The sequence below is a fragment of the Hordeum vulgare genome, chromosome 4H (genome assembly GCF_904849725.1).
Source record: "Hordeum vulgare subsp. vulgare chromosome 4H, MorexV3_pseudomolecules_assembly, whole genome shotgun sequence".
Classification (NCBI taxonomy): Eukaryota; Viridiplantae; Streptophyta; class Magnoliopsida; order Poales; family Poaceae; genus Hordeum; species Hordeum vulgare.
The window spans coordinates 58,221,459-58,509,816 of record NC_058521.1 but is presented as its reverse complement, the minus strand read 5'-3'; the positions used below and the strand labels follow the sequence as shown (position 1 = coordinate 58,509,816).

The 288,358-nt window shown below is 44.3% G+C and overlaps 1 protein-coding gene across 1 annotated transcript; it reads right to left on the bottom strand.

Annotated features, from left to right (window-relative positions):
• Positions 1-114,861: 114,861 nt before the first annotated feature.
• LOC123451191 lies at positions 114,862-115,886 on the bottom strand. Its single transcript, XM_045128200.1, has one exon. It carries the CDS (start codon positions 115,792-115,794, stop codon positions 114,973-114,975), a length of 822 nt encoding a protein of 273 aa, XP_044984135.1. The 5' UTR covers positions 115,795-115,886; the 3' UTR covers positions 114,862-114,972.
• Positions 115,887-288,358: the final 172,472 nt, after the last annotated feature.

The window sequence follows — 288,358 nt, the reverse complement described above, 5'->3', positions numbered from 1 at the left end:
CTAACATGACACAGGCCATCTTTGGTAAGCCTTGCCTAAATCTTCAATCTTATCCGCTCCTTTTTTGTGCTCAAATATCTGATGTTTAAGTTTGTTAATTATCAAATTCCAGGTCCAAGAGTCGCCAACCTGCAAGAAGACTGTGTGTTGATGCTGAAGGCGATTTACACGCTGACAGAGCAACTGTACACAGGTAGTGTGTTGACCGTCACAGCCGTAATGGGTGCCAAAGAGCCTATTACTTCCATCAAGAAGGTACTTGGATGCCTGTCCACACTTCCTCCCCAGATTGGTGAGTTAACTCGGTCAGCCGCCCGGAAAGGTGTCCTGACTGCCCTGAGTCGCTGCTTAGCGTACGCCCCGAAGATCAATTTAGAAGAAGTAGCCGCTGGCTTCCCTAGCTTAAAGACGATGGATCGGACTTTGTTGAAGAGGATTACCAGAAAGTTGTCAAGGATTCTCGGCTGGCTGCAACTCGACTCGCCGCCAGCCTTGATTTAACGAAGTATCAGGCGGCTTACGACAGTAAAAATAAGAAAGTCAGCCCGCCAACCATCGTGGTGACCAACCTAATTCCTCGGCGACCCAAGAACCCTTTCGATTGGGAAGCAGACTTGGCATCAATTTTGACCGACAAAGACGAGTTTGCTGCTTTGGCCAGGTGCAATTGGGTATTGGGCGATTTACAAATCGAAGTTGGTCAGAGCTCTCGCTAGGACTTAGCGAAGTAGACTTTCCTGAATTTGGCTCACGAGCCATGTAATAGTCAATACTATTTTTTGATGATATCTTCTGCGAGGGAAAACCCTTACATCGCTTTTTAAGGCGATTTGAAATATTTGATCCGCCTTTATCAAAATCTTCTATAATGCTTAATCCGCCAAGGATGAAACAAATCTTAGCACCCTCCTTTCTTAAACTTTAAACACATCATCTGTGAAAATAAATGAACTACAAGTAGTTTCAATAAGTATGCAGAAAGGGTAAAAACCTTCAAGACTAAATCATAATAAGAGTAATTTCGTCGGCTCATACGGTCGCGACAAGGGGAGGCGAGTCAGAAAGCTCGTGTACCCACCCTAAATGCAGGTTTCGTCGGCTCATAAGGTCGCGACAGGGGAGGCGAGTCAGAAAGCTCGTGCACCCACCCTAAATGCAGGTTTCGTCGGCTCATACGGTCGCGACAGGGGGAGGCGAGTCAGAAAGCTCGTGCACCCACCCTAAATGCAGGTTTCGTCGGCTCATACGGTCGCGACAGGGGGAGGCGAGTCAGAAAGCTCGTGCACCCACCCTAAATGCAGGTTTCATCGGCTCATAAGGTCGCGACAGGGGGAGGCGACTCAGAAAGCTCGTGCACCCACCCTAAATGCAGGTTTCGTCGGCTCATACGGTCGCGACAGGGGGAGGCGAGTCAGAAAGCTCGTGCACCTACCCTAAATGCAGGTTTCGTCGGCTCATACGGTCGCGACAGGGGGAGGCGAGTCAGAAAGCTCGTGCACCCACCCTAAATGGAGGTTTCGTCGGCTCATACGGTCGCGACAGGGGGAGGCGAGTCAGAAAGCTCGTGCACCCACCCTAAATGCAGGTTTTGTCGGCTCATACGGTCGCGACAGGGGGAGGCGAGTCAGAAAGCTCGTGCACCCACCCTAAATGCAGGTTTCGTCGGCTCATACGGTCGCGACAGGGGGAGGCGAGTCAGAAAGCTCGTGCACCCACCCTAAATGCAGGTTTCGTCGGCTCATGCGGTCGCGACAGGGGGAGGCGAGTCAGAAAGCTCGTGCACCCACCCTAAATGCATGTTCTGTCGGCTCATAAGGTCGCAACAGGATGACACAAATTGCATTTTTTAATGAAGAAGCCCCCAAGTCGGAGAATATTTTATTACTTCATAATGAAACTGAAAAACTTACAAAGCGTGGAGCTTTAAGAGCTCAAGTGTAGTAAGGCCGCAAATGAGCAATATTCCAGGGGCGAGTTGACTCAGCCTCTGTAGTCGGTCGGTTAGCCCGAAGATCCATCAAATAGTAAGAGCCATTGCGGAGGTTCTTGCTGACGACGAACGGCCCTTCCCAAGGGGGTGACAGCTTGTGCATGCCTGCCCGATCTTGTATCAGACGAAGTACCAAGTCGCCCTCCTGAAAAGTCCGACTCTTAACTCGGCGACTATGATAATGCCGCAGATCTTGCTGATAGATAGCCGAACGAGCCGCAGCCAGGTCACGCGCCTCCTCCAAGGCATCCAAAGAATCCTGACGCGCCAACTCATTATCTTGCTCCACATATGCGGCGACTCTAAGAGAATCATGTCTTATGTCAGTAGGAAGGACAGCTTCTGCTCCATAGACCAAGAAGAAAGGAGTGAACCCCGTGGATCGATTCGGGGTGGTCCGGATGCTCCACAATACCGAAGGTAATTCTTCTACCCAACACCCTGGAGTCCTTTCCAGGGGAACCATGAGCCGAGGTTTAATCCCCCGCAAGACTTCTTGATTCGCCCGCTCTGCCTGCCCGTTGGACTGCGGGTGAGCAACTGCAGAAACATCAAGCCGGATATGTGCTCGACGACAAAAGTCCAGCATCGCTCCTTGGGACAAGTTAGTACCATTGTCCGTGATAATACTGTGTGGATATCCAAAATGGAAAATCAGCTTTTTCAAAAATTTGACCGCGGTCTCCGCATCGCAAGCTCCAACAGGTTCTGCCTCAACCCATTTAGTGAATTTATCAACTGCCACCAATAAGTGAGTTTTCTTGTTAGAGGACATCTTAAAGGGGCCAACCATGTCCAGCCCCCAGACCGCGAAAGGCCAAGTAATGGGAATCATCCTCAATTCTTGAGCCGGCATATGAGCCTGTCTCCCATGTCGCTGGCACCCCTCGCATCGCCGTACTATGTCTTCTGCATCTGCATGGGCCGTCAACCAAAATAAACCGTGTCGAAAAGCCTTTGATACCAAAGAACGTGACCCGGCGTGATGCCCGCAGTCTCTAGAATGGATGTCATTTAGGATTACGCATCCTTCCTCGGAGGAAACACACCGCTGAAAGACCACAGAAGCACTTCGTTTATATAGCTCGCCATTAATGATGACCATGGATTTGCTACGTCGAACGATCTGGCGAGCCAAAACTTCGTCGGTGGGTAACTCGCCGCGAGTGAGATAAGCCAGATAAGGAAGAGCCCAGTCCGGAGTGACATGGAGAGCCGCGACAAGCTCAGACTCGGGATCTGGTATCGCCAACTCTTCCTACGTGGGTATAGTCACAGACGGTTTATGCAAGATATCCAAAAAAACGTTAGGGGGGACCGGTTTTCTCTGTGAGCCGAGTCGCAAGAGGGCATCGGCTGCTTCGTTGAGTCGCCGATCAACATGATCCACCTGATATCCATGAAAACAGCCCGCCACATCAGATACAGCCCGTCTGTAAGCCGCCTTCATAGGATCCCGAGAGTCCTAGGTACCCGAAACCTGTTGCGCCACCAAATCTGAATCCCCAAAACATCTGACCCGGGTTAGGTTCATCTCTTTTGCCAGTCGCAAACCGTGAAGCAGAGCTTCATATTCTGCCGCATTATTTGTGCAGGGAAACATGAGCCGGAGAACATAGCAGAACTTATCTCCTTGAGGGGATATCAACACCACACCAGCCCCCGAGCCCTCCAACTGCCTGGATCCATCAAAGTAAATAGTCCAATAGGTAAGGTCAGGCCAATCTTCCGGAGCCTGAAGTTCCGTCCAATCGTTAACGAAATCAACTAGTGCCTGGGATTTGATGGCTGTGCGGGGGGTATATTGTATGTGATGAGACCCAAGCTCTATTGCCCATTTGGCGATTCGCCCTGTTGCGTCCCGATTTTGGATGACGTCACCGAGGGGGGCGGAACTGACCACAGTGATCGGGTGCTCCTGGAAATAATGTTTAAGTTTTCGACTCGCCATGAACACCCCATAGACTAGTTTCTGCCAATGCGGGTATCGCTGTTTGGAAAGAGTTAATACCTCACTGATAAAATATACCGGACGTTGCATCGGGCATTCCTTTCCTTCCTCCTTCCTCTCGACGACCACAGCCACGCTGACCGCTTTGGAGTTTGCCGCGATATACAGGAGCATGGGTTCCTTTTCAGTTGGGGCTGCCAGGACCGGCGGGTTAACTAATTGATGTTTCAAGGCCTGAAGCGCCTCGTCTGCCTCATCTGTCCATACGAATCGTTCGGATTTCCTCAACAATTGGTAAAGAGGAATCGCCTTTTCCCCAAGGCGGCTCACGAAACGACTTAGAGCCGCAATGCGACCCGCCAGTTGCTGAACTTGATTAACATTCGTCGGCTTCCCGAGAGAGGTAACCGCTTCAATTTTGTCCGGGTTAGCCTCGATGCCGCGCTCCGATACCAAGAAACCCAGTAATTTTCCTACAGGTACACCAAAAACGCACTTGGTAGGATTTAGCTTCATCTGATATACTCGTAAATTATCGAAGGTTTCCTTAAGGTCTTCCAAAAGTGTCTCCCCCCCGGCGGGTCTTGATGACAATGTCGTCAACGTAGGCGTGGACACTGCGGCCAATTTGGTTATGAAGCCAATTCTGGATGCAGCGTTGATAAGTCGCCCCTGCGCTCTTGAGTCCGAACGGCATGGACACATAGCAAAAGGCCCCGAAGGGGGTTATGAAGGCCGTCTTCTCCTGATCTTCCACGGCCATCTTGATCTGGTGATAACCTGAATAGGCGTCCAAAAAGCACAGTCGTTCGCATCCTGCCACCGAGTCAATGATTTGGTCGATGCGGGGAAGAGCGAAAGGATCTTTGGGACAAGCTCTGTTGAGGTCCGTATAGTCAATACACATACGGAAAGTGCCATTCTTCTTGAGTACTAACACCGGGTTAGCCAGCCATTTGGGGTGAATGACTTCCACGATGAACCCGGCGGCAAAAAGACGGGCGACTTCTTCTCCAATCGCCTTGCGTCGCTCTTCATTAAATCTGCGAAGGTACTGTTGAACAGGTTTGCATTTTGGGTCAATATTAAGATGGTGTTCAGCGAATTCTCTCGGTACACCCGGCATGTCAGAGGGCTTCCATGCGAAGATGTCCCGATTCTCACGGATGAATTCGATGAGCGCGCTTTCCTGTTTCGGGTCCAGACCCGTCCCAATGGTGAACTGCTTGGATGAATCGCCAGGAACGAAATCGATTGTCTTGGTATCATCCGTTGGTTTGAACTTGAGGGGTGACTCAGAATCTATAGTTGGCTTTTTGAGTGGTGACATGTCTGCCGGGTCAACGCTGGCCCGATGATGTTTCAGCTCTTCCGCCGCACAGGCGACTTCCGCATAAGTCGCGTCCCCTTCCTCACACTCCTTGGCGATTCTTCTATCTCCGTCAACCGTGATGGGTCCTTTAGGACCAGGAATTTTGAGCTTGAGGTAGACGTAGCACGGGCGGGCCATGAAGCGGGCGTAAGCCGGTCGCCCGAACAGCGCATGGTACGGGCTTTTCAGCTTGACCACCTCAAAGATTAGAGACTCCGACCTGTAATTCTGCGCAGTTCCAAACGCTACTGAGAGCCTGACTCGGCCTACGGGATAAGCCGACTTGCCCGGGACAATGCCGTGGAAAACCGTGGTTGAAGGCATCAAGTCTTTCTCCAGTAAATTCATCCTCCGGAAGGTGTCGAAGTATAGGATATTAATGCTACTGCCACCATCCATTAATACTTTTGACAGGGTGTAACCCCCCACTTGGGGAGCCACGACTAATGCCAGGTCGCCCGGGTTATCTATTCTTGGCGGGTGATCTTCTCTGCTCCATGTTATGGTCTGCTCGGACCAGTGGAGATATCTGGGAATCGCCGGCTCAGTTACGCTGTACGCCCGGTGATTTTCCTTTTTATCCCGCCTGCAAGCATTAGTGGTGAAAACGTGGTACTGCCCATTACTTAGCTGTTTGGGATTGTTGCGGAAGCCCCCGTTGTCATCCTGGTCCTGTGGAGCCCCCTGTGGGGGCGGCTGCTGAAAAACTCCCGGCGGGTTGTACCACCGCTGGTGGTGCACCGGGTACTGGCCGCCGCCTGGTTGCGGACCTCCCTGAGCCCCCTGTTCGGGAAAACCGACGAAGGGGTTCTGCCTTTGGTTGGGTTCGGCGAGTTGGTCCTGGCGCCGGTTCGGATCTTCGCTTTGGCTCTTTTTGATTGCCTCCGCCCGAAATTCTCGCATCACCAAACAGTTCTCCCAAGAGTGGCCCGCCGGGCCGTCGGCCGTGGCGTGGTGCGGGCAAGGGCCTTTGAGTAGTTCTTCATAATTACGCGGCCTTTTCCCACTGAAACCTCGATTTTTCTTTTTGCCGTCATTGGCATTGGTGTTGGCAACCAAATCCGAGGGCTCCTCCTGTGGCCTACGCTTGCCGTTGGTCCCCTGATTGTGACGGTTGCGGCCCTGGAAACGGGTGTGATTTTTTGTTGAGTCGCCCTTTTTGGGCGAGTTACCCTTGTCATCCTCGCCGGGATCCTTGGTATCATCAGCCTCGGCATACCTAGTGAGGGTGTCCATCAGTTCACCCATGTCCTGAACTTTCCGTTTGAGTCGCCCTAATTTCTGGACCAACGGTTCATAGTGGCAGTTGTGCTCGAGGATAAGCACAGCTTGTGCTGCCGTGATACCATCTGATGAATGGATAATTTCTGCGACCCGCCGTGACCAATGGTGTGCCGACTCATCCGGGCGTTGTACGCAGTGTTGTAAGTCGACGATCATCATCGGTCGTTTACAGGTTCCCCGGAAGTTTTTGATGAAACGCTCTTTTAGCTCGGCCCAGGACTGGATAGAATTGGGAGGTAGGTTTTTCAGCCAAGTGCGCGCCGATCCCTCGAGCATCATGGTGAAATATCTGGCGCCAACCGCCTCGTTTACGTCGAGCATGTCCATGGCGATCTCATAGCCCTCGATCCATGACGTTGGTTCGAGATCTGGTGTGTAATTAGGCACCTTTCTCGGTCCTTTGAAATCCTTGGGCATTCTTTGGTTCCGAAGGGCTAGGGACAAGCACGGTACCCAACTCGCCCTCCGGTCCCAGCGAGGGGGGCCTGGGCATCTTGAATTTTGGGGAGATCTCTACCCGGCGGGTTTTGTTCGGGCGGGTTGTCCTGTGGGAGGTGTCGCAGGACACTGTTTACGGTTGGCTGATCCTCCGGCCTACTCCTGGTGTAGCTCGCCTGAGGGGTGAAGTGCACTCTCTCAAGGTTGTGTGAGAACTGTGCGTTTTGAACCACCGCCGTTTTCAACATCTCGATGGCGTTCCTTGCTTCAATCTCAGCTGGGGTGTTGCCGTGAATCGCAAGAGACTCCAGATGGCGAGTCGCGGCAAGCACGTTATCCACCGGGTTGGAGAAGTGGCCTTGAGGGGTCCGGAAACGGGGAATTTGACCCTCAGTCGGCGGAACCGACGGGTTAGGCGGGCGGCCCGGCCCTCCTGCTGGGGCGGCTCCCATCCCGGGGGTTCGAGGAGTCTCGAACAGGCGGGTCGGGTTGAGGTCATGGGGTAGGCGACCCTGGTGTCTCCGCTGCTGGACGGCGTCGGACGCGCGCTGCTGTCTTTCGAGCCGCCAGTTGTCTGTGTTCAATCGCATTCTTTCGGCCATGATTTGGGCTTGTCGAGTCTCCATCCTGGTGGACTCCATCTTAGCATCCTGATGGGCCTTTGCCACCGCTTCTCTCAGCTTTGCTAACTCTGCGTTTATCTCTTCTTGGTTCTCTGGCGTGAGGGGAGTTGATATTAGTCTCGTGATTTCCGCCGCTAAATCCACCAGGACTGCGGACGCACTTCTGGATGTCCCGCCGGTCCCATCGCCTCCGGTGGGGTTCTGTGCGGGTTGAGTTGCCCCAGCCATGTAGATGGCGATCTGGCGGCGGGTTCGATCAAGGATTTCCGGATCCATGGCCAATGACAAGCCTCTGAGACCGTATCCGTGGAGGGACTGGATGGAATCTGAATCGCCCATGGATGACTCATCGTCAGAGTTGACCGGGGTAACTTCCTGAGCCGCCACGTGTCCTGGCTCCTCCGACCCCTGCGTGAACCCCACAAAGACCGGGCGAGTCAGATTCTGTGTTATGACTGGGCGGACGTACCTGGCCGGCTCGACGATGTCGGTGGAGATGTCTGGCTCAGGAACAGATGATCCGGTTATGCCGATGAAGACGTTGATCTTGCCGAAGGGGACCCTGTAGCCTGATTCGAGAGAATTCGCTTCAGGTCCCCATCGTTGGTTGTCGATGTAGGTTATCCCGCGGCGGCTCCAAGTGATGAGCGCCGTCGCATAACTCCCAAACCCTGGTAGGGCTCCCCTTGAGAACTCAACTCCACCGTGCGTAGGCCCCATGGTGGGCGCCAACTGTCGTGGTTTTGACACGGCAGATGTCCTCGTGAAAGGACTTAGTACGGGAGCCATCGCACCTTGGTGGCGACTCAAAGGGGTTAAACGGGAGGAACACGGCGGTTTACCCAGGTTTGGCCCCTCGAGAGGAGGTAATAGCCTACGTCCTGCTTTGTGTGTATTGATGTGGATTCGATTACAAGGGAGGCGTAACTCGCCTAGCACTCGATGATTTTCTAACCCCCTCCTCCTCCTTAAGACTCGCCTTTATATATAGGTCGAGCCCTTAAGGTTTACAAGAGTCCCTTCTCCTTACAAATCGTGACCATCGTAGTCTCTAAGCCGCCGTTCCTCAAAACCCGGAGACCTTCCAGAAGTCATAACCGTCCCATGGCTTCGAACCGCCCAGGCTGAAGCGCAAGTAGCCCAAAGGATGAATCGCCTCACTGGTAACCCGGCCCATCTTGGGCGGGTCACCTAATAAGCAATATCCCCAACATAGGCTGTGGGTTATCAAGATCAACAGGTTCAATCTCCACATCCTGATCACTCCTAGGTTGAGAATCATCATGAACACCACTATCGATATTATCACTAGGCTCATGTTCATCACCAGATTGTGTTTCGGCATCCGAAACAGAGACATCGTTTGTATTCTCGGGTGTAACAGCAGTAGGTTTTCTAGCATGCAAGTTCCTATCATCTTTCTTTTTCTTTCTAGGATGACTAGGTGCATCGGTGCTAACTCCTTGAGAATCTTGTTCAATCCTCTTAGGTGGTCCTTAGGAGCATCGGTTAGTACATTATAGAATATATAAAGTATTTATTCTTCTCAAGAGGGTGATCACGTAAAGCATTCAGTAGCTGGACAAGCCTCCCCCAAGGTTGTGGGAGACTCTCTTCTTCAACTTGCGCAAAGTTGTATATTTCCTACAAGGCAGCTTGCTTCTTATGGGCAGGGAAATATTTTTCAGAGAAGTAGTAGATCATATCCTGGGGGCTACGCACACAACCAGGAGCAAGAGAAGTGAACCAAGTCTTAGCATCATCCTTTAGCGAGGAAGGAAACAACTTAAGGATATAGTAGTGGCGGATCTTTTCCTCACTCGTGAATAGGGTGGCTATATCGTGCAGTTTGGTAAGATGTGCTACAAACGTTTCAGACTCATAACCATGAAAAGGATCAGATTCGACTAGAGTGATTAACTCAGAGTCGACAGAGAATTCATAATCCTTATCGGTCACAAAGATAGGCGAAGTAGCAAACTTTGGGTCGTATTTCATCCTAGCGTTCAAAGATTTTTCTTTGCACTTGCGTAGTAAGTTCTCAAGATCACAGCTATCCTTACAAGCAAGAAAGTCCTCAGCTATCTCTCCCTCCATAACATAACCCTCAGGCATATCAGGCAATTCATATCTAGGAGATCTAGTTCTAACAGGTGAAATAACAGGTTCTACTTCAATAATCTCAGCAGCTTCACAAGTATCATCACATCTAGCAACAACTCTAGCAATTTGTGCATCAAGGAATGCACCTAGTGGCAAAGCAGTATCAAGCAAAGCATCATCACAAGCATCATGGACAGCAAAAGTAGCATCATCAAGCACAGGCAACACATCAAAATTTCTAGCAGGAGCTGGTGCGCAAACTTACTCATAATTGAAGGTGAATCAAGTGCAAAGCTAGATGGCAGTTCCTTACCTGTCCTCGCAGTTGAGGGCAAGACTTTAGATTTTGGATCTCATGGATTCCTCATAGTGACCAGCACACGTAAATCCCGAGTGACTCAGAGAATAGAGCTATGCCTCCTCGGGAACAGCACCAGAAAATAGTCTTGATAACCCACAAGTATAGGGGATCGCAACAGTTTTCGAGGGTAGAGTATTCAACCCAACTTTGTTGATTCGACACAAGGGGAAGCCAAAGAATATTCTCGAGTATTAGTAGTTGAGTTGTCAATTCAACCACACCTGAAAGACTTAGTATCTGCAACAAAGTATCAGTAGCAAAGTGGTGTGATAGCAACAGTGGCAACGGTAATAGTAGCAGCACTGACAGTAGTAGCAACAAAGTAAGAGTAGTAGCAGCAACAGCAATAACGACAGAGTAACAGTAGCAGCAGTGACAGCAGTAGCGGCAAAGTAACATAGCAGGGACCAGTGAAAACTTGTAGGCATTGGATCGGTGATGGATACATATGCCGGATGATATTCATCATGCAGCAGTTATAACACAGAGAGATATGTAACTACCTCCAGTTCGTCAATGTAATGTAGGCATGTATTCCGTATGTAGTCATACGTGCTTAGGGAAAATAACTTGCATGACATTTATTGTCCATCCCTCCCGTGGCAGCGGGGTCCTAATGGAAACTACGAGATATTAAGGTTCTCCGTTTAATTGAGAACCAGAACAACGCATTAGCACTTAGTGAATACATGAACTCCTCATACTATGGTCATCTCCGGGAGTGGTTCCGGCTATTGTCACTCCGGGCTTGCCGGGTCATAACACATAGTAGGTGACTACAACTTGCAAGATAGGATCAAGAACACACATATATTCACGAGAACATAATAGGTTTAGATCTGAAATCATGGCACTTGGGTCCTAGTGACAAGCATTAAGCATGGCAAAGTAGTAGCAACATCAGTCTCAGAACATAGTGGATACTAGGGATCAATCCCCATCAAAACTAACTCGATTACATGATAGATCTCATCCAACCCATCACCGTCCAGCAAGCCTACGATGAGATTACTCACGAACGGTGAAGAACATCATGGAATTGGCGACGAAGGAAGGTTGGTGATGACGATGGCGACGATCTTCCCTCTCCGGACCCAGAACAGACTCCAGATTTGCCCTCCAGAGGAAGAACAGGTGGTGGTGGCGCCTCCGTATCGTAAAACGCGATGAACTCTTCTCCTTGATTTTTTCTGGACGAAAGGGACTAAATAGAGCTTGAGTTGGAGGCGGTGGAGCTCTGAGGACCCCACAAGCCTGCTAGGCGCGGCCAGGGGGGCCGCGCCTAGCGGGCTTGTGGGCTCCTCGCTCCACTCCTCCAGTTGATTCTTGCGCCAGTATTTTTTATATATTCCACAAAAAATCCTCGTAAATTTCCGGGTCATTCCGAGAACTTTTATTTCTGCGCAAAAACAACACCATGCAATTCTGCTGAAAACAGAGTTAGTCCGGGTTAGTACCATTCAAATCATGCAAATTAGAGTCCAAAACAAGGGCAAAAGATTTTGGAAAAGTAGATACGACGGAGACGTATCAAATGTGCACGGGAAAGCAGCCGTCTAGCCGACGCCATGGAGATTGCTGAGGAGAAGAGACAGATTGACCGGCTCGTGGCTCAGGCTACCGAGCAGCCGGCGATCCCTTCTCCTCCATCCCAATCGGCCGGCGAAGGCTCCTTCAAGCTAGCTAAAGAGACCAAGCAGGTGCCACTCGACCCTGCAAACCCCAAGCAGTGCGTCACCATCGGGGCTGGCCTCAGCCCCAAATAGGAAGGCGAGCTCGTCGACTTCCTCCGTGAGAATCGGGACATATTTGCATGGTCCCCCAAAGACATGCCGGGTTTTCCGAGGAAGTACGCCGAGCACAAACTTCACATACGACCAGATGCAAAGCCGGTAAAACAACCTTTGCGTGGGATCACAGAGGGGAAGCAGTGCACAATTGGAGAAGAGATTACCCGGCTCCTTGCAGCCGGCTTCATCATGGAGGTTTTCCACCCGGACTGGTTAGCTAATCCAGTCCGGGTGCTGAAGAAAAACAATACATGGAGAATGTGTATCGACTACACAAGCCTGAATAAGGCATGTCCGAAAGACACTTTTGCGTTGCCTCGGATAGATCAAGTGATCGACTCCACTGCAGGCTGCGAAATGTTTTCATTTCTGGATGCTTATTCAGGCTACCATCAAATCAAGTTGGATCCAGCCGATCGCCTGAAGACCTCCTTCATCACGCCCTTCGGGACTACTGCTACACCACCATGATGTTTGGTCTAAAGAACGCTGGTGCGACATTCCAGCGCTGCATGCAGCAGTGCTTACTGCCACAAATTGGCAGAAACATCCACGTCTATGTGGATGACATCGTCATCAAGACCAAGCAACACTTCAGCCTCCTCGACGACCTATGGGAGACGTTCGCCAACCTGCTTGAGTACAAGATCCGGCTCAACTCGGAGAAGTGCGTCTTTGGGGTTCCAGGCGGAGGGCTCTAGGGCTCTTTGTGTCCGCTCGTGGCATCGAGGTGAACCCCGAGAAGATCGGCACCATTGAACGGATGATGAAGCCGGCTCAGATCCTAGACGTCTAGAAGTTCGCCGGCTGCCTGGCGTCCCTTAGTCGGTTCGTCAGTCGGCTAGGCGAGAAGGCCCTTCCACTCTACCAGCTTATGAAGAAGACGACGAAATTCGAGTGGAACGACCAGGCAGACGAAGCCTTCCGTGACCTCAAGCGGGTCATCTCGAGCCTGCCAATCTTGGCAGCGCCGGCTGAAAGGGAACCCATACTCATATATATTGCAGTGACTACTCGCGTGGTTAGCGTAGTGCTTGTAGTTAAACGCAAGGAGAAGGGCAAGGTACTGTTAGTGCAATGCCCTATCTACTACCTTAGTGAGGTCTTGTCCACCTCCAAGAAAAACTATCCCCACTACCAAAAAATGTGTTATGGTGTTTACCTTGCTGCAAAGAACTTGAAGCAATACTTCCAAGAGCATGCCATCACCGTGGTGAGCACTGCTCCATTTTCAGAAATCATGGGCAACCATGATGCAACTGGCAGGATCGCCAAGTGGTCCATCGCCATGGCGGACCACGATATCCGCTACGAGCCTCGCACCGCCATCAAATCTCAGGTGGTGGCCGACTTCCTGGTCGACTGGGCTGAAACCAAATTTGAGCCACCACCTCAAGACTCCACGCATTGCCGGCATCGTCTTGACGTCTTCGAAAGGAGACCAGCTCAAGTATGCTCTCCAGATTCACTTCACCGCCTCACGTCGCCGAGTACGAAGCACTTCCTCGCGGCCTCCCGCTCGCCAAGGAGATTGGCATCCGGCGGCTCATCTGCTTCGGTGACTCAGACCTCGTGGTGCAGCAAGTTTCTAGTGAACGGGACGTCAGGGACGCCAACATAGCAAGCTACCACTTCCTCATCCAGCAGCTCAGCGGCCCCTTCGAGGGATGCGAGTTCCACCTTGTTCCCAGGGCGGACAACGAGGCGGCCGATACATTGGCCAAGATTGGCTCCATGAGACAGGCTATCCCAGCCGGCGTCTCCCTCGAGCAGCTGCACAAGCCGTCTCCAGAGTCGGCATCAATTTTCGTGTCGGCTGATTCTTTGGTGCAAGCGTCGTCGGCTCCACCAACTACACCGGCTACAGCTCCTGTGCCGGCTGCGCTGGCTCTGCCGACTCCAATTGCGGCACCAGCTACAACCACTTCGCCGTCTATGACTACTTCGCCGGCTACAACAACAAATCGGGCTCCGCCCTGCCTTGAATCATGTGGTCTCGACACCCAGTGGGTGGACGTCATGGAGGTAGGCAGCAATTCGGCCGCCACGGCAGCATCAGAGACACCATGTCTCGAGCCTGCGACTACTGCTTCATCAAGCGCGGGGGCTGCAGAAGCCCCCGACAGTCAGGTCGAGACGGAGCCAGCCCTTGTGTCGGCTCCGTCATGGGCTCAACCCATCCTGGCCTTCCTCCTTCGCGGCGAACATCCTCAAGAGGAGGCAGAGGCGAGGCAGATCCAACACAGATCTGCAGCCTACGCCATCATCAATCGCGAGCTGGTTCGGCATAGCGTGACTGGCGTGTTGCAGCACTGCGTCGAATCCGAAAAGGGACAGGAAATTCTCAAAGACATTCACCAGGGGCAGTGCGGGCATCATGCCGCCTCTAGAACCCTGGTGGCCAAGGCATTCCGCCACGGATTCTACAGGCCCACGGCCCTCGAGGAGGTCGTGGACATGGTCAACAAATGTGAGGGCTGCCAACGCTTTGGCACGCAGAGCCACATGCCGCCTCTGGCACTTAAAACCATCCCCTTGTCATGGCCTTTCGCCATCTGGGGGTTGGACATGGTGGGGCCTTTTAACACGGCTCGCGGTGGCATGACTCACCTCTTAGTGTCCACCAACAAATTTACCAACTGGATCAAGGCTAGGCCCATCAAGAAGCTTGATGGACCCACGACTGTCAAGTTCATCACGGGCATCACTGTCCGATACGGCGTCCCCCACAACATCATCACCGACAACGACACTAACTTCGCCAAGGGCGCTTTGGCACTCTACTACTCCAAGGTAGCCATCTGGCTCGACTTGGCGTCATTGGCACATCCCCAGTCCAATGGCCAGGTGGACAGGGCCAACGGCCTAATCCTGGCCGGCATCAAGCCAAGACTGGTGGCACCACTTGGCAGGTGAGGCGGCTACTGGATCAAAGAATTGTCGGCTGTACTATGGAGTCTCCGCACCATGCCTAACAGGTCAATCGGCTTCACTCCGTTTTTTCTGGTATATGGGTCCGAGGCCATCATCCCTACGGATATCGAGTTCGACTAGCCTCGGGTCACCCTGTACACAGAAACGGAGGCGAAGGAGGCAATAGAAGACGGTGTTGATCTCCTCAAGGAAGCAAGAGACCTAGCCTTGAGCCGGACGGCCATCTATCATAAGAAGCTGAGGTACTACCACAGCAAGAAGATAAAGCCCAGAGAGGGAGACTTGGTGCTCAGAAGAATCTAGCGCACAGCCGGCCAACACAAGCTCTCATCCCCATGGGAGGGACCCTTCATCATCAGTAGAGCATCGCACAACAACGCATACTACTTTATCGATGCCCAGAAGCCAAGGAAGCGCAAGACGGACGACTCCGTCCAGGAGACGGAGCGTCCATGGAACGCGGCGTTGCTTCGCCCCGTTCTATTGCTAGAAGGCAAGTATCAAACATGGAAAGAGCATGCACATATGTATCTTTCTCCCTCTTCAGGGATTTCTAATGAATGCAATAAAAAGAGCATGCTCATATGATTCTTTTTAGATTCATACTTAGAGTGCTCACTCTGTGAGTCCCTTGCCGGCTCTAATAAGCTCGAGGGCTCGCTACCCGCCCGAACGGCTTCCTTATGTTGTAGAAAAACACGTAGTGTATGCCAGACCGATCCCTGGTAACCTCATAACAGCTACAGACCGGCTCCCGACTGTCTGGCTAGCGAGGCGACGCCTGCTACCTCTTGATCTTGCATTGGTTTTTTTTCCCTTGAAGAGGAAAGGGTGATGCAGAACAGTAGAAGTAAGTATTTCCCTTAGTTTTGAGAACCAAGGTATCAATCCAGTAGGAGTATCAAGCCAAGTTTCCAAAGTATCTGCGCAAAAACAGCAAACTTGCACCCAACGCTACAAAGGGGTTGTCAATCCCTTCATGATTGATTGCAAGGTGAGATCTGAAGGTGGAAAGTGCAACGAAGTAAAAGTGTAAGGCTGAAAATATGATGTGAAGTAGACCCGGGGGCCATAGTGTTCACTAGAGGCTTCTCTCAAAATAGCAAATATTACGGTGGGTGAATGAATTACTGTCGAGCAATTGATAGAACCGCGCAAAGTCATGATGATATCTAAGGCAATGATCATACATATAGGCATCACGTCCGAGACAAGTAGACCGATACTGTTTGCATCTACTACTATTACTCCACACATCGACCGCTATCCTCCATGCATCTAGTGTATTGAGTTCATGACGAACAGAGTAACGCCTTAAGCAAGATGATTTGATGTAGAGGGATAAATTCATGCAATAGATATAAACCCCATCATTTTACCCTTGATGGCAACAACACGATGCGTGCCTCGCTACCCCTTCTGTCACTAGGTGAGGTCACCACACGGTATGAACCCAAAACCAAGCACTTCTACCATTGCAAGAATCATAGATCAAATTGGCCAAACAAAACCCACAACTTGAAGAGAATTACAAGGATATGAAATCATGCATATAAGAGATCAGAAGAAACTCAAATAAGATTCATAGATAATCTGATCATAAATCCACAATTCATCGGATCTCGACAAACACACCACAAAAGAAGATTACATCGGATAGATCTCTATCAAGATCATGGAGAACTTTGTATTGAAGATCCAAGAGAGAGAAGAAGCCATCTAGCTACTAGCTATGGACCCGAAGGTCTATGGTGAACTACTCACGCATCATCGGAGAGGCAATGGTGTTGATGAAGAAGCCCTCCGTATCCAAATCCCCCCTCCGGCAAGGCACCAAAACGTGCCCCAGATGGGATCTTGCGGAGACAGAAGCTTGCGGCGACGGAAAAGTATTTTCGTGGATCTCTCCCGTGGTTTTGGATTTTTCAGGGATTTATAGGCGGAAGAAGTAGGGCAGACGAGCCACAGGGGGGCCACAAGACTGCTAGGCGTGGGGCCCCCTGGCCACGCCTAGGGGGCTTGTGGCCTCCCCTGGTGGCCTCTGCCTTGGTTCTCACGCCCCCTACATATGTTCTGTTCCGAAAAAAAATCTTTTCGGAGGTTTTATTCTATTTGGACTCCGTTCAATATTCTCCTCTGAAAAGGGTCAAAAACACGGAAAAAACAAGAACTGGCACTTGGCACTGAGTTAATAAGTTAGTCCCAAAAAAGATATAAAAGGCATACAAAACATCCAAAGTTTGACAAGATAATAGCATGGAACCATAAAAAATTATAGATACGTTGGAGACGTATCAACGCCAGGTAAGGCCGAATACATGGAAAGTTTGACTACAAAAAGGTTGCCGGCTCGGGTTGGTTTGATCTTTTTACGATCTCATTCTAGCTGGCCTGTGGTGGTTTATGTCTGAATCTTTAAGTCTTGATGGCTTCGAAAAATCTAAGTCCTATATTCTCAAAGTCAGAAACCTCGACCCAGTCACAGATCGGCTCCCGGCTGTCGGGCTGGTGGGGTGGAAACTAGGGAGGTAGAAGGGTTGGAGAAAAAGAAGTCAAGCAGGAATCAAAAGATGAAGATATAAAACAACACGCATGGCATTACGAATATAATGTTGAATCTATACATTCAAAAGCATTGGCCCACGGCCGAAGTCCATTACACCCCAAGTGGGTGGAATTGTTGGAATGAAAAAATAATTGACGAGCCTGCAACCTGGAGCCGAGCCATGGACTCGCCCAGGGCACACAAGCGGGCTCTGAGGCCCACCCCAATCTCCTCCACGCTCCAGCCGGAGGAAACATCTACCTCCTGCCCGGTCGCACGGCGCTCCTTGCGGCTCACCTCGACGGCCGTGTCGGCTGCATCCCGTGTCTCAAGGAAGAGACCTGACATAGGGGAAGGGGCGCAAAGAAGAGTAAGAAGAGGAGGCGGCAAAGAAGAAAATTCAAGACAAAACAAAGAGGACTCACAGTCCAAGTGGATGTGAGTCTCGTGAGCACTCTCCAGAGCCTCAAGCTCCCGCACCTTGCTCGCTTGGGTGATGTGGGTGACTTCTTCCTGGAGGGCCGCGGTTGCGTCCAGCGCCTTGGCTAGCTGCGCCTGCTTCTGGATCAGGGCTTATTGCTTCTCCTTCATGGTAGCGTCCTTGAGCTTCATCTTCTCGAGATGAACCGTCTCAAGACGCTCCACGTCGGCGGCATGGGAGGCATCCTTCTCCTGCAGGGAGGCGCGCAGCTGCTCTTGCTCGGCCTCGCGTGTCGCATCGAGCTCCTTCTTCTCCGCCTGGAGAAGAGTCAGCTGTTGCTGGAGCCAGCCGTCCGCCTCGCGCAGGGCGTCCCGCTCCACGGCAACCTCGCCCATCCGGGCCTGAAGTTCGGCGACCTGGCCGTCAGCCGCCTGGTTCTGAGCCCGCAGCATGTTGTAGGCTTTCACCTGGGCATCATAAAGATCCTACAAGCAATGAAGAAGCAAAAGTAAAATTCGTCCTGGTTAATTCATAACCATGCCGATTCTAAGGAGCTACACCCAGTGGGTGCGCTAGCGCGCCCCCACTAAAAAAGCAAAGCAAGAGATGAAGCTCGAAGAGATTCGGCCCAGCCAATGATCGGCCGGCCCGATTCTTGGGGGCTACACCTAGTGGGTGCGCTAGCACGCCCCCACTGATTCAAGAAGAAGAAAAATTGAAGACAAAGACGAGACACTTACCCTGGTGCGCGCCTCGAAACGCTCCAGATCGCTGCCCACCACGCGGGCCGCCTGCTCCACCTTGTATCGGCTGCTGGCAAACAACGATACCAGCTCCGGGACACCTTGAAGCATGGTGCATGCAAGCAGCTTCTGGTGCTCAAGATTGGCCGCTCACCAAGACTTCATGGGGCGGTCCCGGCTCTGGGGCTGGCTCTTGGAGCAGCCGGGCCACGGTTGGAGACGAGATGGTGCCGTCTCCAGGCGCTGGTATGGCGGCCTGCTCCGCCGACGTCCTAGCCGGCGCTGTTTCCACAGCAGGAGGAGGATGGGCTGCATCCGGCGCATCCATGTTCACCTCTGGAGCGTCTAGGGCCACGTCTGGCGCATCCAGGTTCAGTTCTGGCGCGTCGGCTGCCGCCTCAGCCTCCGGTGAATCAGGGATCTCCTCGAGATCCACCGGCGCAGACACATCCGGCTCGGACGGCTGGGCCACCTCGGTCCTCGGGGTGCGCCTCGGGGCCGCCTCGCTAGATGGCTCCTCCATGCGAGCACGCGTGAAGGGGTCATGTCTAGCCTCCATGGGCCTCTCCGCCGGCTTCTCAGCCAGGCTGGGCCGAGACTGGCCCTCGGCCGTCTTCTCCGCGGCTGCATTCGAGCGGCGAGCTGATTGCTCCTCGAGCTCCTTCTCGGCAGCGTCAGCCGCTACCCAGCCGGCTCGCTCGGTGGTGGAGGCGGTGTCTTCCTCACATCCTCCACCTCCCTACCAAGCGACGCTTTGAGGAACAAATTTTCACGCAAGAAAAACTAAAAAGAATGAAAGGGAACCCTTACCCCGCGACGATGGGCACCTGCCTCCTACCGCCAACAGCACGGCACTTCTTAGCGCCGCCTGCTCATGCTTTTTTGTGGTTTTGCCGCCGCCACAAGGCGGAACTTGAGCAGATCCAATCTAGAGCTCCGGCAGGACGATCCTGCCGGGGAAACTTCCCTCCCAGAGGGGGAAATCGTCGCCATCGTCATCACCAACACTCCTCTCGTCGAAGGGGAGGCATCTTCATCAGCACCATCTCCTCTCTAATCCCTAGTTCATCTCTTGTAACCAATCTTCGTCTCGCAACTCCGATTGGTACTTGTAAGGTTGCTAGTAGTGTTGATTAGTCTTTGTAGTTGATGCTAGTTGGATTACTTGGTGGAAGAGTTTATGTTCAGATCCTTGATGCTATTCATTACACCTCTGATCATGATTATGATTATGTTTTGTGAGTAGTTACTTTTGTTCCTGAGGACATGGGATAAGTCATGTTAATAATAGTCATGTGAATTTGATGTTCGTTCGGTATTTTGATATGTTGTATATTGTCTTTTACTCTAGTGGTGTTATTTGAACGTCGACTACATAACACTTCACCATATTTGGGCCTAGAGGAAGGCATTGGGAAGTAGTAAGTAGATGATGGGTTGCTGGAGTGACAGAAGCTTAAACCCAAGTCTATGCGTTGCTTCGTGAGGGGCTGATTTGGATCCACTAGTTTAATGCTATGGTTAGACTTTGTCTTAATTCTTCTTTTGTAGTTGCGAATGCTTGTGAGAGAGGTTAATCATAAGTGGTATGCTTGTCCAAGTAAGGGCAGTACCCAAGCGCTGGTCCACCCACATATCAAACTATCAAAGTAACGAACGCGAATCATATGAACATGATGAAACTAGCATGACAGAAATTCCCGTGTGTCCTCGGGTGCGTTTTTCCTCCTATAAGACTTTGTTCAGGCTTGTCCCTTGCTACAAAAGGGAATGGGCCACTTGCTGAACTATTGCTACTACTTTTTATTTGTTACTTTTTGCTCGCTATGTTTCACCTCGCTACACAATCACTTATTACCGCTACTTTCAATGCTTGCAGTTATTACCTTGTTGAAATCCATTTATCAGAGCCTTCTGCTCCTCGTTGGGTTCGACACTCTTACTTATCGAAAGGACTATGATTGATCCCCTATACTTGTGGGTCATCAAGACTCTTTTCTGGCGCCGTTGCCGGGGAGTGAAGCGCCTTTGGTAAGTGGAAATTGGTAAGGAAACATTTATATACTGTGCTGAAATATATTGTCACTTGTCACTATGGAAACTGTTCCTTCGAGGAGTTTGTTCGGGGTATCTTCACCACGAACGGAAGCACGAGGAGTTGTTCCTCAACCTGAGGTACCTATTGAAAATATCCTTTATGAAATTCCTTCGGGTATGCTTGAGAAACTGCTGGCTAATCCTTTCACAGGAGATGGATCTTCACATCCAGACTTGCATCTGATCTATATAGATGAAGTTCGTGGTTTATTTAAGCTTGCAGGTTTGCCCGAGGATGAGGTAAAGAAGAAAGTCTTTCCTTTATCTTTGAAGGATAAGGAGTTGACATGGTATAGGCTATGTGATGATACTGGATCATGGCACTACAATCGGTTGAAATTGGAATTTCATCAAAAGTTATATCTTATGCATTTAGAACACCGTGATTGGAACTTTATTTATAACTTTTGGCCTCGTGACAGGGAAAGCATAGCTCAAGCTTGGGGGAGCCTTAAATCAATGCTATATTCATGCCCTAATCATGAGCTCTCGAGAGAAATCATCACTCAAAACCTTTATGCTCGACTTTCTGATGAAGATCATACCATGCTTGACACTTCTTGTACCGGTTCTTTTATGAAGAAGGATATTGATCACAAGTGGAATTTATTGGAGAGAATCAAACGCAACTCTGAAGATTGGGAGCTGGAGGAAGGTAAGGAGTCAGGTATGAATTTCCGGTTTGATTGCGTTAAATCTTTTGTTGAGACAATCACTTCTAGAGATTTTAGCACTAAGTATGGACTTGACTCTGAGATAGTAGCTTCTCTATGTGAATGTTTTTCTGCTCATGTTGATCTTCCCAAAGAGAAGTGGTTTAAATATCATCCTTCTGTAGAAAGCAACACAGCCAAAACCAATCTAGTTGAGGAGAAAATCATTGCTTTTAGTGATCCTGTTGTTCCTTGTGCTTACACTGAGAAACCACCATACCCTGCTAGGATAAAGGATTATTCTAAAGCTCCAACTGTGATATGTAGGGGTTACATTAGACCACTTGCACCCCCTGAGGAGATTAGAGTTGAACCTAGTGTTGCTATTATCAAGGATCTCTTAGCCGAAGACATAGATGGGCATGTTATCAAATTCTATGAGGACTCCGCTAGAATTGCTAAACCTCATGCGAAAGACAAACACGGACCTATTGTTGGCCTGCCCGTTGTTCCTGTCAAGATAGGAGATCACTGTTACCATGGTTTATGTGATATGGGAGCTAGTGTTAGTGCAATACCCCATTCTCTATATGATGAAATCAAAGATGAGATTGCACCTGCTGAGTTAGAACCCATTGATGTCACTATTACGCTAGCTAATAGAGACACTATCTTCCCTCTCGGAATTGTGAGAGACGTAGAAGTCCCGTGTGGTAAGACAAAGTATCCTACTGATTTCCTCGTCCTTGGTACTGCACAAGATAGCTTTTGTCCCATCATATTTGGTAGACCCTTTCTCAACACTATCAATGCTCACATTGATTGCATTAAGCAGACCGTCACTGTTAGTTTCGAGGCTGTGTCTCATGAATTTAACTTCTCCAAGTTTGGAAGACAACCCCATGAAAGAGAGTCGTCTGGTAGGGATGAAATCATTGCTCTTGCCTCTATTGCCGTACCTCCTACGAATCCTTTAGAGAAATACCTGCTTGAGCATGAAAATGATATGCATATGGAGGAGAGAGATGAGATAGATAAAATTGTCTTAGAACAATATCCTATTCTCAAGAATAATCTGCCTCTTGAACTACTTGGGGATCCTCCCCCACCAAAGGGTGATCCTGTGTTCGAGCTCAAATAGTTGCCTGATATTCTTAAGTATGCCTATCTTGATGAGAAGGAGATATATACTGTTATTATTAGTGCTCTCCTCTCAGAGCACGAAGAGAAGAAGTTACTAAAAACTCCGAGGAAGCACCGTGCTGCTATTGGATATACTCTTGATGATCTTAAGGGTATTAGTCCTACTCTATGTCAGCACAAGATTAAAACCGATCCTGACTTCAAACCAGTTGCTGATCATCAAAGGAGATTAAATCCTAAAATGAAAGAGGTCGTTAGAAAAGAAATATTAAAGCTTCTGGAAGCAGGAATCATTTATCCTGTTGCTCATAGTGATTGGGTAAGTCCAGTACATTGCGTACCTAAGAAGGGAGGTATCACCGTCGTTCCTAATGATAAGGATGAACAAATCCCACAAAAGATTATTACCGGCTATAGAATGGTGATAGACTTCCGGAAACTGAACAAGGCAACCAGGAAAGATCATTATCCTTTGCCGTTTATCGACCAAATGCTAGAAAGGCTATCAAAACACACACACTTCTGCTTTCTAGACGGTTATTCAGGTTTCTCGCAAATACCTGTTGCACAATCAGATCAGGGGAAAACCACTTTCACCTGCCCCTTCGGTAACTTTGCTTATAGACGAATGCCTTTTGGCTTATGCAATGCACCTGCACCTTTGAAAGATGTATGATGGCTATATTCTTTGACTTTTGTGAAAAGATTGTTGAGGTTTTCATGGATGACTTCTCCGTTTATGGGTCTTCCTTTGATGATTGCCTCAGCGACCTTGATCGAGTCTTACAGGGATGCAAAGAGACCAATCTCGTCTTGAATTGGGAGAAGTGCCACTTGATGGTTAATGAAGGTATCGTCTTAGGACACAAAATTTGTGACAGAGGCATTGAAGTTGATAAGGCTAAGGTTGATGCAATTGAGAAAATGCCTTGCCCCACAGATATCAGAGGTATACGAAGTTTTCTAGGTCATGCTGGTTTCTATAGAAGGTTCATTAAAGACTTCTCTAAGATTTCTAGGCCTCTTAACAACCTCTTGCAGAAGGATGTTCCTTTTGTTTTTGATGAGGATTGTGAGGAAGCTTTCGAAATACTTAAGAAGGCTTTGATAACCGCACCTATTGTTCAACCACCTGACAGGAACATGCCCTTTGAAATCATGTGTGACGCTAGTGATTATGCTGTTGGTCCTGTTGTAGGACAAAGAGTTGGCAAGAAGTTGAATGTTATTCACTATGCTAGTAAAACTCTAGACAGTGCCCAAAGAAACTATGCCACTACGGAGAAGGAATTTTTAGCAGTCGTGTTTGCATGCGAAAAGTTCAGATCTTATATAGTTGATTCCAAAGTCACTATTCACTCTAATCATGATGCTATTAAGTACCTTATGGAGAACAAGGACGCTAAGCCTAGGCTAATCAGATGGGTTCTCCTGCTACAGGAATTTGATTTGCACGTCGTTGACCGAAAGGGTGCTGATAACCCTGTAGCAGATAATTTGTCTAGGCTGGAGAATGTCCTTGATGACCCACTACCTACTGATGACAGCTTTCCTGATGAGCAATTAAATGTCATCCGCACTTCACATAGTGCACCGTGGTATGCCGATTATGCAAACTATATCGTAGCCAAATACATACCGCCCAGTTTCACCTATCAGCAAAAGAAGAAATTCTTCTTTGATTTGAGACACTACTTTTGGGATGATCCTCACCGTTATAAGGAAGGAGTAGATGGTGTTATCAGACGTTGCATGCCTAAACATGAACAGGGACAGATCTTGTAGAAGTGTCATTCTGAAGCCTATGGAGGACACCATGCTGGAGATAGAACTGCCTATAAGGTACTGCAATCAGGTTTCTATTGGCCCACTCTCTTCAAGGATGCCCGTAAGTTTTTCTTGTCCTGTGAGAATGCCAAAGAATAGGGAACATCAGTAAGCGTCAGGAAATGCCTATGAACTATTCACTTGTCATTGAACCATTTGATGTCTGGGTCTTTGATTATATGGGACCCTTCCCGAGTTCCAATGGGTACACTCACATCTTAGTTGCTGTGGATTACGTTACTAAGTGGGTAGAAGCTATCCCCACTAAAAATGTTGATCGCCACACCTCCATTAAGAGGCTTAAAGAAGTCATATTCCCAAGATTTGGAGTCCCTAGATACTTGATGACTGATGGTGGTTCACACTTCATTCATGGTGTTTTCCGCAAGATGCTAGCTAAGTATGATGTCAACCATAGAGTTGCATCTCCTTATCATCCTCAGTCTAGTGGTCAAGTGGAGTTGAGTAATAGGGATATCAAGTTGATCTTACAAAAGACCGTCAATAGATCTCAAAAGAACTGGTCTAGCAAACTTGACGATGCACTATGGGCTTATAGGACTGCTTATAAGAATCCCATGGGCATGTCACCGTATAAAATGGTTTACAGTAAGGACTGTCATTTACCTCTTGAGCTACAACACAAAGCTTATTGGGCAATCAAAGAGCTCAACTTTGAGTTCAAACTTGCCGGTGAGAAGCGATTGTTTGATATCAGCTCGTTAGATGAATGGAGAGCCTAGGCATATGAGAATGCCAGGTTGTTCAAGGAAAAGGTTAAGAGATGCCACGACAAACGAATACAGAAACGAGAGTTCAATGTCGGTGATTATGTCCTGCTATACAATTCTCGTTTGAGATTCTTTGCAGGAAAGATTCTCTCTAAATGGGAAGGTCCCTATGTTATCAAGGAAGTATATCGTTCCGGTGCCATCAAAATCAATAACACGGAAGGAAATTTTCCTAGAGTGGTAAATGGGCAAAGAATCAAGCATTATATCTCTGGTACTCCCATAAATGTTGAGACCAATATCATCAATGTCATAACTCCAGAGGAGTACATAAGGGATGTTTATCAGCCTGTTTCAGACCCTCAAAACGAAGAGGTATCTGTTTCGGTAAGAAATTGGACTCTGATGCTTTTCCAATAGGAAATTTCCTCCGTTTTGGAATTTTTGGAAATTTAGAAAAATAAAAAGCAGTCCGGAGAGCGAACGAGGCGGCCACAAGCCCTGCCACCGCCCCCTACCCCCCTGGTGGCGGAGGACAAGCTTGTGGGCACCTCGTGTGCCTCCCGGACTCCGTTTTCTTGCGGAGGACTGCTTCTGGCCCAGAAAAATCAATATATACTCGCCCGAAGGTTTTGATCTCCGTATCGCGCGGTTTTCCTGTGTTTTCGTTTCGAGCTTGTTCTGCCGCAAATCTAGGTCAAGATGTCTTCTCAAGATTCAGAGGGAGAGAGCTATGTGGCTGACTACCTTGCTAACCCCAAGGTCTATGGGGACTTGGAACCATATGGCTGGACCACTGATGAGGAAGAGGACTATGAGCCCAAAGGGAAGGAGCAAACGAGTTCCGATGAAGAGGAGGCTCCTCTACCTCAACCTGCAAACACCCATGTGGAGTTCAAGAAGTCAAGCCTCCATGACCATAGGAAGAAGCCTAAGACCTTGTTTATCCCTTCTCGTTTCTTGTAGGACAGTAAGCAGGAACTTTGCCATAGAGTGTTGAAACTTGAGGAGGAAAATGACGATCTAAGGGAGGAGAACTTTTTGCTCAAGTGGAAATTAGACAAGCTCAAGACTGCTTCAACAACAACACCACCATCACCACCAAAGGAAGACAACTAAGCATTGGTATGGGCAATCCCCTTGGCTTCTGCCAAGCTTGGGGGAGTTGCCCCGGTATGTATCACCTTTATATCTTTTGCTTTTACCTTTGTTTTAGTTCTTTCCTTTTCAGTTTTTATTTCTTCCCTTAGAGGAATAAGTCTTTAGTTTTTAGTTTGAGTCTTTTGCTTTTGTTTCTCCCCCGTTGTATTCGAGCTTACGAGCTATATAATAAAGAGTGTCTTAGTCAAGGGCTTTGCTTTGTGCCATGATCAAAAGTATGAAAAGAACGATAGCATGAAAGATCATGAGACGATCTTATTGAAAGTGATAACTTCACTTACGACATGTATGATGATTGGAACTTGTTGAGAATAAATCAACATAGACCTCAGTCATTGTTGCAATTAATAAGAAGTAATAAGGAAAGAGAGGTTCACATATAGATATATCATCTTAGACACTTTTTATAATTGTGAGCACTCACCAAACTATTACATGCTTAGGAGTAGATGTTGGACAAGGAAGACAACATAATGAATTGTGTTTGCTTGGTTCCAAAAAATGTTATATGATTAGAGATCCCCTAGCATGTGACGATTGCTTCCACCTCATATTAGCCAAAACTCCCACACCAAGTAGAGAAACTACTTGTGCATCCATAAACCTCCAACCCAGTTTTGCCATGAGAGTTCACCATACCTACCTATGGATTGAATAAGATACTTCAAGTAAGCTGTCATCGGTGCAAGCAATAAAAATTGCTCTCTAATATGTATGATCTATTAGTGTGTGGAAAATAAGCTTTGTACGAACCTGTGATGAGGAAGACATAAAAGCGACAGACTTCATAATAAAGTTCTTTATCACAGGAGGCAATATAAAGTGACGTTCCTCCACACTAAGAGGACACGCATTCAAACCTCAAAAGCGCATGACAACCTCTGCTTCCCTCTGCGAAGGGCCTATCTTGTACCTTTACTTTTTGCCCTTGTAAGAGTCATGGTGATCCTCACCAATTCCCTATCATTTCTTTTTTCTTGGCTACCGTCACAAGCTTGGGAAAGATCTATATTCCTATATCAACTTGGAGTTGAGTACTTATGCTTTATTATTGTTGACTTTACCCTTGAGGTAAATCGTCGGGAGGCAAAACTATAAGCCCCCATCTTCCTGTGTGTACAGCTGAAACTTTGGCACCATGAGTACCACGTGAGTTGTAACAATTGTGGAAAACAAAAGAGTTGATTGAGTATATGGATTTGCCTTACAAGCTCTTATTTGACTCTTTCTGATGTTGTGATAAATTGCAATTGCTTCAATGATTTTGGACTGTTGTTGGTTACTGCTCGGTAAGGTTTTTGCTTCATGCTTTGCTTTGTGAAGGAATTGTTGCTTTCTCATAAGAACCTTTATGATGTATTGTTGTTCTATGTGTGATCATGATTCCCTCATCTCCATATTATGTTTTATCGTCACCTTCGTCCCTCAACATGTGGACATGTTTATGGAACTTGGTTTTCGCTAGAGGACAAGCGAGGTCTAAGCTTGGGGGAGTTGATACGTCCATTTTGCATCATGCTCTCATGTTGATATTTATTCCTTTTTGGGCTGTTATATTACTTGTGGTAAAATATTTATGCCTTTTGTCTCTTATTTTGCAAGGTTTATTTGAAGAGGGTGAATTCAGGCAGCTGGAAAAGGAGCAAATCCTAGTCCACTATTCTACACATCTCCAAATGCCTTGAAAAGTTACGTGGATTTTTTTGGGATTATATAAAAAATACTGGGCGAAAGAAGTACCGGAGGGGGGCTGCCAGGGCGCCACAAGCCCCTGCCACCGCCACCACCCCCCTGGTGGCGGAGTGGGGGCTTGTGGGCTCCCTGATGGCCCACTAGCCCCCCTCTTTTTCTATATGAAGGGTCTTGGTCCAGAAAAAATCAGTCGGGAGCTTTTTCGTGGTTTCGCCGCCACCACGAGGCGGAACTTGAGCAGATCCAATCTAGAGCTCCGGTAGGACGATCCTGCCAGGGAAACTTCCCTCCCGGAGGGGGAAATTGTCGCCATCGTCATCACCAACACTCCTCTCGTCGGAGGGGAGGCATCTTCATCAACATATTCATCAGCACCATCTCCTCTCCAATCCCTAGTTCATCTCTTGTAACCAATCTTCGTCTCGCAACTCCGATTGGTACTTGTAAGGTTGCTAGTAGTCTTGATTACTCTTTGTAGTTGATCCTAGTTGGATTACTTGGTGGAAGAGTTTATGTTCAGATCCTTGATGCTATTCATTACACCTCTGATCATGATTATGATTATGTTTTGTGAGTAGTTACTTTTTTTCCTGAGGACATGGGATAAATCATGTTAATAATAGTCACGTGAATTTGTTGTTCGTTCGGTATTTTGATATGTTGTATGTTGTCTTTTCCTCTAGTGGTGTTATGTGAACTTTGACTACATAACACTTCACCATATTTGAGCCTAGAGGAAGGCATTGGGAAGTACTAAGTAGATGATGGGTTGCTGGAGTGATAGAAGCTTAAACCCCAGTCTATGCGTTGCTTCGTGAGGGGCTGATTTGGATCCACTAGTTTAATGCTATGGTTCGACTTTGTCTTAATTATTCTTTTGTAGTTGCGGATGCTTGCGAGAGAGGTTAATCATAAGTGGGATGCTTGTCCAAGTAAGGGCAGTACCCAAGCGCCGGTCCACCCACATATCAAACTATCAAAGTAACGAACGCGAATCATATGAACATGATGAAACTAGCATGACAGAAATTCCCGTGTGTCCTCGGGAGCGTTTTTCCTCCTATAAGACTTTGTTGAGGCTTGTCCCTTGCTACAGAAGGGATTGGGCCACTTGTTGCACCGTTGCTACTACTTGGTACTTGTTACTTTTTGCTCGCTACGTTTCAACTCGCTACACAATCACTTGTTACCGCTACTTTCAGTGCTTGCAGTTATTACCTTGATGAAATCCGTTTATCAGAGCCTTCTGCTCCTCGTTGGGTTCGACACTCTTACTTATCAAAAGGACTTCGATTGATCCACTATACTTGTGGGTCATCAAGGACCTATCGCGGCTCGCTTGGGAGCCGGCCTGGAAGCTGTGGCACCCTTGCCCTTCTTCTGGGCCGCCTCGCAAAGACCGGCCGCCTCGTCCTTATGGCATCGTCCGTGCATCAGGGGCGGGATGGTGACCTCCTCCACCCCGTCGGAGTCTTCCTCAAATGCTGCATCAGATAGGGAGGAGGGAGTCTCATCATCGTCCGTCTAATCTACAATGGAGGGATTCAGATGCTCACCAGACGGCTCCGTCCCCTCCGACTCCAGCGCATCCTCCGAACCTTCGGAGGCGGCAAAGCGGGACTCGATCATGCCCTTATCCTCGATCTCCGAGGCGTCAAACGTTACCACGTCGGGGGCAGGCGGGTTGAGTGCCTGGAGCTTGTCAAACACCTGCGCGATGGAGTTGGTGGCCGGCTCAAAAAGATGACCGACCACAAGAAAAACAGCAAGAACAGATGCAATGAAAAGTACTTACCATCGGAGGCGGAAGGGACCTGCTGTAAGGGGACATCCCCCACGCCCAGTTCCCTATGTCCTCCATACGAGCGGTGGAAATCTGGTTCACCCCCCGTGCCACCGCGCTAGCTGTGAAGCTCTTGGTGGAGGTTCGGCAGTGATCATACTGGTCACTCATCTGGCAGACCAGATGGGGCCGCCTCTGTAGAGGCAGGATCCTGCAGGTGACCATGGAGGTAAGCAGGTCACGACCAAGGTGGTCGCGTTCCTTCACGATATCGAGGTGGGCACTGATCTGCGCCACCTCGGAAATCCGCTTCGAATACTTCGCTCCCCAGTTCAACTTCGTCGGAGGATCTACGTTGAACGGGGGCATGTTGAGGGTGTCGTGTGCGGGGTTGGCGTTCTTCACGTAGAAAAAGCCTCTCTGCCACTGCTTGATGGATTCTTGCAGCGGCGTCTGGGGGAAGCCAGACTTCGAGCGATGGTGCACCAGTGCGGCTCCGCACGACGTCATCGGGCGAGGCCCGTCAAAGCTTTTCCAGCTCGGCCTTGTCCATCTTCCTGGACTGTTGCTTTAAGAAGAACAAGCTTTGCCAGTGGTCGAGGCGAGGCTCGATCCCGAGAAAGCCCTCGCACAGGACGACGAAGGCCGACAGCTGAAGGATGGCGTTCGGCGCCAGGTGGTGCGGCTACAGGCTGAAAAAGATGAGCTAGTTGGAGAAGAAGGTGCTCGTCGGGAGCCCGAAGCCCTTGTAGAAGTGCTCGTCGAATACGACGATCTCTCCTTCCTACGACGTCGGGGTTGTCTCGGTGCCGGGGATCCACACCGACACAAGAGAGGTCGGGGGCAGCATCCGACGGTGGCGGAGCGCCTCGATGTGGTCGTCGCAGATCTCACTGCCGAGCCAGGCTCCGTGAGATGAGGTCTTCTTCGGGGAAGAACCGCTCGCCATGGCTGCGGGCAATGGGTGCTCGGGAAGACTGGTGGCGCGACACTGACGGAGAAGAAGAAGACGAAGGCGAACAGACTCTTTCTCTCTGGGCCCACGGAGGAAGAGGGTGTCGATGCGGGGTGAGAAGGGGGCAAATGGCTTCCTCGGTACCCCCATATCCCATTTAAACCACACGAAGGATCGTGGGGAGGGGATCCGGTGCGCACGGTGCCCCACTAATCCCGTGTATTACGGGCGGTAGCGTTTCCCGAAACCCAACCGTCGTGGAGTAAATCTGCAGTGGATCCTCCGCACGGCGGCCGAGGGGGCATCATGGCGGGACCTAGGGCCCCGGCCCGGTCCCGTCACAGTATAAACCATCGTCACGTCAGGCCGGGCCTGGCACGTGGCGTGATTTGCGCAGCCTACAATGAAGCCGAGGTGTCGCTTTGAAGCTAGCCGGCTTCCGATCCGGCGACCCCTGCCGCACGTGGCGGAGGGATACAACGACAAAAATCAAGCCGGTGAGACCATCCGCAAGCAGGCGGCGGGCCTCTCCAGCTTCGGGGACTACTGTCGGGGGAATAATCCTGGGGTAGGCTCAACGAACCTGCTCCTTTATCTCCGGCCCAAAAGAAATGACCAGGAACAACTCCACAAGGCCCAAGTCCTCTGGTCGGCTAGGCTACACCTACCGGCTAGGGGGCAAGACGGCCAAGTCTCTGGCCGGCCAGGCAGCACCTGCCGACTAGAAGCATGAAGACTACCTCTTCCTGGCCGCCTAGGACAAGCCAGTCGGCTAGGAACGAGGCGGCCGTGCCCAAGCCGGCTAGCCAAGCAGGCTAGCCGGCCAGGGATCTCAAGTCACATCAGATCGTAGGTCATGACGAGACCCTACGATTAAAGGTGGCTATGCCTCAGCAAAGGTACTGCATCGGAGTGCACGGCGGGTACCAGCGTCGGCGGCCACGCCGCTGACCTCCCCCGGCTCTGATCGATCACCCAGCACAGTGTCGGCCGTCAAACTCCCACTCCATTACTGCACTCGGCGTGGGAACAGTGGAGGTAGCCGTACCGTTTGCCCATGACGAAACTCGCTGGACGACGCCGGACATACCATACGTCTCCTACGTCAACCTTACGCAAGAGCCTCATTGGCTAGCCGGCGGGTCCCATAGCCAGACGGGACCTCGCAGCCGGCGGGCCCCTCAAGCAACAAGACAAGACCCTCATGGGCCCCCTGGCCAGCCGGCGAGGCTGCCAGCCGGGTCCCACTCTTGTACCCTTTATCCATATTGTAGGCCGATTGGTTCGTCTATAAAACCCCCCGGCCCCCCTCCATGCAGAGGGTCGGTCAACTAATCACACACACACACACCAACCACATAGGAGAGGCAGAGATGAGCCGGCTGCTCCTTCTTCCTCCTCCGCAATACTGCTCCACGAGCAACCTTGTAATCCCATTCATACATATCATACACTTCGGCAGGACTAGGGGTATTATCTCTACGGAGAGCCCTAAACCTGGGTACATCGTGCGTTCCATGCTTGTACCAACCTCGCCCCGAGCACCCTCCGTTGCCACTTCGGTTCCTACCTTCTTTAGCCTACCCATGGCATATGTTGTGAGTATTCGGCGACACTCCGATCAATATCAAATAGCAGGACTTCGATGCCCATATTGGATTCTACATATTCTACGAAGACCTTACCGGTTGAACCTTTATGTCAAGGATTCACAAAATCCCATATATTATTCCCTTTGTCCTTCGGTATGTTACTTGCCCGAGAGTAGATCGTCGGTATCCCCATACCTATTTCAATCTTGTTACCGACAAGTCACTTTACTCGTTCCGTAACACAAGATCTCGTGGCTAACTCTTTAGTCATATTGCTTGCAAGGCTTGTTTGTGATATTGTATTACAGTGTGGGCCCAGAGATACCTATCTGTCACACAGAATGACAAATCCCAGTCTTGATCCATGCCAACTTAATGGACACCTTTGGAGATACCTGTAGAGCACATTTATAGTCACCTAGTAACGTTGCGACGTTTGACAAACAGAAGGCATTCCTCCGATGTCATTGAGTTACATGATCTCATGGTCATAGTAATGTATACTTGACATGGAGAAAACAATAGGAACAAAATAACACGATCACATGCTACGTTTATAGTTTGGGTCTTGTCTATCACATCATTCTCCTAATGATGTGATGCCGTTTGCAAGCGACAACACTTGTTTATGGCTAGGAAACCTTAACCATCTTTGATCAACGATCTAGTCAACTAGAGGCTTACTAGGGACAATATTTTGTCCATGTATCCACACATGTATTTATGTTTCCATTCAATACAATTATAGCATGGATAATAAACGACCATCTTGAAACAGGAAATATAATAATAACTATTTTATTATTGCTTCTGGGGCATATTTCCAACAGTCTCCCACTTGCATTAGAGTCAATAATCTAGTCACATCTCTATGTGATTTACAATGTAACAAATTTAACACCCATACAATTCTGGTGTTGGTCATGTTTAGCTCGTGGAAGAGGCTTAGTCAACAGGTCTGGCACATTCAGATCCATGTGCACTTTGCAAATATTTATGTCTTCCTCCTTGATGTAATCATGGATGGCATTGAAGCGTCGTTTTATATGTCTGGTCCTCTTGTGAAACCTTGGTTCCTTGGCTAGAGCAATGGCACGAGTGTTGTCACAGAACAGATTTACTGGATCTAGTGCACTTGGCACAACTCCAAGATCTGTCATGAACTGCTTCATCCACACACCCTCCTTAGCCGCCTCTGAGGCAGCTATGTACTCCACTTCGCATGTAGAATCAGATACGACGCTTTGCTTGGAACTGCACTAGCTTATCGCATCCCCATTAAAAATAAACACATATCCGGTATGTGACTTAGAGTCATTCCAATCAGTCTCGAAACTTGCATCAACGTAACCCTTTACTACGTCCTCTTTGTCACCTCCATAAAAGAGAAACATTTCCTTATTCATTTTCATGTACTTCATAATATTTTTGACCGCTGCCCAGTGCTCCACTCATGGATCACTTTGAAACCTTCCTGCCATACTTATGGCAAGGCTAACATCTGGTCTTGTGCACAATATTGCATACATGATCGACCCTATGGTTGAAGCATAGGGGACGACACTCATCTTTTCTCTATCTTCTGTAGTTAGTGGGCATTGAGTCTTGCTCAACCTTATACCTTGTAACACAGGCAAGAGCCCCTTCATGGATTTTTTCCATTTTGAACTTCTTCAAAACTTTTTCAAGGTATGTGCTTTGTGAAAGTCATATTAAGCGCCTTGATATATCTCTATAGATTTTTATGCCTAAAATGTAAGCAGCTTCTCCGAGGTCCTTCATTGAAAAACTTTTATTCAAGTAATCCTTCATGATCCCCAAAAATTCTATATTGTTTCCACTCAGCAATATGTCATCCACATATAATATTAGAAACGCCATTGGACCTTTATTTACTAATCTGAAAATTGTTTAAAAATCATAATTCGATTACGAAGAGAGATAACCTTAGCAGGAGGAAAACACTTAGCAATGAAAGCATCTTTACACTTATCCCATGTTCCAATACTATTATGATGTAAATATGGAAACCAAGCTTGAAATTTATCTCTTAATGAAAAAGTAAATAATTTCAATTTGACTACAACATTATCCATATCCTTCTTCATTTGCATATCACATAATTCAACAAAAGTATTGAGGTGCAAAGTCGGATCCTCATTAGGACTTCCAAAAAATTGCTCTTTCATAGCAAGATTTAGCAAGTCAACATTAATGTCGTAAAACTCCGCACTAGTGGCGGCTGGTATAGGAGTACTAATAAAATTATTATTGTTATTACTTGAAGTCACATAACTTGGTATTATATTGAGACATAGTGAAGAATCAAGCAAAGCAAGTAAAGTAGCAAGTATCGTAAGCAAACAAGTAAACTAGCAAAGATAAATATTTATGTGATTTTATATTTCTATGCAATCTCAAATAACAACAAATAAAAATTGGAACAAGTGAATGATAAATTGTGTGAAGGTACTTGATAGGAAGTTTGTGATACTCCCGAGGAACAGCGCCAAAAATTCTTCTTGCTACTTGTAAAATACATTGGGATTTTCTGCAAAGAGGAAGGGAGATACAACACAGTACTGATAAGTATTTCCCTTAGTGAGAACCAAGGTTATCGAACCAATAGGAGGACCATGCAAACACATGTCTTCAGTGCCTACACAACCAAATAGAAAACACTTGCACCCAATACGCGCAAGAGGGTTGTGAAGCCCCTTGAACTCGTTACTTTCAAGAGATAAGTAGTAATAGATAGATACTATAATATAATATAAAATAATAGAAATAAAAAAGGAAGCAATATTTTTTTTTGCTAGAGGCTTGTGTGTTGATTTGTGAATACCCGTGGGCCATAGTTTTTGCTAGAGGCTTGTCTCTTGAACACAGCATACGGTGGGTAAACAAATTACTGTTGGGAAATTAATAGAGAAGTTCTTAGTTATGCAATATTTATTCATGGCAATGGTCACACATATAGGGATCTAGTCCATAAGCAAGTAGACCGACTCATGCCTACATCTACTACTATTACTCCACCCAATGATCGCTATCGAGCATGCATCTAGAGTATAAAGTAAAATAGAGTAATGCTTGGAGAACAATGACATGATGTAGACAATGTAAACTCAATTAATATGAATGATCCCCATAATTTTATCCTCAGTGGTAGCAATACAAACACGGTCATGTCCCTTTTGGTCACTGGTATTGAGCACCACAAGGTTGAACCCACTACAACGCACCACTCACGCATAAGATAGATCAATCTAGTTGGCCAAACCAAAACAATAGATCAGAGAGATTTACGAAGCTATAATAATCATGCAAATAAGAATCATATAATAATTCAGAGAAGACTAAAATATTTATCATTAATAATCTGAATATAAACCCACAATTCATGGATCCCAACAAACTCACCGCACAAAATGATGACATCAAATAGATCATCGCGAAGATGCGATGAACTTTGTATTGAAGAACATACAGAGAGAGAGAGCCATCAAGATACTAGCTACACACTCGCAGGTTTATGGTAGACTACTCCCATATCACCATGGGAGCACCAAAGTTGATGTAGAGGCCCTCTGTGATTGACCCACCCCCTCCGGTAGGGCACCGGAACAGGGATCCAGATTGCCACACAATGGAAGAGAGACTTGCGATGACGGAAAAAGTGTTTCAAGAGGTCACCTAAGGTTTCTAGAATATATGAGAATTTATAGGTGGAGAACAAGGCCGGGAGAACCGAGGGGAGCCCACAAGCTTATATCGCGTGACCACCCCCTCGGGAGCCCAATTGGCTTTTGGGACCCTCATGCGGCCTTCGGTCTTCTCCCGAAGCTTCTAGGTCTTCTTTTGGTCAAGAAAAATCATCATATTTTCGTATTTGGACACCGATTGGTACTACAAACCTGAAAATCCAAAAACATGGAGAAACCAACAAATGGCACTTGGTACTGGGTTAATAGGTCAGTGCTCAAAAATAATATGAATCGACAAATAAATGTCCCAAAGGTATCCTAGAATCATAATATTATAGCATGGAATAATCAAAAATTATAGATACGTTGGGGATGTATAACATCCCCAAGCTTAATACCTCCTCGTCCTCGAGTAGGTAAATGATAAAAACAGAAAGTTTGGTGTGACATGCTACCCAACATTTAATCTAGTGCAGGTGTGATCGTTGAGAAATTATGAATTAATAAACATCAACATAGGAATATCCGTGAACATAAGTAATATGATAACAAAGGTTCAAAATATATGATCCTTAAAGAATGTTTACCCCCATTTCATTTTCTCATATTACCATGGCATAGATCCGTCTTCACCACATAAATACAAATGTCAAGCACCACGGTGTTATGCTAGTCAATTGGATCATGTCGAGGGCATGCGCATGACAATAGTACCGGGGGAAAGAGTGAGGGGCGGAGCCTAGCTACAGTACAGGTGTACTCTCGGATGTACTAGTTCAGGACCCTCCTAGAAGAGGTAAAGACCCTACATCTCGAGCCTAGAGGCTAGTGTTTGCTTATGGGGGTTGTGAATACACAGAGTGCTTAACCCGTATCCAGGAGCACCGGGTGGATTATATAGAGTTCGCCTAGACACGTAGCCTCCCATTACAAGGGAATTTAATAGCTAATAACTACGAAAGTTACTTGTAACCATAGCTCTAATTATGGTGTTACTAGTAATGTTGGTATTCACTGTGCTTTATGTGAGATGTCCCGTCTCTAAGCCGTTGCACCTCCTTCGTCGTCCATGCTCTCCCTGGTCCTGGTGCTGGTACGTGCCAGACTGACTTGAGGATGGCTATGTGACTCCATGCGTCCGAGTTAAATCTGAGTTGCATTGGTAGTACTTGGAATTTAATGACTGCATGCGGCCTTAGGTGGGCCGTGGATGGCTGGTCCGTGACCCTCACTACAGGAATCGACTTCTTTGCAGTCTGTCGGTTGTCGGCAAAATTTCTACGACTACTTTCATTGGTAAAGGCCCTTCTTTGTCGTCTGCCTGGTGAAAGCGGACGACAAAGTGCTTTGCCGCCAGCCTGTCATGGATATCAGACGGCAAACCACTTAGACGGCACCTGACAGGCACCTACTCCGTTAGGTGGCTAACAAAGTATTTCTTGTCTGCCTTGTTGGGGCCCTTTGTTGTCGGCCTGGTTGGGGGTCTTTGTCGTCTGGCATGTTGGGGCCCTTTGCCTTCTCCCTCCTGGGGGGACTTTTTCATCCTCTAGCCGTCAGCCTGGTGGGCAGCCCTCTGCTGCCGACTGGTGGTGCCCCTTTGTCGTCTGCCTCGTGGCGTGTGATATGTCTCCAACGTATCTATAATTTTTGATGGTTTCATGCTATTATCTTGTCAAACTTTGGATGTTTGCATGCTTTTTATTTATTTTCTGGGACTAACTTATTAACTTAGTGCCAATTCCTGTTTTTTCCATGTTTTTGACCCCTTTCAGAGGAGATTTTGAAACGGAGTCCAAACGGAAGAAAAACCCCGAAAAGATTTTTTTTGGAACGAAAGAAGATCGGAGAACTTGGGAGCCAAGCCAGAGGAGCGCCAGGGGTCCTACAAGCCCCCACCCCGTGGCCATGGGGGCCGCGCCATCCAGTCTTGTGGCCGCCCTGGAGGTCTGCTGACCTAGATCTTGTGCCTATATATTCCCAAATATTCCCAAAAAAATCAAGGGAGCATCGTAATCACTTTTCCGCCACCGCAAGCTTCTGTCTCCGCAAGATCCCATCTGGGGAACGTCCTAGTGCCCTGCTGGAGGGGAGATTCGGACACGGAAGGCTTCTCCATCAACACCATGACCTCTCCGATGATGCGTGAGTAGTTCACCATAGACCTACGGGTCCATAGCTAGTAACTAGATGGCTTCTTCTCTCTCTTGGATATTCAATACAAAGTTCTCCATGATCTTCATGGAGATCTATCTGATGTAATCTTCTTTCGCGGTGTGTTTGTCGAGATCTGATGAATTGTGGATTTATGATCAGATTATCTATGAATCTTATTTGAGTTTCTTCTGATCTCTCTTATGCATGATTTCATATCCTTGTAATTCTCTTCGATTTGTGGGTTTTGTTTGGCCAACTAGATCTATGATTCTTGCCATGGGAGAAGTGCTTAGTTTTGGGTTCATACCATGCGGTGACCTCACCCAGTGACAGAAGGGGTAGCGAGGTACGTATCGTGTTGTTGCCATCAAGGGTAAAAAGATGGGGTTTTCGTCATTGGTTTGAGATTATCCCTCTACATCATGTCATCTTGCTTAAAGCGTTACTCTGTTCTTCATGAACTCAATACACTAGATGCATGCTGGATAGCGGTCGATGTGTGGAGTAATAGTAGTAGATGCAAAAAAGTATCGGTCTACTTGTTTCAGACGTGACGCATATATGCTAGATCATTGCCTTAGATATCGTCATGACTTTGCGCAGTTCTATCAATTGCTCGACAGTAATTTGTTCAACCACCATAATACTTGCTATTTTGAGAGAATCCTCTAGTGAACACTATGGCCCCCAGGGTCTACTGCACACCATATTTTCAGCCTTAAACTTTTTACTTCGTTGCACTTTCCGCCTTCAGATCTCACTTTACAAACAATCTTGAAGGGATTGATAACCCCTTTCAAGCGTTGGGTGCAAGCTTGTTTGTGTTTGCGCAGGTACTGTGGACTTGACGAGACCCTCCTTCTGGATCGATACCTTGGTTCTCAAACTAAGGGAAATACTTACTGCTCCTATGCTGCATCACCCTTTCCTCTTCAAGGGAAAAACCAACGCAAGCCCATTCTTCGTCAATGTGTCAATTTCTAGCGTTGTTGTTTGAGAAGTAGTAGAAGGATTTCTGGCGCCGTTGCCGGGAGGAAGATCAAGTCAATAACTCATCCAAGTAGGTGTCGCAAACTCATCTCTTGCATTTACTTTGTTTGCCAGTTGCCTCTCGTTTTCCTCTCCCCCACGTCACCAATTTCCCTTTTTCGTTCACCTTTTCGTTCGCCCTCTTTCTCGCCCGCTTTTTGTTTGCTCGTGTGCTTGCTTGCTTGCTGAAGTCACCATGAACAAAAACACCAAGCTTTGTGACTTCTCGAATACCAATAATAGTGATTTTATTAGTACTCCGACTGCTCCCGCCACTAGTGTGGAGTCATATGAAATCAATGCCGCTTTGCTGAATCTTGTTATGAAAGAGAAATTCTGTGGCCTTCCTAGTGAAGATGATGCATCCCATCTCAATACCTTCATTGAGCTTTGTGATATGCAAAAGAAAAGAGATGCGGATAATGATGTGATTAAATTGAAGCTTTTTCCTTTCTCGTTGCGAGATCGCGCAAAAACTTGGTTTTCTTCTTTGCCCAAAAATAGTATCGATTCTTGGGATAAGTGCAAAGATGCTTATATATCCAAGTATTATCCGCCGGCTAAGATCATCTCTCTCCGTAATGATATCATGAATTTCAAGCAACTTGATCATGAACATGTTGCACAAGCTTGTGAGAGAATGAAATTAATGATTAGAAATTGTCCCGCTCATGGCTTGAGTCTTTGGATGATTATCCAAATCTTTTACGCTGGCTTGAATTTCGCTTCTAGAAATATCTTGGACTCCGCCTGAGGTGCAACGTTCATGGAAATCACATTAGGAGAAGCCACAAATCTCTTAGAAAACATCATAACAAACTACTCTCAGTGGCACACTGAAAGGTCACCTACTAGTAAGAAGGTGCACGCTATAGAAGAAATTAACTCGTTGAGTGCTAAGATCGATGAGTTAATGAACTTGGTTGCTAGTATAAGTGCTCCTTTGGATCCTAATGATATGCCTTTCTCTTCTTTGATTGAGAGTAGCAACGCTAGCTTGGACGTTAATTTTGTTGGTAGGAATAACTTTGGCAACAACAATGCCTTTAGAGGAAACTATGTTCCTAGGCCTTTTGCTAGTAACTCCTCTAATAACTTTGGCAACTCCTACAACAATACTCATGGAAATTACAATAGATTACCCTCTGATCTAGAGAGTAATATCAAAGAGTTCATCAACTCTCAAAAGATTTTCAATGCGTCCACAGAGGAAAAACTACTCAAAATTGATGATTTGGCTAAGAGCATTGATAGGATTTCTTGTGATGTTGATGCTTTGAAAGCTAGATGTGCTCCTCCCAAAATCAACATGGATGAAACTTTGAAAGCTATGCTTGTTTCCATGATTGAGAGCCAAGAAAGAACCGCACAAATTCGTGCTAGACATGAATGGCTTAAAAAGGCTTGTTCTCGTGATGAGAATCACGAAGATCTTAAAGTGCTTGGTGTGACTCCCGTTGAATCTTTGTTTTCTTGTGTCAACCCTAATGATTACGGGGCTGGATATGAATCCACTTCGGTTGAAAAGTGCCCCAAGGATTTGGAGTCCATCTATCTTGATGCTAAAAGCATTAAAAGTGGAGTAGAAGACGTTAAAACTTTGAGTAGTAATGAAATTACTACCGTGGATTTCAAGGAATTCAATTATGATAGTTTCTCCTTGATTGAATGCATTTCTTTGATGCAATCCATGTTGAACTCTCCACAAGCTTATAGCCAAAACAAAGCCTTTACCAATCATATCATCGAAGCTATGATAAAAGCTCTTGAAGAGAAACTTGAATTGGAAGTCTCTATCCCTAGAAAGCTTCATGATGAGTGGGAACCTACCATCAAAATCGAAATAAAAAACTATGAGTGCAATGCTTTGTGTGATTTGGGTGCTAGTGTTTCTGCGATTCCGAAGTCTTTATATGATATTCTGGGTTTAATAAGATTGATGAGTGTTCTCTTAATTTGCATCTTGCTGATTCTACTATCAAGAAACCCATGGGAAGGATCAATGATGTTCTTATTATTGCAAATATGAACTATGTACCCTTGGATTTCGTTGTGCTTGACATTGATTGCAATCCTACATCCCCTATTATTCTTGGTAGACCTTTCCTAAGGACAATCGATGCTATCATCGATATGAAGGAAGGGAATATTGGATTTCAATTTCCTTTAAGGAAGGGCATGGAACACTTTCCTAGAAAGAAAATAAGATTGCCTTATGAATCCATGATGAGGGCTACTTATGGTTCGAGCACCAAAGATGACGATACGTTATTCTATCGCTACTATGCCTACATAAGGGCGTTAAACAATAGCGCTTGTTTGGAGGCAACGCAATGAATTTATCTTTTTCTTTCTGGTTTTTTGCGTCCACACTTTCACAACTCTGTTGTGATTGTGTTTTTTGTGTTTCTTTTTGTGTTTGAGCCAAGCAAAACCTTTATGACTAGTCTTGGTAATGGTTGTTTGATCGTGCTGGAAAAAGACAGAAACTTTTCGCTCACAAGATGATTTTTCATTTTTATTCAGAAAGAGCTTTTAAGTTGATTCTTTTTTATGCTGATTCATATGCTTTTTCCCCAGGCCGTCATAATTTTGTTGATTTTTTGAGTTACCAGAAGTGTACGAAGTATACAGATTGCTACAGACTAGTCTGTTTTTGACAGATTCTGTTTTTGTTGAGTTGGTTGCTTGTTTTGATGAAACTATGGTTAGTATCGGAGGGTACTAGCCATGGAAAAGTGAGAATACAGTAGCCCATCATCAATATAGATGGAATTCAAGTTTTCCATAGTAACAAAAGAAGTGGTGGTTTGTTTTCTTGTACTAATGTTATCACAAGTTTCTGTTTAACTTTTGTGTTGTGAAGTTTTCATGTTTTGGGTGACGTTCTCATGGACAAAGAGATAAGGAGTGGAAAGAGCTTAAGCTTGGGGATGCCCAAGGCACCCCAAGACAAAATAAAGGACACAAAAAAGCCTAAGCTTGGGGATGCCCCAGGAAGGCATCCCCTCTTTTGTCTTCAATCCATCGGTAACATTACTTGGAGCTATATCTTTATTCACCACATGATATGTGTTTTGCTTGGAGCATCTTGTGTCTTAGGAGTCTTTTCTTTTTGTTTTATCACAATCATCCGTGCTGCACACCTTTTTGAGAGAGAGAGAAATGCACTCATCGTGATTTTTCTTGAATGCTCATAGTGCTTCACTTATATCTTTTGAGCTAGATACTTTTGCTCTAGTACTTCACTTATATCTTTTGAGCTAGATGCTTTTTCTCTTGTGCTTCACTTATATCTTTAGAGCACGGTGGTGCGTGATTTGGTAGTTGGCTTATGCTATGAAAGTATTCCCAAATGTGCTAGGTACCCAAAGAGGATGCAAAAACCTCCATCTTCATGTCCATTGAGTAGAAAGAGAAGTTTTGATTCCTCTCAATTAGTTTTGAGACGTGGATTCGGTAATATTGAGAGTTATGTTAGTAGGGTCTTGTGAATCTAGAAATACTTGTGTTGGAGTTAGTGATTCCCGTAGCATGCACGTATGGTGAACCGCTATGTTAGGAAGTCGAAGCATAATTGCTCTATTGATTGTCATCCTTTGTGTTGAGGTCGGGATCGCGCGATGGTTTATACATACCAACCCTTCCCCTCGGAGTATGCGTTTAGCACTTTGTTTCGATTACTAATAAAAACTTTCGCAACAAGTTTGTGAGTTCTTTATGACTAATGTGAGCCCATGGTATAGATGCACTTTCACCTTCCACCATTGCTAGCCTCTCTAATGTCGCGCAATTCTCGTCGGTGCACAAACCCACCAAATTCCTTCCTCAAAACAGCCACCATACCTACCTACTATGGCATTTTCATAGCCATTCCGAGATATATTGCCATGCAACTCCCACTCTTCCGTCTCATGACTTCTGACGTCACTCTCATATTGCCATTGCATGATCATACTAGATCGTTGCACATCCCGGTACACTGTCGGAGGCATTCCCTATGGAGTCATCATCATTGTGATCTTTGAGCTGTGAGTAAATAAAAGTGTGATGATCATCATTATTAGAGCATTGCCCCATGTGCGGAAATAAAAAAAGAGGCCAAAGAGCCGAAAAACAAAAAAAAGAGAAAACAAAAAAAGAGGCCTAAGAGCCCAAATAAAAAAAAGAAATGAGAGAAAAAGAGAGAAGGGACAATGCTACTATCTTTTTCCGCACTTGTGCTTCATGTTAGCACCATGTTCTTCATGATTTAGAGCTTCTTTCTTTGTCACTACCATATGCTAGTGGGAATCTTCGTTTTATAACTTGGCTTGAATATTCCAATGATGGGTTTCCTCAAAATTGGCCTAGGTCTTCGTGAGCAAGCAAGTTGGATGCACACCCACTAGTTTTCCTCTTGAGCTTTCACATACTTATAGGTCTAGTGCATCTCTTGTATGGCAATCCCTACTCATTCACATTGATATCTATTAATGGGCATCTTCATAGCCTATTGATACGCCGAGTCAATGTGACCATCTCCTCCTTTTTGTCTCACAACCACCACCACACTCTATTCCACCTATAGTGCTATATCCATGGCTCGCGCTCATGTATTGCGTGATAGTTATAAAAGGTTTGAGAAAGTAAGAGTGTGAAAACAATTACTTGGCCAATTTCGGGGTTGTGCGTGATTTACATTACACTACTAGGAAAAGGGCTATAGATGATATAGACACTAATGGCGCACCAGACAAGTAGTGCGCCACTACTATATAGTAGTTGCGCACCATGTGCAGGTGTGACATTCGTGTGATGGACACTAATGGCGCACCACACACTCGGTGCGCCACTACTATATTTTTTTTTGCAAAACTACTAATGGCGCACCACTAGCTGGTCGCCATTAGTAACTAGGGTTACTAATGGCGCATCTGTTGGTGGTGCGCCACTACTATATTTTTTTGTTGCAAAACTACTAATGGCGCACCACAGAAGGTGCGCCATTAGTAACCAGGGTTACTAATGGCGCATATGTAGGTGGTGCTCCATTAGTAACCTGGGACCAGCTAGATATTTTGGACAACCACCTACCACACTCACTTTCCCCACTTTCATTCTCTCCACCTCCTCCTCCAAGCTTGTCTCAGGTGCCCCCTCCTCCTCACCTCATTTGCATCATAGATTCACCCAAATTAAGTGGTTAAATTACCTTTTTTGATAGGTAAGTAAGGGGAAAGCTTTTATGTTGTAGATCTACTTTTTTTCTCCCTCCAACAACGTGCACATGCACTTTTTATGGCCTAGCTAGATCTAGGTATGTTTGTGGTGTTGCATATATGTTTGTGTTTGCAGGTACCAGTATTTGAAATGCGATAGTTGCCAATATTTTCCCGGAATGTTGATTCATTTCCGTTTCGGCGAGAATTTGGCACTATGCATTCTTTTTTGTCCTATTTTTAGGCAAAGTCATCCCAAATTTTTTTTTGGTTCTAAAATATCGTTTTGCTCTACCCCGCAGGCGACCATGGTCCGCACGATGACCGAAGGCATCGTGAATAGGTTTTTGAGCTCCGCGAAGGCCGAGATGCTTCAAAATAACAAGACGGAGATAAGATGTCCGTGTCGAAGATGCAAGGTGAAGAGCCTTATGGACCCGGATTCCGTAAAGGTGCGGGACCACCTGCTCTTGCGTGGTTTGATGGATGGCTATCGGTGGCAAGGTGATGAAGATGATTATGAAGTCGTCCATGGGGGCCGGGAAAGAAATGAGGAAGGGCATGAGCAAGACAACCGTGGCGAGGGCGGGCGAGAAGACGAAGAATCTCCAGGACACAGTCATCATGTAGAAGATGCCGGACATGATGATGAGGAAGATGCCGGAGGAGATGAAGGGCATGATCATGAAGATGAAGATGACAGAGCAGACGACGATGGACCATCGATGGCCTGGGTGCATGACCCTCATATTCAAGAGCTGCTTCTCAAACAGACGGATAACGCAAGAGCTGCCGCCCGAGAGAAAGCCAAGCTGGATCAACTGGAGATAGACGCGGTTACTCCATTGTATGAATGATGCAGGCCCGAGGATACCCGCGTGAAAGTAAGACTCATGGCTCTGGAGATGAAGGTAAAACACAAAATGACCGACGCATGCTTCGACGAGAACATGTTATTCTGGCACGAACGTCTTCCCAAGGGGAACAAGTGCCCGACCAGTTTCGAGGAGGCGAAGAAAATCGTGTGTCCTCTGGATTTACCGCACGTGAAATACCATGTGTGCATGAACAATTGCATAATTTATTGGGACGAGCACGCGGAGTCTACCATATGTCCGGTGTGCGGCGCCAGTCGATACAAGAAGAGGAAGAAAGCTCCTCGAAAAGTGGTGTGGTACTTTCCGATCACTCCTCTTCTGCAGCGGTATTTCGCGGACCCTAAGGTAGCAAAGCTCCTACGTTGGCACGCGGATAGGGAGGAGAAAAAGCGAGAAGATGACGGAAATGATCCGGAGATAAATAAAAAATACAAGATGCTGAGTCACCCTAAGGATGCGAGCCAGTGGCAAGCGTTGAACTTCGAATACCCAGAATTTGGGGACGATCCAAGGAACATCGTGCTGGGCGCGAGCACTGATGGAGTCAATCCGTTTGGCAGCCAGAGAAGCACAGATAGCACCTGGCCTGTGTTTGTGTGGATGTACAACCTTCCCCCCTGGTTGTGCATGAAGAGGAAGTACATTCACATGAGTATGCTAATTGAAGGGCCGAAAAAACCAGGGAACGACATCAATCTGTATCTGGGGCTGCTGAAAGAGGAGCTAGACACGCTGTGGAAAACGCCAGCCAATACGTGGGACGCCGTAGAGAAAGAATATTTACCTATGAGAGCCGCACTGCTCACGACGGTGCACGACTATCTCGGTTACGGATATGTCGCGGGGCAGGTGGTCCACGGATTTTCTGGATGCGTCATGTGCATGGATGACACAATGTATCGCCAGCTAGATAGAGCTCCCGGGTCTTCAAAAACCGTGTTCATGGGACATCGAAGGTGGCTTCGCGGCGATGACTCATGGACAAAACGCAAGGATCTGTTCGATGGTGAAACCGAACCCCGAAGACGCCCCCTTATGAGGAGCGGCGAGGAAATATACGAACTGTTGAGAATTTAGATAGAGTGCCCACCGCCGGGAAAGGCGCTAGAGCTGGGAAAGAAGCGAAAGGCGCCAGAGCCGCAACTGAAGGTATGGAAAACGAGGTCTGTTTTCTGGGACTTGCCTTACTGGAAGATCCTCCGTGTGCCTCACAGCCTTGATGTCATGCATATCACGAAGAACATGTAAGAGAGTCTGATTGGTACCCTGCTCAACATGCCAGAGAGGACCAAAGATGGACCGAAAGCAAGGGCAGAATTGAAATCAATGGGCATCAGGGAGGAGCTTCACGCTAATGATGATGATGATGAGGCGAACCAGGACACGGAAAGTCGTCGCAAAGGAAAAAAGTCCAAGAAGACTGGAAATGACTTCCCTCCCGCGTGCTTCACTCTAAGTGAGGAGGAGATCGATCAGTTTTTCACCTGCCTCGTAGGAGTAAAACTTCCTTACGGTTACGCGGGGAAGATAAGCAGATACCTAGACTCAGCGAAGCAGAAGTTCAGCGGGATGAAGTCTCACGACTGTCACGTGCTGATGACGCAGATACTTCCAGTTGCAATCTGTGGGATCATGGATGCGCACGTCCGTGAAACGCTATTTGGCCTATGCAACTTATTCGATGTCATCTCTCGGAAGTCGGTTGGCATGAGGCAACTCAAAAGGCTACAGGAAGAGATCGTGGTGATACTATGCGAGCTTGAGATGTACTTCCCGCCCGCATTCTTCGACGTTATGGTGCCTCTGCTGGTCCATATCGTGGAGGATATCATCCAACTCGGGCCGACGTTCCTGCACAGCATGATGCCGTTCGAAAGGATGAATGGTGTCATCAAAGGATACGTTCGCAACATGTCATGTCCACAGGGAAGCATAGACAGGGGCTTTCTGACCGAAGAGTGCATCTCCTACTGCACGAATTATCTAGGCATCGCGAACCCCGTTGGTCTGCCCGTCAACAGCTACCTCGGCACGCTCGCTGGATGGGGTCACCGTGAGGGTCGCCGCGAAATGCATGTCAACTTCGAGGGTCGACTCGCCGACTTTGAAAGAGCAAACCTAGTCGCGCTACAACACATAGACGTGCTCGATCCTTGGGTCGTAGAGCACAAAACCTTTATTGAGAAGACATACAATGACCGAGGCCAACAGAGGACGGACGGAGATATAATCAAAGAGCACAACTCATGTTTCACGCGTTGGTTCAAGAAGAAGCTTCTGTCGTACCCTTTACATGAGGATTCTTCCGCGGAAGAACAACTCATATTCGCCTTGTCACAGGGTGCCGAGCACAACCTGATGATGTATGAGGCGTACGATATCTACGGCTACACATTCTACACCGAGGGAAAGGACATGAAGAGCGATGGTTATCAGAACTCCGGGGTAACGATGGAATCCTACACCGGTAACAACAAGGACAGATACTACAGAAGGATCGAGGAGATTTGGGAGCTGAGCTATGCTGGAGAGAAGGTCCCGATGTTCCATGTCAGATGGGCCAAGTGCGTCATAAAACAAGACCGGTATTTCACCACCATGGTTATACCCGAAGCCAAATCCAAGACCGCGGGCGCAAACGTCACCGCAAGAAATGAGCCATGGGTACTTGCTTCCCTAGTGGACCAATGCTTCTTCATTACCGACCCGCCAAAGCCCAGTCGTGTTGTCGTGAGGAGAGGCAAAAGGAAGATCATCGGAATGGATGCAGTAGCCAATGAGCAAGACTTCGACAAGTACGGCGACCCGAAGATGGAACATGACGACGATGATGAAGTACCAGCATAAAACCACAAGAAGAAGCAGGACCACCCTACCTAAAGGACGTCCGTTCAAGAGAAGAACTGCATTTACTAAAAATAAGGGCAAGAAGATTGTGAACAGATATCTCGCTAAGATCGATTGTATTTAAATTGTAGCCTTCATTTCTCGATTGTATTTCGACATTTTCAAATTTGATGATATTTTCTCATATTCAATATGAAAAAATACTGAATATTCATGAGGACACTCGTTCTCGATCCCCCTCCATCTCGATCGCTATCCCCCTCGCAAGATCCCCCTCGCCGCCGAGCACCCCCCGCACCCTCCCCCGCTTCACCGCCGCCGCCGTCGGCATACTTACCACTAGAACACCTATTCACAAGATTCAACTCCTATTCATAGGCATCTACTTGCAAACATCAAAAAAAATATACTAGGGACTAGATGTTGTTGTGAGGGAAGATAAATCACCCTCATGGTGTGATGCACACCATAGCATCAACTTCTCAAACCAAGGTGCAACCAGCACAAGAAAACAATGCATAGAAAAGAATAAAAGGACGGGGGAAGAGGATTCGAACCCTGTCCCCCTGGTACTCAATCCTGCATCAAACCACTGGGCTGAGAAGCATCTGCTCGACAGCAAAGTCCAAGAGAGCAGGGAATACACTCTGATGGCTACTGTGCCGAAGGGAAATAACCCCAAAAAGGGTGCTGAGGGGGGATCGAACCCGCCACCTCCTGCTAGCACCAAAACCCACGCACCACTGCGCTACTACTTCGGAGATTAACAAGGTAGAGAAGGCAACTCTGAAGAGTATCTGCATCTATCATTAGTATAAAACATTCTAATGGCGCACTTCATGCACATGCGCCATTACTACAAAAAAACATTCTAATGGCGCACTTCATGCACATGCGCCATTACTACACAAAAACATTCTAATGGCGCACCACTCGGGATGCGCCATTCGTAACCCGGCTGCTCTCGCACGCGTCTACTCGATCTATCCTCCCTCGCGCGCCCTCGTCCAGGAGACCCCGCCCACCCCTTCCCCCAACCTCGTCCATGCAGCCCACGGAGACGCTGCCGCTACTACCGCCATCCCCCTCCCCCACCCTCGTCCACGAAGACGCCGCCCACGGAGCCGCCGCCGCCGCCGCCCTCCCCCTCCCCCACCCTCGTCCATGCAGCCATTTTCCCCTCTCGACCCAACCATGGCCAAGCTCTGGTGGTGCTAGGGTTTACTCCTCAGCTCCCCGTCCGCTCGTCTCCGGCGCCGGCGTCTCTGCTCCTGTCATCTACAACTACGATCTTTGACGACCGGCGGCAAAAACCTACTAGTACCACATCCGTCGCAGGAGCCAGCCACCGCCACGGCGCACCGGTTGCAGTCAGGTACGCTATTCATCCGGTGTCTGTCCAGGGTTAATTAGTACAGTAGGTGCATGGATATATATATATATATATATATATATGTGGCTGCAGATCAGAGAGGAGCTTCTTCATTTACCTTGTACAGGCAGTGTACTCGTAGTAGTTTATCTGATTGCTGCTTTGCTAGCTAGATGGATTGTATCATTTAGTAGTTGATCCTCGATGGAGCCAGGTACTGGATGGAGCAAGTATTACTTTTCTACAATCAACCTATTTACACCATTTAGTATTAAATAAATAAACAGACAAGTACCAGTGACAATATACAAAAGTCCTTACATATGCTAACTGGAGTTGTACAATCTCCTTGTGTTGGTATTTTGGGTTTTGGTTACTATAATAGTTAGTGTTAACTAGCAAGTAGTTAGTCATCCAACTGATGGTTGGAGTAATGCGTTGGTATGGCATCTCCTTGTGAATTTGTGATGTAGTACTATAGTTGTTTTACTTTTAATATGAATATGCTTTGCATTATACTGATTATTTGTCACTAGATCGAATTCAGACCTTATCTGGTTGACTTGTGGGCATGTATGTAGTGAGTCATAAAATGATCCTCCTATTCTGTTTTCATCAAAGATTCACTCATCGCATTTGTTTGTTTAGTACCTTATGACAGTCCAATTTTTGTGGTAAGATGAATCCACTGATGCATCGCTAGCGGGTTTTGATTGCATTGCTGCATTCTTATATTTCTGCACCAGCAAGTCGTTAGGAAATGGTCACAATTGTTTTTTGATAGCAAAGAGCAGCATGTGTGAAAATAAACGAGACTAGATGCTGACCGTCTGTCTCTCAACACATGCTGCTGGGTTTAAACATTGTGGATTTGGTCTCATTTCCTGTCTTGGTAATTATATGTCCCCGCAAAAATAGGTAGGCATCACATGAATATAACATGAGAAAATGTTGTTACGCTGAATATATGTTGGATAAACATGTGCCACAGTGGGGAAACCTTTCAACCTAGAGGAGCGGAAATAAAATCATTGCTTGTTTGTAACAGTTTACTTGAAAAAAAATTAGAGAACCCAGCTTAATGTCATTTAAAACATGCCAATAACGTAGGCATCATCACAACAGTTAGATTAGCCACTACTTCAATCCTTGTAAATCCCCACGGAGTATCTCAAAGTGTTCACAACATCTACCAGAACCAAATTTGGTATGTCAGCTCTTCTTATGCTAACTGGAGGTGGCCGTTTTGACAGCATACTGGGTCAAATAGTAGGGTCAATGTGCTTATCAATCCTAGGGCCAGCTAATAGAAAGGTTGAATAAAAGATTCGATCAAATTCAGAACAGGATATAATATATTAACAACCTGCCATACTAGAGTATCTTTCAAGTCAGCAGACTTTTCCTTTTCTAAGATCAACTGGTGATTACTGTTCTGGCTACTTATTGGGGGTGATAATATGGTCAACGACTCAACGTTCTTCTCAATCTGGTATCTGGTGCTACATACCATTAAAAAACAGTAGTTATCCTTCCACAGGAGAGAAAAGGGCCATATTGACTAGTAAGAATAAGTGTTACAATCTCAAGTAGTCTGCGCGCTTAGTTTCAGCAATGTTTCTGCTCTTATCATTCCTCCAGTCTCTTGCAAGTCTCAACCAATCACCAGGAAGGGGGTGGAAAGAGTTTGGGGTTCACGACACATGCAGATGAACTGGAGGACTGGAATACAGTCTAGTTCATACTCATTCCAATCTCTTTCTCAACTCCCCCCTGAACTCTTAAAACACAACACATCACAGGCCAGTGGGAGTTACTAATTGTTTACCATTTGATATCCCAACCATAAAGATCAGATGAACCTAATTGTTCTCATAAAATGGGGAGTACATTTTAAAAACCAAACAAGTAGAAACCCAGCAGTTACCTGGTGATGCCTTCCCAAGTGATGTGGCCAGCACAGTTCACAGGCTCCATCATCGGAACGAACAAAGCAACCTACTAGCAAAACGCCAATTGATGCACCCGGACATGAAGACTCGGAGGGGGGGGGCACTCGCACATCACAGATTAAAGAGGACCCTGCTAAGCATAATGAAGAACAAAAACTAAGAACAGAGCGGGCCCTAATAAAAGTAGGATGCATGATTTCTTGAGACCATGAAAAACAAACTTGAGCAATAATTGAAAGCTGACTTTGACTGAATAATAATGAACTTCTAACATGAGATCCATGATCATTTAAAATAAAGTTGTACCACACATTTGCAGTATAAACAGCAGCATGTTCAACTTAGGGAAGCCTGAAATATTTTGTCTGCCACCAAATTCTTTCTGGCTTTGTGTACTAACATAAGACCGTAAAATAGCAGCTTTCTTATGGATTAGGCTATTGATGTATATAGAAAGTTACAAATATGCTTTGTTTTTTTGCTCATTTTATCTTTCCCTTTAGATTTACCCAGGTTCAGTCATTTATTGTTTGCTTCCTCTTTCATGTATGTAGTTTGTGTGTTGTGCTAGCTTGATGTTTTCTGTGTATGCTTTTTATGGCCGATGATTTACTACAGGTTAGCACTTTCAAACGGTCATACTTAACGCATGCCTAATTTTAACACTAAATCAACTTCATTAATTTTAAGGTACAGTACTCTAACGGAGTTACCTTCTTCAGAGTGCAGAGGAGCAAAATTGTTCTAATCAGCAGCAGCACAGCACAGTCACTTGGATCAGCGGAAGAGGAGCATCAGCAGCACGGGCAGAGGAGCAGCAGCCGCTTGTTCTTCAGGTACAATGTAGGGACAACAGATATTGCTATCGGAAAAATGAGTTAGCTAGTCATCTAAGTTGAGCTGATTTGGATTTCTGTATGTTATGGGGGGACAACAGATATTGCTATATGTTCATTCTTGAGGGTACAGACTTGCTAAACTATTGATGATTTTTTGTTGGGTGACCTATTTTTGTCCATATGAAAGCAGAGGACCATATGGTGTGTGTCCTTTTCATCCATATGAAAGTAGAGGCACATTGTGGTGCTAGTTTGCTGGGTTTTGTCTCCGACAATCGTGTCGTGATGATTTTGCAGGTACCCCGAGAGGCCCATGAGTTTGCCGGAATGTCGCTTAACTTCTGTTCTGGCAAATTCGGGTACTCCATATGTCCTATTGTCAGCAAAGGTCATGCTGAAATTTTCCGTGAATTTTACCATGACTTTGCTAAAAATAGGACATATGCGGTACTTGCGACTAATGCATGGCTCGGGGTATCTTTGTACTTAATTAAGTAGGATCAACTGCCCCTTTATTCTTGCCGCATTAAACCATAGGTGGCAATAGAGCCAAGTGCTTAGGCCCAACTTAGAATTCTCCTTCCCTTTTCTTGATAGGGTATATTATTAGAAGATACCCATATATATCAGTCAACCTAGGGTGCCTCGGCATCGATAAACCCTAAATGATGAAAACTTAACTTAGCATTTAGGGTGCCTCAGCGTCGACAAACCCTAAATTATAAAACCTTGGCTTTTAGGGTGCCTCAGTGTCGATAAAAACCTAAATGATGAAAGCTTAGGCTTTTAGGGTACCTCGGCGTCGACAAACCCTAAATGATAAAAGCTTAGCTTTTAGGATGCCTCGGTGTCGACAAACCCTAAATGATGAGACCATGATCTTGTTCCTTGACAATAACCAACTTTTTGACCAAACGTTTTTCCTATTTAGAGCGAAACATGGCCCACAACGATGAGGCCGGCGGTTCGGGCAAGGCATTCTGGGAGCTGTCCCAGGAGATGGAGGAAGAACCTCGCCTCTATGAGGACGCCGCAGTAGACACCGATCCCGAGTACACAACCCCTAGTGGCGTCGGGGATGACACCACTGATGGTGTCACCGAGGATGCCACCACTGATGATGGCAGCACACGCACAGATGGCAGCCAATCGAAGAGGCAACGGAAGGACCGGCGCCCGAACGTGCTCAACACCGTAAAGGAGGAATTTACTCAAGTGAACTCCGACGGGTATCCAACGGCACCCATAGAAATAGTCAAGGGGTACGCAGTTCAGCTCGGGTGCATTCTCCGGAGCACTATCTCGATCAACACCGAGAACCTAAGGCATAAGGACCGAGGGAATTTGCGCAACCTCCTCTTCACGAAGCTGCACGAACGATACAAGTTCCCTGATGACGTGGCAAACACACGCCTCTCAAGGAATAAAGTGAACAGTGCCGCCCTCACGAAGATGAGCAAGGCCCTGTCTACTTGGAGAAGCACAGTGAAGAGAATGATTGACAAAGGTGACAGTTATGAGAAGATCAAGGCGAAAAATCCTTCGATCAGCGAAGATGACTACATGGAGTTCAAGATCAAGTGCGAGAGCAAGGCAACCGCGGAATCAAGTCAGTGGGGGAAAGAAATGTGGGAGTTGAACTTAGGGTCCACCAACTCGGTCCCGGCGGTTACAGAGTGGCGGAACCTATATGGGACAAGGAGGACGCGGAGCGTATCGAGCAAGGCCTACCACCCCGCTTCGGGAAATACAGTGACAAGCAGACCAGGAACTATGTCAGGGCCCGGTACAAGGTGGACCCGGTAACAAAGGAGCTTACCACGGATGCGAAGACCAAGGCGCTTGAGCTTGTTCTGGTAAGGAATACACCCCACGTAATTAGCTCCATATGGTTGCATTCTAATTAATGAAGCCAAATTTCTAAATGGTTCATTCCTTCCGCATGACACTGAAAGCAGTAGCGCGGGGTCGTCTCAAAGCTCCCATTGGGACACCAATTTAAATAGGGCGTTTAACGTAATGAAAAACAATGATAAGTCCAGTAAGCCGTTGTCAGCTGGTCGTGTGGCCGGCAAAGGCTTGTCCACGAAATGGTCGTCATACTATAACGCTGGTGGGCGAAAGGAGAGAAATACCAACTTGGAAAGCCAGTCACGCGAGGTTGAAGAACTCAAGGCAAAAGTGGTGCGGATTCCGGAGATGGTCCAAGAGCTAGTTCAACACCAAGTGGGAGGGGTGATCACCGCCATTGTGCCTACCTTGATTGAGGGGCTGCAGGCGTGGATTGCGGGCGGCCAATAGGGGCCGCCCCCGATTCTCAGCTTCACGGCCAGCAACTCGCACAACGCGCAAGCGGCGCCATTGATGTCTTCGGCACCGACACGGGCATTGGACCTTATTAATGCACCGAGTTGTGCGAAGAATATGACGGCCGGCACCTCGGCAGCAAGCGGCCCCTCCGTCACTTGCACGCCCGCCGTTGGCGGTGCCTCGACATTAGCCGAGCTCGACGCCATCATGGTAACTAAGCCTCTCTCGGCCGACGACTTCATCTCCTTGCCTTTGACTGGGCATCCCCTAAAACCCTACATGTTTTCGCAGGGCGCCGACACCGACGTTCTATGCACTCTCCTGCACTTCGTGGGCGGCGAGTTGATTGATGTCACCAAGGGCAGAATCGTTCAACCGGGCAACCCCATGTTCAACGGTAAACCGATGCCACCCACCACGTATAGGGTTCAACTGGTTCGGGTGCTGCCAGGCTGCGACGACTTGTTACCTCCGTTCGACCCCGCTGGGGCCGACAAAGATGATGTGATGACCCTCAGCGCCTGCTTAAGATGGCCCTTGCTTTGGTCGAAGAGACACATTCGTTTGGGGGCGGGGGACACCACCCCACAGACAACACCGCGAGTCGTGCCGGCGCCAAGCCATGGCAAGACCGCCGCAACGCTACCGGACATGCATATGGCACAGGATCAGGACATGTATATGATACAGGATCCGGACGACAACGACGACGATGGTACATTTACCAAGGACGATAAGTACTTTGCCGAACATGGGTACGGTGAGGAATTCTTGGGGCCTCCTTCTCAAGAACCCAACCCTACAAAAGACGACCGCGATCTAGCTGGTACCGCGGAGAAACCAAATTGCAACAGGCGTTGTCTGGCGTTTAGTTTTGAGGAGACGCCTCCATCTGCCGCCTTCACCGAGCCTCAGATAGCCAAGGTGCAAAATATTATCAGCCCCAACACACTCAAGAAGGTGGTCTCTGAGCAGAACCCGATCCCATTACATCAGCAGAAGAAGGGACGGAAAAGAAAGACTAACAAGGGTGCGAGCCAGCCGGCACCGAGTACGATCCGTGCTCTGGACGGGCCACCTTCACCTAAGGATATATCGAGGAGGGTGCATGTGGCGGGTAGGCCGATGCTACCGACTAATCTGCTCAATGCTGCAACCGGTGCTATGCGGAGTCTGCATGACAGTGTTCTTTGTTTGGAGAAGCGGCGTCTCTTGGGCAGAGCTAGGGACCGGCAAGTCGCGAGTTCATACCTCGAAGGCGTCATTCTGGCAAACTCAGATAAGGATAACTTCCTCGTGCCTTACTTTCCCTGGTAAGTTATCCCCTCATCGCCCCGTATCATATGATTTCTTAGATTTTGATCGTCCTTTTTTTCTAACATTCCGTATTTTTTGCAGTGACACACGTTGCACACTCATCCTCTTAAGCCCGAAATATTCCACGGACACATATTTCGACTTGGACCGTCAGTCGAAAAAAGACTACACAAATATCAAGAAAGTTCTTGATGAAGCTCTTCCCGGCTACGCCATATATGTAGGCACCTTCAGCAGGACAAGTCTTAGGCACGGCAAGCACATGTTCACCCACAATACGACGTCCCCCTGCGTCAAGCAGCCGCCTGGCAGTCAGAAGGATGCCTACTACACCCTCCATCACATGCGGGCGATCATACGGGACAGTAATCACCTTCGGCTACCAAATAATCTCAAAGGTTGGGCCGCACGCTTGTCAGCAATCCAGGATGCGGACATCATACAAGAATTCTTTCGCATCTAGTCGGAGTTTGCGGAAATCATCCATCAAGATGTCCTTCGTACCTCGTGGAAGTTCTACCTCAGATCTCAACTGTCCAATAGTGAGATAGATACAACACTAGAAATGCAGGCTGACAACGACCGCAATTTCATGACCATCACGAAAGACGGCGGCTTCATCCACGTTCCCATGAATTGCTACTAATTCATGTTGCAATATGAAACTTTAATGAACTTGTATGTCTCTTTGGTTTGGACAGTCGTTCAACTTATTTGTAATCGATGCTATTTATTAGTAGGACCATGAATCGTGTTGTTATAGTGGTAATATTAAACTTTAATGAACTTGTATGTCTCTGTGAATTGCTACTAACGTTTTGTTTGGCTAGTGCATAGAGATGCCGTCGTATGTCGTGTACAAGGGTAAGGTTCCCGGAGTCTACGACGACTGGGAGGAGTGTTGGAGACAGGTTCACCGATTCAGCGGTAACAGTTACAAAGGGTACACCACAAGGGCGGAGGCGGAAGTTAGATACGCACACTATCTAGCGGGAGAGAGGAGGGAGCGTTGGAGGAACCGGATGAAGACCAGTTTCATTGCGATTATGCTCATCGTGATGACCGCAGCTCTCTTCTATGTGATGGTAGTTTAGATGGTCGATATCAACTTGTAATGTGAAGACAAACTCGCTACTCGCGGTCTTGAGACTTGTAATGTTCTAACTTTGTTCGGTATTTTAAATTCGGAGACTAATATGATGAATTGTATTCGGAGACTAATCTTCTATTGTATTCGATAAATCTGTTGTTTATATGTTGTGCTCTCTATATTCTATGCAATAAGATGTTTTGTAATATGTGCAAATATTAGAAAAAAATAAATACCTAATATTCATACTAGTGGTGCACCACTCAGCACTTTAGTGGCGCACTGCAAAAGCACACTAGTGGCGCATCGTCAACTAGTGCGCCATTAGTAAGCCAAAACACATGGGTAAATATGGCCCTAGGAGGCATACTAATGGCGCACCATGAGCTATACTAATGGAGCACTTCCTGGTGCGCCATTAGTATAGCAGATACTAATGGCGCACCATGAGCTATACTAATGGTGCACTTCTTGGTGCGCCATTAGTATACCAGATACTAATGGCGCACCATGAGCTATACTAATGGCGCACTGCCTGGTGCGCCATTAGTAAAAAATTCTAATGGCGTGATGCTAGTGGTGCACTGTAGTGCGCCATTAGTAGCCAAACCAGGTGCGCCACTAGCAGGCCTTTTCCTAGTAGTGTTAGTTGTGTGAGGATGATGGAGCATAGCCAGACTATATGATTTTGTAGGGATAACTTTCTTTGGCCTTGTTATTTTGAAAATTCATGATTACTTTGCTAGTTTGCTTGAAGTATTACTGTTTTCATGTCAATAGCAAACTATTGTTTTGAATCTTATGGAACTGAACAACCATGCCACGTGAAAGAAGTTGCAAAGGACAACTATGTTAGGTAGCATTCCACATCAAAAATTCATTCTTTATCACTTCCCTACTCGAGGACGAGCAGGAGTTAAGCTTGGGGATGCTTGATACGTCTCCAACGTATCTATAATTTTTAATGGTTTCATGCTATTATCTTGTCAAACTTTGGATTTTTTGCATTCTTTTTATTCATTTTCTGGGACTAACTTATTAACTTAGTGACAAGTGCCAATTCCTATTTTTTCCATATTTTTGACCCCTTTCAGAGGAGATTTTGAAACGGAGTCCAAACGGAAGAAAATACCCAAAAAGATTTTTTTTGAACGGAATAAGATCGGAGAACTTGGGAGCCAAGCCAGAGGAGCGCCAGGGGCCCCACAAGCCCCCACCCCGCGGCCAGGGGGGCGCGCCATCCAGGCTTTGTGGGCCCACTGGAGGTCCGCTGACCTAGATCTTGCGCCTATATATTCCCAAATATTCCCATAAAAATCAAGGGAGCATCGTAATCACTTTTCCGCCGCCGCAAGCTTCTGTCTCCGCAAGATCCCATCTGGGGAACGTCTTGGTGCCCTGCCAAAGGGGGGATTCGGACACAGAAGGCTTATCCATCAACACCATGACCTCTCCGATGATGCATGAGTAGTTCACCATAGACCTATGGGTCCATAGCTAGTAACTAGATGGCTTCTTCTCTCTCTTGGATCTTCAATACAAAGTTCTCCATGATCTTCATGGAGATCTATCCGATGTAATCTTCTTTTGCGGTGTGTTTGTTGAGATCCGATGAATTGTGGATTTTTGTCCAGATTATCTATTAATCTTATTTGAGTTTCTTCTGATCTCTCTTATGCATGATTTCATATCCTTGTAATTCTCTTCGAGTTGTGGGTTTTGTTTGGCCAACTAGATCTATGATTCTTGCCATGGGAGAAGTGCTTAGTTTTGGGTTCATACCGTGCGGTGACCTCACCGAGTGACAGAAGGGGTAGCGAGGTACGTATCGTGTTGTTGCCATCAAGGGTAAAAAGATGGGGTTTTCATCATTGGTTTGAGATTATCCCTCTACATCATGTCATCTTGCTTAAAGCGTTACTCTGTTCTTCATGAACTCAATACACTAGATGCATGCTGGATAGCGGTCGATGTGTGGAGTAATAGTAGTAGATGCAAAAAAGTATCGGTCTACTTGTTTCAGACGTGATGCCTACACTACAGGAATCTGCTATTTTATAGAAAAGTTCTTTGCCGTCAGCTAATCGTCGGGGTAGACGGCAAAGGTTATTTTGCCGTCATTGACCTGACGGCAAAGAATAATTGATGGAAAAGAAATATTTTGCCGTCTTTAAGAAAATATGATGACGGAAAATATATTTTGCTGTCTATAAACTACATTGATGATGGCAAAGACATATTTTGTCGTCTGTAAGAAAAATCGATGACGGAAAAGATATTTTGCCGACTGTAAAAAATCCGAAGATGGCAAAGAAGAAACACATCTCACGGATCAGTCCTACGGATCGATGACATGGCGGTATCTCGTCCGCACATCTCAAAACGCAAAATCTCAAAACACATATTTTATCGTCTGTTTTCGGTTGGCAGACGACAAAGATTTTGATGTGTGTTATTTTTTAGTGTAGGCAAAATGATAATGTCTACTATTGAAATTATTTGAAAATGTAAAAATAGTCTAAAATATATGAAATTTGGCATTGTATTGCGTTATTATCTCTAGAAGGCACGGGAATTTTTTGTGAATATTTACTAAATTTTAACATGATTATTTTGCCAAAAATAATAGGGTAAAGAAACACAAACTAAATACTGGTTTCCTATTGGTTGGTACCCAAGTCCCCTTGATCGAGGACGTGGCGGGGCTGCCCCAAACCCCACACCCACAGGTCCATTAGGTTGCTCCAAAAAAACACGTTCCCACGCGGACGCTCCCAACTCCCTCGATCTCCTAACCAACACAGAAAGGCATCTGCAGCGTCCCTCGCCTGCGTCTACCAGGAGCTTCCTCGCCGGACACAAAAACTCCGCCACTCACCGGACCCCTCCATGGCGCCCCTCGTCGGACCCTGCAGTGGCCGAGCTTATCACCACTACCTCTCTGCCCCTCGACGGTTGCGCCGTGGCCTCCCTCGCCGGCCTGCGCCGGGGCCTACCCTCGCCGGACCCTGCCACGGCCAACTCTCGTTCCCCGAGCACCATACTCATCACGGCCGACCCTGGTCGGACTCCGTCGCGGTCGCCCCCGGCCGGACTCTACTGCGGCTGTCCCGGTCGGATCTCACTTCGGCCGGACCCCGTCGAACCTCGCCGCTGCCGCATGTCGCAGGACCCCGTAACAGATGATCCTCCTCGGCCTACTCCTCTGCCAGAACGACCCCGGGCCACCGGCCGTGCTCACCGCCGGCCGCCATCTTGCCGCTAGACACACTCACTTCAAAAATCTCAAAGACTATCTCTCTCCTGTGCCACCTGAATGACCTAGGACCGCCATCGACGGCGCTGTAGCGAGAACAACCGAGGACATAGCCACCATTTTTTTAATTAAAAGAAATTTCTTCACCGTCTGTTGAATATGAGACTAACGACAAATGCTTCTCTTTGTCGTCTGTAGGATAACCGACTTGACAGCAAAAATAACTAACGTCGTTCGTTTGGCTGGTCGTTCCGTCTGTTATATATTTTTTCCATCCACTTCATAATAGATGACGGCAAACCTTTTTCACTGACGCCCAATTTTTTGCTGTCGGCCAGAAAAAATGATGAAGGCAAAATTACCCTTTGCCGGCACATGGGTTGACGACATTTTTTGCCGTCATGGGCTGACGGCAAATTTTTTGCCGTCTGTAGCATCCTGGTGGCAAGATGCCCGATTCCTGTAGTGCTATATGCTAGATCATTGCCTTATATATCGTCATGACTTTGCGTGGTTCTATCAATTGCTTGACAGTAATTTGTTCACCCACCGTAATACTTGCTATTTTGAGAGAAGCCTCTACTGAACACTATGGCCTCCAGGGTCTACTCCACACCATATTTTCAGCCATACACTTTTTACTTCGTTGCACTTTCCGCCTTCAGATCTCACTTTGGAAACAATCTTGAAGGGATTGATAACCCCTTTGAAGCGTTGGGTGCAAGCTTGTTTGTGTTTGCGCAGGTACTGTGGACTTGACGAGACCCTCCTTCTGGATCGATACCTTGGTTCTCAAACTGAGGGAAATACTTACTACTCCTGTGCTGCATCACCCTTTCCTCTTCAAGGGAACAACCAACGCAAGCCCAATCTCGGTCAATGTGTCCATTTCTGGCGCTGTTGCTTGAGAAGTAGCAGCGGGCCTTTGTCGTCTGCCTGGTGGTGCCCTTTGCCGTCTACCACATCCAACCTTTGTCGTTTGCTAGGAGATGGAAACTGACCATATGGGTCAGCCGACTGCCCGAGGTTGCACAGGTGGGTGCCATGTGTCCCGTTTGGCGTCCGCTAGTAGACTGCAAAGCCCTTTGTCGTCCGCTCGCTTACGAAAAAGTGCCCATATTGTCACTGTTTTGTTCGCTTTTATTTATTTCCCTGCAATTTTAAAATACACATATAGTTTATAACACCCACATATAGTTTCAAACATCCACATATAGTTTCTAACACCTGCACATAGTTTCAAACATCATATAAGCACCATAGGCCATGTATCGAACATCATATAAGAACATCTTATCTCCATACATACACATAGTTTCATAATGTTCATCAATACAAATCAAAACAAAAAATAAATAGTAGCAGTCCATCAATGCTTCCATGAATGCCAGCTTCCATGAAGTGAATGAAATCTGCAACATGAGAATAAGAAAGTTAGAAAAAGAAGAAGAATAAAACTAGAAGAAGAAGAGTAAAACTAGAAGAAGAAGAATAAAACTAGAAGAAGAAGAAGAAGACGGAGAAGAAGAAGGAGGAGGAGGAGAAGAAGAAGGAGAAGAAGAAGGAGAAGAAGAAGGAGGAGGAGGAGAAGAAGAAGAAGAAGGAGAAGAAGAAGAAGGAGAAGAAGAAGAATAGAAGAAGAAGGAGAAAAAGAAGACGAAGGTGGAGATGAGTACTTATCTTATTTTGAGCTTATTATGTCATTTTGGAGGAAGATACGCTAAGTTATGAGCTACCCAAGGTTCTTGTGCAGTTTTTGACCTAACTGAGCTAATTATGTCATAAATGAACTAAATAAGCTAATTATGTCATTTTGGAGGATAATTAGCTAAGTATGTCATTTTGGAGAATAAAACTAGAAGAAGAAGAAGAGGACCAGAACAAGGAGGAGAAAAATAAGAAGAAGAAGAAGAAGATGACTACTTATATTATTTTGTGCTTATTATATCATTTTGGAGGAAGATACTCTAAATTGTGAGCTAACCAAGGTTCTTGTGCTGTTTTCGACCTAGCTAAGCTAATTATGTCATAAATTAACTAAATAAGCTAATTATGTCATTTTGGAGGATACTTAGCTAAGTATGTCATTTTGGAGAATAAAACCAGAAGAAGAAGAAGAAGACCAATACAAGGAGGAGAAAAATAAGAAGAAGGAGAAGAACAAGAAGATGACTACTTATCTTATTTTGAGCTTATTATGTCATTTTGGAGGAAGATATGCTCAGTTGTTAGCTAACCAAGGTTCTTGTGCTGTTTCAGTCCTAACGAAACTAATTATGTCATAAATGAACTAAATAAGCTAATTATGTCATTTTGGAGGATAATTAGCTTAGTATGTGATTTTGGAGAATAAAACTAGAAGAAGAAGAAGAAGGAGAAGAAGATGACTAGAAGGAGGAGAAAAAGAAGAAGTAGGAGAAAAAGAAGAAGTAGGAGAAGAAGAATGATAAGAAGACTACTTATATTATTTTGAGCTTATTATGTCATTTTGGAGGAAGATACGCTAAGTTGTGAGCTAACCAAGGTTCTTTTCTGTTTTTGACCTAACTAAGCTAATTATGTCATAAATGAACTAAATAAGCTAATTATGTCATTTGGGAATGCAATTAGCTAAGTATGTATTTCTTGGGGAAAATAAGCTAAGGAGAAGACTAGAGAAAACTTATCATCGTTGTCATCAAGGATGTGAATCACAAGGGTTTCTTGGGGCAGGTTCATTTGGAGAAGGTTGCCCTGGAGAAGGGTTGTGCGCTGCGTTTCGGGAGTTATTTTGCAGCAAAGATATTTTGCAATGTCTCGTTAATGTGATGACACTCAAATGTTACTACTAAAAACTAATGACCACTGAAATGAAACTCACTGTTCCAACCTGAGAAATGTCTTGCATGGGCGGAGGGGTCTGACCATTCTGGAGGCACATAGATTGCACATTTGGTTTTGAAGGGTCGGTCATATCAGTTAGTAATGAAACAGACATTACATGCATGATTTGGCTAATGTGAAAGAGAAACTTACCACAAGGAAATCGTACATGGCCCGGTTAGACGCCTCATTTCGTGCCCTCTCCTCCTCCAACAACCGAGTTGTGTTCTCCTTTGCAACCCGGTCCCTATCCCCAGAAGCGTCTGGGTTGCTGCTCTCTCTTTCTGAAGAGCAGCTGGCAACACCACTCCTCGTTAGCATTGTAATCATCGATGTACACACACAAGATGTAATGGATGAATGTTTTGTGAGTCCATATAACTAACCTGGATGTCAAGTTCGACTGGCCGTCGACGAGGCCTTATCTCACGACAGGAGCTCGAATGGCGCGCCTTGGTCTCCGGGAGAGTGAGTGTTCAACATATCAGCTCATCTCCAATGGCTATCGAGCCATGGGGTCTCCTGCTACCAGATATCATCACCAGCACTAGATCCAAAGGTTCCTGGCTGAGGTTGAAGTCCTCCCCTTTTCCTAGCCTTACCCTCATCCCTCTATCTCATGAGCTTGTTGTGGGAGGAGATATTGGTGAACTTCTCTGGATGATCGAGGTCAGACTCAGAGAATGCCTTGGCCTTCTTATAGGAGGAGGTATGGGTCATGCCATAGAGGTCGTACAAATGTGGCACCTCCATCTTATTGTGATGCCCCTAAAAGAGAGGAACAAATTATTAGTAAAGGGCCCAAGCTAGCATGAAGAATGAATTGCATGAATCATGAAGCAAACCACATACCCAATTACGCCCGAACAGAAATAAGTTGGCACTGCCTTGATGGTGTGGCACACCAACCATTTGGGCATGTTGGTCCTTCGCATTGTTGTGGACGGTTCGCCAGTTGCCTGTGCACCACTCATCCACCAACACCTCCCAACAATCAATCTTATCCGCACACCATGTCGAGGGCACCTATAAGTTAGTAAAGAAAATTCTGAGCGCTATGTCTGCGAATCAAATCAGGAAAACTACGTACAAGGCCTTAAGAATAGGTAATTACCTTCATGTACTGCTCCTTCTTCACATACTTTGCGCGACATTCCTTCTTCTCCTTCTTAATACCACGCGTGTCCTAGTAGTCTCGAATAGCATGTGGTCGTGCCTCGTGGCATAAGTTCTGTAATAGCGCCTGCACTTGGCCTCGATAACCGTGGTTGTTGCCTCCTCATATCCCTCCCCACACATGTAGAAGGTCTGAATCAAACGAGACAACACCGATTAGTAGAATAACTAGCTATATTGTTAATTTTCGATTGTGTAAACGGAGAAATTACCAAGCAGTTGTTGATCACCATCTCGGCCCTCGTGTGGCACAGGACACCATCGATAATCTCATTCGGCGGGGCCTAGGTAGCCTGGTAGTGCTTCCAGGTAAATCCTAGTGTAGGAACCTGACCTTCAGTGCGAAATGTGACAAACCCCAGGAAATTTTTCCAGCAAAGCACACCAAGGACGATATTCGACTTGCGGACTCTAATGGGGTGTTCCCAACCCCTGTAGTATGACAATGTCAACATATTAGATATTTGAAGAAACTTGAAGGCAAAAGGTAAAAAAGAGTAAATGCACTTACCTCTCCCCTTGAGGCCTAATAACCGGCCTTTGCTCGCGTGTTGCCGACACGTCTGGGAGACGTGTACTACCACCCTTGTACATGGTGACCCATCCACCACATCGCCCTCACTATCTGTACACTCATCCTCGCCACCATCAGAATGCCCACCCGGCCCAACGGTCTGATCCGGCCAGGCATCCCACCCGGACGTCTCCGTGTTGGCCGAAGCTTCTCGGGCGGGAGTCTCCTAGGACATAGCCTCAGGAACCGTAGTCTCATGGGTCGAAAGCCCGTTGACACGAGGCTCCTGGACCAGATTCCCTGTAGCCTATACCGCAGATGGGTCTTCCATAGTAGTCCTATGCTCGGGTGAATGAGCTTGTGGTGGTGGCGAGGACGGCGTAGCAATCCGCCTACCTCTCCCGTGGCCACGTCATGCACCCTTCCCCTTCTTCCCTATGTGACCTACTCTCGCCAATGAAAAACCACCCACGGGTAGTGTTCCAAGACCCTCCTTCAAGACTCTACGAATAGATAGGGGTGTAATGGAACTACCGCCCCTCATGCCCGCTGAGGAAGAAGTACCCGCCGAGCAATCTGGACCCGTGCCCACCATCTTTCAACACCTGCCATGATAAAGAGTAAAATAAATTAGTACAACACCAAAAATAGAATACTTGACATGAATAATAATATGTACATATATAATTTAAGTAAAAATGTACAAATGTATATGCATTAATTTATCCGGTAATAAGAGCAGTTCGAAGGAATAATAATAATAGTCTCGATTAATAAATGCCACATATACCGGGAATAATAATAGTCTGGATCAATAAATGCATCATCACAATCAGTATCACGCATGTCTTCATGAATGACGTGCTCATCGGATTCACTGGCATGAACTTGTGGAAGGCGGTAATTGGTCAAGCATTGATAGGTCATCCAGAACAGTAACCTCTTCCAGTTCTCGCTCTCCTGGTTCTGGCTCACGGGTGAAGTCGGATTCACTGTCGCTGTCTACTTCCATGTTCAGGCGTGAGGTAGAACGGTTCTTGAAACATTTCTTGGAAAGACATGTTTCCTGGAAGAATTCTCCATCATATGTGTCTGGGTTAAAGTGAGGTTCCTAATACTATTCATTTGGGGGAGGTGGTCTAGCATGTGGCGGCACTTCATAAACTGTCGGGGAACGTTGCATGGGAAACAATAAATTTCCTACACACACGAAGACCTATCATGGTGATCATCATCTACGAGAGGGAGATCATATCCACATACCCTTGTAGATCGCTGAGCGGGAAGCGATGTGAAACGCGGTTCATGTAGTGGAACGTCTTCATGATCCAAATCGTCGTCGTCCCACGTTCTGTCCCGATATAGCATCGAACGGACAACACCTCTACGTTCAACATACGTACAGCTCGATGACGATCTCCGCCTTCTTGATCCAGCAAGAGATACAAAGAGATAGCTGAATTCTGTGCCAGCACGACGGTGTGGCGGTGATGATGGTGAAGCTACTCCGACAGGGCTTCATCGTGTCGTACCGATCTAGCTACGAGGTGTCACGAAGTAGTGGAGGGAGAGAGGGCCGCACAAAGGCTTGAGTTCCAAAAACCCTCTCAAACCTCCACTATATATAGGAGGAACCAAGGGGAGGGTGGCTTGCCTCCTACTCCAAGGAGGAGACTTCGGCCGAGGCAAGGAGGGTGGAGTCCTCCTCCAATTCGGTTTGGTGGAGGACTCTGATACGTCTCCAACGTATATATAATTTCTGATGGTTCCATGCTATTATAATGTCAACTTTGGATGTTTTATATGCATGAATATGCTATTTTATATCTTTTTGGGGACAAACCTATTAACTTAGTGCCAAGTGTCAGTTTCTGTTTTTTTCCGTGTTTTGACCCTTTTTCAGAACGGAGTCCAAATGGAATAAAACTTTCACGATGATTTTTTTGGAACAGAAGAAACCCCCGAAGCTTTGGAAGAAGTCCAGAAGATCCACGAGGGAGTCACAAGCCCAGAAGGCGCCCCCACCCCCCTAGGACGCACCTAGCAGTCTTGTGACCTCCTCGTGGGCCCAACCGACGTAATTCCACCGCCATAAATTCCTATAAATATAGAAACCCCCGAAAAGAAACCTAGATCGGGAGTTCCGTCGCCGTAAGCCTCTGAAGCCACCAAAAACCAATATGGAGCCCGTTTCGGCACCCTGTCGGAGGGGGAATCCATCTCCGGTGGCCATCTTCATCATCCCGACGATCTCCATGACAAGGAGGGAGTAGGTCACCCTCGGGGCTGAGGGTATGTACCAGTAGCTATGTGTTTGATCTCTCTCTCTCTCTCGTGTTCTTGAGATGTCTTGATCTCGATGTATCGGAGGCTTTGCTACTATAGTTGGATCTTATGATGTTCTTCCCCCTCTCCCTTCTTGTAATGAATTGAGTTTCCCCTTTCAAGTTATCTTATCGGATTGAGTCTTTAAGAACACTTGATGTATGTCTTGCATGTGTCTATCTATGGTGACAATGGGATATCCATGTGAGTACTTGATGTACGTTTTGGTGATCAACTTGAGGTTTCGTGAAATCGGGAACCTATGCATATGGGTTAGCACACGTTTTGACTCTCCGTAGAAACTTCGGGTCACTCTTTGAAGTTCTATGTGTTGGTTGAATAGATGATTCTGAGATTGTGTGATGCATATCGTATAATCATGCCCACGGATACTTGAGGTGACAATGGAGTATCTAGGTGACATTAGGGTCTTGGTTGATATGTGTCTTTAGGTGTTATTGTAGTACGAAGTCTATGATGGATCGAACGGAAAGAATAGCTTCGTGTAATTTTACTACGGACTCTTGAATAGATCGATCAGAAAGAATAACTTTGTGGTGGTTTCGTACCTGACAATAATCTCTTTGTTTGTTCTCCGCTATTAGTGACTTTGGAGAGACTCTTTGTTGCATGTGGAGGGCTAGTTATATGATCCAATTATGTTATCATCGTTGAGAGAACATCACTAGTGAAAGTATGAACCCTCGGCCTTGTTTCCACGCGTTGCAATACCATTCGTGCTCCCTTTTACTATTAGTTACCTTGCTGTTTTTGTAATTGCAGATTACAAAAATCTATATCTACCATCCATATTGCACTTGTATCACCATCTCTTCGCCGAACTAGTGCACCTATACAACTTACCATTGTATTGGGTGTGTTGGGGACACAAGAGACTCTTTGGTATTTGGTTGCAGGGTTGCTTGAGAGAGACCATCTTCGTCCTACGCCTCCTGCGGATTGATAAACCTTAGGTCACCCACTTGACGGAAAATTGCTATTGTCCTACAAACCTCTGCACTTGGAGGCCCAACAAAGTCTACAAGGAGAAGGTTACGTAGTAGACATCAGACTCCTTCCCATCTTATCCACCTCCTTCCTTCTCTTATTTTTTTTCTTTTTCCTCTTTATTTTTGCCTTGGCCAAAATAGGCTTATTGCGCTGGCCTCACTAGACCACTAAGGGCTGGTGCGCCACCCATGGGCCTATTAGGTCCTCTCCCGGGTTTGTGGCCCCTCCCGGAAAAACCCCAGAACCCATTGGTCACTCCCGGTACTTCACCGGTAATGCTCGAAATCTTTCCGCAAGCCAAGTGCAACAATCCTATATATCAATCTTTGTTTCCGGATCATTCCGGAGACACTCGTGATGTCCGGGATCTGATCTGGGACTCCGAACAACATTCAGTTACCAACATCAATAATTCAACTATACCGAAAACGTCACCGAACCTTAAGTGTGCAGACCATGCGAATTCATGAACTATGTAGACAGGACTGAGACACTCTCCGATCAATATCCAATAGCAGGACCTGGACGTTCATATTAGATCCTACATATTCTACGAAGATCTTATCAGTTGAACCTCTATGTCAAGGAATCACAGAATCCCATATATCATTCCCTTTGTCCTTCGGTATGTTACTTGCCGAGATTCGATCGTCGGTATGGCCATACCTACTTCAATCTCGTTAGGGGCAAGTCTCTTTACTCGCTCCGTAATACAAGATCCCGTGGCTAACTCTTTAGTCACATTGCTTGCAAGGCTTGTTTGTGATGTTGTATTGCTGAGTGGGCCCCGAGATACCTCTCCGTCACACGGAGTGACAAATCCCAGTATTGATCCATGCTAACTGAACGAACACCTTCGGAGATGCCTGTAGAGTACCTTTATAGTCACCCAGTAACGTTGCGACGTTTGATACACACAAGGCATTCCTCCAGTGTCAGTGAGTTACATGATCTCATGGTCCTAGGAAAGTATACTTGACATGCAGAAAACAATAGCAAGAAAATGACACGATCATATGCTACGTTTATAGTTTGGGTCTTGTTCATCACATCATACTCCTAATGATATGATCCCGTCATCAAGTGACAACACTTGTCTATGGCTAGGAAATCTTAACCATCCTTGACCAACAGGCTTGTCAACTAGAGGCTCACTAGGGACATTGTTTTGTCTATATATCCACACATGCATTTATGTTTCCATTTAATACAATTATAGCATGGATAATAAACAATAATCTTGAAACAGTAAATATAATAATAACTATTTTATTATTGCCTCTAGGGCATATTTCCAACAATCTCCTACTTGCACTAGAGTCAATAATCTAGCTTCACATCTCTATGTGATTTACAATGTAATGAATCTAACACCCATACAGTTCTAGTGTTGATCATGCTTTGCTCGTGGAAGAGGTTTAGTCAACGGATCTGCAACATTCAGATCCGTGTGCACTTTTCAAATATTTATGTCCTCCTCCTTGATGTAATCGCGGATGGCATAGAAGCGTCGCTTTATGTGTCTGGTCCTCTTGTGAAACCGTGGTTCCTTGGCTAGAGCAATGGCACCAGTGTTGTCACAGAAAAGATTGATTGGGTCCAGTGCACTTGGCACTACTCCAAGATCTAACATGAACTGCTTTATCGAGATACCCTCCTTAGCCGCCTCTAAGGAAACTATGTACTCCGCTTCGCGTGTAGAATCAGCTACGACGCTTTGCTTGGAACTGCACCAGCTTACCGCACCCTTGTTAAGAATAAATACGTATCCGGTTTGAGACTTAGAGTCATCTAGATCAGTGTCAAAGCTTGCATTGACGTAACCCTTTACGATGAGCTCTTCGTCACCTCTATAAACGAGAAACATTTCCTTAGTCCTTTTCCAGTACTTCAGAATATTCTTGACCGCCGCCCAGTGTGCCACTCCTGGATCACTTTGAAACCTGCCTACCATACTTATGGCCAGGCTGAAATCCGGTCTTGTGCACAACATTGTATACATGATACACCCTAGGGCTGAAGCATAGGGGACGACACTCATCTTTTCTCTATCTTCTGTAGTTACTGGACATTGAGGCTTACTCAACTTCATACCTTGTAACACAGGCAAGAACCCCTTCTTGGATAGTTCCATTTTGAACTTCTTCAAAACTTTATCAAGGTATGTGCTTTGTGAAAGAGCTATTAGGGGCCTTGACCTATCTCTATAGATCTTTATGCCCAATATGTAAGCAGCTTCTCCTAGGACCTTCATTGAAAAACTTTTCTTCAAGTAATCCTTTATGCTTTCCAAAAACTCTACATTGTTTCCAATCAGCAATATGTCATTGATGACGAGATGATGTATATACTTCTCGCACCCCATCGGTTACCCCAAGTGGAAGATTGAGATGTAGTCAGCAGCAAGTTTTCCCTCACACGAAACTGTAAGGTTTATCGAATCAGTAGGACTCCTAGGATCAACAAGTAGGTGTCTTCCACCCTGGCGCTAGCAGAAGACGTGGAACTGCACACACATCAAATCACTTTGCTCCCAACGAGTACAGAGAGGTTTTCAATCTCTCCGGACTTGTAGTTTGCAAAGGATCAAACCAAAAGCGGGAAAGTAATAGTGATTGCAATGGAAAAGTAAATGAAAGCGGTAAATGATGGAGGTGTAAACAATGATGGTGATATGGACCGGACTCACATGATGTTCACTAGTGATGTCTCTCTCCCAAAAGACGATAAACAACTATGCTTGGGTAAACAAATCACAGTTGGGCAATTGACAGAATTATGAACACACCGCAATGCTAATTATGTTACTTGATAGTCACAGGTTCAATAATAATGGGCACCACACCAAGACATGTAGACCGTTTATTCATCAGCATCTACTTACTAATCATCCACCTTGAGATATCTATCCTGAACATCTCTCCGGTATTAAGTTGCAAGTCCCACCCAAAATGTAAACTCAAAGCGATGGACAACTGCATTAACGAACTACGCATAAGGTAAACAATCCTTGCAACCCTGGTCACAAGCACCGTTGTTTTCTCCCTGGTGGCAACAACACATCCCCTAGTCTCATGTTTCTGTCACTCAAGCTAGACATCGAGGGGCATGAACCCACAATCATGCATATCGCTCCCTCTTGGAGTTACAATCTACCACTCGGCCAAAGCAATAAATAGCAATGGAGAACATGCATGAATTACTAAGGAATAATATAAAAGGATAATCAAATATATAACTCATAACAATATGAACATAATCTCATAATCCATCGGATCCCAACAAACCGAGCATAGCAATAGCAAGAGAATTACATAGATGCCTTGATCATGTAGGGCATCTCAGAAGGACTAACCATTGAAGCACAAGATTGGAGAGAAGACATCACATAGCTACTGGTCATGGACTCATGGTCCAAGGAGGACTAGTCACGGCACGTCCGACAAGTGTCCATGGCGGTGGAGAAGCTCCCGGAGGTCAATCCTCCCTCCGGCAGGGTTCCTGGAAGAGGTCTCATGATGCTCGCAATCTCGGAAGCGCTGCGGCGGCGGAACGATTGAGAAATTCACGATTCTGGAAGTTGTGGAAGGGTTTCCTCTCGGATGATTAAATATAGGTCAACGGAGGGCACCAGAGGAGGTGGGGCCCACCCAGGCGGCTTCCTGGCGCGGCCTAGGGCCTGGCCGCACCAGCAGGTCGCCAGGGAGGCCCCTGGGCCCCCTCTGGCCCATCTTCGGTGATCTGGAAGCTTCTGTTTTGCTGATTTTTTATGTATTTTTCCTGGAATTTTTCAGGCTCTGGAAAATTTGCGTAAAAGCCCCTACAAAATATACATCAGCACACAGAAACTGGTACTGGGTGCACTGAGTTAATAGGTTAGTCCAAATATATGTAAAATGATATAACAATGTCACCCAAAAGATCATGGAACAAGCATAAATTATAGATAAGTTTGGGACGTATCAACATCCCCAAGCTTAATTTCTTCTCGTGCTCGAGTAGATAAATGATAACACAATAATTTCTATGGTGACATGCTAACACACATATAAGAACTTCAAAGTAAAGCAAGTAAGATATGCAATTCATGTCAAGACAATAACAAGCAAGAGTTTATATCTAGTATTGAGTTTAGCAAAGTCAGAACATAAAGGTGCAAGAGCTCTCGCTGTCCGTGACTCGAATGTCTCCAAATGGTGTTTGTGTGCAAGAAGTGGGAGATGGGTTGAGATTATAAAATATTTTTTTAATTGAGAACTCAATCTACTAAAATTTTACACTCGGTCGCCTTCTAAATCTTATTTTGACTCATCCCCAGACCACTAGTCAGGCACAAGCCAAAATGATCCTCTCCCTTTCGACTTTGAGCACTCATGCAAGGGATGAGCGTAAGCAAGATATGTTGGCACTTAGGATGGCAAATAGAATAATGATGGGGAAGGAAGACAAAAAGGTGTGAAAGGTTGATACGTCTCCGTCGTATCTACTTTTCCGAACTCTTTTGCCCTTGTTTTGGACTCTAATTTGCATGATTTGAATGGAACTAACCCGGACTGACGCTGTTTTCAGCAGAATTGCCATGGTGTTGTTTTTGTGCAGAAATGAAAGTTCTCGGAACGTCCTGAAAATTTACGGAGATTTTTTCTGGAGTAAAAGAAAAATACCTGCGCAAAGATCCACCAGAGGGGGCGTGCCAGTGGGCCACAAGCCCACAGGCCGCGGCCACCCCCTATGGCTGCGCCGTGAGGGCTTGTAGTGCCCACGTGGCACCACCACCCCCAATCTCAGCTCTATATCTTCCGTTTTGCAAGGAAAAAAATCAGAGAGAAGGTTTCATCGCGTTTTGCGATACGGAGGCGCCGCCACATCCTGTTCTTCATCTGGAGGGCAGATCTGGAGTCCGTTTCGGGCTCCGGAGAGGGGAAATCGTCGCCATCGTCATCATCAACATTTTTCCATCGACAATTCCATGATGCTCTTCATCGTTCATGAGTAATCTCATCGTAGGCTTGCTGGACGGTGATGAGTTGGATGTGATCTATCATATAATCGAGTTAGTTCTTGACGGGGATTGATCCCTAGTATCCACTATGTTCTAGGTTGATGTTGCTACTACTTGGCTATGCTTAACGCTTGTCACTAGGGCCCGAGTGCCATGATTTCAGATCTGAACCTATTATGTTGTCGCCAATATATGTGTTTTTTAGATCCTATCTTGCAAGTTGTAGTCACCTACTATGTGTTATGACCCGGCATCCCCGGAGTGACAATAGCCGGAACCACTCCCGGAGATGACCACAGTATGAGGAGTTCATGTATTCACCGCGTGTTAATGCGTTGGTTCGGTTCTTTATTAAAAGGAGAACCTTAATATCCCATAGTTTCCATTAGGACCCCCCTGCCACGGGAGGGATGGGCAATAGATGTGATGCAGGTTCTTTTCCCTAAGCACGTATTACTACATACGGAATACATGCCTACATTAGATTGACGAACGGGAGCTAGTCACATATCTCTCCGTGTTATAGTTGTTACACGATGAATCACATCCGTCACACTCATCCATCACCGATCCACTGCCTACGAGTCTTTTACTACTGGTCCTCGCTACGTTACTTTGCCTAGGCTTGTCCCTTGCTACAAGAGGGATTGGGCCACTTTGATGCTGTCACTAATGCTGTTACTTTGCTGCTGCTGCTACTGATGTTACTTGTTACTTTGCTGCTGCTACTACTATTGTTCCTTGCTACTCCGCTGTTACTTGTTGCAAGACTTTGTTGGCGCTAACATCCCGTCAACAAGGCTTTTTCTGGCGCCGTTGCCGGGGATTGTCAAAGCTTTTTATGGTGCCATTGCTATCGTACTACCTTGCTACTGATACTTTGCTTGCAGACACTAATCTTTCAGGTGTGGTTGAATTGACAACTCAGGTGCTAATACTTGAGAATATTCTTTAGCTTCCCCTTGTGAGCGAATCAATAAATTTGGGTTGAATACTCTACCCTCGAAAACTGCTGCGATCCCATACGCTTCTGGGACACCAAAGGCTCACATCAATGAGGATAACCATAGGCGAGAGAAAGCCAAATGATAGATATGATGTGAGGAGTAGGGATTGCCATGTAACGGATGCACATATGAGCTAAGGTAAGCTCTCCAATGGAATAGTGGGGGTGCATACAACATGTTTTCTCATGAAGACCTAGAGCTAATTTGAGGAGGCTCATCATTGGAATATGCAAACCAAGTTCTATAGTTTAAGGGTCCCCACATAGTTATGCATGAATGATAATCTCTATGTAGTACCAATATAGCAATGGATTACGAGTGTGGATCTTTCAAAAGGAATAGTATTGTTGCCCCCTTCTATCTTTTTATTTTTATTTTTTTATTTGTTTCTCTCTTTTTTTATTTTTTTTGTGGCCTCTTTGGATCTTTCTTTTTATCTCTCATTTGTCCTCTTTGGGATCTTTTGTTTGTACTCTTCGGGATCTTTTCCTCACTTAAGGACAATTCTCTATGTTTTACATGAATAAAAAGAAGATCATCACACTTTATAAGAAGTACTCAACATAAAGACAAGTGAAAACTATCATGATGTATGCAAATGTATGCCTCTGCCAGTGTAGCAGGATATGCAATGATACTAGCGCGTCATGTAGCAATAATTGGGGCAAGGCCCAACTATCACGCGGCTCTACGATCAAGCAAAAGCATGTATGACATGAAGATCAAGTCATGAGATGGTGGATGTTGCATGGAAATGTATCTTGGAAAGGCTATGGAAATGCCTTAATTGGTAGGTATGGTGGCTGTTTTGAGGAAAGATATAATGAGGCTTATGTATGACAGAGTGTATCATGTCATGGGTTTGGATGCACCGGCGGAGTTTGCACCAACTCTCAATGTGAGAAAGGGAAATGCACGGTACTGAAGAGGCTAGAAAAATATGGATGGTGGAAGTGCCAACAATCGAATACTCACATTAGTCCGAAGAACTCATACACTTATTATCGGTAACTCTCTATCTAGTTAGGAAATTCACAATGAGACAAGTACCCCGAGGTGGAGTGTTTGGGGGTTTAGTTATCCTTGCGCATCCTCGACTCATGGTAATGTGAGGGTACTCTATATATTCCAACCCCTCCAGAGGTTAGCGATCAATTTAGTAGCTAGAGTTCTCAACTAATTTAAGTTTTTTGAAAAACACACGGATTTCCCAAAATACGACACCTATCACTAATAGGCTCAAGATCTTGGCACCAATAGTCCAAACATTACTCAAATCAATACCTCCAAACTATTGCAAGTTATTACTATACTTAAATAGCAATCTCAATTACCTACTCATGCAAGACACACAACTCAGTGCAACGAGCCAACTGTCTAAACAAGATAAGCATGATAAATCAAGAGAGTTCCAAAAGCAACCTAAATAAAAGCTCTTAACAATATAAGCATGAAAACTAAGAGCAAAGCATGACAGTAGCTATGTAGAGATAGAGAACACACATAAAAGATAAGCATGACAACCTATGTTGTGTTCTAGAGTGGAAATGAGTGTGTTTCTCTCCCAAAAAGGTAGGCTAGGTTACAACTTGTTATGAAAAGAAAGCAAAACTAAAACAAACTAAAAAGTAAAGAGCGGGACGCTCCAAGCATAGCACATATCATATGAAGTGATAAAAACATAGCATGGAGATGGACGAACTGATGATTGTTGATAGAGAAGGGGATGCACGGGGGCATCCCCAAGCTTAGACTCTTGAGTATCCTTGAATATTTCTTGGGGTGCATGGGGGAATCCCCAAGCTTGAGCGCTTGACACTCTTGTATCTTCTTTGATCATCTACCATCGCATACTTGAAAACTCCCTTCATACGAAACTCATCATAAGTTGATTAGAGTAGTCAGTACCATTAATAAAATAATTCTATACCTGCTGGAAATAAAGATTTTCATGAAAATCTACTGCTTCTCATGATTGAAAAAGGTTTTTGCTAATAAAAAGTAAGCTTGGGATCTGGAAAAACAATGAAAACGCAAAACATGGCACAATCTATGAAAAACAGAACAACAAGTAGTAAATAATTTATTCGGGGCACTTATGCAACTCAAATAAAACAACTCAGAACAGATGGTAGAAAGGAAATTATATAGAGCATGCTGTCAAAAAAATTCAGATCAAAAAGAAGATCTGGTAATTTTTGGATAATTGTTCCGTCAAGCAAACATAATCTATTTCTGGACAGCATGTCACAACTTTTGAACTTTCTTGCAATCGGAGGCTATAACTTGGCACAAACGTTAAAATAAAGATACAATGATGTTGCTACAGTAGTAAGAAAAAACAAGACCACTAAAACAGAAAGTAAAAAAATTGGGTTGCCTCCCAACAAGCGCTTTCTTTTATGCCTTTGAGCTAGGCATAATGCAAGAAGGAGGATCAAGAATCTCTCGGGTCATCGGACTTATAAAAACCTTCAAACGGATCCTTAACAAGTTCATCCTTATTTTTCCTAGGGAACGGATACATACCTTTCTCTTTCCCACGTAAGCGTATGTGTCCTTGACCTATATCAATGAAGCCTCTCATGGCTCGGAGGAAGTCCCTTCCAAGCACTATGTTTCCTTGGCTTGGATTCATGATGAAGAAATCAACTATTGCATTCCTTTTAGAGAATGTAACTTGGACATATTTTACATTTCCCTCGATTTCAGTAATATTCCCATTAGCATGTTCATGATAAGATGAAATATTGTCCATGTCTAACCAGAGAGAATCATAAACAACTTTTGGCATCGTAGAAACCATGGATCCAATATCACAATAAGCAAGGAAGCATTGGTTAGAGATGCTAATTCTAACAAAAGGCTCCTAGTCATCATCTATTTTCAAAATTATTTCCATATCAACCATGGGTTTCTCTCTTTCTCTGAAGTCTAGAGCATCTATTCTTCTTTCAATGATAGCAAGTTTATCTATAATAGTGTCAAACCCACGATCATAAACATAGTAATTGGGTAGATCATGTATAATATCAAGGGCTCTAGCCTCATCACACTCTAAAATATTTCCTTCAACTTCAATATCAAGAAAGTGTTGACACCACCTAAAAAGACCATGATAAAAATTTCTAAGCACAATTTTGATAGGGATCCAAGGCATAATTCTTTTATGTGCTTCAGGAATTCTATCCGATGTTTTCTTCACATCTTCTCCAACCCTTTGATGAAATCTAGGACCTCAGATTCCCTCAAAGCACCAAATCCTAACATGCTTCACAACTAAAAGCAAAGTAACTAATTTTTTTTGTGGTTTTTGGTATAGGACTCTAAATAAAAAACTAGAAAGAAAACTAACAAGACGAAAAAGCAAAGGTAAAGGATAGCGTGTAACTCCCCTATCTTCAAGACTGGAGTCCCCGGCAACGGCGCCAAAAAACTTTGCTTGATGACGAGATGATATATATACTTCTCGCACCCCGTTGGTTACCCCAAGTGGAAGGTTGAGATGTAGTCAGCAGCAAGTTATCCCTCACACGGAACTGTAAGGTTTATCGAACCAGTAGGACTCCTAGGATCAACAAGTAGGTGTGTTCCACCCTGGCGCTAGCAGAAGACGTGGACCTGCACACACAACAAATAAATTTGCTCCCAACGAGTACGGAGAGGTTGTCAATCTCTCCGTCCTTGTAGTTTGCAAAGGATCAAAACACAAGCGGGAAAGTAATAGTGATTGCAACGGAAAAGTAAATAAAAGCGGTAAATAATGGAGGTGTAAACAATGATGGTTATATGGACCGGAGTCAAATGATGTTCACTAGTGATGTATCTCTCCCAAAAGACGATAAACAACTATGCTTGGGTAAACAAATCACGGTTCGGCAATTGACAGAATTATGAACGCACCGCAATGCTAATTATTCTACTAGATAGTCAGAGGTTCAATAGTAATGGACAGTAAGCCAAGACAAGTTGACCATTTATTCATCAGCATCTACTTACTAATCATACACCTTGTGATATCTATCCAGAACATCTCTTTGGTATTAAGTTGCGAGCCCCACCCAAAGTGTAAACTCAAAGCAACGGACAACTGCATTAAGAAACTGTGCGTAAGGTAAACAATCCTTGCAACCATGGTCACAAGCACCGTTGTTTTCTCCCTGGTGGCAACAACACATCCCCTAGTCTCATGTTTCTGTCACTCAAGCTAGACATCGAGGGTCATGAACCCACAATCATGCATAACGCTCCCTCTTGGAATTACAATCTACTACTCGGCCAAAGCAATAAATACCAACGGAGAACATGCATGAATCACTAAGGAACAAAATGTAAAAGGATAATAAAATATGTAACTCATGACAATCTGAACATAATCTCATAACCCATCGGATCCCAACAAACCGATCATAGCAATAGCAAGAGAATTACATAGATGCCTTGATCATGTAGGGCGGCTCACAAGGACTAACCATTGAAGCACTAGATTGGAGAGAAGACATCACATAGCTACTGGTCATGGACTCATGGTCCAAGGAGGACTACTCACGGCATGCCGGGGAAGCGTCCATGGTGGTGCAGAAGCTCCCGGAGGTCAATCCTCCCTCCGGCAGGGTGCCGGGAAGAGATCTCCTGACGCTCCCGATCTCGGAAGCGCTGCGGCGGCGGAATGATGGAGAAATTTGCGATTCTGGAAGTTGTGGAAGGGTTTCCTCTAGGAGGACTAAATACAGGCCAAAGGAGGGCACTGGAGGAGGTGGGGCCAACCCAGGCGGCCTCCTGGCGCGGCCTAGGGCCTGGCCATGCCAGCAAGTCGCCTGGGAGGCCCCTGCCCCCCTCTGGCCCATCTTTGGTGATCTAGAAGCTTCTGTTTCGCTGATTTTTTATATATTTTTCCTGGAATTTTTGGGGCTTCGGAAAATTGGCTAAAAGCCCTGCGAAATAGACATCAGCACACAGAAACTAGCACTGGGTGCACTGAGTTAATAGGTTAGTCCAAATATGTGTAAAATGATATAAAAGTGTAGCAAAACATATAACAATGTCACCCAAATGATCATGGAACAAGCAAAAATTGTAGATACGTTTGGGACGTATCAGTCATCCACATATAATATTAGAAATGCTATAGATCTCCCACTCACTTTCTTGTTAATACAAGCTTCTCCAAATAGTGTATAAACCCGAACGCCTTGCACTAGTAGAAAATGGCCCATTTGTCCCGGTTCCAGAGGCCCATTAGCCCAGGTTCTTGAATCGGGACTAAATGGTAGGGACTAAAGCCCAAAACCTTTAGTCCCGGTTCGCTTATGAACCAGGACCGAATGGTCTCCACGTGGCCGCTGCAGCCAGCCTAGGCAGGAGGTTCTTTAGTCCCGGTTGGTCACACCAACCGGGACAACATGGCATCCACGCGTCAGCATCTGGCCGGAGATGGGGTTTTTGTTTTTGGAGGGTTAGTTTATTGGTTTCATATTGTGTTAGCTAGCTAATAGAGAGAAGTGTCCTCTCTTTCTCCGTGCTTTGTCGACACTACCTACTATACATATAGAGAGAACATGACGCTAGCTAATAAGAAAATGAAGGAAACCATTTACAATACTTAACATATTTTACAATATAACATCTTTTACAATGCCTAACATCATCTACCTAAGATCCAATCACAAATAGTCCACACGGTATTCTCTGTCACTAGGTATGATGTGGTCAAGAAAGAATCCCGCCAATTCCTCTTTAATTTCTCGTATGCCATCATGTGATAGGGGTTCATCCTGATAGGTAACGTAGCAAAAGTTCAAAATTTTCTTACGCCATACATAGATCTTCCTATGAAGAAACCAGCATAAAGAGAGGGGTGAGAGCATCTTCGCACCTTTGAAGGTCGGTAAGCGGAAGCGTTGCTAGAACGCGGTTGATGGAGTCATACTCGCTGCGATTCAGATCGCGGTGTGATCCGATCTAGTGCCGAACCACGACACCTCCGCATTCAACACACGTGCAGCCCGGTGACGTCTCCCGCACCTTAATCCTGCAAGGAGGAGGGATAGGTTGGGGAAGAGCTCCGGCAGCACGACGGTGTGGTGGCGATAGAGCTACGAGGTCTCCCAGCAGGGCTTCGCCAAGCACCATGGGAGAGGAGGGAGAGGAGAAGCAGGGCTGCGCCGAGAGAGAGAGAATTGCGTGTCTCCAATGGACAAAACCTCCACTATATATAGGGGGAAGGGGAGGGGGCGCACCCTTTAGGGTTCCAACCCCCAAAGGGTGCGGCAGCCCTAGATGGGAGGGGCAGGCCGGCGGCCAGGGGAGGAGAGGGGGTGGCGCACCCCTAGGTGGGCCTTAGGCCCACCAGCGCCTAGGGTTCCCCCCCCCTTCCCTCTCTGGTGCGCCTTGGGCTGGGTGTGGGGGGCGCACCAGCCCACCTAGGGGCTGGTTCGCTCTCACACATGGCCCATGTAGCCTCCCTAGGTTGGTGGCCCCACCCGGTGGGCCCCCGGAACCCTTCCGGTGGTCCCAGCACATTGCCGGTGGTGTCTGAAACATTTCCGGCGTCCAAACCCATCTATCCTATATATCAATCTTTACCTCCAGACTATTCCGTAGCTCGTCGTGATGTTCGGGATATCATTCGGGACTCCGAACAACCTTTGGTAACCTTGTACAACAATTCCCTATAACCCTAGCGTCATTCAACCTTAAGTGTATAGACCCTACGGGTTCGGGAGGCATGCAGACATGACCGAGACACCTCTCCGGCCAATAACCATCAGTGGGGCTGGATACCCATGGTGGCTCCCACATGTTCCACGATGATCTCATTGGATGAACCACGATGTCAAGGATTCAATCAATCCCGTATACAATTCCCTTTGTCTATCGATATAGAACTTGCGTTAGATTCGATCGTCGGTATCCCTATACCTTGTTCAATATCGTTACCGGCAAGTCTCTTTACTCGTTCCATTGCACATCATCCCGTGACTAACTCCTTAGTCACATTGAGCTCATTATGATGATGTTCTACCAAGTGGGCCTAGAGATACCTCTCCGTCACATGGAGTGACAAATTCCGATCGTGATTCATACCAACCCAACAGATACTTTCAAAGATACCCGTAGTGCACCTTTATAGTCACCCCATTACGTTGTGACATTAGATACACCCAAAGCACTCCTACGGTATCCGGGAGTTGCATAATCTCATGGTCGAAGAAAATGATACTTGACATTAGAAAAGCTTTAGCATACGAACAACACGATATAATGCTATGCTTAGGATTGGGTCTTATCCATCACATCATTCTCCTAATGATGTGACCCTGTTATCAATGACATCCAATGTCCATGATCAGGAAACCATGATCATCTATTGATCAACGAGCTAGCCAACTAGAGGTTTTCTAGGGACACATTGTGATCTATTTATTCACACATGTATTACTGTTTTCTGTTAATACAATTATAACATGAACAATAGACGATTATCATGAACAAGGAAATATGACAATAACCATTTTATTATTGCCTCTAGGGCATATTTCCAACAGTCTCCCACTTGCACTAGAGTCAATAATCTAGTTGCATTGCGATGAATCAAACACCCATAGCATTGTGGTGTTGATCATGTTTTCCTCGTGGAATAGGTTTAGTCAACGGGTCTGCAATATTCAGATCCGTGTGTACTTTACAAATATCTATGACTCCTCTGTGGACCTAGTGCTGGATGGAGTTGTAGCGTCGTTGGATGTGCTTGGTCTTCCTGTGAAATTTGGGCTCCTTGGCTATGGCAATGGCTCCAGTGTTATCACAGAAGAGTGTCATCAGACCTGACACGCTTGGAACCACTCTAAGGTCGGTATTGAACTCCTTCATCCAGATCCCTTCATGAGCTGCTTTCGAAGCAGCTATGTACTCCACTTCACATGTAGATGCTGCCACGACGTCTTGCTTGCTGCTGCACCAGCTCACTGCTCCACCATTAAGAACATACACGTATCCGGTTTGTGACTTAGAGTCATACTGATCAGTGTCGAAGCTAGCATCAGCGTAACTCTTTACGACGAGCTCTTCGTCACCTCCATAAACGAGAAACATCTCCTTAGTCCTTTTTAGGTACTTAAGGATATTCTTGACCGCTGTCCACTGTTCCATACCGGGATCACTTTGGTACCTCCCTACCAAACTTATGGCAAGGTTTATATCAGGTCTAGTACACATCATGGCGTACATTAGAGAGCCCACGGCTGAAGCGTAGGGGACAGTACTCCTCTTCTCTCTTTCTGCTGTCGTGGTCGGTGACCGAGTCTTACTCAATCTCATACCTTGCAAAACTGGCAAGAACCCCTTCTTCGAGTTTTCCATATTGAACTTCTTCAATATCTTGTCAAGGTATGTACGTTGTGAAAGACCTATGAGGCGTCTCGATCTATCTCCATATATCTTTATGCCTAATATGTATGGAGCTTCTCCAAGGTCCTTCCTTGGAAAACTCTTATTCAAGTAGGCCTTTATGCTCTCCAATAACTCTATATCATTCCCCATCGATAATATGTCATCCATACATAGTATGAGAAAAGCTACAGAGCTCCCACTCACTTTCTTGTACACACAAGCTTCTCCATAAACATGTATGAACCAAACGCTTTAATCACCTCATTAAAGCGAATGTTCCAACTCCGAGATGCTAGCACCAGCCCATAGATGGAGTGCCGGAGCTTGCATACCTTGTTAGCACTCTTAGGATCGACAAAACCTTCTAGTTGCATCGTATACAACTCTTCCTTAAGATACCCGTTAAGGAACGCAGTTTTGACGTCGATTTGCCAAATTTCATAATCATGAAAAGCGGCAATTGCTAACATGATTCGGACTGACTTCAGCTTCACTATGGGAGAGAAAGTCTCATCGTAGTCAACTCCTTGAATTTTTCGAAAACCCTTTGCGACAAATCGAGCTTTATAAACGGTCACAATTCATTTGCGTAAGACTTCTTCTTGAAGATCCATTTATTTTATATGGCTCGCCGATCATCGGGCAAGTCCACCAAAGTCCATACTTTCTTCTCATACATGGATCCTATCTTGGATTTCATGTCCTCAAGCCATTTGTTGGAATCCGGGCCCGCCATTGCTTCTTCATAGTTTCAAGGTTCATCGTTGTCTAACAACATGATCTCTATCACAGGGTTGCCGTACCACTCTGGTGCGGAACGTACCCTTGTGGACCTTCGTGGTTCAGTAGCAACTTGATCTGAAGCTTCATGATCATCATCATTAACTTCCTGTTCAGTTGGCGTAGGCGCCACAGGAACATTTTCCCGAACTGCGCTACTCTCCGGTTCGAGAGGAGGTACAATTACCTCATCAAGTTCTACTTTCCTCCCACTTACTTCTTTCGAGAGAAACTCTTTCTCTAGAAAGAATCCATTCTTGGCAACAAAGATTTTACCCTCGGATCTAAGATAGAAGGTATACCCAATAGTTTCCTTAGGGTATCCTATGAATACGCATTTCTCCGCTTTGGGTTCGAGCTTTTCTGGATGAAGTTTCTTCACATAAGCATCGCAGCCCCAAACTTTTAGAAACGACAACTTAGGTTTCTTGCCAAACCATAATTCATACAGTGTCGTCTCAATGGATTTAGACGGTGCCCTATTTAAAGTGAATGCTGTAGTTTCCAATGCGTATCCCCAAAATGATAGCGGTAAGTTGGTAAGAGACATCATGGATCGCACCATATCTAATAAAGTGCTATTACAACGTTCAGACACCCCGTTATGTTGTGGTGTGCCAGGCGGCGTCAGTTCTGAAACAATTCCACACTTCCTTAGGTGTGTGCCAAACTCGTGACTCAAATATTCTCCTCCACGATCAGATTGTAGACACTTTATTTTCTTGTCACGTTGATTCTCAACCTCACTCTGAAATTCTTTGAACTTTTCAAATGTTTCCGACTTGTGCTTCATCAAGTAGATATCTCCATACCTACTCAAATCATTAGTGAGAGTGAGATCATAACGATAGCCACCGCGAGCTTCAATGTTCATTGGACCGCATACATCAGTATGTATTATTTCCAATAAGTCGGTTGCTCGCTCCATTACTCCTGAGAACAGAGTCTTAGTCATGTTCCCCATGAGGCACGGTTCACATGTGTCAAATGATTCAAAGTCAAGAGACTCTAATAGTCCATCAGTATGGAGTTTCTTCATGCGCTTGACACTGATATGACCAAGGCAGCAGTGCCACAAGTATGTGGGACTATCATTATCAACCTTACATCTTTTGGTATTGACACTATGAATATGTGTAACATCACGATCGAGATTCATCAAGAATAAACCATTCACTAGCGGAGCATGACCATAGAACATATCACTCATATAAATAGAACAACCATTATTCTCTGACTTAAATAAGTAGCCGTCTCGCATTAAGCAAGACCCTGATACAATGTTCATGCTCAAAGCTGCTACTAAATAACAATTATTAAGGTTTTAAACTAATCCCGAAGGTAGATGCAGAGGTAGCGTGCCGACGGCGATCACATCAACCATGGAACCATTCCCGACGCGCATCGTTACCTTGTCCTTGGCCAGCCTCCGTTTATTCCGCAGTTCCTGCTTTGAGTTGCAAATGTGAGCAATAGCACCAGTATCTAATACCCAGGAGCTACTACGAGCGTTGGTAAGGTACACATCAATAACATGTATATCATATATACATTTTATGTTGCCGGCCTTCTTATCTGCTAAGTACTCGGGGCTGTTCCGCTTCCAGTGACCGATTCCCTTGCAATAGTAGCACTCAGTCTCAGGCTTGGGTCCATTCTTTTTCTTCTTCCCGGCAGCTGGCTTACCGGGTGTGGCAACATCTTTGCCGTCTTCCTTGAAGTTCTTCTTACCCTTGCCCTTCTTTAAACTGGTGGTCTTATTGACCATCAACACTTGATGCTCTTTCTTGATTTCTACTTCTGCAGATTTTAGCATCGTGTACAACTCGGGAATGGTCTTCTCCATCCTTTGCATGTTGTAGTTCAACACAAAACCCTTGTAGCTTGGTGTGAGAGACTGGAGGATTATGTTAATCACAGCGTCATCCGAAAGTTCGACTCCAAGCTGAGTCAGACGACTGTGCAACCCAAACATTCTGGGTATATGCTCACTAACAGAACTGTTCTCCTCCATCTTAAAGCTAAAGAACTTATCGGAGACTTCATATCTCTCAACCCGGGCATGAGCATGAAAAACTATTTTTAGCTCCTCGAACATCTCATATGCTCCGTGTTGCTCAAAACGCCTTTGGTGCCCCGGTTCTAAACTGTATAGCATGCCACACCTAACCAAAGAGTAGTCATCACTCTGCGTTTGCCAGACATTCTGAACATCTTGAGCTGCCGCAGGAACAGGAGGCTCACCTAGCGGCGCATCAAGGACATAAGCCTTCTTGGATGCAATGAGGATGAGCTTCAAGTTACGGACCCAGTCTGCATAGTTGCGACCATCATGTTTCAGCTTGTTTTTCTCTAGGAACGCGTTGAAATTGAGGTTGACAGGTGCGTTGGCCATTGGATCTACAATATTTGTAAATACAACTTTTAGACTAAGTTCATGATAATTAAGTTCATCTAATCAAATTATGTATGAACTCCCACTTAAATCGACATCCCTCTAGTCATCTAAGTGTTACATGATCCATGTCGACTAACCCGTGTTCGATCATCACGTGAGACGGACTAGTCGTTGATGGTGAGCATCTCCATGCTAATCGTATTCAACCATGCGACTCATGTTCGACCTTTCGGTCTCTCGTATTTGAGGCCATGTCTGTACATGCTAGGCTCGTCGAGTCAACCTAAGTGTTTCGCGTGTTTAAATCTGGCTTACACCCGTTGTATGCGAACGTTAGAATCTATCACACGTGATCATCACGTGGTTCTTCGAGACAACGATCCTTCGCAACGGTGCACACTTAGGGGAATACATTCTAGAAATTTTGTGAGGGATCATCTTATTATGTTACCGTAGTTCTAAGCAATAAGATGAAAAACATGATAAACATCACATGCAATCATATAGTGACATGATATGGCCATTATCATCTTTGCTCCTTCGATCTCCATCTTCGCGCATCGCATTATCATCATCGTCACTGGCGTGACACCATGATCTCCATCGTTATAATCCCCATCATTGTGTCTCTGTGAAGTTGTCATGCCAACTATTACTACTACTACAGCTAACCTTTAGCAATGAAGTAAAGGTAGTAAACACATGGCGTTGCATCTCACTCAATAAATTAAGACAACTCCTATGGCTCCTGCCGGTTGTCATACTCATCGACATGCAAGTCATGAATCCTATTACAAGAACATGATCATCTCATACATCACACATGTAACATCACATCCTTTGGCCATATCACATCACATGTCATACGTTGCAAAAACAAGTTAGATGTCCTCTAATTGTTGTTGCAAGTTTTACGTGGCTGATTTGGGTTTCTATCAAGAACGCCTTCTTACCTACGTGAAAGCCACAACGTTGATATGCCAAATCTATTTATCCTTCATAAGGACCCTTTTCATCAAATCAAATCCGACTAGAGTAGGAGAGACAGACACCCCCTAGCCACCTTATGCACCATGTGCATTTCAGGCGGTGGAACCTATCTCACGTAAGCGTACGTGTAATGTCGGTCCGGGCTGCTTCATCCCACAATACCACCGGAAAGGAATAAGACTAGTAGTGGTAAGCAATTGACAAAATCAGCGCTCACAACCTTTGTGTTCTATTGGTGTAAAGAATCTACGCATAGTTAACCTGGCTCGGATGCCACTGATAGGTAACGTAGCAAAAATTCAAAAAAATTCTACGCCATACATAGATCTTCCTATGGAGAAACCAACAACGAGAGAGGGGTGAGAGCATCTTCGCACCTTTCAAGATTGCTAAGCAGAAGTGCTGCTAGAACACGATTGATGGAGTCATACTCTCTGTGATTCAGATTGCGGTGTGATTCCGATCTAGTGTCGAACCACGACACCTCCGCGTTCAACACACCTGCAGCCCGGTGACGTCTCCTGCACCTTGATCCAGCAAGGAGGGAGAGGTTGGGGAAGAGCTCCGGCGGCACGGCGGCGTGGTGGCGATGGAGCTACGAGGTCTCCCGGCAGGGCTTCGCCAAGCACCGTGGGAGAGGAGGGAGAGGAGAAGCAGGGTTGCGTCGAGAGAGAGAGAATTGCATGTCTCCAATGGCCAAAACCTCCACTATATATAGGGGGAAGGGGAGGGGGCACCCTTTAGGGTTCCCACCCTCAAAGGGTGCGGCATCCCTAGATGGGAGGGGCTGGCCGGCGGCCATGGGAGGAGAGGGGGTGGCGCACCCCTAGCTGGGCCTTAGGCCCACCAGCGCTTAGGGTTTCCACCCTCCCTCTGTGGTGCGCCTTGGGCTGGGTGTGGGGGGCACACTAGCCCACCTAGGGGCTGGTTCCCTCTCACACTTGGCCCATGTAGCCTCCCTGGGCTGGTGGCCCCTCCCGGTGGGCCCTCGGAACCCTTCCGGTCGTCCCAGCACGTTGGCGGTGGTGCATGAAACATTTCGGGCGGCCAAACCCATCCATCCTATATATCAATCTTTACCTCCAGACTATTCCGGAGCTCCTCGTGAAGTCCGGAAACTCATCCGGGACTCCGAACAACCTTCGGTAATCTCATACAACAATTCCGTATAATCCTAGTGTCATCGAATCTTAAGTGTGTAGACCCTATGGGGTCGGGAGGCATGCAGACATGACCGAGACACCTCACCGGCCAATAACCATCAGTGGGGGCTCGCACATGTTCCATGATGATCTCATCGGATGAACCACGATGTCAAGGATTGAATCAATCCCGTATAGAATTCCCTTTGTCTATCGGTATAGAACTTGCGTGAGATTCGATCGTCCGTATCCCTATACCTTGTTCAATCTTGTTACCGGCAAGTCTCTTTACTTGTTACGTTGCACATCATCCCGTGACTAACTCCTTAGTCACATTTAGCTCATTATGATGATGTTCTACCAAGTGGGCCCAGAGATACCTCTCCGTCACATGGAGTGACAAATCTCGATCTCGATTCATACCAACCCAATAGATACTTTCGGAGATACCCGTAGTGCACCTTTATAGTCACCCAGTTACGTTGTGACGTTTGATACTCCCAAAGCACTCCTATGTTATCCGGAAGTTGCACAATCTCATGGTCGAAGGAAAAGATACTTGACATTAGAAAAGCTTTAGTATACGAATAACACGATCTAGTGCTATGCTTAGGATTGGGTCTTGTCCATCACATCATTCTAATAATGATGTGATCCCGTTATCAATGATATCCAATGTCCATGACTAGGAAACCATGATCATCTATTGATCAATGAGCTAGCCAACTAGAGTTTTGCTAGGGACACATTGTGATGTATCTATTCACACATGTATTATTGTTTCTTGTTAATACAATTATAGCATGAACAATAGACGATTATCATGAACAAGGAAATATGACAATAACCATTTTATTATTGCCTCTAGGGCATATATCCAACACATCCCGCTTCTTCCAGATCTAATCTAAAGAAGGGGGTCAATACATGCATATATATGAATAAAAATCAACACAATTGATGGTAATATATAAAATAAAATTATGAATATTATTTACTTACTTCAAATTGTTCGTCAGAGATGCCCCGCCCAGAGGTCGAGAGGTGAATGAACTCTCATACGTAGTATGCACATTTTTCAGTCCCAACTACCTGGTAAAGCACTTTACGAGAGTATATAGAGTTCAATCAAGCTGATAAGCAGGCATGGTAATGATATATTGATGAAAATTTGAATCAATTAGTGATGCGCGGAACTAGCTAATACTACTTACTGGGGGGGTGCGTAAATTGCAACTCTTTGCGTATACCGTGAACCTTATTCATGAACTTCTTCCAAATCCTGTCAGGCAAAGAAAATGATTACTTGATATCAGGAAATTAACGAAAGTTGCATGCCGGTATGGTCCCGGTATAGAGTGAACTTAGTTCTTGAGCATTGCAGTCATGTCCGCATAAGCCTCGAGATCTTTACGTCTTGAATCTAAGACACTTAATTTTGTCGCGCCAAGCTTAATGGATAGCAGAATCCAGTGGTAGCTGCTCACGCATATATAACTCAGCAATTACATTTACTAATTAACCTCGAGTAAGTGAAACCTAGTATACAGAGAAGACAACAACACTCACTTGAAGTTTTAAAGAAAGATTACTTCCCTTTTGTTTTGATTTACAAGCAACGAATTTAGCAACTTAACCTCGGTCTCTTTGGTTTCATTTCATACCGACAATACATTTACCGATTCTAGACTAATGACCCCAAGGTCGAAGATTCGTTCTTTTTTAATTTGACGATCTTCAATCTGCATAATATATATAGTGAGGATAATTATAGGTACATGCAATTAACGAGCTGAGCTAGAGACTTAACTATAGAAGTAATACTTACAAACCGTAGGAAGTCAGGAGTTGTTTGTTGAGGGCTAGGTCATTGTATAACTCAAATAAATCCTCAAATTCAACAAGTAGCACTACAGCTCCATTGAATTTGTGATCTTTTTTCACTCTCATATAGACGGAAGTTTTTTCCTTGAAGATGTTCATGTACCACTCATAAAATTCGTGCATCCTCAGTGTTAGAGGAGGATGAACAGGTTTGACGAGAGGCTTCCCGAGCACGTATTTATATTTTTCTTCCTTTGTTACCTCAGCCATCTAAAAAATATTGAATCGTTCACGTAATCACCAGGATTAGTACCGGGCAGCAACCCCGAATCATTAGCGACGACGATATCGCTACACACCTTGAGCGGGGGGCACGATTGCTTCTTCTGTTGGCCGAGCGGGGGAATTGTTTTCCCACTTCTTCGTTTTGCAAACATTGCATCACTGCTAGCTGCCAGAGTGGCGGCGGAGTCTGTCTTCCGCTTGAGAGAAGGAGGAGGAGGCGACATCTTTCTTACTTGTGTAATTTCCGGCGGAGCGGCGACGACGTCTATCTTCCGCTGTTGCGGAGGAGGCGGACTACTCCGACGCGGCTGAGAAGGAGCCGAAGGAGGAGGACTGCTCCGACATGCTAGAGGAGGAGCTGAAGAAGGAGGCGGAGTGCTCCGACACACCGGAGGTGGAGCTGAAAAAGGAGGCGGACTTCTCCAACGCGCTTGAGGAGGAGCCTAAGAAGGAGGCGGAGTGCTCCGACGCACCGAAGGAGGAGGACTGCTCCGACGTGCTAGAAGAGGAACCGAATAAGGAGGCGGAGTGCTCCGACGCGCCGGAGGAGGAGCCGAAGAAGGAGGCGGACTTCTCCAACGCGCCGGAGGAGTCGAAGAAGGAGGCGAAGTGCCCTCACACGCCAGAGGCGGAGCCGAAGAAGAAGGCAGAGTGCCATCACGCATCGGAGGAGCCGGAGTGCCCTGATCATTCGGCAGAGGAGGATGAGGAGTGCCCTGATCAGTCGCAGGAGGAGGATGAGGAGTGCCCTGATCACTCGCCGTAGGAGGAGGAGGAGGCGTCCAGTTTGGAAGATTGATGTACTCCTTCGGCCATAGACATGTACTCCTCAAAGCATGAACCAACTTATTCTCGTCTTCACCTGTAGGGTGGTCAAGCTTGAGCTGCTCAAAATCCTTCTTTACTCCATCCACCATCACAAGAGCATAACCACGTGGAATCGAATGACGGTGAAAAGTTCTGCTGGATTGAGGAGGTGCAACAACGCCGATAGCAGCCTTGAAAGTGAGGTTCCGACATTTCGTCATAAGATCGCTAGGTTAACACTCCGTGATAGTATCCATGAAGTAGCTAGGAGACGCGAAGTCAGGCTAAACGAGCTCCGTGGAACATCTTATATGTTCTGTGACGTTTCAAAAATGTCTTGGGCGCCTCAATTCTAAGTTGTTAAGCGTTACGCACTGAACTATCACGTAGTCATCAAAACGTGTATGTCAGATGTTTGCAACATCCACAGATGATTCTCGGGGGGTAGCACATTGAGCGGTGCATTAAGGACATAAGCCTTGTGTGCAGCAATGAGGACAATCCTCAGTTTTCGAACCCAATCCGCATAATTTCAACTATCATCTTTCAACTAAGTTTTCTCTATGAACATATCAAAAACCAGTGGAGCTACAGCGCAAGCTACAACATAATTTGCAAAGACATATTGGCTATGTGCATGATAATAAGTTCAATTAATCATATTACTTATGAAATCCCACTCAAATTGACATCCTTCTAGTCATTCGAGTGACACATGATCCAAATTCACCAAGTCAAGTCCGATCATCACGTGAGTTAAGTTGGCTTCAATGGTGAACATATCTATGTTAATCATATCTACTATATGACTCATGTTAGAACATTCGGTTTCTTGTGTTCTGAGGCCATGTCTACAGATGCTAGAGTCCTCAAGTTTAACCTGAGTGTTCCGCGTGTGCAACTGTTTTGCACCCGTTGTATGTGAACATAGAGTCTATCACACCCAATCATCACGTGGTGTCTCGAAACGATGAACTGTCGCAATGGTGCACAATCGGGAGAATACAATTTTATCTTGACATTTTAGCGAGGGATCACCTTATAATGCTACCTTTGTCCTAAGCAAAATAAGGTGCATAAAAGCATTAACATCACATGCAACTCATAAGTGACATGATATGGCCATGAACTTGTGCTTCTTGATCTCCATCACCAAAGAACTGGCATGATCGCCATCGTCACCGGTGCCACACCATGATATCCATCATCATGATCTATATAATTATGTTTCCATAGATGTTGTCGCGCCACCTATGTTGTTACTACTAAAGCTAGTGAACTAGCGATAAAATAAAGCATCACTGGGCGCAAAAATAATTAAAAACAACGCTATGGCTCCTGCCGGTTGTCGTAGCATCGACGTGCAAGTCGATATTTAATTATTACAACATGATCATCTCATACATCAAATATATCATATCATGTCTTTGGCCATATCACATCACATGCATACCCTGCAAAAACAAGTTAGACGTCCTCTAATTTGTTGTTGCATGTTTTACGTGGCTGCTATGGGTATCTAGTATGATTGCATCTTACATACACAAAACCACAACGGTGATATGCGAGTTTCTATTTAACCTTCTCCAAGGACCTCCTCGGTCAAATCCGATTCAACTAAAGTTTGAGAAAAAAACACCCACCAGTCATATTTATGCAACAAGTTGCATGTTAGTCGATGAAACCGGTCTTTCGTAAGGGTACGAGTAATGTTGGTCCGAGCCGCTTCATCCAACAATAACACCGAATCAAGAAAAGACTAAGGAGGGCAGCAATCTGAATACCAACACCCATAAACTCCTTTGTGTTCTACTCGACATGTCATCTACGCATAGACCTAGCTCATGATGCCACTCTTGGGGAACGTCCCATGGGAAACAAAAAAATTCCAATGCGCACACAAGATCTATCCATGCTGATGACCATCTATGAGAGGGGAGAGTGCATCTACATACCCTTGTAGATCGCTAAGCAGAAGCATATATAACACAGTTGATGTAGTTGAATATCTTCACAATCCAAATCGTAGCCCGTCCCACGATCTCATCATGATCCGTCTCGCGATCCCATCACGATCCATCCCGATCTAGTGCCGAACGAACGACACCTCCAAGTTCAACACACGTACAGCTCAATGAAGATCACCGCCTTCTTGATCCAGCTAGAGTGGTGGAGAGGTAGATGAGTTCTCCAGCACGACGGCGCGTTGGTGGTGGTGGTGAACTAATCTAGCAGGGCTTCGGCAAGCTCTCCTAAACTAATCTAGAGGACAAAACGACCTAGAGAGAGGGAGGGTAGCACGTGGCTTATTAGGGTTAGGGATGCCCTCAAATATCTACTATATATATAGGAGGGAGGGAGGGGAGGAGACAGCCAAAAAACCCTCTAGGGGTCCGGCCAAACAAGGAGGAGGTGGAAGAGTCGACCTCCAATCCTACTCCAAGTAGGATTCCTGTCCTACTTGGAAACCTCCCCTCCTTTGGGGTTTTCTCCTTCCCCCACCTCTTGGCCGCATGGGCCCCTTGGGGCTGGCTCGGCCAGCCCACTAAGGGATGGTGTGCCACACCTAATGCCCATATGGCCTCCCGACGTGGGTGACCCCTCCCGATGGCCCTCCCGGCATTCAAAGTACACTACGAAAATTACTCGAAACTTTTCCGGTGACCGAAATGGGACTTCCTATATATTAATCTTTACCTTCAGACCATTTCGGAGTTCCTTGTGACGTTCGGAATCTCATCCGAGACTCCTAATAACCTTCTATCACCAACATATATAACTCAATAATACTGAAACATCACCAAACCTTTAGTGTGCAGACCCTACGGGTTCGACAACTATGCATACATGACCTGAGACACTCTTTGGTCAATAACCAATAGTGGGACCTAGAAGTCCATATTGGGTCCTACATATTCTACTAAGATCTTTATCGTTCGAACCTCTATGTCAAGGATTTACTTAATGACGTATGCTATTCCCTTTATCCGTAGGTATGTTACCTGCCCGAGATTCGATCGTCGGTATCTCCATACCTAGTTCAATCTCATTACTGGAAAGTTTCATTACTCGTTCTGTAATACAAGATCTCGTGACTAACTCCTTAGTCACATTGCTTGCAAGGTTGAAAGTGCGTTATATCGACTAGAGGGGGGTGAATAGGAGATTTTTAGAATTTCATCATTGAGGAAATTACTTTTGATGAAATTCCTCACTGATGACTAACTTTCAGCGGAAACAACAAAAGGATCAGGAGTGCAAAGTATCACTACAACAGTTTTTCAGGGTGAAGAATATGGAAAACAGTTTGCACAGTACGCATGCACGAACAAAACTGATGAGGATTAACTCGCGTGAAGAATTTGGGGTTGAGGAATTTCAGAGAAAGTCTTCAGCAAATTCTTCAAACAGTGACAGTGAAAATCATCAACACACAATCTGAGGAATGTAAAGAGATGACGAAATAGAACCCGTTTCACAGTGAAGACAGTGGTTGATGACACAATTCCAACTGTTGTGACAGTTGTACATCTGGTTTGGAGTGGCTTGGTACTGAAACCAAAATACACACAGTCCCGGGACACATAGTCCCTACCGTATTCTCCTTGGGCTAAGAACACACAGTCCTCGCCCAACACTCCTGGTAAGTCTTCAGGGCAGACTTCCAAACCCTCACAAACTTGGTCACCTGGCGATCCACAATTGACTGCTGGATTGCTCTAGGCCATGACGCCTAACCGTCTCGAGGATGCACAGTCCTCAAAGGTAAAAGGCTTCAGTCCCACACAGGAACAACTTCTTCAATGATGCTCAATCACTAGGTTTTCGGTTTGTGGTTTTGTGTTTGGGGTATTTCCTCACTGATGAATTACTCTCGAAGACTCTCAAGAATTTGGGTTGCTCTTATGACAAGTTTCAGTTTCTAATGGAGCAACCAACCAGCTAATGGTTGTGGGGGGCGCTATTTATAGCCTGGGAGCATCCCGACTTGATTAGACATTAATGCCCTTAAATAATATCACCGTTGGTGTGGATAAGATCAGTGATGTGGCGCGACTTGCGGTAACGGTCGGGACCCTCAACTGTGAGAGTCCTCATGTCTCTCATATTCCTCACTTGAGGCTTTTGGTAGGATTAGGCTTGGGTTGAGCATCATGAGGAAATTCATTCCGACGTGTTACTTTGACCACCTCTAACAGTACGGTGTTCCTATGACTCAAAAGTGAAGAAAATAAAACATACATAAATAAATCTTCATGCTTCAAAATCTTGAGATTGTTTTTCTTCAGGACACACCGAATTCCTCATTTTCAATTTCTTCATGAGGACTATCAATTTCATCACAATTCCTTCGCGATTCAATTCTTCAGCTTCAGGCCAATTTCTTCAGCCGAAGATATACATTTTAGGGGTCGATATTCATCGAATATTTCAAACTCCTCAGTGACTTATAGATCATGTGTACACTCATGAACACATTAGATACTTAACCTATAAGTCTTCAAACCACCAACATCACTAAGGGGCACTAGATCCACTTACAATCTCCCCCTTTTTGGTGGTTGATGACAATTAGGTTAAGTCTTCAATGGGGATAAAAATATGAAGTGTAAATACTCATTTGAGAAATTTGAAATCAAGATTCAGAGAGACTCCCCCTGAAGATGTGCATATCTTGAGGCTTTTGCTTTTCACAGCAAATGCACATTGATGATTTATACCATGGAGATCTCCCCCTGAGTATTGTAAATCATGCATACATACGACATATAGTATCAAGAAATTGAGGATGCATGATGACAAATGGTATCTGACGAATTCCAGCATGCGTGCACTAATATTTTGAGGAATAAGCATGCGAAGAAAAATGTTCAAAGCGTCAGAGTACCATCGGGCTTAAGTTACAACTCATTACATAAAACACTTCAGAAGAGCCAAGAGTTTGTAACTTAAATAAAGTTCATAATCCCCCAAAATATATCCCGCGTAAAGACTAACTCTTAGATTTCACCCCCTTTCTCATCAAGTGACAAAAAGGGACAAACTGAGGAATAACGCCCCGTGAAGACTTTCACTTCTTGGCAGTTGAGGAAGATGCGTGGGGATTCTTGGGAGCATAATTCCTCCTTGGACCAGTAGTAGTATCTTGTTGGTCTTCATCTGATTCAGCAGTGCAGAATGAAGAAAACGAACTGTCCTCAAGGTCTGGAACTGGAATTGGCCTGAATTTCTTCTTCGGTGGCCACGACCAGTCGAAGTCATGTGCAAACTCCAATTCTTCAAGTTCTGCTGGAGTCTTCAAATGAGCCAGTGTGGCCTAGGTGCGATCAAAAACCTCATGAAGATAATGATGATTAAGCTTCACGGCATTCTAAGTTTCATTGAGGGTTTTCACAATGGCGTCGAATTGGTGTTTGACCCACTTGTGATTCCGATCAACCTTTTGGTGAGGACTGAGAAGAAGCTCTATGGTATTCATCACCCTTGGAGCAACAGGACTTGGTGGATGGGTTTCAGTGTCATCCCATGAAGAATATGCATCTGGCTCTCGGAACTGGCCATCAAGGGGCCGTCTGCCTTCATCAATAACAGACTTGTATTTTCCTTCAACAGGCTCGAAAGTCTTCTTGTTGACCCTTAGTGGAGGCATATATCCTTGATGATTATTGAAATCAGCATGATAGTTGATGCCTGACATTCATCTGATGAGTCTCATGATCCATGGAGCATAAATCTTCAGGTCAAAAGGGGACATAGCATTTTCGGCCAGAGTCCTCAAGAAGAAATCATGAATGTTGATGGGAATGCCATGGATGATGTTCAAGAGGATATTCTTCATGATGCCTACGACGTCTTCTTCATCATCATGACCCTTGATAGGCGCAAGAACACTGCAGAGGATTCTGTAAACAGTCATGGGTTCATACTTCAGCTCATGGACCAGGAAGGTTGTTCTAGGTGGTTTCCCCTTGGCCAAAGGCTTCATGAGGACTTCCATCAGGTTGTTTGGCAGCTCCCATTCATCATACAACTTCACTGCCTGCTCTGAGGGGATTGACACAAGAAGTTCTCGCAACAGCTCATTGGCAGGAGCCTTGAAGTGTGTGTGTCGCGTCATCTAATCCAGCACCCAAGTGTTGATATCTGTTGGATCTCCAGAGATGTGCAGAGTTGCACAGAATTGAAGAACAATATCGTTGTTCCAATCGCAGATATCAGAGCACATAGGGAGCAATCCTGCTTCATGAAGAACGTTGAGGATTGGGGCAAAGCACGGAATTTCTTCAAGCTCAACATCAGGAATATGCCTGTGCTGGAAAATCTTGTTTCTTCCACACAACACAGATGCATAGTAGTTGAACTGGGTCCTAGTCCAAAACTTCAGGTGCCTGATGCGAGGCTTGTCATAGGGATTTTCTCCGATGAAGTACATGCGTTCTCAAAGAAGAATTCCTTTTGAAAATTTGGCCGCTTGGAGAATGGCTGACGCTGCATCGGCTGAAGGTTTTGCTTCCCCCCTTGAGGGGAGACAATCATCGCAGTTTCTGGATTGATGACGACTAGAGCATTCTCTGTATTTGGTGCACGGGCATTTTCTTCAGCATGTTCCTCAGGATGAGGAATTTCATTTGCTTGTGCTACAGGCTGAGGAGCTTGCTCTGGTTGAGGAATGTCATCAACGGGAGCCTCTGGTTGAGGATTTTGCTCAGGAGGAGGAATTGCTTCATCCCGAGCCTCAGATTGAGGATTTTGCTCAGGATTTTGAATTTTGTCAGGCTCAGGGTTTTCGCTTTGTCCTCAGCTTGTGGGGTTTGCTTGGTGGAGGAGCCAGATTCATTAGCTGGTTCAGCTGATCCTTGAGCAGTTTCTTCAGGAGGAATGAAGGTCTGAGGACTGTCATCAATCCGAATTTCTTCATTAGTGTGTTCCACAGACGCAGCATTCTTCATTTCCTCATCAGTCAAGTGCTCCTTGTCTTCGATCTCGAAGAAAGTCATCTCATAAGATGGAGCAACGTTGAGAGGCACAGGATCCAGAGGTGCATTTTCATCAAGTGATTTGAGGCACTTGGCCTCCGTTGATTCTTCTGCTGAGGAAGGTTTTCTCTTCTTGGCTTCCTTTTTAGCAGCTCTGGTCTTCTTCACGTCTGATGTAGACGCAGTCATTTTCTTCACCTCTGAAGATTTTGGTGAAGGTGTTTTCTCAGCTGAAGCAGTTTCTTCAGCTGGAGCAGAGTCATCAGCTGGCATTGAAGCACCAGCTAGAGCAGTTTCATCAGCTGGAGTTTCCTTGGTAATTTCCTCAATAGCCGGTTCAGCAGCACGACTTTCTTGAGGAATTTCCTTAGCATGAGCAGTTTCATCAGCTGGTTCCTCAATTTGAGGCTGTGGTGTTGTTGCTGGAGGGGAAGCCTTCTTGTTGTAATCATCAACTGCATTAGTAGCAAGTTTGATGAAATTGTTCTTGAGACTTTGACGATCAAAGAGCTTAGTGTACTTGTCAGTCAAAGTCTTCAATTCTGCCTGAGTGGACAGAAGTGCATCAGGCGTCAGGTTGAGGAGATTCTGTCTGAGAAATTTCTCCTTTTTGAGCTTCGCAACCTTAGCTTGTTTGGCTTGCGTCTCCTTCCACTTGGCCTCGTTGATGAATGTTGCCACCATGTGGCTGATGCCTCGGGGAAGCTTCAAATCATCAATAGGAGTGTTGGGGTCCTCATACCATATGTTGATGTAGTCCAGGAGGACTTTTGGGTCCATGTCCAGAGGAATGGCGCTGCCTGAAGCTTGTGCTACTCTTTCCTGCTTGTTTCTGATGATGGCTTGCAAAGTCTCATCATCATATTCCTTGCTACCTTCTGATGCAAAAGGGACTTTGATGATTTTTCTAGGGCTTGGTCTGGTTCCTCTCCGAGCAGACACCTTAGTCTTCATTGGAGTAGGTGAAGACTTTGTTTCGGAGCTTGTTGCAGACGGAACAGAGGAGCTGGAGACAGTAGGCAGTTGCTTCACAATCTGCTTGTGTTCAGGCTTTGAAGTTGTAAGTGCATCTAGTGCCCCTTAGTGATTTTGGTGGTTTGAAGACTTATAGGTTAAGTATCTAATGTGTTTGTGAGTGTACACAGGATCTATAAGTCATTGAGGAGTTTGAGATATTTGAAGAATATCGACCCCTAAAAATATATGTCTTCAGTTGAAGAAATTGATCTGAAGCTGAAGAAATGAATTGCAAGGAATCTGCGATGAAATTGATATTCCTCATGAAGATACTGATATTGAGAAGACCGGTGGTTCCTGAAGAGAATCATTCTGAAGAATTTGAAGCATGAAGATTTACACTTTCTGTTTTACTTTCTTCGCAATTGAGTAATAGGAACACCGTACTGTAAAAGGGGGTCGAAGTTACACTATGGAATGAATTTCCTCATGATGCTCAACCCAAGCCTACTCCTACCAAAAGCCTCAAGTGAGGAATATGAGTGACATGAGGACTCTCACAGTTGAGGGTTCTGACCGTTTCGATAACCACGTCAAGTCACTGGTCTTATCCACTCCAACGGTCATATTATTTAAGGGCATTAGTGTCAAATCATGTCGGGATGCTCCCAGTCTATAAATAGCCACCCCCACAACCACTAGCTGGTTGGCTGCTCCGTTAGAAACTGAAACTTGTCATAAGAGCAACCCAAATTCCTCAGAGCCTTCGAGAGTAATTCATCAGTGAGGAAATACACCACCCACCGAAACCACAAACCAAACCTAGTGATTGAGCATCAATGAAGAAGTTGTTCCTGTGTGGGACTGAAGCCTTTTACCTTTGAGGACCGTGCATCCTCCAAACGGTTAGGCGTCATGGTCTAGAGCAATCCAGCAGTCAATTGTGGATCGTCGGGTGACCAAGTTTGTGAGGGTTTGGAAGTCTGCCCTGAAGACTTACCACGAGTGTTGGGCGAGGACTGTATGTCCTTAGCTCAAGGAGAATACGGTAGGGACTGTGTGTCCCGGGACTGGGTGTCCTTTGCTTTCAATACCAAGCTGCTCCAAACCAGATGTACAACTGTCACAGCAGTTGGAACTGGGTCATCAACAACTGTCTTCACTAAGAAACAGGTTCTAATTCCTCAACTCTTTACTTTCCTTGTATTGTGTGTTGATGACTTTCACTGTGACTGTTTGAAGAATTTGCTGTAAGTTAGTCATCAGTGAGGAATTTCCTCAAAAAGAATTTCCTCAGTGATGAAATTCTAAAAATCTCCTATTCACCACCCCTCTAGTCGATATAACGCACTTTCAATTGGTATCAGAGCAAGGTACTCCCTTGTTCTGTGTGATTTTGGTTTAACCACCTGGAGTTTTAGTTATGTCGACTGCAGGCATGTTTAAGGTGACAGCAGCATGTCCTACCTACGAAGGAAAGAACTTTCCCTTCTGGAAGAACAAAATGCGAATGCACCTACAAGCTATTGATAATGATCTCTCGTATATTCTGGAAATGGTGTCCCCATCATCTCTGCCAGTGTCACTGCAGCTGATGTGAAGAAATTCAAGCAACTCGATTCTCAAGCGAAGAACATCACCTGTGGCCATCTGAGCCCAGGCCAGTTTGGAAGAGTAAGTGCTTTGGGCTCTACAACACTGATCTGGGAGAGACCGTGCAAGGTAAATGAAGGAGTATCAACCCAGCATGACTCTCGTGTTGATATTCTTCGCAATCTCTTGAATCGCTTCAAGAGACATGACAATGAAAGCTGTCAAGACACCTTTGATCGCCTCACTGACATATCAAATGAACTGCAAGCACTAGGAGCTTGAGACATCACTGATCACGAAGTTGTGAAGAAACTGCTGAGATCTTTGGATTCTTCATTTGATACTTTAGTTCTGATGATTCAAGAAAGACCGGACTACAAGATGCTGGATCCAGCTGATATACTTGAAAGGCTAAATACTCATGAATTCCACCTAGAAGAAAAGAGAGATCTATATGGACAAAGCTATTCCAGACCACGTGCACTGAAGGCTAGAGCAATTTCCTCATCTGAAGAAGAAGACACAGATGACAGCATTTGTGACCCTGAAGAATTTGGACAGGAGCTTGCAATGCTCGTGAGGAAATTCCAGAGATTTACACGACGTTGTCAGTTCGGTAAATCTTCAAGAAGAGACATGAGGAAATCAGAATCTTCATCTGAGGATTACAAGAAACGAACCTATCACAAGTGCAAGAAATCAGGTCATTACATTGCAGATTGTCCCCGTTGGGGAAAGGAATCAAAGAAGAAGAAATACAAGGATGACAGTTCTGATGACTCGAAGAAGAAGAAGAAATCTTCAAATTCCTCATCTTCAAAGCCCTCATCACACAAGAAGACTAGTTTCAGAAAGGCTCGGGCACTTATTGGCAAGGAAATGGACTCCGAGGCAGAATCAGAGGAATGAGATGAAGAAGAGGGTTCAGGAGAAGACTCAGAATCTGGACAGGCTAGTCTTGCACTAGCAACCACTTTCGTCAGCAAGTCAATCTTCAATCTTGAAGAAAATGATTGCACCATCCATTCTGATGACTACGCTGATGACTTCGCTCCAACCTATTGCTTCATGGCAAAAGGTTCAAAGGTATCAAATAATGCCTCCTCCTCTGATTCAAGTGACTGTGAACCTAATGATTATAAGAAACCCAGTTACAGTAAAGTTGCTATCATTGCCACAAAACAACAAACTGCTCTGGAAAAGCTTCAGAAACTGCTAGACAAAAGTGATGATCTGTTGAATGATGAAATGAACCTTACCCAAATCCTCACTGATGACATGAAAAGTCTTCAGTCTAGATTTGATAATCTTCAGGATCGTTATGATACACTCCTCACTGATCATGAGAAGCTTTCCTGTGAATTTCTTCAAGGGAAGCTTGATCTTGAGAAGCTGAGGATGTCTCATGATGATCTTGGAAAGCGCTAGTCAAGTTGAATTTATTCCTCCATGTCTTAAATGCATTTAACGTGAAACTGCTAATTCCTCACCAGAATCATCAAATGCTACCATTGCTACAAATTCTTCAACTGCACCTGTTGTGTCTATTTCCTCATTTGAGGAAAACACAAATGTTACTGACGAAAATGCAGGGTTGAAGGAATAGTACATGACAGGCATGTACAAAAGCCTAAAACGACATCAAACCCTTTGTGATGTGCTTAAAAAGCACGTCTTGAACAAGAACCCGAGGAAAGAAGGAATTGCCTTTGAGAGGAAATTAAATGCTGATGGATCTTATTGGAAACCTGAGCAGTATCTGTTGGAAATATACCCTAGAGGCAATAATAAATTAGTTATTATTATATTTCTTAATTCATGATAATCGTTTATTATCCATGCTATAATTGTATTAATTGGAAACACAGTGCATGTGTGGATACATAGACAAACCACTGTCCCTAGTAAGCCTCTAGTTGACTAGCTCGTTGATCAAAGATGGTCAAGGTTTCCTGACCATAGGCAAGTGTTGTCACTTGATAACGGGATCACATCATTAGGAGAATCATGTGATGGACTAGACCCAAAATAATAGACGTAGCATGTTGATCGTGTCATCTTGTTGCTACTGTTTTCTGCGTGTCAAGTATTTGTTCCTATGACCATGAGATCATATAACTCACTGACACCGGAGGAATGCTTTGTGTGTATCAAACGTCGCATCGTAACTGGGTGACTATAAAGATGCTCTACAGGTATCTCCGAAGGTGTTCTCTGAGTTAGTATGGATCGAGACTGGGATTTGTCACTCCGTGTGACGGAGAGGTATCTCAGGGCCCACTCGGTAATACAACATCACACACAAGCCTTGCAAGCAATGTGACTTAGTGTAAGTTGCGAGATCTTGTATTACGGAATGAGTAAAGGGACTTGCCGGTAAACGAGATTGAAATAGGTATGCGGATACTGACGACCGAATCTCGGGCAAGTAACATACCGAAGGACAAAGGGAATGACATACGGGATTATATGAATCCTTGGCACTGAGGTTCAACCGATAAGATCTTCGGAGAATATGTAGGATCCAATATGGGCATCCAGGTCCCGCTATTGTATATTGACCGAGGAGTCACTCGGGTCATGTCTACATAGTTCTCGAACCCGCAGGGTCTGCACACTTAAGGTTCGACGTTGTTTTATGCGTATTTGAGTTATATGGTTGGTTACCGAATGTTGTTCGGAGTCCTGGATGAGATCCAGGACGTCACGAGGAGCTCCGGAATGGTCCGGAGGTAAAGATTGATCTATAGGAAGTCCTGTTTTGGTCACCGGAAAAGTTTCGGGCTCATCGGTAGTGTACCGGAAGTGCCGGGAGGGGTGCCGGGGCCATCGGGATGGGTGTCACGCCCCAAGGGGTCTCTTGGGCTATGGGAAGAGATAAACCAGCCCCTAGTGGGCTGGAATAAGTTCCCACTAAGGCCCATAAGGTTTGAGAAGGAAAAAACACAACGTGGAAAGAGTTTCCAAGTGGGAAGGTGGAATCTTACTCCAAGTAGGATTGGAGTAGGACTCCTCCACCTCCAATTTCGGCCAAACCTTGAGGGTTTGAGGCTGCCTCTTCCCTCCCCCTCCCTCCTATATATACGGAGGTATTAGGGCTGCTTTGAGACAACTTTGCCATGGCAGCCCGACCACATACCTCCACGGTTTTACCTCTAGATCGCGTTTCTGCGGAGCTCGGGCGGAGCCCTGCTGAGATTAGATCACCACCAACCTCCGGAGCGCCGTCACACTGCCGGAGAACACATCTACCTCTCCATCTCTCTTTCTGGATCAAGAAGGCCGAGATCATCGTCGAGTTGTACGTGTGCTGAACGCGGAGGTGCCGTCCGTTCGGCACTAGATCGGAGCGGATCGTGGGACGGATCGCGGGACGGTTCGTGGGACGGTTCGCGGGGCGGAACGAGGGACGTGAGGACGTTCCACTACATCAACCGCGTTTCTTAATGCTTCTGCTATGCGATCTACAAGGGTACGTAGATCGGAAATCCCCTCTCGTAGATGGACATCACCATGATAGGTCTTCGTGCGCGTAGAATTTTTTTTGTTTCCCTTGCGACGTTCCCCAACAGTGGTATCAGAGCTAGGTTCATGCATAGATGTCTTCTCGAGTAGAACACAAAAGTTTTTGTGGGCGGTGATGTGCGTTTTGCTGCCCTCCTTAGTCTTTTCTTGATTCCGCGGTATTGTTGGATCGAAGCGGCTCGGACCGACATTACTCATACGCTTACGAGAGACTGGTTTCATTGCTACGAGTAACTCCGTTGCTCAAAGATGACCGGCGAGTGTCGGTTTCTCCAACTTTAGTTGAATCGGACTTGACCGAGGTGGTCCTTGGATGAGGTTAAATAGAAATTCATATATCTCCGTTGTGGTGTTTGCGTAAGTAAGATATGATCCTACTAGATACCCATGGTCACCACGTAAAACATGCAACAACAATTAGAGGACGTCTAACTTGTTTTTGCAGGGTATGCTTGTGATGTGATATGGCCAACGATGTGATGTGAAATATTGGATGTATGAGATGATCATGTTGTAATAGTTAATATCGACTTGCACGTCGATGGTACGGCAACCGGCAGGAGCCATAGGGTTGTCTTTAAACTAACGTTTGTGCTTGCAGATGCGTTTACTATATTGCTAGGACGTAGCTTTAGTAGTAATAGCATGAGTAGCACGACAACCCCGATGGCGACACTTTGATGGAGATCATGGTGTGACACCGGTGACAAGAAGATCGTGCCGGTGCTTTGGTGCTGGAGATCAAGAACCACATGATGATGGCCATATTATGTCACTTATGAATTGCATGTGATGTTAATCCTTTATGCACCTTATCTTGCTTAGAACGACGGTAGCATTATGAGGTGATCTCTCACTAAAATTTCAAGAAGAAATTGTGTTCTCCCCGACTGTGCACCGTTGCGACAGTTCTTTGTTTCGAGACACCACGTGATGATCGGGTGTGATAGACTCAACGTTCACATACAACGGATGCAAAACAGTTGCACACGCGGAACACTCGGGATAAGCTTGACGAGCCTAGCATGTGCAGACATGGCCTCGGAACACATGAGACTGAAAGGTTGAGCATGAATCGTATAGTTGATATGATTAGCATAGAGATGCTTACCACTGAAACTATTCTCAACTCACGTGATGACCGGACTTGAGATAGTGGATTTGGATCATGTACCACTCAAATGACTAGAGAGATGTACTTTTTGAGTGGGAGTTCTTAAGTAATATGATTAATTGAACTAATTGTCATGAATATAGTCTAATGGTCTTTGCGAATTACGATGTAGCTTGCGCTATAGCTCTACTGTTTTTATATGTTCCTAGAGAAAATTTAGTTGAAAGTTGATAGTAGCAAACTTTGTAGACTGAGTCTGTAAAGCCGAGGATTGTCCTCGTTGCTGCGCAGAAGGCTTATGTCCTTAATGCACCACTCGGTGTGCTGCACCTCGAGCGTCGTCTGTAGATGTTGTGAACATCCGACATACACGTTTCTGATGACTACACGATAGTTCAGTGCAAAATACTTAATGACTTAGAAGCAAGGCGCCGAAGACGTTTTGAAACGTCACGGAACATAAGAGATGTTCTAAAGAGATGAAATTGTGATTTCCTGCTTGTGCCCTTGTTAAGAGGTATGAGACCTCCGATAAGATTCTTTGTCCACGAAGTAAAGGAGAAAATCTCAATCGTTGAGCGTGTGCTAAGATTATCTGAGTACGACAATCGCTTGAATCAAGTGGGAGTTAATCTTCCAGATGAGATAGTGATGGTTCTCCAAAGTCACTGCCACCAAGCTGTGAGAGCTTCGTGATGAACTATAACATATCAAGGATAGATACAATGATCCTTGAGCGATTCACGATGTTTGGCACTGCGAAAGTAGAGATCAAGAAGGAGCATCAATAGTTGATGGTTAGTAAAACCACTAAGTTTCGATAAAGGAAAGGGCTAGAAGGGATACTTCGTGAAACGGCAAAGCAGTTGCTGCACTAATGAAGAGACCCCAGATTAAACCCAAGCCCATGACTAAGTGCTTCTGTTATGAGGGGAACGGTCACTGAGGCTGAGCAACTCTAGATACTTGGTAGATAAGAAGGCTGGCAAAAGTCGAAAGAAGTATATTTGATATACATGATGTTGATGTGTACTTTACTAGTACTCCTAGTAGCACGAGGGTATTGGATACCGGTTCGGTTGCTAAGTGATTAGTAACACGAAATGAAAGCTACGGCATAAACGGAGAGTAGCTAAAGGTGAGGTGACGATACGTGTTGGAAGTGTTTCCAAGGTTTATATGATGAAACGTCGCACGCTCCCTCTACCATCGGGATTGGTGTTAAACCTAAATAATTGTTATTTGGTGCTTGCGTTGAGCATGAACATGATTGGATCATGTTTACTGCAATACGATTATTCATTTAAAGAGAATAGTGGTTACTCTATTTGCTTGAATAATCACCTTCAATGGTTTATTGAATCTCGATCGTAGTGTTACACATGTTCATGATATTGGTGCCAAAAGATACGAGGTAATGATGATAGTACCACTTACTTGTGGCACTGACGCTTGAGTCATGTTGGTATAAATTGCATGAAGAGGCTCCATGCTGATGGATCTTTATACTCACTTGATTTTGAATCACTAGTGACATGCAAATCATACCACATGAGCAAGGCCTTGTTTTCATTGAGATGAAACAAGATAGTAACTTGTTGGAAGTCATACATTTTGATGTATGCAGTCCAATGGGTGCTGAGGCACGCAGTGGATATCATTATGTTCTTACTTCAATGACGATTTGAGCACATACAAGACTATTTACTTAATGAATCACAAGTCTGAAATATTGAAAGGTTCAATTCTGTTTCAGGAGTGAAGTTCGTCATAACAAGAGGATAAACTGTCTATGATATGATGTCTCTTATAAAATTACCACTATCGTTTATGGGTTATGCATTAGAGACAACTGCATTCACATTAAATAGGGCACCACGTATTTCCGTTGAGATGACACAGTATAGACTGAGGTTTAGAGAAATCTAAACTGTCGTTTCTTGAAAGTTTGGGGCTTCGACACTTGTGTGAAAAAATTTCAGTCGAAAAAGCTCAAACCCAAAGCGGATAAATGCATCTTCATAGGATATCCAAAACAGTTGGGTACATCTCCTATCTCAGATCCGAAAGCAAAGTGTTTGTTTCTAGAAACGGATCCTTTCTCGAGGAAAGGTTTCTCTCGAAAGAATTGAGTGGGAGGGTGGTAGAACTTGATGAGGTTATTGAACCATCACTTCAACCAGTGTGTAGAAGGTTGCAGGAAGTTGTTCATGTGGCACCCACACCAATTGAAGTGAAAGCTGATGATGGTGATCATCGAGCATCGGATCAAGTTACTACAAGCCTCGTAGGTTGACAAGGTCGCGTACTACTACAGAGTGGTATGATAACCCTGTCTTCGAGGTCATGTTGTTGAGCAACAGTGAACCTACGAGTTATGGAGAAAGCAATGGTGGGCCCGGATTCCGACAAATGGCTGGAAGCCATGAAATCCGAGAGAGGAACCATGTATGAAAACAAAGTGTAGACTTTGGAAGAACTACTTGATGGTCATAGGACTATTGAGTAAAGATGGATCTTTAAAAGGAAGACAGACGATGATGGTGATAAGTCACTATTAAGAAAAGCTCGACTTGTCACAAAGATGTTTCCGACAAGATCAAACAGTTGACTATGATGAGACTTTCTCACTCGTAGCGATGTTGAAAGTCTGTTAGAATTATGTTAGTAGTTGCTGCATTATTTATGAAATATTGCACATAGGATGTCAAAACATTGTTTCCTCGACGGTTTCCTTGAGCAAACATTGTATGAAATACAACCAGGAGGTTTTGTCGATCCTAAAGATACTAGCAAGTATGCAAGCTCCAGCGATCCTTCAATGGACTGGTGCAAGCATCTCGGAGTTGGAATATACACTTTGATGAGATGATCAAAGATTTTGGGTTTGTACAAGGGTTATGAGAAACTTGTATTTCCAAAGAAGTGAGTGGGAGCACTATAGAATTTCTGATAAGTATATGTGGTTGACATATTGTGGATCAAAAGTAATGTAGAATTTCTGTAAAGCATACAAGGTTGTTTGAAAGGAGTTTTAAAAGGAGTACCTGGATTGCGCTACTTGAACGTTGAGCATCAAAGATCTATGGAGATAGATCGAAAGCGCTTAATAGAAGTTTCAACAAGATGCATGCCTTGACAAGTTTTTGAAGGAGTTCAAAATAGATCAGCAAAGAAGGAGTTCTTGGTTGCGTTGTGAGGTGTGAATTTGAGTAAGACTCAAAACCCGACCCCGGCAGAATAAAGATAATAGACGAAGGTCGTCTTCTATGCCTTGGCCGTAGAATCTGAAGTATGCCATGCTGGGTACCGCACCTGATGTGTGACTTGACTCAAAGTCTGTTGAGAGGTACAGGGAGTGATCCATGATTGAATCACTAGCAACGGTCAAAATTTATCCTTAGTAACTGATGGACTAAGGAATTTTTCTCGATTATGGAGGTGGTTAAAGAGTTCGTCATAAAGGGTTACGTCGATGCAAGCTTTGACACTAATCCGAATAACTATGAGTAGTGAAACGGATTCGTATAGTACAGTAGATATTTGGATTATTTCCGAATAGCACATAGTAGCAACATCTATAAGATGACATAAAGATTTGTAAAGAACACACGGATCTGAAAGTTTCAGAACCATTGAGTAAAACCTCTCTCACGAGCAAGACGTGATCAGACCCCATAACTATATGGGTGTTGGATTCGTTGGAATCACATGGTGATGTGAACTAGATTATTGACTCTAGCGCAAGTGGGAGACTGTTGGAAATATGCCCTAGAGGCAATAATAAATTAGTTATTATTATATTTCTTTGTTCATGATAATCGTTTATTATCCATGCTATAATTGTATTGATTGGAAACACAATGCATGTGTGGATACATAGACAAAACACTGTCCCTAGTAAGCCTCTATTTGACTAGCTCGTTGATCAAAGATGGTCAAGGTTTCCTGGCCATAGGCAAATGTTGTCACTTGATAACGGGATCACATCATTAGAATCATGTGATGGACTAGACCCAAACTAATAGACGTAGCATGTTGATTGTGTCATTTTGTTGCTACTGTTTTCTGCATGTCAAGTATTTGTTCCTATGACCATGAGATCATATAACTCACTGACACCGGAGGAATGCTTTGTGTGTATCAAACGTCGCAACGTAACTGGGTGACTATAAAGATGCTCTACAGGTATCTCCGAAGGTGTTCGTTGAGTTAGTATGGATCGAGACTGGGATTTGTCACTCCGTGTGACGGAGAGGTATCTCGGGGCCCACACGGTAATACAACATCACACACAAGCCTTGCAAGCAATGTGACTTAGTGTAAGTTGTGGGATCTTGTATTACGGAACGAGTAAAGAGACTTGCCGGTAAACGAGATTGAAATAGGTATGCGGATACTGACGATCGAATCTCGGGCAAGTAACATACCGAAGGACAAAGGGAATGACATACGGGATTATATGAATCCTTGGCACTGAGGTTCAAACGATAAGATCTTCGTAGAATATGTAGGATCCAATATGGGCATCCAGGTCCCGCTATTGGATATTGACCGAGGAGCACTCGGGTCATGTCTACATAGTTCTCGAACCCGTAAGGTCTGCACACTTAAGGTTCGACGTTGTTTTATGTGTATTTGAGTTATATGGTTGGTTACCGAATGTTGTTCGGAGTCCCGGATGAGATCACGGACGTCACGAGGATTTCCGGAATGGTCCGGAAACGAAGATTGATATATAGGATGACTTCATTTGGTTACCGGAAGGTTTTTGGGCATTACCGGTAATGTACCGGGAATGACGAATGGGTTCCGTATCTTCACCGGGAGGGGGGACCACCCACCCGGGAGGGCCCAAGGACCTTGGGGGTGGCACACCAAGTAGGTGGGGTCAGCTCAAGGCAGTCTTGCGCAAGAGAGAAAGAAAAACCAAAAGAAGAGAAAAAAAGGGAAAGGTGGGAAAGAAGAGAAGGACTCCACCTTCCAATCCTAGTTGGACTAGGATTGGAGGAGGACTCCTCCTCCCCTTGGTGGCGCTGTTGGGTAACGTAGCATAAATTCAAAATTTTCCTACGCATATTCAGATCTTCCTATGGAGAGACCAGCAACGAGAGAGGGGTAAGAGCATCTTCATACCTTTGAAGATCGCTAAGCGGAAGCGTTGCTAGAACGCGGTTGATGGAGTCGTACTCGCAGCGATTCCGATCTAGTGCCGAACTACGGCACCTCCGCGTTCAACACACGTGCAGCCCGGTGATGTCTCCCGCACCTTGATCCAGCAATGAGGAGGGAGAGGTTGGGGAAGAACTCCAGCAGCACGACGGCGTGGTGTCGATGGAGAGACGAGGTCTCCCGGCAGGGCTTCGCCAAGCACCGGCAGAGAGGAGGAGGAAGAGGGGCAGGGCTGCGTCGAGAGAGAGAGAAAACCTTGTGTCTCAATGGCCAAAACCCCTCTCTATTTATAGGAGGAGGGGAGGGGATGCGCCACCCCTAGGGTTTCCCCCCTAGGTGGTGCGGCAGCCACCAGATGGGAGGGGGCGGCGGCCACGGCAAGGAAAGGGGGGGCGCACCCTAGGTGGGCCTTGGGCCTCACCTGCGCCTAGGGTTTCCTCCATCCCCCCTTCTCTGGTGCGCATGGGCTGGGCGGGGGGTGCACCAGCCCAGCTAGGGGCTGGTTCCCTTCCCCACTTAGCCCATCTAGCCTCCCGGGGTCGTTGCCCCCCTTCGGTGGTCCCCCGGGGCCACCTCCGGTGGTCCCAGTGGTCCCGGTACGTTACCGGTGATGCCCGAAACACTTCCGGTATCCTAAACCATCCGTCCTATATATCAATCTTTACCTCCGGACCATTCCGGAGCTCCTCGTGACGTCCGGGATCTCATCCGGGTCTCCGAACAACTTTTGGTAACCTCGTATAACAATTCCCTATAACCCTAGCGTCACCGAACCTTAAGTGTGTAGACCCTACGGGTTCGGGAGACAGGCAGACATGACCGAGACACCTCTCTGGCCAATAACCATCAGCGGGGTCTGGATACCCATGATGGCTCCCACTAGCACCACGATGATCTCATCGGATGAACCACGATGTCAAGGATTCAATCAATCCTGTATACGATTCCCTTTGTCTGTCGGTATAGAACTTGCCCGAGATTCGATCGTCGGTATACCTATACCTTGTTCAATCTCGTTACCAGTAAGTCTCTTTACTCGTTCCGTAGCACGTCATCGTGTGACTAACTCCTTAGTCACATTAAGCTCATGATGATGTTCTACCGAGTGGGCCCAGAGATACCTCTCCGTCACACGGAGTGACAAATCCCGATCTCGATTCGTACCAACCCAACAGACACTTTCGGAGGTACCCGTAGTGCACCTTTATAGTCACCCAGTTACATTGTGACGTTTGATACACCCAAAGCACTCCTACGGTATCCGGGAGTTGCACAATCTCACGGTCGAAGGAAAAGATACTTGACATTAGAAAAGCTTTAGCATATGAACAATACGATCTAGTGTTATGCTTAGGATTGGGTCTTGTCCATCACATCATTCTCCTAATGATGTGATCCCGTTATCAATGACATCTAATGCCCATGATCAGGAAACCATGATCATCTATTGACTAACGATCTAGCCAACTAGAGGCTTGCTAGGGACACATTGTGATCTATTTATTCACACATGTATTAGTGTTTCCTGTTAATACAATTATGGCATGAACAATAGACGATTATCATGAACAAGGAAATATGATAATAACCATTTTATTATTGCCTCTAGGGCATATTTCCAATAGGCGCAGCCCTTGGGGCTCCTTGAGCCTCAAGGCAAGCCTCCCCTCCCCTCCTCCTATATATATGGAGCTATTAGGGCTGATTTGAGACAACTTTTTCAAGGCAGCCCCGATCACATACCTCCACGGTTCTACCTCTAGATCGCGTTTCTGCGGAGCTCGGGCGGAGCCCTGCTGAGATTAGATCACCACCAACCTCCGGAGTGCCGTCACGCTGCCGGAGAACTAATCTACCTCTCTGTCTCTCTTGCTGGATCAAGAAGGCCGAGATCATCGTCGAACTGTACGTGTGCTGAACGCGGAGGTGTCGTCCGTTCGGCACTAGATCGGAGCGGATCGTGGGACGGATCGCGGGACGGTTCGTGGGATAGTTCGCGGGCGGATCGAGGGACGTGAGGATGTTCCACTACATCAACCGCGTTTCTTAACGCTTTTGCTGTGCGATCTACAAGGATACGTAGATCTGAAATCCCCTCTCGTAGATGGACATCACCATGATAGGTCTTCGTGCGCGTAGGAAAAATTTTGTTTCCCATGCGACGTTCCCCAACATATATAACTCTGATATACTGTGTGTCGGTACAGTTTGGGACAAAAAATGTGTCGGCGATGCTCACTTATACCAACAGATGCATGTTGCCTTTGGAGCGTCGTTGTGTAGTGTTGGGGTATGATAGTGAATGGGTAAATCTAGTGATGAAGTGTGTTGCAACTGTGAGGTAGCAGGTCAAGGTCAATAGAGATACAACATAGGTTATTATTCCCCATAAAGGACTACGTCAGGGAGACCCCTTATCACCTTACTTTTTTTATGCGAAGGGTTTCTGAGCAATGCTAAAGGAAGCTGAATGAAATGGGAGTCTGAGAGGGATTAAATTATGTAGGGAGGCACCAAGTGTTAGTCATCTACTCTTTGCAGATGATTCATTGCTGCTCATTGAAGAAAATGGAGAGAATGCTATGGTTGTCAATGACATATTGCACAAATATGAAGTTTTCTCAGGACAAGTGGTAAACGAATATAAACCAGCCATCCAATTTAATAAGAATACAAGTAGAGAGGAGAAAAGGAAAATAATGGAAATCATGAACATACCAACAGAAGGAATAAAAGGGAGATACCTCAGAATGCCACCTTACACTGGAAAATCAGAATCAAGGGCCTTCCAGTATATAAAGGAAAGGGTGTGGAAGAGAATCCAAGGTTGGAAAGAGAGGTTAGTATCGAAAGCGGGAAAAAAGATCTTAATCAAAGCAGTAGCACATGCAATCCCAGTGTATTCTGTGGCTTGTTTTGACCTAACCAAGTCCTTATGTGATGACCTTAGTTCCATGATATGTAGATTTTGGTGGATCCATATGGATAAGGCCAATAAAATCCACTCGACGAGTTGGGAGAAACTGTCTAAACCGAGGAGAGAGGGAGGTTTGGGATTCAGAGACCTGCACCCTTTTAATATGGTCATGCTTGCAAGACAAGGATGGCGGCTACTCCAAAGCCCTTCTTCTCTTTGTGCTCGAGCAGTTGAAGCGAAATATCATCCAGGCCAAATCATGATTGAAGCTACGTCAAGGAAGGGGATGTCTTATACATGGCGAAGTATTTTGAACAGTGTACAACTCAAGAAGAAAGGCATAATTTGTCGAGTCGGAGATGGAAGAAATATTAATATTTGGAAAGACCCCTCGCTTCCAAGAGGCATCACGAGAGGAGTTACCACACTGAAAGGACGAAATCTAGTCTCAAGGGTGGCAGAACTTATTGATCCAGTAACTTATGGTTGGGATAATGACCTAATGCACCAAACATTCAATGTAGAAGATGCTAGGATAATCCTACAAATCCTCATTTATGAGAATATGAAGGACTATGTGGCATGTCACTTTAACAAGAAAGAGATTTTTTCCGTGAAGTCGACATACAAGGGAACAGTGGACTGTGCAGAAAGGGAATCAAGATATGGCCAGCCATCTAGCTCTGCAAGCAGTGGAGAAACAACCGATTTCGAATGGAAGAAAATATGGGCCTTACCTCTTCCGAATAAAATTCCACACTTGCTATGGCGTATGGAAACATAGAGCTTACCTTTAAGAATAAAACTGAAGAACACATGTATGCTGGTGGATACTAGATGTCTAGTTTGTAACAGATACGATGAGGATGGGAGCCACTGCTTTTTGAAATGCAAGAAGGTGAGGAGGCTTTGGTCGCTAGCCCAAATGGAAGAAGTTAGAGAGAAACTTTAAAGTGCAGTGACCCACTAAGTATGTTTGATGAGATATTTCACCTTACTGAGGCAGATCGTATGAAGGTGTGTATTCTGTTCTGGATGTGGTGGCATGAGAGAAACAAGGCCAATGCCAGAAACCAAATGAAATCTCCCGATGATATGATTGCTTCTATTAACTATCATGTCTTTGAATGCGGGAACCTTAAGAAGCAAAGGAGCACCTAGAAACAAGCTTCAACCATATGTTAGTCTCCTCCCCCGAATGGGATTCTTAAAATAAATATAGATGATGCTTTTCATGAATCGACTTCGTCTCATGGATGGGGTTTTACTATCAAAATTGATAGTGGTGTGCTTATGGGTGGAGGAGCAAGAAATCTGAAACATGTATCCAATGCACTCCATGCAGAAGTCATGGCCATGTTATATGCAATTAACACAACTACGCAGATGGGATACAATCATGTGATATTTGAAGCAGGCTCCATGGTATTGAAGCAGGCGATCTCAAACGAGGAGTATGACCTGTCCACTTTAGGTGTTGTGTTTGAGGAAATAAAATTTCATTTGAATGTGGCTTTTGATAATGTAAATATTAATATCTGTTCAATATCCTGTAATGTAGCAGCTCATAACCTAGCAGCATATGATGTAAGATTAGGAGATGGTCAATATTAAACTTGGCTAGGTTATTTCTCCAAAATTATAGTAAACTCTAGTTCGCGATTTAGCGAGTCTAACTTTGTAATGGAATACAAGGTTGTTCTAAGAAAAGAAAAAAGACACGCGATCGTGCGGTCCCACGGCGGGTTACAGAAATGAGTCGAATCTTGCTCGCACATATGCATTTAAGGAATGGTTAATTCATCTTAGATTAATTAAGGAATCACTCACGAAAGTGTCACTGTCGGAGAGATGGGACCGTGGGTTATTCGCGGACGTTGGCCTGTGGAGCTGACACAATCACTCCCTTACGCATCAGCATAAACCACTTTAACGAAAGAAAACAATGACGAATTTACAATCCTTTTAGCATTCCCATTAACACTTGCAAGAACGGGACAATGACAGCATCCTCCTTGACTAGTTAGCTTAATTATCCTCCCATAGCTCTAAGCAAATTGAGCTAGTACATGCTGGCAATCTGGGGGCTACAGAAGACGAGCACCTCCTCGAGTTCGGCCTTGGACTCGTCGCCGAAGAGGCTCTCCTTGCCGTCTTCCCTCCTCGCGTAGGACAGCCCGAGCCGTGACCGCGCGCGACGGAGGTCGCCGACGCCGACGCTGGCGTCGGGCCCCGTGAACACCCCCATCACGGCGGAGAGCGGCGGGCCGATGAGCAGCCCGTCGGCGCCGAACTGCGGCCCACCCCGCGAGTAGTCGAACAGCGCCGCGCCGCTCCCGCCCACCTTGGGCAGAACCACCGGAACGGCAGCGGTGGTGACCTCCGGCGATGCCGGAGGCCAGTAGAAGAGGAAGGCGTCGAGCGTGTCGTAGTAGTCGTCCGTGCTGCGGTACCCCTCGGGGCTGAACCCGCCGAACCTGAAGGAGCCTCCCGCCGTGTAGCCGACGATGACGCAGGGGCCCTTGAAGTCGCACCGCCGGTGGAAGTCCGTCGCGCTGAAGCCGTCAACGGTGGCCCTGTAACAGCAGCTGAGCTCGCGGCCTCTGAGGTGCGTGTTGGCCACGAGCGACATGGGGAACGGCGGCTCCACGCCATGGTACTGGAACTGCGGCGGCGGCGGCGTCTCGGCTTCTTTTGCGCCTCTGCCCCAGTTGAAGAAGCTGCGGGGAGTGACGAAGCTTGCTCTGGTCGGAACCATCGCCACCCTGGCGCTCGCCATGAATGTCGTGTTACTGATCGCTCGCGCGAGCGATGATGGATATGAATGGAGGAGAAGGAGGCCGGAGATCAAACTAGTCAACATCAACTGAATTCTCGTGGGCATGGTCTCGCCTTATCTGTTGTGTGGCTTTTGACAACGAAAGTACAGCCCCGCACACAAGGGCATCTCCGACCTCTAAAACACACAGTGGACAGTAAGTACCGGTCATCCAACCGTGCCATATACTCCCTCCGTAAACTAATAAGAGCATTTAGAACACTATTTTAGTAATCTAAACGTTTTTATATTAGTTTACAGAAGGAGTATATTTTAAATGGAATTTAAACAACGGAAAAGTTAGAATTTCAGACGTTCTGAAAACAACAACAAATTCGAAAGATCCCAATTCCGTTGGTTTCGAATTGAACGACCTCGGCTAGCCCGCCGCTCGCCCGATCTTGAATCCACAAATCCTGCTCGACCCCACACGTCTTGTCCGTCCGATCCGCAATTCCCGCTCGTCTTCACAAGTATCCTTTTTTGGTTGTCTGCTTTTAAATTTCAGTAAAAAGTCGCAAGTCTTTTTTTTTGGTTGTCTTCTTTTTAATTTTGATAAAAAGATAGGAGAGTTAGGGGAGTCGAACCTCGGACCTGATGGCTAGCGAAATTGCTTGTCGTGAAATTTGAAGCGTAATATAGTAGTACTTGTATAAATTCCTAAATGAGAAAAATAAATGGTTAACCACATCAAAAAAAGTTCTTCTTTGAACGTAATGTTGCAACCATCCAACAAACCACTTCCTTCTAAATTTTTCTTCTTTGTTCTTATATAGCGTGCATTCTAACTGTTCATCCATACCTGACCAAACGGGCCGACATGGCCCGCCCTCACACGATTACTAACCGGGCTGTGCCGTGACGACACACATACCCGGGGTGGCAGCCCAGGCACGGCACACGGGTTAAACGGGCCGACACACGGCATGCCGACCAGGTTTGGCACGCTAGCCCGATTACATTTCTTTTTACCTTTTTCCGTAAAATAGACAAAAAAGCAAAAAAACCAAAAAATGTAAAACAAAAATGTAAATTTTGATAGAGTATTATATGAGATAAATCTAAAGTTTTATTAGCACCGACTCATTGAAATCTTCCATCTCATAAAACTAAAAGAGTACAAGTCATCCTCTAGTAGAAATACTAAAAGATTAAAAGATAAAGAAAGGAAAGAAATTACAAATACTACATGCCATGCTCTAGAAATCCTTCAACCTTGTCGTGCAGCCGTAGCCATAGCCGCCGCCTTTGCTGCCTCTTTGACGTGTGCCGTCTTGTGCCTTATCAGGTGGCCCGTCGTGGGTATAAGTCTGACAGTAGATGTGTAGGGTATAAAAGGATGGGCAGAGCCTTAGCTACGGCGAGGATGTATGAGTTCAGGCCCCTCTACGGTGGAGGTAAAAGCCCTACGTCTCAGTGCTCTTGGGAGCTTAGTATCGAGTGGAATATAGGATTACAGTAAAAGCCAACCCCGGCACCAGTGGGGAAGGGCAGCTTATATAGAGTGCGCTGCCCTCCACAACGGCCCGGTGGACAGGGGTGGAATAGTGGCGAATAAATGCCTACGTTACAGGTAACGTATGCCTTAAATGCTAATAATGGTGTACGAAAACGTATGACCGTTGCCCTCCTGGGAGGTTACGATGTATAGAGTGGAATTCAATCGGTACGTTAAATACGCTCCGAATGCTCGTCACCGACTGGATGATGGGGAGTCCTTAGTTCAGTCGGAACTGTCTAAGGGCCTTGTCCTTTATGAAGGGTAGTCCTTGGGTAGGACCTATAGGGCAGGCCTATGACCCTACCCTGGGACTATAACCCCATCATTAGTCCCCGAATGGATCGGGGTTGGAATGACGAAGTGATGCCTGGAGTACGGATCCGACTGGTATGGATGGGACTTTGGCGTTGTTTGCCTCGATCCATTTTATCCTTTCGACCAGTGATCCGAGTGAATATACCAGTGAAACGAACCGTCAGGGACCGAGTTATTCCGCGGAATCTTTCGATGTGACCGGTCAAACTAACACCGGCGGATTTTCCGGGATCCTCAAATTTCGGTTGCCGCGCGCTCAGCGGGGATGACGACATCGCCATCGAGTAGTTTCTGCCGCCTCGATTACCGCGCCGCTATCTTCTCCACGAACATCGCAGCAGCCGGTCGGGGGGATAAGATTTCGGGGCCACCTGTTAGTGACTCAGTCGGAAGCTTATTTAAGCCCTTTCGGCGGGGATCTCTTGTTGTGCTGCTCTTCTTCCTCGCGTTAACGAGCTCCTCCCGCAGCTCCCTGCGTGCCCCAAGCCTCCTCCTTCCTCTCCTCCTGTGCGGATCTGTTGCCTTCACCATGACGAAGGGGCAGACCAGCAAACTCGAAGCGCAGAAGAAGAAGAAGAAGAAGAAGGGGGCGGCCCCTGCTCAGCGGCGACAGCGGGCACTGCCGGCGGGTTGGATCCAGGGGGATTTCCTCCCCTTCACGGTGACGGCGGACGACTTGCTGGAGCTAGTGGAGCACGGCATGATCGCCAACAAGTCGTGGAGGCTGCCGGCGGAGGGCGAGACGGAGCCGGCGCCGAAGGAGGGGGAGCGCGTCCTGCTGCTCAGCCACGTGTTCAGGGGTTTCTCCCTGCCTCCCACCCCTTCTTCAGAGGTATTATGAATCACTTCGGGGCGCAACTCCATCATTTTCCTCCGAACACGATATCCCACCTTGCCGCATTCGTCACCCTTTGCGAGTGCTTTATTGGATGTCCCCCGCACTGGGGGCTCTTTAAGTACGTCTTCTCCGCTAGGTCCCAAACTGTCAAAAAGCTTAGCCAGTCGGACGATAAGACCCATCTCCTCCAACTCTGCCGGGGCTTAGGCTTCTAGAAGAAAACAAAAAGTAGCTACCCCCCTCTCTAGTTGTCCGAGTCAGTTAGGAACTGGCAGTCGACCTGGTTCTACTGCCAAGACATCGCATGTCCGAATGCTGCGACTTGGATGCCACCTTTTAGCCTAGACCGTCCGGCCCCTCCCAGGCAAGTTGGGCTCTCAAAGGTGGAAAAGGTCCAGATCCAGCCTCTGGTCGACGCGTTGATAGCCGTCGTCCGCAAGGGAGTCAACGGCACGGACTTGTTGGAGACTTTTCTGGGTCGGCGCATCCAGCCGTTGCAAGCCTGACACCACGCCATGTGGTACTATGTGGGGCCTGAGGATTCCACTCGGACTCACCCAGAGTGCGTGACCGGGGAGACGGTGACAGCGTGGGTCCGCAGCATCACAGGCGCATGCGACAACCCCCAAGGAGCCCGGCGAGTGAGGCCCTTCCGCGCCGACAATCCTCCTCCGAATGAGGTGATCGCATCTTGTCGAGTGCTTTCAATCTTCTTAGATTTATCGCTTTTCTTGTACCACCGCCTGGCGTCTGACGTTGCCGACTGTGTCTTGTGCAGGAGTGGACTAACTGGCATTCTGTCGTCTCGAACGGGAATCCAGCTAAGGAAGAGGAGGGCAGCCAGGAGGGCAGCGTGGACAGCGCCGAGTACGTCTCCGACAGTGGGGAGACGGAGGAGGAGACCGAAGAGGAGGAGGTTGGGGAGCAAAGCTCGCCACCTCCACCATCAGAACATCGAACTAAGCGCCGTCACGATCCCACGACTCCGCTGGCTCCTCCAGCGGCCCCGATTGCTCTGCTAGCCCCTCCCGTAGCTCCGAGTGCTCGGAGTGTGAAGAGGACTAGGAACCCTGCTGCCGAACCCACGGACCAGCCGTCCAAGGTGGCCAAACCTAGCGGGCCCAAGCCTCGGAAAGCTTTGCCTCGGATGAGGATCGCTGTTCCAGTCGCCTCAGCGTAAGTGTCTTGCTTTCCCATCATCCTTCAGTATCTGATTCAACTCATGCTTATCTGTCGAGTGGATTTCACTCAACAGAGCTGCTACCTCCGCCGCCTCTCTGCCGCACCAGGACGATGATCCCATGGACACGAATAACGCTGCCACATCCCAGCAAGGTATGTTGTCACGACTCTGAGAGTTTGTATTTATTGTTTCGCAAGTGCTGCCTTTAATCTTGCCCTTTTTTTGTAATTTCATGTTGTTCAGTCGGGCTTCCTTCGGAGGTGATTCATCTGGAGGACGACGACCAAAGGGGGCCAGGGCCAGCTTTAGCGCCTGTCCTTGAGGTTGTCCCATCTGCTGCTGCTCCCACCACGGCCGTGCCGCCGACCGAGACGATGCCGGCGACTGAGACGGTGCCCCTCGCGGCGGAACCGACTGGAGCGGAGCTTGGGATGCCCAAGGAGTCTTCTGTCGCGCCGGGTCCATCAACCGTTCAGTATGACGCTCGACATCTCCGGGAAGACCAGGTGGGGGCCACCAGGGACGTCATGGTGCAGGCGGAGTTGATGGCGGGTGATGCCAAGGGAGCGTACGACTCCATCACGTCTTTGTACAAGAGAAGCTTGGAGCTCCGGGACGATATCCGAGTAAGTGCGCTAGTAAGTGTTTACTTTCCTCTTGTCACCCACTGGGGGTTTCAGTGATAGACTCGGATACAGTAGGATGATTTTGCAGTGGGTTCACTCTGAGTGAACCCAGTGGGTGTAGTCCCCGAGACTTCTGTCGAGTGCTTGCACCGGCAGTTGTCTTTAGATGCATTTTTCGTGACCTGAGCGGATCAGAGCTGATCTGCCCGAATGGTTCCAGTGGGGGCACTCCGAGTGCACCCACTGGGTGTAGTCCCCGAGAGTAGTGTTACTCAGGTCGGGTAATAGTAGTGTCATAGATTTGTCTGTTTGCCATGTAGCTCAATAGGGCCGGCCTGTTCGAGCTTCATGCCAGTGGGGTCACTCTTAGTGAACCCACTGGGTGTAGTCCCCGAGACCGTTGTCGATTGCTTGCATCGGCAGGGGTCTGAAGAACTTTGAGCTTTGATTGTTTTCCTTGTTGAATGTGTCTGATCTTCCCTTTGCGCTGATTTGGCAGAAGACTTGCGAAATGGGATCCGCATACAATGCTCTGAAGGCTGAAAAGATTCAGCTTGCTGCGGACTTGGAGGCGGCTGTGAATGACTTGGTTGGTGTGAAGGGGGCTCTTGCTGACCGAGAGAAGTCTTTGGAGGAGTCCCGGGAGACCAACAAGGCATTGGTAGCCGAAATTGAGAAATTGAAGATTCAAAGAACCGAACAGATGGGTCAGCTGAAGTTGATGAACAATTGGTGCATGGCGCAGGAGAAGTACGTCAGCGACTGGGCAAGGAAGATGATTGCACTGCTTGGTGGTAAGCTTTTTGCCGAGTGCTTCTTGACTTTGGAGTTTATTATGCGCTTACTTTCTGCTTGTCTTTTCTTGGCAGATTTTTGTCTGGACGCTGAGGCTGAAGCAGCCGACATTGAACGGTCGGTTGTTCCGAACGTTCCACTGGGCGACGAAGCCAACCGGGACTTGCTCCGAGCGCATATTCGCCTTGGCAGAGTGGGACCTTTCATTGTCCGCCTGAGAGAAGTCATCGGCCGCATCGACAAGGAGCTGTGGCCCGAAGACGATTCCCGGCAAGAAATAGAAGGGTTGGTGACTCGGCTGGAGGACGTCCCGAACAGAGTGCAGGCATGGAAGAAGTCTGCCGCTCGTTGTGGTGCGGACGTGGCGCTATCGCTGGTCCGAGTGCATTGCAAGGAAGCTCGCGAAGAAAAGCTGAAGGCGTTGCAGGTCGCCAACACCAAGAAGCTTTGATTCGAAGATTTCATGGAGACCTTCCTCGACACAGCCACTCGCATCGCAGACGGGATCGACCTTGACACCTTTGTGGAGCCTGCAAGTCCTGGTGACGCTTGAAAAACTTTACCTCGGTATGCCGAGTGGTATCTGAATCAAACTTTGGCCACTGCTGTTGGCCGTCACATTCGTGGTTCGGTGTGGATAAGCTTGATCCAGACCGAGCCGACTGATCGTAGATCCAACTTTGAATTCGAATCGAATATTTTGCTCTTCTTTCGGCAAAACATTTTTTGACACGATTTTAGCTCGTGTTTTTTGTTTGGCGTTTCCTGGTGAAGCCAATGGAAAACATGAGGAAGCTTTTTACTTAGGCGACTCTGAGTCGCAGCTAAGTCCCCGAGTGTGACTTTTCGTGCGCACTCGGAGTGAGTTGATACTCATGTAGTTGTCACTTGTCTTCACATCCACATGAGCCTCAATGAGGGTCTGCTAAGCCTCCGAGTGGATCTCGTGGATACCCTCGAAGGAAGCTTTTTTACTGAGGCGATTCTGGATCGCAGCTAAGTCCCCTAGTGCGGCTTTTAGTGCGCACTCGGAGCGAGTTTGTACTTAGGCGATTCTGGGTCGCAGCTAAGTCTCCGAGTGCGGCTGTAAGCTCGCACTCGGAACGAGTTTGTACTTAGGTGATTCTGGGTCGTAGCTAAGTCCCCGAGTGCGGCTTTAAGCTCGCACTCGGAGCGAGTTTTTACTTAGGCGATTCTGGGTCGCAGCTAAGTCCCCGAGTGCGGCTGTAAGCTCGCACTCGGAGCGAGTTGTTACTTAGGCGATTCTGGGTCGCAGCTAAGTCCCCGAGTGCGGCTGTAAGCTCGCACTCGGAGCGAGTTGTTACTCATGTAGTTGTCAGTTGTCTTCACATCCACATGGGCCTCAATGAGGGCCTGCTAAGCCTCCGAGTGGATCTCGAGGATACACTCGAAGGAAGCCTTTTACTTAGGCGATTCTGGATCGCAGCTAAGTCTCCGAGTGCGGCTTTTAGTGCGCACTCGGAGCGAGTTTTTACTAGGCGATTTTGGGTCGCACCTAAGTCCCCGAGTGTGTCTTTTGGTGCGCACTCGGAGCGAGTTTTTACTTAGGCGATTCTGGGTCGCAGCTAAGTCCCCGAGTGCGGCTTTAAGCTCGCACTCGGAGCGAGTTTCTACTTAGGCGATTCCGGGTCGCAGCTAAGTCCCCGAATGCGGCTGTAAGCTCGCACTCGGAGCGAGTTGTTACTTAGGCGATTCTGGGTCGCAGCTAAGTCCCCGAGTGCGGCTGTGAGCTCGCACTCAGAGCGAGTTGTTACTCGTGTAGTTGTCAGTTGTCTTCACATCCACATGAGCCTCAATGAGGGTCTGCTAAGCCTCCGAGTGGATCTCGAGGATACACTCGAAGGAAGCTTTTTTACTTAGGCGATTCTGGATCGCAGCTAAGTCTCCGAGTGCGGCTTTTAGTGCGCACTCGGAGCGAGTTTTTACTTAGGCGATTCTGGATCGCAGCTAAGTCCCCGAGTGCGGCTTTTGGTGCGCACTCGGAGCGAGTTTTTAGACCGGAGTCTACAAACGTGGAAATTTTTTGAACCTGCAAGAAATCAATCTGCTTTGTATTAATTCAATGATACTTGTTTTTTACATTGTCCCCATCAGTGGTCACGTGTAGAAGCGCTTCAGGAGATCTCCATTCCATGCTCGCGGCTCGTCCGTTTCTCTGTCAAGGTTGTAGAGTCGATACGCTCCGTTGTTCAGCACCTTAGAGATGATGAAGGGTCCTTCCCAGGCGGGAGCTAACTTGTGAGGTCTCTGCTGATCCACTCGGAGCACCAGGTCGCCTGCTTGGAATGTACGACTCCTGACGTGTCGCGCGTGAAATCGCCGTAGATCTTGTTGATAAATTGTTGAGCGAGTCAGTGCCATCTCGCGCTCTACTTCGTCTTGCCTGGCTTGCTCTGCTTCGGCTTCGGAGAAGAGTTCGACTCATGGAGAGTTGTGAAGCAAGTCACTCGGAAGGACTACCTCTGCTCCATAAACGAGGAAGAACGGGGATCGCCCTATAGATCTATTCGGAGTTGTGCGGAGGCCCCACAACACCGAAGGCAGTTCGGTGACCCATGCGCCGGAGGCATGTCCAACTTCTTGCAGGAGTTGAGGCTTCAACCCTTAAAGAATAAGCCCATTCGCCCGCTCTGCTTGCCCATTTGTTTGGGGATGCGCCACAGATGCAAAAATCCACTCGGATACCTTGGCCTGTGCAAAAACCTTTGAATCTGTCCGAGTCAAAGTTTGTGCCATTGTTGGTGATTATGTTGTACCGAACCCCGAATCTGGCGATGATGTCTCTGACAAATTTGATGGTCGTAAGGGCGTCAAGCTTCATGATGGGCTTGGCTTCAATCCACTTGGTGAACTTGTCGATTGCTACCAACAGATGAGTGAATCCCCCTTGGCCTGTTCTGAATGGTCCGACTGTATCTAATCCCCACACTGCGAACGGCCAAACAAGAGGGATTGTCTTCAGCGCAGATGTTGGCTTGTGGGACTTGTTCGAATAGAACTGACAGCCTTCTCATCGGTCGACCATATCTTTTGCCATTTCATTCGCCTGCAACCAGAAGAAACCAGCTCTGAATGCTTTGGCGACGATTGCTCTTGAGGAGGCATGATGGCCGCAGGTTCCCGAGTGAATTTCTTCCAGGATTAATTGTCCCTCCTCAGGGGAGATGCACCGCTGAAGGACGCCTGAAACACTTTCCTTGTACAACTAGCCATCAATGATGGTGAAGGACTTCGACCTGCGGACGAACTGCCTAGCTTGGACTTCGTCTTCTGGTAATTCTTACCTCAGGATGTACGCAATGAACGGCACAGTCCAATCGGGGATGAGAGCAAGAATCTCCATGATCAAATCAACTACAGCAGGGACCTCGACTTCAGTCGGATCTGTTGATCTCTTTGGTTGTACTGGTTCTTCTGTGAAAGGATCTTCTTTTACTGAGGGAAGGTGTAGGTGCTCGAGGCAGACATAACTCGGGACCGGTCTCCGAGTGGATCCAAGTTTTGCCAATTCATCAGCTGCTTGGTTTTTCAGTTGCGGAACATGGTGAAGTTCCAGACCTTCAAACTTCTTCTCGAGCTTCCTTACTGCATTGCAGTATGCAGTCATGGTGGGGTTCCTTACATCCCACTCCTTCATCACTTGATTAACCACCGGATCTGAATCGCCATAGACCATCAGGCGACGGACGCCGAATGTGATGGCCATGCGCAGTCCATAAAGGAGAGCTTCGTACTCTGCCTCATTGTTGGAAGAATTGAAATGTATCTGCAACACATACTTAAGTTTATCACCTTTTGGCGATATGATCACTACGCCAGCGCCGGAGCCATTCAACATCTTGGACCCATCGAAGAACATGGTCCAATGAGCCGAGTAGATGTGAGTCGGTTGCTATTGTCCTAACCATTGTACTATGAAGTCAGCCAGAGCTTGAGAATTTATAGCCTTCTTGGCTTCGAACTTGATGTCGCAGTATAACATCTCCATTGCCCACTTCGCCACTCGGCCTGATGCGTCTCGATTGTGGAGGATTTCCGACAACGGAGCATCAGAAATAACAGACACCAAGTGGTCTTGGAAATAATGAGCCACCTTCTTTGCAGTCATGTAGATCCCATAAATAAGCTTTTGATAATGGGGATACCTCTGCTTGGAAGGAGTGAGGACTTCGGAGACATAATATACTGGCCGCTGAACCTTGTACGCTTTTCCTTCTTCTTCGCGTTCGACTATGAGAACAGTGCTGACGACTTGATTTGTAGCCGCGATGTACAGAAGAAGGGGTTCTTTGCTGAGCGGGGCAGTAAGAACCGGCTGGGTGGAAAGCAGGGCTTTGAGGTCGTCGAATGCAATTTGGGCTTCGTCTATCCACTCGAAAGTATCTGATTTCTTCATGAGTCGGTACAGAGGTAGCGCCTTCTCGCCGAGTCGAGCGATAAACCTACTCAAAGCCACTAGGCAACCTGTGAGCCTTTTAACATCATGTATTCTGACCGGCCGTTCCATTCGGACGATGGTCCCGATCTTTTCGGGGTTGACATCGATCCCTCGTTCGGAAACAAAGAAACCGAGTAACTTCCCGCTGGGAACGCCGAATGAACACTTGGCTGGGTTGAGCTTGATATCGTACCTACGTAGGTTGGCGAATGTTTCTGCCAAGTCAGTCAGCAGGTCGGAACCTTTGTGTGACTTGACTACGATATCGTCCATATATGCCTCCACATTTCGACCGATCTCGTCAAGGAGGCATTTTTGGATCATGCGCATAAAAGTTGCTCCCACATTCTTCAAACCGAACGACATAGTGATGTAGTAGAAGCACCCGAATGGGGTGATGAAGGCTGTTTTTAATTCATCCGGACCATACAGACGAATAGGCATCAAGGAATGATAAATGCTCGCAACCCGCAGTCGAATCAACAATTTGATCAATGCGGGGGAGCGGGAAGTGATCTTTCGGGCAGACCTTATTGAGATGCTTGAAGTCGATGCACATACGGAGAGACTTGTCCTTCTTGGGTACCATGACAACATTGGCGAGCCACTCGGAGTGGTGTACCTCGCGAATGAAGTTGGCTGCCAAAAGTTTAGCCACCTCCTCTCCGATTGCCTTCCTTTTGTGCGCGGCGGACCGACGCAGGCATTCTAGGACGGGCCGAGCAGCAGGATCCACATGCAATCGGTGCTCAGCCAACTCCCTGGATACACCTGGCATGTCAGCGGGCTTCCATGCAAAAATGTCCCAGTTCTCACGGAGGAATTGGATGAGCTCGGCTTCCTATTTTGGATCAAGGGTGGTGGAGATGTTCGTCCGGGCAGCGGCGTCCTCCGTCGGGTGGATGCCGACTTTCTTCGTGTCTCCCGCCGACTGCAATGCGGACTCCGAAGCTGGCTTCTTCGAACGCATCAGGTCAGCGGGGTCGGCTGTCTTCTTGTACTCATCCAGCTCATGGATAGCCATCTGCTCGTCGGCAATCCACGACCCCTGCTGCAGACACTCCTCGGCCCACTGCCGATTGCCTGTGACTGTGATCACACCTTTAGGACCCGGCATCTTCAGCTTCAAATACACGTAACATGGACGGGCCATGAAATGCGCATACGCCGGACGGCCCAGAATCGCATGGTATGCACTCTGGAAGTCCACCACCTCGAATGTCAGCCTTTCCTTGCGGAAGTCCTTGTCGGAGCCAAAAACGACGTGCAACGCGATCTGTCCGAGTGACTTGGCCTTTCTTCCTGGGACGACTCCGTGGAACTGCATGCTGCTCTCGCTAAGTTTGGACGTCGGAATGCCCATCCCCTTGAGAGTGTCGGCGTACATGATTTTCAAGCCGCTGCCGCCGTCCATGAGGACTTTGCGCAGTCGGACTCCTTCCACCACCGGGTCGACGACCAGAGCTTGCCTCCCTGGGGTGGGTACGTGTGCTGGATGGTCCGACTGATCAAAGGTGATCGCAGTCTGAGACCATCTGAGGAATGTGGGGTTGGTTGGGGTTGCCATGTTCACCTCCCTGTTCACCAGCTTCAATCGACTCTTGCTTTCCACGTCAGCAAAAATCATCAATGTTGCATGGACTTGGGGGAACGGATCCTCCTTGTCCTCATCATCCTGCTCGTTGTCCTTTTCACTCGGCTGCCCTTCGCCGAACCCTTGGATCAGGAGGCGACATTGCCGAGTGGTGTGCTTCGGGAATATGGCGTTGCCTTCTTCATCCATCTTCATGTGGATTGGACATGGCTGATCCAGGATGGAATTCCCGAACTGTTTCTTCTTGGGGGTGTACTAAGCTTTCCCCTTGCCCTTGAACTTGGCATTCGTAACGGCTGCTGCCTCTGCCTGCGGAGTGGACGGACCTTTCTGCTTCTGCTTCCGATTGTTGTTCCCATCTCCATCAGCGACTGCCTTATGCTTGCCGCTACGTATGCGGTCCTCCTCTTCGCCATTTGCATAGCGTGCGGCTATCTCCATCATCTTGCTCATGGAGATGTCGCCTGTCCGACCGAATTTCAGGTACAAGTCCCTGTACCGCACGCCTGCCTTGAAGGCGCAGACTGCTTGATGCTGTGTGACGTTCTCCACTGTGTGGTAGAGGGTCGTCCAGCGCTGGATGAAATCGCGCAGGGGTTCATTCTGCTTCTGGACACGGTGCTGGAGCTCCACGAGACCAGCAGGGCGTTTGCACGTGCCCTCGAAGGTCCTGATGAAGACTCGGGACAAATCTGCCCAGCTGTAGATGCTTGACGGAGCCAACTGGTTCAGCCACGCCCGTGCCGAGCCGTCGAGCATCAGGGGGAGATGCTTCATGGCGACCTGGTCATCTCCGCCACCGATCTGGACCGCCACTCTGTAGTCGTCCAGCCATGTTTCTGGCTTGGATTCTCATGTGAACTTGCTGATTCCCGTCGCCAATCGGAAGTTGGGAGGGATGTCAGCTGAATGGATGGTCCGACTGAAGCACTCGGGGCCAGAGACGATGGTCCTGCTTCCACTCGGACGGTCTCTATCGTGACCATCACGGTGGGCTCAACTCATGTCGACCTTCCTGTGGGCGATGTACCCTCTTGCGTTGGGCCTTGGATCATACGTGTCACCGACCGTACGCCGATCATCGTGATATCAGGGCCCGTAAGGCCCACCCCGCGGAGGGGTGCGTGAACGGCGATGATCTTCGGTAATCATGGAACGGTTGCCCCCTCTGCGTCGCTGATGAGAGTCGGGGCTGAAAACCGACCGATGCGTGTTCGCATGAACAAAACTGTTGTGGATCCTGTTGTGCGACTGGGAGACCGCCGAATTCTGCTGCTGCGCCATGTGCATCAGGGCACGGATCTGCTCGATCCCTCTACCAGCCTCTGAATCAGTCGGTTGGAGGGAATCAGCTATCTTGGCAGCGGCAGCCAGGTTGAGGACGGGTGTGCGAAACACCTCGACGTTGCTGTGGCGAGTGCGCCGACTGGCAGAACGGCGGTGTTGACGACGAGCGCCGGATGATTCACCAACCTCATGCTCGTTCCGACCAGTTCGGAGGGGACTTTCATGGAATCAGCCATGAGAACTTCGGCTGCAAGCCCGCGGCCCAAGTACTCGGAAGGTAACTCAGTCGGAACTGAGTCCAAGCACTGGGAAGGCGTCGCGACCACAACCGACTCGAGGACCGCCACTTGAGAGGACGCGGTCTGTCGCGCTTGGGCGTGTCGCACCCAACGCTGGAGCCGCGGACGGCGGGACCGCTTGTTGCGGCGCGTGACGGGGGCGAAGATCGACAACGGGGCCGATTGCTGGAGAAGAAGGATGCCGCGGGAACCGGCACGGAAGTGCGTAGCCCCGCTACTGGGGAGCGCCTCGACATCAAGGGGCGCATCATGAAGCCATGCCGAATCGTCGACGATGAAGGAGAGTGCGCCGAAGAGGATCTCATGACCCATGCACGAATCACCGCCGACCGACATGATGAAAAGATGAAGTCGCAAACTCGCCGGAAGTCGCTTAGACGCCTGCCCCACGGTGGGCGCCAACTGTCGTGGGTATAAGTCTAACAGTAGATGTGTAGGGTACGAAAGGATGGGCATAGCCTTAGCTACGGCGAGGATGTATGAGTTCAGGCCCTTCTACGGTGGAGATAAAAGCCCTATGTCTCAGTGCTCTTGGGATCTTAGTGTCGAGTGGAATATAGGATTACAGTAAAAGCCAACCCCTGCACCAGTGGGGAATGGAGGCTTATATAGAGTGCGCTGCCCTCCACAACGGCCCGGTGGACAGGGGTGGAATAGTGGCGAATAAATGCCTACGTTACAGGTAACGTATGCCTTAAATGCTAATAATGGTGTACGAAAACGTATGGCCGTTGCCCTCCTGGGAGGTTACGATGTACAGAGTGGAATTCAGCCGGTACGTTAAATACGCTCCGAATGCTCGTCACCGACTGGATGATGGGGAGTCCTTAGTTCAGTCAGAACTGTCTAAGGGCCTTGTCCTCTATGAAGGGTAGTCGTTGGGTAGGACCTATAGGGCAGGCCTATGACCCTACCCTGGGACTATAACCCCATCATGGCCGGTTCCCGTATTTTGTGTCACGGACAACTTCTTATCGCATTGTTTGCACTTTAGAAAAAGCTGTGTGTGACCATCCTCGTCTCTAACAAATTCTTCATCGTAGCACCGCTAAATGGAACCGTGGGCCTCCCTTCTTATAGCCAAAAATGACATGTTAGGCACGTTAGGAACGATAGGCACGCTAGGCACTTTAGGGAAGAATAATGCATAAAATAAAAATTGAGACCATGTAGCATCTGGGATAAATCTACTGATAGGGTCCGTTACCGAGTCTTCTTCAAGATTCATATCTTCAAACATGGTCAATAGTTTCATGTTTTCGGTTGTGTCTTGGGCTCTCCTTCTTGATAGCTTCTCATGTTACACGAACATCAGTGTTCTCATCATATCACGGGTGATAATAGTTCTTCTTTTCTATCAGCCGTGACAAAACTATGACAGTTGGCGTCCACCGTGGGACTGATCGTATGATGATATTGTATTCTTAGAGAGAGCTCTTCCAATCGAGAAAACAACGATTGCTGAGATGAAGAAGAGCCAGCTCAGAAACATCTACATCAACTCCGATTCCATTAGACGAGATCGGTCTTTATTTTAGCAGCAGCATAAATTAGAATCAGTAACATCAAACAACGATGGCAACTTCATTGTTGGATCGGCGAGACGACTAGTAAGATCAAGATTTTTCAAAAACATTCCGTGAATAAAATCTGGCAATGGAAATCACGGTAAGAGCAGCTGCTACATTGTTTTGTCAAGGACGCCGGCTTTGGGATCCAAAGGATTTCAGAGTCGCTTCCTAAGGCTCCTCATAGTGGAGAGTAACATATGAGTAGTAGTATCATGCATATGTTAATATTGTATGATACTACCTTCATAGTGCATAGTATCATAAATAGTATCATAGGTGATCTCATTTATTGACATGCATGACACATAGTAGCAAATCATTTATAACATGTTACGGTATCTACCTATGTTACTCTAATCCTCTCTCTCTTCTTTAATTACTTGTCACATCACCATGTTTGCTAGTCCCAAGATTATGTTACTAGCTATGATACCCCCACTATGGCCAGCCTAATCAAAAGTGTAGCTACCACGTCCGCCTTAATACGAAGAATCAAAGTCAAAGCAAGCAAGTCGTACAAGCAATTGTTATGCTAGACATTGGAGCGTGCTAGCTATCACCCGTGGATTGATTCACTCGATCAAACAAAAAAAAGAGTTTTTTACATCTTTGTCCCTGACTCAAACCCACTACTCAGATATGCTTTTAATTTTGAAGCCTGCTCAATTTTCCCCTCTACCGTCATGCCTCTTTATAGAAATGCCCTTCTGTTCTGTTACCGTCCGGTTAACAGGCTTTGACTGGCTGGTGAAGAGTAACCGGTGAACAGTAAATTAAAAAAAACCATTGATGTTCCCGATGAACAGTACCCCGGTTTTGTAGGATCGAAGATAATCAGGTTCGCAAGGTGCGTGCAAATTTACGTGTTATTTGGGCATTCCACGAGCTCGTACTCGAGTATCTTCCTCAAAATTCTAGATTTTTTTGTTATATTTTTTTTAATTTACTGTTCACCAAGTTACTGTTTATCGAGACGGTCAAAACCCGTTGACCGGACGGTTACGGCACCGAAAGGCATTTCTATAAGGGGACTTGACAACACTGGGACATATTTAAACATAGCTGAAAATTAAGGGCAAATTTGAATAGATGGTTCGAGTTAGAGATAGAAATGCAAATGACTAAAAAAGAAAGGAGACCTTAGGTGGCCGGTGGAAACGATAACGAAGGAAAAAGAATGGCTCGAACCTTCACGCACTGGTCGGCTTCCGCCGTACCCACGCTGCCCGCGCCTCGCGCCCTCACCCCACCGGCTCCGGCCGGCTTCCGCCATTCCACGCCGCCTGCGACTCGCGGCCTCGCCCCGTCGGCTCGCCTCCACCGCTCTGGCCGGCCTCCAACGTGGGAATCAACCCCGTGCATCGTTTATACTCCTTCATTGCCCCACGGCCTGGTCTATATCAAATATGTCAGAAGCTTTCTTACGTTCATCCATGAAAAATACCACGTGCTATCCACCTTATTTATTATCTAGAACCATTACTTTGTCTGCAATATTTTTCTATGCATGACAAGTGCTCACTACAAAGATGATATAATATTGTGGATATGGAGCTCGCACTAATATTATCATGCGCCAACATTTGTCCACGCCAGATCTTCCATTGCCGCCCCCGCGGTAAAATCTACATCAACTTGACGCGGCCGACTCTTCGTCCGCACCGACTCCCAAATGATGCGGCCAACTCGCCGTCCAGGCTGGCTTACAATGCCATGGCCGACTCGTTGTCCGCGCCGGCTTGCAATGCCATGGCCGGCTTCTTGTCCTCGCAGGTTTCAAACGCCGCGGTTGAATCCTACATCTACATCAACACGCCGGGACTACATACGCCCGTACGAGCCGACCAAAGGTCGTGCTCAAGCCACCGCCCCCGTGGTCCGGTCTACATCGACATGCTGATGTTGAGCCTGCTTCCTCGAGCCACCCTACGGATGCTTGCAAGCCACCCCCGTGGCTTGTCTTCTCCAACAAGATTGGAGCAAAGGAAAAAAGTGACATTCAGAATCATGTCTTACACAACATCGCCAAAACACAGGTTGGGTTACTCAATGGATAGACGCATTGGCATGTTATCCCCGCGATGCGTTCTACTTCAACATATCAAAAGAAATAGAAGAGCTTGCCATGAAGGAAAAATCCCTCGAGAAGCTACAATTTCAGCTGGCCAACATTGAGCCGGTAATTCAAAAGCGAAACGACAAAGAAAAAATGATCATGAAGGAGCTAGGATACCAAGAGTACATGAGAATAACAAAGCATGGGTCACGAGGCATATGAACTCAATTTAAGCAATGATGTTGGAAATAGGCCAAGTTATTATTATATTTCCTGTTTCAAGATAATCATTTATTATCCATGCTATAATTGTATTGAATGGAAATACAAATACATATGTGGATATATAGACAGAACAATGTCCCTTGTGAGCCTTTAGTTCACTAGCTCGTTGATCAAAGATGGTTAAGGTTTTCTAGCCATAGACAATTGTTGTTAGTTGATAACGGGATCACATCATTAGGAGAATGATGTGATGGGCAAGACCCAAAATATAAATGTAGCATATGATCGTGTTAGTTTGTTGCTATTGTTTTCTGCATGTCAATTATACGTTCTTATGACCATGAGATCATGTAACTCACTGACACCGGAGGAATGCCTTGTGTGTATCAAAGGTCGCAACGTAACTGGGTGACTATAAAGGTGCTCTACAGGTATCTCCAAAGGTGTCTGTTGAGTTAGCATGGATCAAGGCTGAGATTTGTCACTCTCTATGACGGAGAGGTATCTCGGGGCCCACTCGGTAATACAACATCACGAACATTAAACAAGCCTTGCAAGCGATGTGACTAAGAGTTAGCCATGTGATCTTGTATTATGGAACGAGTAAAGAGACTTTCCGGTAACGAGATTGAAATAGGTATGAAGATACCGATGATCGAATCTCAAGCAAGTAACATACGGAAGGACAAAGGGAATGATATACGGGATTAACTGAATCCTTGACATAGAGGTTCAACCGATAAGATATTCGTAGAATATGTAGGATCCAATATGGGCATCCAGGTCCCGCTATTGGTTATTGACCGGAGAGTGTCTCGGTAATGTATACATAGTTCTTGAACCCGCAGGGTCTGCACACTAAAGGTTGGGTGACGTTTCGGTATAGTTGAATTATTGATGTTGGTAACCGAATGTTGTTCGAAGCCCCGGATGAGATCCTGTACGTCACGAGGGTTTCCGGAATGGTCTGGAGACGAAGATTGCTATATAGTAATGTTGCATTTGGCTTCCGAAAAGATTTCGGGCATTACCGGTAAAGTACCGGGAGTGCCGAATGGGTTCCGGGGTTTCACCGGGAGGGCCAATCACCCGGGAGAGGACCTAATAGGCCTATGGGTGGCACAACAGCCCTTAGTGGGCTGGTGAGGCCATCCCAATAACATATTTCGGTCAAAGGTAAAAAAAGGAAAAAGGAAAAAAAAGGAGGTGGACAAGTTGGAAAGGAGTCCTCCACCAAACCGAATTGGAGGAGGACTCCTCCCCTTCGCTCGGCCGAACCCTCCTACTTTGACTAGGAGGCAAGGATGTTGGGGAACATCGCATGGGAGACAAAAAATTTCCTACGCGCACGAAGACCTATCATGGTGATGTCCATCTACGCAGGGGATTTCAGATATACGTACCCTTCTAGATCGCACGACAGAAGCGTTAATAAATGCGGTTGATGTAGTGGAACGTCCTCACGTCCCTCGATCCGCCCCGCGAACCGTCCCGCGATCCGTCCCACGACCCGCTCCGATCTAGTGCCGAACGGATGGCACCTCCGCGTTAAGCACACGTACAGCTCGACGATGATCTCGGCCTTCTTGATCCAGCAAGAGAGATGGAGAGGTAGATGAGTTCTCTGGCAGCGTGACGGCACTCCAGAGGTTGGTGGTGATCTAATCTCAGCAGGGCTCCGCCCGAGCTCCGTAGAAAAGCGATCTAGAGGAAAAACCGTGGAGGTATGTGGTCGGGCTGCCGTGGCAAAGTTGTCTCAAATCAGCCCTAAAACCTCCATATATATAGGTGGGAGGGGAGGGGCCTTGCCTTGAGGCTCAAGGAGCCCCAAGGGGGTTCCCCGAAGGGGAGGGGGGAGGAGGATTCCTCCTCCAATCCTAGTCCAACTAGGATTGGAAGGTTGAGTCCTTCCCTTCCTTCCCACTTCCCCTTTTTTTCTTTGATTTTCTTATCTCCTGCGCAGGGGCCTTCTTGGGCTTGCCCGCCAGCCCACTAAGGGCTGGTGGGGCACCCCTAAGGCCTATGGGCTTCCCCGGGGTGGGCTGCCCCCCGGTGAACATCCGGAACCCATTCGTCATTCCCGGTACATTCCCGGTAATCCCGAAAAACCTTCTGGTAATCAAATGAGGTCATCCTATATATCAATCTTCGTCTCTGGACCATTCCGGAAACCCTCGTGACGTCCGTGATGTCATCCGGGACTCAGAACAACATTCGGTAACCAACCATATAACTCAAATACGCATAAAACAACGTCGAACCTTAAGTGTGCAAACCCTGCGGGTTCGAGAACTATGTAGACATGACCCGAGGGACTCCTCGGTTAATATCCAATAGCGGGACCTGGATGCCCATGTTGGATCCTACATATTCTACGAAGATCTTATCATTTGAACCTCAGTGCCAAGGATTCATATAATCTCGTATGTCATTCCCTTTGTCCTTCGGTATGTTACTTGCCCGAGATTCGATCGTCAGTATCCGCATACCTATTTCAGTCTCGTTTACGGGCAAGTCTCTTTACTCGTTCCGTAATACAAGATCCCGCAACTTACACTAAGTCACATTGCCTGCAAGGCTTGTGTGTGATGTTGTATTACCGAGTGGGCCCCGATATACCTCTCCGTCACACGGAGTGACAAATCCCAGTCTTGATCCATACTAACTCAACAAACACATTCGGAGATACCTGTAGAGCATATATATAGTCACCCAGTTACGTTGCAACGTTTGACACACACAAAGCATTCCTCCGGTGTCAGTGAGTTATATGATCTCATGGTCATAGGAATAAATACTTGACACACAGAAAATAGTAGCAACAAAACGACACGATCAACATGCTACGTCTATTAGTTTTGGTCTAGTCCATCACATGATTCTCCCAATGACGTGATCCAGTTATCAAGCAACAACACCTTGTACATAGTCAGAAGACCCTGACTATCCTTGATCAAATGGCTAGCCAACTAGAGGCTCGCTAGAGACAGTGTTTTGTCTATGTATCCACACATGTATCTAAGTCTTCATTCAATACAATTATAGCATGGATAATAAACGATTATCTTGATACAGGAATTATAATAATAACTTATTTATCATTGCCTCTAGGGCATAATTCCAACAAAGAAAACCCTCCCTCTTGTTCCACCTATATATATTGAGGTTTGAGAGGCTTTTTGCACCCCAAGCCATAGCGCAGCCCTCTCTCCCTCCATCACTTCGTGATACCTCGTAGCTAGTTTGGTACAGCACAACGAAACCCTGCCGGAGTAGCTCCACCTGTTAGAAATATGCCCTAGAGACAATGATAGATAGTTATTATTATATATCCTGTTTAAAGATAATCGTTTGTTATCCATGCTATAATTGTATTGAATGAAAACATAGATGCATGTGTGGATACATAGACAAACCAATATCCCTAGCAAGCCTCTAGTTGGCTAGCCAGTTGATCAATGATAGTCAAGGTTTTCTGGCTATATCCAAGTGTTGTCACTTGATAACTGGATCACATCATTAGGAGAATCATGTGATGGACTAGACCCAAGCTATGAATGTACCGTATTGATCGTGTTGTTTTATTGCTATTGTTTTATGCGTGTCAAGTATTTATTCCTATGACCATGAGATCATATAACTCACTGCCACCGGAGGAATACCTTGTGTGCATCAAACGTCACAACGTAACTGGATGACTATAAAGGTGCTCTATAGGTATCTCCGAAGGTGTCCGTTGAGTTAGTATGGATCAAGACTGGGATTTGTCACTCTGTGTGATGGAGAGGTATCTTGGGGCCCATTCGGTAATACAACATCACACACAAGCCTTGCAAGCAATGTGACTAAGTGTAAGTCACGGGATCTTGTATTACGGTACGATTAAAGAGACTTGCCGGTAACGAGATTGAAATAGGTATGCGGATACCGACGATCGAATCTCGGGCAAGTAACATACCGAAGGACAAAGGGAATGACATACGAGATTTTCTGAATTCTTGACACTAACGTTCAACCAATAAGATCTTCGGAGAATATGTAGGATCCAATATGGGCATCCAAGTCGTGCTAGTGGATATTGACCGAGGAGTGCCTCTGGTCATGTCTGCATAGTTCTCGAACCCGCAGGGTCTGCACACTTAAGGTTCGGCGATGTTTTAGTATAATTGAGTTATATGTGTGGTTACCGAATGTTGTTCGGAGTCTCGGATGAGATCACGAACGTCACGAGGGTTTCTGGAATGGTCCGGAAACGAAGATTGATATGTAGCATGGTTTCATTTGGTTACCGAAAAGTTTCGGGCAATTCCGGCAGTGTACCGGGAGTTCACTGGGAGGGGCCCACCCACCCGGGAGTGAGCCCAAGGTCCTAGGGTGGCGCCACAAGTCCTTAGTGGGTTGGTGGAGTTAGCCCAAGGAGCCCATGGCTCCACATAATAAAATACCAAAAAGAAAAGAAAAAGGAAAGGGAAAGAGGGAGGTGGGAAGGAAGGGGAGGACTCGTCCTTCCCAAACTGAATTGGAGGAGGAGTCCTCCTCCTCCTAGCGCTTGCGCACTCTTGAGGGCATTGTCCCTCAAAGCTAGCCCCTCCCCCTCCGTCCTATATATAGTGGAGGTTTAGGGCTTTTTGAGACACAACTTTGGCATGTGCAACTCTAGCCTAAACCACACAGTTTCACCTCTAGATGGGTTTTCTCCGGAGCTCGGGCGGAATCCTGCAGGAGTAGATCATCACCACCACCGGAGAGCCGTCATGCTGCAAGAGAACTCATCTACTTCTTCGCCTTGCTTGCTGGATCAAGAAGACCGAGATCATCGTCGAGTTGTACGTGTGCTGAAGACGGAGGTGCTGTCCGTTCGGCGCTAGATCGAAACGGATCGTGAGACGGATCATGGGACGGTTCGTGGGACGGTTCGAGGGACGTGAAGACGTTCCACTACATCAACCGCGTTTCTTAACGCTTCATGATGTGCGATCTACAAGGGTACGCAGATCCAAATATCCACTCGTAGATGGGCATCACCATGAGAGGTCTTCGTGTGTGTAGGAAATATTTTGTTTCCCATGCAACATTCCCCCATCAGTGGTATCAGAGCTAGGTTCATGTGTAGATTTTATCTCGAGTAGAGCACAAAAGGTTTTGTGCACGGTGATGTTCGATTTGCTGCCCTCCTTAGTCTTTTCTCGATTCAGCGGTATTGTTGGATTGAACCGGCCCGGACCGACATAACTCGTACGCTTATGAGAGACTGGTTTCATCGATTGACATGCAACCTCGTTGCATAAATATGACTGGCGGGTGCCTGTTTCTTCAACTTTAGTTCAATTGGTTTTGACCGCGGCGGTCCTTGGAGAGGTTAAACAGAAATTTGCACATCTCCGTTGTGGTTTTTGCGTAAGTAAGATGCGATCATACTAGATACCCATAGCAGCCACGTAAAACATGCAACAACAAATTAGAGGACGTCTAACTTGTTTTTGCAGGGTATGCTTGTGATATGATATCGCCAAAGACGTGATGTGATATATTGGATGTATGAGATGATCATGTTGTAATAGTTAATATCGACTTGCACGTCGATGCTACGGCAACCGACAGGAGGCATAGGATTGTCTTTAAACTAACATTTGTGCTTGCAGATGCGTTTACTATACTACTAGGTCGTAGCTTTAGTAGTAATAGCATAGATAGCACGACAACCTCGATGGAGACACGTTGATGGAGATCATGATGATTAGACCATGGTGTGGCGCCGGTGACAAGAAGATCATGCCGGTGCTCTGGTGATGGAGATCAAGAAGCACATGATGATGGCCATATCATGTCACTTATTAATTGCGTGTGATGTTAATCCTTTTATACACCTTATTTTGCTTAGAACGACAATAGCATTATGAGGTGATCTCTCACTAAAATTTCAAGACGAAATTGTGTTCTCCCCGACTATGCACCATTGCGACAGTTCGTCGTTTCGAGACACCACGTGATGATCGGGTGTGATAGACTAAACGTTCACATACAACGGGTGCAAAACAGTTGCACACGCGGAACACTCGGGTTAAGCTTGACGAGCCTAGCATGTACACACATGGCCTCGGAACACATGAGACCGAAAGGTCGAGCATGAGTCATATAGTTGATATGATTAGCATAGAGATGCTTACCACTGAAACTATTCTCAACTCACGTGATGATCGGACTTGAGTTAGTGAATTTGGATCATGTACCACTCAAATGACTAGAGAGATGTACTTTTTGAGTGGGAGTTTAGAAAGTAATTTGATTAGTTAAACTCTAATTATCTTGAACATAGTCTAAGTCCACTTTAAAATATTTCTGTTGTAGATCAATGGCTCACGCGAAAGTCACCCTGAATTTTAATATGTTCCTAGAGAAAGCTAAGTTGAAAGATGATGGAAGCAACGTTGTAGACTGGGCTCGTAACCTTAAGTTGCTCCTGCAAGCTGGGATGAAGGATTATGTCCTTAATGCTGCGCTAGGAGATGAACCACCCGCTACGGCTGACCAAGATGTTAAGAACGCTTGGTTAACACGTAAGGAGGACTACTCGGTAGTTCAATGTGCAGTCTTGTATGGCTTAGAGGCGGGACTTCAACGTCGCTTTGAGCGTCATGGAGCATATGAGATTATCCAGGAGTTGAAGTTTATCTTTCAGAAGAACACCCGGATTGGGAGGTATGAGACCTCCGATAAATTCTATGCTTGCAAGATGGAGGAGAATTCGTGTGTCAGTGAACATGTGCTCAAAATGTCTGGGTACTCAAACCGTCTAGCTGAGCTGGGGATTGAACTCCCGCAAGAGGCTATCACTGACAGAATTTATTCAATCACTACCACCTAGCTATAAGAGCTTTGTGTTGAACTACAACATGCAAGGGATGAAAAAGTCACCCGGCGAGTTATTCGCGATGCTAAAAGTCACAAATTCGGAACTCCAGAAAGAGCATCAAGTGTTGATGGTTAATAAGACCACTGGTTTCAAGAGAAACGGCAAAGGCAAGAAGGGTAACTCCAAGAAGAGCGGCAAGCATGTTGCTAATCCGACGAAGAAACCCAAGGCTGGGCCTAAGCCTGAAACAGAGTGTTATTATTGCAACGGACTGGGTCACTAGAAGCGCAACTGCCCCAAGTATCTGGCTGATAAAAAGGCGGCCAAGGAAAAATCAGGTATATTCGATATACATGTTATTGATGTGTACTTAACCAGCTCTCATAGTAGTGCCTGGGTATTCCATACCGGTTCTGTTTCTCATATTTGCAACTCGAAACAGGAACTGCGGAATAAGCGAAGGCTGGCAAAGGATGAAGTGACGATGTGCGTGGGAAATGGTTCCAAGGTTGATGCAATCACCGTCGGCACAGTTTCACTTCAGTTACCATTAGGATTAGTTACGAACTTAAATAATTGTTATTTAGTGTGTGCGTTAAGCATGAACATTATATCTGGATCTTGTTTATTGCGAGACAGTTACTCGTTTAAGTCAAAGAATAATGGTTGTTCTATTTCTATGAGTAATATCTTTTATGGTCATGCACCCAATTTGAGAGGATTGTTCATATTGAATCTTGATAGCGATGATACACACATACATAACTTTGAGACCAAAAGAGTTAGAGTTAACAATGATAGCGCCATGTTTTTGTGGCACTGCCGCTTAGGTCATATTGGTGTAAAGGGCATGAAGAAACTCCATTCTGATGGACTTTTGGAGTCACTTGACTTTGATTAACTTGACACGTGCGAACCATGCCTCATGGGCAAGATGACTAAGACTCCGTTCTCCGGAACAATGGAGCGTGCAAGTGACTTGTTGGAAATCATACATACCGATGTGTGCGGTCTGATGAGTGTGGAGGCGCGTGGCGGATATCATTATTTTCTCACCTTCACTAACGATTTGAGTAGATATGGTTATGTGTACTTGATTAAGCACAAGTCCGAAACATTTGAAAAGTTCAAGCAATTTTAGAGTGAAGTCGAAATCATCGTAACAAGAAGATCAAGTTCCTACGGTGTGATCGTGGGGGTGAATATCTGAGTTTCGAGTTTGGTGCTCACTTAAGACAATGTGGAATTGTTTTACAGTTGACACCGCCTGGAACACCACAATGTAATGGCGTGTCCGAACGTTGTAATCGTACTTTGTTAGAAATGGTGTGATCTATGATGTCTCTTACTGATTTTTCATTATCATTTTGGGGTTATGCATTAGAGACAGCTGCATTCACTTTAAATAGGGCACCATCAAAATCCGTTGAGGCGACACCATACGAACTATGGTATGGAAAAAGACCAAAGTTGTCGTTTCTTAAAGTTTGGGGATGTGATGCTTATGTCAAAAAGCTTCAGCCTGAAAAGCTGGAACCCAAAGCAGAAAAGTGCGTCTTCATAGGTTACCCAAAGGAGACCATTGGGTACACCTTCTATCACAAATCCGAGGGCAAAGTGTTTGTTGCTAAGAACAGAGCTTTTCTTGAGAAGGACTTTCTCTCAAAAGAATTGAGTGGGAGGAAGATAGAACTTGATGATGTTGTCGAACCTCTAGCCCCTCTGGATGGTGGCGCAGGGCAAGGGGAAAACCCTGTCGTTGCGACGCCGGTTGAGGAGGAAGTTGATGATGATGATCATGAAACTTCGGATCAAGTTTCTATTGGACCTGGCAGGTCGACAAGATCACGTACTATTCCTGAGTGGTATGTTAATCCCTTCTTATCAATTATGTTGTTAGACAACAATGAACCTGCGCATTATGAAGAAGCAATGGTGGGCCCGGATTCCAACAAATGGCTGGAGGCCATGAAGTCCGAGATAGGATCCATGTACGAGAACAAAGTGTGGACTTTGGAAGTACTACCTGAAGGTTGCAAGGCTATTCAGAACAAATGGATCTTTAAGAAGAAGACGATCGCATACGGTAATGTGTCCATTTATAAAGCTCGACTTGTGGCAAAGGGTTTTTCACAAGTTCAAGGAGTTGACTATGATGAGACGTTCTCACCGGTAGCGATGCTTAAGTCCGTCTGAATCATGTTAGCAATAGCTGCATTTTTCGATTATGAAATCTGGCAGATGGATGTCAAAACGGCGTTCCTTAACGGTTTTCTTAAGGAAGAGTTGTATATGATGGAACCCGAAGGTTTTGTCGATCCAAAGAATGCTAACAAAGTGTGCAAGCTCCAATGATCCATTTATGGACTGGTGCAAGCATCTCGGAGTTGGAATAAGCGCTTTGATGAGGTGATCAAAGCATTTGGGTTTATACAAGTGGTTGGAGAATCTTGTATTTACAAGAAAGTGAATCGGAGCTCTGTGGTGTTTCTAATATTATATGTGGATGACATATTGCTGATTGGAAACAACGTGGTGTTTTTGGAGAGCATAAAGGATTACTTGAATAAAAGTTTCTCTATGAAGGACCTAGGAGAAGCTCCTTACATTCTAGGCATTAAGATCTATAGGGATAGATCGAGACGCCTGATAGGACTTTCACAAAGCACATACCTTGATAAAGTTTTGAAGAAGTTTAAAATGAATCAGTCCAAGAAAGGGTTCTTGCCGGTGTTACAAGGTATAAAATTGAGTAAGACTTAGTGCCCAGCAATTGCGGAAGATAGAGAACAGATGAGTTCCGTCCCCTATGCTTCAGCCATAGGATCTATCATGTATGCAATGTTGTGCACTAGCCCAGACGTCAGCTAGGCGATACGTATGGCAGACAAGTTCTAGAGTAATCCGAGAGTGGATCACTGGACGACGGTCAAGAATATTCTAAAGTACCTGAAAAGGACTAAGGAAATGTTTCTCGTTTATGGAGGTGATGAAGAGCTCGTCGTAAAGGGTTACGTCGACGCAAGCTTTGACACCGATCCGGATGACTCTAAGTTGGAAACCGGATACGTATTTATTCTTAATGGGGGTGCGGTAAGCTGGTGCAATTCCAAGCAAAGCATCGTAGCAGATTCTACATGTGAAGCGGAGTACATGGCTCCCTCGAAGGCAGCAAAGGAGGGTGTCTGGATGAAGTAGTTCATGACGGATCTTGGAGTTGTGCCGAGCGCACTAAATCCAATAACTCTGTTCTATGACAACACTAGTGTCATTTAAACAGTGCACACGGATCTGAATATAGTAGACCTGCTGACTAAACCTCTTCCACGGGCAAAACATGATCAACACCAGAACTGTATGGGTGTTAGATTTATTACAATGTAATTCGCATGGCGATGTGAGGACTAGATTATTGACTCTAGTGCAAGTGGGAGACTGTTGGAAATATGCCCTAGAGGCAATGGTAAATAGTTATTATTATATTTCATGTTTAAAGATAATCATTTGTTATCCATGCTATAATTGTATTGAATGAAAACATAGATGCATGTGTGGATACATAGACAAAACAATGTCCCTAGCAAGCCTCTAGTTGGCTAGCCAATTGATCAATGATAGTCAAGGTTTTCTGGCTATATGCAAGTGTTGTCACTTGATAACTGTATCACATCATTAGAAGAATCATGTCATGGACTAGACCCAAACTATGAACATAGCATATTGATCGTGTCGTTTTATTGTTATTGTTTTTTGCGTGTCAAGTATTTATTCCTATGACCATGAGATCATATAACTCACTCGCACCGGAGGAATACCTTGTGTGCATTAAACGTCACAACGTAACTGGGTGGTTATAAAGGTGCTCTACAGGTATCTTCGAAGGTGTCCGTTGACTTAGTACGGATCAAGACTGGGATTTATCACTCCATGTGACGAAGAGGTATCTCGGGGCCCACTCGGTAATACAACATCAGACACAAGCCTTTCAAGCAATGTGACTAAGTGTAAGTCACGAGATCTTGTATTACAGAATGAGGAAAGACACTTGCGAGTAACGAGATTGAAATAGGTATGCGGATACCGACGATCGAATCTCGGGCAAGTAACATACCGAAGGACAAAGGGAATGACATACGGGATTATATGAATCCTTGACACTGAGGTTCAACCGATAAGATCTTCGGAGAATATGTAGCATCCAATATGGGCATCCAGGTCCCGCTATTGGATATTGACCGAGGAGTGCCTCGGGTCATGTCTGCATAGTTCTCGAACCCGCACGGTTTGCACACTTAAGGTTCAGCGATGTTTTAGTATAGTTGAGTTATATGTGTGGTTACCGAATGTTGTTCGGAGTCTCGGATGAGATCACAAATGTCACGAGGGTTTCCGGAATGGTCCAGAAATGAAGATTTATATATAGGATGGTTTCATTTGGTTACCGGAAAGTTTCAGGCAATTCCAGCAGTGTACCGGGAGTGACGAATGGGTTCCGGGTGTTCACCGGGAGGGGCCCACCCACCCGGGAGTGAGCCCAAGGTCCTAGCGTAGCGCCACAAGTCCTTAGTGGGCTGGTGGAGTCAGCCCAAGGAGCCCATGGCACCACATAAGAAAATACCAAAAAGAAAAGAAAAAGAAAAGGGAAAGAGGGAGGTGGGAAGGAAGGGGAGGGCTCCTCCTTCCCAAATCTAATTGGAGGAGGAGTCCTACTCCTCCTAGCGCCGTCGCACCCTTGAGGGCTTTGTCCCTGAAGGTAGCCCCTCCCCCTCCCTCCTATATATATAGTGGAGGTTTAGGGCTTTTTGAGACACAACTTTTCCACGTGCAACTCTAGCCTAAACCACACAGTTTCACCTCTAGATCGGATTTCTGCGGAGCTCAGACGAAGCCCTGCAGGAGTAGATCATCACCACCACCGGAGAGCCGTCACGCTGCCAGAGAACTCATCTACTTCTCTGTCTTGCTTGCTGGATCAAGAAGGCTGAGATCATCGTCGAGTTGTACGTGTGCTGAACGCGGAGGTGTCGTCCGTTCGGCGCTAGATCGGAACGGATCGTGAGACGGATCGCGGGACGGTTCGTGGGACGGTTCGAGGGACGTGAATACGTTCCACTACATCAACTGTGTTTCTTAACGCTTCCTGCTGTGCGATCTACAACGGTACGTAGATCCAAATCTCCACTCGTAGATAGGCATCATCATGATAGCTCTTCATGTGCGTAGGAAATTTTTTGTTTCCCATGCAACGTTCCCCCTCACCACCACCATCACCGCGACGCCGTCGTGCTGCCGGAGAATTCAGCTACCTCTTTCTCTCTCTTGCTGGATCAAGAAGGCAGAGATCGTCATCAAGCTATACGTGTGGTGAACGCAGAGGTGCCGTTTCGTTCGGTACTAGATCGTGACGGAGTTCGTGGGACGCTTGCGATTCAGATCTCGAAGATCTTCGACTAAATCAACCGCGTTTCTTAACGCTTCCCTATTAGCAATCTACAAGGGTACGTGGATCCGATCTCCCCTCTCGTAGATGATCATCACCATGATAAGGCTTTGCGTGTGCGTAGGGAAAATTTTGTTTCCCATGCTACGTTCCCCAACAGTGGCATCATGAGCTAGGTTCATGCGCAGATGATATCTCGAGTAGAACATAAAAGAGTTTGTGGGCGTTGATGTTCAATTTGCTGCCCTCCTTAGTCTTTTCTTGATTTAGCGGTATTGTTGGATTGAAGCGGCCCGGACCAACATTACTCGTATGCTTACGAGAGACCGGTTTCATTGATCAATATGCAACTTGTTGCATAAAGATGACTGGCAGGTGTTTGTTTCTTCAACTTTAGTTGAATCGGATTTGACCGAGGCGTTCCTTGGAGATGGTTAAATAGCAATTTGCATATCACTATTGTGGCTTTGCGTAATTAAGATGCGATCATACTAGATACCCATAGCAGCCACGTAAAATTTGCAACAACAAATTAGAGGATGTCTAACTTGTTTTTGTGGGGTCTGCATGTGATGTGATATGACCGAAGACATGATATGATATATTGGATATATGAAATGATCATGTTGTAATAGTTAAAATATCGACTTGCACGTGGATGCTACGGCAACCGGCAAGAGCCATAGTGTTGTCTTTAGTTATTTTGCGCTTGGTGATGCTTTGCTTTATCGCTAGTAGTAGCTTTAGTAGTAACAACATAGTTAGCACAACAACCTCGATGGTAGCACGATCATGGAGATCATGATGATGGAGATCATGGTGTGGCGCCGGTGATGATGAAGATCATGTCGGTGCTTCGGTGATGGAGATCAAGAAGCACAAGTTAATGGCCATATCATGTAACTTATGATTTGCATGTGTTGTTAATCCTTTTATGCACCTTATTTTTCTTAGGACGATGGTAGAATTATAAGGTGGTCTCTCACTAAAATTTCAAGATAAAATTGTGTTCTCCCCGACTGTGCACCGTTGCGAGAGTGCATCGTTTCGAGACACAACATGATGATCGGGTGTGATAGACTCTGCATTCACATACAACGGGTGCAAAACAATTGCACACACGGAACACTCAGGTTAAACTTGATGAGCCTAGCATGTACAGACATGGCCTTGAAACACAAGAGACCGAAAGGTCGAGCATGAATCATATAGATGATATGATCAACATGGAGATGTTCACCATTGAAACTAAACTCAACTTGCATGATGGTCGGACTTGAGTTAGTGAATTTGGATCATGCGACACTCGAATGACTAGAGGGATGTCAATTTGAGTGGGAGTTTATTACTAATATGATTAGCTAAACTCAATTATCTTGAGCATAGTCTAAGTAATCTTTGCAAAATTTTATGTTGTAGATCAATGGCTCGCGCAGTAGCAACCCTGAATTTTATTGTGTTCCCTTTTTTGACTGGAAAATAGTAGGAGAGGCTCCTACTATGCTATATTATAATAAGTAATATTTACATGAAGATGAGTGATGTCCTCAAAGAAAAAGAAAGAGCAAGATAAAGCTAGTCTAAAGATTGTTTACAATGGAATTGATATAATCACTGAGATTAGCACGTACTCTATATCTAAGCCAATTGAGATCAACCTTAGTCCTTTCAATCCAGGAGTTATGAGTAGGATTTATCTAATTAAAGATATAGTTGTTCCTCTCTTTACAGATATTCCAGGCAGCAATAGAGAATATTTCACAGAACAGTCTGTCAGAAATTTGTTCTTTTGCTCTGATTGTAGCTTCAATTCTTGAGTTGCTGGTGTTATAAGATATACCAATCTTGGCCCAACAATGTTGACTGAACTGGCAACTAAAGATTAAGTGATCAATGGTCTCTTCCTCTTGTATTGTGCATAGAACACATGATTCCATGTCATCAATATGATAGTGTCTCCTTTTCAACATGTTCCTAGTGTTCAATCTGTCAGCTAGTAAGAACCACATAAAAACCTTCAGTTTCATTTGAAGTTTTGATTTCCATATCCATTTGAATGGCTCTGGGCAGGTAATGTGTCTGTGACAGTACTTATAATACTTGTTGGCCGAGTAGGCAGTATCCCATGGGTAAGACCACACATCTTCATTTTGAGAGTGTAACACATATGTGGGTTTTAAACTGTTTATAGTTTGCAACTCAGAGAGAGCCTCAGGGGAGAGTGGCAGATGGAACAATAGATTCAAATCCTCAGTGGCATAGTATGAGTGGACTGATATATCTTCATCCTTTGCATAAGAGAATAAGCATCCATAACTTTCAACCAGTATAAGATCATTCCAGTTATCATGCCACATGGAAACATGATTACCATTTTGAACTCCACATTTGGTTAGACCTCTGCAAATAGGCATTAATTTGATCAAAGATCTCCACCAGAAAGATCCACACTTAGGAATAGCATGAGAGACAACATCTTCATAATATGATTCCCAAAGCAGATTTACCCATTGAAGGTCTGCATGATTATAAAACTTGTCCAAGAATTTCAAAATAAGAGCTTGATTATGCATTCTGCTATTAATCACTCCAAGGCCTCCTTTGTCTTTAGGGAAGCATACTCTGCTGCAATCAACCGGAGAATTGCAGGACTCACCGTGTTCATTTCTTTTGTGCCATAAACATCTCCTTCTAATCTTTTCAAACATATCAAAGAATTTAACCGACAGCTCTAGGGTGCATGACATAAATGTAATCATTGAGGATACCATTGAATTAATAAGAGTTATTTTCTGACAATGGCACATAAGATCTGATGTACTAGAGATACGATGTTGTACTCTATCTATTAATGGCATGAGATCATTCATGGAGGGTTTTGTGGTACCCAGAGGTAGACCAAGTTATGTAAATGGGAAGGATCCAACCGAGCATCCAAAAATATTTGCAAGCTGTGAGGCTTTCTCAGCAGAAGTATTAATTGGAATAAGATTTGACTTCTGAAAATTTATCCGAAGCCCAGTGGATAAAGCAAAGTCATTTAGCACTGCTTTGAGGTTAGCAAGCTGATCATGGCAAGCTGGAATGATCAAAATTGTATCATCCGCGTATTGAATAATCGGGTATGCTCCAGGACGATTAATTGGGAGCTGCAGTCTTCCCTCATTGTACTCATTGTTGATAGCATATTGCAGTAGATCAGCAGCTATAGCAAATAAGAGAGGTGAAATTGGATCCCCCTGTCGAACCCCGCGTTTGCATCGGCAACTTTTCCCAGGAATACCATTTAATGGAACCGAAGATTGACCAGATGAATGAACATAGTTAATCCAGTGAGTCCATTTAGAATCAAAACCCAATTTTTCCAACATCAAAAGAATGACATCATGTTCGATGAGATCAAAAGCTTTTTCGAAGTCTAATTTGAGGATGATCACTTCATTTCCAGATTGCTGACATTCGAAAATATATTCAAAGGCCTAGGCAAGATAGTCATTGATTGTTCTACCTTTTATAAATCCATACTGATTTGTGTGTAGCAAATATAGAATGACCTTTCGAAGGCGATCCACAAGATTTTTTGTGATGAGCTTAAGGCTGCAGTTCAAAAAATATATAGGCCTATAGTCGTTAACCGAAGTACGGTTCATCTTTTTTGGGATAAGACTGATCAAAGAGGCATTCAAACAGTTCAGAGAAATGGATCCTTCCCAAAAGCTGGTGCATAAATTATAGAAATCCTGTGCAATCAAATCCCAACAATGCTTTAAAAACAACCATTAAACCCATCAGGACATGGAGCTCAATCAATGGGCATTTTAGCTACTACTTCCTCAATCTTTGTTTTTGAAAAAGGTTGTGAGAGACCCTCAAGGTTTTCCACAGGTTGGATGAGATTGTCTAGGTTGAACTTCATTTCAGGATGAACAGAGACACCCATTCTTGATTTGAATGCCTGGTAAATAACTTCAGCTTGAGCCTCATGATCCTCAACAAGAGATCCATCAGGAAGAGATAGAGATGCAACAGAGTTATGCATGTGCCTTTCAGTTGCTAAACGATGGAATAATTTGGTGTTTTCATCACCACCTTGAATATATCTAATTGTGCAACGTTTACGCCAGAATTGTTGTCGGTAAGATTCGAGACGAATGATGTGATTTTTAAGTATCTTCCCGAAGTTCCATTCCTGCATGAATAATTGTCTTTTCTCTTCAAGGACGTCCAAGTGAGCAAGGGTCGAATGACAATTATTAAGTAGCAACAAAAGTTTAGACAATCCTTTGCTCCATCGTTTCAGAACACGTCTAAGGTTCCTAAATTTAGCCGAGAGGACAATAGCAACATTTGATGAGTGAATGGGCATCTCCCAAGCTACTTTAACAATATCTTTAAAACCAGGATGCAGGGGGCAGTACTTTCCAAAGTGAAAGATCTTTGATCTCGGGATAGTTGAGTGAATTGAAATCAGGCATGGCGTGTGATCTGAAACAGGCCTTGGGAGAGATTTGATGATTGTATCAGGATACGTAGATGTCCAGTGATTAGAAGTAAAGAACCAATCATTTTTTCTAATAGTGGAGAGGATTGCATATTACTCCAAGTGTAGGACGCACCCTGTAAGGGTAATCCACGAGTAGCTGCGCTCGAATAATGTCTATGAAAGTGATCATGTCGTTAGGATTACCTCCCGGGCGATTACGGTTATCAGGCGATCGGATGAAATTAAAGTCCCCCACTAGAAGCCAATTCTCTTCATCTCCTATCTAAAGATCATAGAGCCAGTTGACAAAATTTTCTCTTTCATTCCCCGCAGATGGCCCGTAAATATTGACTATCGTCCAAGCATCAGATGATATCGTGGATTTAAAGTTTAATACTTGAGCCCATTGTTGATGTTCAATCGTAGTCGCAGAAACAATAGCGTTGTTCCAAATAACAATCATACCGCCTGAGCTACCGATCTAGGGGACAAAATGGAACTTATCGAACCTACGCGGGCAAAATTTTCGAATGTATGAGTGATCAAAATGATCTCGCTTAGTTTCCTGAATGCATATGATTGAGCAGCCCGAGCTATTGATAGTGGATCGTAATGCGTCGTTCTTTTCCTCAGAGCTGATACCACATATGTTCCAACATAGTAAATTCCACGATCGCAATTGGGAGTTCATCAAGCTATGAAAACAAATATAATAGGTCTAGGCGCATGAGCAGAATAAGATAAAACTTGTCCAGAGGTATAAAGGAAATATTTGGCGCCGAACTAAGAATTATTTGTGTCCACGGGATGGACAAGGACTTACTGCTTATCCTCCTCCTTCCTCGCAGCAAGCAAGCATTATTAGTAAGTTCCTCAGGAGGAATGCCACAGAATCCAGTGCCAACCTGCTGAATATCTTTGATAATCATGGGGGGAGGCGGTGGAGCAGAGCTTGAACTAGCAGCTTCATCGAAAGAAGATGGAGCGGGATCAGAAATCACTATAGACGTTATTGGTTTGATCAATGATTTACGGCCACGAGCATCAGACAACCGATCCACCTTAAACCCCATATATTTATTACTCCGAGGACTGCGACGAACTTCAGTGGTACAAAGAGGAGTACTGGATCTTGGTTTTCTGCCTCTTTTACACGATGGAGAGACGTGTGAATCCACAGTCATATCAGAATGAGAAAACGGAACTCCCTCAGAGTTATCAGAGATTTGGGAATCATTATCATCATGAGGAAGTTCTGAGATAACAACACACAAAGGAATTAGTTCAAACTGATCTGATGCAGAAGAAGAACCCTCAAACCATAATTTTCTGGCCACTTTTCTAGCAGGAGCAACTAGGTTCAAGAGATAATCAACTTATTCATGTTGTGGGTTCCATGCAATGAGATGAAGAGGCATTGGAGGGATTTGAATTCCAAAAGGGCCCTGAACAATAGTTGGAACCTGCAGATTCAAAATAACAGAGCGGGCAAGATGGTACAAATCTGACATTGTAGCATTATCGACAAAAAATTCAGTAGTCGCCTGAGATCCTGTTGGTCCAGTCAAAGTGATAGACGAAGTAATCGATGTAGGGAGAGATATCATTTGACCAGAATCATCAGAAGAGTCTGACTTTCATCATTTATGTTATCATTGCAAGCAGTAGAGGGCTATCGATGATATTGTCAGGGGGAGTAATGCCATCAGAAAAAGAGACTCGATGTTGCCTTAAGATAGTCTGATAATTTACATGTCCTGCAGGAGGGAAGAAAAGGAGTGGAGCATGTTGTTGATCTAGGGTTAATGCGTTCCTAGAGAAAGCTAAGCTGAAAGATGATGGAAGCAACTTTGTTGACTAGGCCCATAATCTGAGGCTTATCCTCACGGCTGCCCAAAAGAAATATGTCCTTGGTGCGGCACTAGGTGATGCACCACCTGATACGGGGACCCAAGACGTTTTGAACGCTTGGCAGTCACGTAAGGATGACTACTCACTAGCTCAATGTGCAGTTTTGTATGGCTTAGAACTGGGACTTCAAAGACGTTTGAACGTCATGGAGCATATGAGATGTTCCAGGAGTTGAAGTTTATCTATGAGAATAATGCCCGGATCGAGAGGTATGAAACCTCCGATAAGTTCCATGCTTGCAAAATGGAGGAGAATGGATCTATGAGTGAACACATACTCAGAACGTCTGGGTACTCTAACCATCTAGCTGAGCCGAGGATTGCTCCCCCGCAAGAGGCTATCGCTGACAAAGTTCTTCAATCACTGCCACCTAGCTATAAGAGCTTCGTGTTGAACTATAACATGCAAGGGATGAATAAGTCACTCGCCAAGCTGTTTGCGATGCTAAAAGTCGCAGAGTCAGAAATCCAGAAAGAGCATCAAGTGTGGATGGTCAATAAGACCACCAGTTTCAATAAAAATGGCAAGGGAAAGAAGGGTAACTCCAAGAAGAGTGGCAAAGTTGTTGGTTGAACCCAAGCCGGAAACTGAGTGTTATTATTGCAACGGGACCGATCACTAGAAGACAAACTGCCACAAGTATCTGGCCAATAAGAAGGCGTCTGATGACCCACAAGTATAGGGTATCAATCGTAGTCCTTTTGATAAGTAAGAGTGTCGAACCCAACGAGGAGAAGACGGCTCTGATAAACGGTTTTCAGCAAGGTAATAACTGCAAGAACTGAAAGTAGCAGTAACAAGTGATGGTGTAGTGAGGTGAAACGTAGCAAGAGAAAAGTAACAAGTAACAAGTAGTAGCAACGGTGCAGCAAGTGGACCAATCCCTTTTGTAGCAAGGGACAAGCCTGAACAAAGTCTTATGAGAGGAAAAACGCTCCCGAGGACACACGGGAATTTCTCTCATGCTAGTTTCATCATGTTCATATGATTCACGTTTGTTACTTTGATAGTTTGATATGTGGGTGGACCGGCGCTTGGGTACTGCCCTTACTTGGACAAGCATCCCACTTATGATTAACCCCTCTCGCAAGCATCCGCAACTAGGAAAGAAGAATTAAGACAACGTCTAACCATAGCATTAAACTAGTGGATCCAAATCAGCCCCTTACGAAGCAACTCATAGACTTGGGTTTAAGCTTCTGTCACTCTAGCAACCCATCATCTACTTACTACTCCCCAGTTCTTTCCTCTAGGCCCAAATATGGTGAAGTGTTATGAAGTCGACGTTCACATAACACAACTAGAGGAAAAATAACATACAGCATAGCAAAATACCGAACGAATACCAAATTCACATGACTATTATCAGCATGACTTATCCCATGTCCTCAGGAACAAAAGTAACTACTCACAAAGCATAATCATAATCATGATCAGAGGTGTAATGAATAGCATCAAGGATCTGAACATAAACTCTTCCACCAAGTAATCCAACTAGCATCAACTACAAAGAGTAATCAACACTACTAGCAACCTTACAAGTACCAATCGGAGTCGCGAGACGGAGATTGGTTACAAGAGATGAACTAGGGTTTGGAGAGGAGATGGTGCTGATGAAGATGTTGATGGAGATGAATCCCCTCCGACGAGAGGAGTGTTGGTGATGACGATGGCGACGATTTCCCCCTCCGGGAGGGAAGTTTCCCCGGCAGGATGGTCCTGCCGGAGCTCTAGATTGGATCTTCTCAAGTTCCGCCTTGTAGCGGCGGAGAATCCACGAAAAAGCTCCACCCTCATTTTTTCTCGGACGAAACCCTTCATATAGAAAAAGAGGTGGCCAGTGGGTCACTGATACGTCTCAAACGTATCTATAATTTTTGATGGTTGCATGGTGTTATCTTTTCATCTTTGGATGTTTTATGCACCTTTTATATCTTTTTTGGGACTAACTTATTAATTCAGTGCCAAGTGCCAGTTCCTGTTTTTTCTGTGTTTTTGGCTCTTTTCAGATCTGATTTTGCAACGGAGTCCAAACGGAATAAAATCCCCGAAATGATTTTTTCCCGAACGAAAGAAGATCAGGGGGCTTGTGGGCCAAGCAAGGAGGGCTACAGGGAGCCCACAAGCCCCCACTCCGCCACCAGGGGGGCGGCGGTGGGCAGGCTTGTGGCCTCCCTGGCGCCCCCCTGACCTAGAGCTTGCGCCTATATATTCCCTAAAAATCAGAAAAAATCAGGGGAGCCTCGAAACTACCTTTCCGCCGCCGCAAGCTTCCGTTTCCACGAGATCTCATCTGGAAACCCTTCCCGGCGGCCTGCCGGAGGAGACTTTGGAGTTGAAGGGCTTCTTCATCATCATCATAGCCCCTCCAATGACTCGTGAGTAGTTCACTTCAGACCTATGGTCCGTAGTTAGTAGCTAGATGGCTTCTTCTCTCTCTTGGATCTTCAATACAAAGTTCTCCATGATCTTCATGGAGATCCATCCGATGTAATCTTCTTTGGCGGTGTGTTTGTCGAGATCCAATGAATTGTGGATTTGTGATCAGATTATCTATGATATATATTTGAGTCTTTGCTGATTTTTTATATGCATGATTTCATATCCTTGTAAGTCTCTCCGAGTCTTGGGTTTTTTCTGGCCAACTAGATCTATGATTCTTGAAATGGGAGAAGTGCTTGGTTTTGGGTTCTTACCGTGTGGTGACCTTTCCCAGTGACAGTAGGGGCAGCAAGGCACACATCGTGTGGTTGCCATCAAGGGTAACAAGGTGGGCTCTATCGTAGATATGAGATTGTCCATCTACATCATGTCATCTTGCTTACGGCGTTACTCTGTTCTTTTGGACTTAATACACTAGATACATGCTGGATAGCGGTCGACGTGTGGAGTAATAGTAGTAGATGCAGAAAGTATCGGTCTACTTGTTTTGGACGTGATGCCTATAGATATAATCATTGCCATAGATGACGTCACGACTTTGCGCGGTTCTATCAATTGCTCGAGAGTAATTTGTTCACCCATCGTCTACTTGATTTCATGAGAGAAGCCACTAGTAAACACTACGGCCCCCGGGTCTATTCACATCTATCGTTTCCACTTTCGCTTTTACTTTGCTTTGTTACTTTGTTTCTTTCAGATCTCACTTGGCGAACAATCTATAAGGGATTGTGTCACAGCCCCAGACCTAGAATTGTTTGTCTTTGCATCTCATGCATGCATTCCTTATTTTTTTTCTTTTGGAAATGAAATGAGAAGTGATCAAACCTCATCATTTAAGTTTTTGTCAAACAAGCAACATAAATATTGCTTCAAATTGATTCAAGAAAATGTCCCTGATTTTCTAATAAAATATTGAGCTGAGTAAAAATTCAAATAAGTATTTTTGAAAACAAAGAAACATTTTATCTTGGCTTGTTGAATCAATCAAACAATTATTTTAATTAGAATTATATTTTCTAAATATAATATTTAGTTTCATATACTCTGAAAATATTTATGTGGCATTGGACAATTATGTTATGTCACATAAATATGTCATTAGGATTTTATAAAATGTTTGACTTTATTTTCAATTCAAACACAAATGTCAAAAAACAAATAAAAGCAGAAAAAGAAAAGAATAGGAAGGAGATTACCTGGCTTACCTGTCGCCTGGCCCAGCCCACCAGGGGCAGAGCCGTCTTCCTCCTCTCGCCAGAGCACGCACGCAGTTCGCTGTTGAGCATGCATGCGCCTCGGCCACCTCCTCCCGCGCCCCCGAGCTTATCTCCTCGCCTGTAGACACCCCTAGACCCCTCGAGCTCATCCCCCTCTCTGGTCTCTTCCCTCCCCATCTCTATGCTTCTCTCTTTCCCCGGATCCCAGCGAGGCCGTCGTCGCCGTCCGTCGCAGTCGTAGCCTCCGGCCTCCCCTCGCCTCTCCAAGAAGCTCAGAAGGATGGCCTCGTTGCCCTGCTCCTCCTTGCCAAAGGAATCGAGCATGAAGGCCTCGGAGAATCGCTACACTCGTCGTCTCCACCTCCGGCTACCGAAGGTCGCCGGCCCCGATTCGCGACGTCCAGAGCGGCCCGGAGCCCATCGAGCTTCCCATGAGCCTTCCCGTGAGCTTCTCCGACGTTTCCCCCATTTTCCCGTTCCGTTCCACGCCCCCTAGAGCAGCCCCATGATGGCCGACTCCGGCCACCGCGCGAGCTCATCGCCGGCCTCATTCCGGCCACCCCTTGGCCTGTGGGCGGGTCGGAATGGATGCGGCGTGTTGCCAACTCCCCGTAGAGCCTAGTCGCGCGTCGAACCGCTGCCCGAGCAGCGTTCCGACGAACTTCCACCATCGGATGGGTCACTGTCGGTGAAGCTCCAGCATGCCGACGTGGCCAGCCTATTAGCCTAACTAACCCCCCCTAGAGCCAGTGCCAGAGGGCCCCATGCCTGGTCAAACCCCAATTAGGGGCTGGTCAGCTCGGGGTTAGCCCCTGGGTCACTGACCAGTGGGCCCCACTAGTCAGGGTTTGACCTGGACCGGTTGGTTGACCTGCTGACGCAGGGATGACATCAGCCTGACGCAGTAATAGCTTTTTCTGATTTTAATTAATTCCAGAATAATAGCAAAACTTGTAAAAATCATAGAAATTAAAATATAACTCAGATGGAAATAATTTATATATGAAAAAGGATCAGAAAAATCCAAGGAATCTGATTATGGCATTTTCATGCATGTTTGAAAAAGTTAACATCACCAAATAGGAAAAATGGTGAATAGGATAAATTTCATAATTAGTTTGGAGATGGAATTTGATACTTATTTGAATTCCACTTCAATTGTTATGACCAACCATTGGTCAATACAAATCAGTACCTCAAAATACTAACTCCATACATGTTGAAATAATTTGTTATGAGCATCAGGTCGAATCAATTATAAGGGTACTTGGAAAGATACCCGGCTTGAAGTGATGTTTGGATCCTAATTCAAACCAACTTCAACTTAAGAAATGATAGCCACATTAGCCTTTCCACCTTTCATTTCATGTCTTGAGCATGCATCATAGTGTTGCATTTCCGTGAAGTAACTGTTGTTCTTTCTTGTTTGTCGGTGTTGTTCCCCCTCGGTAAACGATGTTTCCGACGATGTGATCGTTGATATTGATGAAGACTCATTGCTATCTTCAGACGTGTCAGGCAAGCAAACCCCCCTTGAGCATATTGAAATAAACCCACTCTCTCGCTCCTGCTCTCTTTTACTGCATTAGGACAAACACGATTCAACTGTACATATTATCGGTAGTTGAACCCATTCCTCTGCATGACCTGATTTTGTCACAGTAAATAGTTGAAACCACTTAGCATGAGTAGCAACTGCTTGAGCCTTGTTGTGCTTACTCATCCATGATTGTTTACAATGCCTGCTATGCTTAGAGTCGTGTCGGGTCTGATCCGTCTGGATGATGAATCGGATTGATTGTGTTCATGTCCTACAGTGTGAGAGTAAAGGTGTGAATCCGATTTGGTAAAGGTACCGATGAGAGGCCATGTAGGAGTACATGGCGGGTTGTCTCATTGGGACCGTCCTTAAGAACTGAGTTCTGTGTGTGTTATCCAAGACAAGATACTACCACACATTGGGATACTTAATTGACCCTCTCGTCTTATTAATCGCCTAGATCTCTGTCCAGGAGTTGCAATTAGTTTCTGGTGTTTGTAGGAAAAGTGTTGGCGGCCGTGTTTATCTCTGCCCGACGGGGTAGGCGTCACTACGGTAGATACAGAGTGGCACGGTGTACCAAGTGGCACCCGGATGGTGGGCTTGGGAACCCTGCGCGCATCGTTTGGGGCCGTAGAGGAAACCTCGGCCGGACTTCCTTGCGGGTTCACTCTCAAATAGGCGATAAACCTGGACTAGGGTCTTGTGTGGTTAACGGTCGTGGCCGACACCCACGCCAGTGCTTCCGCTTGAAGGTTGCCGAGATGCATGACGTGCATATGGTGCTAAGTGGTGAGAGCATGCGTGAAGAAATATACCCCTGCAGGGTGATTCAATCTGTTCGAATAGCCGCGTCCTCAGATATGGACTACTTGGAAGCATTACGTGGTACATAGACAACTTAAATGGATACTCTAAAACATGCAAGATAAGTGTGAGTGCTATGGAAGGCCTTCTCGTAGGGAGACGAGAGTGGATCCATAGTGGTGTATTGAATTGGTGAATATGTGGACTCGTGTGCGTTATTCCACCTCAAAGAAAGAACTTGTAGTCGTAGTACAGGTTAGCCAAGAGTCAAAGCTGGCTTGCTGCAATCAAACCCCACAATCCTTTCATTGAAACATGATGCATATGTAGATAGTTCTGATGTAAGACTTGTTGAGTACCTTTGTACTCATGGTTGCTTTAATTATGTTTTTGCAGAGAAGACTTAGACTCATTAAAGGGTTCTACGCGATGTGTTCGATGTTGACCGGAATAGCTTGGGAATCCCAGACAGAGGTCTGGCTCCTTTGGTAGGGTCGTAGTAGCTTTTCAGGCTCTTCCAGCCACTTTTAGTAGATGTCTGTACCCAGACATGAATTGCTTCCGCTTGTTGTTTGTATGACTTGAGTGTCGGGTCACGAGACCCCTGTTTGTAATATCATACTATGTTGATTCTTATGAGTCTTTAATAAATGCTTGAGTCATAGAGTTATGTTGTGATGCCATGTTGTATCTACACATATCGTGCATAATGTGTGTATGTTTGAAATGCATTATATGTGTGGGATTCGACACCTAGTTGTTTGCCTTTAGTAGTACTCTTTACAGGGAAATGCCTCTTTGTGATTCCATCGAGCCTAGGTAGTTTGCTACTGCTCGGAACACATTGATTGACCGGTATGTATCCTTCTTTGCTGCTGTGTCTGTCCCCTCGGGGAAATGTCACGCGGTGTAATGGAGTCCTTGTAGCTTGCTACGACTAGTCTACACACGCTGATGGCCGACACCTGCTTTGCTGGGTTATGTATGCCTGTCCCTGTACGGTTGTACCGCTAGGGTTTATAACTAGTCATGTCGACCCGGGTTCTTTGTCGTTAGAACGCTAGCAACATATTCATATATGTGAGCCAAAAGACGCAAACGGTCCCGGCCAAGGTAAGGTGGCAGCCGTGGAGTTTACCGTGCGTGAGGCCGCAAAGTGATGTGATGTGTTACAGGCTAGGTTCTTATGACTCACGATCGGGGTCCCGACAGATTGACAACCCCTTCATAGCGTTGGGAGCAAGCTTTTTGTGTTTGTGCAGGCACTTGTGATACTCCTCCACTGGATTGATACCTTGGTTCTCAAACTGAGGGAAATACTTACCACCGCTGTGCTACACCACCCTTTCCGCTTCGAGGGAACACCAACGCAAGGCTCCAAGTCCACGGGGGAAATCATTTGCATATTTGCCTAGGAAGTCCCTTAAGGCGGAGCCGTAGCAGAAGGATTCCTGGTGCTGTTGCTGAGGAGTATCAAGCAGCACTCATATTTCTGACGCCGTTGGAAGGTCTTTTGTTGCAGTAGCAGAAGTATTTCTCGCGCCGTTGCCGGGGAAGGAGAGATCTATCCAAGTAGGTCTCACAAACTCATCTCTTGCATTTACTTTTTTTGCCAGTTGCCTCTCGTTTTCCTCTCCCCCACTTCACATTTGCCATTTTCAATTGCCTTTCTCCTTTGCCTTTTTCGTTTTCCTTTTTCATTCGCCCTTTTCTCTCGTTTGCCTTTCCGTTGCTTGTGTGCTATGTGCCTTCAATATGCTTGCATCTTCGCTTGCTGAAAATCTAGTGATATGGATCCTCATCCACTTGCTAATCTCTTTAAGAGACCCACTTATGTGGAACGAATTGCTAGTGAATTGAGTGCACTTGACTATCTTTATGGAGTTTTGCTTGAGTTGCGTGAATCTGGAAATTGGGAGGAAGAAATTTATGAAGTGATTCATGAGGGCTCCTTGGATGAAAAGCATGATTGCAATGGTTTCACTATAAATCCTATTAGTGAAAATCATGCTAAAAATATGCAAAACCCTAAGCTTGGGGATGCTAGTTTTGCTATGTCCCCTACTTGTTGCAATAATCATGATTGGGGTGATGATCTTTCTTATGATCTTGAAAATTTGTTTAAGGCTCATGATGAGTATGATATTTGCAACAATATTGAAAGTGGGATTGGAGAAGTCATGACTTTATTTGATGATAATCCGACTATTTTTCAAGAGCGTCAACTTTGCATGCATGTGGATCATGAAAAGAATATCCTATGTGATAGTTACATTGTTGAATTCGAATATGATCCCACATGTGATTATTATGAGAGAGGAAAATATGGTGGTATAAACTTTCATATCACTAAATCACCTCTCGTTATGTTGAGATGGCTACTGTCACTTTCTTCTTCCTTGCATTTGGTAACTATTGGTTGTCTTGACAATATGTTTCCTATGAAATGCCTATGCATAGGAAGTATGTTAGACTTAGATGTGATTTGCACATGCTTTATGATGCTCTCGTTGTGCTTCAATTCTTGTCTTTTGTGTGAGCATCATTGAATGCCTAGCTAAGGGCGTTAAACAATAGCGCTTGTTGGGAGGCAACCCAACGAATCTATCCTTTTTCTTTCTGCTTTGTGTTTTCCACACTTTCATAGTTCTGTTATGATTGTGATTTTTGTGTTTCTTTTTGCGTTTGTGCCAAGAAAAACCGTTATGATTAGTCTTGGGGATGATCGTTTGGTCATGCTGGAAAAGACAAAGACTTTCTTCTCACAAAAAAGAATTTTCATTGTTTTTTTGTAAGAGCTTTTGAGTTGATTATTTTTTCTGCTGATTGCTACGCAAATTCTTCAGACTTTCGTAATTTGTCAGAATTTTGGAAGTACCAGAAGTATACTAAATATACATATTGCTACAGACTGGTCTGCTGTTAACAGATTCTGTTTTTGTTGTTGTGGTTACTTATTTTGATGAAACTATGGATAGTATCGGGGGGTATTAGCCATGGAAGATTGAAAATACAGTAACCCAACATCAGCATAAGTAGAATTTAAGTTTGCTACAGTACGTAAGGAAGTGGTGGTTTATTTTCTCATACTAATGTTATCACGAGTTTTTGTTTAAGTTTCGTTTTCTGAAGTATTCAAGTTTTGGGTGAAGTTCTTATGGACAAAGAGATAAAGAGTGGCAAGAGCTCAAGCTTGGGGATGCCCAAGGCACCCCAAGAGATTCAAGGATGCCGTAAAAGCCTAAGCTTGGGGATGCCCCGGGAAGGCATCCCATCTCTCGTCTTCAATCCATCGGTAACGTTACCTCGGGCTATATTTTTATTCACCACATGTTATGTGTTTTTGCTTGGAGCGTCTTGTATCGTAGGAGTCTTTTATTTTTGTTGTGTCACAATCATCCTTGCTGCACACCTAGAGAGATAGACATGCACTCACCATGATTTTGTCGAGCTTCACTTATATCTTTTGGTAGACAATTCAGCTCGCATGTGCTTCACTTATATCTTTTGAGCTAGATACTTTTGCTCTATGTGCTTCACTTATATCTTTTAGAGCACAGCGGTGCGTGGCTTGGTAGTTGATCTATGCTTTGAAAGTACTCTCAAAAGGGGTAGTTATCCAAAGGGATACGAAAACTTCCACCTTCATCTGCATTAAATAGTTAGAGAAGTTTGATTCATCTCAATTAGTTTTGAGTTGTGGTTTTGGTAATATTGAAGTTATGCTAGTAGGGTGTTGTGGATCTAGAAATACTTTTGTTGAAGTTAGTGATTCCCGTAGAATGCACGTATGGTGAACCGCTATGTGATGAAATCTGAGCATGATTAGTCTATTGATTGTCATCCTTTGCGCGGCGGTCGGGATCGCGCGATGGTTTATACCTACCAACCCTTCGCCTAGGAGTATGCGTTGAATGCTTTGTTTCGATTACTAATAAAACTTTTGCAACAAGTATATGAGCTCTTCATGACTAATGTTGAGTCCATGGTTTAGATGCACTTTCACCTTCCACCATCACTATCTTCTTAGTGTCGTGCAACTTTCGCCGGTGCACAAAACCAACCATTAGCCTCCCTCGAAACAGCCACCATACCTACCTAGTATGGCTTTTTCAAAGTCATTCCGAGATATATTGCCATGCAACTACCACCATGACATGTGCCATCACGTCTACATTGCCATTGCATGATCATAAGATAGCTAGCATGATGTTTCCATTAATATCTATGCCATGCTAGATCATTGCCACGGTACACTACCGAAGGCATTCCATATAGAGTCATAGTTGCTCTAAGTTTTGAGTTGAAAGTGTGATGATCATCATTGATGGAGCATTGTCCCAAGTGAGGAAATAAAAGAGGCCAAAGAAGCCCACCAAAATAATAATATATATATATATATATATATATATATATATATATATATATATATATATATAAAGAGGCCAAAGAGCCCACCAAAAAAATAAAAAAATGAGAGAAAAAGAGAGAAGGGCGAATGTTACCACTTTTCCACACTTGTGCATATTAAGCACCATGATCTTCATGATTGAGAGTCTCTCGTTTTGTCACCGCCATATATCTAGTGGGAAATTATCATTATGTAACTTGGCTTGTATATTCCAATGATAGGCTTCCTCAAAATTGCCTTAGGTCTTCGTGAGCAAGCAAGTTGGATGCACACCCACTAGTTTTCTTTAAGAGCTTTCATATACTCTTAGCTCTAGTGCATCATTTGTATGGCAATCCCTACTCATTCACATTGATATCTATTGATGAGCATCTCCACAGCTCATTGATATGCCTAGTTAATGTGACCATCTTCTCCTTGTTTTGTCTTGCAACCTCCACGACACTCCACACCATCTATAGTGCTAAAACCATGGCTCACGCTCATGTATTGCGTGAGAGTTGAAAAGGTTTGAGAAAGTAAAGCTGTGAAACAATTACTTGGCCAATACCGGGGTTGTGCATGATTTAAATTCGTTGTGCAATGATGATAGAGCATAGCCAGACTATATGCTTTTGTAGGGATAACTTCCTTTTGGCCTTGTTATTTTGAAAGTTCATGATTACCTTGCTAGTTTGCTTGAATTATCATTGTTTCCACGTCAATAGCAAACTATTGTTTTGAATCTAATGGATCTGAACATTCACGTCACATAAGAGGAGTTACAAAGGACATCTATGCTAGGTAGCATGAAAGCATCAAAAATTCATTCTTTATCACTTCCCTACTCGAGGACGAGCAGGAGTTAAGCTTGGGGATGCTTGATACGTCTCAAACGTATCTATAATTTTTGATGGTTTCATGCTGTTATCTTGTCTTCTTTGGATGTTTTATGCACCTTTTATATCTTTCTTGGGACTAACTTATTAATTCAGTGCCAAGTGCTAGTTCCTGTTTTTTCTGTGTTTTTGGCTCTTTTCAGATCTGATTTTGGAACGGAGTCCAAACGGAATAAAATCCCCGAAATGATTTTTTGCCGAACGAAAGAAGATCACGGGGCTTGTGGGCCAGGCCATGAGGGCTATAGGGAGCCCACAAGCCCCCACTCCGCCACCAGGGGGCGGCGATGGGCAGGCTTGTGGCCTCCCTGGCACCCCCATGACCTAGATCTTGCGCCTATATATTCCCTAAAAATCAGAAAAAATCAAGGGATCCACGAAAATACTTTTCCGCCGCCGCAAGCTTCCGTTTCCGCGAGATCTAATCTGGAGACCCTTCCCGGTGCCCTGCCGGAGGGGACTTTGGAGTTGGAGGGCTTCTTCATCATCATCATCGCCCCTCCAATGACTCGTGAGTAGTTCACTTCAGACCTACGGGTCCGTAGTTAGTAGCTAGATGGCTTCTTTTCTCTCTTGGATCTTCAATACAAAGTTCTCCATGATCTTCATGGAGATCTATCCGTTGTAATCTTCTTTGGCGGTGTGTTTGTCGAGATCCGATGAATTGTGGATTTGTGATCAGATTATCTATGATATATATTTGAGTCTTTGCTGATTTCTTATATGCATGATTTTATATCCTTGTAAGTCTCTCCGAGTCTTGGGTTTTTTCTGGCCAACTAGATCTATGATTCTTGCAATAGAAGAAGTGCTTGGTTTTGGGTTCTTACTGTGTGGTGACCTTTCCAAGTGAAAGTAGGGGCAGCAAGGCACACATCGTGTGGTTGCCATCAAGGGTAACAAGGTGGGCTCTGTCGTAGATATGAGATTGTCCATGTACATCATGTCATCTTGCTTAAGGCGTTACTCTGTTCTTTTGGACTTAATACACTAGATTCATGCTGGATAGCGGTCGACATGTGGAGTAATAGTAGTAGATGCAGAAAGTATCGGTCTACTTGTTTTGGACGTGATGCCTATAGATATATTCATTTCCATAGATGACGTCACGACTTTGCGCGGTTCTATCAATTGCTCGACAGTAATTTGTTCACCCACCGTCTACTTGCTTTCATGAGAGAAGCCACTAGTAAACACTACAGCCCCCCGGTCTATTCACATCTATCGTTTCCACTTTCGCTTTTACTTTGCTTTGTTACTTTTTTGCTTTTAGATCTCACTTGGCGAACAATCTATAAGGGATTGACAACCCCTTCATAGCGTTGGGAGCAAGCTTTTTGTGTTTGTGCACGCACTTGTGATACTCCTGCACTGGATCGATACCTTGGTTCTCAAACTCAGGGAAATACTTACCACCGCTGTGCTGCATCATCCTTTCCGCTTCGAGGGAACACCAATGCAAGGCTCCAAGGCCACGGGGGAAATCCTTTGCATATTTTCCTAGGAAGTCCCTTAAGGCGTAGCCGTAGCAGAAGGATTCCTGGTGCCGTTGCTGAGGAGTATCAAGCAACAGTCCTATTTCTGGCACCGTTGGAAGGTCTTTTGTTGTAGTAGCAGAAGTATTTCTCGCGCCGTTGCCGGGGAAGGAGAGATCTATCCAAGTAGGTCTCACAAACTCATCTCTTGCATTTACTTTTTTTGCCAGTTGCCTCTCGTTTTGCTCTCCCCCACTTCACATTTGCCGTTTTCATTTGCGTTTCTCCTTTGGCTTTTTCGTTTGCCTTTTTCGTTTGCCCTTTTCTCTCATTTGCCTTTCTGTTGCTTGTGTGCTATGTGCCTTCAATATGCTTGCATCTTCGCTTGCCGAAAATCTAGTGATATGGATCCTCATCCACTTGCTAATCTCTTTAAGAGACCCACTTATGTGTAACGAATTGCTAGTGAATTGAGTGCACTTGACTATCTTTATGGAGTTTTGCTTGAGTTGCGTGAATCTGGAAGTTGTGAGGAAGAAATTTATGAAGTGATTCACGAGGGCTCCTTGGATGAAAAGCATGATTGCAATGGTTTCACTATAAATCCTATTAGTGAAAAGCATGCTAAAAATATGCAAAATCCTAAGCTTGGGGATGCTAGTTTTTCTATGTCCCCTACTTTTTGCAATAATCATGATTGGGGTGATGATCTTTCTTATGATCTTGAAAATTTGTTTAAGCCTCATGATGAGTATGAAATTTGCAACAATATTGAAAGTGGGATTGGAGAAGTCATGACTTTATTTGATGATAATCCGACTATTTTTGAAGAGCGTCAACTTTGCATGCATGTGGATCATGAAAAGAATATCCTATGTGATAGTTACATTGTTGAATTCAAATATGATCCCACATGTAATTATTATGAGAGAGGAAAATATGGTGGTAGAAACTTTCATATCACTAAATCACCTCTCGTTATGTTGAGATGGCTATTGTCTCTTTCTTCTTCCTTGCATTTGGTAACTATTGGTTGTCTTGACAATCTGTTTCCTATAAAATGCCTATCCATAGGAAGTATGTTAGACTTAGATGTAATTTGCACATGCTTTATGATGCTCTCGTTGTGCTTCAACTCTTGTCTTTTGTGTGAGCATCATTGAATGCCTAGCTAAGGGCGTTAAACAATAGCGCTTGTTGGGAGGCAACCCAACGAATCTATCCATTTTCTTTCTGTTTTGTGTTTTCCACACTTTCATAATTCTTTTACGATTGTGCTTTTTGTGTTTCTTTTTGCGTTTGTGCCAAGCAAACCGTTATGATTAGTCTTGGGGATGATCGTTCGGTCATGCTGGAAAAGACAGAAACTTTCTTCTCAGGAAAAGAATTTTCATTGTTTTTCTGTAAAAGCTTTTGAGTTGATTCTTTTTGCTGCTGATTGCTATGCAAATTCTTCAGACTGTCGTCATGGTTCAGAATTTTTGAAGTACCAGAAGTATACTAAATATACATATTGCTACCGACTGGTCTGCTATTAACATATTCTGTTTTTGTTGTGTTGGTTGCTTATTTTGATGAAACTATGGATAGTATCGGGGGGTATTAGCCATGGAAGATTGAAAATACAGTAACCCAACATCAGCATAAGTAGAATTTAAGTTTGCTACAGTACCTCAGGAAGTGGTGGTTTGCTTTCTCATACTAATGTTATCACGAGTTTCTGTTTAAGTTTAGTTTTGTGAAGTTTTCAAGTTTTGGGTGGAGTTCTTATGGACAAAGAGATAAAGAGTGGCAAGAGCTCAAGCTTGGGGATGCCCAAGGCACCCCAAGAGATTCAAGGATGCCGTAAAATCCTAAGCTTAGGGATTCCCCGGGAAGGCATCCCCTCTCTTGTCTTCAATCCATCGGTAACGTTACTTGGGGCTATATTTTTATTCACCACATGTTATGTGTTTTTGCTTGGAGCGTCTTGTATCGTAGGAGTCTTTTATTTTTGTTGTGTCACAATAATCCTTGCTGCACACCTAGAGAGAGACACATGCACTCACCGTGATTTTGTCGAGCTTCACTTATAACTTTTGGTAGACAATTCAGCTCACATGTGCTTCACTTATATCTTTTGAGCTAGATACTTTTGCTCTATGTGCTTCACTTATATCTTTTAGAGCACAGTGGTGTGTGGCTTGGTAGTTGGTCTATGCTTTGTAAGTAGTCTCAAAAGGGGTAGTTATCCAAAAGGATACGAAAACTTCCACCTTCATGTGCATTGAATAGTTAGAGAAGTTTGATTCGTCTCGATTAGTTTTGAGTTGTGGTTTTGGTAATATTGAAGTTATGCTAGTAAGGTGTTGTGGATCTAGAAATACTTGTGTTAAAGTTAGTGATTCCCATAGCATGCACGTATGGTGAACCTCTATGTGATGAAATCTGAGCATGATTAGTCTATTGATTGTCATCCTTTGCGTGGCGGTCGGGATCGCGCGATGGTTTATACCTACCAACCCTTCGCCTAGGAGTATGCATCGAATGCTTTGTTTCGATTACTAATAAAACTTTTGCAACAAGTATATGAGTTCTTCATGACTAATATTGAGTCCATGGTTTAGATGCACTTTCACCTTCCACCATCACTATCTTCTTAGTGCCGTGCAACTTTCGCCGGTGCACAAAACCCACCATTAGCCTCCCTCAAAACAGCCACCATACCTACCTACTATGGCTTTTTCAAAGTCATTCCGAAATATATTGCAATGCAACTACCACCATGACATGTGCCATCACGTCTACATTGCCATTGCATGATCGTAAGATAGCTAGCATGATGTTTCCATTAATGCCTATGCCGTGCTAGATCATTGCCACGGTACACTACCGAAGGCATTCCATATAGAGTCATAGTTGCTCGAAGTTTTGAGTTGAAATTGTGATGATCATCATTGATGGAGCATTGTCCCATGTGAGGAAGTAAAAGAGGCCAAAGAAGCCCACCAAAATAATAAAAAAAATATATATAAAAAAAGAGGCCAAAGAGCCCACCAAAAAAATAAAAAAATGAGAGAAAAGGAGAGAAGGGACAATGCTACCACTTTTTCCACACTTGTGCATATTAAGCACCATGATCTTCATGATTGAGAGTCTCTCGTTTTGTCACCACCATATAGCTAGTGGGACAATCTTCATTATATAACTTTGCTTGTATATTCCAATGATAGGCTGTCTCAAAATTGCCTTAGGTCTTCGTGAGCAAGCAAGTTGGATGCACACCCACTAGTTTTCTTTAAGAGCTTTCACATACTCGTAGCTCTAGTGCATCATTCGTATGGCAATCCCTACTCATTCACATTGATATCTATTGATGAGAATCTCCAGACCTCATTGATATGCATAGTTAATGTGACTATCTTCTCCTTTTTGTCCTGCAACCTCCACCACACTCCACACCATCTATAGTGCTATAACCATGGCTCACGCTCATGTATTGCGTGAGAGTTGAAAAGGTTTGAGAAAGTAAAGGTGTGAAACAGTTACTTGGCCAATACCGGGGTTGTGCATGATTTAAATTCATTGTGCAATGATGATAGAGCATAGCCAGACTATATGATTTTTTCGTTCGGGAAAAAATCATTTCGGGGATTTTATTCCATATGGACTCCGTTCCAAAATCAGATCTGAAAAGAGCCAAAAACACGAAAAAAACAGGAACTGGCACTTGGCACTGAATTAATAAGTTAGTCCCAAAAAAGATATAAAAGGTGCATAAAACATCCAAAGATGACAAGATAACAACACGAAACCATCAAAAATGATAGATACGTTTTAGACGTATCAAGCATCCCCAAGCTTAACTCATGCTCCTCCTCGAGTAGGGAAGTGATAAAGAATTAATTTTTGATGCTTTCATGCTACCTAGCATAGGTGTCCTTTGTAATTCCTCTTATGTGACGTGAATGTTCAGATCCATTAGATTCAAAACAACAGTTTGCTATTAACGTGGAAACAATAATAATTCAAGCAAACTAGCAAGGTAATCATGAACTTTTAAAATAGCAAGGCCAAAAGAAAGTTATCCCTACAAAAGCATATAGTCTGGCTATGCTCTATTATCATTGCAAAACAAATTTAAATCAAGCACAACCCCGGTATTGGCCAAGTAACTGTTTCACACCTTTACTTTCTCAAACCTTTTCAACTCTCACGCAATACATGAGCGTGAGCCATGGTTATAGCACTATAGATGGTGTGGAGTGTGGTGGAGGTTGCAGGACAAAAAGGGGAAGATAGTCACATTAACTAGGCATATCAATGAGCTGTGGAGATGCTCATCAATAGATATCAATGTGAATGAGTAGGGATTGCCATACGAATGATGCACTAGAGCTACGAGTATGTGAAAGCTCTTAAAGAAAACTAGTGGGTGTGCATCCAACTTGCTTGCTCACGAAGACCTAAGGCAATTTTAGGAAGCCGATCACTGCAATATACAAGCCAAGTTATATAATGAAGATTTTCCCACTAGCTATCTGGTGGTGACAAAACGAGAGACTCTCAATCATGAAGATCATGGTGCTTAATATGCACAAGTGTGGAAAAACTGGTAGCATTGTTCCTTCTCTCTTTTTCTCTCATTTTTTGGTGGGCTCTTTGGCATCTTTTTTTGGTGGGCTTCTTTGGCCTCTTTTATTTCCTCACATGGGACAATGCTCCATTAATGATGATCATCACACTTTCAACTCAAAACTTAGAGCAACGATGACTCTATATGGAATGCCTTTGGTAGTGTACCGTGGCAATGATCTAGCAAGGCATAGACATCAATGGAAACATCATGCTAGCTATCTTACGATCATGCAATGGCAATGTAGACGTGGTGCCACATGTCATGGTCGTAGTTGCATGGCAATATATCTCAGAATGACTTTGAAAAAGCCATAATAGCTAGGTATGGTGGCTGTTTTGAGGGAGGCTAATGGTGGGTATGTGCACCGGCAAAAGTTGCACGACACTAAGAAGATAGTCATGGTGGAAGGTGAAAGTGCATCTAAACCATGGACTCAATATTAATCATGAAGAACTCATATACTTGTTGCAAAAGTTAAATTAGTAATCAAAACAAAGCATTCAACGCATACTCCTAGGGGAAGGGTTGGTAGGTATAAACCATCGCGCGATCCCGACCGCCACGCGAAGGATGACAATCAGTATACTAATCATGCTCAGATTTCATCACATAGAGGTTCACCATACGTGCATGCTACGGGAATCACTAATTTCAACACAAGTATTTCTAGATCCACAACACCTTACTAGCATGACTTCAATATTACCATAACCACAACTCAAAACTAATTGAGATGAATCAAACTTCTCTAACTTTTCAATGCACATGAAGGTGGAAGTTTTAGTATCCCTTTGGATAACTACCCCTTTTGAGACTACTTTCAAAGCATAGATCAACTACCAAGACACGCACCGCTGTGCTCTGAAAGATATAAGTGAAGCACATAGAGCAAAAGTATCTAGCTCAAAAGATATAAGTGAAGCAATGTGAGCTGAATTGTCTACCAAAAGATATAAGTGAAGCTCGACAAAATCACGGTGTGTGCATGTCTCTCTCTCTAGGTGTGCAGCAAGGATGATTGTGACACAACAAAAATAAAAGACTCCTACGATACAAGACGCTCCAAGCAAAAACACTTAACATGTGGTGAATAAAAATATAGCCCCAAGTAACGTTACCGATGGATTGAAGACGAGAGAGGGGATGCCTTCCCGGGGCATCCCCAAGCTTAGGCATCCCCAAGCTTGATCTCTTTCCACTATTCATCTGTTTGTCCATAAGAACTTCACCCAAAACTTCACAAAATGAAACTTAAACATAAACTCGTGATAACATTAGTATGAGAAAGCAAACCACCACTTCCTTAGGTACTGTAGCAAACTTAAATTCTACTTATGCTGATGTTGGGCTACTGTATTTTCAATCTTCCATGGCTAATACCTCCCGATACTATCCATAGTTTCATCAAAATAAGCAACCAACACAACAAAAACAGAATCTGTTAACAGCAGACCAGTCTGTAGCAATCTGTATATTTAGTATACTTCTGGTACTTAAAAAATTCTGAAAAATTACGACAGTCTGAAGAATTTGCGTAGAAATCAGCAGCAAAAATAATCAACTCAAAATATATTACAGAAAAACAATGAAAATTCTTTTCGTGAGAAGAAATTTTCTTGCTTTTCCAGCATGACCAAACGATCATCCCCAAGACTAATCATAACGGTTTTGCTTGGTACAAACGCAAAAAGAAACACAAAAAACACAATCATAACATAATTAAGAAATTGTGGGATAAACAAAACAGAAAAAAATGATAGATTCGTTGGGTTGCCTCCCAACAAGCGCTTTTGTTTAACGCCCTTAGCTAGGCGAAAGGTGATGGAATCACGTATAGTCATCTTTGGTGCTCAAACCATAGATAGTGTGATCATTTATCATCTTAAGATTTTCATCTTTATTAGATGACTCACCACTAACTTTAGGAACAAAAACAGTCTTGACGGTCTTTTTGAGAGTAAGATTTGGAGTATTTTGTACAGCGGCAAAAGCGGAACCCAAATTGGTTATGACATCTTCTAATTTGCCAATTCTAGAGGAATCATTAACTATGAGTTCCTTCTCCTTTAAATTTTTCAAAAAGTTTCCCACTTTGGATCCGTACTGAGTAATTTGATTGTGGATCTTTCTATCCAAACCCTCAACAAGCTCAACTGTGGCAATTTTGTTTTCAATAGCGTCAAGCCTTTGCATCACGTGTTCCAAGGTCAAGATAGTTCCATTAACCATGAGCGGGGGCGAGCCTACCAAATTAATGATAGCTCTGTAGGAGTCAACAGTATGGCTCCCCAAAAAGTTCCTGCCTACAATGGTATCAAGGATATACCTATTCCAAGGAGAAATTCCAACATAGAAACTGCGAAGGAGGACGGTAGTGGATTGCTTACGAGTAGATCTACTTTGAGCATGGGAAATCCTGTACCAAGCGTCCTTCAAATTTTCTTCCTCATTCTGCCTGAAATTGAGAACTTCATTTTCAGGGGTGTCGTTTAGAGTGGTGGGTCTAGCCATTGATGGACTATCTCACACACAAACAAGCAGGAAGAGAGACTGAAACGGGCAAAAGAAAACGACAAAAAGGCAAAAGAAAACGGCGAAGGAGAAAGGCAAATGAAAATGACAAACGTGAAGTGGGGGAGAGGAAAACGAGAGGCAACTGACAACAAAAGTAAATGCAAGAGAAGAGTTTGTGAGACCTACTTGGATAGATCTTTATTTCTCCTCCCCGGCAACGGCGCCAGAAATGCTTCTGATGTGAGCTATGCTAATGCACAAAAGTCCTTCCAATGGCGCCAGAAACAGGTGTGTTGATGGCACCAGGAATCCTTCAGCTGCGGCTACGCCTTAAGGGACTTTCTAGGAAAGTATGCAAAGGATTTCCCCCGTGGCCTTGGAGCGTTGCGTTTGTGTTCCCTTGAAGCGGAAAGGGTGATGTAGCACAGCGACAGTAAGTATTTCCCTCAGTTTGAGAACCAAGCTATCAATCCGGCGGAGGAGTATCACAAGATCGTGCACAAACACAAAAGCATGCTCCCAACGCTATGAAGGGGTTGTCAATCCCTTATAGATTGTTTGCCAGCTGAGAACTGAAAGCAACAAAGTAACAAAGCAAACTAAAAGCGGAGATGTAAATGATGGATGTGAATAGACCCGGGGGCCGTAGTGTTAACTAGTGGCTTCTCTCATGAAAGCAAGTAGACGGTGGGTGAACAAATTACTGTCGAGCAATTGATAGAACCGCGCAAAGTCGTGACGATATCTATGCAATGATTATATCTATAGGCATCACGTCCAAAACAAGTAGACTGATACTTTCTGCATCTACTACTATTACTCCACACGTCGACCGCTATCCAGCATGCATCTAGTGTATTAAGTCCATAAGAATAGAGTAACGCCTTAAGAAAGATGACATGATGTAGAGGGATAATCTGAAACCAATGATAAAAACCCCATCTGTTTACCCTTGATGGCAACTACTTGATGTGTGCCTTGCTGCCCCTACTGTCACTGGGAAAGGTCACCACATGGTAGAACCCAAAACCAAGCACTTCTCCCATTGCAAGAATCATAGATCTAGTTGGCCAAACAAAACCCAAGACTCGGAGAGACTTACAAGGATATCAAATCATGCATATAAGAAATCAGCAAAGACTCAAATATATATCATAGATAATCTGATCACAAATCCACAATTCATCGGATCTCGATAAACACACCGCCAAAGAAGATTACATTGAATAGATCTCCATGAAGATCATGGAGAACTTTGTATTGAAGATCCAAGAGAGAGAAGAAGCCATCTAGCTACTAACTACGGACCCGTAGGTCTGAAGTGAACTACTCATGAGTCATTGGAGGGGCGATGATGATGATGAAGAAGCCCTCCAACTCCAAAGTCTCCTCCGGCAGGGCGCCGGGAAGGGTATCCAGATGAGATATCGCGGAAACGGAAGCTTGCGGCGGCAGAAAAGTATTTTCGAGGCTCCCTGATTTTTTGCGGAATATTTGGGAATATATAGGCCAAGGATCTAGGTCAGGGGGAGGCCAGGGAGGCCACAAGCCCTGCCACCGCCGCCTCCCCTTGGTGGCGGAGTGGGGGCTTATGGGCTCCTTGGAGCCCACATGGCTTGGCCCAAAGGCCCCCTGATCCTTTTTCCGTTCGGGAAAAAATCATTTCGGGTTTTTTCTTCCGTTTGGACTCCGTTCCAAAATCATATCTGAAAAGAGTCAAAAACACAGAAAAAACAGGAACTGGCACTTGGCACTAAATTAATAAGTTAGTCCAAAAAAAGATATAAGAGGTACATAAAACAACCAAAGAAGACAAGATAACAACGTGAAACCATCAAAAATTATAGATACGTTTGAGACGTATCAGTCGTCTTAGTGCGGAGGAACGACACTTTATATTGCCTCCTGTGATAAAGAACTTTATTATGCAGTCTGTCGCTTTTATGTCTTCCTCATCACAGGTTCGTACAAAGCTTATTTTCCACAAACTAATAGATCATACATATTAGAGAGCATTTTTTATTGCTTGCACCGATGACAACTTACTTCAGGGATCTTATTCAATCCATATGTAGGTATGGTGGACACTCATGGCAAAACTGGGTTGAAGGTTTATGGATGCACAAGTAGTATCTCTACTTGGTGCGGGTGTTTTGGCTAAGATGAGGTGGAAGCAATCGTCACATGCTAAGGGATCTCTAATCATATAACATTGTTTGGAACCAAGCAAACACAATTCATTATGTTGTCTTCCTTGTCCAACATCTACTTCTAAGCATGTAATAGTTTGGTGAGTGCTCACAATTATAGAAAGTGTCTAAGATGATATATTTATATGTGAACCTATCTTTCCTTATTACTTCTTATTAATTGCAACATTGACTGGGTTCTATGTTGGTCTATTCTCAACAAGTTTCAATCATAATACTTGTTATATGTGAAGCTATCACTTTCCATAGGATCATCTCATGATCTTTCATGATATCGTTCTTTTAATACTTTTGATCACGGCACAAAGCAAATCCCTTAACTAAGATACTCTTTATTATATATCTCACAAGCTCGAATACATCAGGGGAGACACAAGGCAAAAGTCTCAAACTAAACACTAAAGACTTATTCCACTAAGAGAAGAAATAAAAAACTGAAAAGGAAAGAACTAAAACAAAGGTAAAAGCAAAAGATATAAAGGTGATACGATACCAGGGAAACTCCCCCAAGCTTGGCATAAGCCAAGGGGATTGCCCATACCAATGCTTAGTTGTCTTCCTTTGGTGGTGATGGTGGTGGAGTTGTTGAAGCAGTCTTTCCCTTTGATTCCAAGAGAGCTATCAATCTTTGATTTATACCTTTGAGATCTGCGACATGGTTTTCCAACAAAACAACTTCACGAGAAAGGGAAATATTGCGAGCATGAGTTGTTTCACAAAACCTCAAGAGTTCAATCAATGATGGATACATCACGTGGAGGAAGGGTTGGAGAAAATTTACTCCTTCAACGTCTTCAATGTTGAACATAGGTTGAACTTCCTCCCTAGCTTGGGTTTTCTCCTTAGTTTTATCCCTGGCTTCCGTGACTTCTACTCTTTTCAGATCAACATCTACTTCTTCATGAACTTGAGGAAGATTATTCTCCCCAACAGATTACTGAGACATCTTTGCTCTAAATCTGCGGCAGACAACAGGCCCGAAACAAAAACAGAGGAAAACTGCGCGATACGGAGATCAAAACCCTCGGGTGTATTAATGGTTTTTTCTGGACCAGAAGGAGTGCTCCGCAAGAAAACGGACTCCGGGGGGCACACGAGGTGCCCACAAGCCCTGTTGCCGCGGCCAGGGGGAAGCTGCGGCAACCAAGCTTGTGGCCGCCTCGTGCGCTCTCCGGACTGCTTTTTATTTTTCTATTTTTCCATAAATTCCAAAACGGAGAAAATTTCCTATTGGAGAAGTTTCGGAGTCCAATTACTTACAGAAACACATACCTCTTCGTTTTCAGGGTCTGAAACAGGGTGATAAACATCACTTATGTACTCCTCTAGAGTTATGATATTGATGATATTGGTCTCAACATTTATGGGAGTACCAGAGATGTAATGCTTGATTCTTTTCCCATTTACCACTCTAGGAAAATTACCTTCCGTGTTATTTATTTTGATGGCACCGGAACGATATACTTCCTCGACAACGTAGGGACCTTCCCATTTAGAGAGAAGCTTGCCTGCCAAGAATCTTAAACGAGAATTGTATAGCAGGACATAATCAGCTACATTGAACTCTCATTTTTGTATTCTTTTGTCGTGCCATCTCTTAACCTTTTCCTTGAACAACTTGTCATTCTCTTATGCCTGGGCCCTCCATTCATCTAATGAGCTCATATCAAACAACCGCTTCTCACCGGCAAGTTTGAAATCGAAGTTGAGCTCTTTGATTGCCCAAGAAGCTTTGTGTTCCAGCTCAAGAGGTAAATGACAGGCCTTACCGTAAACCATTTTAAACGGCGACATGCCCATGGGATTCTTATAAGTAGTCCTATAAGCCCATAGTGCATCGTCAAGTTTGCTAGACCAATTCTTTCGAGATCTATTGACGGTCTTTTGTAAGATCAATTTGATCTCCCTATTACTCAACTCCACTTGACCACTAGACTGAGGATGATAAGCAGATGCAACTCTATGGTTGACATCATACTTAGCGAGCATCTTGCGGAAAACACCATGAATGAAGTGTGAACCGCCATCAGTCATCAGATATCTAGGGACTCCAAATCTTGGGAAAATGACTTCTTTAAGCATCTTAATAGAGGTGGGGTGATCAGCATTTCTAGTGGGGATAGCTTCTACCCACTTAGTGACATAATCCACAGCAACTAAGATGTCAGTATACCCATTGGAACTCGGGAAAGGTCTCATATAATCAAAGCCCCAGACGTCAAATGGTTCAATGACAAGTGAATAGTTCATAGGCCTTTCCTGACGCTTACTGATGGTCCCTATTTTTTGGCATTCGTCACAAGACAAGACAAACTTACGGGCATCCTTGAAGAGAGTGGGACAATAGAAACATGATTGCAATACCTTATGAGCAGTTCTGTCTCGAGCATGGTGTCCTCCGTAGGCCTCGGAATGACACTTCTACAGGATCTGTCCCTGTTCATGTTCAGGCACACAACGTCTAATAACACCATCTACTCCTTCCTTATAAAGGTGAGGATCATCCCAAAAGTAGTGTCTCAAATCAAAGAAGAATTTCTTCTTTTGCTGGTAGGTGAAACTGGGTGGTATGTACTTGGCTACGATATAGTTTGCGTAATCAGCATACCAAGGTGCACTATGTGAAGTGTGGATGACATTCAGTTGCTCATCAGGAAAGTTTTCATCAATAGGTCGTGGGTCATCAAGGACATTCTCTAGCCTAGACAAGTTATCTGCTACAGGGTTATCAGCACCCTTTCGGTCAACAACGTGCAAATCAAATTCCTGTAGCACGGGAACCCATCTGATTAGCCTAGGCTTAGCGTCCTTCTTCTCCATAAGGTACTTAATAGCAGCATGATCAGAGTGAATAGTGACTTTGGAGTCAACTATATAAGATTTGAACTTTTCACATGCAAACACGACTGCTAAAAACTCCTTCTCCGTAGTGGCGTAGTTTCTTTGGGCACTGTCTACAGTTTTACTAGCATAGTGAATGACATTCAACTTCTTGTCAACTCTTTGTCCTAGAACAACACCAACAACATAATCACTAGCATCGCACATGATTTGAAAGGGCAAGTTCCAATCAGGTGGTTGAACAATAGGTGCGGTTATCAAGGCCTTCTTAAGTATTTCGAAAGCTTCCTCAGAATCCTCATCAAAAACAAAAGGAACATCCTTCTGCAAGAGGTTGGTAAGAGGCCTAGAAATCTTAGAGAAGTCTTTAATGAACATTCTATAGAAACCAACATGACCTAGGAAACTTCGTATACCTCTGATATCTGTGGGGCAAGGCATTTTCTCAATTGCATCAACCTTAGCCTTATCAACTTCAATGCCTTTCTCAGAGATCTTGTGTCCTAAGACGATGCCTTCATTAACCATGAAGTGGCACTTCTCCTAGTTCAAGACGAGGTTGGTATCTTTGCATCTCTGTAAGACTCGATCAAGGTTGTTGAGGCAATCGTCAAAGGAAGAACCATAAACAAAGAAATCATCCATGAAAACCTCAACAATCTTTTCATAAAAGTCAGAGAATATAGCCATCATACATCTTTGAAAGGTGGTAGGTGCATTGCACAAGCCAAAAGGCATACGTCTATAAGCAAAGGTACCGAAGGGGCAGGTGAAAGTGGTTTTCTCCTGATCAGATTGTGCAACATGTATTTGCGAGAAACCTGAATAACCATCTAGAAAACAGAAGTGTGTGTGTTTAGATAGCCTTTCTAGCATTTGGTAGATAGACGGCAACGGATAATGGTCTTTGCTAGTTGCCTTGTTCAGTTTCGGGAAGTCTATCACCATCCTATAGCCAGTAATAATCCTCTGTGGGATTAGTTCATTCTTATCATTAGGAACGACGGTGATACCTCCCTTCTTAGGTACGCAATGTACTAGACTTAGCCAATCACTATGAGCAACATGATAGATGATTCCTGCTTCGAGAAGCTTTAATATTTCTTTTCTCACAACATCTTTCAACCTCGGATTTAGTCTCCGTTGATGATCAACAACTGGTTTAGAATCAGGATTGGTTTTAATCTTGTGCTGACATAGAGTGGGACTAATACCTTTTAGATCATCAACAGTATATCCAATAGCAGCACGGTGCTTCCTCAAAGTTTTTAATAACTTCTTCTCTTCGTGATTCGAGAGGTGAGCACTAATAATAACAGGATATCTCTCCTTCTCATCAAGATAGGCATACTTAAGAGTATCTGGTAACTGTTTTAGCTCGAACACAGGATCACCCTTTGGTGGGGGAGGATCCCCAAGCAGTTCAACAGGCAAATTATTCTTGAGAATAGGATATTGTTCTAAAACAATTTTATCTATCTCATCTCTTTTATCCATATGCATATCATTTTCATGCTCAAGCAGATATTGCTCTAAAGGATCCATAGGAGGTATCGCAATAGAGGCAAGAGCAATGATTTCATCCCTACCAGACGACTCTTTTACATGGGGTTGTCTTCCAAACTTGGAGAAGTTAAATCCATGAGACACACCCTCGAAACTAACAACGACAGTCTATTTAATGCAATCAATATGAGCATTGACAGTGTTGAGAAAGGGTCTACCAAATATGATGGGACAAAAGCTATCTTGTGCAGTAGCAAGGACGAGGAAATCAGTAGGATACTTCGTCTTACCACACATGACTTTTACGTCTCTCACAATTCCCAGGGGGCAGATAGTGTCTCTATTAGCTAGCGTAATAGTGACATCAATGGGTTCTAACTCAGCAGGTGTAATCTCATCTTTGATTTCATCATATAGGGACCGGGGTATTGCACTAACACTAGCACCCATATCACATAAACCATGATAACAATGATCTCCTATCTTGACAGAAACAACGGGCAGGCCAACTACAGGTCCGTATTTGTCTTTCGCGTGAGGTTTAGCTATTCTAGCGGAGTCCTCACAGAATTGGATAACATGCCCATCTATGTCTTCGGCTAAGAGATATTTGATAGTAGCAACACTAGGTTCAACTCTAATTTCCTCAGGGGTGCAAGTGGTCTAATGTAACCCCTACATATCACATTTGGAGCTTTAGAATAATCCTTTTTCCTAGCAGGGTAAGGTGGTTTCTCAGCGAAGGCACAAGGAACAATAGGATCACTAAAGGCAATGACTTTCTCTTCAACTAGACTGGGTTTAACTATGTTGACTTCTACAGGCGGATGATACTTAAACCACTTCTCTTTGGGAAGATCAACATGAGCAACAACAGATTCACATAGAGAAGCTACTATCTCAGAGTCAAGTCCATACTTAGTGCTAAAATCTCTAGAAGTGTTTGTTTCAACAAAACATTTAACGCAATCAAACTGGAAATTCATACCTCACTCCTTACCTTCTTCAAGCTCCCAATCTTCAGAGTTACGTTTGATTCTTTCCAATAAATTCCAATTGTGGTCAATATCCTTCTTCATAAAAGAACCGGTGCAAGAAGTGTCAAGCATGGTACGATCTTCATGAGAAAGCCGAGCATAAAAGTTTTGAGTGATAATTTCTCTCGAGAGCTCATGATTGGGGCATGAATATAGCATTGATTTAAGCCTCCCCCAAGCTTGAGCTATGCTTTCCCTGTCACGAGGCCAAAAGTTATAAATATAATTCCGATCAAGATGTACTAAATACATACGATAAAACTTTTGATGAAATTCCAATTTCAACCGATTGTAGTCCCATGATCCAGTATCATCACATAGCCTATACCATGTCAACGCGTTATCATTCAAAGATAAAGGAAAGACTTTCTTATTTACCTCATCCTCGGGCAAACCTGCAAGCTTAAATAAACCACAAACTTCATCTACATAGATTAGATGCAAGTCTGGATGTGAAGATCTATCTTTTGTAAAAGGATTAGCCAGCAGTTTCTCAAGCATACCCGAAGGAATTTCATAAAAGATATTTTCAGTAGGTACCTCAGGTTGAGGAACAACTCCTCGTGCTTCCGTTCTTGGTGAATATACCCCGAACAAATTCCTCAAAGGAACAGTTTCCATAGTGACAACTAACAAAAAAATTCAGCACACTATATAAATGTTCCCTTACCAAATTCCACTTACCAAAGGCGCCTCCCTCCCCGGCAACGGCGCCAGAAAAGAGTCTCGATGACCCACAAGTATAGGGGATCAATCATAGTCCTTTCGATAAGTAAGAGTGTCGAACCCAACGAGGAGAAGAAGGCTCTGATAAACGGTTTTCAGCAAGGTAATAATTGCAAGCACTGAAAGTAGCGGTAACAAGTGATGGTGTAGTGAGGTGAAATGTAGCAAGCGAAAAGTAACAAGTAACAAGTAGTAGAAACGGTGCAACAAGTGGCCCAATCCCTTTTGTAGCAAGGGACAAGCCTGAACAAAGTCTTATAAGAGGAAAACGCTCCCGAGGACACACGGGAATTTCTGTCATGCTAGTTTCATCATGTTCATATGATTCGCGTTCGTTACTTTGATAGTTCGATATGTGGGTGGATCGGCGCTTGGGTACTGCCCTTACCTAGACAAGCATCCCACTTATGATTAATCCCTCTCGCAACCATCCGCAACAACGAAAGAAGAATTAAGACAACATCTAACCGTAGCATTAAACTAGTGGATCCAAATCAGCCCCTTACGAAGCAACGCATAGACTGAGGTTTAAGCTTCTGTCACTCTAGCAACCCATCATCTACTTACTACTCCCCAATGACTTCCTCTAGGCCCAAATATGGTGAAGTGTTATGTAGTCGACATTCACATAACACCACTAGAGGAAAAACAACATACAACATATTAAAATACCGAACGAATACCAAATTCATATGACTATTATCAGCATGACTTATCCCATGTCCTCGGGAACAAAATTAACTACTCACAAAGCATAATCATAATCATGATCAGAGGTGTAATGAATAGCATCAAGGATCTGAGCGTAAACTCTTCCACCAAGTAATCCAACTAGCATCAACTACAAAGAGTAATCAACACTACTAGCAACCTTACAAGTACCAATCGGAGTCACGAGACGGAGATTGGTTACAAGAGATGAACTAGGGTTTGAAGAGGATATGGTGATAATGAAGATGTTAATGGAGATGACTCCCCTCCGACGAGAGGAGTGTTGGTGATGACAATGGCGACGAGTTCCCCCTCCGGGAGGGAAGTTTCCCCGGCAGGATCGTCCTACCGGAGCTCTAGATTGGATCTGCTCAAGTTCCGCCTCGTGGCGGCGGAGAATCCACGAAAAAGGTCCACCCTCATTTTTCTCAGACGAAACCCTTCATATAGCAAAAGAGGGGGCCAGTGGGCCACCAGGCTGCCCACAAGCCCTGTTGCCGCGGCCAGGGGGGTAGGCCGCCGCAACCAGGCTTGTGGGCCCCTGGCTGCTCCCCTCTGACGCTTCTTTCACCCAGTATTTTTTATATATTCCCAAAAAAAATCCATGTTGATTTTCAGGGCATTTGAAGTTGCGAAGAATAGAGGACTCAGACTTGCTCCTTTTCCAGTCCAGAATTCCAGCTGCCGGTATTCTCCCTCTTCAAATAAACCTTGCAAAATAAGAGAGAAAAGGCATAAGTATGGTTCCACAAAGTATAATAACAGTCCATAAAGCGATAAATATCAACATGAAAGCATGATGCAAAATGGACGTATCAGCGTCCAATGCCAAACAAGGTATATTTGATATACATGTTATTGATGTGTACCTTACCAGCTCTCGTAGTAGTGTGTGGGTATTTGTACTGGTTTTGTTGCCCACATTTTCAACTCAAAAAGGGAACTGCGGAATAAACGAAGGCTGACGAAGGATGAATTGACGATGTGTAACGACCAAATCATGAAGGATTTGAGTCTCTGTGCTTTACTGTGCTAGTCCGTGGATCGACTCGCTAGCACACACTGTATAGATGAATAGCATAATAGCAAGTGCATCATTTAGTACAATGCATGATCTAGAATTTATATAGTATAACAATCTGCATAACACTTAGCTAGTTTTATGCTATTAAAAAGTGGAAAAGTAGGAGAATAATAACGATGAGTCCCATCATAGCCCACTGGCGAAAATGTTGAGTGAAGACTCGTGACCCTATTGTATCTCACTAATCATCTGAATATCCTGCAAGATGATAAGTTGCAGCCACAAGGGTCAATACATTGAATGTATTGGCAATTCACACATAATGATATTGCAAATCTACATATATAAGCAATGTATGACAAACAAAACATTCAACTTGGTTCGGCATAAAGCTAACTTCTCCTACCTCCATGAACTGATCAAGGTCTCACACACCGCAACCAACTTAACCCGCAAAAGAGAACTCACAAACCTACGGTGAGATGACAAAGATCTTCAAGATGTATCAAGTGCGCTCAGTCGATGACACATTCAATGGGGAGTCCATAGCGCTCAACCATCAACGCATTCACCTGATTTAAGTCCCGACAACTCAAGTGCGCTCAATCATGGCACATTCTCTAGGGACAATAGAGCGCTCAGCCATAGACACATTCACTCGAGCAAAATCCCCGAGCCTACATCTATAAACTGTCACCACTTTCATAAAACACTCGGTACGAGTCCACGTCTACCATAGCATATCCAAGCATACAATTTAACAATGCAACCAGGACACACATACGACGACAAGCAATATAAGAATCACACCAAACACATAACATATCATAACAGTGCATAGCATACATATAGGATGAGCATAATCAAAAGTGCAAACTTGCCTTGAACGGTGCTGAAGTACTCTAACGCTTAATTCTGATCCGCTCGACACTCCGGACAATCTATATATATTAGACGAAGGCATCGATAAATAAACCGTACTCACATAACATCAAAATAAAGTCAACAACAAAGAATTCAATTAAAACACAATTAACAGAAAAATATGAGTAGGTATTTATTATCTACATGCTAGTGGGAGCACAATGCAAAATAATTAATTAAATTGACTGAACGGTTTGAAAGATATGGCCTACGGCAGGTTTAAACTAAATCTGATCCAACTCAAATTTCAAATATTGATAACCTGAAAACTATTGGTTCAATCATGTTCTACTCGTCAATACGAGATCACAGGAAAATGAATTTCCCGATTTGGAGCTATGATATGTCTCCAACGTATCTATAATTTTTGATGGTTTCATGCTATTATCTTGTCAAACTTTGGATGTTTTGTATGCCTTTTATATCTTTTTTTGGCACTAACTTATTAACTTAGTGCCAAGTGCCAGTTCCTGTTTTTTTCGTGTTTCGACCCTTTTCAAAGGAGGATTTTAAACGGAATCCAAACGGAATAAAACTTCCGAAAAGATTTTTTCTGAAACAGAAGACGATCGGGAGACTTGAGAACCAAGGCAGAAGGTCACCACGGACCCCACAAGCGCCCTAGCCGCGGCCAGGGGGCGCGCCTCCCAGGCTTGTGGGCCCCCTGGGCCTCCCCTGCCTTAGGTCTTTCGCCTATATATTCCCTAAAATCCTAGAAAAAATAAGTAGATCAACGAAAACACTTTTCCGCCGCCGCAAGCTTCTGTCTCCGCAAGATCCCATCTCGGGCACATTCTCGTGCCCTGCCGGAGGGGGGATTCAGATCCGGAGGGCTTCTTCATCAACACCATGACCTCTTCGATGATGCGTGAGTAGTTCATCATAGACCTACGGGTCCATAGCTAGTAGCTAGATCACTTCTTCTGTCTCTTGGATCTTCAATACAAAGTTCTCCATGATCTTCATGGAGATCTATCAGATGTAATCTTCTTTGCGGTGTGTTTGTCGAGATCCGATGAATTGTGGATTTATGATCAGATTATCTATGAATCTTATTTGAGTTTCTTCTCATCTCTCTTATGCATGATTTCATATCCGTGTAATTCTCTTCGAGATGTGGGTTTTGTTTGGACAACTTGATCTATGATTCTTGCAATAGGAGAAGTGCTTGGTTTTGGGTTCATACCGTGCGGTGACCTCACCCAGTGACAGAAGGGGTAGCGAGGCACGTATCGTGTTGTTGCCATCAAGGGTAAAAAGATGAGTTTTTCATCATTGGTTTGAGTTTATCCCTCTACATCATGTCATCTTGCTTAAAGCGTTACTCTGTTCGTCATGAACTCAATACACTAGATGCATGCTGGATACCGGTCGATGTGTGGAGTAATAGTAGTAGATGCAGAAAGTATCGGTCTACTTGTCTCGGATGTGATGCCTATATGTATGATCATTGCCTTAGATATCGTCATGACTTTGCGCGGTTCTATCAATTGCTCGACAGTAATTTGTTCACCCACCGTAATATTTGCTATTTTGAGAGAAGCCTCTAGTGAACACTATGGCCCCCGGGTCTACTTCACACCATATTTTCAGCCTTACTCTTTTACTTCGTTGCACTCTCCGCCTTCAGATCTCACTTTGCAATCAATCTTGAAGGGATTGAAAACCCCTTTATAGCGTTGGGTGCAAGCTCTTTTGTGTTTGCTCAGGTACTCTGGACTTGATGAGATTCTCCTACTCGATTGATACCTTGGTTCTCAAACTGAGGGAAATACTTACTGCTCCTGTGTTGCATCATCCTTTCCTCTTCAAGGTAAAAACCAACGCAAGCCAAGTCTCCGTCAACGTGCCAATTTCTGGCACTGTTGTTTGAGAAGTAGCAGAAGGATTTCTAGCACCGTTGCCGGGGAGGATCAAGTCAAGAACTTATCCAAGTAAGTGTCGCAAACTCGTCTCTTGCATTTACTTTTTTGCCTCTCGTTTTCCTCTCCCCCACTTCTGAAAAACAAAAATTTACAAAAATATTTGCCTTTTCCGTTTGCCTTTTTTCGTTCGCCCTTTTCTCTTGTTCGCTTTCCTTTCCTTGTGTGCTTTGTGGCTTCAATATGATTGCATCTTCGCTTGCTGAAAATCTAGTGATATGGATCCTCACCCACTTGCTAATCTCTTTAAGAGATCCATTTATGTGGAACCAATTGCTAGTGAGTTGAGTGCACTTGACTTTCTCTATGGAGTTTTGCTTGAGATGCGTGAATCTAAAAATCGTGATGAAGAAATTTATGAAGTGATTCACGAGGGCTCCTTCAATGAAAAGCATGATTGAAATGGTTTCACTATAAATCCTATTAGTGTCAATCATGCTAAAAATATGCAAAACCCTAAGCTTGGGGATGCTAGTTTTGCTATGTCCACTACTTGTTGCAATGATCATGATTGGGGTAATGATTTTTCTTATGATCTTGGAAATTTGTTTAAGCCTCATGATAATTATGATGTTTGCAATAAGATTGAAAGTGGGATTGGAGAAGTCATGACTTTAGTTGATGATAATCCCACTATTTTTGAAGAGCGTCAACTTTGCATGCCTATGGATCATGAAAAGAATATCCTTTGTGATAGCTATATTGTTGAATTTGAATATCATCCCACATGTAATTGTTATGACAGAGGAAAATATTGTGGTAGAAACTTTCATATCACTAATTCACCTCTCGTTATGTGGAGATTGCTATTGTCTCTTTCTTCTTCCTTGCATATGGTAACTATTGGTTGTCTTGACAATCTGTTTTCCTATAAAATGCCTATGCATAGGAAGTATGTTAGACTTAGATGTGATTTTCACATGTTTCATGATTCTCTCTGCGTGTCCGATTGCTATCTTTTATGTGAGCATCATTGAATTATCAATGCCTAGCTAAGGGCGTTAAACAATAGCGCTTGTTGGGAGGTAACCCAATAAATTTATCTTTTTCTTTCTGTTTTGTTGCGTCCACACTATCATAATTCTGTTATGATAGTGTCTTTTGTGTTTCTTTTTGTGATTGAGCCAAGCAAAACCTTTATGACTAGTCTTGGTGATGGTTGTTTCATCCTGCTGGAAAAAGACAGAAACTTTTCGCTCACGAGATTATTTTTCATTTTTATTCAGAAAGAGCTTTTTAGTTGATTATTTTTTTGCTTCTCGTTGATATACCTTTTTCCGAGGCAGTCATAATTTTTCAGAATTTTTGAGGTAACAGAAGTATACGAAGTATACAGATTGGTACAGACTGGTCTGTTTTTGACTGATTCTGTTTTTGTTGAGGTGGTTGTTTGTTTTGATGAAACTGTGGATAGTACCGGGGGGTACTAGCCATGGAAAAGTGAGAATACAGTAATCTAACACCAATATAAATATAAATCAAGATTACTACAGTACCTGAAGAGGTGGTAGTTTGTTTTCTTGTGCTAATGATATCAAGAGTTTTTGTTTAAGTTTTGTGTTGTGAAGTTTTCAAGTTTTGGGTGATGTTCTCATGGACAAAGGGATAAATAGTGGAAAGAGCTCAAGCTTGGGGATGCCCAAGGAACCCCAAGCCAAATTCAAGGACACCAAAAAGCCTAAGCTTGTGGATGCCCCGGGAAGGCATCCCCTCTTTCGTCTTCAATCCATCGGTAACATTACTTGGAGCTATATTTTTATTCACCACATGATATGTGTTTTGCTTGGAGCGTCTTGTATCGTAGGAGTCTTTTATTTTTGTTGTGTCATAATCATCCTTGCTGCACACCTTTTGAGAGAGACATGCACTCATCGTGATTTTGCTAGAACGCTCATTGTGCTTCACTTATACCTTTTGAGCGTAAATAAGTTTGCTCTATGTGCTTCACTTAGATATTTTAGAGCATGGCGGTGCGTGACTTGGTAGTTGGCTTGTGCTATGAAAGTAGTCCCAAAGGTGATAGGTGCCCAATGAGGATACAAAAACTTCCATCTTCATGTGCATTCAGTAGAAAGAGAAGTTTGATTCCTCTCAATTAGTTTTGAGACGTGGATTTGGTAATATTAAGAGTTATGTTAGTAGGGTATTGTGAACCTTGAAATACTTGTGTTGAAGTTAGTGATTCCTGTAACATGCACGTATGGTGAACCGCTATGTTAGGAAGTCGGAGCATAATTGATCTATTGATTGTCATCCTTTGTGTTGAGGTCAGAATCGCGCGATGGTTAACACCTACCAACCCCTTCCCCTAGGAGTATGCGTTTAGCACTTTGTTTTGATTACTAATAAAAAAATTGCAACAAGTATGTGAGTTAGTAATGACTAATGTGAGTCCATGGTATATATGCACTTTCACCTTCCACCATTACAAGCCTATCTAGTGCCGCAAAATTTTCGCCGGTGCACAAACCCACCATATGTCGTCCTCAAAACAGTCACCATACCTACCTACTATGGCATTTTCATAGCCATTCCGAGATATATTGCCAAGCAACTCCCACTGTTCCGTCTCATGACTTGTGCCGTCACTCTCATAATACCATTACATGATCGCAAGATAGCCAGCGAGATGTTTGAATGTCATACGCCAAGCTAGATCGTTGCACATCCTGGTACACTGTCGGAGGCACTTCCTATAGAGTCATCATCGTTCTAAGCTTTGAGCTGTGAGTAAATAAAAGTGTGATGATCATCATTATTAGAGCATTTTCCCATGTGAGGAAAAAAATAGGCCAAATGGCCCAAATAAAAAAAAGAGGAAAAGAGAGAAGGGACAATGCTACTATCTTTTTCCACACTTGTGCTTCATAATAGCACCATGTTCTTCATGATTGAGAGCCTATCATTTTGTCACCACCATATAACTAGTGGGAATCTTCAAAATTACCCTAGGTCTTCGTCCGCAAGCAAGTTGGATGCACACCCACTAGTTCTCCTTCTGAGATTTCACATACTTATAGCTCTCGTGCATCCTTTGTATGGCAATCCCTACTCATTCACATTGATATCTATTAATGGGCATCTCCATAACCCTTTGATACGCCGAGTCAATGTGACCATCTCCTCTTTTTTTGTCTCACAACCACCACCACACTCTATTCCAACTATAGTGCTATATCCATGGCTCACGCTCATGTATTGCGTGATAGTTGAAAAAGGTTTGAGAAAGTAAGAGTGCGGAAACAATTACTTGGCCAATACCGGGGTTGTGCATGATTTACATTAGTTGTGTGAGGATGATGGAGCATGTATCCCTTGCAACAGCGCCAGAAATAGTTGTGTCGACGGCACCAGGAATCCTTTAGCTACGGCTACGCCTTAAGGGACTTCCTAGGAAAGTATGCAAAGGATTTCCCCCGTGGCCTTGGAGCCTTGCGTTGGTGTTCCCTCGAAGCGGAAAGGGTGATGTAGCACAACAACGGTAAGTATTTCCCTCAGTTTGAGAACCAAGGTATCAATCCGGCGGAAGAGTATCTCAAGATCCTGCTCAAACACAAAAGCTTGCACCCAACGCTATGAAGGGGTTGTCAATCCCTTATAGATTGTTTGCCAAGTGAGAACTGAAAGCAACAAAGTAACAAAGCAAAGTAAAAGCGGAGATGTAAATGATGGATGTGAATAGACCCGGGGGTCGTAGTGTTTACTAGTGGCTTCTCTCATGAAAGCAAGTAGACGGTGGGTGAACAAATTACTGTCGAGCAATTGATAGAACTGTGCAGAGTAATGACGATATCTATGCAATGACTATTTCTATAGGCATCACGTCCGAAACAAGTAGACCGATACTTTCTGCATCTACTATTATTACTCCACAGTCGACCGCTATCCAGCATGCATCAATTGTATTAAGTCCATAAGAACAGAGTAACGCCTTAAGCAAGATGACATGATGTGGAGGGATAATCTCAAACCAATGATAAACACCCCATCTTTTTACCCTTGATGGCAACTGCTTGATGTGTGCCTTACTACCCCTACTGTCACTGGGAAAGGTCACCACATGGCAGAACCCAAAACCAAGCACTTCTCCCATTGCAAGAATCATAGATCTAGTTGGCCAAACAAAACCCAAGACTCAGAGAGACTTACAAGGATATCAAATCATGCATATAAGAAATCAGCAAAGACTCAATTATATACCATAGATAATCTGATCACAAGTCCACAATTCATCGGATCTTGACAAACACACCGCCAAAGAAGATTACATCGGATAGATCTCCATGAAGATCATGGAGAACTTTGTATTGAAGATCAAAGAGAGAGAAGAAGCCATTTAGTTACTAACTACGGACCCGTAGGTCTGAAGTGAACTACTCACGAGTCATTGGAGGGGCGATGATGATGAAGAAGCCCTCCAACTCCAAAGCCCCCTCCGGCAGGGTGCCGGGAAGGGTTTCTAGATGAGGTCTCGCGGAAACGGAAGCTTGTGGCGGCGGAAAAGTATTTTTGAGGCTCTCCTGATTTTTTGCAGAATATTTGGGAATTTATAGGCCAAAGACCTAGGTCAGGGGGCGGCCAGGGAGGCCACAAGCCTGCCCACCGCCGCCTCCCCCTGGTGGCGGAGTGGGGGCTTGTGGGCTCCCTGGAGCCCACCTGGCTTGGCCCAAAAGCCCCCTGGACTTCTTCCATTCGGGAAAAAAATCATTTCAGGGTTTTTCTTCCGTTTGGACTCCGTTCCAAAATCAGATCTGAAAAGATTCAAAAACACGGGAAAAACAGGAACTGGCACTTGGCACTGATTTAATAAGTTAGTCCCAAAAAGATATAAAAAGGTACATAAACATACAAAGAAGACAAGATAACAACGTGAAACCATCAAAAATTATAGATACGTTTGAGACGTATCAAGCATTCCCAAGCTTAACTCCTGCTCGTCCTCGAGTAGGGAAGTGATATGAATGAATTTTTTATGCTTTCATGCTACCTAGCATAGGTATCCTTTGTAATTCCTCTTATGTGACGTGAATGTTCAGATCCATTAGATTCAAAAAAAAAATTGCTATTGACGTGGAAACAATAATAATTCAAGCAAACTAGCAAAGTAATCATGAACTTTCAAAATAACAAGGCCAAAAGAAAGTTATCCCTACAAAAGCATATGGTCTGGCTATGCTCTATCATCATTGCACAACGAATTTAAATCATGCACAACCCCGGTATTGGCCAAGTAATTGTTTCACACCTTTACTTTCTCAAACATTTTCAACTCTCACGCAATACATGAGCGTGAGCCATGGTTATAGCACTGTAGATGGTGTGGAATGTGGTGGAGGTTGCAAGACAAAAAGGAGAAGATAGTCACATTAACTAGGCATATTAATGAGCGGTGGAGATGCTCATCAATAGATATCAATGTGAATATGTAGGGATTGCCATACAAATGATGCACTAGAGCTACAGGTATGTGAAAGGTCTGAAAGAAAACTAGTGGGTGTGCATCCAACTTGCTTGGTCACGAAGACCTAAGGCAATTTTGAGAAGCCTATCGTTGGAATATACAAGCCAAGTTATATAATGAGAATTTCCCACTAGCTATATGGTGGTGACAAAACGAGAGACTCTCAATCATGAAGATCATGGTGCTCAAAATGCACAAGTGTGGAAAAAGTGGTAGCATTGTCCCTTCTCTCTTTTTCTCTCATTATTATTATTATTATGGTGGGCTCTTTGGCCTTTTTTTATGGGCTTCTTTGGCCCATTTTATTTCCTCACATGGGACAATGCTCCAATAATGATGATCATCACACTTTCAGCTCAAAACTTAGAGCAACTATGACTCTATATGGAATGCCTTCGGTAGTGTACCGTGGCAATGATCTAGCATGGCATAGACATCAATGGAAACATCATGCTAGCTATCTTACGATCATGCATTGGCAATGTAGACGTGGTGGCACATATGATGGTGGTAGTTGCATGGCAATATATCTCGGAATGACTTTGAAAAAGCCATAGTAGGTAGGTATGGTGGCTGTTTTGAGGGAGGCTAATGGTGGGTTTTGTGCACCGGCGAAAGTTGCACGACACTAAAAAGATAATGATGGTGGAAGGTGAAAGTGCATCTAAACCATGGACTCAACATTAGTCATGAAGAACTCATATACTTGTTGCAAATGTTTTATTAGTAATCGAAACAAAGCATTCAACGCATACTCCTAGGGGAAGGGTTGGTAGGTATAAACCATCGCGCGATCCCGACCGCCATGCAAAGGATGACAATCAATATACTAATCATGCTCACACTTCATCAGATAGCGGTTCACCATACGTGCATGCTACGGGAATCACTAACTTCAACACAAGTATTTCTAGATCCACAACACCTTACTAGCATGACTTCAATATTACCATAACCAGAACTCAAAACTAATTGAGATGAATCAAACTTCTTTAACTATTCAATGCACATGAAGGTGGAAGTTTTTGTATCCCTTTGGATAACAACCCCTTTTGAGACTACTTTAAAAGCATAGATCAACTACCAAGCCATGCACCGCTGTGCTCTAAAAGATATAAGTGAAGCACGAAGAAGCAAAAGTATCTAGCTCAAAAGATATAAGTGAAACACATGTGAGCTGAATTGTCTACCAAAAGATATAAGTGAAGCTCGACAAAATCACGGTGTGTGCATGTATCTCTCTCTAGGTGTGCAACAAGGATGATTGTGACAAAACAAAAATAAATAAAAGACTCCTACGATACAAGACGCTCCAAGCAAGAACACATAACATGTGGTGAATAAAAATATAGCCCCAAGTAACGTTATCGATGGATTGAAGACGAGAGAGAGGATGCCTGATACGTCTTCAACGTATCTATAATATTTGATGGTTCCATGCTATTATCTTGTCAACTTTGGATGTTTTACATGCATGAATATGCTATTTAATATCTTTTTTGGGACTAACCTATTAACTAAGTGAAAAGTGCCAGTTTCTGTTTTTTCCGTGTTTTTGGCCCATTTTCAGACGGAGTCCAAATGGAATGAAACTTTACGATGATTTTTTTTGGACCAAAAGAGACCCCCGAAGCTTTGGCAGAAGGCCAGATATGCCACGAGGGAGTCACAAGACCTCACGCCGCCGCCACCCCCCCCGGTGGTGGCGCGCAGGCTTGTGACCTCCTCGTGGGCCCAACCGACGTAATTCCACCACCATAGATTCCTATAAATTCAGTAACCCCCAAAAAGAAACCTAGATCAGGAGTTCCGCCACCGCAAGCCTTTGTAGCCACCAAAAACCAATCTGGAGCCCGTTCTGGCACCCTGCCGGAGGGGGAATCCATCTCCGGTGGCCATCTTCATCATCCCGGCGATCTCCATGATGAGGAGGGAGTAGTTCTCCCTTGGGGCTGAGGGTATGTACCAGTAGCTATGTGTTCGATCTCTCTCTGTCGTGTTCTTGAGATGTCTGGATGTCGATGTACCATGGGCTTTGCTACTATAGTTGGATCTTATGATGTTCTTCCCCCTCTCCCTCTTGTAATGAATTGAGTTTCCCCTTTGGAGTTATCTTATCGGATTGAGTCTTTGAGAACACTTGATGTATGTCTTGCATGTGTCTATCTGCTGTGATCAACTTGCGGGTTTGTGACAATTGGGAACCTATGCATATGGGTTGGCACATGTGGATTCATGTGAGCACTTGATGTATGTTTTGGTGATCAACTTGCAGGTTCGTGACATTGGGAACCTATGCACAGGGGTTGGCACACGTTTTGACTCTCAGGTAGAAACTTTGGGGCACTCTTTGAAGTTCTATGTGTTGGTTGAATAGATGATTCGAAGATTATGTGATGCATATTGTATAATCATGCCCATGTATACTTGAGGTGACAATGGAGTATCTAGGTGACATGAGGGTCTTGGTTGATATGTATCTTATGGTGTTATTTGTTGGAAATATGCCCTAGAGGCAATAATAAATTAGTTATTATTATATTTCTTAGTTCATGATAATCGTTTATTATCCATGCTATAAATGTATTGATTGGAAACACAATACTTGTGTGGATATATAAACAAAACACTGTCCCTAGTAAGCCTCTAGTTGACTAGCTCGTTGATCAAGGATGGTCAAGGTTTCCTTGCCATAGGCAAGTGTTGTCACTTGATAACGGGATCACATCATTAGGAGAATCATGTGATGGACTACACCCAAACTAATAGACGTAGCATGTTGATCGTGTCATTTTGTTGCTACTGTTTTCTGCGTGTCAAGTATTTGTTCCTATGACCATGAGATCATATAACTCACTGACACCGGAGGAATGCTTTGTGTGTATCAAACGTCGCAACGTAACTGGGTGACTATAAAGGTGCTCTACAGGTATCTCCGAAGGTGTTAGTTGAGTTAGTATGGATCAAGACTGGGATATGTCACTCCGTGTGACGGAGAGGTATCTCGGGGCCCACTCGGTAATACAACATCATACACAAGCCTTGCAAGCAATGTAACTTAGTGTAAGTTGTGGGATCTTGTATTACGGAACGAGTAAAGAGACTTGCCGGAAACGAGATTGAAATAGGTATGCGGATACTGACGATCGAATCTCGGGCAAGTAACATACCGAAGGACAAAGGGAATGACATACGGGATTATATGAATCCTTGGCACTGAGGTTCAAACGATAAGATCTTCGTAGAATATGTAGGATCCAATATGGGCATCCAGGTCCCGCTATTGGATATTGACCGAGGAGTCTCTCGGGTCATGTCTACATAGTTCTCGAACCCGCAGGGTCTGCACACTTAAGGTTCGTCGTTGTTTTATGCGTATTTGAGTTATATGGTTGGTTACCGAATGTTGTTCGGAGTCCCGAATGAGATCACGGACGTCACGAGGGTTTACGGAATGGTCCGGAAACGAAGATTGATATATAGGATGACCTCATTTGATTACCGGAAGGTTTTCGGAGTTACCGGGAATGTACCGGGAATGACGAATGGGTTCCGGGGGTTCACCGGGGGGGGGGCAACCCACCCCGGGGAAGCCCATAGGCCTTGGGGGAGACACACCAGCCCTTAGTGGGCTGGTGGGATAGCCCAAAAGTGCCCTATGCGCCAAGGAGAAGAAAATCAAGAGAGAAAGAAAAAAAAAAGGAGGAGGTGGGAAGGAAGGGGGACTCCCTCCCACCAAACCTAGTCCAACTCGGTTTGGGGGGGGAGAGTCCTCCCCCTTGGACTCGGCCGACCCCCTTGGGGCTCCTTGAGCCCTAAGGCAAGGCCCGCTCCCTCCCACCTATATATACGGAGGTTTTAGGGCTGATTTGAGACGACTTTTCCACGGCAGCCCGACCACATACCTCCACGGTTTTTCCTCTAGATCGCGTTTCTGCGGAGCTCGGGCGGAGCCCTGCTGAGACAAGGTCATCACCAACCTCCGGAGCGCCGTCACGCTGCCGGAGAACTCTTCTACCTCTCCGTCTCTCTTGCTGGATCAAGAAGGCTGAGATCATCGTCGAGCTGTACGTGTGCTGAACGCGGAGGTGTCGTCCATTCGGTACTAGATCGTGGGACTGATCGCGGGATTGTTCGCGGGGCGGATCGAGGGACGTGAGGACGTTCCACTACATCAACCGCGTTCTCTAACGCTTCTGCTGTACGGTCTACGAGGGTACGTAGATCACTCATCCCCTCTCGTAGATGGACATCACCATGATAGGTCTTCGTGCGCGTAGGAAATTTTTTGTTTCCCATGCGACGTTCCCCTACGGTGGTATCAGAGCTAGGTTCATGCGTAGATGTCTTCTTGAGTAGAACACAAAAGTTTTTGTGGGCGGTGATGTGCGTTTTTCTGCCCTCCTTAGTCTTTTCTTGATTCCGCGGTATTGTTGGATTGAAGCGGCTTGGACCGACATTACTCGTACGCTTACGAGAGACTGGTTTCATCGTTACGAGTAACCCCCTTTGCTCAAAGATGACTGGCAAGTGTCGGTTTCTCCAACTTTAGTTGAATCGGATTTGACTGAGGAGGTCCTTGGATGAGGTTAAATAGCAACTCAAATATCTCCGTTGTGGTGTTTGCGTAAGTAAGATGTGATCCTACTAGATACCCATGGTCACCACGTAAAACATGCAACAACAAAATTAGAGGACGTCTAACTTGTTTTTGCAGGGTATGATTGTGATGTGATATGGCCAACGATGTGATGTGATATATTGGATGTATGAGATGATCATGTTGTAATAGAAATATCGACTTGCACGTCGATGGTACGGCAACCGGCAGGAGCCATAGGATTGTCTTTATACTAACGTTTGTGCTTGCAGATGCGTTTACTAATTTGCTAGGTTGTAGCTTTAGTAGTAATAGCATGAGTAGAACGACAACCCCGATGGCAACACGTTGATGGATGATCATGGTGTGGCACCGGTGACAAGAAGATCGTGCCGGTGCTTTGGTGATGGAGATCAAGAAGCACGTGATGATGGCCATATCATGTCACTTATGAATTGCATGTGATGTTAATCCTTTTATGCACCTTATTTTGCTTAGAACGACGGTAGCATTATGAGGTGATCTCTCACTAAAATTTCAAGACGAAATTGTGTTCTCCCCGACTGTGCACCGTTGCTACAGTTCGTCGTTTCGAGACACCACGTGATGATCGGGTGTGATAGACTCAACGTTCACATACAACGGGTGCAAAACAGTTGCGCACGCGGAACACTCGGGTTAAGCTTGACGAGCCTAGCATGTGCAGACATGGCCTCGGGACACATGAGACCGATAGGTCGAGCATGAATCGTATAGTTGATATGATTAGCATAGAGATGCTTACCACTGAAACTATTCTCGACTCACGTGATGATCGGACTTGAGATAGTGGATTTGGATCATGTACCACTCAAATGACTAGAGAGATGTACTTTTTGAGTGGGAGTTCTTAAGTAATATGATTAATTGAACTAATTGTCATGAACATAGTCTAATGGTCTTTGCGAATTACGATGTAGCTTGCGCTATAGCTCTACTGTTTTTATATGTTCCTAGAGAAAATTTAATTGAAAGTTGATAGTAGCAAACTTTGCAGACTGAGTCTGTAAAACCGAGGACTGTCCTCGTTGCTGCGCAGAAGGCTTATGTCCTTAATGCAACACTCGGTGTGCTGCACCTCGAGCGTCGTCTGTGGATGCTGTGAACATCCGACATACACGTTTCTGATGACTACATGATAGTTCAGTGCAAAATACTTAAATGGCTTAGAAGCAAGGCGCCGAAGACGTTTTAAAACGTCACGGGACATAAGTGATATTCTAAAGAGATGAAATTGTGATTTCATGCTTGTGCCCTTGTTAAGAGGTACGAGACCTCCAACAAGATTCTTTGTCCACAAAGTGAAGGAGAAAAGCTCAATCGTTGAGCATGTGCTCAGATTGTCTGAGTACGACAATCACTTGAATCAAGTGGGAGTTAATCTTCCAGATGAGATAGTGATGGTTCTCCAAAGTCACTGCCACCAAGCTGTGAGAGCTTCGTGACGAACTATAACATATCAAGGATAGATACAATGATCCTTGAGCGATTCGCGATGTTTGACACTGCGAAAGTAGAAATCAAGAAGGAGCGTCAATAGTTGATGGTTTGTAAAACCACTAAGTTTCAAGAAAGGCAAGGGCTAGAAGGGATACTTCGTGAAACGGCAAAACAGTTGCTGCCCTAATGAAGAGACCCAAGATTAAACCCAAACCCGAGACTAAGTGCTTCTGTAATGAGGGGAACAGTCACTAAGACGGAGCAACTCTAGATACTTGGTAGATAAGAAGGCTAGCAAAAGTCGAAAGAAGTGTATTTGATATACATGATGTTGATGTGTACTTTACTAGTACTCCTAGTAGCATGAGGGTATTGGATACCGGTTCGGTTGCTAAGTGATTAGTAACACAAAATGAAAGCTACGTCATAAACGGAGACTAGCTAAAGGCGAGGTGACGATACGTGTTGGAAGTGTTTCCAAGGTTGATATGATCAAACGTCGCACGCTCCCTCTACCATCGAGATTGGTATTAAACCTAAATAATTGTTATTTGGTGCTTGCGTTAAGCATGAACATGATTGGATCGTGGTTATTGCAATACGATTATTCATTTAAAGAGAATAATGGTTACTCTGTTTTCTTGAATAATCACCTTCAATGGTTTATTGAATCTCGATCGTAGTGTTACACATGTTCATGATATTGGTGCCAAAAGATACGAGTTGATGATGATAGTACCACTTACTTGTGGCATTGCCGCTTGAGTCATGTTAGTATAAATTGCATGAAGAGGCTCCATGCTGATGGATCTTTGTACTCACCTGATTTCGAATCACTAGTGACATGCAAATCATACCACATGAGCAAGGCCTTGTTTTCATTGAGATGAAATAAGATAGTAACTTGTTGGAAGTGATACATTTTGATGTATGCAGTCCAATGGGTGTTGAGGCACGCAGTGGATATCATTGTGTTCTTACTTCACTGACGATTTGAGTAGATACTAGATTATTTACTTAATGAATCACAAGTCTGAAATATTGAAAAGTTCAATTCTGTTTCGGAGTGAAGTTCGTCGTAACAAGAGGATAAACTGTCTACGATATGATCATAGAAATGAATATCTGAGTTACGAGTTTTGGTACGCAGTTAAGACAATGTGGAAATTGTTTTGCAGTTCATGCCACCTGGAACATCATAGTGTGATGATGTGTCTGAACGTCATAGCCACGCACTATTTGGTATGGTGCACACTATGATGTCTCTTATCGAATTACCACTATCGTTTATGGGTTATGCATTAGAGACAACCGCACTCACTTTAAATAGGGCACCGCGTATTTCCGTTGAGATGACACAGTATAGACTGAGGTTTAGAGAAATCTAAACTGTCGTTTCTTGAAAGTTTGAGGCTTCGACACTTATGTGAAAACGTTTCAGTCTGATAAGCTCGAACCCAAAGCGGATAAATGCATCTTCATAGGATATCCAAAACAGTTGGGTACATCTCCTATCTCAGAGCCGAAAGCAAAGTGTTTGTTTCTAGAAACGGATCCTTTCTCGCGGAAAGGTTTCTCTCGAAAGAATTGAGTGGGAGAGTGGTAGAACTTGATGAGGTTATTGAGCCATCACTTCAACCGGTGTGTAGCAGGGCGCAGGAAGTTGTTCCTGTGGCACCTACACCAATTGAAGTGGAAGCTGATGATGGTGATCATCAAGCATCGGATCAAGTTACTACAAGCCTCGTAGGTTGACAAGGTCGCGTACTACTACATAGTGGTACGGTAACCATGTCTTGGAGGTCATGTTGTTGAGCAACAGTGAACCTACGAGTTATGGAGAAAGCGATGGTGGGCCCAGATTCCGACAAATGGCTGGAAGCCATGAAGTCCGAGATAGGATCCATGTATGAGAACAAAGTGTGGACTTTGGAGGTACTGCCTGAGGGCCGCAAGGCCATCCAGAACAAATGGATCTTTAAAAGAAAGACAGACGATGATGGTGATAAATCACTATTAAGAAAAGCTCGACTTGTCGCAAAGATGTTTCCGACAAGATCAAACTGTTGACTATGATGAGTCTTTCTCACTCGTAGCGATGCTAAAGGTCTGTTAGAATTATGTTAGTTGTTGATGCATTATTTATGAAATATTGCACATAGGATGTCAAAACATTGTTTTCTCAACGGTTTCTTTGAGCAAACATTGTATGTGATACAACCAGAAGGTTTTGTCGATCCTAAAGATACTAGCAAGTATGCAAGCTCCAGCGATCCTTCAATGGACTGGTGCAAGCATCTCGGAGTTGGAATATATATACTTTGATGAGATGATCAAAGATTTTGGGTTTGTACAAGGTTTATGAGAAACTTGTATTTCCAAAGAAGTGAGTGGGAGCACTATAGAATTTCTGATAAGTATATGTGGTTGACATATTGTGGATCAGGAGTAATGTACAATTTCTGTAAAGCATACAAGGTTGTTTGAAAGGAGTTTTTCAAAGGAATACCTAGATTGCTCTACTTGAACGTTGAGCATTAAAAATCTATGGAGATAGATCGAAAGCGCTTAATAGAAGTTTCAACAAGATGCATGCCTTGACAAGTTTTTGAAGGAGTTCAAAATAGATCAGTAAAGAAGGAGTTCTTGGTTGCGTTGTAAGGTGTGAAGTTGAGTAAGACTCAAAACCCGACCCCGGCAGAATAAAGAGAATAGACGAAGGTCGTCTTCTATGCCTTAGCCGTAGAATCTAAAGTATGCCATGCTGTGTACCGCACCTGATGTGTGCCTTGACTCAATGTATGTTGAGAGGTACAGATAGTGATCCATGATTGAATCACTAGCAGTGGTCGAAATTTATCCTTAGTAACTAAATAGACTAAGGAATTTTTCTCGATTATGGAGGTGGTTAAAGAGTTTGTCGTAAAGGGTTACGTCGATGCAAGCTTTGACACTAATCCGAATAACTATGAGTAGTGAAACGGATTCGTATAGTAGAGTAGATATTTGGAGCATTTCCGAATAGCACGTAGTAGCAGCATCTATAAGATGGCATAAAGATTTGTAAAGAACGCACGGATCTGAAAGTTTTAGAACCGTTGACTAAAACCTCTCTCACGAGCAAGACGTGATCAGACCCCATAACTATATGGGTGTTGGATTCGTTGGAATCACATGGTGATGTGAACTAGATTATTGACTCTAGTGCAAGTGGGAGACTATTGGAAATATGCCCCATAGGCAATAATAAATTAGTTATTATTATATTTCTTAGTTCATGATAATCGTTTATTATCCATGCTATAAATGTATTGATTGGAAACACAATACTTGTGTGGATACATAAACAAAACACTGTCCCTAGTAAACCTCTAGTTGACTAGCTCGTTGATCAAAGATGGTCAAGGTTTCCTGGCCATAGGCAAGTGTTGTCACTTGATAACGGGATCACATCATTAGGAGAATCATGTGATGGACTAGACCCAAACTAATAGACGTAGCATGTTGATCGTGTCATTTTGTTGCTACTGTTTTCTGCGTGTCAAGTATTTGTTCCTATGACCATGAGATCATATAACTCACTGACACCGGAGGAATGCTTTGTGTGTATCAAACGTCGCAACGTAACTGGGTGACTATAAAGGTGCTCTACAGGTATCTCCGAAGGTGTTAGTTGAGTTAGTATGGATCAAGACTGGGATTTGTCACTCCGTGTGACGGAGAGGTATCTCGGGGCCCACTCGGTAATACAACATCACACACAAGCCTTGCAAGCAATGTAACTTAGTGTAAGTTGCGGGATCTTGTATTACGGAACGAGTAAAGAGACTTGCCGGTAAACGAGATTGAAATAGGTATGCGGATACTGACGATCGAATCTCGGGCAAGTAACATACCGAAGGACAAAGGGAATGACATACGGGATTATATGAATCCTTGGCACTGAGGTTCAAACGATAAGATCTTCGTAGAATATGTAGGATCCAATATGGGCATCCAGGTCCCGCTATTGGATATTGACCGAGGAGTCTCTCGGGTCATGTCTACATAGTTCTCGAACCCGCAGGGTCTGCACACTTAAGGTTCGATGTTGTTTTATGCGTATTTAAGTTATATGGTTGGTTACCGAATGTTGTTCGGAGTCCCGGATGAGATCACGGACGTCACGAGGGTTTCCGGAATGGTCCGGAAACGAAGATTGATATATAGGATGGCCTCATTTGATTACCGGAAGGTTTTCGTTGTTACCGGGAATGTACCGGGAATGACGAATGGGTTCCGGGGGTTCACCGGGGGGGGGGGGGGGGGGGCAACCCACCCCGGGGAAGCCCATAGGCCTTGGGGGAGACAAACCAGCCCTTAGTGGGCTGGTGGGACAGCCCACAAGTGCCCTATGCGCCAAGGAGAAGAAAATCAAGAGAGAAAGAAAAAAAAGGAGGAGGTGGGAAGGAAGGGGGACTCCCTCCCACCAAACCTAGTCCAACTCGGTTTGGGGGGGGAGAGTCCTCCCCCTTGGACTCGGCCGACCCCCTTGGGGCTCCTTGAGCCCCAAGGCAAGGCCCCCTCCCTCCCACCTATATATACGGAGGTTTTAGGGCTGATTTGAGACGACTTTTCCACGGCAGCCCGATCACATACCTCCACGGTTTTCCCTCTAGATCGCGTTTCTGCGGAGCTCGGGCGGAGCCCTGCTGAGACAAGGTCTTCACCAACCTCCGGAGCACCGTCACGCTGCCGGAGAACTATTCTACCTCTCCGTCTCTCTTGCTGGATCAAGAAGGCCGAGATCATCGTCGAGCTGTACGTGTGCTGAACGCGGAGGTCCCGTCCGTTCGGTACTAGATCGTGGGACTGATCGCGGGATTGTTCGCGGGGCAGATCGAGGGACGTGAGGACGTTCCACTACATCAACCGCGTTCTCTAACACTTCTACTGTACGGTCTACGAGGGTACGTAGATCACTCATCCCCTCTCGTAGATGGACATCACCATGATAGGTCTTCGTGCGCGTAGGAAAATTTTTGTTTCCCATGCGACGTTCCCCTACATTATTCTAGTACGAACTCTATGATAGATCGATCAGAAAGAATAACTTTGTGGTGGTTTCGTACCCGACAATAATCTCTTCGTTTGTTCCCCGCTATTAGTGACTTTGGAGTGACTCTTTGTTTCATGTTGAGGGCTAGTTATATGATCCAATTATGTTATCATTGTTGAGAGAACTTCACTAGTGAAAGTATGAACCCTAGGCCTTGTTTCCACGCATTGCAATACCGTTCGTGCTCACTTTTACCACTTGTTACCTTGCTGTTTTTGTAATTTCAGATTACAAAAACCTATATCTACCATCCATATTTCACTTGTTTCACCTTTTCTTCGCCGAACTAGTGCACCTATACAACTTACCATTGTATTGGGTGTGTTGGGGACACAAGAGACTCTTTGTTATTTGGTTGCAGGGTTGCTTGAGAGAGACCATCTTCATCCTATGCATCCCACGGATTGATAAACCTTAGGTCACCCACTTGAGGGAAAATTGCTACTGTCCTACAACCCTATGCACTTGGAGGCCGAACAACATCTACAAGGAGAAGGTTGCATAGTAGACATCAAGCTATTTTCTGGCGTCGTTGCCGGGGAGGCTAGGTAAGCGGCACTAACATCCCGTCAACGAAGCTCTTTCCTGGCGCCGTTGCCGGGGAGGTTAGCGCTTGAAGGTATATCTTTAGATCTTGCAATCGAATCTTTTCGTTTCTTGTTCTTTCGCTAGAAAACTACAAAAAAATGGAATTGAGGATGCCTCATATGCTCCATCTTTTCAATGTCTTTCGTGAGCATGATGGGTAGGAAAATTGTGCTCAAGTGCTGAAAGAAGAATTACATAGAATGCTTGGCATAGAATATGTGAATGATGAGCATGATTGCAATGTTGTTAGCATGAATTCTATGAATACCCATGATGCTAATGATATGCAAAGCCACAAGCTTGGGGATGCTATATTTGATAAAGATGATCTTTTTAGTTCTTCCACTTTGAATGATCAAAATCATTTTGATGAAAGCATGCCCCCTATCTATGATGATTATTGTGAGGATAATTATGCTTTAAAGAATAGGGATGATAAAACTTGTCATACTCTCGAGAACCCTTTTGCTAAACCTTGCTTTTTCATTATGGACACAATTTGTAGTGCTCAAGTCTTTTACGATACTCCCACTACTATTCTTGAGAATAGATTTCCTTATGTGGAGAGTAGTAAAATTTGTATGCTTGTAGATCATGAAAAGAAAGCCTTAGGTGTTGGTTATATTGTTGAATTCATTCATGATGCTACTGAAAATTACTATGAGAGAGGATCATATGCTTCTACTTATTGCAATAGTATCAAGCTTCCTCTCCATATGTTGAAATTTTTGAAGCTATGCTTGTTTTGCCTTCCTATGCTAGTTGATTCTTGCTCCAATAAATTGTTTGATCACAAAATCCCTATGCATAGGAAGTGGGTTAGACTTAAATGTACTAGCCATTTTCTCCATGATGCTCTCGTTGTGTTTCAATCCTTACCTTTGATATGAGCATCATTGAAATCAATGCCTAGCTACGGGCGTTAAACGATAGCGCTTGTTGGGTGGCAACCCAATGAATAAATTTTTCTTTGCTTTTTCCTTCCTGTTTTGTTTTCTCCACACCATCATAATTCTGTTATTATTGTGTCTTTTGTGTTTCTTTTTGTGTTTGTGCCAAGCAAAACCGTTATGATTAGGCTTGGTGATGATTGTTTGATCATGCTGGAAAAAGACAGAAGCTTTCTGCTCACGAAAAGAATTTTTATTTTTATTATGTAAGAGATTTTGAGTTGATTATTTTTGTTGCTGATTTCAATGCAATTTCTTCAGACTTTCATAATTTTTCAGATTTTTTGAAGGACCATAGGTATACGAAATACACAGATTTCTACAAACTGGTCTGCTGTTAACAGATTCTGTCTTTGTTGTGTTGGTTGCTTATTTTGATGAAACTATAGATAGTATAGGAGGGTACTAGCCATGGAAAAAGTGAGAATACAGCAAACCAACATCAGCAGAAGTAGAATTTAAGTTTTCTACAGTACCTAAGGAAGTGGTGGTTTGCTTTCTCATACTAATGTTATCACGAGTTTCTGTTTAAGTTTCGTGTTGTGAAGTTTTCAAGTTTTGGGTGAAGTTCTTATGGCCAAAGAGATAAAGAGTGGCAAGAGCTCAAGCTTGGGGATGCCCAAGGCACCCCAAGAGATTCAAGGATGCTGTAAAAGCCTAAGCTTGGGGATGCCCCGGGAAGGCATCCCCTCTTTCGTCTTCAATCCATCGATAACGTTACTTGGGGCTATATTTTTATTCACCACATGTTATGTGTTTTCCTTGGAGCGTCTTGTATCGTAGAAGTATTTTATTTTTTGTTGTGTCACAATCATCCTTGCTGCACACCTAGAGAGAGAGACATGCACTCACCATGATTTTGTCGAGCTTCACTTATATCCTTTGGTAGACAATTCAACTCACATGTGCTTCACTTATATCTTTTGAGCTAGATACTTTTGCTCTTTGTGCTTCACTTATATCTTTTAGAGCACAGCGGTGCGTGGTTTGGTAGTTGATCTATGCTTTGAAAGTAGACTCATAAGGGGTAGTTATCCAAAGGGATACGAAAACTTCCACCTTCATGTTAATTGAATAGTTAGAGAAGTTTGATTCATCTCAATTAGTTTTGAGTTGTGGTTTTGGTAATATTGAAGTCATGCTAGTAAGGTGTTGTGGATCTAGAAATACTTGTGTTGAAGTTAGTAATTCCCGTAGCATGCACGTATGGTGAACCACTATGTGATGAACTCTGAGCATGATTAGTCTATTGATTGTCATCCTTTGTGTGGCGGTCGGGATCGCGCGATGGTTTATACCTACCAACCCTTCCCCTAGGAGTATGCGTTGAATGCTTTGTTTCGATTACTAATAAAACTTTTGCAACAAGTATATGAGTTCTTCATGACTAAGGTTGAGTCCATGGTTTAGATGCACTTTCACCTTCCACCATCACTATCTTCTTAGTGCCGTGCAACTTTCGCCGGTGCACAAAACCCACCATTAGCCTCCCTCAAAACAGCCACCATACCTACCTACTATGGCTTTTCAAAGTCATTCTGAGATATATTGCGATGCAACTACCACCATGACATGTGCCACCACGTCTACATAGCCATTGCATGATCGTAAGATAGCTAGCATGATGTTTCCATTAATGTCTATGCCATGCTAGATCATTGTCACGGTACACTACCGAAGGCATTTCAGATAGAGTCATCATTGCTCTAAGTTTTGAGTTGAAAGTGTGATGATCATCATTGATGGAGCATTGTCCCATGTGAGGAAATAAAAGAGGCCAAAGATGCCCACCAAAAAAAATAAGAGGCCAAAGAGCCCACCAAAAAAAATATGAGAGAAAAAGAGAGAAGGGACAATGCTACCACTTTTCCACACTTGTGCATATTAAGCACCATGATCTTCATGATTGAGAGTCTCTCGTTTTGTCACCACCATATAGCTAGTGGGAAATTTTCATTATATAACTTGGCTTGTATATTCCAATGATAGGCTTCCTCAAAATTGCCTTAGGTCTTCGTGAGCAAGCAAGTTGGATGCACACCCACTAGTTTTCTTTAAGAGCTTTCACATACTCTTAGCTCTAGTGCATCATGTGTATGGCAATCCCTACTCATTCACATTAATATATATTGATGAGCATGTCCATAGCTCATTGATATGCTTAGTCAATGTGACCATCTTCTCCTTGTTTGCCTTGCAACCACCACCACACTCCACACCACTTATAGTGCTAAAACCATGGCTCACGCTCATGTATTGCGTGAGAGTTGAAAAGGTTTGAGAAAGTAAAGGTGTGAAACAATTACTTGGCCAATACTGGGGGTGTGCATGATTTAAATTCGTTGTGCAATGATGATAGAGCATAGCCAGACTATATGCTTTTGTAGGGATAATTTTCTTTTGGCCTCGTTATTTTGAAAGTTCATGATTACCTTGCTAGTTTGCTTGAATTATTATTGTTTCCACGTCAATAGCAAACTATTGTTTTGAATCTATCGGATCTGAACATTCATGTCATGTGAGAGAAGTTACAAAGGACAACTATGCTAGGTAGCATGCAACATAAAAAATTCATTCTTTATCACTTCCCTACTCGAGGACGAGCAGGAGTTAAGCTTGGGGATGCTTGATACGTCTCCAACGTATCTATAATTTTTGATGGTTCCATGCTATTATCTTGTCAACTTTGGATGTTTTATATGCATGAATATGCTATTTTATATCTTTTTTGGGACTAAACTATTAACTCAGTGCTAAGTGCCAGCTTTTGTTTTTTCCGTGTTTTTGGCCCTTTTTCAGACGGAGTCCAAATGGAATGAAACTTTACGATGCTTTTTTTGGCCCAAAAGAGACCCCCGAAGCTTTGGGAGAAGGCTAGATGGGCCACGAGGGAGTCACAAGCCCTCACGCCGCCACCACCCCCCCGGTGGTGGCGCGCAGGCTTGTGACCTCCTCGTGGGCCCAACCGACGTAATTCCACCGCCCTAAATTCCTATAAATTCAGAAACCCCCAAAAAGAAACCTAGATCGGGAGTTCCGCCGCCGCAAGCCTGTGTAGCCACCAAAAACCAATCTGGAGCCCGTTCTGGCACCCTGCCGGAGGGGGAATCCATCTCCGGTGGCCATCTTCATCATCCCGGCGATCTCCATGATGAGGAGGGAGTAGTTCTCCCTCGGGGCTGAGGGTATGTACCAGTAGCTATGTGTTTGATCTCTCTCTCTCTCGTGTTCTTGAGATGTCTTGATCTCGATGTACCATGGTCTTTGCTACTATAGTTGGATCTTATGATGTTCTTCCCCCTCTCCCTCTTGTAATGAATTGATTTTCCCCTTTGGAGTTATCTTATCGGATTGAGTCTTTGAGAACACTTGATGTATGTCTTGCACGTGTCTATCTGTTGTGATCAACTTGCGTGTTTGTGACAATTGGGAACCTATGCATATGGGTTGGCACACGTGGATTCATGTGAGTACTTGATGTATGTTTTGGTGATCAACTTGCGGGTTCGTGACATTGGGAACCTATGCACAGGGGTTGGCACATGTTTTGACTCTCTGGTAGAAACTTTGGGGCACTCTTTGAAGTTCTTTGTGTTGGTTGAATAGATGATTCTGATATTATGTGATGCATATCGTATAATCATGCCCACGGATACTTGAGGTGACAATGGAGTATCTAGGTGACATTAGGGTCTTGGTTGATATGTATCTTAAGGTGTTATTCTAGTACGAACTCTATGATAGATCGATCAGAAAGAATAACTTTGTGGTGGTTTCGTACCCGACAATAATCTCTTCATTTGTTCCCCGCTATTAGTGACTTTGGAGTGACTCTTTGTTGCATGTTGAGGGCTAGTTATATGATCCAATTATGTTATCATTGTTGAGAGAACTTCACTAGTGAAAGTATGAACCCTAGGCCTTGTTTCCACGCATTGCAATACCGTTCGTGCTCACTTTTACAAATTGTTACCTTGCTGTTTTTGTAATTTCAGATTACAAAAACCTATATCTACCATCCATATTGCACTTGTTTCACCTTCTCTTCGCGGAACTTGTGCACCTATACAACTTACCATTGTATTGGGTGTGTTGGGGACACAAGAGACTCTTTGTTATTTGGTTGCAGGGTTTCTTGAGAGAGACCATCTTCATCCTACGCCTCCCGTGGATTGATAAACCTTAGGTCACCCACTTGAGGGAAATTGCTACTGTCCTACAACCCTCTGCACTTGGAGGCCCAACAACGTCTACAAGGAGAAGGTTGCGTAGTAGACATCAATGCCTTCTCGGGGCATCCCCAAGCTTAGACTTTTACGGCATCTTTGAATCTCTTGGGTTGCCATGGCCATCCCCAAGCTTGAGCTCTTGCCACTCTTTATATTTTTCTCCATAAGAACTTCATCCAAAACTTGAAAACTTCACAACACGAAACTTAAACAGAAACTCGTGATGATATTAGTACAAGAAAGCAAACCACCACTTCCTTAGGTACTGTAGCAAACTTAAATTATACTTGTGCTGATGTTGGGTCACTGTACTTTCAATCTTCCATGGCTAATACCCCCCGATACTATCCATAGTTTCATCAAAATGAGCAACCAACACAACAAAAACAGAATCTGTTAACAGCAGACCAGTCTCTAGCAATCTGTATGTTTCGTATAACTCTGGTACTTCAAAAATTCTGAAAACGTACGACAGTCTGAATAATTTGCGTAGCAAGCAGCTGCAAAAAGAATCAACTCAAACACTCTTACAGAAAAAGAATGAAAATTCTTTTCGTGAGCAGAAATTTTCTGTCTTTTCCAGCGTGACCAAACGATCATCCCCAAGATTAATCATAACGGTTTTGCTTGGCACAAATGCAAAAATAAACACAAAAAACACAATCATAACAGAATTATGAAAGTGTGAAAAACACAAAACAGAAAGAAAAAGGATAGATTCGTTGGGTTGCCTCCCAACAAGCGCTTTTGTTTAACGCCCTTAGCTAGGCGAAAGTGATGGAATCACGTATAGTCATCTTTGGTGCTCAAACCATAGGTAGCCCTCATCATGGATTCATAAGGCAATCTTATTTTCTTTCTAGGAAAGTGCTCCATGCCCTTCTTTATGGGAAATTTAAATCTAATATTCCCTTCCTTCATATCGATGATAGCACCAATAGTCCTTACACTACTGGAATTCATATATTTGCCATCTGCCACATCTTTGCCGTCAGCCAGCGGACGACAAAGAACCTAGTTGCCATCAGCTTTGAGAAAACAGACAGTAAAGATATGGCTGATGGCAAAAAAACCTATTTGCCATCAGCCACCTCTTTGTCGTCCTTCAACAGACGGCAAAGGTAGTGAAGGCAGACGACAAACCTATCCCACCCCACCTCTCCTCTCTCCCCACCCCACTGCGCCCCACCCCACCCCTTTGTCGTCTGCGGCACACGGCAAAGGGGATGGACCCCTAACGTTAACGGTCGTCCTGTCCACCCGCTCCCTCACTCTCTCTCCACCGCAACCTCCACCCCCAGCGCCGCTGACGCCACCCCACCACAGCGCCGCCGCCCCACCCCAGCACCGCCGCCCCACCCCATCCTAGCACCGTCGCCCCACCCCACCCCAGCGCCGCCACCCCACACCAGCGCCGCCGCCGCCACGCCACCCCACGCCCTCCTCGCGCCCCTCACCCTGCAGCCCTCCTCCCCACGCCTCTCCTTGTCGCGCTCCTCCCCCCTGCGGCCCTCCTCCCCACGCCCTCCTCGGGCCCCTCCCCCCTGCGGCCCTCCTTCCCGCGCCTCTCCTCCCTGCGCCACCGGATCGAGGTCAGTTTTTTTAGCTTTTTTTGTAATAGTTTTGTCTAATTAGTTATAGGTTTTAGGTTTGTTTTGGCTTAGTTTTAGTTTTAGTTTAGGTTTAGTTTACATTTATGTTTAGTCTTAGGTTAGTTTCCTGTTTAGTAGAAGAAAATAAGAAAAAGTAGAAGAAGAAGAAGAATAAGTAGAAGAAGAAAAAAGGAGAAGAAGAAGAAGAAGAGCTAGAGGAGGAGGAGGAGAAGAAGAAGAAAAGAAGAAGAAGGAGAAGAAGAATAATAGGAAAAAACAAAAAAGAAAATAAGAATAAGAATAAGAAGAATAAGAAGAAGAAGAAGAAGAAGAAGAAGAAGAATACGAGAGGAAGAGAAGAGTAAGAGGAAAAAAGAAAAAAGAAAATAATAATAATAATAATAATAATAATAATAATAATAAGAAGAAGAAAAACAGGAGAGGAAGAGAAGAAGAAGAAAAGAAGAAGAAGGAGAAGAAGAATTGGAAGGAGGAGGAGGAGAACAAGAAGAGGAAGTGGCTGGAGAGGAAGAGGAAGAAAATAAGAAGAGAAGAAGGAGAAAAGAAGAAGAAGAAGAAGAAGAAGAAGAAGAAGAAGAAGAAGAAGAAGAAGAAGAAGAAGAAGAATAAGAGTTAGGTCACATATTTTTTGATTATCTTATAAAAACATCATATTTGTGTTGATCGGGTGAATTTCAATGTGCAGTTGTTCGACAACCTCCATGTGCGTTGGACGAGCTCCGCCCCTACGTTTGTTGGTGAGCACAAATGACTTCTCCTCCTACCCCCTTAATTTACTCTCTCCCGGTCTTCGTGCCGATGAAACTTTCTATCTATATATAGGTTTCTTCTATCATGAGTATGCGTGACCAGTATGCGTCTCCCGTTCGAAAGGGCGACATCTATAAATATGCATGTCTTTGCATATTTATAACCGACATCCTGTCGAATTGTCCAACATTATCCATGGATAGCCCGAGTATGTGTAGATTGGGTTTGTTTTCCCGTATGTTGTGCTCTGGATCCGATGCGGAATTTCGTCAGTGCCTCCCCCGTTGTTCTCCGGATGCACATCCTCTCTTTTTATTGCGAATACGTGTATCAGCAGAACAGCGGGGAGGTGCTGCCGAAATTTTGCGTTGGATCCGGAGCAGAGCATGGGAAAACGAACCCAATCTACACATACTCTGGTGGGATTAGGACCTATCTTTACCTATTAGCGTGTAGGTTGCCTGGACGTAATAAAAATGGCGAACCTGACTAACCGATGAATATAAATGCTAAATTATATATAAATATATTTCTTCTGTCTTTAGTAGCTACGAAAGATGAGTGATCGTGCGTGGATGTATACCAGTCACCCTAGTCAGAAAGAGATGACGAAAGAATGGTTTGTAAAAACAAAGGAATTTGTGAAAGCCGCATTCACAAATGGCAAGGAAAGAAACTATTGCCCCTGTCCTGGATGGGACAACTATAAAAAGGCGACAGAGGCTGTAATGATTAAACACCTGCAGAGGAGGGGTTTTAAGCCTAATTATACGGTGTGGACATTTCATGGTGAGTCTATACAACGCACAAGAGCTGAGGTGGTCCGTCGTCGCACGGACGAGCATGGTACCGGGATCGAAGACATGGTGCAAGACTTTGATGATGCTCGGGTTTCGGAAGATGAGATGGAGGAATCTGCAAAGTCCTTTTATGAAATGTTGGAGTCTTCAAAACGTCCTCTCCATGAGCACACTGAGCTCTGTCAGCTGGATGCAATTGCACAAGTAATGGCTCTGAAGGCTCAGTTCAACTTGGGATGAGAATGCTACGACGCGATGATGACACTATTTGGACGTTTCCTACCCAAAGGCCATGTCCTGCCTGCAAACCTGTACCAGTCGGACAAAATACTTCGTGTACTTAAGATGCCCTATGAGAAGATAGATGCATGTGAGAAAGGATGCGTCTTATTTAGGAAGGAGTATGCACACTTGGACTATTGTCCCAATTGCGAGTCTTGCAGGTATCTTGTCGTAGACAATGGTATGGGTGAGAAGAGGCAGACCAAAATCGCAGTTAGTGTTCTTCGGTATATGCCAATCGTACCAAGACTTCAACGTCTTCTCATGGTCGAAGAGACAGCCAGACAGATGACATGGCACAAATTGGGCAAAAGAACCGAACTAGATGCGGATGGGAATAAGATGATGGTACACACATCGGATGGGGAAGCGTGGAAACATTTCGATGGATTGCATCAGGATAAAGCGGCAGATCCAAGGAATCCTCGAGTCTGCGCCGCCACGGATGGTTTTAATCCCTTCGACATGACGGCAACCCAATACAGTTGTTGGCCTGTATTTGTCATTCCACTCAATCTCCCCGCCGGGCAGATTATGCAAAGAAAGAACATATTTCTGACGTTGATAATTCCAGGGCCCAATTATCCGGGGAAGAATATGAATGTGTACCTGCAACCGCTTAAGGATGAATTGGAAGAAGCTTGGGATAATGGGGTCAAGACATACGATGCCGCGAGAAAAGAAAACTTCAAAATGCTTGTGTGGTACATGTACTCTATGCATGACTTGCCAGCGTATGCGCTATTCTCTGGATGGTGTGTGTGCATGGAAGGTTACCGTGCCCCCAATGCAAGGCAGCTCTTCAGTTTCATTGGTTGCAGGAGGGTCGGAAGTATTCTTGCTTTGACTTGCATAGACAGTTCCTGGATCCTGACCATCAGTTCAGAAAAGACAAGAAGAACTTTACCAAAGGTAAAGTTGTCAAAAACTTGGCATCACCTGCGTTCACAGGTCAACAGATCATGGATCAGTTAAACGCCCTCAAGCCTGATCCAGAGCGTCCAGGGTATTTCAAGGGGTATAATTCAAAACACACCTGGACTCACAATCCATGCTTCTGGGATCTGCCTTACTTCAAAGACCTCCTTCTTCCACACAATATTGACATGATGCACACTGAAAAGAATATCGGAGAGGCTATTTTTGGTACATTGTTCGACATAGATGGGAAGACAAAGGATAATATTAAGGCTAGAGTCGATCAAGAGACACTATGTCATAGACCGTTACAAAACATGCGAGAAGGCAAAGGAAAGCAGAAGTGGTCGAAGCCAAAGGCCTGGTTCAATCTTGGAAGGCCAGCTATGAGGTAAATTATCTTGTGGGTCAAAATGCACTTGATGTTCCCCGATGGGTATGCAGCGAATCTAAAGAGGGGAGCGAGTCTTGAAAAATTAAAAATATTTGGTCTCAAGAGTCATGATTGGCACATATGGCTAGAGAGGGTAATGTCAGTGATCTTACGTGGCTTTATTCCTGAGGATGAATGGCTAGTACCGGCGGAGCTGAGCTATTTCTTCCGTGTTCTTTGTGCGAAAGAATTGTCGCCTAGCATGGTAGAAGACATGGAGGAGTTTGCACCGGAGTTATTGTGCAAGTTAGAGAAGATCTTTCCACCGGGCTTCTTTAATCCAATGCAGCATTTGATTTTACATCTACCGACCGAGGCAAGATTGGGTGGTCCCGCGCAAGATCGTTGGTGCTATGCAACTGAGAGGATGCAGAAGACCCTTCGAGCTAAATGTAAAAATAAGCGTAGAATTGACGCATCGATGGCCGAGGCATTCATTACTGAGGAGGTGGCAAACTTTGTGATAGCACACTACGAAGCCAAAAATCATCATTTGCATAATCCGAAGCCCCGGCACAATGATGCATACCCTAAAAAAGGTGGGTCCAACCTCAGCCTATTCAAAGGGAAGCTCGCAGCAGCCGGTGCTTCGAAACCAATAACGTTGGATGTCGAAGAATGGCGGAACATTTCATTGTATATCTTCAACAACCTAACAGAAGTGCGGCCGTACATCAAGTGAGTTCTCGGCACATTTTTCCCGTAACTTCTAATTCATTTGAACTGCTCTTATTCCCGGATATTTCAAAGAGTCGTTACGTCGTCAAATTCTCGGATGGAGCGGTGATCGAAAATGATTCCATCGAAGAGTATGAGCTTCTGTCAAAGACAGGAGGCGGCTATCCCGGTTTCATCTCTTGGTTCAAAAAAACGGTAATTGTCAATAATGGACCATTTCATTCTTGGTCTAACATGCGGCTAATGCAACAACCGTTTCGTATTAAACTTGTAGGCTAATTCAGAGTCTATGGACGCCGAATTGAGCCAAGTCGCTAATGGTTTTGACTATAAGGTCCGTTCATTTGAGAAATACAACATCAACGGGTATCTCTTTCGTACCTTTGGCAAAGAGCTATCTTTGCCCGACCGGAAATCTACAAATTGTGGTGTCTCTGCTATCGGCGAAGGTGTTATCGAGTATTATGGAAGGGTTGAAGCAATTTATGAACTTCAATTCTATGGTGAAAACCCACCGAACGTCGTAGTCTTCAAATGTTATTGGTTCCAGCCAAAAAAGACTAGAAGGACTCATGAACATATAGGACTAGTCGAAATCAATCCAAACACCCATTTAGATGTTCCCGATGTCTATATTACGGCTCAACAAGCGACCCAAGTTTTCTATCTACCGTGGGCATGCCAAACGGATAAGAATCTGGAAGGTTGGTATATTGTTTATGAAGTGCCGCCACATGTCAGACCACCTCTCCCAAATGAACATGATTATGAACCTCACATTAACCCAGACACATATGATGGAGAATTCTTCCAAGAAACACGTCTTTCCAAGAAACATTCCAAGAACCGCCGTGCTTCACCCAAGAACATGGAAGTAGACAGCGACAATGAATCTCACTCCAGCCCTGAGCCGGAACCAGAAGACCTGGAACTCGTAGAGGTTACTCATGCGGATGACATGTCAATGCTTCAACGATTAAAGGAAGGCCTTTCACAACTTCATGCCGTTGAACCCGACGAGCACGTCATTCATGAAGACATGCGTGATAGTGATGATGATGATGCATTTATTGATGATGATTATTAGTTTGTAAGATTCACAACTTAAATTATATATTTTTTAATCTTTATTATTCATGTACATATTATTGTTCATGTCAGTTATTCAATTTTTTTATGTTGTACTAATTTCTTTTAATCTTTATCATGGCAGGTGACCAGGTGTGGAAAGATGGTGGGCGCTGGTCCAGATCGCTCGACGGGTTCTTCCGAGGCGCCCCGCACGAGGGGTGGTACTTCCCTTCCACCCCTATCTCTCCGTAGAGCCTTGGCAGACAGTCTGTCGACACCACCCGTGGGTTCTTCTTCGTCGGTGGCATTGCCCACTGGGAGAGGTGTTGGTCGGGTAGGGAAGAAGGGGAAGGGTACACGGAGAGGTGGTGGTCGCGGAAGATCTAGGAGGACTGTTGAGCCGTCCTCGCCACCACCACCAGCTCATGCACCCGAGCATAGGACTAGTATGGTCAACCCGTTTGCGGAGGAGGCTACGGGGACTCCGTTCCAGGAGCCTGTTGTGGACAGGCATTCGTCCCATGAGACTCCGGTCCTGGAGCAGCCTCGGGTCGAGATGCATTCGGCCCAGGAGCAGCCGGAGGAGAGGCCCGGATGGGAGACCTGGCCGGATCATACCGAGTTGCCGGATTGGACCGAGGGTCCGGGTGGCTCAGGGGGCGGGGATGGCGAGGATGAGCTTACGGATAGTGAGGGCGATGTGCAGGTGGACGGGGCCACCGTGTACAAGCGTGGTAGTACACGTCTCCCGGCCGCCCTGGCTACCTGCGAGCAGAGGCCGATGATTAAACCTGAAGGAGATACGTAAGTACATTTACCCTTTTTTTAGCTTTTGCCTTCAAGTTTGTTCAAATATCTAATGCGTTGACCTTATCATACTGCAGGGGATGGGTACACCCTCTTAGAGTCTGCAGGCCAAACTCCGTCCTTGGTGTGCTTTGCCGGACAAATTTTCCGGGGTTTGTCATGTTGCCTGGTGAGGGTCAGGTTCCTACACTAGGATTTACCTGGGAGCACTACCAGGCTGCGCAGGCCCCGCCGGAGGAGATTATAGATGGTGTCTTGTGCCACATGAGGGCCGAGATGGTGATCAAGAGCTTTTGGGTAAATTATTCTTTTACAGAATATAAAATTAACAATATAGCTAATTATTGTACTAATCGGTGTTTTCACGTTTGATTGGAGACCTTCTATAGGTGTGAGGATGGATATGAGGAGGAGGCGGCCAGGGTTCTCGAGGCCGAGTGTAGGCGGTTACTACAGAACTTGCGCCACGAGGCTCGGCCGCAGGCTATTCGAGATTACTACACCACGCGTGGTATGAAGAAGCAGAAGAAGGATTGCCGCGGAAAGTTTCTGAAGAAGGAGCAATACATGAAGGTAATTCCCTATTCTTAAGTCCTTCTACGTAGTTTTCTTGATTTCATTCATAGGTGTAGCGCTGAAAATTCTTTCTAATAACTTACAGGTGCCCCCGAGATGGTGTGCGGATAAGATGGATTGTTGGGAGGCGTTGTTTGATGAGTGGTGCACAGGCAGCTGGCGAGCCGTCCACGAGAATGCGAAGGATCGACGTAGCCAAATGGTTGGTGTGCCACACCATCAAGGCAGCCAACTTACTTCAGTTTGGACGAAACTGGGTATGTGATTTGCTTCATGATTCATGCAATTCCTTCTTGATGCTAATATTTTGTTCCTCTCTTTTAGGCGCATCACAATAAGACTGAGATGCCACACTTGTACGACCTTTATGACATGGCCCATACTGCCTCGTACAAGAAGGCGAAGGCATTCTCTGAGTCTGACCTGGATGATCCCAATAACTTCACCAACATATCATCCCACCAGAAGCTCGTGGCATACAGGGACGCGGGGAAGGCTACGAAAGGGGATGACTTTAACCCTAGCCAGGAACCTTTAGATCCAGAGCTGGTGATGATATCTGGTGGCGGGAGGCCCCATGGCTCGATAGCCATTGGAGATGGGATAATACGTTGTCCACTCACTCTTCCAGAGATCAAGGCGCGCCAGTCGAGCAGCTGTCCTGAGATAACGCGTCGTCCACGGCCAGTCGAACTTGCCATCGAGGTTAATTGTACGGACTAAGAACACTTTCATCCATTTCATTATGTGTGTCACCATAGATCATTACTGTGGTAACGAGGAATGTTGTTTCAGGCTGCTCTTCAGAAAGAGAGAGCGGCAAACCAGGCTGCTCTTGAGAAAGAGAGATTGGCAAGCCAGGCTGCTCTTCAGGCTGCTCTTGATGAGAGGGACCAGACCACGACGCGATTGCTTGAGGAGGAGAGGGCCCGGAATGAGGCGGGTCAACGGGCCCTGTACGAGATTTTTGTGGTATGTTTTTTTCACATTAGCCGAATCATGTGTGTAATGTCTGTTTCATTACTCCCTAATACGACCCACTCTTCAGTGTCTGTGCGAGAAGAGTGGTCAAGTCCCTCCGCCGATGCCCGTCTTCTCTTCGATTGGCACGATGAGTTTCATTATAAACTAGTATTAATAATTGAGTGTCATCATGCTAACTAAGACATTGCAAAATATCTTTTCTGCAGAATAACTCCCGAGCGGCATCACACGACCCTTCTCCAGGGCAACCGTCTCCAAACGAAGCCGCCGCGAGCAACCGTGGTGTTTCTCCTCCTTGATGACCACTACGGTAAGTTTCTCTTCTCCTCTTTCATATTATCCTTGCTTTAATTTCTCCAAAAAGACATAATTAGCCCATTTAGCTCCAAAATGCCATAATAACCTCAAAATGGCATAAGAACCTTGGTTAGCTCATGAATATTATATACTTAGCTTGTTTTCCTCTAAAATGAGATGATTAGCCCATTTAGCTCCAAGAAGACATAATTAGGTAATTTAGCTCCAACAAGAGGAGAAGAAATAGGAAAATGAAAAGAAAGAAGAAGAAGAAGAAGAGAAGAATGAGAAGGAGGAGAAGGAGAAGGAGGAGGAGGAGGAGAAGGAGGAGAAGGCCAAGGACCTTCTAGTCCGTCTCCTCCTCCTCCTTCTCCTCCTTCTTCTTAATTTCTTATTCTTCTCCTCCTCCTCCTCTTTCTTCTCCTCTTTCATATTATCCTTGCTTTAATTTCCCCAAAAAGACATAATTAGCCCATTTAGCTCCAAAATGCCATAATAACCTCAAAATGGCATAAGAACCTTGGTTAGCTCATGAATATTATATACTTAGCTTGTTTTCCTCTAAAATGAGATAATTAGCCCATTTATCTCCAAGAAGAAATAATTAGGTAATTTAGCTCCAAGAAGAGGAGAAGAAATAGGAAAAATGAAAAGAAAGAAGAAGAAGAAGAAGAAGAGAAGAAGGAGAAGGAGGAGAAGGAGGAGGAGGAGGAGGAGAAGGAGGAGAAGGCCAAGGACCTTCTAGTCCTTCTCCTCGTCCTCCTTCTCCTCCTTCTCCTCCTTCTTCTTGATTTCTTCTTCTTCTCCTCCTCCTCCTCTTTCTTCTCCTCTTGCATATTATCCTTGATTTAATTTCCCCAACAATGACATAATTAGCCCATTTAGCTCCAAAATACCATAATAAGCTCAAAATGGCATAAGAACCTTGGTTAGCTCATGAATATTATATACTTAGCTTGTTTTCCTCTAAAATGAGATAATTAGCCCATTTAGCTCCAAGAAGACATAATTAGGTAATTTAGCTCCAACAAGAGGAGAAGAAATAGGAAAAATAAAAAGAAATAAGAATAAGAAGAAGAAGAGAAGAAGGAGAAGGAGGAGAAGGGGGAGGAGGAGGAGAAGGAGGAGAAGGCCAAGGACCTTCTAGTCCTTCTCCTCCTCCTCCTTCTCCTCCTTCTCCTCCTTCTTATTGATTTCTTCTTATTATCCTCCTCCTCCTCTTTCTTCTCCTCTTTAATATTATCCTTGCTTTAATTTCCCCAACAATGACATAATTAGCCCATTTAGCTCCAAAATATCATAAAAAGCTCAAAATGGCATAAGAACCTTGGTTAGCTCATGAATATTATATACTTAGCTTGTTTTCCTCTAAAATGAGATAATTAGCCCATTTAGCTCCAAGAAGACATAATTAGGTAATTTAGCTCCAACAAGAGGAGAAGAAATAGGAAAAATGAAAAGAAAGAAGAAGAAGAAGAAGAAGAGAAGGAGGAGAAGGAGGAGGAGAAGGAGGAGAAGGCCAAGGAGCTTCTAGTCCTTCTCCTCCTCCTCCTTCTCCTCCTTCTTCTTGATTTCTTCTTATTCTCCTATTCCTCCTCTTTCTTCTCCTCTTTCATATTATCCTTGCTTTAATTTCCCCAACAATGACATAATTAGCCCATTTAGCTCCAAAATACCATAATAAGCTCAAAATGGCATAAGAACCTTGGTTAGCTCATGAATATTTTATACTTAGCTTGTTTTCCTCTAAAATGAGATAATTAGCCCATTTAGCTCCAAGAAAACATAATTAGGTAATTTAGCTCCAACAAGAGGAGAAGAAATAGGAAAAATGAAAAGAAAGAAGAAGAAGAAGAAGAGAAGAAGGAGAAGGAGGAGAAAGAGGAGGAGGAGGAGGAGAAGGAGGAGAAGGCCAAGGACCTTCTAGTCCTTCTCCTCCTCCTCCTCCTCCTTCTCCTCCTTCTTCTTGATTTCTTCTTCTTCTCCTCCTCCTCCTCTTTCTTCTCCTCTTTCATATTATCCTTGCTTTAATTTCCCCAACAATGACATAATTAGCCCATTTAGCTCCAAAATACCATAATAAGCTCAAAATGCATAAGAACCTTGGTTAGCTCATGAATATTATATACTTAGCTTGTTTTCCTGTAAAATGAGATAATTAGCCCATTTAGCTCCAAGAAGACATAATTAGGTAATTTAGCTCCAACAAGAGGAGAAGAAATAGGAAAAATGAAAAGAAAGAAGAAGAAGAAGAAGAAGAAGAAGAAGAAGAGAAGGAGAAGGAGGAGGAGGAGGAGGAGGAGGAGGAGAAGGAGAAGGAGGAGAAGGCCAAGGACCTTCTAGTCCTTCTCCTCCTCCTCCTTCTCCTCCTTCTTCTTGATTTCTTCTTATTCTCCTCCTCCTCCTCTTTCTTATCCTCTTTCATATTATCCTTGCTTTAATTTCCCCAACAATGACATAATTAGACCATTTACCTCCAAAATACCATCATAAGCTCAAAATGGCATAAGAACCTTGGTTAGCTCATGAATATTATATACTTAGCTTGTTTTCCTCTAAAATGGGATAATTAGCCCAATTAGCTCCAAGAAGACATAATTAGGTAATTTAGCTCCAACAAGAGGAGAAGAGGAGAAGAAATAGGCAAAATGAAAAGAAAGAAGAAGAAGAAGAAGAAGAAGAAGAAGAGAAGAAGGAGAAGGAGGAGGAGGAGGAGGAGAAGGAGAAGGCCAAGGACCTTGTAGTCCTTCTCCTCCTCCTCCTTCTCCTCCTTCTCCTCCTTCTTCTTGATTTATTCTTCTTCTCCTCCTCCTCCTCCTCTTTCTTCTCCTCTTTCACATTATCCTTGCTTTAATTTCCCCAACAATGACATAATTAGCCCATTTAGCTCCAAAATACCATAATAAGCTCAAAATGGCATAAGAACCTTGGTTAGCTCATGAATATTATATACTTAGCTTGTTTTCCTCAAAGATGGGATAATTAACCCATTTAGCTCCAAAAAGACATAATTAGGTAATTTAGCTCCAACAAGCGGAGAAGAGGAGAAGAAATAGGAAAAATGAAAAGAAAGAAGAAGAAGAAGAAGAAGAAGAAGAAGAGAAGAAGGACAAGGGGGAGGAGGAGGAGGAGAAGGAGAAGGCCAAGGACCTTCTAGTCCTTCTCCTTCTCCTCCTTCTTCTTGATTTCTTCTTCTCCTCCTCCTCCTCCTCCTCTTTCTTCTCCTCTTTCATATTATCCTTGCTTTTATTTCCCCAACAATAACATAATTAGCCCATTTAGCTCCAAAATACCATAATAAGCTCAAAATGGCATAAGAACATTGGTTAGCTCATGAATATTATATACTTAGCTTGTTTTCCTCAAAAATGGGATAATTAGCCCATTTAGCTCCAAAAAAGACATAATTAGGTAATTTAGCTCCAACAAGAGGAGAAGAAATAGGCAAAATGAAAATAAATAAGAAGAAGAAGTAGAAGAACAAGAAGAGAAGAAGGAGAAGGAGGAGGAGGAGGAGGAGGAGAAGGAGAAGGCCAAGGACCTTCTATTCCTTCTCCTCCTTCTCCTCCTTCTTCTTGATTTCTTCTTCTTCTCCTCCTCCTCCTCTTTCTTCTCATATTTCATATTATCCTTGCTTTAATTTCCCCAACAATGACATAATAATCCCATTTAGCTCCAAAATACCATAATAAGCTCAAAATGGCATAAGAACCTTGGTTAGCTCATGAATATTATATACTTAGCTTGTTTTGCTCTAAAATAGCATAATTAACCCATTTAGATCCAAAAAGACATAATTAGGTAATTTAGCTCCAACAAGAGGAGAAGAGGAGAAGAAATAGGCAAAATGAAAAGAAAGAAGAAGAAGAAGAAGAAGAAGAGAAGAAGGAGAAGGAGGAGGAGGAGGAGGAGGAGGAGAAGGCCAAGGACCTTCTAGTCCTTCTCCTCCTTCTCCTCCTTCTTATTGATTTCTTCTTCTTCTCCTCCTCCTCCTCTTTCTTCTCCTCTTTCATATTATCCTTGCTTTAATTAATCCATTTAGCTCCAAAATGCCATAGTAAGCTAAAAATGGCATAAGAACCTTGGTTAGCTCATGAATATTATATTCTTAGCTTGTTTTGCACTAAAAATGACATAATTAGCTGAAAAACATCATATTTTGTTCTTCTTCTAACTTTCTTATTCACATTTTTGCAGACTGGATATACTACATGCATGGAAGCTGGCATTCATGGAGTTGAACAATGTCGATGGATGAACTTTATATGTATATCATCTAGTTTTCATTTGAGTTGTTGAACAATGTCAAACTATATGTATATGTATATATGGATAAACAGTGCAATACTTTGTATGTTGGTTCTTTCGATATATGGGGATGTACACTGATTTATATGTATATCATATATGTGTTGTGAATTTTATATATGTGTTGGCAAGTATATGTGTGGTGAACTATATATCATATATGTGTGGTGAATTATATAAATGTGCTATCAAAATATATATATATATATATATATATATATATATATATATATATATATGTATGTATATATATGATGTGGAAAAAAACAGGTACTATATGGGCTCTTTGCCTTGTGCCAGCTGATGGCAAAGACCTGTGCCATCAGCTGGCAGATGGCAAAGGTGCCACATGGCACCCCGTTGTGCATCCTGGGGTGCCTATATAGGTTGGCAGACGGCAAAGAAGAGTGCACAGAGGAGGGGGGAGGAGGAGGCAGACGACAAAGAGTGGAGGGGGGAGGAGGAGGAGGCAGACAGCAAAGATAAAGGGGGAGGTAGACGGCAAAGAGTGGAGGGGGGAGGAGGAGGAGGCAGACGGCAAAGATAAAGGGGGAGGCAGACGACAAAGATTAAGGGGGAGGCAGATGGCAAAGCCTTCGTTAACCCCTAACGGAGGCAATGCCTGTCGGCTGCCGTCTCGAGCACTTTGCCGACTGCTCCTAAGGAAAGTTGACGGCAAAGAGCTTTGTCGTCCGCTTTGGGGGGACAGACGGCAAAGAAGGTCCTATGCCGTCATAGGCTGACGCAGAAATTTTGCCGGCCGTGAAATTCTTTGACGTCTGCTGTTTTGTCTTTGCCGTCCGGGATTTAGTCTTTGCCGTGTGTGATGGCAGACGGCAAAGAAGCTGATTCCTGTAGTGTTAGGAAAGGTCTACCAACAATAATGGGACATGAAGGATTGCAATCTATGTCAAGTACAATGAAATCCATGGGTACATAATTCTTATTTGCAACAATAAGAACATCATCGATCCTCCCCATGGGCTTCTTGACGGTAGAATCCGCAAGTTGCAAATTAAGAGAACACTCTTCAATCTCATGAAAACCAAGAATATCACATAAATACTTTGGAATCGCGGAAACACTAGCACCCAAATCACACAAAGCATTGCACTCATAGTTTTTTATCTTGATTTTGGTAGTAGGTTCCCACTCATCATGAAGTTTTCTAGGTATAGAGACTTCTAGTTCGAGCTTCTCTTCAAGCGATTTCATCATAGCATCTACGATATGCGTGGTAAAGGCTTTGCTTTGTCTATAAGCATGTGGAGAGTTTGCAATGGATGCCATCAAAGAAATGCATTCAAACAAGGAGCAATTATCATAATTGAATTCCTTGAAATCCAAAGTGGGAGTTTCATTACTACCCAAAATTTTGACTTCTTCTACTCCACTCTCCACACTTTTATCATCAAGATAGGTGGACTCCGAATCATTGGGGTGTTTTTCAACCAAAGTGGGTTCATATCCAGCCCCTCCATAAGTAGGTTTGGCACGCGAAAACAAAGATTCAAGAGGAGACACACCAAGCACTTTATGATCTACGTGATTTGCATCACTAGAACGCACCCTTTTAAACCATTCATGTCTAGCGCGAATTTGGGCGGTTATTTCTTTGCTCTCATTCATGGAGATACGCATAGCTTTCAAAGTTTCATGCAAGTTGATCTTGGGAGGAGCACATCTAACTTTCAAAGCATCAATATCACAAGACATCCTATCAATGCTCTTAGCCAAATCGTCTATTTTGAGTAGTTTTTCCTCTATGGACGCATTGGAAATCTTTTGAGAGTTGATGAACTCTTTGATATTACTCTCTAGATCAGAGGGTAATTGGTTGTGATTTCCATAAGTGTTGCCGTAGGAATTGCCATAATTGTTATAGGAGTTACTAGGAAAAGGCCTAGGAACATAGTTTTCTCTAAAAGCATTGTTGTTGCCAAAATTGTTCCTACCAACAAAATTCACGTCCAAACTAGCGTTTCTACACTCAATCAAAGAAGATAGTGGCATGTCTTTAGGATCTACGGTAGCATTTCTACTAGCAACCAAATTAATCAACTCGTCCATCTTAGCACTAAGCGAATTAATCTCTTCTATAGCATGCACATTTTTGCTAGCACGCGACCTTTCAGTGTGCCACTGAGAGTAGTTGGTCATGATATTGTCTAGGAGTTTTGTAGCGTCTCCTAACGTGATTTCCATGAACATTCCACCTGAGGCGGAGTCCAAGAAATTGCGAGAAGCAAAATTCAAGCCAGCGTAAAATATTTGTATAATCATGCACAAACTCAAGCCATGAGCAGGACAATTTCTAATCATAAGCTTCATCCTCTCCCAAGATTGTGCAACGTGTTCATGATCAAGTTGCTTGAAATTCATGATATCGTTACGTAAGGAGATGATCTTAGCCGGTGGAAAATACTTGGATATGTAAGCATCTTTGCATCTATCCCAAGAATCGATACTATTTTTAGGCAAATAAGAAAACCAAGTTTTTGCGCGATCTCGCAACAAGAAAGGAAAAAGTTTCAACTTAATCACGTCATTATCCACATCTCTTTTCTTTTGCATATCACAAAGCTCAATGAAGGTATTGAGATGGGATGCGGCATCTTCACTAGGAAGGCCAGAGAATTGCTCTTTCATAACAAGATTCAGCAAAGCTGCGTTGATTTCATATGATTCCGCACTAGTGGCGGGAGCAATCGGAGTACTAATAAAATCATTATTATTAGTGCTAGAGAAGTCGCAAAGTTTGGTGTTTTCATACATGATGTCTTCAACAAACAAACAAGCACACAGCAAGCAAGAAACCTGCAAAGGAAAACAGCAAGGGCAAGAGAAAACGGCGAAGGAGAAAGGCGAATGAAAACGGCAAATGTGAAGTAAATGCAAGAGAAGAGTTTGTGAGACCTACTTGGATAGATCTTGATTTCTCCTCCCCGGCAACGGTGCTAGAAAAACTTCTGATGTTTGTTGTGTATCCCTTGCAACGGCGCCAGAAATAGTTGTGTCGATGGCACCAGGAATCCTTCAGCTACGGCTAAGCCTTAAGGGACTTCCTAGGCAAGTATGCAAAGGATTTCCCCCGTGGCCTTGGAGCCTTGTGTTGGTGTTCCCTCAAAGCAGAAAGGAAGATGTAGCACAACGACGGTAAGTATTTCCCTTAGTTTGAGAAGCAAGGTAACAATCCGGCGGAAGAGTATCTCAAGATCCTGCACAAACACAAAAGCTTGCACCCAACGCTATGAAGGGGTTGTCAATCCCTTATAGATTGTTTGCCAACTGAGAACTGAAAGCAACAAAGTAACAAAGCAAAGTAAAAGCGGAGATGTAAACGATTGATGTCAATAGACTCGGGGGCCGTAGTGTTTACTAGTGGCTTCTCTCATGAAAGCAAGTAGACGGTGGGTGAACAAATTACTGTCGAGCAACTGATAGAACTGTGCAGAGTCGTGATGATATCTATGCAATGAATATTTCTATAGGCATCACATCCGAAACAAGTAGACCGATACTTTCTGCATCTACTATTATTACTCCACACATCGACCACTATCTAGCATGCATCTAGTGTATTAACTCCATAAGAACAGAGTAACGCCTTAAGCAAGATGACATGATGTAGAGGGATAATCTCAAACCAATGATAAAAACCCCATCTTTTTACCCTTGATGGCAACTGCTTGATGTGTGCCTTGCTGCCCCTACTGTCACTGGGAAAGGTCACCACATGGCAGAACCCAAAACCAAGCACTTCTTCCATTGCAAAAATCGTAGATCTAGTTGGCCAAACAAAACCCAAGACTCGAAGAAAGTTACAAGGATATCAAATCATGCATATAAGAAATCAGCAAAGACTCAAATATATATCACAGATAATCTGATCACAAGTCCACAATTCATCGGATCTCGACAAACACACCGGTAAAGAAGATTACATCGGATAGATCTCCATGAAGATCATGGAGAACTTTGTATTGAAGATCCAAGAGAGAGAAGAAGCCATCTAGTTACGAACTACGGACCCGTAGGTCTGAAGTGAACTACTCACGAGTCATTGGAGGGGCGATGATGATGATGAAGAAGCCCTCCAACTCCAAAGTCCCCTCCGACAGGGTGCCGGGAAGGGTCTCTAGATGAGATCTCGCCGAAACGGAAGCTTGCAGCGGCAGAAAAGTATTTTCGAGGCTCTCCTGATTTTTTGCGGAATATTTGGGAATTTATAGGCCAAAGACCTAGGTCAGGGGGCGGCTAGGGAGGCCACAAGCCTGCCCACCGCCGCCTCCCCCTAGTGGCGGAGTGGGGGCTTGTGGGCTCCCTGGAGCCCACCTGGCTTAGCCCAAAAGCCCCCTGGACTTCTTCCGTTCGGGAAAAAATCATTCCTGGGTTTTTCTTCCGTTTGGACTCCGTTCCAAAATCAGATCTGAAAAGAGTCAAAAACACGGAAAAAACAGGAACTCGCACCTCGCACTGAATTAATAAGTTAGTCCCAAAAAGATATAAAAGGTACATAAAACATACAAAGAAGACAAGATAACAGCATGAAACCATCAAAAATTATAGATACGTTTGAGATGTATCACCAGACTATATGATTTTGTAGGGATAAATTTCTTTGGCCTTGTTATTTCGAAAATTCATGATTACCTTGCTAGTTTTCTTGAAGTATTATTGTTTTCATGTCAATAGCAAACTGTTGTTTTGAATCTTACGGATCTGAACATTCATGTCACATGAAAGAAGTTACAAAGGACAACTATGCAAGGTAGCATTCCACATCAAAAATTCAGTCTTTATCACTTCCCTACTCGAGGACGAGCAGCTGTTAAGCTTGGGGATGCTTGATACGTCTCCAACGTATCTATAATTTTTTATGGTTTCATGCTATTATCTTGTCAAACTTTGGATGTTTCGTATGCCTTTTATATGTTTTTTTGGGACAAACTTATTAACTCAGTGCCAAGTGCCAGTTCCTGTTTTTTTCCATGTTTTTGACCCTTTTCAGAGGAGGATTTTAAACGGAGTCCAAACGGAATAAAACTTCCGAAAATATTTTTTTCCAAAACAGAAGACGATCGGGAGACTTGAGAACCAAGGCAGAAGGTCACCAGGGACGCCACAAACCCCCTAGCCGCGGTGAGGGGGCGCGCCTCCCAGGCTTGTGGGCCCCTTGGGCCTCCCCTGCCCTAGGTCTTTCGCCTATATATTCCCTAACATCCCAGAAAAAATCAGGAGATCAACGATAACACTTTTCCGCCGCCGCAAGCTTCTGTATCTGCAAGATCCCATATGGGGCACGTTCTGGTGCCCTGCCGGAGGGGACATTCGGATACGGAGGGCTTCTTCATCAACACCATGACCTCTCAGATGTTCCGTGAGTAGTTCACCATAGACCTACGAGTCCATAGATAGAAGCTAGATGGCTTCTTCTCTCTCTTGGATCTTCAATACAAAGTTCTCCATGATCTTCATGGAGATCTATTAGATGTAATCTTCTTTGCGGTGTGTTTGTCGAGATCCGATGAATTGTGGATTTATGATCAGATTATCTATGAATCGTATTTCAGTTTCTTCTGATCTCTCTTATGCATGATTTCATATCCTTGTAATTCTCTTCGAGTTGTGGGTTTTGTTTGGCCAACTTGATCTATGATTCTTGCAATGGGAGAAGTGCTTGGTTTTGGGTTTATACCGTGCGGTGACCTCACCCAGTGACAGAAGGGGTAGTGCGGCACGTATCCTGTTGATGCCATCAAGGGTAAAAAGATGGGGTTTTCATCATTGGTTTGAGTTTATCCCTCTACATCATGTCATCTGGCTTAAATCGTTACTCTGTTCGTCATGAACTCAATACACTAGATGCATGCTGGATAACGGTCGATGTGTGGAGTAATAGTAGTAGATGCAGAAAGTACCGGTCTACTTGTCTCGGACGTGATGCCTATATGTATGATCATTGCCTTAGATATCGTCATGACTTTGCGCGGTACTATCAATTGCTCGACAGTAATTTGTTCACCCACCGTAATATTTGCTATTTTGAGAGAATCCTCTAGTGAACACTATGGCCCCGGGTCTACTTCACACCATATTTTAAGCCTTACTCTTTTACTTCGTTGCACTTTCCGCCTTCAGATCTCACTTTGCAATCAATCTTGAAGGGGTTGACAACCCCTTTATAGCGTTGGGTGCAAGCTCTTTTGTGTTTGCGCAGGTACTCTGGACTTGTCGAGATTCTCCTACTGGATTGATACCTTGGTTCTCAAATTGAGGGAAATACTTACTGCTCCTGTGCTGCATCACCCTTTCCTCTTCAAGGGAAAAACCAACGCAAGCCATGTCTTCGTCAACGTGCCAATTTATGGCGCTGTTGTTTGAGAAGTAGCAAGCTACGAGTAAAAAGTTAAACATGTTTCAAAATCTTACCGAGAATTTGACCGATCTAAAAACAAATTAAAAATAGGTTTAAAACGGGTACTGTAGCAACTTCGTGTATAGGTTGAATCGGATCTTGTCTACGTGCTTACCACAAACAGCAGGGAAAAATGGGACGGTCTCGGTTTGGCTCCTCCGGTGGTGCTCCTCTGATGGTTGTCGGACGACGGCGGCTACGGCGAACAGCGGCTCCGATGAAGATGAGGCTGAGGGGCGGACTACTCAAGGGGCTCTCGGCGAGTTTAGCTCGCCCTAGGTGAGGAAGATGGCGGCAGAAGGGATCGGCGACAGGAAAGAATCGGTGAGGGTTCGGGCTCCTAGAGTTTTCTAATCGGGGGAGGAGTCCATGGCGTGCTCGGTCTTGATTCCTGGGCTGAAACCGGCTCGGGGTCGAAGGAAAACGGAGCGGGGCCCTCCTGTGGGTGCCCATCACGATGGGTTACCTGGCTCGGTCGTGGGGTGCTTGGTTCGCTGGGGAACCTAGCGCTGGCTGCGCTAGCGCTCGAGCCTGGAGGCTGGATAAGGTGTGGGGTGTGGGCTCGTGGGGCACACCTAGCGCTGGCTCGGTCTGCTGGTGGTTGCGACCTGGCTGCTAGCGCTAGCGCTAGCTATCGGTGCAATGTGGCTGGCTGGTCCAGCCTGGCTCAGTCGGCCCGGTGCATTTTTTTTAGGAAACGGCCATGAAATAAAAAAACTAAAAAAATATTTTCTAGTTAAATAAATACCAGAAAATATATATATCCAAAATACTAAAAAAACAGAAAATATCCAACTAGTATATTCTAAAGGGACACTAGTTCCACCTAATGCAATTTTCAAAAATATCTTTTATGCAAAAGGCTACACAACGAGCATTGAGAAATCAACTGAAAATGATTCCGGAGATTATAAAATTTGCAAAACCATATCGGGCAACTTCAAATAATATCCTAAACATTATGAACTTTTTATTTGACTTGGGAGAAGTCATGTTATCTCCTCTCCAATATAAATGCCCATAGTTGCATAATGAATAGAATATTCAGAAAATTCAAATATGCATAGAAATCAAGATGACCAAGAATGATTTTGTTAACATACCAAATTTAACAACTTTGGGATGTTACATGATGCGCGTGGGAAATGGTTCCAAGGTTGATGTGATCGCCGTTGGCATGATCTCACTTCAGTTACCATCATGATTAGTGATGAATTTACATAATTGTTATTTAGTTCCTACGTTGAGCATGAGCATTATATCTGGATCTTGTTTATTGCGAGATGGTTACCCGTTTAAGTCAGAGAATAATGATGGTTCTATTTATATGAGTAATATCTTTTATGGTCATGCACCCAATGTGAGGGGTTTGCTCATGTTGAATCTCGATAGTGATGACACTCATATCCATAACATTGAGACAAAAAAATGTAGAGTTAGTAATGATAGCGCCACTTTCTTGTGGCACTACCGCTTAGGTCATATTAGTGTAAAACGCATAAATAAACTCCATGCTGATGGACTTTTGGAGTCACTTGATTTTGAATCACTTGACACATGTGAACCAAGCATCATGGGCAAGATGACTAAGACTCCGTTCTCCGGAACAATGGAGCGTGCAAGTGACTTGTTAGATATCATACATACTGATGTGTGCGGATCAATGAGCATAGAGGCGCGCGGTGGATATCGTTATTTTCTCACCTTCACTTATGATTTGAGTAGATATGGTTATATTTACTTGATGAAGCATAAGTCTGAAACGTTTCAAAAGTTCAAGCAATTTCAGAGTGAAGTTGAAAATCATCATAGCAAGAAGATCAAATTCCTACGATCTGATCGAGGAGGTGATTATCTGAGTTACGAGTTTGGTGTTCACTTAAGACAATGTGGAATTGCTTCACAGTTGACACCGCCTGGAACACCATAGTGTAATGGTGTGTCCGAACGTCATAATCGTACTTTACTAGATATGGTGCATTCTATGATGTCTCTTATCGATTTGCCGTTATCGCTTTCGGGCTATGCATTGGATATAGTTGCATTCACTTTAAATAGGGTACCATCAAAATCCGTTGAGACGACACCATATGAACTGTGGTATGGCAAGAAGCCAAAGTTGTTATTTCTTAAAGTTTGGGGATGTGATGCTTATGTCAAAAAGCTTCACCCTAAAAAGCTAGAACCCAAAGCGGAGAAGTGCGTCTTCATAGGTTACCAAAAAGAGACAGTAGGGTATACCTGCTATCTCAAATCCGAGGGCAAAGTGTTTGTCGCTAAGAACAGAGCTTTTCTTGAGAAAGAGTTTCTCTCGAAAGAATTGAGTAGGAGGAAGATAGAACTTGATGAGGTTGTAGAACCTTTGCTTCAACCAGATGGTGGCACAGGGCAGAAAGAAGTTTATGTCGAGTCTATACCAGTTGAAGAGGAAGCTAATGATGGTGATCATGAAACTTCAGTTCAAGTTGCTATCGGACATGTAGGTCGACAAGGGCACGTACTACTCCTGAGTGGTATGGGAATCATGTTGTTAGACAAAAATGAACATGGAAGCTATGGACAAACAATGGTGGACCCGGAGTCCAACAAATGGTTAGAGGCCATGAAATCTGAGATAGGATCTATGTATCAAAAACAAAGTATGGACTTTGGAAGTATTACCTGAAGGCCGAAAGGCCATTCAGAACAAATGGATCTTTAAGAAGAAGACAGATGCGAACAGTAATGTAACCGTCTATAAAGCTCGACTTGTGGCAAAGGGTTTTTCACAAGTTCAAGGACTTTACTACGGTGAGACTTTCTCACTAGTAGCGATTCTTAAGTCCGTTAGAATCATGTTAGCAAAAGCTGCATTTTTCGATTATGAAATTCGGCACATGAATGTCAAAATAGCGTTCCTTAACGGGTTTCTTAAGGAAGAGTTGTATATCATGCAACCGGAAGGTTTTGTCGATCCAGAGAATGCTGACAAAGTGTGCAAGCTCCAGCGATCCATTTATGGACTGGTGCAAGCATCTCGGAGTTGGAATCAGCGCTTTGATGAGGTGATCAAGGCTTTCTGGTTTATACAAGTTTTTGGAGAAGCTTGTATTTACAAGAAAGAGAGTGGGAGCTCTATAGTGTTACTAATATTATATGTGGATGACATATTGCTGATTGGAAACAATGTAGAACTTTTTTAAAGCGTAAAGGATTACTTGAATAAAAAAAATCAATGAAGGACCTAGGAGAAGTTGCTTACATATTAGGCGTTAAGATCTATAGAGATAGATCGAGACGCCTAATAGGACTTTCACAAAGCACATACCTTGATAAGATTTTGAAGAAGTTCAAAATGGAACAATCCAAGAAGGGGTTCTTGCATGTGTTAAAAGGTACAAAGTTGAGTAAGACTCAATGCCCAGTTACTGCAGAAGATAGAGAAACAATGAGTGTCGTCCCCTATGCTTGAGCCATAGGGTCTATCATGTATGCAATGTTGTGCAATAGACTGGATGTCACCCTTGCCATAAGTATGGCAGGCAGGTTTCAAAGTAATCCAGGAATGGAGCACTGGATAGTGGTAAAGAATATTCTGAAGTACCTGAAAAGGACTAAGGGAATGTTTCTCGTTTATGGAGGTGATGAAGAGCTCGTTGTAAAGGGTTAGATGGATGCAAGCTTCAACACTGATCCGGATGACTCGAAGTCACAAACTGGATACGTATTTATTCTTAATAGGGGTGTGATAAGCTGGTGCAGTTCCAAGCAAAGTGTCATAGATGATTCTACATGTGAAGCAGAGTACATAGCTGCCTCGTAGGTGGCTAAGGAGGGTGTGTGGATGAAGCAGCTCATGTCAGATCTTGGAGTTGTGCCGAGTGCACGGGATCCAGTAAATCTGTTTTGTGACAACACTCGTGCTATTGCTCTAGCCAAGGAACCAAGGTTTCCCAAGAGTACCAGACACATAAAGCGAAGCTTCGATGCCATCCATGATTACATCAAGGAGGAGGACATAAATATTTGCAAAGTGCACATGGAACTGAATGTTGCAGATCCGTTGACTAAGCCTCTTCCACGAGCAAAACATGATCAACACAAGAACTATATGGGTGTTAGATTCGTTACATTCTAAATCACATAGAGATGTGAAGCTAGATTATTGACTCTAGTGCAAGTGGGAGACTGTTGGAAATATGCTCTAGAGGCAATAATAAAATAGTTAAATTTCCTATTTTAAGACAATCGTTTATTATCCATGTTATAATTGAATTGAATGGAAACACAAATACATGTGTGGATATATAAACATAACAATGTCCCTAGCGATCCTCTAGTTGACTAGCTCGTGGATCAAAGATGGTTAAGGTTTCCTAGCCATAGACAAGTGTTGTCAGTTGATAACGGGATCACATGATTAGGAGAATGATGTGATGGACAAGAACAAAACTATAAACGTAGCATGTGATCGTGTTATTTTGTTGCTATTGCTGTCTGCATGTCAAGTATATGTTCCTATGACCATGAGATCATGTAACTCACTGAAACCGAAGGAATGCCTTGTGTGTATCAAACACCGCAACGTAACTGGGTGACTATAAAGGTGTAATGCCCAAGATGCGATATATTCTTATTTTGGCGCGAGGGCCTCGACAACGATGGAAACACATCTCGTCGTTTTGCAAGAATGGATATCGTTACAAGTACATGTACTGAAAAGATGAGTATAAGGAGTTGGCTTACACTCGCGACAAGCTACATCAAGATCACATCAATACAGCAATATGCAGTCATCATGTAGAAGAGTAGGGTTCGACCTCGGACGAAGACAAACGATAAAAGAACGACATCCATCCTTGCTACCCCAGGCTGTTGACCTGGAACCCATCCTAGATCGATGAAGAAGAAGAAGAAACTCCAAATAGAACAATCATCGCGTGTAACATCCCAAATGTTGGAATGTTAAAATAATTATTAGATTGTTTGTTTGTTTGCTTGAGTTATTGAAACTTGTGTGAAATTTGAAACTTTTCAAAAACTTTTGAATGATAGGGAATAAAATGACTTTCCCCATCTCCGATGAATTCAAATTCAACCTTTTAAAAGCAAAGAGAGAAGATGACATGACTTCTTCAACTATAAACAATTTGAACGGCGTTTTCATTTGAATCCTTTCAAAATATTTGCCCTTGCTTCTATATTTTCCTTCCCCGAGAAAATGCCCCGACAAAATTCTTGCACGCAAGAAAGAGCGGAGGAAAATGACCCTCCAAAAACCAGGGGCATTCATTGAAATATTTTGAGCCAAGAAAAAAACCAAAAATTAATTTGAGAAAATAATTGCAAAAAGAAATAATGCTTTTAGGGATTTTTTGGAAAAACATTTTTTTAAGTTTTTATTTTGGCCGTGCAAAAATGCCCATCATTTAGATTTTATTTTTCTGATAATTTTAGTATATAGAAACTCTATATTCCGAATTGATTTGATTTCCCTTTTATCGTTTTAGTTTCCTAGTTTTGAAAAAGGAAAGAAATCGCCTTTAATAGGAAATAAAGAGCTGGCCCATTAAGGAGTTTCCAAATCTGGCCCGTTTAGTATCTTCTCCTTCCTCGAACTTCCATGGTAGGAACCAAGAGATCCTCCCCTTCCGGAATTCACGAATCTCCTTCCCTCCCAGCACCTCCTCGCCACCTATAAAGGATCCCCTCGTCCTCCTCGTTCCATTCCCCTCGAGAAACGCCCCGTTCCCATGCTCATAGCCACGGCGCCACCATCCTCATCTTCCTGTCAAGAACGGAGTACAGTAGGTCTCATGGCGCTTCCCCATCACCCCTGCCGAGCCTCTCCAGCGCCCCACCCCCTGCCGTGCTACTCCTCTGCCGATTCCCCACCCCGCCGGCGACCTCCCCATCTCGCCGGAGCAGCTACCTCGCCGGAGTTCTTCCTCTCTATCACCCATGGTGAGATTCACGAAATCCCGTATTGCAGTTTTTTCAGAAAATTGCAATCTTAGAAAATTCATATCTATTAGTCTATAACTCCGAATTAGGTGATTCTTTTTGCGTTGGTTCACAAATTTTATGTAGTTTCTGTAGATATATAATTTGTCTATGTTTGGATTTATAAAAATTGAGTTAGATCAGATTTGAATTAAAACTTGTTTTGCTTATTCCGGGAGTTTAAAAATAGATTTTAATTTGATTATTTTTTCTGCTGCTTCGTATTGATCATATCATTCAGTAGTTTAAGTTTCAATTTTCTTTAAATATTTTTACTTAGAGTTTTAAGCAAAACAGATTCTGTTTTAGCCTTTTTTGTTTTCTTGCTATTTCTTTTGTATTAATTGTTCTTAATTTGTTTTTTTTTGTAATTGTGACAAGTTATATTTTTGTTTTTGATATTTACCAGTAACTTTTCAACAACAACAACATTTTATTTTATTTATTCTTATTTGTTTGCATGGAATCAATTCTAGTTCTATACTAACTTGCGAATTGATTGCATTGCTAGTTTGATTTCCTATTTTGCAAATACTTATAAAAAATATTGTTTTGTAAATTTTACTTCTGTTATCTTAGTTATTTTATATTTTTTTTCTGCTATTTTTTCTATTTTAGTGTTTTATTTTCAGTTAGAACAAAAACTATATAGTGTTTGATGTAGTAGAAGGCTTCCTAGCTTCTTTGAAGTTTCCTTTGGATTTTTATCCGCTCTCTCTTATTGATTTTTGATTGCATCAACTTTTATTGCTGTTTGTTAATTGATTGCTAGAATGATTGCTAGTGTGAGTGGTTATGTGAATACTATGTTTGATTATATAGATTTCATCGGAGAGTGACGAATAGTTCTATCACGTATTTCCCGAGAACGAAAATTCTTCTTCGTCAACATCACCAGGCAAGTCACTTTGATCATACTATCACCTATGTTTTATGCATCATAGTTCTACCATCCTATGCCCAATTGCATGTTGAGTAGGTACTTGGAAATTTTAGTATAAATTGTAGTATCATGTGGTAGGCACACAATAACCCCGATACTTGGCCCCGGGACGACAAATTTCATATTGCTATGCTTGAGTAGACGGGATTTCGGTTGAGTGCATAACACGAGTGATGCAAGCTTGATTAAATAATCAAGACCGGTTAAGACAAGATTTTCAAGACCTTGGACGCAATGCAACTCTGGGTGAAGGACGGTTGATCGGCTCCCTGGAGAAGCCAGTGGATGACCCGGGATGTTGGAGAGGCCATGACATCCCGCGGAAAGCTTCACCCAGGCTCAAAGAGACGGACGGATATTTTCAAGACCCAAGGCTTACCTGCACAGCCACAAGTCATTATGGGCTCTGGCTTGGTTGGACAACGCGGCGACTTTGGACAGGCGGTGCTAGCAGATGTAGAAGAACAGTAGGATTGGATGGGCACCGACAGGGATTCAGAGGGACCCGTTGAAAGACCATGGTTTGATCATCCGGTCTTCATACACCCTGAAGTGCGAGGACATACACGGAGGCGATCAAATCTTGTGGGGAACGTGTGCAAAACTCTGCAGAGTACTCAAACCTAATAGATTAGCCGTGTCCACGGTCATGGACAACTTGAGCCAAAGGAACTGAAGTTATCTGGATTTCTCAACACCATTATATATATTTGATGAGGGTAATATTGATAACTCGGGTATGAGAACTGGTTGGCGGAACCATCTCATTAACAACCAACTACGTAGTAACATTTTGCTTTTAGCCCTCTCTTGATGTAGGATAAAACTTGCTTTTCGCTAAAAACTTATAGCCCCACCTGCCATATATGCATATAGTATAGATGATTACTTTTCACCCCTCTCTTATGTGACTTGCCGGCGTATTCAATATGCTGACCTACACGGCTGCAACGTCTTATGTTGCAGATATTTTTCTTTGACGAGTAAGAGTATGATTCAGGGTTACGGTCTACACTCAACTTGCCGTTGGTGTTTATTGGGAGTCCACTCCCTTGACCGCTTCCGCTGAGATAATTAAGGTATATATCAGTTTTACGCTATTTACATGTGATTGCACTTTGATATATACATTGATGTACTGTGTGTGCTAGCATACTGATCCAGGGATGGCACAGAAACACAGAGGCTTGACTCGTCTTGAGTCGGGTCGCTACATCGCGCTCACGCCAAAGTAACTTTTTACCTGTACCTTCAACTATTGATGTAGTAATCTGTGAGCCACAAGGACTCAGCAATCTCATTTCCAAAGGTATCAAGACTAGCAAAGCTTAATGGGTGAGGTATGGTTAAGTGGTGAGGCTGCAGCAAGCGACTAAGCATTTATTGGAGGTGGCTAACTTACGAGTACAAGAATAAAAGAGGGGGATCATCAACGCATAGCGGACGTGAACTATAGATGATCAAGTGAATGATCATGTAAACCTACTTACATCAGACATAATCCCATCATCTTCTCAGTCGGAGAAAGAGCTCACGAAATAGACAGTCACGGTTACGCACACAGTTGGCAAGTTGTAATTAAGTTTACTTCAAGTTATCTAGAACTGGATGTTGAACAAAGTTTCCAAGTTTGCCACATAACGCGGGCACGGCTTTCCAAAATATTTAATCCTGCAGGGGTGCTCCAACTAATCCATCACAAATTACCATAGGCCGCATAGAAATCCTCAATCACGAAACTCACAATCTCGTCGGATTCCTTAGTGGAAAACCTCAACTTTGAGAACACCCAAAGTCTCATCGGAATCCCAATGCACAAGATATATCGTTAAGGTAAGACAAGTCCAGCAAGACCGCCCGACATGTTGACAAACCCGATAGGAGTCGCATATCTCGTTCTCAGGACACGGACGGATGGGAAAGCCTACGAGTAAAACCAAACTCGAGTTGCCCCGTGGTGGCCCCGCAGTCTGTCCTTTTTTGACCAACACTCATGAGGAGCATTTGCCTGGGGGTTGATTAATTATCCGCGGGTGCCGGCGGGTCCCTATGCTTTTTAGTTATTAGGCATATGTAGTACCAAAGTTGGGTCTTGCCAGACAAGCCTTAACACTAAACAATTTACCAAGGGGGTCCCCATAACAACCCCAAACGTGTTAGGAGCGCTCAGTTATGGAATAAACCATGGGTAGCCGAAACTAAGGCGGCAAAGGTGGAACAAAACACCAGGTTAGAAAGGTCGAGTCTTCCACATTTTACCAAGTATATAGGTGCATTAATTTAAATAGCATTAATATGGTGATATAACAAGGAACCCATGTTATCACATGGAAGGAACAACACCTGCAACTAGCAACCTAACACATGGTTAAGCAAGCAGTAACATAGCCAATCAGTGGTTTGCTAGGTTGTGGAAAGGTTGAAGGTTTTCATGGCAATGTTGAGAGGCTGACATTTAACAGGTGGTAGGCAATGAGACATAACGAAAGAAACGAGACAACTAGCATGGCATTGATTGTAATGGTATCTATGGAAATGGTCATCTTGCCTAACATCCCTCTTGGAAGAAGAACGAACCCGTGAAGCAGACGAACCGACGTAGTCGAACGGATCCTCGCATTCCGGCACGCTTGTGGAACTCTATCGAGACGAAGCAAGCCGGAAACAAGAAACAATACGCAACATTCACCACGGCACATACATGATATGATGCACAACCTAACTTGATACATGTCCATTACAATTATGCAAGGCATGACATGGCAAATCACAACAATCAAACACTACACATTAGGTGAAGCTCAATATGCGACGAGTTGCATTTTGACGAAACTCCACATACGAATTATTTAGTTCACTCCTGTTTAGGTACACGGAAATATTAAATGTCGTTTAAATATGGCAAGAGGTGAAGCACAAATAAACTACCTATCTAGGCATTTTAAATGAGGTCGGAAAGAACTTATAGCATCTCCGAAATGACCCCATATGTTAATTTAGAAATCTGTCCAGATCTGAACTAACATGTTCTAATGTTTCTTAAACAGCTGAATAAAGAGGTTCACGTGATTCTACACGTCATTCCAAGCAATTTACATATATGGATCATTACAAACAGAGCTACGGTTCAACAGATATGATCACCGCAAGATATGATGTCATGAATGCAATATGTATGCAAATGACAGCCACAAGCTTTACAAACCATCAAGGCAGCAAGATACAATGAAACTAAACAAGATTCTAAGCAAGATTCATATATGATACATTTCAAACGGAGCAACGGTTCAACAATTACAAGCAAAACAAGAAATAGCTACATTCTGCAAAAAACAGCAACATGGCATTTTCTACACCCCAAAACAACAAGCTACATAATTCTAAAATGCTCAAACAAGACATGAGACAGTAGTGGTTAAGATGCACAACAACATCGTACGAAATAAAATTGGCATGGAAGCATGGATCACTAGGAAAAGAACTCACAAAATGGTAGGTAGCACACAGTTACACACTTAGTGAAAATAACAATTTTGACAATGCAGTTTTCAACCAGAAGGCATATTGTCAGCAGTAAAACTATATGCTACAAGGCATATAATGGCATGAAAATTAAAAACCCAAAGGGGTTGTAGATCACTAGCAAAACTCGTAGAAAGACAACAAGAAAATATTACAGATTTCCAGACTTAGAATTATTTCAGCATCTTAAAACAGCACTATTTTCTAGCATGTTGGCAACACGAAAACAATACCTAAACATGGATTTCTATTGAAACCAAAAATACCAGGGGCTAGCATACATATCCAAGGGCATAACTCATGTTGACAAGTCATTGATATCATGCATGGATTTAATCACACAAAATAAACAAAAGGTCATCATGGCGAAATATCATCACGCTAACTTGCTCCAAAGACAAAACTAAATACACAGATAAATTCCATGGATTTTTTACCCCGAAAACATATATGCGAGAATGTGACCTAAACCCGACACAACAAACTATTTATGCCACCTACGTGAAAACAACAAGACAACTATTTTTACCAAGAATGGAAATATGTTGCAAACAACATGAACATTTTACATACTAGGATTGAGCAGTACGGATGCTCACATAAATAGCTTCGGAATAAGTCCCCTAACATAACAGCATACAAAACTATGAAACCAGCAGGCCAAACAGTTTCAAACATGCATGCAAGTTGAAAAATATTAATCTATGCAAAATTCTACATGATTTACATATATAACTTGTCTCGATCCGACACGCGGTTGAAAAGTTATGGATGTTTTAAAATATGCATTTAATCTATAAATTTAAAATCCAGGCTAAATAGACAAATTCGCACGCGGGGGAAAACAAGCATGGACCGAATCTAGCTAACATGCCAAACTTCCAGATGGCGCAATATAGCAATACATCGCACGGGGCGAAGGATAACACGGCGGGGCGCTGGGCTGCTCACCTTGGGCCCAAAGGCCTGCTCGGGGTGGTGCTAGGATGCTGCAGCGACCGGGCCAGCGAGGCGGTAGGCGGGGCTGGGCCACGGGAGGCGCTGGCACACGTGTCGCATGCAACTGTTGGCGTCCTTGTCCTCCCGACGCTGCACGTGACGGCGGCGCGTCTCCGGGGACCAGTGAAGGCCGAAGCGGGCAAGGAGGCAGGCGAGTGGCTCGGATCTGGCGAGGCCGATGGTCGGCTGCTCGGAACCAGCCGGGATACAGGCGGCAGTGCGGGTGGAGAGCAACTGCATGGTCGGGGCAGCCATGGTGAAGCTCGGGGCGATGGAGAGGTCACCGGATCGGGTCCTCCGGCCCGGATCTCACCGGATGTGGCCGATGACGGAGAAACGATGATGCAAGGCGCGGAGGTGGCGGCTCCTCCGGCGAGGAAGATGGCCGGTGCGGCACTCGGGCGTGTGGAGGCGCTGTGAGGCAACTGCACAGGGGCGACGGCGACGGCTCGCAGAGGAGCTGCGGGAGGCTTGGGCTCGGGGAAACTCGGGCGGCGGCGCAACCCGGGCCCGGGGAGGGCCGGATCTAAGCCCAGATGGGCGTGGTGGCTGAGGGAGGAGGAGAGGTTGCGCGGCTAGGGTTAGTGGGGCACGGAAAACGAGGGGGTTAGGGTTTGGGTCCGAATTAGGCAGGGATGGTTGTGTGTATATAAATAGGGGGCTAGGGTTAGCAATTTTGCACTATTTCCGAGCCGTCGGATCTCGGTCGGACGGTCTGAAATGGGGGGTAGGCTAGGTGGGTTGTGTAGAGTGGCTACGCGGAGATGAGAGGGAAATATACGACCCGACACAAAGTTTTAAAACACCGAAAACGTCTGCGATTTGACCTGCTATAGTGCCGCTATAGGTCTAACGGTTCGGGTATCAAACAAACTCCGATTGCTACAAAATTTGGCACGCGGCCTTCCTACATTAAAATAAGATTTTACGCCAAGTTTCAACCCAATCCGAGAATATTTCAAACACACCTTTAAAACAATATTTTTTAACGATGTCGCGGGCGCGGCCGTGTGAGGTTGGTCTCAAAACGGTCAACGTCGATAATGGAGAGAACTGGCAACTACTAGCGAATACATGTTTTGAAAATTGACGACAATGGAGTGCTGATGCAATGCAGATGATGTCGGTCTTGGGTTGTTACAAAAGGTGCTCTACAGGTATCTCCGAAGGTGTCCGGTGAGTTAGCATGGATCAAGACTGAGATTTGTCACTCTGTATGACGGAGAGGTATCTCGGGGCCCACTCAGTAATACAACGTCATAAACAAGCCTTGCAAGCAATGTGACTACGAGCTAGCCACGGGATCTTGAATTATGGAACGAGTAAAGAGACTTGCCGGTAACGAGATTGAAATAGGTATGGAGATACTTTGATTGAATCTCGGGCAAGTAACATACCGAAGGACAAAGGGAATGATATACGTGATTAACTGAATCCTTGACATAGAGGTTCAACCAATAAGATCTTCGTAGAATATGTAGGATCCAATATGGGCATCTTGGTCCCGCTATTGGATATTGATTGGAGAGTGTCTCGGTCATGTCTACATAGTTCTCGAACCCGCACGGTCTGCACACTTAAGGTTCGGTGATGTTTCAGTGTAGTTGAATTATTGTTGTTGGTAACTGAATGTTGTTCGGAGTCCTGGATGAGATCTTGGATGTCACGAGGGTTTTCAGAATGGTCCGAAAATGAAGATTGATATATAGGAATGTTGCATTTGGCTTCCAGAAAGATTTTGGGCATTACCGGTAAAGTACCGGGAGTTACGAATGGGTTCCAAGACTTTACCGGGAGGGGCCACTCACCCGGGAGAGGACCTAATAGGCCTATGGGTGGCACACCAACCCTTAGTGGGCTGGTGAGGCCAGCCCAATAACCTATTTTGGCCAAAGGTAAAAATAAAAGTAAAAAGGAAAAATAGGAAGGAAGTGGACAAGTGGGAATGGAGTCCTCCACCAAACCGAACTGGAGGAGGACTCCTCCCCTTGGCTCGGCCGAACCCTCCTACTTTGACTAGGAGGTAAGGCAACCGTCCCTCTTGTTCCACCTATATATAGTGAAGGTTTGAGAGGGTTTTTGCACCCCAATCCATAGTGCAGCCCTCTCTCCCTCCACCAGTTCGTGAAACCCCGTAGCTAGTTCGGTCCGGCACGGCAAAGCCGTGTCGAAGTAGCTCCACCACCATCAATGCCACGCCATCGTGCTGCCGGAGGATTAAGCTACCTCTTCGTTTCTCTTGTTGTATCAAGAAGGTAGAGATTGTCATCGAGCTGTATGTGTGCTGAACGCAGAGGTGTCGTCCGTTCGGTACTAGATCGGGACGGAGTTCGTGGGACACTTGCGATTCGAATCACGAAGATGTTAGACTACATCAACCGCATTTCATAACGCTTCCCGCTTAGTGATCTACAAGGGTATGTGGATCCGATCTCCCCTCTTGTAGTTGATCATCACCATGATAGGTGTTGCGTGTGCGTAGGAAATTTTTTGTTTCCCATGCTACGTACCCCAACACATGACACTTGCCAAAGATATTTGATAAGCATCACAAACATCATCAACTCACCCTGTTGTCTCTAGTTTCATATACCATCATTCAGCTGTCCACTTTACACTAGCTCATGCTAAAATCAATTATGAAGACTCTCAAGCCGCCTCCTCGAGTCAACTTAAGACTCGGGGGCTACATAGACATGACTCAGCAGACTTTGTTGTTTTCAACAAATTCAAGAACTCTGGGTCATTGCAGGGAAGACAACCCGGACCTGGGGGTTGTTGTCGTATTGGCGAGAAGTTAAATGTTGCCATAGAGAACTTGCTGCCACGATGCACAATTCAAACATGGATGCACTGCCTTATGGGCGAAAAAGGAAAGATTGCTAAAGATGACCACCTGCCATGATGTGATGTTCTAACTATTGGATATATGCACTAAAGGCAATAATAAATTAGTTACTATTATATTTCCTTGTTTATGATAATCGTTTATTATCCATGCTAGAATTGTATTGATTGGAAACTCAAATACATGTGTGGATACATAGACAACACACTGTCCCTAGTGAGCCTCTAATGGACTAGCTCGTTGATGTCATTTGATAATGGGATCACATCATTAGGAGAATGATGTGATGGACAAGACCCAAACTTTGAATGTAGCAGATGATTGTTTCAGTTTATTGCTATTGTTTTCTGCATGTCAAGTATTTGTTCATATGACCATGAGATCATGCAACTCCCGCACACCATAGGAATGTCTTGTGTGTATCAAACGTCACAACGTAACTGGGTGACTATAAAGGTGCTCTACAGGTATCTCCGAGGGTGTCTGTTGGGTTGACGTGAATCAAGACTGGGAGTTGTCACTCCGTATGAGAGAGAGCTATCTCAGGGCGATAATACAACATCACAACAAGCTTGCAAGCAATGTGACTAAGGAGTTAGTCATGGGATCTTGTATTACGGAACGAGTAAAGGGACTTGTCGGTAACAACATTGAGCTAGGTATGGAGATACCGATGGTCGAATCTCAGGCAAGTAACATACCGATAGTCAAAGGGAATTGTATACGAGATTAATTGAATCCTTGACATCATGGTTCGATCAATAAAGATCTTTGTAGAATATGTAGGATCTAATATGGACATCCAGGTCCCGCTATTGGTTATTGTCCGGAGAGTGTCTCGGTCATGTCTGCATAGTTCTCGAACCCTTAGGGTCTGTACACTTAAGGTTCGGTGACGATTTGGTATTAGTGAGTTATGTGTGATGGTAACCGAATGTTATTCGGAGTCCCGGATGAGAACCCGGACGTCACGGGGAGCTCCGGAATGGTCCGAGGTAAATATTCATATATGGGAAGTCCTATTTTGGCTCCCGGAAAAGTTCCGGGTTTTTCCGGTATTGTAACGGGAAGCCTCTAGAAGGTTCTGGAAACTTCGGAAGCAGTCTATAAGTCCACCAAGGGTTCTACCACGTCCCAAGGGTTTGCATGGGGTGAGGGGAGACATCGTGTCCTTATTGGTCCAAGAGCACAAGTCCCTCAAGACCCATGCAGTTGCGAAAGGTGGAAAGTCCACCTTTGTATGGAAGGAAAGGAGGGGGACTAGGATTCCACCTCCTCCCCCCTTGGCTGCGCCTAGGGCTTGGAGGGGCTGTTCCCCATGCTGCTCCACCTATATATAGAGGGGAGGGGGCGCCCCTAGAGCACACACGAAGCCCTTGGAGCCCCTCTCTCTCCCCTAGATCGTTTTCTCCTTCGTTTACAGTTTCGGTAGCGCTAGGCGTAGCTCTGTCGGGATAGCACAACCGCCACCACGCCGTCGTGCTGCCGGAGAAATCATATACTACTCCGCCCTCGCTTGCTGGATTGAGGAGGCGCACACGTCATTGAGTTGTACGTGTGCTGAACGCGGAGGTGTCGTCCGTTCGGCGCTTGATCGAGAGTTCATGGAATGGATCATGATTGTATCGCAAAGACGTACCACTACATCAACCGCTTTCTTGAACGCTTCCACTTAGCGATCTACAAGGGTATGTGGATCCGGTCTCTCTTCTCATTGATTCTCGTCACCATGGATAGATCTTGTATGCGGGCAGGATAATTTTTGTTTCCCATGCAAGGTTCCCCAACAGTGGCATCATGAGTTAGGTCTATGCGTAGATGACATCTCGAGTAGAACACAAAGGAGTTTGTGGGAGTTGATATTCATACTGCTGCCCTCCTTGGTCTTTTCTTGATTCGTAGGTATTGTTGGATGAAGCGGCCCGGATCAACCTTACTCGTACGCTTCCAAGAGACCAGTTCCGTAGAATAACATGTAACTGGTTGCATAAAGATGGCTGGCGGGTGTTTGTCTCTCCTACTTTAGTTGAATCGGATTTGAAAAAGGTGGTCCTTGGATAAGGTTAAATAGAAACTTGTGTATCATCATTGTGGTTTTGCGTAGGTAAGGATCATTCTTGCTAGATACCCATAGCAGCCACGTAAAACAAGCAACAACAAATTAGAGGACGTCTAACTTGTTTTTGCACGGTATGCATGTGATGCGATATGGCCAATGACATGATGTGATATATTTGATGTATGCGATGATCATGTTGTAATATCTAAATATCAACTTGCATGTGGATGCTACGACAACCGGTAGGAGCCATAGGGTTGTATTTAATTATATTGTGTTTGGTGATGCTTTACTTTATTGCTAAGAGGTAGCAGTAATAGTACAAGCATAATTGGCGCGACAACCTCAATGGCAACACGATGATGGAGATCATTGTGTTGTGCCGGTGACGATGGAGATTATGCCAGTGCTTTAGTGATAGATATCAAGAAGCATAAGATCATGGCTGTCGTGGTTTTGTCACGACATATGTCCTCGTGCAAGGACTTAGGTTTGAGGCCATCGCAACCATGCAACAGCTTGAGAGGGGTTGGTCGGAATCGAGAGACGCGAGTTTACCCAGGTTCGGCCCCTCCGATGGAGGTAAAGCCTACGTCTTGCTTGTGTTTCATTGATCAAGATGATGATCTCGATTACAAGGGTGCACACTCGCCACCTCTAATCTCGTGGGTCTCTAATTTGTCTATCTCATGATTTGTCTTGTCTAGACCTAAGTTGTGAATATGTACCTCTTTGGGCGCCTTACCCCTCCTTATATTGGTGGAAGGGGTAGGTTTACATGTAGAGTCCTACTAGGAGTAGGAATAGGACTAGTCTCTCTTGAATCCTAATCCGGGTCTTGTTTCCTTCTTGTGGGAGTCTTTCCTCTTCTTGGGCTTTCTCTTGTGAGTCGGCCCTCCTGGCCTATCTGTGAGTCACCTTATGCCAGGGTGTACGCCGGGCCATGGGCCTTCATCATTTGTCTGAATCGCCTGTGGAGTCAAGTATGAGTCACCCGCCAAGTCAGTGCTTAGTCGTCGGTGAGTCAACATGTCCTTGGCGGGTCATACTTCAAGTCGGGTTACACAGTGGGGTATATCCCCGACATTAGCCCCCAGCTTAGCTTGAATTTATTCATGTTAAGATCCTGAAATAAGAATAATAAACATGTTAAGGGACCGGTTTGCTCCTCAGGCTGGCTTGATTTACTGAAGTGGCTCCTTGAAAAATATGGGTTTGTTCTTTGAACTGTCCTTAGTCATTTTGCAGGTACGTGTCCTCCACAATAAAATACATATGCCATTGAATCGGCCTTCAATGCTTTGGGTTGATGTAAATTTGGGGAATAAGAAATCCACACAATGTTGAGCCGGCTTCTCTTTGCTTCGACGGGTTATGATTGACAATGGCGGGTCATGATTGCTAATGGCGGGTCATGATTATTGGTAATGCCCCATCAAACAACTGAACTCCAATTGACTATATCGAATTATTGGGAATAAAGCAATCCGTGTGATGTTGAGCCAGTCTTTTAATGCTTCAACTAGATAAAAATATGCTGAGCCGGTCTCCCAATACTTCACCTCCATCACGAAATGAAATGTGCTCTTCAATTTTTGATATATCCATATTACGTGTAGCCCCCAAGCTCCAAGTTTAGCAGCTCATGATGACTTGGATATTTCCAATAATATCTTTGACCATGTAGGCCCGAAGTGCCGGGTTGTCATGCCTGCAGCAGCCTGGGACTTGTAATCATCTTTATACTTATAAATCTTCAGCTGGTGTAGCCCCCAAGGGCCAACTCATTAGTGTATGATGGGCCGGGTCTTCAATTTGGACCTCATGATCTGTGAAACAACTGAGTTGTAGCCGCCAAGTGCCGGATTGTCTTGCCTGCAGCAACCTGGGACTTTAGAAATTTTGATCTGAATAGTATAGCCCCTGATACGTCTCCAACGTATCTATAATTTTTCATGGTTTCATGTCATTATCTTGTCAAACTTTGGATGTTTTGCATGGCTTTTATATATTTTTTGGAACTAATTTATTGACTCAGTGCCAAGTGCCAGTTCCTGTTTTTTCCATGTTTTTGACCCCTTTCAGAGGACATTTTGAAATGGAGTCCAAACGGAAGAATATCCCCGAAAAGATTTTTTTTGGAACGGAAGAAGATCGAGGAGCTTGGGAGCCAAGGCAGGGGAGCCTTAGGGGCCCCACAAGCCCCCACCCCGCGGCTAGGGGGGAGGTCGCGCCATCTAGGCTTGTGGGCCCCTTGAGCGTCCCCTGACCTAGGGGTTGCATCTATAGATTCCCTAAAAATCCCAAAAAAATCAGGAGATCATCGAAAGTACTTTTCCGCCGCCGCAAGCTTCTGTCTCCGCAAGATCCCATCTGGGGCACGTTCTGGTGCCCTGCCGGAGGGGAGATTCGGACACAGAGGGCTTCTTCATCAACACCATGACCTCTCCGATGATGCATGAGTAGTTCACCATAGACCTACGGGTCCATAGCTAGTAACTAGATGGCTTCTTCTCTCTCTTGGATCTTCAATACAAAGTTCTCCATGATCTTCATGGAGATCTATCCGATGTAATCTTCTTTGCGGTGTGTTTGTCGAGATCTGATGAATTGTGGATTTACGATCAGATTATCTATGAATCTTTTGCACGATTATCTATGTGTGAGTAATTCTCTTCTGATCTCTCTGGTAATTCTCTACCAGTGACAGAAGGGGTAGCGAGGCACGCATCATGTTGTTGCCATCAAGGGTAAAAAGTTGGGGTTTTCATCATTGGTTTGAGATTATCCCTCTACATCATGTTATCTTGCTTAAGGCATTACTCTGTTCGTCATGATCTCAATACACTAGATGCATGCTGGATAGCGGTCGATGTGTGGAGTAATAGTAGTAGAGGCAGAAAGTATCGGTCTACTTGTCTCGGACGTGATGCCTATATGTATGATCATTGCCTTAGATATCGTCATGACTTTGCGCGGTTCTATCAATAGCTCTACAGTAATTTGTTCACCCACCCTGATATTTGCTATTATGAGAGAAGCCTCTAGTGAACACTATGGCCCCCAGGGTCTACTCCACACCATATTTTGAGCCTTACACTTTTTACTTTGTTGCACTTTCCGCCTTCAGATCTCAGTTTGCAAACAATCTTGAAGGGACTGACAACCCCTTTGAAGCGTTGGGTGCAAGCTTGTTTGTGTTTGCGCAGGTACTCTGGACTTGACGAGGCCCTCCTTCTGGATCGATACCTTGGTTCTCAAACTGAGAGAAATACTTACTGCTCCTCTGCTGCATCACCCTTTCCTCTTCAAAGGAAAAACCCGACGCAAACCAGAGAAGTAACGAGAAGAATTCCTAAGCGCCAGGGAAGGACTTTTGTTGCCGCAGCAGCCCCCAAGTGCCGGGTTGATTGCTTGCGGCGACTCGGAACTTCCATGTTCTTCTCCTTTTGAAAATAAAACATCATATGATGTAGCCCCCAAGGGTCGGGTCATTATGCAATAATGAGCAGGCACTTTGTAAATTTGACTATGTAAACTTGAGCGGCAATGTGTAGCCCCCAAGGGTCGGGTCATTATAAAAATGATGAGCCGGTTCTTCCTTGAATCCATACTTGAATAATGTTGAGCCGGCTTATCTCCTTGAGGTAGCCGGGTCTGATGATGATGTAATGATTTGAAAGAGCAGTTTGCATTAGCCCCCAAGTGTCATGGTGCATTCTTGCAGCGACATGGGACTTTCATACTTTGATGTAATCTTGATTTGAATAATGTAGCCCCCAAGTGCCGGGTTGTGCGCCTCCAGCGACTCAGGACTATTCCTTCCATTGTAGAATAAAATCATATCCACTCTGTGAGCTGATGATGCCTTTGTGATAAAATAAATCCTTGACCGTGGTTTGCAATGTAACCTGGCAAATATATCCTTGAGAAATCCATATGTTTGAGAAATCCATAAGTATTGTAGTTTACTACAGAGCACAAGTTGAAGAAATCCAAGGGCCGGTCAATTAGATGACTCAGCATTATATGTGATAGGGCGGCTCTTCGACAATAGTCAATTCTTCCGAGCTGGCTTAAAAACCCCAATCATTTAACACTGGTTATGATAAAACATGATGAAAATCCAGCCAAATTGTCTATTCAAAGATTTATTTGCACATGCAAGAATTTATGCTTTGACCCGGTTTGAAGACCGTCATGATATGTATGTATGATGCATGATGCAATGCAAGATGATGCATGTCTTGATGCATGTATATGATAGAATAGTGTTGTTTTATGAGACTTGAATCTTACTTCAATGAAACTAGCCTGATAGCCACTGGTTTATCCTCGCTCTCTGTAAGCCGGCATTCACGACCAATCGATGTTTTAACCTAGAAGCCAGGGCCAAATGGATGACTTATCGAGAGTACACGGGGTTCGGATTAGCATCATGCAGACAGGCAGGTTTAACCAAGTTTCAAAGAAGGCGGCTTAATAGCCCATGGAATATCCTCGCTTTCTATAAGACGGCACTCACGACCAATCGATGTTTTAACCTCGATAGTACAGGGTCCAACTGGATTGACATATCGAGGATACACAGGGTTCGGAGTAGCATCATGCAAACAAGCAGGTTTGACCAAGAAGGCGGCTTAATGGCACATGGAGTATCCTCGCTTTCTGTAAGCTGGCACTCACGACCAATCGATGTTTTAACCCAGATAAGTTCAGGGTCCATATGGATTGACTTATCATGAAATGGAGTACATGGGGTTCGGAGTAGCATCATGCAGACAGGCAGGTTTAACCATGAATTCTTGCAATTAAGCCGGACACCCATGTTTGAACTGCGCGTCGTGGCGACTCGTCCTCTTGGGCGACTTTAAAATACCTACCAATGAAGCAGGGCATCCATGTTTGAACGGCGCATCGTGGCGACTCGTCCTCTTGAGCGACTTTAAAAATGCCTGTCAATGAAGTAGGGCACCCATGTTTGAACGGCGCATCATGGCGACTCATCCTCTTGGGCGACTTTAAAATGCCTGCCAATGAGGCAATAGCCCTCGAGGCCGGGTTATCTTGCCTGCTCCCTCTCCGAGATATAAAACCACTTTTCGTAATGAAGAATTCCCCTGCATAAAAATATTGCAGCCCAAAGTAATTGTTCTTGACAAATAATCATGTCCTAAAAAGTAGATAAGATGAATAGCACCTGATGTGTTTTTCATGGATGAGTGTCAGAACATATTTGATATAGACCACGCAGTGGAGGCGGCGGCTCAAGTGCGTCTGGTGGGCCGCTCACACTGGCGTACACTGCACCGGCGGGTTGATGTTGTCCAGACCGCGAAGGCGATTGATGACCCACAAGTATAGGGGGTCTATCGTAGTCCTTTCGATAAGTAAGAGTGTCGAACCCAACGAGGAGCATAAGGATCTGACAAGTGGTTTTCAGCAAGGTAATATCTGCAAGCACTGAAATTATCGGTAACAAGTAGTTGTGTGATAAGATGATTCATAGCAAGTAGCAAGTAACAATAGTAACAACGGTGAAGCAAGATGGCCCAATCCCTTTTCTAGCAAGGGACAAGCCTAAAAAAACTCTTATAGGAGGTAAAGCGCTCCCGAGGACACACGGGAATTTCTGTCAAGCTAGTTTTCATCATGTTCATATGATTCACGTTCGGTACTATGATAGTTTGATATTTGGGTGGACCGGCGCTTGGGTACTGCCCTTACTTGGACAAGCATCCCAATTATGATTAACCCCTCTCGCAAGCATACGCAACTACGAAAGAAAAATTAAGACAAAGTCTAACCATAGCATTAAACTAGTGGATCCAAATCAGCCCCTTACGAAGCAACGCATAAACTAGGGTTTAAGCTTGTGTCACTCTAGCAACCCATCATCTACTCACTACTCCCCAATGCCTTCCTCTAGGCCCAAATAATGGTGAAGTGTTATGTAGTCGACGTTCACATAACACCACTGGAGGAAAAACAACATACGACACATCAAAATATCAAACAAATACCAAATTCACATGACTACGTACAGCATGACTTATCCCATGTCCTCAGGAACAAAAGTAACTACTCACAAAGCATAATCATATTCATGACCAGAGAGGTAATGAGTAGCATAAAGGGTCTGAACATATAATCTTAAACCAAGTAATCCAACTAGCATCAACTACAAAGAGTAATTAACACTACTAGCAACCTTACAAGTACCAATCAGAGTCGCGAGACGGAGATTGGTTACAACAGATGAACTAGGGTTTGGAGACGAGATGGTGTTGATGAAGACGTTGATGGTGATGAGTCCCCTCCGATGAGAGGAGTGTTGGTGATGACGATGGCGACGATTTCCCCCTCTGGGAGGGAAGTTTCCCCGGCAGGACGACCCTGCCGGAGCTCTAGATTGGTTCTGCTCAAGTTACGCCTCGTGGAGACGGCGATTCCTCCCGAAAGGCTCCTCTTGATTTTTCTGGAATGAAACCCTGCTTGTAGCAAAAGAGGGGGGCCAGAGGGCCACTAGGGAGCCCACAAGCCCCCTAGGCGCGGCTAGGGGGCGCGCCTAGCAGGCTTGTGGCCTCCTGTTGGCTCCCCTCTGGTACTTCTTCAGGCCAGTATTTTTTATAAATTCCAAAATAAATCCGCGTTGATTTTCACGGCTTTTCGAGTAGCGCGGAAAAGGCATCTCAAACTTGCTTCTTTTTCAGGCCAGAATTCCAACTGTCGGCATTCTCCCTCTTCATGTAAACCTTGCAAAATAAGAGAGAAAAGGTATAAGTATTGTACCCTGAAGTGTAATAACTGCCCATAAAGCGATAAATATCAACATGAAAGCATGATGCAAAATGGACGTATCAACTCCCCCAAGCTTAGACTTCGCTTGTCCTCAAGCGGAAACCGAGATCAATAAATATGCCCACATGTTTAGGGAGAGAGGTGTCGACAAAACAATATACGAACATGCACGCATCATGATCATAGTTAGAACAGCAATATCATCATATAATCTCTCATGCTAAAGTGATAATTACTTCACAAAGTAAAGTATGGATCAAGAACCTTACCGAGAATTAACAACCGATAGCCTTTAGTCATTGAAGCAATTGCAATTTATTATAACATCAGAAAGAGTCAAGTAAGAGCTTGTAAAGCAAATCCACATACTCAATCATCCTTTTGTCTTCTACAATTGCTACAACTCACGTGGTACTCATGAGATTAAAGTTTCAGCTGAACAAAGAGAAAGATAGGGGCTTATAGTTTCGCCTCCCAACCATTTACCTCAAGGGTAATGTCAACAATAGTAATTCATGAATACTTACTTCCAAGCTGACATATGAATATAGATCTTTCCCTAGCATATGACGTTAGCCAAGATAAAGGCGAAATAAGGAATTGGTGTAGATCACCATGACACTTTTAAGGACAAAAAGTACAGGTACAAGACAGTCCCTTCGCAGAGCGAAGAAGAGGTTGTCATGCGCTTTTGAGGTTTGGATGTGTGACCTCTTAGTGTGAAGGAACGTCACTTTATATTGCCTCCTGTGATAAAGAACTTTGTTATGCAGTCTGTCGCTTTTATGTCTTCCTCATCACAGGTTCGTACAAAGCTTATTTTCCACACACTAATAGATCATACATATTTAAGGAGCAATTTTTATTGCTTGCACCGATGACAACTTACTTGAGGGATCTTATTCAATCCATAGGTAGGTATGGTGGACTCTCATGGAAAAACTGGGTTGAAGGTTTATGGATGCGGAAGTAGAATCTCTACTTGGTGTAGGAGTTTTGGCCGATATGGGGTGGAAGCAATCGTCACATGCTAAGGGATCTCTAGTCATATAATCATTGTTCGGAACCAACCAAACACAATTCATTATGTTGTCTTCCTTGTCCAACATCTACTTCTAAGCATGCAATAGTTTAGTGAGTGTTCACAGTCATAGATGGTGTCAAAGATGATATATTTATATGTAAACCTCTCCTTCCTTATCACTTCCTATTAATTGCAACAATGACCAAGGTCTACGTTTGTCTAACCTCAACAAGTTTCAATCAACATTCTTTCGATATGTGAAGCCATCACTTCCCATAAGATCATTACATGATCTTTCTTGCTTTTGTTCTTTTCTCATTCTTTTGATCATGGCATGAAGCAAGGCCCTTAACTAAAACTCTCTTTATTATATGACTCACGAACTCGAATACATCGGGGGTGACACAAAGCAAAACTCAAGCCTAAAACACTAAGAACTTTATTCTACTAGAGAAAGATAAAACCAAAAAGGATCGAACTAAAACAGGTAAAGGCAAATAATGTGATGGTGATACGATATCGGGGCAACTCCCCCAAGCTTGGCACAAGCCAAGGGGATTGCCCATACCCGTGCTTAGTTGTCTTCCTTTGGAGGTGATGGTGGTGGAGTTGTTGCAACCTCGGTTTGATCCTCCGTCTTCCAAGGCATAGGTGCTCCATCATGGAAAGATGATCGAGTCTCCAGAATCCTCAAATCTGCAGCCAACCGTATTGATTTAAATCTATACTCATACTCACAGTTTTGGTTCTGTAGGTCATAGATCTGGGCTTGGAGGTGATCAATTCTGTCATAGAGCCTGGAGAGGTGCTTCCCGATGTCATTGGCATCGATCTTGTGCTTGTTGGTGAACTCCGTGATCATCAAGTGGTTGGCGTTGAGTCCACGCTCCACCATCCCTTGGCACTTGAAGACCTGCTGCTCCATTGCTTCGAGCCTTGCCTCCATGCGTCCGGTCTTCTTGGGACCCTCAACATCATGGATGTACAGCATCCCCTCATGCATCTCGATAGATTGAGGGTGTTGCAGCACTCCCGCGAGGTAGGGATTGATGACCTTCTTGAAGATCTTATCCTTCGGGGCTTTTGGGGATGCCATGGCGATCTAGATCTGCAGCAGAAACAGGCTCGAAACGAAAACAGAGGAAATTTGCGTGATACGAGGGTCAGACCTTTCGGGAGAATATATAATTATTTTTTTTTGACCAGAAGGAGTACTCCGCAAGAAAACAGAGTCCGGGAGGCACACGAGGTGGTCACAAGCCCCCCAGGCGCGGCCAGGGGGTGTCCTGCGCCTGGCAGGCTTATCGCCTCCTCGTGAGCTTTCCCTTATGTACTTACCGAATCAGAGAAAAATTTCTACTAGAAAAGTTTTCTATTTTTAAAAAAAAATTCTATTTTTAAAAAATTCCTACTACTTTAAATTTTTCTATTTTTAAAAAATTCCGAAACAGAGAAAAATTCCTACTAGAAAAGTTTTGGAGTATGTTTACTTACCGAATCACGTACCTCTTCGTTTCCGGAGTCTATAACAGGCTGATAAATATCCCTTATGTACTCCTCCGGAGTTTTGGTATTGATAATATTGCTTTGAACATTTATGGGAGTACCTGAGATATAATGCTTGATTCTCTGCCCATTTACCACTCTCGGAAAATTATCTTCTGTGTTGTTGATCTTGATGGCACCGGAACGATATACTTCCTCAACAATGTAAGGACCTTTCCATTTAGAGAGAAGCTTGCCTGCAAAAAATCTTAAACGAGAACTATATAGCAAGACATAATCACCTACATTGAACTCACGTTTATGTATCCTTTTATCATGCCACCTCTTAACCTTTTCTTTGAACAACTTGGCATTTTCATATGCCTGAGCTCTCCATTCATCAAGCGAGCTAATATCAAATAACCTCTTCTCACCAGCAAATTTGAAATCAAAGTTGAGTTCTTTGATTGCCCAATAAGCCTTATTCTCTAGCTCAAGAGGTAAATGACATGCTTTGCCGTAAACCATTTTGTACGAAGACATGCCCATGGGATTCTTATAGGCAGTTCTATAAGCCCACAGTGCATCATCGAGCTTCTTAGACCAATTATTTCTAGACCTATTGACAGTCTTTCGTGGAATTAGTTTAATCTCTCTATTACTTAGCTCTACTTGACCACTATACTGAGGGTGATAGGGAGATGCAATTCTATGGTTGACATCATACCTAGCAAGCGTTTTACGGAAAGCACCATGAATAAAATGTGAACCACCATCAGTCATTAGATATCTAGGGACTCCAAATCTAGGGAAAATAACTTCTTTAAGCATCCTGGTAGAGGTGTTGTGATCAGCACTACTAGTTGGGATATCTTCTACCCACTTAGTAACGTAATCAACAGCAACTAGGATATGAGTATACCCGTTGGATTTTGGAAAAGGTCCCATATAATCAAAGCCCCAAACATCAAATGGTTCAATGACAAGTGAATAATTCATAGGCATTTCCTGACGTTTACCGATATTACCTATTCTTTGACATTCGTCACAAGACAAGACAAACTTACGGGCATCCTTGAAGAGAGTGGGCCAATAGAAACCTGATTGCAATACCTTGTGTGCAGTTCTATCTCCCGCATGGTGTCCTCCGCAGGCCTCGGAGTGACACTTCTATAGGATTTGTTCGTGTTCATGTTCAGGTACACAACATCTAATAACACCATCTACTCCTTCCTTATAAAGGTGAGGATCATCCCAGAAGTAATGTCTCAAATCAAAGAAGAATTTCTTGTTTTGCTGGTATGTGAAACTAGGTGGTATATATTTGGCAACGATATAGTTTGCATAATCAGCATACCACGATGCACTATGTGAAGTATTGATGACATTCAATTGCTCATCAGGAAAGTTGTCATCAATAGGTTGTGGGTCATCAAGAACGTTCTCCAACCTAGAAAAGTTACCTGCTACTGGGTTCTCAGCACCCTTCCTATCGACAACATGCAAATCAAATTCTTGTAGCAAGGGAACCCATCTGATAAGTCTAGGTTTAGCGTCTTTCTTTTCCATGAGGTACTTAATAGCAGCGTGATCAGTGTGAATAGTGACTTTGGAATCAACAATGTAAGACCTAAACTTTTCACATGCAAACACGACTGCTAAAAAATCATTTTCAGTAGTAGCATATTTCTTTGGGCACTGTCTAGAGTTTTACTAGCATAGTGGATAACATTCAACCTCTTATCAACGCTTTGTCCTAGGACAGCGCCAACAGCATAATCACTAGCATCACACATGATCTCGAAAGGTAAGTTCCAATCAGGTGGTTGAACAATAGGTGCAGTTATCAAAGCCTTCTTAAGTATTTCGAAGGCTTCCTCACAATCATCGTCAAGAACAAAAGGAATATCCTTTTGCAAGAGATTGGTAAGAGGCCTAGAAATCTTAGAGAAGTCTTTAATGAACCTTCTATAGAAACCAGCATGACCAAGGAAACTTCTTATACCTTTGATATCTGTGGGGCATGGTATTTTTTAGATTGCATCAACCTTAGCCTTATCGACTTCAATACCTCTTTCAGAAATTTTATGTCCTAAGACGATGCCTTCATTAACCATAAAGTGGCACTTCTCCCATTCAAGACAAGGTTGGTGTCTTTACATCTGTGCAAGACTCGATCAAGGTTGCTGAGGCAATCATCAAAAGAAGACCCGTAAACGAAGAAGTCATTCATGAAAACCTCAACAATCTTTTCACAAAAGTCAGAGAATATAGCCATCATACATCTTTGAAAGGTGGCAGGTGCATTACATAAACCAAAAGGCATACGTTTGTAAGAAAAGGTACCGAAAGGGTAGGTGAAAGTGGTTTTCTCCTGATAAGATTGTGCAACAGGTATTTGGGAGAAACTAGAATAACCGTCTAGAAAGCAGAAGTGTGTGTGTTTAGACAGTCTTTCTAGCATTTGGTCGATAAAAGGCAAAGGGTAATGATCTTTCCTAGTGGCTTTATTCAATTTCCTAAAATCGATCACCATCCTATAGCCAGTAATAATCCGCTGTGGGATCAATTCATCCTTATCATTAGGGTCAACAGTAATACCTCCCTTCTGAGGCACGCAATGCACGGGACTCATCCAATCACTATGAGCAACATGATAAATAATACCTGCTTCCAGAAGCTTTAGTATTTATTTTCTCACTACCTCTTTCATCTTAGGGTTTAATCTCCGTTGATGATCAGCAACTGGTTTGGAATCAGGATCGGTTTTAATCTTGTGCTGGCATAGAGTGGGACTAATGCCCTTAAGATCATCAAGAGTATATCCAATAGCAGCACGGTGCTTCCTCAGAGTTTTTAGTAACTTCTTTTCTTCATGCTATGAGAGGCTAGCACTAATAATAACAGGATATATCTCTTTTTCATCAAGATAAGCATACTTAAGAGTATATGGCAACTGTTTAAGCTCGAACACAGGATCACCCTTTGGTGGGGGTGGATCTCCAAGCAGTTCAACACGCAAATTATTCTTAAGGATAGGATATTGTTCAAAGACAACTCTATCTATCTCATCCCTTTCATCCATATGCATATCATTTTCATGCTCAAGCAAGTATTGCTCTAAAGGATCAGTAGGAGGCACAACACTATAAGCTAGGGCAATAGTTTCATCCTTACTAGGAAACTCTTTTTCATGAGGTTGTCTACCAAACTTGGAGAAATTGAACTCATGTGACACAACTTCAAAGCCAAAAGTGACAGTTTGCTTCTCACAGTCAATATGAGCATTGACGGTATTGAGGAAGGGTCTGCCAAATATGATGGGACAAAAGCTATCTTCTGTGGTAGCAAGAACGAGGAAATCAGCAGGATACTTTGTTTTACCACGCAAGACTTCAACGTCTCTAACAGTTCCCACAGGGCAGATAGTATCTCTATTGGCAAGCTGATTAGTGACATCAATGGGTTCTAACTCGACAGGTGCAATCTCGTCTTTGATTTCATCATATAAGGATCGAGGTATTGCACTAACACTAGCACCCACACCACATAAACCATGATAACAATGATCTCCTATCTTAATAGAAACAACAGGTGTGCCAACAACAGGCCTATGTTTGTCTCTAGCATGAGGTTTAGCAATTCTAGCAACATCTTCACAGAAGTGAATATCATGGCCATCAACATTGTCGGACAGGAGGTCTTTGATAATAGCAATGCTAGGCTCAACTCTAATTTGCTCAGGGGGGTGTAGATGTTCTAATGTAGCCCCTACGTATCACAGTTGAAGCTTTAGAATGATCCTTTATCCTAACAGGGAAAGGTGGCTTCTCAATGTAAGCACTAGGAACAATAGGATCATTATAGGCAATGACTTTCTCTTCAACTGGATTGGGTTTGACTACATTGACTTCTAAGGGAGGATGATATTTAAACCACTTCTCTTTAGGGAGATCAATATGAGCAGCAAATGATTCACACAATGAAGCTACTATCTCAGAGTCAAGTCCATATTTAGCGCTAAAATCACAAAAAGTATTTGTTTCAACAAAGGATTTAACGCAATCAAACTTGAAATTCATACTTGACTCCTTACCTTCATCAAGCTCCCAATCTTCAGAGTTGCGTTTAATTCTTTCAGAAAATTCCATCTGAAGTCAATATCTCTCTTCATAAAAGAACCGGTACAAGAAGTGTCAAGCATTGTGCGATCATCATGAGAAAGCCGAGCATAGAAGTTCTGAATGATAATTTCTCTCGAGAGCTCATGGTTGGGGCATGAATATAACATTGATTTAAGCCTCCCCCAAGCTTGAGCGATGCTTTCTCGGTTGTAGTTCCATGATCCAGTATCATCACATAGCCTAGACCATGTCAACGCCTTATCCCTCAAAGATAAGGGAAAGACCTTCTTCTTGACCTCATCCTCAGGCAAACCTGCAAGCTTAAATAAACCACAAACTTCATCTACATAGATTAGATGCAAGTCTGGATGTGATGTTCCATCTCTTGTAAAAGGATTAGCCAGCAGTTTGTCAAGCATACCCAAAGGAAATTCATAGAAAAGCAGGTTGAGGAGCAACTCTTTGTGCTTCTGTTCGAGGTAAAGATACCCCGAACAAGCTCCTCAAAGGATTAGTTTCCATAGAAACAAGTGACAATAAATTTCAGCACACTATATAAATGTTTCCTTACCAAATTCCACTTATCAAAGGCGCTTCACTCCCCGGCAACGGCTCCAGAAAAGAGTCTTGATGACCCACAAGTATAGGAGATCTACCGTAGTCCTTTCGATAAGTAAGAGTGTCGAACCCAACGAGGAGTAGAAGGATCTGACAAGTGGTTTTCAGCAAGGTAATATCTGCAATCACTGAAATTATCGGTAACAAGTAGTTGTGTAATAAGATGATTCGTAGCAAGTAGCAAGTAACAATAGTAACAAAGGTGCAGCAAGATGGCCCAATCCCTTTTGTAGCAAGGGAGAAGCCTGAACAAACTCTTATAGGAGGTAAAGCGCTCCCGAGGACACATGGGAATTTCTGTCAAGATAGTTGTCATCATGTTCATATGATTCGCGTTTGGTACTTTGATAGTTTGATATGTGGGTGGACCGGCGCTTGGGTACTGCCCTTACTTGGACAAGCATCCCACTTATTATTAACCCCTCTCACAAGCATCCGCAACTACGAAAGAAGAATTAAGACAAAGTCTAACCATAGCATTAAACTAGTGGATCCAAATCAGCCCCTTACGAAGCAACGCATAAACTAGGGTTTAAGCTTGTGTCACTCTAGCAACGCATAAACTAGGGTTTAAGCTTGTGTCAATTATTAGCAGTTGAGTTATCAATTCAACCACACCTGAAAGAATATTCGAGGGTAGAGTATTCAAGGGTAGCCACGAGTATAGGGGATCGCAACAGTTTTCGAGGGTAGAATATTCAACCCAAATTATTGATTCGACACAAGGGGAAGCCAAAGAATAATCTCAAGTATTAGCAGTTGAGTTGTCAATTCAACCACACCTAAAAGACTTAGTATCTGCAGCAAAGTATCAGTAGCAGAGTAGTATGATACCAACAGTAGCAACAGTAACCAGTAGCAGCAAAGTGACAACAGTAGTGACAGAGTAACAGCAGCAGCTGTGACAGCAGTAGCAGCAAAGTAATGTAGCAAGGACCAGTAGTAAAAGACTCGTAGGCATTGGATCGGTGACGGGTGATTATATTGGATGCTATTCATCATGCAACAGTTATAACACGGAGAGATATGTAACTAGCTCCAGTTCATCAATGTAATGTAGGCATGTATTCCGTATGTAGCCATACGTGCTAAGGGAAAAGAACTTGCATGACATCTATTGTCCATCCTTCCTGTGGCAGCGGGGTCCTAATGGAGACTACGGGATATTAAGGTTCTCCTTTTAATAAAGAACCGGAGCAACGCATTAACACTTGGTGAATACATGAAGTCCTCATACTATGGTCATCTCCGGGAGTGGTTCCGGCTATTGTCACTCCGGGGTTGCCGGGTCATAACACATAGTAGGTGACTACAACATGTAAGATAGGATCGAGAACACACATATATTGGCGACAACATAATAGGTTCAGATCTGAAATCATGGCACTCGGGCCCTAGTGACAAGCATTAAGCATGGCAAAGTAGTAGCAACATCAATCTCAGAACATAGTGGATACTAGGGATCAATCCCCATCAAAACTAACACGATTACATGATAGATCTCATCCAACCCATCAACGTCCAGCAAGCCTATGATGAGATTACTCACGAACGGTGAAGAGCATCATGGAATTGGCGATGTAGGAAGGTTGGTGATGACGATGGCGACGATCTCCCCTCTCCGGAGCCCAGAACGGACTCCAGATCTGCCCTCCAAAGGAAGAACAGGTGGTGGCGGCGCCTCCATATCGTAAAACGCGATGAACTCTTCTCCTTGATTTTTTTCCGGACAAAAGGGACTAAATAGAGTTGAGATTGGAGGCGGTGGAGCTTCGTGGGCCCCAAAAGCCTGCCAGGGGGGGCGCGCCTGGTGGACTTGTGGGCTCTTAGCTCCACCCCTCCGGTTGATTCTTGCGCCAGTATTTTTTATATATTTCACAAAAAATCCTCATAAATTTCCAAGTCATTCCGAGAACTTTTATTTGTGTGCAAAAACAACACCATGGCAATTCTGCTGAAAACAACGTTAGTCCGGGTTAGTTCCATTCAAATCATGCAAATTAGAGTCCAAAACAAGGGCAAAATAGTTTGGAAAAGTAGATACGATGGAGACGTATCAACTCCCCAAGCTTAAAACCTTGCTTGTCCTCGAGCAATTCAATTGACAAACTGAAAGAGACAAAAGAAAAACTTTTACTAACTCTGTTTGGTCTTGTTGTTGCAACTATGTCTAACTCATATCCAGAGTTTCAGCAAGATCACAAGCTAACCACATAAGCAAATGACATCTAGGTCTCACGGTAAACTCATATCAATGGCATAATCGACTAGCGAGCAAATAATAATAAGTTTCAAACGTCAACACTTCAATCAAAACAATCATGAAGCAATATGAACAGATGGTATCTCGTTAGCTCTTTCTAAGACCGCAAAACATAAATGCACAACACCTTCAAAGACCAAGGGGTGACTAAACATTGTAATTCATGGCGAAGAAGATCCAGTCACAGTCATACTCAATATCAGTCAAAAGCAAAGCATAAAAATGACAGAGGTGCTCTCTAATTGGTTCTTTTATAAGAAGAGGATGACTCAACAGGAACATAAATAGATAGGCCCTTCGCAGAGGGAAGCATTGATTTGCAGAGGTGCCAGAGCTCAAGCTTTGAAAACAGAGATAAATATTTTGGGTGGCATGCTTTCATTGTCAACGCAATGACCAAGAGTTTTCACCATCTTCCACGCTACACATGCTATATGCGGTTCCCAAACAGAAAAGTAAAGTTTTGACTCCCCCACCACCCATCAATCACACTCCACGACTAGACGAATACTCGGGTGCCGTCCATACCAACATCAATCCAGGGGAAGTTTTGTTTGCAATTATCTTTTCGATTTGAGCATGGAACTGGGCATTCCAATTACCGGCCCCTTTCTCGTGAATGATAGTGAATAAACACATATCGAGGATAACACGCCTAGCATGGAAGATACTGATCGCCCCTTGTCACCACATGAGCGGTTCGGGCATGCAAAACAGATTATTTCTTGAAGGTTTAGAGAGTGGCACATGCAAATTTACTTGGAACGGCAGGTAGATACCACATATAGGTAGGTATGGTGGACTCACATGGAACAACTTTGGGTTTATGGAAGTGGATGCACAAGCAGTATTCCCGCTTAGTACAAGTGAAGGCTAGCAAAAGACTGGGAAGCGACCAACTAGAGAGCGACAACAGTCATCAAAATGCATTGAGATTAACCATCATTGAGTGCAAGCATGAGTAGGACATAAACCACCATGAACATGAATATCATAGAGGCTATGTTGATTTTGTTTCAACTACATGCGTAAACATGCACCAAGTTAAGCCACTTGAATCATTCGAAGGAGGATTCCATCCTATCATACTACATCATAGTCATCTCAAAATTCATGTTGGCATCCAAGACAAACCATGATAAGCTCCTAGCTAATTAAGCATGGCATCAGAAACTATGATCTCTAAGTTGTCATTGCAAACATGTTTCTCTCACAACAAAGCTGAACTAGAAACGATGAGCTAGTCATATTTACAAAAACAAAATAGACCGAGTTCACACCAGCTTTTCCAGGCTCAGTCACTTCATCATATATCATCATTATTGCCTTTCACTTGCACGACCGAATGATGTGAACAATAATAAGAGTGCTCCTGCATTGGACTAAGCTGGAATCTGCAAGCAGACACAAAGGACAAGACAAAGGAATATGGCTCTTTGACACACAAACAGATAAGCATGCGAGAGCCACTAAACATTGTAACCATGGTCTTCTACCTTGACCCAAAGAAAAAGAAAACTATTTACATGGGAAAGCTCCCAAAAAGAAAAAGAAGAAGAAGAAAATCTTTTTGGGTTTTTCTCAAACTAGACAAACACATGAAAAGAAAATGAGAAAGAAGAAATAAACTAGCATGGATGATACAGTGGCAAAGTGTGAACACCGACTAACAAAGTGAAAGCGTAAGCAAGAATATAAAATCGGTGAGAAACACGTACTCCCCCAAGCTTAGGCTTTTGGCCTAAGTTGGTCTACTCCCAAGGAGGGAAATAACCAGCTCCGGGGTCCTCCAGAGTGTGCTGGGGGTGCCACTGTTGTGTGAGCTCCTCTGGCTCCCACTGATAAACTAGCGTCTGGTACTCGACTGGTAGCTCGGGCACGGGCACCTGTGGTTGGGCTATGCCCCAATATGCGTAGATGTCCGAGGGCATAATAATGTACCAGCATGTATGAAGATTGAACAAAGAAGGAGCAGACAAAGTAATAGTCTCACGAGTACCCTGACTAAATACTAGGTGATAAATCATCCTTCTATTTATATCTCTATCAAGAAAGTCATGGCGAACCATGCTATCTTAATCTAGATATCTCTCAGGAAGAAGAATCTCTTCTTCCTCGTCCAGTCTAATAGGTATCTCAAAATGTCTAACAAGACGAGTAGCATAGATACCTCCATAGACAACACCTTTAGAACGGTTCGTGTTCAACCGTTGAGCTACTATAACACCCAAGCTATAAGTTTTATCATTATAAAGGGCTTCGCGCAAGACCGCAAGATCTGGGGAGCTAAGGGACCCAGCTTACCCACGGCCAATCAAACATTTTTCCACGAATAATGAGAAGTACCGAAGCACGGGAAAATGTATGCTAGCAGCTCTAGAGCAAGACACTCCTCTCTCCTCTCCTACAGCAATAGTATCTATGAAAGCCTCCAAGTCCCATGGACGAGGTTCAGGAATATCCCCAACAAAAGGCAATTTGCAAACATTGCAAAAATCTTGGAGTGACATGCGCTGGGGGGTATCATATAATTTGAACTCAACCATAGGAGGGTTCTTCCTTGGATAGAAGTTAAAGCTTTGCACGAAAATATTAGTGAGGAGGAGGTATTGCGGACACTTATCTTCAACGAAGGAGGTCAGGCCTGCGTTCTCTACCAAGTAATAAAAGTCCTCATAAAGTCCGGCGGCGCGTAAGAACACATCGCTTGGCCACTCGCACGCTCGAACTTCTGCAACTCGAGGGATCGGATACTTGGGTTTATTCTTCTCACCTTCATCATCCTTGGGGTCACAGCTTGAGGAGCCTCTTAAGAACACCCTCATCTTTTCCCTTTTCTACCTCTGAAAATTTCTGAAATTTTTAGTGATTTTAAGGAAAAGTGAACAAGGCTCAATGAAACTCATAGCATCTACTCCAACAAGTGCCTAGAGGCCATATCACGCATCAAAACTACTTGGGACCAGCTAAAATTAGCATGCAAAGCTCAAGAACAGGGTCACCAAGGTAGCAAAAATACGCGATGTATAAGGCACTAGAGCAAAAACTAATTGGGCCAATGGAGGAATGACTTACCAAGGAGCAACTTCCCCAAAACAGTTTGGTGAATGGTGCTTTACACAAGGAGATCGAAAATCCCACCAAGAAGAGCAAGAACACGGGTTTGAGCTGCAAAACGATTTTTTCTAGAGGTAGGAGAAGCAGATGGGAGCTATAATGAGTGGAGGTGGTGCACGTGGGCCCCACAAGCCTAGTAGGCGCGGCCAGGGGGGTGCCCGCGCCTCCAGGGCTTGTGGCCCACTGGTGCAGCCCCCTGACTAGCTCTTCGTCTCAGTATTTTTCAAAAATTCCAGAAAAAAAGCATACTTGATTTTCACGGCATTCGGAGAACTTTTATTTTCGGGATACTTTTCTACAGGATGCTAAAAGCATAAAACAAGGAAAACTAAACTAAATCTATCATTTTTCTTCTAAGCAACCGAAAGTGAAAGCTTGGAACAGAGGTTTGTGACTCCTCGACTCATCCGTCTCATGGTCATCGAAAGAAATCTGTCAATGAGGTTGATCAAGTCTCCTTGACAAACTTTTTTGAATCGCAAAAGGAAACGGAGAATTTTTGAATAGTTACTAGGTTACCTCAATGGGGATGTGGATATCCCCAACAAGCAAGTCATACTTCATCTTGACAATAGGTATAGGGCACTCAAAGCTCCCAATAAGAATCGATGAAGTTTTTTCGATAGCATTGATGCAATGTACTCGATATTGTTTCTTCGGAAAGTGCACTGTATGCTCATTACCGTTGACATGGAAAGTGACATTGCCTTTGTTGAAACCAATAACAGCCCCTGGAGTGTTTAAAAAGGGTCTTCCAAGGATGACCGCCATGGCAACATCCTCGGGAATATCCAGAATAACAAAGTCTGTTAAGATAGTGACGTTAGCAACCACAACAGGCACATCCTCGCAAATGCCGATAGGGAAAGCAGTAGATTGGCGGCCATTTGCAGAGAGATTTCAGTGGGTGTCAACTGATCCAGTTCAAGTCTACGATAAAGAGAGAGAGGGGCATAACACTAACACCGGCTCCAAGGTTGCATAAAGCAGTTCTAACGTAGTTGCCTTTAATGGAGCAAGGTATAGTGGGTTGATACGTCTCCAACGTATCTATAATTTTTTATGGTTTCATGCTATTATCGTGTCAAACTTTGGATGTCTTGTATGCCTTTTATATCTTTTTGGGACTAACTTATTAACTCAGTGACAAGTGCCAGTTCCTGTTTTTTCCGTGTTTTTGACCCCTTTCAAAGGAGGATTTTAAACGGAGTCCAAATGGAACAAAACTTCCAAAAAGATTTTTTCTGAAACAGAAGAAGATCGGGAAACTTGAGAACCAAGGCAGGGGGCCACCAGGGACCCCACAAGCCCCCTAGCCACGGCCAGGGGGCCCGCGCCTCCCAGGCTTGTGGGCTCCCTGGGCGACCTCTGCCCTAGGTCTTTCGCCTATATATTCCCAATAATTCCAGAAAAATTAGGAGATCATCGAAAGTACTTTTCCGCCGCCGCAAGCTTCTGTCTGCGCAAGATCCCATCTGGGCCACGTTTTGGTGCCGTGTCGGGGGGGATTCAGATCCGGAGGGCTTCTTCATCAACACCATGACCTCTCCGATGATGCGTGAGTAGTTCACCATAGAAAAACGGGTCCATAGCTAGTAACTAGATGGCTTCTTCTCTCTCTTGGATCTTCAATACAAAGTTCTCCATGATCTTCATGGGGATCTATCCGATGTAATCCTCTTTTGCGGTGTGTTTGTCGAGATCCGATGAATTGTGGATTTATGATCAGATTATCTATGAATCTAATTTGAGTTTCTTCGGATCTCTCTTATGCATGATTTCATATCCTTGTAATTCTCTTCAAGTTGTGGGTTTTGTTTGGCTAGCTTGATCTATGATTCTTGCAATGGGAGAAGTGCTTGGTTTTGGGTTCATACCGTGCGGTGACCTCACCTAGGGACAGAAGGGCTAGCGAGGCACGCATCGTGTTGTTGCCATCAAGGGTAAAAAAGATGGGGTTTTCATCATTGGTTTGAGCTTATCCCTCTACATCATGTCATCTTGCTTAAGGTGTCACTCTGTTCGTCATGAACTCAATACACTAGATGCATGCTGGATAGCGGTTGATGTGTGGAGTAATAGTAGTAGATGCAGGTCTACTTGTCTCGGACGTGATGCCTATATGTATGATCATTCCCTTAGATGTCGTCATGACTTTGCGCGGTACTATCAATTGCTCGACAGTAATTTGTTCACCCACCGTAATATTTGCTATTTTGAGAGAAGCCTCTAGTGAACACCATGGCCCTCGGGTCTACTTCACACCATATTTTCAGCCTTACACTTTTTCTTCGTTGCACTTTCCGCCTTCAGATCTCACTTTCAATCAATCTTGAAGGTATTGACAACCCCTTTATAGCGTTGGGTGCAAGCTCTTTTGTGTTTGTGCAGGTACTCTGGACTTGACGAGATTCTCCTACTAGATTGATACCTTGGTTCTCAAACTGAGGGAAATACTTACTACTCCTATGTTGCATCGCCCTTTCCTCTTCAAGGGAAAAACCAATGCAAGCTCGAGAGACGACGGAAGATCTATGTCGCCGTAGCAGAAGAATTTCTGGCGTCGTTGCCAGGGAGGATCAAGTCAAGAACACATCCAAGTAAGTGTCGCAAACTCATCTCTTGCATTTACCTTTTTGCCTCTCGTTTTCCTCTCCCCCACTTCTGAAAAACAAAAATTTACAAAAAAATATTTGCCTTTTTCGTTTGCCCTTTTCTCTCGCTTGCTCTTTGTTCGCTTGTGTGCTTGCTTGCTTGCTGAAGTCACCATGACTGAAAACACCGAACTTTGTGACTTCTCGAATACTAATAATAATGATTTTATTAGTACTCCGATTGCACCCGCCACTAGTGCGGAGTCATCCGAAATCAATGCCGCTTTGCTAAATCTTGTTATGAAAGAGCAATTCTCCGGCCTTCCTAGTGAAGATGTCGCATCCCATCTTAATACCTTCATTGAGCTTTGTGATATACAAAAGAAGAAAGATGTGGATAATAATGTGATTAAATTGAAGCTTTTTTCCTTTCTCGTTGCGAGATCGAGCAAAAACTTGGTTTTCGTCTTTGCCCAAAAATAGTATTGATTCTTGGAATAAGTGCAAAGATGCTTACATATCCAAGTATTTTCCGCCGGCTAAGATTATCTATCTCCGTAATGAAATCATGAATTTTAAGCAACTTGATCATGAACATGTTGCACAATCTTGGGACAGAATGAAATTCATGATTAGAAATTGTCCCGCTCTGGCTTGAGTCTTTCAATGATTATACAAATCTTCTACACTAGCTTGAACTTCGCTTCTAGAAACATCTTGGACCCCGCCTCCGGTGGAACGTTCATGGAAATCACGTTACGAGAAGCCACAAAACTCCTAGATAATATCATGATGAACTACTCTCAGTGGCACACTGAAAGGTCACCTACTAGTAAGAAGGTACATGCTATAGAAGAAATTAACTCGTTGAGTGCTAAGATGGATGAGTTAATGAATTTGGTTGCTAGTAGAAGTGCTCCTTTAGATCCTAATGATATGCCCTTGTCTTCCTTGATTGAGAGTAGCAACGCTATCTTCGACGTTAATTTTGTTGGTAGGAATAATTTTGGCAACAACAACGCTTTTAGAGGAAACTATGTTCCTAGGCCTTTTCCTAGTAACTCCTCTAATAACTTTGGCAACTACCACAACAATACTCATGGAAATTACAATATATTACCCTCTGATCTAGAGAGTAATATCAAAGAGTTTATTAACTCAAAAAAGATTTTCAATGCGTCCATAGAGGAAAAACTACTCAAAATTGACGATTTGGCTAGGAGCGTTGATAGAATCTCTAGTGATATTGATGCTTTGAAAGTTAGATGTGCTCCTCCCAAGATCAATATGGATCAAACTTTGAAATCTATGTGTGTTTTCATGAGTGAGATCAAAGAAAGAACCGCCCAAATTCGTGCTAGACATGAATGGCTTTAAAAGGCGTGTTCTCGTGATAAGAATCACGAAGATCTTAAAGTGCTTGGTGTGACTCCCATTGAATCTTTGTTTTCTTGTGTCAAACCTAATGATGATGGGGCTGTATATGAATCCACCTTGGTTGAAAAACGCCCCAATGATTCGGAGTCCATCTATCTTGATGCTAAAAGCATTGAAAGTGGAGTAGAAGATATTAAAACATTGAGTAGTAATGAAATTACTACTTTGGATTTCAAGGAATTTAATTATGATAGTTGCTCCTTGATTGAATGCATTTCCTTGATGCAATCCATGCTAAACTCTCCACACGCTTATAGCCAAAACAAGGCATTTACCGATCATATCGTCGAAGCTATGATAAAATCTCTTGAAGAGAAACTTGAATTGGAAGTCTCTATCCCTAGAAAGCTTCATGATGAGTGGGAACCTACTATCAAAATCAAAATCAAAAACTATGAATGCAATGCTTTGTGTGATTTCGGTGCTATAGTTTCCGCGATTCCAAAGTCTTTATGTGATGTTCTGGGTTTTAATGAGATTGAGGAGTGCTCTCTTAATTTGCATCTTGCGGATTCTACTGTCAAGAAACCCATGGGAAGGATCAATTATGTTCTTATTATTGCAAATAGGAACTATGTACCCGTGGATTTCATTGTGCTTGACATTGATTGCAATCCTACATGCCCTATTATTTTTGGTAGACCTTTCCTAAGGACTATCGGTGCTATCATCGATATGAAGGAAGGGAATATCAGATTTCAATTTCCTTTAAAGAAGGGCATGGAGCAATTTCCTAGAAAGAAAATAAGATTGCCTTATGAATCCATGATGAGGGCTACTTATGGTTTGAGCACCAAAGACGACGATACGTGATTCCATCATCTTATGCCTAGATAAGGGCGTTAAACAATATCGCTTGTTGGGAGGCAACCCAACGAATTTATCTTTTTCTTTTTTTTTTGCGTCCACACCATCATAATTCTGTTGTGATTGTGTATTTTGTGTTTCTTTTTGTGTTTGAGCCAAGCAAAACCTTAATGACTAGTCTTGGTGATGGTTGTTTGATCCTGCTGGAAAAAGACAGAAATTTTTTGCTCACGAGATTATTTTTCATTTTTATTCAGAAAGAGATTTTGAGTTGAATATTTTTGCTGCTAGTTTATATGCCTTTTTCCCAGACAGTAGTAATTTTTCAGAATTTTTGAGGTACCATAAGTATACGAAGTATACAGATTGCTACACACAAGTCTGCTTTTGACAGATACTGTTTTTGTTGAGTTGGTCGCTTGTTTAGATGAAACTATGGATAGTATCGGGGGGTACTAGCCATGGAAAAGTGAGAATACGGTAATCTAACACCGATATAAATAGAAATCAAGATTGCTACAGTACCTAAAGAGGTGGTAGTTTGTTTTCTTGTGCTAATGTTATCACGAGTTTCTGTTTAAGTTTTGTGTTGTGAAGTTTTCAAGTTTTGGGTGATGTTCTCATGGACAAAGAGATAAGGAGTGGAAATATCTCAAGCTTTGGGATTCCCAAGGCATCCCAAGCCAAATTCAAGGACACCAAAAATCCTAAGCTTGGGATACCCCGGGAAGGCATCCCCTCTTTCATCTTCAATCCATCGCTAACATTACTTGGAGCTATATTTTTATTCACCACATGATATGTGTTTTGCTTGGAGCATCTTGTATCTTAGGAGTCTTTTATTTTTGTTGTGTCGCAATCATCCTTGCTGCACACCTTTTGAGCGAGACATGCACTCATCGTGATTTTGCTAGAATGCTCATAGTGCTTCACTTATATCTTTTGAGCTAGATAAGTTTGCTCTATGTGCTTCACTTAGATCTTTTAGAGCATGGCGGTGCATGACTTGGTAGTTGGCTTGTGCTATGAAAGTAGACCGCAAAGGTGATAGGTACCCAAAGAGGATACAAAAACCTCCATCTTCATGTGCATTGAGTAGAAAGAGGAGTTTTGATTCCTCTCAATTAGGTTTGAGACATGGATTTGGTACTATTAAGAGTTATGTTAGTAAGGTGTTGTGAATCTAGAAATACTTGTGTTGAATTTAGTGATTCTCGTAGCATGCACGTATGGTGAACCGCTATGTTAGGAAGTTGGAGCAAAATTGATCTATTGTTTTTCATCCTTTGTGTTGCGGTCGTGATCGCGCGATGGTTAACACCTACCAACCCTTCCCCTAGGAGTATGCGTTTAGCACTTTGTTTCGATTACTAATAAAAACTTTCGCAACAAGTATGTGAGTTCTTCATGACGAATGTGAGTCCATGGTATAGATGCACTTTCACCTTCCACCATTGCTAGCCTCTCTAGTGCCGCGCAATTTTCGCCGGTACACAAACCCACCATATGCCTTCCTCAAAAAAGCCACCATACCTACCTACTATGGCATTTTCATAGCCATTCCGAGATATATTGCCATGCAACTCCCGCCGTTCCGTCTCATGAATTGTGTCGTCACTCTCATATTGCCATTGCATGATCGTAAGATAGCTAGCGAGATGTTTCAACGTCATACGCCAAGCTAGATCGTTGCACATCCCGGTACACTGCCGGAGGCAATTCCTATAAAGTCATCATCGTTCTGAGCTTTGAGTTGTGAGTAAATAAAAGTGTGATGATCATCATTATTAGAGCATTGCCCCATGTGAGGAAATAAAAAAAGAGGCCAAAGAGCCCAAATTAAAAAAATAGAGAGAAAAAATAGGCCCAAGAACCCAAATAAAAAAAGAGAAAAAGAGAGAAGGGACAATGCTACTATCTTTTTCCACACTTGTGCTTCATAATAGCACCATATTCTTCATGATTGAGAGCCTCTCGTTTCGCCACCACCATATTCTAGTGGGAATCTTCATTATATAACTTGGCTTGTATATTCCAATGATGGGCTTCCTCAAAATTGCCCTAGGTCTTCGTGAGCAAGCAAGTTGGATGCACACCCACTAATTCTCCTTTTGATCTTGCACATACTTATAGCTCTAGTGCATCCTTTGTATGGCAATCCCTACTCATTCACATTCATATCTATTAATGGGCATCTCCATAGACCTTTGATACGCCGAGTCAATGTGACCATCTCCTCCCTTTTTGTCTCACAACCACCACCACACTCTATTCCACTTATAGTGATATATCCATGGCTCACGCTCATGTATTCCGTGATAGTTATAAAAGGTTTGAGAAAGTAAGAGTGTGAAAACAATTACTTGGCCAATACTGGGGTTGTGCATGAATTAAATTAGTTGTGTGAGGATGATGCAGCATAGCCAGACTATATGATTCTGTAGGGATAACTTTCTTTGCCCTTGTTATTTCAAAAGTTCATGATCACATTGCTAACATGCTTGAAGTACTATTGTTTTCATGTCAATAGTGAACTATTGTTTTGAATCTTACGGATCTGAACATTCATGTCACAAGAGAGAAGTTACAAAGGACAAATATGTTAGGTAGCATTCCACATCAAAAATTCAGTCTTTACCACTTCCCTACTCAAGGACGAGCACGAGTTAAGCTTCGGGATGCTTGATACGTCTCCAACGTATCTATAATTTTTGATGGTTTCATGCTATTATCCTATCAAATTTGGATGTTTTATATGCCTTTTATATCTTTTTGGGACTAATTTATTAACTCAGTGACATGTGCCGGTTCCTGTTATTTTCGTGTTTTTCACCCGTTTCAGAGGAGGATTTTAAATGGAGTCCAAACGGAACAAAACTTCCAAAAAGATTTTTTCCGAAATAGAAGAAGATCGGGAAACTTGACAACCAAGGCAGGGGGCCACCAGGGATCCCACAAGCCCCCTAGCCGCAGCCAGGGGGCCCGTGCCTCCCAGGCTTGTGGGCTCCTTGGGCCACCTCTGCCCTAGGTCTTTCGCCTATATATTCCCAATAATTCCAAAAACAATCAGGAGATCATCGAAAGTACTTTTCGCCGCCGCAAGCTTTTGTCTCCGCAAGATCCCATCTCGGGCACATTCTTGTGCCCTGCCGGAGGGGGGATTCGGATCCGGAGGGCTTCTTAATCAACACCATGACCTCTCCGATGATGCGTCAGTAGTTCACCATAGACCTATGGGTCCATAGCTAGTAACTAGATTGCTTCTTCTCTCTCTTGGATCTTCAATACAAAGTTCTTCATGATCTTCATGGAGATCTATCCGATGTAATCTTCTTTTGCACTGTGTTTGTCGAGATCCGATGAATTGTGGATTTATGATCAGATTATCTATGATCTTATTTGAGTTTCTTCTGATCTCTCTTATGCATGATTTCATATCCTTGTAATTCTCTTCGAGTTGTGGGTTTTGTTTGGCCTGCTTGATATATGATTCTTGCAATGGGAGAAGTGCTTGGTTTTGGGTTCATACCGTGCGGTGACCTCACCCAGTGACAGAAGGGGTAGCGAGGCACGCATCGTGTTGTTGCCATCAAGGGTAAAAAGATGGGGTTTTCATCATTGGTTTGAGCTTATCCCTCTACATCATGTCATCTTGCTTAAGGCGTTACTCTGTTCGTCATAAACTCAATACACTATATGCATGCTGGATAGCGGTCGATGTGTGGAGTAATAGTAGTAGATGCAGAAATTATCGGTCTACTTGTCTCGGACGTGATGCCTATATGTATGATCATTGCCTTAGATATCGTCATGACTTTGCGCGGTTCTATCAATTGCTCGACAGTAATTTGTTCACCCACCGTAATATTTGCTATTTTGAGAGAAGCCTCTAGTGAAAACTATGGGCCCCGGGTCTACTTCACACCATATTTTCAGGCTTACACTTTTTCTTCGTTGCACTTTCCGCCTGCAGATCTCACTTTGCAATCAATCTTGAAGGGATTGGCAACCCCTTTATAGCGTTGGGTGCAAGCTCTTTTGTGTTTGTGCAGGTACTCTGGACTTGACGAGATTCTCCTACTAGATTGATACCTTGGTTCTCAAACTGAGGGAAATACTTGCTGCTCCTGTGCTGCATCGCCCTTTCCTCTTCAAGGGAAAAACCAACGGAAGCTCAAGAGACGACGGAAGATTTATGTTGCCGTAGCAGAAGAATTTCTGGCATCGTTGCCAGGGAGGATCAAGTCAAGAACACATCCAAGTAAGTGTCGCAAACTCATCTCTTGCATTTACCTTTTTGCCTCTCGTTTTCCTCTCCCCCACTTCTGAAAAACAAAAATTTACAAAAAAATATTTGCCTTTTTCGTTTGCCCTTTTCTCTCGCTTGCTCTTTGTTCGCTTGTGTGCTTGCTTGCTTGCTGAAGTCACCATGACTGAAAACACCGAACTTTGTGACTTCTCGAATACTAATAATAATGATTTTATTAGTACTCCGATTGCACCCGCCACTAGTGCGGAGTCATCCGAAATCAATGCCGCTTTGCTAAATCTTGTTATGAAAGAGCAATTCTCCGGCCTTCCTAGTGAAGATGTCGCATCCCATCTTAATACCTTCATTGAGCTTTGTGATATACAAAAGAAGAAAGATGTGGATAATAATGTGATTAAATTGAAGCTTTTTTCCTTTCTCGTTGCGAGATCGAGCAAAAACTTGGTTTTCGTCTTTGCCCAAAAATAGTATTGATTCTTGGAATAAGTGCAAAGATGCTTACATATCCAAGTATTTTCCGCCGGCTAAGATTATCTATCTCCGTAATGACATCATGAATTTTAAGCAACTTGATCATGAACATGTTGCACAATCTTGGGACAGAATGAAATTGATGATTAGAAATTGTCCCGCTCTGGCTTGAGTCTTTCGATGATTATACAAATCTTCTACACTAGCTTGAACTTCGCTTCTAGAAACATCTTGGACCCCGCCTCCGGTGGAACGTTCATGGAAATCACGTTACGAGAAGCCACAAAACTCCTAGATAATATCATGATGAACTACTCTCAGTGGCACACTGAAAGGTCACCTACTAGTAAGAAGGTACACGCTATAGAAGAAATTAACTCGTTGAGTGCTAAGATGGATGAGTTAATGAATTTGGTTGCTAGTAGAAGTGCTCCTTTAGATCCTAATGATATGCCCTTGTCTTCCTTGATTGAGAGTAGCAACGCTATCTTCGACGTTAATTTTGCTGGTAGGAATAATTTTGGCAACAACAACGCTTTTAGAGGAAACTATGTTCCTAGGCCTTTTCCTAGTAACTCCTCTAATAACTTTGGCAACTCCCACAACAATACTCATGGAAATTACAATAGATTACCCTCTGATGTAGAGAGTAATATCAAAGAGTTTATTAACTCAAAAAAGATTTTCAATGCGTCCATAGAGGAAAAACTACTCAAAATTGACGATTTGGCTAGGAGCGTTGATAGAATCTCTAGTGATATTGATGCTTTGAAAGTTAGATGTGCTCCTCCCAAGATCAATATGGATCAAACTTTGAAATCTATGTGTGTTTTCATGAGTGAGATCAAAGAAAGAACCGCCCAAATTCGTGCTAGACATGAATGGCTTTAAAAGGCGTGTTCTCGTGATAAGAATCACGAAGATCTTAAAGTGCTTGGTGTGACTCCCATTGAATCTTTGTTTTCTTGTGTCAAACCTAATGATGATGGGGCTGTATATGAATCCACCTTGGTTGAAAAACGCCCCAATGATTCGGAGTCCATCTATCTTGATGCTAAAAGCATTGAAAGTGGAGTAGAAGATATTAAAACATTGAGTAGTAATGAAATTACTACTTTGGATTTCAAGGAATTTAATTATGATAGTTGCTCCTTGATTGAATGCATTTCCTTGATGCAATCCATGCTAAACTCTCCACACGCTTATAGCCAAAACAAGGCATTTACCGATCATATCGTCGAAGCTATGATAAAATCTCTTGAAGAGAAACTTGAATTGGAAGTCTCTATCCCTAGAAAGCTTCATGATGAGTGGGAACCTACTATCAAAATCAAAATCAAAAACTATGAATGCAATGCTTTGTGTGATTTCGGTGCTATAGTTTCCGCGATTCCAAAGTCTTTATGTGATGTTCTGGGTTTTAATGAGATTGAGGAGTGCTCTCTTAATTTGCATCTTGCGGATTCTACTGTCAAGAAACCCATGGGAAGGATCAATTATGTTCTTATTATTGCAAATAGTAACTATGTACCCGTGGATTTCATTGTGCTTGACATTGATTGCAATCCTACATGCCCTATTATTCTTGGTAGACCTTTCCTAAGGACTATCGGTGCTATCATCGATATGAAGGAAGGGAATATCAGATTTCAATTTCCTTTAAAGAAGGGCATGGAGCAATTTCCTAGAAAGAAAATAAGATTGCCTTATGAATCCATGATGAGGGCTACTTATGGTTTGAGCACCAAAGACGACGATACGTGATTCCATCATCTTATGCCTAGATAAGGGCGTTAAACAATATCGCTTGTTGGGAGGCAACCCAACGAATTTATCTTTTTCTTTTTGTTTTTTTGCGTCCACACCATCATAATTCTGTTGTGATTGTGTATTTTGTGTTTCTTTTTGTGTTTGAGCCAAGCAAAACCTTAATGACTAGTCTTGGTGATGGTTGTTTGACTAGTCTTGGTGTGTTTGTGCAGGTACTCTGGACTTGACGAGATTCTCCTACTAGATTGATACCTTGGTTCTCAAACTGAGGGAAATACTTACTACTCCTATGTTGCATCGCCCTTTCCTCTTCAAGGGAAAAACCAACGGAAGCTCAAGAGACGGGAGAAGATTTCTGTCGCCGTAGCATGGGCACTCTGGGATCACCTAGTTTCTTAGGAGTTCCACCCTTGAAGGTATAATTAGCGAGCATGGTGGAAATCTCAACCTCACGTATCCTCCTCTTATTAGTCACAATATCCTTCATGTACTTAGCATACGGGGACATCTTGAGCATATCTGTCAAACGTATTTGCAAGAAGACAGGTCTAATCATTTCAACAAATCGCTCAAAATCCTCATCATCCTTTTTCTTGGATGGTTTGGGAGGAAAGGGCATGGGTTTCTGAACCCATGGTTCCCTTTTTTACCATGCTTCCTAGCAGCAAAGTCGTTCTTATCATATCTCTTATTCTTAGGCTGTGGGTTATCAAGATCAACAGGTTCAATCTCCACATCCTTATCATTGCTAGGTTGAGCATCAACATGAACATCACTATCGATATTAGCATTAGGCTCATGTTCATCACTAGATTGTGTTTCTCCATCAGAGACAGAGACATCGTTTGGACTCTCAGGTGTAACAGCAACAGGGTTGCTAGCGTGCAAGTTCCTATCATCTTTATTCTTCTTCCTAGGATGACTAGGTGCATCAGTGCTAACTCCTTGAGAATCTTGTTCAATTCTCTTAGGGTGACCCTCAGGATACAAAGGTTCCTGGGTCATTCTACCGCCTCTAGTGACGACTCTGACAGAATTGTCATTCAACTCATTGAGCAAGTCATTCTCAGCCTTAAGTACTTGTTCTACCTGAGTAGTAACCATAGAGGCATGTTTACTCAAGAGTTTAAGATCATTGACATTTATGTCCAGACAAGCACTTAAATGACTAAGCATACGAGCATTATGTTCCAATTGTCTGCTAACATAATCATTGAAACTTTGTTGTTTGGCAACAAAGTTATCAAATTCATCTAGGCATAAGCTAGTAGGTTTATCAAAAGGAATATCACTCTCATTGAATCTACGAAGATAATTTACCTCTACTACCTGTATCGGGTTATCAAGACCATGGATCTCTTCGATAGGTGGTAGATTTTTGACATCTTCAGATTTAATGCCTTTCTCTTTCATATATTTCTTAGCTTCTTGCATATCTTCAGGACTGAGGAATAGAATACCTCTTTTCTTCGGAGTTGGATTTGGAGGTGGTTCGGGAATAGTCCAAGCATTCTCATTGCACAAGATATTATTCAATAGGATCTCAGCTTGTTCTACGGTTCGTTCCCTAAAAACACAACCAGCACAACTATCTAGGTGGTCTCTAGAAGCATCGGTTAGTCCATTATAGAAGATATCAAGTATTTCGTTCTTCTCAAGAGGGTGATCAGGCAAGGCATTCAGTAGCTGGACGAGCCTCCCCCAAGCTTGTGGGAGACTCTCTTCTTCAACTTGCGCAAAGTTGTATATTTCCTGCAAGGCAGCTTGCTTCTTATGGGCAGGGAAATATTTCTCAGAGAAGTAGTAGATCATATCCTGGGGGCTACGCACACAACCAGGAGCAAGAGAAGTGAGCCAAGTCTTAGCATCATCCTTTAGTGAGAAAGGAAACAGCTTGAGGATATAGTAGTGGCGGATCTTTTCCTCACTAGTGAATAGGGTGGCTATATTGTGCAGTTTGGTAAGATGTGCTACAACCGTTTCAGACTCATAACCGTGAAAAGGATTAGATTCGACCAGAGTGATTAAATCAGGGTCGACAGAGAATTCATAATCCTTATCGGTCACAAAGATAGGCGAAGTAGAAAACTTCGGGTCGTATTTCATCCTATCGTTCAAAGATTTTTCTTTCCACTTGAGCAGTAAATTCTCAACATCATAGCTATCCTTACAAGCAAGAAAGTCCTCAGCTATCTCTCCCTCCATAACATAACCCTCCGACATATCAGGCAATTCATATCTAGGAGAGCTAGTTCTAACTGGCAAAATAGCAGGTTCTACTTCAATAATCTCAAAAGTTTTAGAAGCATCATCACATCTAGCAGCAACTCTAGCAATTTGTGCATCAAGGAATGCACCTAGTGGTAAAGCAGTATCAAGCATAGCATCATCACAAGCATCATGGACAGCAGAAGTAGTATGATCAAGCACAGGCGACATATCAAGATTTCTAGCAGGAGGTGGTGTCGCAAACTTACTCATAACTGAAGGTGAATCAAGTGCAGAGCTAGATGGCAGTTCCTTACCTGTCCTCGTAGTTGAGGGCAAGACTTTAGTTCTTGGATCTTTTGGATTCCTCATAGTGATCAGCAGACGTAAATCCCAAGTGACTCAGAGAATAGAGCTATGCCTCCCCAGCAACGGCGCCACAAAATAGTCTTGATAACCCACAAGTATAGGGGATCGCAACAGTTTTCGAGGCTAGAGTATTCAACCCAAATTTATTGATTCGACACAAGGGGAAGCCAAAGAATATTCTCAAGTACTAGCAGCTGAGTTGTCAATTCAACCACACCTGAAAGACTTAGTATCTGCAGCAAAGTATCGGTAGCAGAGTAGTATGATAGCAACAGTAGCAACAGTAACCAGTAGCAGCAAAGTGACAACAGTAGTGACAGAGTAACAGCAGCAGCAGTGACAACAGTAGCAGCAAAGTAACATAGCAAGGACCAGTAGTAAAAGACTCATAGGCATTGGATCAGTGATGGATGATTATGCCGGATGTTATTCATCATGCAACAGTTATAACACGGAGAGATATGTAACTAGCTCCAGTTCGTCAATATAATGTAGGCATGTATTCCGTATGTATTCATACATGCTTAGGGAAAATAACTTGCATGACATCTATTGTCCATCCCTCCCGTGGTAGCGGGGTCCTAATGGAAACTACGGGATATTAAGGTTCTCCTTTTAATAAAGAACCAGACCAACGCATTAACACTTGGTGAATACATGAACTCCTCATACTATGGTCATCTCCGGGAGTGGTTCCGGCTATTGTCACTCCGGGGTTGCCGGGTCATAACACATAGTAGGTGACTACAACTTGCAAGATAGGATCGAGAACACACATATATTGGCGACAACATAATAGGTTCAGATCTGAAATCATGGCACCCGGGCCCTAGTGACAAGCATTAAGCATGGCAAAGTAGTAGCAACATCAATCTCAGAACATAGTGGATACTAGGGATCAATCCCCGTCAAAACTAACTCGATTACATGATAGATCTCATCCAACTCATCACCGTCTAGCAAGCCTACGATGAGATTACTCACGAACGGTGAAGAGCATCATGGAATTGGCGAAGAAGGAAGGTTGGTGATGACGATGGCGACGATCTCCCCTCTCCGGAGCCCAAAACGGACTCCAGATCTGCCCTCCAGAGGAAGAACAGGTGGTGGCAGCGCCTCCGTATCGCAAAACACGGTGAGCTCTTCTCCTTGATTTTTTTTCCGGACGAAAGGGACTAAATAGAGCCGAGATTGGAGGCGGTGGAGCTTCGTGGGGCCCACAAGCCTGCCAGGCGCGGCCAGGGGGGCCGCCTGGTGGGCTTGTGGGCTCTCACCTCCACCCCTCTGCTTGATTCTTGCGCTAGTATTTTTTATATATTCCAGAAAAAATCCCCGTAAATTTCTAGGTCATTCCGAGAACTTTTATTTCTGCGCAAAAACAACACCATGGCAATTCTGCTGAAAACAGCGTTAGTCCGGGTTAGTTCCATTCAAATCATGAAAATTAGAGTCCAAAACAAGGGCAAAAGAGTTTGGAAAAGTAGATACGATGGAGACGTATCAGTTGGGCATTAGAGATAACCGCATTCACTTTAAATAGGGCACCGCGTAATTCCATTGAGATGACACCATATGAATTATGGTTTAGAGAAATCTAAGCTATCATTTCTTAAGAGTTTGGGGCTGCGATGCTTATGTGAAAGAGTTTCAGCCGGATAAGCTCGAACCCAAAGCGGGTAAGTGCATCTTCATAGGACAGCCAAAATAGTTGGGTATACCTCCTATCTCAGATCCGGAAACGAAAGTGTTTGTTTCTAGAAATGGGTCCTTTCTCGAGGAAAAGTTTCTCTTGAAAGAATTGAGTGGGAGCCTGGTGGAGACATGATGAGGTTATTGAACCATCACTTCAACGAGTGTGTGTAGCAGGGCGCAGGAAGTTGTTCCTGTGGCGCCTACATCAATTGGAGTGGAAGCTAATGATAGTGATCATGAAACTTCGGATCAAGTCACTACAAACCTCGTAGGTCGACAAGGTCACGTGTTGCTGCTACAGAGTGGTACGGAAACCCTGTCTTAGAGGTCATGTTGTTAGACAACAATGAACCTATGAGCAATGGAGAAGCGATGGTGGGCCCAGATTCCGACAAATGGCTGGAGGCCATGAAATCCGAGAGGAGGATCCATGTATGAAAACAAAGTGTAGACTTTGGAAGAACTACTTGATGGTCGTAAGACTATTAACTATGGATGGGTCTTTAAGAGGAAGACAAACGATGATGGTAAAAAGTCACCATTAAGAAAGCTCGACTTGTCGCAAAGATGTTTTCGACAAAGTTCCAAGAGTTGACTACGATGAGACTTTCTCACTCGTAGCGATGCTGAAAGTCTGTTGGAATTATGTTAGCAGTGGCTGCATCATTTATGAGATCTTGCAGATAGGATGTCAAAAATATTGTTTCCTCGACGGTTTCCTTGAGGAAAGGTTGTATGTGATACAACCAGAAGATTTTGTCGATCCTAAATGGTGCTAACAAGTATGCAAAGCTCTAGCGATCCTTCTATGGACTGGAGCAAGCATCTCAGAGTTGGAATATACACTTTGATGAGATGATCAAATTTTGGTTTTAGACAAGTTTATGAGAAACTTGTATTTCTAAAGTGAGTGGGAGCACTACAGAATTTCCGATGAATATATGCGGATGACATATTGTTGATCGGAAATAATGTAGAATTTCTGCAAAGCATAAAGGGTTGTTTGAAAGGAGTTTTTCAAAGGAAGACCTGGATAAGCTACTTGAACATTGAGCATCAAGATCTATGGAGAAAGATCAAAGTGCTTAATAGAACTTTCAACGAAATGCATGCCTTGACAGGTTTTGAAGGAGTTCAAAATAATCGGCAATGAATAAGTTCTTGGTTGTGTTATAAGGTGTAAATTTGAGTAGGACTCAAAGCCCGACCATGGTAGAAGAAAGAGAAAGGACGAATGTCGCCCCCTATGCATCAGCCATAGGCTCTATAAGTATGCTATGCTGCGTACCGCACCTAAAGTGTGCCTTGCCATGAGTCAGTCAAGGGGTACAAGAGTGATCCAGGAATGGATCGCTGGACAGCAGTCAAAATTACCCTTAGTAACTAATGGACTAAGGAATTTTTCTCAATTATGGAGGTGATTAAAGAGTTCGTCGTAATGGAGTTACGTCGATGCAAGCTTTGTCACTAATCCGGATGACTCTGAGTAGTAAACCGGATTCGTATAGTGGAGCAGTCATTTGGAATAGTTCCAAATGGTGCATGGTAGCAGTATCTATATGAAGACATAGACATTTGTAAAACACACACGGATCTGAAAGGTTCAGACCCATTTACTAATAAACCTCTCTCACAAGCAAGACATGATCGAACCCCAGAACTGTATGGGTGTTGGATTCATTGCAATCACATAGTGATGTGGACTAGATTATTGACTCTAGTGCAAGTGGGAGACTGTTGGAAATATGCCGTAGAGGCAATAATAATTGGTTATTATTATATTTCCTTGTTCATGATAATTCTCTATTATTCATGCTATAAGTGTATTAACCAGAAACCGTAATACATGTGTGAATACATAGATCACAATGTGTCCCTAGTGAGCCTCTAGTTGGCTAGCTTGTTGATCAATGGATGATCAATGTTTCTTGATCATGGACATTAGATGTCATTGATAACAGGATCACATCATTGGGGAATGATGTGATGGACAAGACCCAGTCCTAAGCATAGCACTAGATCGTGTTGTTCGTATGCTAAAGATTTTCTAATGTCAAGTATCTTTTCCTTAGACCGTGAGATTGTGCAACTCCCGGATACGGTATGAGTGCTCTGGGTGTATCAAACGTCACAACGTAACTGGGTGATTATAAAGGAGCACTACGGGTATCTCCAAAGTATCTGTTGAGTTGTACGAATCGAGACCGGGATTTGTCAATCCATGTGACGGAGAGGTATCTCTTGGCCCACTCGGTAATTGATACGTCTCCAACGTATCTATAATTTTTTATGGTTCCATGCTATTATCTTGTCAACTTTGGATGTTTTGTATCCATGACTATGCTATTTTATATCTTTTTTGGGACTAACCTATTAACTCAGTGCCAAGTGCCAGTCCCTGTTTTTTCTGTGTTTTTGACCCTTTTCAGAGAAGAATATTAAACGGAGTCCAAACGGAATAAAACCCTCGGAAAGATTTTTTTTTCCGTAACACAAGAAACGCATGGGACTTGAGAACCAAGGCAAAGGACCCCAGGGGAGGCCAAAATCCCCCTAGCCGCGGCCTGCGGGGCACGCCTAGCAGGCTTGTGGGCCCCTCGTGGCTCCTTTGCCCTACTTCTTCCGCCTATAAATCCCCGAAAAATCCCAAACTGTCAGAGAGAGCCACGAAAATACTTTTCTGCCGCCGCAAGCTTCTGTCTCTGCAAGATCCCATCTGGGGACCGTTCTGGTGCCCTGCCAAAGGGGGGATTCGGACACGGAGGGCTTCTTCATCAACACCATTGCCTCTTCGATGATGCGTGAGTAGTTCACCATAGACCTTTGTGTCCATAGCTAGTAGCTAGATGGCTTCTTCTCTCTCTTGGATATTCAATACAAAGTTCTCCATGATCTTTATGGAGATCTATCCAAAGTAATCTTCTTTTGCGGTGTGTTTGTCGAGATCCGATGAATTGTGGATTTATGATCAGATTATCTATGAATATTATTTGAGTTTCCTCTGATCTATTATATGCATGATTTCGTATCCTTGTAATTCTCTTTGAGTTGTGGGTTTCGTTTGGCCAACTGGATCTATAATTCTTACAATGGGAGAAGTGCTTGGTTTTGGGTTCATACCGTGCGGTGGCCTCACCAAGTGACAGAAGGGGTAGCGAGGCACGCATCATGTTGTTGCCATCAAGGGTAAAAAGATGGGGTTTATATCTATTGCATGAATTTATCCCTCTACATCATGTCATCTTGCTTAAGGCGTTACTCTCTTTGTTATGAACTCAATACACTAGATGCATGCTGGATAGCGGTCGATGTGTGGAGTAATAGTAGTAGCTGCAGACAGTATCAGTCTACTTGTCTTGGACGTGATGCCTATATGTATGATCATTGCCTTAGATATCATCATGACTTTGCGCGGTTCTATCAATTGCTCGACAGTAATTCGTTCACCCACCGTAATATTTGCTATCATGAGAGAAGCCTCTAGTGAACACTATGGCCCCCATGTCTACTTCACATCATATTTTCAGCTCTACACTTTTACTTTGTTGCACTTTCCACCTTCAGATCCCACCTTGCAATTAATCGTGAAGGGATTGACAACCCCTTTATAGCGTTGGGTCCAAGTTTGTTTATTTTTGTGCAGGTACATTGGTGACTTCTATTGATACTCCTACTGGATTGATACATTGGTTCTCAAACTAAGGGAAATACATACTGCTGCTATGCTGCATCACCCTTTCCTCTTCAAGGGAAAAACCAACGCAAGCTCAAGAGGTAGCAAGAAGAATTTCTGGCGCCGTTGCCGGGGAGTATCAAGTCAAGAATAGTCTCCCTTCAACGTGTCAATTTCTGGCACCGGGGACTATTCTAAGTGAAGCTTATCCAAGTAACTTTCGCAAACTCATCTCTTGCATTTATTTTTCTTGCCTTTTGCCTCTCATTTCCCTCTCCCCCACTTCTGAAAAAAAAATTACAAAAATATTTGCCCTTTTTCATTCGCCCTTTTCTTTCGCTTGTTTTCTGTTCGCTTGTGTGCTTGTCTGCTTGCTGAAGTCGCCATGACTGAAAACACCAAGTTGTGTGACTTCTCGAATACTAATAATAATGATTTTATTAGTACTCCGATTGCTCCCGCCACTAGTGCGGAATCATATGAAATCAATGCTGCTTTGCTGAATCTTGTTATGAACGTGCAATTTTCTAGCCTTCCCTGTGAAGATGTCGCATCCCATCTTAATACCTTCATTGAGTTATGTGATATGCAAAAGAAGAAAGATGTGGATAATGATGTGATTAAATTGAAGATGTTTCCGTTCTCATTACGAGATCCAGCAAAAACTTGGTTTTCATCTTTGCCCAAAAATAGTATTGATTCTTGGAACAAGTATTTTCCACCGGCTAAGATTATCTCTCTCCATAATGATATCATGAATTTTAAGCAACTACATCATGAACATGTTGCACAATCTTGGGAGAGAATGAAATTGATGATTAGAAATTGTCCAGCTCATGGCTTGAGTCTTTGGATGATTATACAAATATTCTATGCTGGTTTAAATTTTGCTTCTAGAAATATCTTGGATTCCGCCTCCGATGGAACTTTCATGGAAATCACATTAGGAGAAGCCACAGAACTCCTAGACAATATCATGACAAACTATTCTCAATGGCACACTAAAAGGTCACCTACTAGTAAAAAAGTGCATGCTATAGAAGAAATTAACTCTTTGAGTGCTAAAATGGATGAGTTAATGAAATTGTTTGCTAGTAAAGGTGCTCCTCTAGATCCAAATGATATGCCTTTGTCTTCCTTGATTGAGAGTAGCAATGAAATCTTGGATGTTAACTTTTTTGGTAGGAATAATTTTGGCAACAACAATGCTTATAGAGGTAACTTCATTCCTAGGCCTTTTCCTAGTAATCCCTATAATAACTTTGGCAATTCCTACAACAATGCTCATGGAAATTACAGTAAATTACCCTCTGATCTTGAGAGTAATATTAAAGAGTTTATCAACTCGCAAAAGATTTTCAATGCGTCCATAGAAGAAAAACTTCTCAAAATTGATGAGTTGGCTAGGACCGTTGATAGAATGTCTCTTGATATTGATGCTTTGAAATTGAGGTGTGCTCCTCCCAAGATTAATATGGATGAATCTTTGAAAGCTATGCGTGTTTCCAGGAATGATAGTAAAGAAAGAACCGCCCAATTCGTGCTAGACATGAATGGCTTAAAAAGGCGTGTTCTCGTGATGAGAATCATGAAGATCTTAAAGTGCTTGGTGTGTCTCCCATTTAATCATTGTTTTCTAATGTCAATCCTAATGATGATGGGGCCGGATATGAATCCACTTTGGTTGAAAAACGACCCAATGATTCAGAGTCTATTTGTCTTGATGCTAAAAGCATTGAAAGTGGAGTAGATGATATCAAAACTTTGAGTAGTGATAAAATTACTACTTTGTATTTCAAGGAATTCAATTATGATAGTTGCTCTTTGATTGAATGTATTTCCTTGATGCAATCCATGCTAAACTCTCCACACGCTTATAGCCAAAATAAAGCCTTTACCAATCATATTGTTGGTGCTACAATGAAATCTCTTGAAGAGAAACTTAAGTTGGAAGTTTCTATTCCTAGAAAACTTCATGATGAGTGGGAACCTACTATCAAAATCAAGATTAAAAACTATGAATGCAATGCTTTGTGTGATTTGGGTGCTAGTGTTTCCGCCATTCCAAAGTCTTTATGTGATGTTCTAGGCTTCAACGAGATTGATGAGTGCTATCTTAATTTGCATCTTGCGGATTATACTGTTAAGAAACATATGGGAAGGATCAATGATGTTATTATTATTGCAAATAGGAACTATGCACCCGTAGATTTCATTGTGCTTGATATTGATTGCAATCCGACATGTCCCATCATTCTTGGTAGACCTGTCCTTAGGACTATTGGTGTTATCATCGATATGAAGGAAGGGAATATTAGCTTTAAATTTACATTAAAGAAGGGCATGGGACATTTTCCTAGAAAGAAAATAAGATTGCCTTATGAATCCATGATGAGGGATACTTATGGTTTGAGCACCAAAGACCACGATACTTGATTCTATCGCCTTATGCCTAGCTAAAGGCGTTAAATAATAGCGCTTGTTGGGAGGCAACCCAATGAATTTATCTTTGCTTTTTTGATTTATGTTTTGTTGTGTACACACCATCATAATTCTATTATGATTGTGTTTTTTGTGTTTGTTTTTGTGTTTGTGCCAAGTAGAACCTTTATGATCAGTTTTGGTGATGGTTGTTTGATCGTGCTGAAAAAGACAGAAACTTTGCGCTCACGAAATTATTTTTCATTCCAATCCAGAAAGAGCTTTTGAGTTGATTATTTTTGCTTCTAGTTGATATGAAAATTTCCCTAATTGTAATAATTGTTCAGAATTTTTGGGATAAATAAGTATACGAAGTATACAGATTGCTACAGACTGGTCTGTTTTTGACAGATTATGTTTTTGTTGTGTTGATTGCTTATTTTGATGAAACTATGGATAGTATCGAGGGGTACTTGCGATGGAAAAGTGAGAATACAGTAATATAACACCAATATAAATAGAAATCAAGTTTGCTACAGTATCTAAAGAGGTGGTGGTTTGTTTTCTTGTGCTAATGATATCACGAGTTTCTGTTTAAGTTTAGTGTTGTGAAGTTTTCAAGTTTTGGGTGATGTTCTCATGGACAATGGGATAAAGAGTGGAAATAGATCAAGCTTGGGGATGACCAAGGCATCCCAAGCCAATTCAAGGACACCAAAAAGCCTAAGCTTGGGGATGCCCCGAGAAGGCATCCCCTCTTTCGTCTTCAATCCATCGGTAACATTACTTGGAGCTATATTTTTATTCACCACATGATATGTGTTTCGCTTGGAGCGTCGTGTATTATAGGAGTCTTTTCTTTTTGTTGTGTCACAATCATCCTATCTGCACACCTTTTTGAGAGAGACATGCACTCATCGTGAATTTTCTAGAATACTCATTGAGCTTCACTTATATCTTTTGAGTTAGGCAATTTAGCTCACATGTGCTTCACTTATATATTTTGAGCTAGATAACTTTGCTCTAGTGCTTCACTTAGATCTTTTTAGAGCACGGCAATGCCATATTTTGGAGAAATAAGAACTCTCGATCTTCACTTATATCTTTTTGAGAGTGCTCTCTCTGAGTAACTTGGTAATTGGCGTGTGCCGTGAAAGAGTCCTAAAGATGATAAGCATCCAAGGAGGATATAATAAAAACTTCCATATTCATGTGCATTGATTAGTAAAGATAAGTTTGATTCCTCTCAATTAGTTTTGGGATATGGATTTGGTAATATTAGAGTTATGTTAGTAGGGTGTTATCAATCTAGACATACTTGTGTTGAAGTTAGTGATTCCCGTAGCATGCACGTATGGTGAACCGCTATGTTAGGAAGTCGGAGCATAATTGATTTATTGTTTGTCATCCTTTGTGTGGCGGTCGGGATCGCGTGATGGTTAACACCTACCAACCCTTCCCCTAGGAGTATGCATTTAACACTTTGTTTCGATTACTAATAAAACTTTCGCAATAAGAGTATGAGTTCTTCATGACTAATGTGAGTCCATGGTATGGATGCACTTTCACCTTCCACCATTGCTAGCCTCTCTAGTGCCGCGCAACTTACACCGGTGCACAAACCCACCACATACCTCCCTCAAAACAGCCACCATACCTACCTACTATGGCATTTTCATAGCCATTCCGAGATATATTGCCATCCAACTCCCACTGTTCCGTCTCATGACTTGTGTCGTCACTTTCATATTTCCATTGCATGATCGTAAGATAGCTAGCGAGATGTTTCAACGTCATACGCTAAGCTAGATCGTTGCACATCCCGGTACACTGCCGGAGGCATTTCCTATAGAGTCATCATTGCTCTACGTATTGAGTTGTGAGTAAATAAAAGTGTGATGATCATCATTATTAGAGCATTGTCCCATGTGAGGAAATAAAAAAAGGCCAAAGATGCCCACCCAAAAAAATGAGAAGAGCCCAAAGAGCCCAAAAAAGAGAGAGAGAAAAGAGAGAAGGGACAATGCTACTATCTTTTTCTACACTTGTGCTTCAAAATAGCACCATGTTCTTCTTGATAGAGAGTCTCTCGTTTTGTCACCTCCATATAGTAGTTGGAATTTTCATTATATAACTTGGCTTGTATATTCCAATAATGGGCTTCCTCAAAATTGCCCTAGGTCTTCGTGAGCACGCAAGTTGGGTGCACACCCACTAGTTTTCCTTTTGAGCTTTCACACACTTATAGCTCTAGTGCATCCATTGCATGGTAATCCCTACTCCTTCACATTGATATCTATTGATGGGCATCTCCATAGCCCGTTGATATGCCGAGTCAATGTGACCATCTCCTACTTTTTGCCTCACAACCTCCACCACACTCTATTCCACCTATAGTGCTATATCCATGGCTCACGCTCATGTATTGCGTGAGAGTTGTAAAAGTTTGAGAAAGTAAGAGTGAGAAAACAATTACTTGGCCAATACCGGCGTTGTGCATGATTTAAATTCGTTGTGTGGGGATGATGGAGCATAGCCAGACTATATAATTTTGTAGGGATAACTTTCTTTGGCCTTGTTATTTCAAAAGTTAATGATCACTTTGCTAGCATGCTTGAAGTACTATTGTTTTCATGTCAATAGTAAACTATTGTTTTGAATCTTACGGATCTGAACATTCATGTCACAAGAAAGAAGTTGCAAAGGACAAATATGTTAGGTAGCATTCCACATCAAAAATTTGGTCTTTATCACTTCCCTACTCGAGGACGAGCAGGAGTTAAGCTTGGGGATGCTTGATACGCCTCCAACGTATCTATAATTTTTGATGGTTCCATGCTATTATCTTGTCAACTTTGGATGTTTTGTATGCATGATTATGCTATTTTATGTATTCTTTGGGACTAACCTATTAACTCAGTACCAAGTGTCAGTCCCTGTTTTTTCCGTGTTTTTGACCCTTTTCAGAGAAGAATATTAAACAGAGTCCAGACGAAATAAAACCTTTGGAAATATATATTTTCCGTACCAGAAGATACGCAGGGGACTTGAGAACCAAGGAAAAGGATCCCAGGGGAGGCCACAAGCCCCCTAGTCGCGGCCTGGGGGGCCGCGCCTAGCAGGCTTGTGGGCCCCCGTGGCTCCTTTGCCCTACTTCTTCCGCCTATAAATCCCCGAAAAATACCAAACTGCCACAGAGAGTCATGACTTTGCGCAGTTCTATCAATTGCTCAACAGTAATTCGTTCACCCACCGTAATATTTGCTATCATGAGAGAAGCCTCTAGTGAACACTATGGCCCCCGGGTCTACTTCACATCATATTTTCAGCTCTACACTTTTACTTTGTTGAGCTTTCCACCTTCAGATATCACCTTGCAATTAATCGTGAAGGGATTGACAACCCCTTTATAGCGTTGGGTGCAAGTTTGTTTGTTTTTGCGCAGGTACATTGGTGACTTGTCATGATACTCCTACTGGATTGATACCTTGGTGATGTTTGTTGTGTATCACTTGCAACGGCGCCAGAAATAGTTGTGTCGACGGCACAAGGAATCCTTCAACTGTGGCTACGCCTTAAGGGACTTCCTAGGAAAGTATGCAAAGGATTTCCCCCGTGGCCTTGGAGCCTTGCATCGGTGTTCCCTCGAAGAGGAAAGTGTGATGTAGCACAGTGACGGTAAGTATTTCCCTCAGTTTGAGAACCAAGGTATCAATCTGGCGGAAGAGTATATCAAGATCCTGCACAAACACAAAAGCTTGCACCCAACGCTATGAAGGGGTTGTCAATCCCTTATAGATTGTTTGCCAAGTGAGAACTGGAAGCAACAAAGTAACAAAGCAAAGTAAAAGCGGAGGTCTAAATGATGGATGTGAATAGACCCGGGGGCCGTAGTGTTTACTAGTGGCTTCTCTCATGAAAGCAAGTAGACGGTGGGTGAACAAATTACTGTCGAGCAATTGATAGAACTGCGCAAAGTCGTGACAATATCTATGCAATGATTATATCTATAGGCATCACGTCCGAAACAAGTAGACAGATACTTTCTGCATCTACTACTATTACTCCACACATCGACCGCTATCCAGCATGCATCTAGTGTATTAAGTCAATAAGAACAAAGTAACGCCTTAAGCAAGATGACATGATGTAGAGGGATAATCTCAAACCAATGATAAAAACCCCATCTTTTTACCCTTGATGGCAACTACTGGATGTGTGCCTTGCTGCCCCTAGTGTCACTAGGAAAGGTCACCACATGGTAGAACCCAAAACCAAGCACTTCTCCCATTGCAAGAATCATAGATCTAGTTGGCCAAACAAAACCCAAGACTCGGAGAGACTTACAAGGATATCAAATCATGCATATAAGAAATCAGCAAAGACTCAAATATACATCATAGATAATCAGATCACAAATCGACAATTCATCGGATCTCGACAAACACACCTCCAAAGAAGATTACATCGGATAGATCTCCATGAAGATCGTGGAGAACTTTGTATTGAATATCCAAGAGAGATAAGAAGCCATCTAGCTACTAACTACGGACC

Bases quoted from the DNA above. Each gene is read 5' to 3' on its own strand.
- LOC123451191 (XM_045128200.1), bottom strand. From the start codon at position 115,794: ATGCCCACGAGAATTCAGTTGATGTTGACTAGTTTGATCTCCGGCCTC.